The sequence below is a fragment of the Thermobia domestica genome, chromosome 10 (genome assembly GCF_964235325.1).
Source record: "Thermobia domestica chromosome 10, izTheDome1.hap1.1, whole genome shotgun sequence".
NCBI classification, from domain to species: Eukaryota; Metazoa; Arthropoda; class Insecta; order Zygentoma; family Lepismatidae; genus Thermobia; species Thermobia domestica.
This window is the reverse complement of record NC_137463.1, coordinates 188,034,614-188,322,971: the sequence shown is the minus strand read 5'-3', so window position 1 is coordinate 188,322,971 and position 288,358 is coordinate 188,034,614. Positions and strand designations below refer to the sequence as shown.

Sequence of the window (288,358 nt, the reverse complement as noted above, 5' to 3'; positions counted from 1 at the left end):
ATTATATATACAGGGTGGCCCATTTTAATCTTTCCACGGAAATATCTCGAAATCTTTTGAGCATAAATAAACTGAACAAAAACTCAAATAGGAAATACCATGGGGCAAATCGAACGGCGATGCCGCGATGCCCCCAGAGCCGCTATTCAAGCGGCCTGAGGCTAAATTAAAAATATTAAATGGAAACATGGGGCGAGTGAGACTTCATTCGATAGATCTTTAAAAACTAAGAAGCGATGTGGCAAAAGATTTTTCATATCGGTCACCGTATTCAAAACGGCCGCCAAAATATGTTACCTGTATCACATAAACGTCTAGTAGCACTAATATGGAAACGGTTGAACATAAATCAACCAAACAAAAACGCAAATAGGAAAGTCGTAGGGCAAATCGAATAATGTTTTCGCGGTGCCCCCAGGGCCGCCTTTCATCTTAGCCCAGGCCCAACTTTAAAATTTTATATGAAAATATGGGTCACGTGATACCTCGTTCGATAGGTCTTCATACACTAAACAGCGTTGTGACAAAATATTGTTCATATGGGCCACCGTTTTCAAAATGGCCGCCAAGACACCTTGCCTGTATCAGATAAAACGGCCAGTACCACTAATATGAAAACGGTTGAAGATAATGACGGATGAACAGAATAAAACTCTTATAGGAAATAATAGAGGGTATTTATCATTCCACGGCTCGAAAATGTTGCAACGGAGAAGATGATTAGAGTAAAGGTGCCATAACGCAAAGGAGGAAATCTAATTCCTAGAAAACGGTCCAACGATAAGTGGGTGAAGGGGACGGGAAGGAACGGTGAAGATCCAAACGAACACCTTAGTTTTTGCAAATTGTATCTACACAACAAAATTATCTGTTACATGTTTTTTTTTATGAGATATAGGTCTGTAATGGAAAAAAGTAGGTAAAATTCTTGTTAAAGGTACCTTCCATTTTGATTGCAGGAAATAATTTGTGCAAAATGAATCAACTGAAATGCGAAACCAATTTGTCGAACAATGTAATTTTAGAACAATGTGTAGAAACGTTGGTTTTCTCAAAAGCCGTCTGCAGAATATTGGTTCATTACAGTACCAGTCACTTGTACACCCCAAGTGTTTCAGGAGCTCATCCGTGGCTAAGCGGTTAGCGTACGCGCCTTTGGCGTGGGAGACCCGGGTTCGATTCCCGGCGGCAGCACGTGTAGTTCGGATGGCACGTTAATCAGTAGGTCCACGTCTCATATAGCCTCGCTGCTGAACGAGACATTAAACCCAAAATCAACTCAACCAAGTGTTTCAGACAAACCATACCTATTGCAAGTAAATGTGGGGGTTCTCATTTGAAATTTTACCATTCATTTTCGCTTCACCCGTTACGGAAGCAGATTGGAAAGATAATTTTCTAAGAATTAGAGTTCCTCTTTAGCATTATCACTTACACTTTAACAATCTTTTTCTTCATAGGATCATTCTCGAGGCATGGAATGAATAATATCCTCTGTGATTTCCTATAGGGGTTCTATTCTGTTCATCCGCTATTATTTTCAACCCTTTTCATATTAGTGATACTGGACGTTTATCTGATGTAGGTAACATATTTTGGCGGCCATTTTGAATACAGTGACCTATATGAAAAACCGTTTGCCACATCGTTTTTTAGTTTTTAAAGATCTATCGAATGAAGTGTCACTCGCCCCATGTTTCCATTTAAAATTTTTAAGTTGGCCTCGGGCCCATTTGAAGAGCGGCTCTGGGGGCACCCTGAAATCATCATTCGATTTGCCCCAAGGTATTTCTTATTTGAGTTTTTGTTCAGTTTATTTATGTTCAACCGTTCTTGAGATATTTCCGTGGAAGATTAAAATGGGCCACAATGTATATATATATATATATATATATATATATATATATATATATATATATATATATATATATATATATATATATATATATATATATATATATATATATATATATATATATAGTACAATCTGTCAACTTGGCCACCTGTCTATCTTGGAAGTTGGCCACATTGAAACAATGTTTACCCTATGATGATAATGATAAATTTACCTGCATATCTTGGCCACGCAAAGTACCATTTTGTTGTTTTTCTTAACTCTTTCGTATTCCCATACGCGAAGCAGATGTTCTGTATTTGTAAGTGGAGACAAAGAAGCATAGATTCCCACGATTATTCTTGGAAGTCAAAGGCTAGAACACTACCTTGATAAAGGGTTGGGGAATGAAGACATAAATAAGAAAAAGCACGTACAGGAATTCCGGAAATGATTGCACGTATTTGTTTACCGTATCTGTTTTGGTAAAATCATTAGCTATAGCCTATCAGCTCCGTTCATCAGTGGGGAGCTTTAGTAATTTCGGAAAATTCTCAAGGCTAAAGCTAACCATCTCAATTCTCAACTATTGGCACATGACTTCTTGTCAAAAGGTAGTGGAGGTTTTGAAATATGAATTCCCTTAACATTTCTCAAAACATCTTTTGCTCTGAGGAAAACACTTGTAGCTCATTAACAAAAAGTAGTTAAATGATTAATCTATATACATTATTTTAAAGTAGCTGCCGTGCCATTGCTTATTAACAAACAAATAATACTAGAAATCCTATTCTAAAAATACACGAATCACACTTATTTTCTGTAAGTTGGCCACTTTTCAATGGAACCAATGTTGGCCAGCATAGACAGGTTTCGCTGTACATATATATATAATATTTGTAAGGAATATGTTTACTCTCTTCCTTTAAGTATAAAATTTTATAATTAGTGAAATTTGGTGAATAGTTTTTTTTTCGAAGCATAGATTTCTGAATGGTACCTCATTTGCAAGAAATGGGGGCATTACTTCCCCATACCTTCCTTAGGGATACTCATTTCTAAATACCTTAGAAATGAACTGTAAAGTGAACAAAAAAAAACGATAGAAGTAAAAAACCAAACACCTGACCACACCTAACTTAATACCTAATACCAAATACCTTAACTAATACCTTACAGTTTTGTGAATGAGCTCCATACCCTGTGTTCTTCATTTCGGCGAAAACATTAATAACTCTTTTTTTTAAATTCAGGTTCCTACAAAGCTTCCATACCAAGTTCTTTATTGTAAGTGTCTGTAATTCAGAAAGTTTGTCATGCTGTTTGCTAAGTAAGTCACACTCTTTTCAGGGCATTCATTGAATGTTTACAAAATACTGGAGTTGATGGAATGCTCAATACCATATTTAGCAGCTTCGTTGTTTCCTGATATATGCTTTGAGGTTCATTACTGAGAATATATTTCAAGTATTCATGAAGAGAAATGTGTTTGTTCTATCGAAACATATGTTGATAAGTTCATTCTTAAGCTGATCTGAGCAAAAAGTATTAGGAAAGGTGGATATCAAGTCATTCAATTTGCCGTATGGAATAATTTGTTGATGCATAGTAAATATTCTATAATGTATTAGTTCTTTAATGACCAGATTTTTGTATTTTTCAAATCTTTCATCTGCACAATTATTGAGCGAAGAATCTAATATAAATAAAGTAGAGTTTCTTTGTGTGTCTATCTAAATATCTTTGTGTCTGTGTGTGCCAGCGGACCAGATGAGTGGACCGAGTTACCAAAATTTGGTCACGGGTACCTTGATCCAGGCCCCAGACCAAGACAAAAAGGTTTCTCTTTTTCAAAATTCGAACCGTGGGGGAGGGCATTTACCGGGACATGTAAAAGTACTGGTCACTGTCGCGAAAAATATAAAAGTTATAGAATTGCCAATACATCTAAACTTTTCTTTAGGGAGTCTTCTTTTTTTTATTGATGTTGGAGACATGTAGGGACAATATATATATATACTAATGTTCTTCAAGGATACAACAATTTAACACTTTATAGAGGGAGCTCGAAAGATGGTTTAAAATAAAAACAAACAAGAAGAAATAGCAGTCTGTTTCTGTCACTTACAAATCCAGCTTAAAATTAAGATAGGTACCCCAGTAAACGTAGTTAGAACAGCAACTATCTTTTCGCAAGTACTACAGTAAAACCTCTACCAACGAACACTTCCCGTAACGGACATATTTTTTAATCCCCAAACACTGTAATAGGAAAAACATATTGATAAACCTGTCTAAAGCGGACACTCTCTAGTACGGACACGGACAGTCTTTCCTGTCTTTTATAGGTATTATTTACGTCCGTATTACGGACACTTTCTCTAGAAACAAAGTGGAAAGTGCAGTAAAAATACATTTTTAGTAATTCATACATGTGTCATCAAGGAAGCATTGTGACATTTTGCCTCTCAACTGGCTGCTCAGCAACCCGGACGAAGTCTCTGTTTAACAACACTCTCATGTCCTTTGCTTACATCTACTCCCACCCAAACTGCTTTAGACAGAAAAGTGTTTGACAATTACCCACAATTTGGGATGACAAGTTATGGTACTGTGCCGCTAGAATCTGTAAGCAAGCAGAAGACAAGTTTGGTATTTTTGGCCCTCAGGTACACATATTGTCTGAAAAATGACACTACTGGACTGCAATTAACTCACAAATTAAAACAACATACCGAAAATGTAGTAAGTAGTAGCAAGTGTAAAGAGCAGAGAACTATATCATCTTATTTCCATGTTGTGCCTCGAACATAGAGTATTGGGTGGCGGAGGATAATTGAGGCATTTTTGTAATATTCGTAAATACATGATTCATGCAAAAATATTTGTTTTCTAATTGTGTATTACCTTGTTTACTAATTTACGTCATAAAATATTGAAACCTCTCTAAGCGGATAATTTTTGATTCCCCATGGCTGTCCGCTTTAGAGAGGTTTCACTGTACTACATAGCACGAGTCTTTGGACTTTGCACATGGTTGTTTGTTTCTCCTACGCTTCTATAGGGATAATGTTCAAGGTTTCGCGACATCCATTGCTTTCTGTCTTTCATACGCAAGCATTAAAAAAAGCTCAGAATAAATTATAGGAAATTTTAAGTTCAGAATCTAAAGTGCAAAATTTTAAGTTAGTAATTTAGGCTTAATGGCTTAATACATATAACATTCTAAAGGGTAGACGCTGTCTACTCTATCTCCCCTCAGACCTTGCCACTGCGTTAAACTCAAAATCAAAACTCAACACGTACCTCTTTTTATTTAAAAATATTTTGTGGTATACAATATGCGGAATTCAAGATGGCTACTATGAAATATACTAAATCATTTAACGCAGTTTCTACACCAATGCCAAATTGTAACATTTGCTTTTCCTCTGTCTATGCATCTCTTTGTTACTGCTCTATCATGATACATTTTTCTATTAGATACATATGTCAAACATAGCACACTCTGTCTCAAACAAAAGATGTGTAATAAATGAGTTCACATTCTCATTTGTGGGAATATTCAAGCCTAAGTTGAAGTGTAAAATCATAAACTTTTACATTTAAAACAATATTGTGTGATATGCAATATGGTGGAATTCAAGATGCCTTCCATGGTGACCACACTCCAAATCAATGCAGGTTTTGCAATAATACCATTTGTAACATTTATTTTTCCTCCGTCCGCGCATGTCGTTATTATTGTTCTGTCCCAATACTTTTCACTAACCCTGTATGCAGATCCACATATGTATTCTCACAGTAAAATTAAACTGATCTTTTCCACAGAATAATTTTCATACTATACTTTGATCCAGGGATAGAAATGAAATTTTACAAGTAAGGGGAAAATCAGCAATAGATAAATTTTGATTGGGCAATACTAACTCAGAAAGACAGGAGTCAGGGGCAGACTGGCCAGAGCCGTTAGGCCACAATCGCGGCCTAGGCCCTCTCAGAAAAAAAATATGAAACAATAAAGAAAGGAAGAGAAAGAGAGAAAAGCTAAAACAGAATAATTCGGTAGATCACTGTTATTATGCTGCCAACACACACTCCTCTCCCATCCTTTCATCAATCAGTAAGTTATCTTTTTCAATAGGGTCCTTTTGTTACTGGATTTGTGACTAGGTCCATCTTTCACTATGGTCTTTTATTATCAGAAACTGTGATTTAGTTTGTAGCTGGGTCCTTAGACCCTTCTTTCAATATATTGGACAGTTGGGACCTTCTTACATTACATTAAGCAGTTGTGTCCCTGAGTCCTTTGTTCATTGTATTGGGCAATTGGGGACCTTTCATTTCATTGAGCTGTTGGGCTCCTAGGCACTTTCTTCATCATGTTGAGCTGTTGGGACCTGGAACTTCTTTCATTATGTTGGGCAGATGGGGCCCTTTCATCGTTGAAGACTGGGGTCTGGTTTGTAGCTGGGTCCATATTTAACCATAGCTTGATTGGTTCTTTATGGATGTTAATACATCTTGTAGGTCTATATTTGATAACTCAAAAATGGAAAAACGGCGTATTTTTAAAAAATTATTTTCTATTAAAAGCGTTTACAAAATTGTAGGAGAAAACAGTGGAAGACGGCAAGAAAGCGGGCATTTTCAGCATAATGGTTGATTCTATTTAATATGTTTCAGTGTTGAATCAGCTTACTATAGTAATACTCTGCGTTATAAGCGGTCAAGTATTTGGGCGGCTGTTAGCAGTTGTTTTAAAGAGTGACACTGTAAGACAAGTAACTTAAAATGAAAACAAAAGAGTACTTTGTGCCAACGATGTTTTGATCTCTGATATTGTAAGTTGCTCTTTTGATGGAGCTGCTAACTTGAGTGGATGCTATAAAGGAGTTAAAGCATTACTGGAGAAGGATAATCCTGAAATCATTTACACCCAATGCATGGCTCATGCTCTTATTTTGGCTATGACAAATTTTACTGAGTAGATCCCTGAAGCTGCAAACTTATTTGGTGTCGTTGAAACCAGTACCGTGTTCTGTCTGAATACTACAAAAGAAAGAATGTTTGGAAGAAAATGATTGATGCAAGCCACGAGGAACATGACAAACTACGAAAAGTTCAACAAGTTGGTGCAACACGATTGTGGAGCAAAAACAAGGCACTGAATGCGGTAGCCGACACTAACGAGTTTCGCTACGAAACATGAAGCCAAGATGAGACGACTGTCTATCATCGTGAAGATTTCTTTCATTTTTATTGTTCCTCAATGATGATGTACAGGACAGGAGTTTTAATGCGAAATCAACATTTCAAGCTAAACTTTGCTGAATAAATTGACAGAATTTAACACTGTAATGATGTGCTCTGTGTTTCAGGACTTATTTACAAAAACGAAGCATGTTTCAAAATACATGCAGTCTCACGGATTGGACTATCGTACAACCTGGAGACTTGTAGACAACTTGCTGCACTAGCTTCAGAAAAAAATAGAGGCAAAAGATGTCTGTTTAAGCTTTACGAAAATACAAAAATATTTTGTGTGAAAAAACAACAGTTTGTGCAATTTGGTATAGAGATAGCAATGGAAAAAGACTTTCCGCCCAGAAGAATCTTAAAGAAGAAGAAATTGTCAGGAGAGCTTGCGGCAGTTGAACTGGGAAAGAACTTAAATATAAATGAAAATGATTTATTCAGAATAAAAAACTTCAACAAAAATTCTGAATACAGCTGTTACATGTGTCAGTGATAGATTTCAGCAGCCAAATGAACTCCAAATGCTGGATCCCAAGAACTTTTCGGAAATCGGGAAGAATGATGTGTCTGCAGGTGCTTTCAGAGTTGTTGCGAAAAAACTAAGTATAAAATAGGAGGAAATATACAAAGAACTCCAGCAGTTCTTTGTCGTATATTCTGTCACAAAACGTTCTGGTTTTTGATGATCCTGAAGAGAATGATGCCCCTGAATTCATAGAAGATGATGATGATTATGCATCTGAGCATGCTATGGGAGATTGAACATTTTGGACGGGATTCACGGCAAGAGTGATAATGATGCTGCAAACAACTTGTGTAAAAACTTTTTGTCATGTGCAGGGAAAATTTTGTACCAATTTCTGTCAGTCTAGTTGTTTTAATAATTTATACATTGCATACAAACATGCGTTGTCTCTACCATGCATACAAGTGACGTGTGAAAGGTGCTTCTCAAAGTTAAAGTAAGAGAGTAAACAAATCTCAGAGCTAATTTGTGTGAAGACATTTTTAACACATTTTTACTAATGAAAATGGAAAGAGATATGTTAAATTTAGTGTCTGTGAACGAAGTTATTCAGGAACTCTGCCATTCATAATCTGAACTGAAAAGAATCTTAACGTTTTAAAATTATTAGTTTTTTAGTTGTTCAGCAGTTTTTCATTTTCAGTAAAACGTCGTGTTCATTCCAGAGTTAAAAGTTAGTATTAGTTGTTTATTACAATTTTCAGTAAGCTGTTGTGTTCTTTCCATAGTAAAAAGCTATTGGCTACTATTTGTTTAGTGTTTCAGCTACTATACAGAGTGTCTCAAAAGTCCCATGACATACGGTAACTCTCTTATTATTAGAGTTACAACAAAACGTAAGAGGGAAAACCGTCTCCAAATATAATGTTTTCAATCTAAAGTGCAAGAATTTTTCAAATCGGATAAGTCGTTTGGGCTGTACGCTCTATATGCGCATAACGTTACATGAAAATGCAACGTTACCATTTACCTGGACCCAGAACATAAATGAATGAAGTTACTGTCTATTAAAAACTTTATTTGAAGACGGTATTTCCTCTTACATTTTGTTGTAACTGATAATAACAGTTATCCTAAGTCAAGGGGACTTTCTAGACACCCCGTTTTCTCTGTATATTTCTCTTTCGACAGTGCTTTGACTTAATTCAATATTCATTTATGCATTGATCTATTTTGAAACTTCACCGAAATTTGTCTGCAGCGCGGCTGTATAAGATAGACCAGGTTTGTTTCGGGGAGGCATAAGCCCCCGAGCTCATAGCTGGTTGCGCCACTGATTGTACGATATTTTAGAAATTGATATTATAGTCTGAGAGCCCTCCATGGTAACCGCGTCCTAGGCCCTAATACACCCAGTCCGCCTATGACGGGAGTGTATGCAAACTTTCATGGACAACGACTTAAGCGAAAGCGATTGTTGCAAACCAATCAACAAGCAAACAAAACTAATATCACCATTCAAATTTCCTTTTTGTTACTAATAACCACAGATATATTTCCTTCTTTTGCACAAACACTTCAATTTACGAAGAGGACACAAACACCTTGTGCATGCTTGATCTCCATTCTTGCTTTGATCTAAAGCTTTTTACCCGTGAAACAGTATTTACCGGGCCCTTTTGACGCGGGACCTTCCTGACTTATGCCACTTTGACGCGAGGAACATTTGACTCTGGCCCGGCTGACGCCTGGCCGTTTTAACCCGTGCCCTTTTGAAGCGGTGCCCCTTTGACCAGGGCCCGTTTGACGTAGTTGCCTCTTAACTCGGGCCATTTTGTCGCAGAACCCTTTTGACCCAGGCTCTTTTGACGCAGCGCCCTTATGACTCGAGCCCATTTTTCGCGGAGAACTTTTACCTGGGCCCTTTCGACGGGAGGTTGTTTTGTCTCAAACATTTTGTAGCGGGACCACTTTTGACCCGGGTCCGTTTGACGCAGTGCCCTTTTGACTCGGACCCTTTTGTCGTGGGACTCTTTTGAGCAAGGCCTTTTTGATGAGGGGCGTTTTGATTTACCCCTTTTGACTTGGGCCCTTTTGTTGGGTAGACTTTTGGCCCACGCCCTTCTGACACCGGGCCGTTTGACTTGGGCTTTTTTTAGTGGAGTCCCATTTCGCCTGGGCCCGTTTTACGCTGAGCCCTTGCGATTCGAGACCTTTTGTCGTGGGACTCTTTTGACCCGGTCTCTTTTGATGAGGGGTGTTTTGATTCGTGTCTTTTGACTAAGGCCCTTTTGTTGCGAGGACATTTAATCGGCCCATTTGACGCAGGTCCGTTTGACTCTTGCCTTTTTATAGCGGGGCCCTTTTTGACACGGGCCTGTTTGACGCGGGGCCTTTTGTCTCAGGTCCTTTTGTCGTGGAACCATTTTAACTCGACCCCTTTTTATGAAGGGCGTTCTGAATCGGCCCTTTTGACTCAGGCCCTTTCGTTGCCTAGATCATTTGACCCGGGACCTTTTGACGCGGGACCATTTTGACTCGGGACCATTTTGACTCGGGACCTTTTGTAGCGGGACCCCTTTTGACCCGAACTCGCTTGAGGCAGGTCCCTTTTGACTCGGGCTCTTTTGTCGTGAGACCCTTTTGACACGGCTGTTTTGATGAGGGTCGTTTTGATTCGGGCCCTTTTGACTCCTACCCTTTTGTTGCTGAGACCTTTGACCCGAGCCCTTTTGTCGCGAATCCGTTTTGACCCGTGCCCTTTTTAGCGGGGACACTTTTGACTTGTGCCCTTTTGTTGCGAACACCTTTTGAACCGGGCCCTTTTGATGCGGGGCCGTTTGACTGTGCCCTTTTGTAGCGACGCCCATTTTTGACGCGGGCATGTTTGACAGGACCTTTTGACTCGGATCCTTTTGTTGTGGGAACCTTTTGGTCAGAGACCTTTTTACAAGGGGCGTTTTGATTCTGGCCCGTTTGACTGGGCCATTTTGTACCAACGCTCATTTTTTACCCGGGCCCGTTTGACACAGGACCTTTTGACTCGGGTCCTTTTGTTGTACGACCCTTTTGGCCAGAGCCCTTTTTATAAGAGGCGTTTTGATTCGGGCCCGTTTGACTCAGGCCTTTTCGTGCGGAGACCTTTTCACCCGGGCACTTTTGACGCGGGGTCGTTTTGACTCAGGCCCTTTTGTAGCGTGGCCCCTTTTACCCGGGCTTGTTTGAGGCAGTTCCCTTTGTACTAGGACTCTTTGCTCTTGGGACCCTTTTGACTCAGCCCCTTAGATATAGGTCGTTTTGATTCGACCCCTTTTGACTCGAGTGGGCCCTTTTGTTGCGGATACCTTTTAACTCGGTCCCTTTTGATGCTTGGCTCACTCGGTCCCATTTGTAGCGAGGCCCCTTTTTGACGCGGGCCCTTTTGACGCAGAGCTTTTTGACTAGGGTTCTTTTTTGTGTGATCCTTTTGGCCAGAGCCCGTTTTATGAGGGACGTTTTAATTCAGGTCCTTTTGACTCAGGACATTTTGTTGCGGAGACCTTTTCACCCGGGCACTTTTGACGCGGGGCCTTTTTGGTCTGGTCCTTTTGTAGCGGGTTTCTTTTGTCGCGGGCCGTTTTGACTCGGGCCTTTCTGTGTTTGCTTTTTTGTCTGCCCTTCTGACATGGAACCCTATATATAGGGCAGGAGCTGAAATACCTGGGGCAGGGGGCCTGGTGGAGTATGAGTAAATCAATGATCGATCGATCCAGGACCAAGTAAAATTAATTACACCACTGTTCATATATCTTTCTTTCTATTCTCTGAACATCATGTCTGGAGATGAATGTTGTGACTAATGGGCTATAGCGGCGAGAGACGATATACGCTATCAATATTAATGTTATGGATTTTAACTTAACATATATAGGGCAATAAAATGAAAAACACTATATCGGTATTTTGCCCTCTCCCCCGTTGGAAAAAGTCCTGCGGGCGTAAGTGACTATGATGTTTCTTAGTTACTGTATTATATTGTTCTATATACGGAATAAATACTTGTGTGTTTTCTATAATAATAAGAACCTTATCTACATTTATTACAGTCCTTGCTTTACGACAGCGAAACATATTCACGTTCAGCGTAATCAGTTTCCATTCTCAAATAATTACAGTGAGAGGAATGAAAGAGTTCACGCACACATTTAGGACTTATAAAAGTGCCCTGCGAACATGTCGTAAAGTCCTGAAGAGTGAAAAGCTCTAGTAGCAGTTGTTAGCAGTTATTAACTTAACATATAAAACAGTAAATTGAAAAACTGAGAATACGAATATTTTCAGAGAGGACAGTGCGGTGATGCTTCTAATCTATGTCTTTACTCCCTATACCTACGTTATTTCCCTAGTCAAAATAAAAACTCTTCAAAATTAATCACAATTTCTTATGCAACCATCCCTTCCTTAGAGTACTGCTCGGTCACATACCCCTCACGGCGATGTAAAGGCACTTTTGGCGACGAGGATACATTTAAAACAATAATATCACACCACCGTCCCTTAAGAGTAATAAAAGAAAGTCTATCAGTAACAAATTCAACCCGTTTAATTGGTGGTAATATACATTTATGAACGAAAAATCCTGTTCCTAACTGGTGATTTTTATTTCCTTCCCCGTAAAAGAACGTAAAATTTCCTGAATTTACAGATCCATTTCCTTCCCACCTAACTTCCTGAACTCCTACTACGTCCATCCTGTATTTCTCTAACTCACTCGTTACGGATTTTAACGCGCATGCCCTATAAAGACTCCTATTATTCCATGTTCCAAATCTCATGTCCATTTTCTTTTGCTGAGGTCGTGCTAAGTTATCAGTCCTTGTCCGAGGCTTTTGTGAATATTTCTGAACAAGTGCTTCTTTTTTTACAGGATGAGGTTGTTAGCCTTACCCAAACCCCCAAGCTGGAGGACCACTCCTAGTCGGCTGTCCGCGACTGCTTATTCAGTATATTCGCAGCTAACCTCTATATCTAGAGGCCTTCTCCTCGATCCGCAACCTTAGGACGCGGCATGCCGTGGTGACAGGAACCTACGTTACACGGATATATATACAATAAACATACATATATAAGTGGTACAAGTAGAAAGACATTTTTATGACTATTTAGAAAAAAGAGTGTATAAACAGGGAGTTGTGATTTTAGGAATAAATATAATGCAGATGAAAGATGAAGTGCAGTGCATGCACGCCACGATCACAGACACAGTGTTAAGAAGACAAATGCAGATTAGTTCTGTCTCGGGGCGGCTCGAGACTGATGGTGACATGGGAAAAGCCCAGTGTTAATGATGAAATTATACATGGTGCAAAGATGGAAACCAATGAGGAAGATGATATGGTATATGATAAATATGGAAGATATCGCGCTCGTCGGCGGTAGGATGCTCAGTATTGAGATACAACGTAAGGACATTTAATGGTGTGTGCAAGTATATACCTATACGGGGCGTCAGTTTCAGCATCAGTCTCTAAAGTACCAAGAAAAAATGGGTGCGAGACTGTCAGACGAGAGAGTAAGTATTTCAAACGGATATCTGCGAGATGTTGAGTCAGTTGAGGAAAATCGATATGCTCATAAGTGAGAAAGTTGGGATATGGCAGCCTTATGCGATGCGCAAGTCGAATGGCATGATGTTCGATTATTGACAACCGGTCATAGAATTTCGTAGGAGCGTTGCACCAAGCTATGTGTCCGGAAGTTAAGATGGACGGAAGGAACATTTTATATGTATTTAGTAGCAATGGGGCGTTTAGGCCCCATGTAGTTCCAGTTAGGTGACGTACAAGATTGAGCCGGATAGTACCCTTTTGGGATATTTTCTCAACATGAGCCTTTCAATTTAGTTTGGAGTCGAATACAACCCCAAGATGTGTAGCGTTGAGGTAGGTTAAAGATTATGGTCATTAAGTGTGATTTTGAGGTTTCGCGGATTGCGATGAAGCTTGGAGCGGCGTTTCGGGGGAAAGATCAATGCTTGTGTTTTCTCGCTATTGACAGTAAGCTTCCAAGTTTTGCGCCACTGCATAAATTCATTGAGAGTGGATTGCAATATCGTGCTGATCTGGTGCATAGTCTTGCCGAGAGCTAGAAAGGCCGTGTCGTCGGCATATTGAAATAAAAACACGTTTTGCGTTGGTTTAGGTATATCAGAGGCATACACTATATATAAGAGCGGACTGAGGGCGGAACCCTATGGAACGCCACAATATGGAAATATAGGGTGTGAAATATCAGATCCTATGTAAACATATCCTATACGACTAGTTAAAAATGAATATATAAAACGTAAGTAGCAGATCGGGAGGTTTGGCTTCTGTAACTTTTGAATAAGGCCATAATGCCATACTTTACCGAAAGCCTTTTCAAGATACATTAAGACGAAGCAAGATGGAAAAGCCTTGTTATATTGATTTGTGATGATTCTAGAGAGCCGAAGTAACTGATCGTTAATGGAAAAGGCTGGTCAAAAACCTGCTTGGTGTATGAGTAGTAAGTTATGCTCTTGGATATGTAAATGGAGCCGCTGGACAAGAATTTTCTCAAACAGCTTACTGAAGACTGATGTCAGTTGTATTGGGCGGTAAGACGTCACGGCGTGTGCAGGCTTATGAGGCTTAAGAAACATGCAGATTTTGGATACTTTCCAATCCATAGGGTAAAAGCCTGTACGGAGGATAAAGTTGTAGAGTGCAACAAGTAGTGTAAGTAAAGAGAAAGCAGGTTCTTTAATTAGCCGGTACGGAATATGATCGATGCCGGGTGCAGTATTATGCTTCTTATGAAGTGCACGTTGAAGTTCATGGGTAGTGGTAGGTGCTGTAAGAGGATGGTCAATATCTATGACGTGTGAAAGTGATGGTTGTAAAGCTGGAATAGAAGACAAGTCTGTGCGTTGACGAGGATTATATGATATTGCAGGCGTAAAGACTGACTGTAATCGTGTTGCAAAAGCATTAGCCTTATCTTGGTCTGTAAATAGAGGAACAGCATTGTCCAAAAGAGGGTACGATATTTTAGTGCTTTTGCCCGTTAGTCTATGAAAGGGTTTCCAATAACGGCTTGGTGAAGCTTAATCGTTGAGCTTATTATAGACACTGATCCAAGTGCGACGTTTGTATGCTGTGAGATAATTTGTAACAGTGCATTGCCATTTTCTGTGTTGATGAAGACATTCTTCCTTGCCCGTTCGCTTATATTCTCGAAACTGTTGTCGTGATTTCTGTATTAGAGAGAAATAGTGCGGAGGCAATTTTGGCTTAGACAGATAAATTTTCTCTACAGGTATAGCTTGTTGAGCACCACTACGTACGGCGTCTGTGATATGGTTGACAACATTATACAGTTTCTGAAGTTGGTGGTTGAAAAGTGGAGACACGGATATTGACAGTGTGTCGAAATTGAGGCCAATCAGCTTTATCTTATCGGTGGATAATATTAGGTTCTAATTTTTGTAGAGATAGACGAATCTTTTTGATGGTGAGTTTGGTGGGACAGTGATCGCTCCTAATCGTGTCAAGAACCTTCACCTCACAGTCGTTCATAAGCGTGTGGGATGCGATTACTACATCCGAGGTTGTTTGGCTAGCTGGTCAAGTGGGACCAGGAAGATTATGAATATGAAGTTTTAATGTATTTGAAACAAAGTCCGTAAAACGTTGTTTGTCTCTAGCGCTTCTGCTATGAATATTTTTGTCAGCCATGATTATTATATTTTTAAAATTATGGGCTACAGTATATAATCGAAGAAAGTAAATGGTATCGGATGACCAGGGCATATATATTTAGTAGCTACATTAACTGTAAGAGGAGGATAATACATGGAGAATATAGGTGTTCAGGAAGGTTTGCAAATGCAGTAGGATTGTACTGTTGATAAGGACGTTTGGGAGAAAAATCAATTTACACTCTTCCTTGAGCATGTGCGTGTATATCGTGGTAATTACATCGTTGAAGTTGGTGGCCAGGAAGTCGTGCTGAAGAGCCTGGTTTTAAAGCTGTTTCGTTAAGGGCTATGATATCAATTTGTTCTTCTAACAGAAGAGGCTCTAGAAGTACTTTCTGTTGATGTAAAGACCTGATGTTAAGAAAAAATAAAGTCAGAACCATAGTATGTACTGCCAAATTGGTTTTAGACAGCTGTTTCTAGAGGTGCGATGTGGAAGTGAACGAAAGGTCCTGAATATGTTGCAGTAAAGTTAAGGCTAAAGAGAGATTTGGCTGAAGAAATGCCAACACGAAGTATGTGCTCACGCTGAAAACGAAAAACATTTTGTAACACATTTGTGATGTAACGAAGAAGATCTTCGACAGAGAGAAGTTGTGCGAGAGACTGTGAGGGTGGAGTTGCTTTGTCAAAGCTTTGTACTGGCACTATTAGTTCTGGTCATTCCGGTTCTGCGCGAGGTTTTCCCTTACAGCGGTAGCTGTATGTTAGGTGATTTTCGTTACAGATGGAACAGTTTGGTGGTGGTTGTTGATTTTTACATGATTTTGTGTCGTGAGGTTGGCCGCAATAGCCATATTTAGTTGGATTAGGGCATTGGTTTGTAAAATGAGCGTTATAGGTTAGGCATTTCTCACGCCGAAGTGGCAACGGCCCTGGTGTCTTGGAAGGCTCGACACGATGAAGTTTCTTATAAATGGGAGCATCATGAGCTAACAAATAGTCAAGAGAGGTGATTTTGCGACAAATCGCGTACCATCTAAGTAGGACCAGTGTTATTTTTAATGCAGATGCATTTGTTAACCTCAAATCCTTGTTTGAGTTCTTCAAGAACTTCTTCATCGCTGATTTCAGGTATCACTCCCCGGATAACAACAGAAAACATGGGTGGTTTTCGAGGAGGAGGTGGTTGTTTTGTCTTCCGATCTGCTTGTTTCGTTAATTTAGTTGTTTTGCCAAATATTTCGTAGGACGCTTTGTTTCGGAGTGTTATACCGAAATTCTGGTCTTTAGAGCGAAGTATCCATTTCTAGTTTTAACAATGTTTTCCATATTGCTCGAGGCAGATACTTGATTATTTATAAGAACAGCATTTTAGAGTGGGTATACTCGGTATCGAAATCTGTGAGTAGAAAAGAATAGATTGGTTCTTTGGCTGCATAAAAAGAAGTGCCAGAACCAGTGTCCATAGCAGAGTCCAGGTTAGAAGGCAGAACAGGAGACCGAGATCTATCACGAGGTCGTTTACTTGATTGAACAGAATCACCTGAATCATTACGATCTGTGGGTCTAGTAGTTCGTAAATTGGGTTGACTGCCCCATGAAAGATGTCTAGTACGACCGGAGCGAGATACATTTTCACGGTCTACTGCAGAAGAGTTAGGAGCCGGTGGCCCCACAAACTGGGGTAGGTTCCTATGCATTAGTCCAAGGACCAGCACAACCTATCCGTGTGATTTGACAACAGTAGTGATGAAAATAATAATGAAGATGATGATATTCCAAAAATACAAGTGACCTTCCGAAAGTGGCAACTTTCGTCAATCCTTTAAATAACGTATGTCTGTGATGCTCACAAGTGCGTATGCTACACCTGATCCTCGTTAACAGATTAACAGTATTAAGAGAGACTGGGTTCTGTTCAAAAGTAAAGATCCCATTAAAAGCGTTTTTTTTTTAGATGAGGGAGTAAAGGTACAAAATAGATATATTTATTCATCATTTTAGAGCATCCATTTTGGGGAAGAGATGTTTCACTCCCAGCCATTAGAGAGTTACGCCCTCTCTTTGGCATAGATTTTAAGACAAATTAATTGAATTTAAAGGGTTGTAGTTGGTCTCAGTGCAACTGTGAGTAGATTAATATTTAACATAAAAAACAGAATACATTAATCTTGATGAGAATATATATATATATATATATATATATATATATATATATATATATATATATATATATATATATATATATATATATATATATATATATATATATATATATATATATATATAATAAGGAAACATAAGTGCAGGAATACATTCAAGGTACTAAGGGGCTCGATATGAAAAACAATACATATTTTGAAATTGTTAATAAATATAATGTGGATATGAATAGATGAAATGAAGTGCATTCACGCCACAATCACAATGGGTAAGTTAGTTTAAACACATGAGGGTTATATCTTCTGTCTCGGGGCGACTCCAGACTGATGTAGACAGAATGGAAGCCCAATGTTAATTATGAATGAAAAACAAGTGCTAAGATGGTAGAATGTAAGGTAAATGATCGTGAATCATGTAAATGGCAAGGATATCTCTTTCTGCTGCGTCCAGATTCGGTTTGAATATACAGTGAACTCTTTTTAATTCGAAGTCCAAGGGAACACGAAAAAACTTCGAATTATCCAAAATTCGAATTATCCAACAACATTCCTTTTCACATATATAACAACAAACAAACCAAAACTGTGCATCAGAAACATATTCATATGATGTAGACTTTACCTTTAAAGCAGCTTATTATTTGCGTGACCGAATACCGCAAACTAACAAACGACGAGTACGTGTACAATGGAAAATATATTTACGTACAATACTACAACATTCATTGAATAGCCCAAACAATTCAACACCAGTAAACAATTTGGATATTCTGTTCTCACTTTTAAGAAGTCGTAAACCTCATTTGCTTAAATTTGCTTGTTTTTGTACGGTCAATAAATCCTGAATTTCATGTATTGCGTGGAATACGATATTAATAACATTTGGTTGACTTTATCAATAATTCATCTTAAAGTTTCAACCAATTCTGAAACAAGATTAGATTGGCCCACGTTCTCTATCTTTACTTCTTCCCCACTTTCATGTGTATCATTACATAGATTTTCTATTTATCTTTTGTATTACTCTTCTCTATGGCTGCATTTGGATAACTGAAAACACGTTAAAACTGTATTTCTCTGTTTACATCTGTCCTACATTAAAATTTTTCAACTGTATTTACTTCGAATTATCCAAAACATAGGTTCAAAGTTCAATTTATACACGATATTTTACTATTGTTTTCAATACAGTTTTCAAGGGGAATGGACTTCTGTTCGAATTATCCAATATTTCGAATTATCCAAGTTCGAATTAATGAGACTCTACTGTATATCGTTGTTAGGATGTTGAGTGGCGAGGGTAGAAATCTGTACGGTGCGTCGGTAGGGCATCAACTCGTAATGTATCGAGATATAAGGGATGAGAAGTAGTGATGCGAGAGCGTACATATCGTGCCCTAAGAGAAGAGAGATGGTCAATGCTGTTGGGAAAATCAGTGTATTCATACGTGAGGTAATTTGGATATGGTAAATACGATATGCAAGGCGAATAACATGGCGTTCCAGAATTGCAAGCTTTTCGTATAGCGTAGGTGAGGCATGGCACCAGGCAATGTGACCAAATGTTAATATAGGCCGTAAGAATGCTTTATAGGTATTGAGTAGTAACTTTGCATTTAGTCCCCAAGTTGTGCCAGTGAGACGACGGAAGAGATTTAACCTGGGCTTTGCTTGCAACGTCAGTCTTTGGAAATGTGGTTTCCACGAGAGTTTTGAATTAAAGACCACACCTAAGTATGTTGTAGAAACTGCTGGTATAAGGAAATGAGAGTAAGAAAGTTGTTTAAGGTTATTTGTAGGTTTCTGCTGAGCTGAAGGATTGTTTTCCCAAGCAATAAAAAGACAGTGTCGTCTGCGTATTGAAAGCTGTACAGATTAGGCTGTAGGCTCGGCATGTCGGAAGCGTATAATATATACAATAATGGACTAAGGGCGGAACCCTGTGGTACACCTGCATGTGGGAAAATTGGGCTTGATAGTGCATCTCCTATTGAAACATGCGATATGGTTACTTTTAAAGGAGTATATGAGTCGAAGGTAACAAGTGAGCAGGCGGAGTGACTTAGTTTACGTAGTAAGCCATAATGCCACACTTTATCGAATGCTTTTTCTAAGTCCATGAGGACTAGATAGAATGGAAGGCCCTTATTGTACTGATTTGTGATGACTGTAGTTAAACGAAGCAGCTGATCACTGATAGAAAATTTAGGCCGAAAACCTGCTTGATATATTGGTAGTAAATCGTATGCCTTAAGATGTGCATGAAGTCGATTTACTAGAATCTTTTCGAATAGTTTACTAAATACAGAGGTCAATATAATCGGTCGATATGAACTGACATCATGAATGGGCTTATTTGGTTTATGGAACCTACATACTTTGAAACCTTCCACTGTAACGGGTAATAACCAGTTGTAAGGATGAAATTATAAACGGAAATTAACAAAGTGATAAAAGAGACCGGTGATTCTTTTATCATCCTATAAGAAATGCCGTCCATGCCTGGTGCTGTGTTTCGTTTTCTGCTAAGAGCTGAATGAAATTCAGTCGGTGTAATAGGCCTTGTAAGAGGATGATTGTGATCAATGTGATGTGATGTAGAAGGTTGTAGAGAACAGAGGGTGGAGAGATCAATCCGCTCATCACGGCAAGGCGATTCTGATGGAGTAAAAATTGTCTGTAATTGGTCAGCGAAAGCATTTGCCTTATCGATATCAGTGTGAAGTGCCACACCATTAAGTTGAAGCGGATACTATTAATTGTACTTTTACCCGTTAGTTGGTGAAATTTCTTCCAGTATCGGATTGGATGTACTTCGTCTCGCAGTTTGTTGCAAGTACTAATCCAGTGCTTCTGTTTGTATGCAATAAGGTAGTTTCTAAGTGCTCTTTGCCATTGCCTGTGGTAAAGGAGCTCTTTCTCATTACCAGTTCCGTGATATTCTCTAATGTGTTGACGTGAGCGCTTTACAAGTGCAAGATATTGAGGAGGCAATTTTGGTTTGTACGCACATATTTTGCCTTCAGGAATACTTACACGTGAGTTTGTTGTTAAAATGCCAGTAAGATGAGTGAGAGTATTATATAATTCGTGTTCGCTACTCCGTGCAGCAATATGGGTAATATCTCTGTCAATATTCTGTTTATATGTGCTCCAGTTTGCTCGATCATATCGTTTGACAGTACAGTATTCGGTTTTAGACTGTGGGCAACGACCCCTAGTCAACGATAGCTTAATTGTTGCATGATCACTGCCTATAGTCTCAACAATTTGTATAGTGCAGTCACTGACTAGATTAAGAGGCGCTATCACTACATCGGGTGTTGTTTGACTAATTGGTCGTGAATGACTAGGTAAACGATGTACATGTAAATTCAAATTTTGTGTTACATAGTCAAAAAAGTGTTGTTTCTCTCGGTCGCCTCGACTATGAATGTTCATATCGGCCAAGATTATGACATTTCGGAAGTTATGTGCTATGTAATGAAGAAAATCAAATGGGATCGGGTGTCGCGGCCGTATATAGATTGTAGCAATGTTGATAACAAGCGATGGATAATAAATTGACGAAAGATGCTCTGGATGATTGGTGAAAATCTGTTGATGATATTGACGAAACAATATCTTAGGGAAAAACCCAACTGCGACCAAACCCTGTGCTCTTGCACCATGCCCTGAATAGTCATGGCGATATATTTGATAACCTGGTAGACTTATTGTGGTGGTAGGTTTGAGTGCAGTTTCATTTAATGCAAATAGATCAATGTGTTCCTCTAGCAGTAGCTGTTCCAGTAGAAGTTTATGTTGTAAAAACGATCGTATAATAAGAAATAGAATATCCATAATTGCCATAATGAGAAATATGAGTGCCATCGTTTTATACGGTTGTTTCAAGCGATGCGATTTGAAAATGAGCATATTGTCTGGAGTAGGTAGCGTGGAGATTGATATTGAAGAGTGATTTAAATGTGTCACTAATAGTGCGAAAGATATGAGCACGTTGAAAAGGCAGTATGTTTTGAAGCACTATAGTCAAACAGCAAAGATCCTCAACACTGACAGGTTGTGAGATTGATTGCGCTGGTGGCGTTGGTTTGTCAGAACTTCGGAGGGGTGCTGTAAACTCTGGACAAGTAGATTCTGGCTGAGGCTTTGCCTTGCAGCGATAGTTGTAAGTGGGGTGTGCGTCTCCGCACGTGGTACATTTTGGAGGTTGCTGTTGGTTTTTACACAACCTAGTGTTATGTTGTTCAAAGCAATAGCCACATTTAGGTTGATTAGGGCAGGAGTTTGTAAAATGAAAACTATAAACTTGACATTTCTCACATCTGAGGCACTGGTCCAGTAGTTTTTGACGGTTCTACCTTATGGATCTTTTTGTAAATGGGTGCACCGTAGGCTAATAAGTGATCAATAGCTTGTTGGTTTTGGCATAATACCCGAACCACATAAGTAGGGCCTGAATTATTCTTGATACGAATGCATTTGTCAACATTTATGCCCTCTTAAATAAGTTCTTCACGAACTTCTTCATCTGTAAATTCAGGTAGGACGCTTCGAATGACCACATACAGCATTGCTTTCTTCTTCGGAGGGGGAGGTTGTTTGATCCTAGAATCCGTTTTCTTAGTAAGTTTGGCATTTTTCCCAAAGATTTCGTAGGACGCCTTGTTTCTCAAGTAGGTGCCAAAATTCGGATCTTTTGACTTGATGATATAGCCATTTCTAGTGTAAACTATTTGCTCAACATTAGCACGTGGGACGTATTTAATCTGCAGAAAGATAATCTTCGGATGTGTGTATTTAGAGTCAAAATCAATAAGGAGAAAGTTATAGACCGAGTCTGGAGTTCTGCTGAGAAAAGCTGCTAATGATTCTGAACATGGTGATTCCGTGCCCATGGCGTTGTCGACATGAATTGGTTGAATGTTAGTAGAATGGGATCCACCGCGGAATCTATTTCCAGACTGGGTAGAATCAGTGGATGGGTGTCTATCCCTAGAGGTACTCGCTACCGGTTGACTTCCCCATAAGAAATGTCTAGTGCAGCTGGAAGGTCCAACGGGTGCAGCTTGAGCAAGAGAAGTGCTTGCGTTTGTAGGAACTGAGGCTGGTAATCCTATATGTCTACCGAGAATCGATTGCCCGTTAGTGATGCCAGAGTCCGCCATCGTAAGAAGGTAACCTAGGGCCGAAGCCAAAATGAAGATGAATGTGAAAGAAAAGATGATGAAATGAAGTTCAAAAAGCAAGTTTACCATCCGAAAGTGAAAACTTCCGTCAATCCTCTAAGTGTTTTATATGTGCTTTGCTCACAAATGCATATTGCAACACTTGGTCTTAGCTATCACATTAACTGACACAAGAGAGGTTAGGTTCCTTGATTCAGTATGCATTAAAATTGACTGAGTTCCAACCTATAACTTTGGCTTTCAAATCTTTCATATATGTCATTCCACAACCAGAGACAAACATTTTGAGTATGTGTACTTTAAATAAGTTAGTTAACTAGATCTTTTTCATAAAATTTATGTTTTAAAATTATTGTTCAAAGCCTTTGTATTTTAATAAGTCTTCTCCAAAATCGATGGAAGTGAATTGTGCTTCCATCTTCCGAGTTCTTTTAAACTATATGTTGTGGACGTTTATATCTTTGTGGTCAATCCTTTGAACAATGAGATCTCGGAAACTACAGGCTCTAGAAAAATGACGTTTTCACTGATCGATTGGAAATTTTGTGTAGATTGTCCAGTTCTAATCGAATATTTAAAAGAAACATGACCATTATTTCTTTATTACATTTTAAGGATACACTGGAAGCGTTGAAATTAAAAAAAAACTAAAGCATCATATCCTACGCATTATACATTCCAACACCTCACTGTTGGATATAGGGGTTGCATATATCCCCCTATATAAGCGTTTGTTTCATGGTCCAATAATAATGAAAAAGGAAGGATAACCATTTCTCCAGTGTAAGATGAATCTTTATTTTTGGAGTGTTTTTCCCAATGAACACCATATATAACTGACATTATAATTAATTGTGTATGTAATGTATTTGCTTATTACATACTGCACGCAAGAAGAAAGAAAACACTGGTTATGCATGAATTAGAGACTCCAACCGGAAGTAGGTCCAAATTTTGCCAACGGTGCGAGATATTGAGAAAAAATAATCGAAAAATCTCCCCTTTATGATACCCCTTGCCGATTTTTTTTAAATGAAGACGTTTTTCACTTGTGTCTGTAAAGGGACATGTACAGATGTGAGGAATGAGAAGGATATTTATGCTCATATGTGAATGATGCGCTGTGTAGAGAGCACAGGTTCACCTAGTTAAATATTAAAGTTATCTATCTATTAAAATGCTACAATAGCAATTAAAAACGATTTTTTTAGGGTTAAGCCGGTCAAAGTTTTACGTCCTTTCCTCGGGACGAGCTGTGGGCATCATTTATTTTTTAATATATCCTTGGAGACATCAATTTGCAGTAGGTAGGTGCCATTTATTATTCACTATTTCTGTAATTCGAGGCCGGGCTATTGGTATGTTATGAGAGATGAGGTGAAGTGCAGGTGGACGTCCCAGACACAAGAATAATGTTAGTATGGACAAGTGAATGGTTATCTTCTGCCCTGGGGCGTCACAGGACTGATGAAGACAGATGAAGCCTGCTGCTAGCAAGATTGATGGAACACTAGTGCAGAGATGGATAAATGCATGGACTAAGGTGAGGTGGATGGTAAATGGCAAAGTCGGCCTTTTGAGGGTCATTGTCGTCTAAAGCATTATGGTATAGAGTGAGAAGATGTTGTAGAGGATTCGCTTGGTGACGTGGGGGCGTATCATGTATTATGTCCTGTTGAAAGGTGTCTAGGAATATCGGATTTCCTTCTGTAATGAATTTTGTAATATATTTAGTGCGAAGTGTTTCTAAGTGTGGAAGTATTGTTGGAAAGTTGATTCGGCGATAGAGGTCGGCAGTCAGTGCTGGTAGTTTGATACGATAAGCAAGTCGGAGAGCATGTCTTTTGGAGATGGCGAGTCTATTATATAGTTCATCAGGGACAGAGATCCAGAAGGTATGGCCATGTGTGAGAGCAGGTCGGAGGAATACTTTATATGTCGTTATGACTGTGCCTGTGATCGAATCTTCTGTAGGCGGGGTTTCCAACTGAGTTTAGAATCAAAGATGATCCCAAGGTAGGTAACTTGTGATGATGGGCGGATGAAAGTGCCGTTTACATGAATGTGAAGAAGTGATGGGATGGGATGGATTCGTGAGCGGCAACGAGGTGGGAGAAAAATAAGGGCTTGTGTTTTTAGAGAATTGATGGTAAGGCGCCGTTTTGAACACCAGGAGGTAAAGGCATCTATTGCCTGCTGGAGTGTTCTATTTATGTTTTGAACAGTATTAGATGTGGCAAGAGAAACGGTATCGTCTGCATATTGGTGTACTGAGACATTTGGTGGGAGAGGGGGCATGTTGGCGACATATGGAATATATAGAAGAGGTGAAAGGACAGATCCCTGAGGGACGCCACAGTGAAGAAAGATCGGATAGGAAAGGGATTGGTTGATATTCATATAAGCTATACGATTGGATAGGAAAGAATGTATACATCGGATGTATGAGATAGGAAGATTGAAAGAGTGAAGTTTTGCGATGAGGCCGGCATGCCAAACTTTGTCAAAAGCCTTCTCCAGATCGAACAGTAACAGACAAGATGGTTTTGAGGTATTATAATGAATTGTTATAGCAGTGGTGAGGAGCAGAAGCTGGTCAGAAATACTAATATGTGGACGAAAGCCGGCTTGATATAGCGGGATGAGATTATGGTCGGAAAAATGGGTATGCAGACGGCTGACTAAAATGCTTTCGAAGATTTTGCTAAGGACTGATGTTAGTTGGATGGATCGGTATAATGGGTTTGTTTGGTTTGATGAAAAGGAGAGTTTTTGAGATTTTCCATTGGAGAGGGTAAAATCCGGTGCCAAGAATGAAGTAGATGGTTGCGAGAACTGAAAAGGGAATGGGAAGATATGATTTGATGAGTTTATAGGTAATGTGATCAAGGCCAGGGGACATGTTTCGTTTTGATCGGATGGTGGAAGAGATATCTTCAGGAGTTATGAGATCGTTAAGAGGGGAGGCGGTAAGTTGGTGGTGAAGATTGGGTTGGAGTTAGGGAGCGTGCGGGTTTGCAAGATGTTCCACACGGCGGGTGAGAGTTGGATTAAGTGGTTGTACGGTTGAGGTAAAAATGTCTTGAAAGAAAGAGGCGAAAGCATTTGCTTTGTCTTTATCGGTTTGAAGAGGGTTGTTATGTGAGATGATAGGGTATGAAGTATGACGATTTTTTCCAGTAAACTGATGAAATTTTTGCCAGAATTTGGTAGGGTGCAAGGTAGTGGATAGAGTGTTGCAATCTGAGATCCAACGTTTTCGTTTATAGGCATCTAGGTAATTGTGGAGCATGCGATTCCAGCGACGATGATGTTCTAATGATATAGGATTACGTGTACGTTGGAAGTCACGTAAAGAGCGTCTAGAAGCAGCAACGATAGACTGATATTGTGGAGATATTACAGGTGTGCGGATGACGTGTACGAAGAGGGATGTTGTTTTGGGTGGCTGTGTCAAGAGATGTTGTGATTTGGTCCACAAGGTTATAGAGTTCTTCACTACTGGGCTTCTCTAGATTTTGTAGTGAAGTTGTGAGGTCGGTTTGAAAATTAGCCCAGTTTGCATGAGTGTAATCAAAGAAGTGAATCGGCGGGGGTTGTGTTTTAGGGGGTGTGGTGATAATAAGATCAAGGAGTATCGCAGCATGATCGCTGCCGAAAGGTGGTAGAACTCGGAGATTGTGAATAGTCAGAGAAGGAGTGCTGATAACTATGTCCGGTGAAGTATTGCTATTGGGCGTGATTGCGATGGTAAATGATGGTAGTCAACGGCTAGAATATTAGAAATATAGTTTTGAAAATGTTGTTTCTCTGCCTATGGGCGACTATGAATATTGATGTCTGCCATGATTATATAATGTCTGAACGTATTGTCGATGTATTGAAAAAAGTCGTGGGGAATAGGGTGGTCTGGTCTGACATATATGGTACAGAGAGTAATGATTTTTGTGCGAAGATTTGTGTGGAATATTCTGGGAGATCATGTGGTTTTGGGAAAGTATGAGGGCGCACAGGAATAGTATGATAGGTTCCAATTGCTGTGCTACCATTTGCTCGTTGATAAGGTCTAGGACAGTCATGACGTTGTAATTGAAACTGAGGGATGCGGATATAATCGGTAGGTTTGAGATAAGTTTCATTTAGGGTAAAAGTCTGTGCTTTGACATTTCTCTTCTGTCAACATCCTATAAAATCCTTTCAAATATTCTGTTAGCAAGATTGACTCCATACGCAGATGAAATTATTGGAGATTATCAGTGCGGATTTAGACGAAATCGATCAACTATCGACCAAATATTTACCATTCGCCAAATACTCGAAAAGAAGTGGGAATACAATACCCCGGTACATCAACTATTTATTGATTTTAGAAAGGCTTACGACTCCGTTAGGAGAGAAACATTATACAACGTTCTTACAGAACTTGGAATACCGAGAAAGCTAATTAGATTAATTAAGATATGTTTAAGTGAATCCCAAAGTAAAGTCCGGGTAGGAAAATTTTTGTCCACGAGCTTCCACGTCGAAAATGGCCTGAAACAAGGAGATGCGTTGTCGCCATTATTATTTAACTTTGTGCTGGAATACGCCATAAGGAAACTCAAAGATAGCAACCAGGGCCTAGAGTTGAACGGCATTCACCAGGTTATGGCATATGCTGATGATGTAAATTTAATAGGGGATGATAGGAGAACAGTAGAAATAAATGCAGAGATCTTATTAAACGCTTGCAGGGACATGGGTTTAGAAGTAAATGCAGAGAAAACTAAATACATGGAAGTGCGTCGGGACCGTAATACGGCAAATTGTGGAGGCGTTAAAATATTAAATAATACTTTTGATAAAGTGGATACTTTCAAATATTTAGGATCAATATTAACAGACGAAAATCATATTCACGAAGAAATTAAATGTCGACTAAAAGCAGGGAATTCGTGTTACTATTCGGTTCAAAATCTCTTGTCGTCGCGAATTCTGTCGAGGAATTTGAAGCTTAAAATATATAAAACGATAATCATGCCTGTTGTTCTGTATGGTTGTGAAACATGGTCGCTTACTCTGAGGGAAGAACATGGACTGAAAGTATTTGAGAACAGGATCCTGAGAAGAATATTCGGACCCAAGAGGAACGAGAATGGGGAATGGCGGAAGCTTCATAACGAGGAACTACATAGTTCATACGGTTTACCCAACATTGTTAGGGTCGTCAAGTCTAGGAGGCTTAGGTGGGCAGGTCATGTAGCTAGAATGTAAGAAAGTAGAAACGCTTTCAAAGTCTTGACTGGTAGACCCATAGGAAAACGACCATTAGGAAGACCTAGGCGCAGATGGGAGGACAATATTAAGATGGATCTCGCAGAGATAGGAATACAAAGTAGAAACTGGATGCAATTAGCTAAGGATAGAAGTCAGTGGAGAGCTTTTGTGAACGCGGCACTGAACCTCCGGGTTCCATAGGCCATAGAGTTAGTTAGTTTAGTTAGTCTGTGCTTTTTCCTCTCGGAGAAGTTGTTCAAAAACTGCTTTGTGGGTGAGAAGAGGTCGAATGTTAATGAAGAGGAAGGTGACTGCCACGGTGATTGAGAACATGAGAAAGGTTGTTTTTTTTTTATTTACAGAGATGGCCATTCTGGATCTGTTTTGGTAGATGTTATGGAAAAGTGAGCATGTGGACCTGTATAAGTGGCAGAAATTTGTATACCAAATAATTGTATTAAAAGCCACTGAGCTCCAATCTATAACTTCAGCTTTCGAATCTTTCATTTACGGTTGTGTGTGATTTCATATTTAACAGAGAAAAGCATTTTGAGTATGTGTACTTTAAATAAATTAGTTAACTAGATCTTTTTCATAAAGTTTGTTTTAAAATTATTGTTCAAAGCATTTGTATTTTAATAAGCCTTCTCTAATATCAATGCATGTGAATTGTGCTTCCATCTTCCGAGTTCTTTTAAACTATATGTTGTGAACGTTTATATGTTTGTGGTCAATCCTTTCGACAATGATATCTCGGAGACTACAGGCTCTAGAAAGATGACGTTTTCACTGATCGATTGAAAATTTTGTGTAGATTGTCCAGTTCTAATTGAATATTAAAAAAACATGGCCATTATTTCTTTATTACATTTTTAAGGGTACACTGGAAGCGTTGAAATTTAAAAAAAAACTAAAGCATCATATCCTAAACATTATACATTCCAACACCACACTGTTGTATATAGGGGTTGCATATGTCTCAGGTGTTTATTGTTACACGGCCAAATAATAATGAAAAAGGAAAGATAACCATTTCTCCAGTGTAAGATGAATCTTTATTTTTGTAGTGTTTTTCCCAATGAACACCATATATAACTGCCATTATAATTAATTGTGTATGTAATGTATTTGCTTATTATATACTGCATGCAAGAAGAAAGAAAACACTGGTCATGCAAGAATTAGAAACGCCAACCGGAAGTAGGCTCAAATCTTGCAAACTGTGCGAGATATTAAGAAAAAATAATCTATAAAATCTCCCCTTTATGATACGCCTTGCCGATTTTTTAAAAATCAAGACGTCTTTCACTTGTGTCTCTAAAGGGACATGTACTGATGTTGAGAGGAATGAGAAGGATATTTATGCTCATATGCGAATGATGCGCTGTGTAGAGAGCGCAGGTTCAGCTAGTCTATATATTAAAATGCTAGGTTTATATGTTTGACATCAATCCTTTCGACAATGAGATCTCGAAAACCACAAGTGCTAGAAACATGACGTTTTTTCACTGGTCGATTCCAAATTTTGTGTAGATTGTCCAGTTCTCATTCAAATTTTCAAAAACCGTATCGTTATTGGTCCATCCAACATTTCGACACAAACTCACTGCAACATTTATACATAGCAATTCACTTCCTTTGTAAGTCTCCTATCCTTTACTTGTTTAAGTAAGAAGATATGCACAGTGGGAAGGAAATGCATGGTCATAACAGAAGGATGCGCTGAGTAGACAGCGCAGGTTCAGCTAGTTGTATTATAAAACTTAATTTTCACAAGTTAAGTAGATTTCAAAGAGAAATCAATACAATAATACTACTAAAAATTAAATTTCACTTCAAACAAAGTAACAATATTTCCCCGTAAAAATCACTGGGCTAAAAATAAAGATGGCGCAGGTATTCAACACCGTTGAAACATGTCTCAAAGAAACATATTTTAAGAAACAAGTTGAAGAAATTAAAAGAGACCCGTTGGATTGAAAGCAAAGACATTTATTTATAAAACATAAGTATGTGCATAATTGTTCTTCATAGCATATCTATCCAATTTTGAGTTAAATGTTCTTTTCATTCTATTGATGATACAGCTTTCCATTCACTAGTACTTCGCTGATCTTCTTCCCTCTCCTTGGCTTTAACTTGGCTTTAAGTCACGAATCTCTTCTAGCATGACTTATCTTCTTAATGGAAGGGTATTTCCTCTCTTGGATATTGATCCTCTTCTTTTCTTCCATTGCTTTTATTTCAGTATTCCTTTTCATTAGGCCAACTTTAGACCAGCTTTCCTCCTTCAGCTTCAATGGGGTGGCTGAAAGAATGACTAGATAGGGGGAAGACAGACAGAGGAGCGCGAAAACTTCAGGAGAGACATCTGGGCCATAGGACATCGGGTCAGATGAAAATGTAGGCATCAGACCAAGTGTTAGGGCGCTGATAAAAATGCCATAAGCTATGAAGAAACATACATAACATATGGAGAGACAGGTGTCGTGTAAGTGTAATTGTTCATATAACAATCGGCAATAGGAGAGGGTACACAAAAATTACCGGAATTACAACACAGTATGGATACGTTTTGTAGTTACGGAATGTGCCGCTAGACATTATAGCTTGGGGTTTCCTCGCCAATGTCATGAGTAGCGTCAGTCTTTGTGAAGTGGTTCCTTCTTGATACTACACTGTGTATCCTCCTACTCTTAATATTCTGCGATTATTGTGATGTATGACCACAAGAAATAAAGAGGATGGAAAGGATTTATAGGGAAAACTGAATATCACTCTTAAACTAACTACTGGAGGCGCATACCAGTATAATTAGTGCCGATAAATGGTGACGATTAGCGTTAGGAAGTGCATCCGGACGTAAAAACATATTGTCTAGCCAAAACCAACATTTTGCCTAGGAAAATGATAGTGTTCTCCGGAAGCGACGCGTAAGAGCCTGCCTCCTGTAAGAAATGAGGAACGGCTGCCAAATAATGCGCGAGAACTATTCAACAAGCTACTCCATTTACAAATAGGAACCTTAAATGTGGGGTCAATGAGCAGAAGAGGAAGGAAAATGGCAGATCTAATGGCAAGAAGAATAGAAGCACTGTTTGTTCAGGAAGCAAGATGGAGAGGATATACAGCGAAGAACCTAAGAAATAGATAGAAACTACTATATGGTGGAGCAACTCAACAAGGAGAAATGAGAGCAGAAATTGTCCTGACTAGTGAGCTAATTCAATGTGTAGTTGGTGCAAATAGGAGTGATAGAACAATTAGTGTCAAATCGCGTGTTGAAGAAATGTTTAGTATCATGAGCCTGTATGATCTGCAAGTTGGATGCGAAGATGAAGAAAATGACACTTTCTGGAATGATTTGGAGTGAACATAACAAAGGAAAGAAGAATAATTGGCGATCTAAACAGGTATGTTGATGCAGAGGAGGAGTTATATCTTCAAAAGTCCACGAAGGTTGGAATGCTCGAGAAACGGATGGGTAAGGGATGAGAATATTAAATTTTGCACAGGCATGTGATTATACTATCTATATATGTAACACATTATTCCAAGAGAATACAAAGCAATCAGTTACATATAAAAGCAGAACAAGGGAGAGCCAAATAAATTCTTTCTTATGCAGAAGACAACTTGCAAAGACTTGTAAAATCAATCACAAAGAAGTAGTTTTTCACAGAATCCTAGTACTTGATTGCAATTCTAACGCAAAATGAAAAAAAAAATCGCTAAGAGAACTAGAGCTAACATTAAGTAGTTGAAATTCAAAGATCCAAATCTAAGGTGCGAGTTCAAATAAGCTTACTACACAAAATACAACCCATGAAAGGTGCCAGCAAATGGTGGGAGATAAATACTGTAGTCATTAAAAAGATAGGGGAAGAAGTATTAGGTAAGACTTCAGAGAAAGGTGCTCTAGTAAGTAAACACACTTGGTGGTGAGATGAAGACGTTCAGACAGCAATCAAAGAGAAAGGAAATGCGAAAGTAAGATGCGATAAATTAGGAATTAACGAGGATCGAGAACTATTCTGGAAACTGAACACAGTAGCTAAAAACAGAGTACAATAAAGCAAAATCAGACGCCTAGCGAAAAGTGTACGAAGAACTTGAACTAGTAAAAATGAGAGGGAACTCCTATAGATAGCCAGGGAACGAGATGAAGAAACAGAATATTGTTCTGATACTTTACAGATAAAGAATGAAAAAGAGAAGTACCACAGGAAGAATAAAGTCAAAAGAAGTTCGGAGACTACTATAAAAAGCTGTTAAATGAAGAAAACTTGAAAGTAATCTTGAAGAATAGTGTACTAAACAAAGGGGTTGAAGACAACATAAGGGAAAAAGAAGTAATATTAGCGGTACTCAAAACAAAGAATAAGAACACAACCGGCCCGAATGAAATACTTGTGGAAATATGGATATACCTCAGCGAAGACGGAAAAGTATATTGTTAAATTTGATGCAGGGTATTTGCCGAAGAAAGAATGCCCCAAAGAATGAAGAGTATAATAATACCAATTTTCAAGGAGAAGGAAGATATTCAAGGCTGCGATGATTATAGTGGGATTAAGCTAATGTCCCATAAAATGAAGATTTGGGAAAGAATCCATGAGAGATGGCTTCGGGAGGAGACATCAATATGAGAGGAATAATTCAGATTGATGGATGTCGAAGAACAACAGGTATGATTTTTGCAATTAGACAAATGATGGAAAAATATCAAGAAAAGAAGAAAGAACTACATGTAGTGTTTTTCCACCTGAAAAAATCTTTGACTGTATATCGCGTCAAGAGATCTAAAGATTCATAAGAAGTACAGTCGTACCAGAAAATTTGTTCGCCTCATCCAAAATACATATAAGGAAGGTATGAAAGAGCAATCACTTTTGAGGTATGCTATATGTAGATGACACTGTTTAATATAATATCAACAAAAAAGAGTTGGAACAGTGGAAAAGACCTTTGAGGATAGAGGATCAGAAACCAGTGGGAAGAAAACTGAATATATGAACTTTGGAGGAGATGGATACGAAACCGTACAGATGGAAGGACAGGTTGTAAAGAAAGTAAACAGATTTGTATACCTAGGTTCCACAGTGAATAAGAATAGCAATTTAGCTGCGGAAGTTGAGCAGAGAATTAAGATGGGATAGATGAAATGGAAGAAGATCTCAGGTATTGTTTGTAATATAAGAGTAAGTTTCAGGGTGAAAGGAAGAGCCTACAAGCATAATAAGATTCACAATATTGTATGGAACCAAAAAAGATGTAGGAGAAGAAACTGCAGGTGGCCAATACGAAAATGCTCAGATGAATTGTGGTGTTACCAAAAAGATCAATGTTGGACAAGATCATAAACGAAAGAATAACAGATAGCTTTAAAAAGACTGAGATATCTAATAAATAAATAAATAAATAAATAAAAATTATGAGAGAGAAGATTCCAGTGGTATAGTCATATTATGGGAGAAAAGGATGATTATGTCGATAAGAAAATGGGGAAGCAGAAGCCAAAAGAGGAAGAGAAAGACCAAAAGGAAGATGGATAGATTGTGTAACTCCTAACTTGGAAGAAAAGAGGTTAAAAGAGACTGGGGTTTGCAACTGAGTAAGGTGGAATCAAATTTTCAAAAATATCGATCCCACATAAGCAGAGAAAGAGTAAAAGTGAAAAGAAGACAGTATATCACCGTCCAAAGTTCATGAGTAGAACAAGCGCTTTCCCGAAGAACGGACGTCGCTCGGGAATGACAAGCAGGATGGTGCACCGAAGCGTGTTACAGACCAGCATGTTGCTAAAGTGGATGAACTCATCAAGGAATTGTAACAGTCGTCGAGTAACAACGAAATTTCAGGCTCACCCTTTAGTCCTTGTAGTCATACATCACACTGGACGCTATGAGCAATAACATACACAATGCAATATCAATGATAAACAATTCCAACTCCACACAGAAGTGACGCCACTCGGCTAGTGACATGCTTTCCGTAACCACAAAATGCGTGCATGTTGTGTTGCAATTCTGGTTGGTTTGGGTATTCCCTCTTACTTACGAACTGAAGTGCTAGAGTGCGCGTATTTGGAAAATATCAGTGTAGTGTAGTATATTTATGTAAAAGAATGCGGCGAGATTCAGTGCTAGAGCGCTCACGTCTGATGCGTAAGTCCTTGGGTCAACCCCAGCTCCAGCCAAGTAAGCTATATGATGGACAAACACCGTGTGCATGGATTTTCTCAGGGTTTTCCGTTTCCTCCCACTTTCGTCATTCCATCATTATCATCCATCTCGTCATTACCGTCTTCCTTAGCCTCAGTGCATAATTGTGGGACGTTAATTTTTTTTAAAAAAAGTTAAAAAATATCTACAAATTGCAGGTGTCTCCGGTTCCACTATCGGTGGAAGATCAAATGGTTTCGATTTCATGTTAAGCTATAGATCCACGTCTCATGTAGTATCAGTCATTAAGGAAGAAAGAAAAAGACTTGAAAATAATAAGTTGTTACTATGTATATAACTTTTACGTATGAAAGGGTGTCATTATGCGTAGTACACATGTTGATGAGTAGAAATATGTAAAGTCGAGATTACGATACGAGATGATAGAGGCAGTGATTGAATTAAGCCGGTATGAGTCTGTGTGGCACACTGGCGGTAAATTGAAAAGCCAAAAACTCATACCAGCTGTAAAAAGTTAAAAATAAGCTTTATAATATTGAAGTATATCAAAGAAATATCTATGGATATAACCACACGGGTAGTATTTTATTTCCAACATAACTATTGAATTATGGTGAATGTCGGAGTAAATGAAACGAATAGTTAGAAAAGAACAGAGTATTGGGAATGAAAGAAGAGCGGGATAGAAATTTGATAAAAAGATGTAGAAACAAGTGATTATTATTAAACGAAAGGTATGCTGAAAGCTTCAGAAAGTAAAAGAATTGGAAAGTAAATTATAGAAAAGTGATTATATCAAAGGAATTGAATCAAAAGAAGATAACACTAAACACCTAATTCATTTGGAATAAAAGTTGTAGAGAGAGAACGAAAAAAAAAACAATTATAGATATTATAAAGAATATAATAAAAAAGAATAACAAATGCATATTAAAAACATAATGACAGGAATAACACAGGATTTGATAAAGAATGGATCTATCTATCTATCTATCTATCTATCTATATGTGTATATATATATGTGTGTGTGGATGGGTATTTATTTGTGGGGGTTGGGGTGTTAATGATGTAGATGAGGGCGTGTAGTTTAATATATTTATACATATGTACGTGTGTATGCATGCATGGAAGTGGTGTCGTACGTGTATATGTTTATGTGTAGATGTGTGTGTGTCAGAGTAATACCGATCTGCCTCTTAATTGGGATGTCTCTAAACTTTAGTGGCATTGCCTCTGTAAGACATCCCACGCACCCAATCCAATGCCACCCAAAAAAAAAAAAAAAAAAAAAGATCAATATGTAAAGTGCCGATTTTGAAAAAAAAAGACGTAACTACACCCGACCGTCTGCCCAGCGGCCCAAACGCCCTCCTTCCACTGCCTGTTCCCCTGTCTGTTAATCCAACCACCATCAATCTTCACCTTTGACCCTTTGAAGTCTCTGAAGATTGATGGTACACTATCCCCACCCATCCATTGATCCGACCACCCCATTTAATCAAAGCTACGTAACCTAAAATCAGTTCTACATACCCCTAGTGATCTGAAAATTTGAAAAGAAATAGATTTAACTCGCCAAATATTGAGAACTATTAAACACATTTATAATGAGAAACAAATAGAAACAAAAGGAATCTATTCTTAATTCTAACCATACATAATATATAGTATACATGTAAAAATTAACAATTGCTTGCTTATTTACGTGTTATATATTATTTTATTAACTGCAAACTAAGGTTTTCAAATACAAAGTATCATCAGAAGGGCCAAAGAACTAATGCAGATTATAATTGAAAGCGTTGAAAGAAAACCAAGAGAAAAAGATAAATTTATTTTTTCACGAACAAATCTTTTTCAAACCAGGATAGTAAATCACTGAATGTTTTAAAGGATTTGTAGTTCAATGTATGTACAATCCACTCTATTCACTATGATTATAATCTATTTACTAACATAGACTGAAATTTTGAGAAATTCAGACATTATAAGTACAAAGAGTAGTTTTCTGCAGGCCAGATAAAGTTATTAAACAATAATACCCTAAATAACTACATCTGTAGATTATTCTCTTTTTTTTTTTTTTTTTTTTTTGTCACTTCTCAACCTTTTTCGTACTCTCAATACCTCTTTCGGTTAAATTATTCTTTTTAATATTAACTAATTTTATTTGTTTGAATTTTACATTTCACATCTATAACCTTAGGAACAAAGGTGATGGTGAGAAATTATGATTATGATAATGAAATCAAGATTAACATTTTATAAAACTGAGCCCATGACATCTTAGCCTTTTACCACAGAACACTTAAGTATGTACCTAGTACAAAGTATTCAGCAACATTAGTTAACATATGGACTTATATGCTAAACTATATATTTTAAGAAAAAAGAAAAGAAAAGAAAAAGAGTGAGTGTCAGCTCGGAGTAAGGTTCGTCATCTCTGTAATATTACGAAGTTTGCCATATTTTGTTACTACATTAACCACCACTGAATTTTGTATATTATGGTTGATTATTATTACTGATGAATAATCTTACTTATGTTTATATACTAATTGGACATTGTCTATTGCTTGTAAGGTTTAACGGCAATAGAATATTTTATTAGGCTATATTCTCTTCTATATCTAAATTCAGTACTGAATGTATGTATTACTCAAAGAATACTTATGTTTGACTGAAGTGGCTCACAGAATGTACTCTGTATTATACGTTTATTCAGTGGAAATATTACATCGAAAAGTTCTACGATGGAATGAACTGAAAAAGGAAGATAAGATTGCTCAGGATGAGAAAGAAGGTTGTATACTGCGCGCTGAATTTGACAAGACCATAAACAAACAGAAGGAAGGAGGTATTGATATCGTTCCAACAAAACTTATCAAGGACACAGGTTGTCAAATACATAATGATCTGTTTCGCCAGGTGCAAAAGGATCTATGCCATAGAACAACTTCTGGAAGGCTTTAAAAAGTGTCTTACTGTATATTACGCAAAACAGCGTCTGGCGTCAAATGTGAACGATATAGAACTATGAGTTCAGTAACATGACGAAAATACTAACGACCAAAGTTCTATGGACAACTGAAAGAAAGCTGTAATCTATCATTCAAATGATCAATTTGAATTCAGAAGAGGAAGGGGAAACGCGAAGGAGTATTGGGTTTGCATTTAATCTTGAAGAACAGGATGCGAAAGATAAATATACGTATATTGCCTTTGTCGATGTGGAAAAGTCACTTGGTAGAGTTGATTGGAAAATAATGTTTAGAATGCTGAAAAGGTTGAGTGTAAATTATAGAAATAGGCGGGTAATACAACGGTTGTATAGTGATGAAACCACTGTGATAAGATGTGGCGAATATATTGAGGAAGATGCTATCAAGCAAGGTGTAAGGCATCCTGCGAGGTTCTCGGTAAGGTGTAAGCAAGGTTCTTTATCACCTATTCTATTTAATGGATATATTCAATAGAATGGACGAATTGCGAGAGAAAATAGGCAAATAAATAAATAAATAAATAAATAAAATAAAGGAGTGAGAATATATAGTGAGAAAGTGGATTTCTTTGCAAGTGCCGGTGGCAAGGCTGTGTTAGCAGAAGATAAACAAGAGTAGGAAGCCATGCTTAATATGATTGGTTGAAGTATTCAAAAATATAATATGAAGATCAATTGCTCTAAGACAGCTAAGACAAAGATAATGGTAACAAGCAAGAACAAAACAAAGTTGTTTTATTGAGAAGTTGGAGAATGTGTCAGCTTTCACGTGCCTTGGTTGAAAAATAACACCAGATGTATAAGGTAAAAGTTGTTAGTAAAATAAATCAAGCCAAAGCCACCTTTACTTTCTGTAATATTGATACGAGAATTCACAAGAGCTTGCTAACTACCTTTATTTTTAAATTGTAGCGAGACCTGGATGCTCGGCCAAATAGATAAGAAACGCACAACAGCCTTTAAAATATGGTGCTACACAGTGTTCGAAGTGGAAAAAAAGCAGAGGCGGTATGTTTTATTATGATTTTGGCTCAACATACCGGCTATTAAATATTGTCTTGACTATGGAAAAACCAGAGACGGTATGTCCTCATTACTGAAAAACTAGAGGCGGTATGGCATACCACCGCATACCGTCTCACTTCGACCACTGGTGCTACAGACTTGTTTTGAAAAATCCAAGAGTGGACAAAGTAACAAATCAGAAAATATTGAAAAGAATTAGATACGAGAAAAGAGGAATATCTGGTGTGAAGACATCTTACGTCATGATGACTAGTTAAAAGGTTGCTAGAAGGATTTAGAGAGGGAGAGAATCCTAGGGTAAGACCTAGATTATAGTACCAGATAATTGAAGACACCGGTTGCAAAAGCTACGAAACACAAACAAAAGGCACACTGACAGGGGCTTGCAAATGACCGTGTATCATGGACTGGTTCACACCAATCATATGACTAAATACAAAAGAAGGAGATTCTGTTTAATATACTACCCAAGATATTTTTCATGGGACGAGTTGTGCTGCAGAAAGAAAATGAAATAAAAATTTTTAGTTGATATATGCACGTGAATAATTTTGGGGGAAAAAGTTAGGAAGTGGAAAAAAATAGAAGAATCTGCGGGAATAATGTCATTAATTTGAACACACGTGGCCCGAGATTAAAGTACGATACTTTAAGCCAGAAGAGAATATTATACCACCGAGATGCTATTTTCACAATTATGTGGAAGAAAACTAGAACTAAAAATATAAAGCAAAATTTTTAAAGGACTAAAACTATAAAACCCATAATGTTCCTTTTGTTTCCTTATACTAATCCAATTTAAAGTATGAGAACATAGTTTATGATCAATCCAAAACTTTCAAACGAGATTAGTTCTTCGCATTATTATTGTTATAAATCATATTTACTACCCAACCAAATATGGACACGACGGCAATATATCCGTTTCGAAGATGGTGCAAAAAAATGTAAGTACTTCACTGCTGACAGACGTCATGACACAACACACACATATGCATATATACATATGGGCCGCCCGATTGCACATATGTATGTATGCATATGCACGTTGCACCACCCGATTGTCATGGATTCCCTGCTAAAAGTGATCAAGGTGCCAGAAGATATGATAGTCGATAGGAGAATCGTCAGTAGAACAGAAGAATATGGTTGGCTAGGAAGGGTTTCATACTGCAACTTATAGAGAGTCTGCACGGTCCTTCAAGAGTAATATGGAAGCTCATTTTCGTGAAACAAAAAGATATCATATCTGTCATTCATTGTTGGATGGTTGTGGACAAGTTTTCGGTGATTTGATGGAGTTCTCCACTATAATGCTCAGCAGTGACGGTTTCACCTCGATGGAGAAAAACATGATGCAGGTGAAGAGGTGAGTTTGGACGTTATCACGATCCAACCAGTCCTAACTGTCTGTGGCTGTCGCAGCAGAACCGTTTTTCATCCAATTGGCACTCTGATGTAGGAAATCTTCCCGGTTATTAAGTACACTCAGAGAACTGCACACTACCAGATGAGGATCCTTGTCGCCCAGTGTCGACTCATGTGACACCCACTCCAACTGTTCCTCCTTATCGATTACAGGAAGCCACCGAACGACAGTGGTAGAGTCTACGTTTAACTCGTCTGCAATGGCACGAACACTTTTTCCAGGGCACGAACGCTTCCACGATATTGCTGAGGGGCTCATCAGAAATCCCTTTTGTTGATTGCTATAGTTCTCATTTATCAATCCCTAGTTACAGGCAAGAAAATGCATTGTTAATGTTTTTCGCGACTAGATAGTAGAATGTCTCAGTTTAAGCTCATAAAGGATAACTATTCATAATTGTGTGATAAAAGTCATAGTTTATACTCGTAAAGAGTAAGCACTCACAGCTGTGTGCTCTCCATGATGCATTTTCAAACAACCCTGTTGAACAATACACTTCATCTTGACTGACTGGGCACCTCAGTTTGTTTCGTGAACATCTACTGAGTTTGTGACGTCGTACGCGTGATTTCGGCTTATCCATTGGCTGCATTATAGAGAGTGGTTTCCCCTGCAAACATAAGAGCAGACATTCCGATCGTACAACCGAAAATGTATTGGATTTTATTTATTCTCTTTTTTTCAAATGTTTTCTATCTTTCTTGGAAAGTGGTTGAATTCTTTCTAAACCCTACATATACTATGTAGAATCAGTGATTTTAATAATATCGCTAAGCTTCCTCGTGGCTATACGTATCTTCGATGCTCAAGTCCCGGGTTCGATTCCCGGTTGGAGATCATGTGGTTCGGATCACATACTCTAGGCTCATGTCTCATATAGCTTCGATACTGAGAGGGACGCTAAATCTAAACTCAACCAATTAATAACATAGCTAAATGAATAATAACCACTACTATTTTGTCTTTCTATTATTTCAACCCAGGAAGTATTATGGCCGATTAGACGGGTTTCAGTTGGTTGGTGTGTGGTCAGCCCTTCGCATCACTTCGTTGTTGTCTCGTTCTGTATAGACTGGAGTTCCTTTCCTTTTTATCCAATGGTCCCGATTGTATCACGATGGTGAGACAGCAAAAGAATGCTATACATTCGTCAGGAATCAAGCTCGATACCATATTTCATGAAAGACATTGCAAGAAGGTCCTGTGGTTCGATGGGAGCATAACATTAGTAAACCGTTAATAGAAATAAACATAAAGCGCTGAGATCCTCGATAATATGAGTAACATTTTAAAAATATACTTTAAAATTACACCCTTTGTAATCGAAACCAAGATTTCACGTTTAATGAGAGACTGGGAGTAAAAGAAATGCCTATAATTAAACAAAGATAAAGAGAAAGCTTACTTTCTTGAGAGGGAAGAGATACATCTTGCTCTTCTTTATGTTGAATTAAGGTGACTCAACCATAGTTTTTTTTTTCTCTCTCTGAAGACATCTAAAACTGGAAAAAATGAAGAATATTAAAGTTTTGTTCACTTTATTCAATAATATTTAAGAAGTTACATGTTCTCTGTAAGAGTTTTCTTACCTTGTTTACTACAGTAAAACCTGGCTTCAACGGACCCTTTATTAGACGGAAAACTGTTATAAAAAGAAATATTTCATGGTCTCATGAATTTTGGACTAAAAAACGCCTAAAAGTCCCTTCATTAAGTGAAAACTGTGTTATGTGGACAACGGAAGGCAAAATAAGCCTTTAACGGAAAATTCTGAGTTCCGGACTGCAGCGTTTAGAAAAATTTTTAGACATCCTGTGAGGGGCAAACATATACATTATACTATCTGCAATAAATTCTTCGTTCCTTTATCTGAGGCTAAAGTGTGTACGGAAAATGGAGCAGCCAAGCAGCAATATATACAAAAATCCCTACTTGACCATTGGAAAAAATAAGGGTAACGTGTGCATAGCATATATTAGGTTTATTTGAAGATTTTGTGTATTAATTTGTAGAAGAAAGAAGTACTGTAATTGAACAACGTACTTACAGCAATATATTTTCCCAGTATGTCCATTATAAGCATATATTTTAAAGGAAAATTCTATCTCCATTAAGCGGAAAATTTACTTTAACGGAAATTTTTACGAGTCCCGCTTGATTCCACTAAAGACAGGTTTCACTGTGTTAGATTTAAGTTGAAATTCAACATTTTCAATATCAATAATTAAGAAATCAACGGATTATCCCTTTCATATCATTTTTATTGCAGTTGTTTTTACTTGCTCTTTTTATCTTGTCAGTAACTAATAAAAGTAAACTATAAAGAATATAAAGACCATATCCAAGAAACAATGTGTGTAGTTAGTTCAAAGCATTGAGTTCACTCCTCCTTCCACTCCACTCCAGAAACGGTTCCTTTTTCCATTCAAACGACTTGAATACAGTGACACCTGTCAAATTGGGGTTTACAGAGCAAGAAAACTGTACGCAACGTGAATCAATCTCTCACTTATGTAGCAGAGTGAAGGTCTTGTAATAAGGCAAAATGCCGATAAGAAGATACGTCATGGCTCTGACCCAGGGCTGCCCACAGGAGGGATGTATGGCGCAAGCTGCGCCATTGAGAAATATTTTGGGGGGGGATTTTACTCTACTTTCGAACTAGCAATTTTACTGTCGGAATAGCATTAAAACATGATTTTGAGAAGCTAATTTTCAAAAATTTTCCAAGGTGAACCCCCGTACCCCCTGCTTCGATACTCGATGAATGAAGTACCGCGCAAGCAGGGGTGGACTGGCCATAATCAAGTACCGGCCCGATGGCCGCTGCGCCCTCCTTACATCAGTGCCTTTGCGCCCTCCTCGGGAGGGGCTAAGACCCGTCTTAACCTCGGGAAAGGCGCACAGTTTCCTCTCTGAACACATTAAAAAAACAACAAAGCTATACACATAATTATTTTATAAATTCGCTAGCCTTTGGCCAGCTAGGGCTCCACGCCAGACCCCGCTATTTGCTTGGCCTGCGGCCTCGTTCTTTCTGTTTTTGGCGTGGGAATGCTATTAATGATATTAGATTTACCCCTAAATATATAGATTTGACTCTAATATCGGCCATTTTGGACGATTTTTACAAATCACCCTTACCAACCCCACGCTCCGCCCCAAATCCCAGTATTTGCTCGGCCTACTGCCTCGCTCTTTCTGTTTTTGGCTTTGGGAATGTCATTATAATGATCTTAGGGACCCTGAAATTTATAGATTTGACTCTAATATCGGTCATTTTGGATTATTTTTATATATCAACCCTCTCACCCCCACTGCTCCGCCCCCAGATCCAGTCTTTACTCGGCCTACGGCCTTGCCCTCTGGCCGAGTTTGGGTGTTTATATATCTTTCTTTGGGCTTCTTCAAGAAATTCAGATATTTTTGAAAGAATCCCAGAAACGACTTGAGGTGTATTGGAACAAAACCCAAGCGTTCGCCTTGAGGCTATTGGGATAATTCGATGGAGAAGTAAAAGCAACGCTGCTGTAAAAATATTTGGACACTTTCATTACTGGGCACCCGACTCAAAGAATGCCAGACCAAGAAAATCAAAACCAGTATATGTGGAACTCGTAGCAGCTTTAAGTGTGATTGGCAATTCGCAAGAATTCAATTCCAAAGTCAGACATGATGCAATGTCTCTCATTCAAAAGTTGTGCTCCTTTGAGACTATCATTGTGGCTATGATGTTTTTATTGATTTTTCACCATACCACACCTTTATCAGACTACTTGCAAACAAAAAACTTAGACTATGTCCAAGCATGGCGCCTGATATCCTGAACTCAAGATAAGTTGAAAGAAGCTAGGGACCAGTTTGACAAAGTCTACAAAGCAGCAGAACACTTTGCAACAGAAATGTCAAATAGTATTGAAGGACTCATTTCAGATGTTCCTAGTCTAGAGCAAGTTATTATAGAAACAGAATTGCCTGAGGTAAGATGTAGAAAAAGAAAGAAAATGGCAGGGGAATCAGCTTCTGATGAAGTAATTGAAGACAGTAAATACAGATTTTAAGTAACCGTTTTCAACTGTGTTCTAGACCAAATTTCTAACAGCATGCAGGAACGACTTGCTGAAAATCAAAGCTTATACTTAGATTTAGAGTGTTTTGATCCTAAGAAGTTCAAGAGTTTAAGTCTGGCATCGTTGTCACTGAAAAGAATCACTGAATTAATTCCTGGTTGTGAAGAGGGAAAACCTAAAGAAGATCTTCTTTCGTTTTCATCAATGTGGGAAGAATTTTCAAAATCCCCTTATGAAAACCAAGAAAAGAATCAAGAAGCTGTTGAGGTTCGTACGATTGAAGATTTGATTGAAGAGGACAAGTTTTCTGAAGATTTCATGGAGGATGAGAAGGAATATTTTGGGCCGACTGACGATATCGTGGATTTAAGGTCTATAAAATGTGATGGAGTGAAGTGCAATTCTTGCTTTAAGTGCACCTTTGATGTGATTCTGCAGTACAATATGTACTCAAGACTACACAGATTTATTCAAAGTTTATAAGTATCTCCTTACACAAGTGTCCTGTGAGCGAGCATTTTCAAAGCTCAGATAGATAAAAACAAGACTCCGTTCAAGACTTACAGATGAACATCTGGAGTCATTGTTCTTGATGAACTCAGAAAGAGACATTCTGACCAAAATAGACAATAATCTTATTATTGACAAAATGTATGAGAAAAGCAGGGAGATGCGAAGGCTCCTTCAAGCATAAAGCAGTGACTTTACTTTCATTTTCCAGTTTTGTTTTTGAATTTCTTTTTTCGTTAGGTAGGTATATAATTCTAAATTTACTTTTGTGAATTTGTAGTAAATGTTTCATGTATACTTTTTATCAGCGGTTTTAAAAATAGATGAAAAGTAAGTTAATGTTATGATGAACACAGCTTTAAAAGGACAGAAGTATGAAAAAGCATAAGCCCCAAACTTAACTCAAATCTTCAGTTATAATTAGGCTGTTAACAAATGTAGCCGAAGAATTTAAACAACTGGTGTGACTTTTGTAGTCTCAGTTAAAGTGTGCAGATTTATATAGGCCTAATATATTTAGTACTCAAAGTCTCTTTGTTTGTTTGTGAAAATATTGAATTTGTATAATTCTATCGTGATTAACTGCAATAGCTACTTAATATTTTGTTGTTTTTTGTGTACTAATTTTCCGGGGGAAGTCCCCGGCACTTCATTTTAATAGGAGGGGTTTATTCGATACAAGCGAAAGCCTCGGAAAGACGGCGCCCTCCCAGAGTATGTGACCGCGCCCTTTTTACATAGCCAGTCCACCCCTGCGCGCAAGTAGCCGTATGAAAGGAAAGGTTGGTTCGTTTTAAGAGAGAAGGGCCGCGCACAGGAGGAATGAATGGCGCAAGTTGTGCCATCGAGAAAAATATTGGGGGAATAAAAAAATTGGGAAAGTATTTTACTCTAATGTCGAATAAGTAATTTTGCTGTCGTCAGAATAACATTGGAACACGATGCATTTTTTTTTTTAAGTCTCGAGAATGAATCCCCCTACCCCCTGCTTAGAAACTCTATGAATGAAGTACCGCGCAAGTTGCTATATGAAAGGATGGCGCCAAGTTCTGGTGAACAACAGTTACAAACACTCAAGGAATCACTTTCAAATTTAGATTTGAAACTTGCCTATGTTGTCTGTTGAAAATTATAAAGTAGTTTGACATAATTGTGAGCTAGTGGTAACCATACAGACAACAGCCAAGTTTCAAATCTAAATTTGAAGTGAGCCAGTGAGTGTTTGTAACTGTTGTCCACCAGAACTTGGCGCCTATTTTTGTGATTTCAATTCTTTTTAAGGCCACTCGTACTTGGCTCTTTTACAGGAATGTTTTTTGTTGGATATCTCTTCTTTTTGTAGGCTAATTTTGAGGATAACATTTTATTTTGGTATCAAACTCAATAACTTGTAACTTGCGTCTTACTTTTCATGTACAAGGGAATTATATCAATATTTTGTAAAGAAAAAAGTAATACTACTAATTGTAAAAAAAGAATACCTGTGCCATACACAGTGTGTACAAGTTTTTATACCCTTCAATATCCTTATAGAACATATTTAGTATTGTACACTACCAAGACTACTAATAAAAGTAATGCCATTTTTATAATTACTACTGCCCCTACTACTACTACAAGCATTCTATAATACTACTACAGGAAATAAAAACAACAAAAATAACAATTACTAGTACTATAAAAACTACTGCTACACTGGGCAATTGCTTTTAGAGGACTTGAGTTTTGAGGAGGGAAGAGATTATTAATTTTGGGGGGGAGTGCGCCATCAGCTTTTGGGGGGGATGGGCACCCCTACTCTGACCCATGGAAACTTTAGAACAGTGTCAAAATAATGGCTTTGTCATGAGACGGGCCAATGTTAGTGATTTAATTAAACGTTATGCATAGCATTCTTCTCTACAACTCTTATTACCAAAGGAATTGCATCCAAAGAGGACATCAGTGAAACTTACAAGATCTGTACTAAAGATCTGAGATATAGCTGCCTATGAGAATCCACTACCTCAGCATGTTACGATGAAACGGTTACATGTGGCCCAATCACAGTGAGTCGTGCAATCCATCACAAATTGAGGCTGTAAACTGTCCACAAGGATAGCTGCATGCGTTAACATTATGGAGCAAAAGAGCAAGGGCAGAAAGATGTACGAGCGCCACCTATTTAGTACCGCTGGAAGTTTGTTGTGACAACGCAGAAAGCTTAAATTTACCTAAAGGTCAAGGGACGACCCGCTCAGGAGAGTAATACTCCCGGAAGTACGTTTTTCCACGCGCTACTCTAGCCAGCTGTTTACGCACTATCCTAGCCAGTTGCTTTAAGTTGGTCTCAAAATTTAGATCATGAAGTACAAGGGGAACAAAACGAGCCCTATATAATGGAGTACAAGGGCATAAGTACTACAACTACTTATCTGCACAAAAGTAAATAAATAACTTTTTTAAGTATTATTTTCATATTATTTTAATTTAATAAGTGTTATAAAAATGTAAAAAAAAATGTTTTAAAAAACTTTCCTCGGGCCGGGTTTGAACTAACGCCGAAAGAGACTTTTATTATTAGCATACAGCACTAGCCCACTTTTTTTTTGAATTGTATTTATTTAGCGCAATATAGAATACATTCTGTGCTACAGTTGCGTAAGAGACATATATAGATACATATTTATATGGATAGGCTTAAATCTAAAGACAAATATGAACACCTAAAATATATGTGCAAGGAGAAGATACAATACAAACATCATTACCGGTTAAGAATAAACATCGAGAGTCACCTGGAGAAATCGAGCGAACAATCTTTGCTCGTCTAGGTGAGTAAACTGTTTTTTCCGAACTCGGTTCAAGTATGTCAGGTATAGATGTCGGTTACAGAAAGATCGGTAGTTATCTATAAATAAAATAGTAGAGCAGATGAGCCAGGTAACTGCTCGTTGTTTGGTAGGCGGGAACCACTGAAAGTCCGGAAATAAAAGGAGATCAAAGGTGAAATATCTCCCTGAACTGCGACAAATCAGCCCAAGAAAGGAACACAGAGTTTGCCACGCAGGTCGCGTAGCCGTGCATTGTGTATATCGGTGTTGTAAAGTGTCCACCTGCGGACAAAAGTCACATATGTCGGACGCACTCCTGCCGATCTGTAACAGTCTGGTTTTTGTGACAGTCAAGTTATTTACTAAACGATACCAGGCTTCTCTCATTGGGGATGTAAGATACGGAGCTTGAATGGTACGCCAAATAGCAGGCCAATTGTGGTGCGATTCTCTGACTTCACATAGGGGGATAACATTTATCAATTCAAATTGCAACAGTGTGATATAGAGAGATTTAGAAGTCCAAGACTTGGAAGGATTGTCACTCGGAACCATCGACCAGGCCAGGATGACCTGTAAGATGTATGTTGGACATGATTCAGGAAAACGAACGTGGGCAGGATTGTTCCCTGGCCAAAGGCGATCTACCCAGCATTGGAACCATTGCGCAGTGTGAGAGGAGGCATGTTCCAAATGGTGTAGGGCGGTGGGCATGTAAAGAGCTCGACATTTGTGACGCACACTGATGAGATTTAAACCGCCACGCGCAGTCGGAAGATATAAAACGCGTCGTTGCACGCGGAACATGTAGCCTTTCCATATGAACCAACCAAATAATGAATCAATTTGGCGCGCATATTTATCGGGCAGTGGAAAAAGACGCGCTAGGAACCAGAGTTTGGAACTAATGTAAATATTCAGATATTGAATACGTTGAGATAGAGTGAAAGTTCTTGAGCGGCACAATGCTAAATTCATACGCAGCGTCTGGAGTAATGGCTGCCAAATATGGTCGTAAGACGAGCGGCATACGGCTTGAAATCGGACGCCTAAAATGAGGGATTCTGTCGTGCAGGTCAGAGAGGTTAAGACGTCCCTGGGAAGCAAGGTCTGAAAGTTATTGACCGTCAGAAGAGTTGTTTTGTGTAGGTTAAGTTGCAAACCGCTCGCTAGGGAAAAGTCTTCGACTTTTCGTAGCGCTGAGACAAGTTGAACAGTGGTCGCACAGAGGAGCGTTAGATCATCCATATACGAAATGGTTGTCAATTGCTTAAAGCTGTGAAGAGTCGATGTAGGGGGGCGCTGTAACTGATGAAGGAGAGGATCTAGTGCAAGGCAGAACAATATTCCCGAGAGAGCGCAACCTTGCCTGACCCCTTTATGAATCCCAAAAGGGGAAAGAAGATGGCCATTAAATTGTAACTGGGAAGTAGCGTTGTGATAAAGCTGGTGCAGAATGGTAAGTATCTGAGGAGGGAAGTGATACTGTTGTAAGACTTCAAACAAATAAGAGTGGTTTAGGGTGTCAAAGGCTTTCCGAAAATCGCATGCAAGAACTCCTACGGGGAGAGATTGAAATTGGGCATAAGCAAGGAAGTCGCGAATGGTCGCAAGGGCGGTATGAATATTGTGGGAGGAGTGTAAAGCCGTTTGAGCGAAGCAGATGTACGGAAGGATAACTTGCTTAATGCGAGTGGCTAAAAGCTTTTAATCTGTGTTTAGAAGTGTGATCGGGCGATAGTCCTCCACGCTTGTCGGGTTGCCGCCTTTGGGTAGTAGAATGATAACGCCTGCATGTTGATAGACCGGTCCACCTTGCAACAGAAAATTAAATAATTCACAGAGTATGGGACCGACTAGTGTAAAAAAACTTGAGTAAAAGCGGTACCCGATCCCGTCTCTGCCCGGAGAGGTACTCCGTTTAACTTGGGAGAGGGTTGTCTCGATTTCGGAAAGAGTGATGGGCGCAAGTAAAGAAGTGCAGTCTTGTTCGGATAGGCACGATGGGATCTTGGTAAGGAAAGGGGGAATACTGTATTGACGTCGGGTAATGCGTACAATGACGTGTAATATTCCTGAAAATGCTCGTACAAGCCGTCTTTGATAGTGAGCTGTTGCCCCTCTGAAGTGGACACATGAGAGATGAACTGATGTTTTTGGCGATTGAGGCGTTTAACATAATGATACAAAGACGAAGGTTCAGAAACAAGTCTATCTGCCGTCCCGTCGTCAATGTGAACGCTCAATGATTGATTATATTGCAGCTGTTTCAATTGGTGCTTAACACGCATGATCGCCGCCATATTGGAAACGCTACTTGGTTGGTTCCACAGTTCGCATAGGACACTGTATAAGAATTCGTGCATTTCACGATAGTTTTGGCGATGTAATTTCCCCATGCCTTGAAAGAAAGTACGAATTTGGGGTTTAATGTAGCGACACCACCACATGTTAATATTAGGATAGATCGTACGAGCTCGTAGCCATCTTGTCCAACTAGCATGAAATAAACACCGGACGTGGTCGATGGTTAAAAGTTGATTGTTTAATTTCCAGTAACCACGACCGTACAATTTGGGAAGTTGCGTCGGAAAGCGTAAGACCAGCTTAATACCTGTATGATCTGTAAAGCAAGCCGCATATTGCTGTATATCAAATACTCTGCTTAGGAGGCTTGCCGGGAGATAGCAGCGGTCCAAGCGTGAGCCCACTTGGGCTGATTTGAAAGTAAAAGTATGATTCTTATGAAAATGAAGCCAAATGTCTTTTAAGCCCAAATGTGTAATAAAACGATGAAAAGCTGGAGATGGGTGATATTCACCGCTCGTATTTGATGAAACATGTGACAATTCATGTCTCCAAGAAACAAAATTGGATATCGTGTAATAGGTAGCATGTCAACAACTTCTTCGTGATAAAAACGTTCGCGGGCCATACGCTGATTTGTCCCTGAGGGGCCGTAGACAGCCAAAATACATATACCATCAATAACACATCGAATGGCCCGCCCTGACGAAGATAGTTGGATATGCGTAGCGTGGAGGCCTCGTTTCACAAGTAAAGCAGTGCCCAATGATGGGGGCGCAATATTGACAATAGCAGTATAATTAGACACAAAGGATAGGTCGGGATCTTTTACCTCCTGCAAACAATAAATATCGGCATCGTGAAGAGCTATGAAGTGCGCTAATAGCTGTTTATTCGATATGCTGCTTATAGAGTTAATGTTTAAAGTTAAATACGAGCGGGAGTTGACCCCAGCGTTCATTAGGTAAAACACAAAAAGCGTACCCACAAGATAAATGTGTACTTTACAAGGCCGTAAAAAATCTCCAGGACACATACCTGTAAGTGTACCTCGCCCGCAGAACAGCACACACACCGAGTAAATCTGCGAAACGCCATATATATTGTTGACCACTCACACACACGCACAAAAAACACTGGATTGGAAACACAAAACCAAGAACTTCTCGAAAATAGGTTAATAGCTTTGCTATACACAAGCAGGAAAAGCCCAAATTGACATAACTTTCCCACATAACGCAAGTAACGCAAGCAGGAAGCAAAACACCAGAACAGCATACAACTCGTGATGACGAGACGAAACAAATAAACTAGTGAAGTCTTACCACAGTTGCTATTCCACAAGGTCAGGCGTTTGGAGGTCACTTACACTCTCTCGTACATTCGGTTTACGTTTCTTCACGTGTTTTACTGATAGTATAGGCGAAAAACAGGTTGTATCATCGTTAAAGACGTCAGCGGGCAAAGGTACAGCTGGACGAAGCACTATATCCTGGGTCGTGCCATGCTTAGCAGAAGGAAGACCTGTCGCTGGATCCTGAAGTACTACTGTCGCATATGAAGCAAGAGATGAGGGTGGTGTACCTGGGGGGCCCTTGGGGGTGCATGGTACCCCGTCATCCAAATCAGTGGGAACTGAAGGTTGCCTAGCTGGTAATATGGTAGCGGATGAGTCATTTGATGGCAATTGGGGGAAATCAGTTTCTGAAGTAGATAGCGGTGTTGACACTTGTTGGGACGTAGCGTCGGAATTTGTAGCACTAACAGAGGATGTCAAGGGCACAAGTCGTTCGGGGACATGACGTGTAGTTGTTGTAACATGACGTAGATCTGTCATTACAGGGGTGTCCCCTTCCAGCCGCGTGGACCGGGCAGGACGTCGCCGCTGTTTACACATGGAAATCAGGTGATCGAGTGATCCACAAGCGTGGCAAGTTTGTAACTGTCCTGGATAGGAGACATTGCCTTTAATAGTGTCAAAATGTAAGCGAGTAGGGATATGTTTTTTTAACGTCATCGAAAAAATCCTGTTACCATTATAAAGGCGTGTAGGAAACACAGTTTTCCAGACTTCATACTCCACACTTTTAATTTCACCATAATTACATAATACCTGAGACACTTGTTCATTAGGAAAATCAAATGGCAAATCCATAATTTTAACTCTCGTGAGATTAACTTGTGCGTCCATAATATACACATCGCTGACAGATTGATCAAAATGGGTAAAAGATAATTTGTCTGGAGCCTTAGACATAAACTTTTCGTAACTATCACTATTTTTGAATTGAACAAACATGCAATACTCTTCGTTATGGAGCTGTAAAGCTTGGATATCCTCAAATATGTTGGGAAAATGTACACATAACCAGGCATGTAATTCAGCCGGGCTAGGGCGTATCGAGCGTGTGGTTTTGTCAAAACCAAATTTTACACTATTCTTACGAAGTTCTTGCATGTTACCACTAACACTGGAGCCACAAAACACTACCAAAACTTGCAAATCCTCTTCAGTAATGTCGAAATAAAGGCGAAGCTCGCAATTGCAAATAACTATTCCCGGAGCTTAACTGTCAACGTCTACTCCCGGCAACAGCCAGTCAGCGAATCCAACTCGGCCACGAAGGCCAACAGCAGCCAGCGTTTGATTTCTGCTATTTTAATGCAACGTGGCAAGAAGTGGCTAACGCCAACCAATCAGACTGTGTTTCTCGTTTCTACCTCCGGGAGCATTACTCTCCCGAGCTAGTTCTGTCAAGGGTCTGTGGAAAAGTCGGCCATCACCTACAGAGTTGTTCGTCAAAAAGGTCTATGTAACTTGGTACATCAATTCAAAGTTTCTCGAAAGGTTTTATGACTTTTGCTTTCTCCTGCTATAGAGGAAAGGTCGAAACACAAGTCAAAATTAATGCTGCTTATTCACAACATGTTCTATCCCCAATTTATACAAATGAAATACGACATTGTATGGCTATGACATCCATTGTATGGAACTGCACCAGGACCATGGCCACCGGCAAGGGAAGGGTAAACGCTAAGTAAAAGCAACACTGCCATCACCATCTGCTTTCCCATTCATCTCATCTAAGTATTGCCCAAGTTCAGCAATGATTATACAGAAATCGATACATCAGAGAGATTAGGGCGTTGGGCTGTGCTACTGGACAGTTCTAAGGAAGCTTTTACTGGTGAAAGCAAGGTGTGTGTAAAATTGACTAACAGCTTTTAACTCGTGTCTTCTGAATTATTTCTTTTGATTGTCTAACAATTACCACCAAATAAGATGAATTCACTTCTTTCGGGTAAGTGAAAGCGATTTAACTAACTCTTGATTTCGGGACAGTCATTTCGAAGGAATTTGTGAGAGTCTGGAACTGCGATAAATTTGAACTTGCTCAGCGAGTTTCCTGAAGCACAGTTGAAACGATTATATGTATATAATTTTTGACTCTTCAACAAGTTTGTTTCTTGTTCTGAAAATAAAGAGAAAGATGCTACAGTAACTTAATGTTTAGATCTATCATTATACTTACTAACATCCATAGCATTTAAAGCAGGCGTAGACAGCAGTTCTAACGTAGAAGCTGGTTGCAAAATCCACAACTGTAACATCCATCAGTAACAGCGACACTTCATTGCAGGTACTGGATATTTCAGTTCTTTGAACATGTAACGTTAGAATTTTCTGCTAATTGCATATAATATTGAGTATGATAATCTCAAATGCACTATAAAGAGTTAATAGCAAAGTCTTGAAGATGTTAAAGAGTGTTGAACAGTCAATCATAAGAGCTGAAACATTACAGAATCTTCCCTAAAATAATCACGGGAAGTTGTTCAATGTTTCGACAATCATTTACTAAGCGTTGAGAAGCAACTTTGTACTCTAGATTCTTCTTTGGATGAACACTGCCAGTTAAAATTTGAATTTCTTTGTTTATTCACAATTTAAGCCTCAATAATTTTCGAGTTTTCGTGTATACTGTTCACATGCAACTAGTCATAAAATATTTTGTACAAAATGTTGTCTTGGTGTAAGTGTATTATGAAGTTTTCGGAGTATTCCATCTCATATCGGGACTTCCTGTCCATGTAGTTTATAATTGATTGAGTATACGTATATTTTTCCATCTTCAACGACGTTATGTCCATGAAAAAAAGAAGAAAAATATTGTGTTGATGAAGGTTGTATACAATCGTATATTCTTTCAACTTCATCTTTTCTAGATTCTCCTGGTCGTTTATTTGAATTGATTTGTTCTTCACTTTGCATTGGCATTTATTGGCAATTCAAAAACAAAGTCTTGGTGTGTGATAGATATCATCGATTTACACAGTTTTAGTTTCTTTTATATTTAAAACCTGAAAAGTCCCTTGGAAATTAGAAGAGCAACTGTTTTTGCAAATGCAATGGTTTTATATTAAATGTTTCTTCTCCAAATTTAGTTCCGTTATAATCTTCTGATAAATGGATCACAAAAATTATAGAACCCGCCTTAAAATTAACTTTTTTTTTAAACATATTAGAAGTACATAAGATCAGTGCATTCAAAGCAAGGAGTTATCTATCTATTTCATAGATGTGTTACTCATGATCATATCGAAGCTATCTGCTTTATCGAACTGTATTTTTCAATATATTTTACTAATTTCTTTCTATAATATGAAGTTAGGCAGTATATTATTCTCTTAATTATCCAACCCAATTAAGGACTATATGTACACATTTTCCCTCTGCATCACAAGTTATCTCTGTAGGTTTGGTACTCATGGCACAAAGAATATCAGTTCTTTTCTTTAATTCCATTCTGCGAAGAATATATCCAAGGTAAGTTTAGATCCATTACTCCTTCTAAACACATGTAACTCCTTGCATCGTTTCGATTTGATTCCTTAAGGAGTATTTTTGGATTCAAAGGAATACCTTTGATTGGTAGATCTGACGAATGAGAATCTGCCTGTAAAGACAAAACGCTTTAAAGAGTCTACACTTCTTAAAATATTAGGTATTTCAATTATGTTGTCTATTAATCAATGTACCATCATCACATTTTGGAAGAAAGTGATTACTAGTTGAGAATTGTGCTTTGCTTTATTGTACTCATGATTGCATATCTCATCAAGAAGTAAGTTATAAAACATCAATATGATTTTGTCGATGAGTATGCAACACAGATATGTTGCTAGTGGAGAATATCTTTTGACGAGAAAACACACTTGTTGCTAATGTTGGAGCAAGCTTTCATAAATTCAAGTGCTTAAAATTTATTAATATCTGAATAATTTATTATTATTTCGTATATTCATAATTTCAGGCTAAGAATCTAATGAAAACAAACAACAGCAAATAATTACATTTAGTAGTTAATATTGTGCGAACTCTCTGAAACTCTCTGACAGGAAGACAGAACGCACTAATCGCCCAACACATCAAAGTCTTATCTGTTCTTAAATACTGTATTTTCCGAAACACATTTCGCTTTCAACTATGATAATCAGAAATACAGTCCCCTCTTAGGGAGCTGCTATTAATATTTGTAATTACTATTTTGTTTATTATTCTTGTATATCTTATTGTATTCTTAGTTAATATAGATTTAGAAAGAAATCCCGGCCGGGTAAATTAATTATTACAGTATATATAATCTACAGTATATTAATTGTTATTTTTTTAACAGTTCACTTAGGGGAGAGTCAGCAAAACGCTAATCTTGCTTTTTTTTAAAAAATATTTTTCGTTAATTTTAAAATATTTTAAACCAAGCGTCTGGCTGGTGACCGTTGGCTGTGACTACTATATAAGAGCAGGAGAATCATAGGTGGAGGAGGATTAGACTAATCTGATGTTTTCGTTAAAATCGCGATTCTTTAGTATTCTTCTGCCAATTTTAGGGGGATATGCGCGATAAATGGTTCTCTCCTATAAAGGGCTGGATTCATTACTTCCAGATAAAATGATCCGAGACATTTTTTTCCTCTTAGTATGAATAAAGATTTACTACCGGTATAGGTTAGTCCTTGGGCATTTTCCTTTTTATTTTACCATAAAGGTTATTAGAACTTTTTTTTTTGAGTATTTTGAAGCTTTGTTTAAACCCTATGCATCTAGACCAATCTGAGTACATTGCTTAGAGAAAGATACTTTGGGGGCTAGTTTTCGTTTTTTTATATTTTTTATTTTTTGTTAATCAACTATGCTATTCCTCCTGGGTGTACACAGATGTTAAATGAGCCGTTTATACTCTGTGGACGCAAGTTCTGTTCTCGGAATGTTTCCTTAAACGAGGAATGGTAATTAGTGAATGGGGGACGAACTTGGAGGTGGCAGAAATAAACTCTGAATAATTCAAGTACAGTAATTAATTGTAAACAAATATAAGTTTAGTTTCATATTAAAAAAAAAAAAGTTTAAAACCTCTGTTTGTTGGGGAAAAGTTTCTTCGAGTTACGCCACCCAGAGTTATAATTGACCCAGCACACATTACGGAAGAAGTAAAGAAAATAATCGTGCAAAAATAAAATAATTGTTCCTTCCATCAATGTACGTATTCGTTTCCTAGCTACTTTGTACTCTATACAGATAGATCTGCTTGTATGAGTCATGTAAACAAAATCTCTATAGAACTATAGCAAAAGCTATAATTTCCATAACAACTGTTTGAGACTCTACAATAGCAGAAAGACCCTTTAGTGCAATTGAAATCTGAGCAGAGAATTCGATTAGATAATGTCATTTGTGACGTGAAATTACAATAGATCTTTTCGCTTTTGTTTTTCAAAATGTGTTTGATGAAGTTATTGGAGTGTAAAACACCGAGGGAAGGAAACTATAAAATAATATAATGAAAACATTACTAAAATTCCCAGATTACAGTCAGACGAAAATATGTGTAGGGGTGATTGCTTATTCCAAGGATAGCATATGCCAGGAACACCGCACCTGCAGCCCTCCTGAATTTCTTTAGCAAGTTTTTCTTCTTCCAGTGAAGTCATTTTTCCAAGAGTGATTTGCATCCCATGAAATAATTTTGTACAGGAATAAAACAAGTTAGCGGGAAGGTCATTTATGTTTTCTGTGTATAAAAGTAATTTTTATGTTCAATATTTGAAACTATTTACCCTGCTACATATAAATCAAGGTGACAAGCAAATACTCCAGTACATTTATAACGTCCATCCACTGTTTCTACATTCAGATGCTTTTCATTACTAGAATTTGATTTTGTTTATGAATAGGTCAATGATTGTACAGAAGGACATGAGCCTTGATGTACCAAAAGACCATGGGCGGAGTTATGGGGGGAATTGTCCCCGAACTTTTTGAGAAAAAATAAAAATGCCACCTATAAGATGGCCACCTACCAAGACTTCCGAGATCGACCAAAAAGTCTGCCCCCCACTGCCCTCCCAGCAGACAATTCCTAGCTCCGGCTATGCAAAAGACAATACTTTGGATATAATGATCACTTTTTTTTTTTTTTTTGCAATGATCTTGTCAACATAGCTAGTTTTGGAACCAATGTCTCTAATTGCATATTAATTGTATGTTCTTTCAGCAAATGGTCTATTAAAACTGAAATGCGCCGGAGTTCTTTTGTATTATCCTAAATGTTCTCAATAGTGTCAAATAGTTTCCTTTTAAATGCGATTCAGGGTAATGAAAAGTAACCTAAATGGTATGTTATAGAGTTATTATACATAAAATGAATATGTCATAAAACACCATTTAGTTAAAGATTTAACAGGTTTGACAGCCGTATGCCAAAAGTAACACATAATCTACTAAGGGATCTCATTTGATGTTATAGAATTTTAAATAAAACATACATGAACACATTATTTTTGAAAGGCACTGCAGACTAACGTTAAAGTATAGAGCTGTGAATTACTTTTGGTATGAGCTTTTAAAGTGTTTGGCGTAAGAGTTCCCAAGTCTCGGTTTGGCACATCATCTTGCTTTGCAGGTGAAGATCCATTATCTCGTTGGTCGATCAGCTGATGTGAATCCATCAAAATGTGGTTTTCCAATCCCTTTCTCTGGTTGATAGTTTTGTTCTCGGTTCGTTTTTCGGGCCCCACCTTCGGTCTCTTCCAATTGTAAATATGGAAACTGGTACTTAGTGTAATATCTACAATTATGACGAAGATAGCCGTCATCTCGGGTGTCCATGAAGGCTGTGAACCTCAGATACGTACGTCTTCTTGAAACCAGCTAAAAGACGGAATGAAACTCTTGACGGTGACCAAAATTACGGAAGAGTCTGTGAACTTTTTCCGTCCTCATTAAAAACTAGGCAGTTTTAATTCTACTCCATCAGCAATCCCTTATATTTCCACAAGCTGACACATGAGGAAGCAAAATACATGCAAAGGGGTGCAATGACACGAGAGAATAAGGAATTGCTGTAAAAGACAAAAGTAGCGAAAGTCGGCTAAGAAGTCTGCATAATGTACCTGAGTTTATTGTACAGAGAAAATTAATTAAAAAAAAAAAAAAGTTACAAAAGCGCTCAAGAGAGTTTGAGACCACATCAATAATGTGTTTATATATATTAAAAAATTAACGATAATTCCTTGAATTGACATCAACGGGGATCGAACCCATGGATTTTTCGAACACAATCATCAACAGTAGGGAACAAGAAAAAGTCACATGGAGTTAGATCATATGATTAGGATCAATGGTGTTCGACGGTGATGTTGTCTTTCTGCAAGAAGCTAAACACCATTCCTTAAGTGTGACACAGACCGCTGTCATAGTGCAAATGCTGCTATCCAAATGCCCATTTGTCCGGACGTTTACGTCGAATGGAATCGCGTAATCGTCGTAACACAGTTGCGTAGATCTCCTTATTGACAGTTTGGCCACATAGAACAAATTTATGATGTGCGATCCCGAACATGCCAATAAAATACAACACAGTAACATTTTCAGCAGGATTGGCCTTCTCTGGCCTTTTAGGATGATTTCAATGGGATGACATTAGCTCGGTTTTCTGTACCCGTAAACCCATCATTTATTTTGTATGACAATACTGCCCAGAATTTTCGGATCATTGGCGGCTGCTTTCTTCAATCCCCTGCTGATGGTGCCATGAGCGTTCTTCTGGAACTATGTGAGAATCCTCGACAGGAATTTCGCTAATACACGCCTAGATCTTCATGTATGATTTGGTAAAATTTGGAGGCAATTGAAATATTTAACGCCCTCGTAGTTTCACGGACAGAGTCTACCTATGATGGAATTTCTCGGACCGAAAGCGCGTACGCTAACCGTAGTCACAAAGCTCTACACTGATTCGAATCCCATCAAATTGTCAGTATATGTCTCATATAGACTCAATGCTGAAAAGAGGCAATGGACAATTATGTTAATTGAAATTTTGTATTCATGTTTTCGACATACTAATGTGAACGTGATGCCTTTAATATTTTTCTCTAATGACATCCCTCACTGATAACCTGTAAATAAAGGTCAATAGAAGAAACACACTTATTTTATTCTACTTGATAAGGAGCTTACCAAAGCTGCCTACACAGCATACGTGACCCACTCGGATCAAGACAGATTCTTTCGCCAGTTGAAGGAATAACATTCCTTAAATATGTAGGATCACACAGTGACATCAGGGAAACATAGTCTGGAAGTAAAATGAAATAAATAATAATTGGCATGCAGTTTAAAGTAATTTATTTATTTGTTTAAAAACTCCGAATAACACAGGGTGCCCAAATTATAATTGAGAACTTTTAAATTACACATTATTACACATTTATTACAGATTTATGACAGTTATTACACATTTCAACAAACGGGTCTTTTGGTTAACTAAACTTTGCGAAAGTAGTCGTAAGTTTGTAAATTTGTGTATTTGGTGCTGACGGTGCTAGTGTACCTTAAGAAAAAGTACAATGTGCGTATACTATGAAGTGTTACGCAAATGCAATGGAAATTTCACCTTGTTTTATAAGGATCGTTTGTCATCTACCATATTATACTGCAGTACGTTGACTTAGCTGAGGGAAAGTTCTAACGCAATTTTTTGAACGTCGAACAATAATAAAAATTTTCTTGAAACAGAAGAATCGTCCTCTTGATGACTTACTCAACAATGAGTGATTATGAAAGCATTTTATGCAGATTTAACTGAACATATGAATGACTTTAATTTAAAATTACTAGAAGACCAGGTTCTGCCTGATTTATGCTCTGACCAGGGCCGAATTTCCCAATAGGCCCGGTAGGCCCGGGCCTATGGGCGCAAGCTCCCAGGGGGCGCACGGCCGAGAGGAAAAAAATAGAAAAATATCTAGAAATAAAAATAAATAGCCATAACAACATATTTTTTGAATTGAAAAAAATCAGGCTAATAAAGCATTCTGATTTTGAAGTTCATTGGAACAAATAATTGTTGGTAACAAATAATTGTTGGTTCACCAATCTTTTGTTAATACATTAACGGTAATTTGTTAAGCCCAAAACCAAGTAAATTCCTCAAAAAACCTGCAATGATAAAATTGCATCGTGGAGTGGTGTTTAAGCAATTAACATATAGGCCTGATAATTTTTTTTAATAGAGGTTTTTAGGAAAGTAACTTTAACCAGACCAGGGGGCGGAAAAAATTATTGGGCCTAGGGGCGCCAAAATGCTAAATCCGGCCCTGGCTCTGACACTAAGTCCCTTCGACAAAATGGTTTTGTTTCAATTCCAATTTAAAAAAAAGTTTCACGCATTTTAATACATGACAAACATTCAGTCTGCAAACTGAGACTTCATTTCCGGTAGATTAGAAGACCATGTGTATCCTATGCCTCAGAAGTTGTTTCCAAGTAATGATAGGATGATAATGCGCTCATTCATACAGTTGAAGAACATTGGGATCAGTCTTGGGAAGTAACGTAACGCAAGTAACGCGTTACTTGTAACGCGTTACTTTTTAAGTAACGTTTCCTAGTATCGCGTTACATTTTTTCCAAAGTAACTGTAACTTACAAATTTTTAAGTAACGTACCTAGTTTGCGTTACTTTTTTTCGCGTTACATTTCGGATGAGTAACTACAATATATTTTTTTTTTTCGAAAACAAATGTTTCTTTCCTGTAACTGAATTTCTCAGCAAACACCGTGCTCGTGGTTTTTTTCGGGGTTCTCCCGTTTCCTCCTACTTTCTTCATTCCACCATTTCACTCATCTCTCATTATATTATCACCGTCTCCTTTGGCCTAACCGGCATAATCGTGGGACGTAAAACTTACAGATTTCATTTCATTTTTTTTCTCTCAGAATGAAACAATCGAGCATGAACTACGTATGTTAATGACCGACAGTCACAGACACACAGAGAAACAGATAAGTTCGTAGTGCCACTTGCTGTTTTTTTGAAGATGAGGACAGCCTTAGGGAAACCACGTGTACTAATTGCAAACTACCTGGAAGATTTTGTCGTAGATTTTGACAGCTCCGAATCAATACATTCAGTGAGTGAACTAGGAATGCAATGATACCGGTAGTCTATTTTACTTTGGTGTTGTTTTTATAAAGATGGAGAACGAAAATATTTTACCGTTCGGACATTTGAGACAATACGTTTTTCTTAAGAGCTGCGGATGATGGTGGACAGAATTTAAAATTAAAGTGTCTGAAGTGCTCCGGCGGAAAATACTTATCAACAACTAGGGTGCCATAATTAACGATTTACAGTAAAGGGTTAATATGAATAAACTGTGTTCTGATGAGCAGGCCTACTTTATTACTAGACAATAGTTTGCTGATGGTATGTAATATTGGAGTTCTTTCAGATCAGTTTGCTTATCCTAGAGTCCCGTTGATTATAGAGTTTGAAACTAGCTTTAAAAAGCATGTATCGATTTTAGAGTTACTGGCAAGTTTTGATTCACTCCCAGTTCATGTGTTCTCATTTTATTAGTTGTAGTGTAATGTTTCTCTATATTTTATATTTTTAATTTTACATAACAACATTGTTATTATTATATATTTAGTTTAGCAGAATAATAATAAACAACAATTTTTCTAACGCATAGGGATGAGCACGAGTCAAGCTAAAACTCAACTCGACTCCTCGAATTCAAGTCGAGTTTCGAGTCAAGTCAAAGGTAATATCCTCGAGTCGAGTTCCGAGCCGATTCAGTTTTTCGCGTCGAGTTTCGAGTCCAGTCGAGTTTGATAAATGGCTCGTTCGTTTTAACTCGTCTTGAAATCCTGGCCTCATTACACTGGAAAACGAAAGCCATGAGAAATGTAAGCTAAACAGTAATATGGAATACTTTTAGTGTTGCTCACGAGAGGGGACACTGCTCGCATCTAGTCTCGTCTCTATAGCGAGACCACAAGAGATTTTTTATAACAAGCTCAGCTCGGCTCGGCTCAACTGAGAAGATGGCTCGAGCCGGCTCACTTGGGGTGAACCATCGGCCCGAGCTGGCTTGGTAGGGATGAGCCATCTGCTCGGTTCGGCTCAACTGAGCCGACGGCTCTATCCGAGTCGGTTGGGTGAGCTGTTGGCTCGGCTCATTTCTCGGTTCGGTGAATGAGCTGTGAGCCAAGCTGCTCGAGTCTTTGACAATTCTAAACCCCGGCCGAGCAGTTTTGAAGATATTTGGCCAGTGCCCTATATCTTTTAACAGTGTTTGGCTCGAGCCCTAATACTCAAGAGATCCTGAACCCAAGTCCTTGACTCCTACACTGAGAAAAAAAAATGTAGGTAGCGTACTTAAAAAGATAAGTTACATGCGTAATTTCTGTAGATTTTGGACTTAACGTACAGCAGACGTATAACTGAAAACACATGTTTTATAATACTTTCTGTATAAGTGTTCCATCTATACGTACTTTCCGTATGAAACAATGTAGGCGGTCAGGATCTCACATACAAATTGACGTATATAGCCTAACATATAGCTGACGAAGGTAACATAAGTATATGCATGTGATATACGGAAAACTGTTAGATGTCAGACATCCTGCAACGGCATAATGTAACATCTAAGGGCAGTGCCTATGTAGCATACGGATAACGTATGCTCCGTACTGATTTCTATAGTAAGCAAGAGGATACCGTTTTTTGTACAATATACCGCTGTCCGGAGAACGGATTTTTATCTGTGTAGACTTCACGACTACCGAGGTTGGCAATCAACTAGTTATTTAGTATTCAAAAACAAACCGCGTATCTTTCATTTTTATATACAGTATTGTTATAGTTAATAATAATAATAATAATAATAATAATAATAATAATAATAATAATAATAATAATAATAATAATAATAATAATAATAATAATAATAAGTAGTAGTAGTAGTAGTAGTAGTGTGATTGATAATAATTATACTGTATATGTAATATGCTTGAAGAATGTACTCGAAACTACACACCGGATTTGGCTCGACTCGACTCGAAACTCGACCCCAATTCGAGTCGAGTTGGAAGAAATTTTTCGACTCGAGTTCTCGGGTCGAGCTCAAAGATATCTGTTTCTAGTCGAATCGAGTTTCAAAGAAAACTCGCTCGTGTCCATCTCTACGAGTAACGCAGTATGGCATTTTTTCAATGTTACATTATATGAAAATGTTCATATATCAAGTAAAAATTTGTCCCTGCATTTACATAAAGAGATTCAGAACGTGCAATAATAATAATAATAATAATAATAATAATAATAATAATAATAATAATAATAATAATAATAATAATAATAATAATAATACAGTAATAATAATAATAGCGGCAGTACGAGTACGTAAAATTGAAGTAATAATTTATTCCACATTTTAAAGTTTCGGACCTAAAAGTAACGCGTTAGTAACGCGTTGCTTTCGAAGTAAAGTAACAGTTACTTTTTGGGGACAAGTAACGCGTTACGAACACGTTACATTTTAAGAGAAAGTAAAGTAACTTGTAACGCGTTACATTTTTACAAGTAACTTACCCATCACTGATTGGGATAAAGTTGAAACATCTTCCCTGGCCCTCCCAATTCTCAGATCTGTACATAATTGAACATCTGTGATCTGTTTCGGAAACGCAAATCTTATGTAGATTTCCGCCTCCATCCTTTGTCAGTGAACTGAGTGATGCACTGCTCTCAAAATGGTATAAAATTCCACTTGTTACCTATCACGATCTTTATGACTCCTTTCCTCGTTCCACTCCATTTTTTTCATCCATACTGTTGTGAGGTGGAAAGTTGGTCCAGCGCCATATTAATTTTTGTAAGTTGTACTTTTTCAAAAGACATTTTCTCACATTGATAATTGTAATACTTCCGGTATAAACTAATTCACTCTGTATCATTTACGCATTTTTCAACCTAGTTTGTCTCACAAGACTCTATATTTGCTACATTGATGAGACATACCGTATAAATAAATCCTTGTACGAGAGCGATACACAAACTTTTCTCCATATTATTTGCAAAATATATGTAAAAACATATATTTGACCAGCGATTATTATATATTACTCATATTACTCTAAGATCAATTGAAGGTGTACAAAAACTTCTAGAATATAATTAAATGAGGCATTAATATGACTATTTTAAAATTTTAAAGTGTATCACTCGACTCTCATTTACAGTATTGTCTTGCATACCGTTGACCAATTACAAAGGGCAAATCCTGAAAGCATTACTTCTCATGAGTTTTAAAGAAACAGAAGACACTTATATATATATATATATATATATATATATATATATATATATATATATATATATATATATATAACAATATGTTCAATATGTTTAGTGCTTAACCATTGCTCTCTATTTCAGTGTTGGTTATTCTAAATGGATCAAAAGAAATAGATGAAAGTTATCGTGCCCATTTCTGCTGTTTCCCTTATGTAGTTATAGACAACTGTGGCGTCGTTTCAGATTTTGTTTCTGGGGGGTACAAGATCCTCTACCGAAATAAGAATGTCACGTTTTATTTATTAGGTTATTAGTATTTCTTGATTAAAAATATGTATTTATCAAAACTCGAAAATGACGTCGCTGTGTGTACAGCAAATGCAATGCAGACTGTGTACAGCAAATGCAATGCAGACTGTGTACAGCAAATGCACCACTATATGCAAAAATTGCACACCAAGAAAGACTTGTGGGAGTGTAGTGAAATTTATGTAACAAATTCATTACATGACTATGCAGAAATAAGTACAACTACAGAACTGAACAACTCTCTACCCTTGCATTCTGATTCATCAAGATTACGTGTACCAATCAAATAGGCGTTGAATGTATCCCCCAAGAATCGCCTGCCACGCAGCTGAAGTTAATGTTACTAGAAAGCAAAATATGTATGTTCCTTGACAGAAATGGACAAGTTCACGCATTCTCTGAGTTAGGTAATCTTAGCTAAGGTTCGTGTCAACAAGGTATCGACAGTGTCTGTTAAAGGTCTCTGATGAACAAGTTACCGACCAACAATATCATACTTATGTCCGATGAGTGACATATCAAGCGACATACAGATCAGGGAAGCAGCGTACGTGTCATTCCTTTAAGAAGACGTCTACATTCTGGGATATATGTGGTTGGGCATTATCCTGTTAAAATAGCATCCGTGTTGTGTGAAGGAACTTTTCTGATCTATTGGTCACTTGTGAGATTGCTCTGAATTGGTAGTAGCTGAGGTCATGTGTTGCACCCAATGCAGTCGCCTCAATCCGTTATGCTTGTCTTTTGGCTGCCATGATACTCGACAATACGCTAGCAGATTACACTCATAATGACAGCGTCTAAAAGTAGGTAGCCGTCACAGTACGACTCGTCTGGGCCGCTCAACATGGTAAGCAACGGCATTCACATGCCCACTGTAGCCTGAGACGTTTGTGGTTCTGTGTCAATGGAAGTCAAGTAAAGCCATGCGTGCCCCAGTATAATATTCCCAGACACTGTCAAAGAGTCAACTCAAACAGTTACATCCATTATCCTTTACCGTTTAGCTGATGCTGTGTACGACGGTGTTCGCTGTCATAGCCATCTGAAAAATATGTCTGTCATCCAGTGGTGTGTCCACGTCCCAATCGTTCCTGCGTATGATTATCTTCTGTTTCCACACGCTTATCACTGTTTTGGCGGCATGCTTTGCACGTGCAAAAACTTCTCATGGTCTTCCTTTTTTGTAGGAAAACCTAGGACTCCATTGAACACAGTGTATTAATAGGCTACATTGAGCCCCCTATGCTGACGAGGCATATTGACACTTGGGCATATGGTATGTTTCCTCTTCAATTGGCCATGCTCTACTAACTGAATGCTGTGTTGATCGTCCTCTCGCTGTGCTATTCCTTAAATATAACTAAAATATATTTCCTTGTATAAATTATACTTCTTTAAATATAGTTTTCAATGTTTCTCGCGAGTTTCAACTTATTTTCTCTCAACTTCCTCAAATTCTATTGATCCACGTTGGATCATAACCATGTTAGAAATATGGGAATTCATTGGTATTTTTACAATTAAAGCTAGAAAGCCAATTAAAGTGGTGTCTTAAATGATTCTTTAACGATTTATTTCTCTTTAAATTTTAAATCATGTTTGACTAACTGACTGTAGCAAATTATAGTAGCCACGCTCATAATTTCACCAATCGACAAGTTTTAATCGTAACTTAGAGAAAACGCTATGAGGACTTCGGCAGAGGGTTTACATTGTGGATATTTGCTTCTCCTCACAATGCATTACGTAAATACGTTTACATTATTATATAATAGTCAACTTTAAAAAGTCTGCTCCAGCTACAACCCACTGTAGCTAGTATTCTTCTCACCTACTGAGGGACACTCCCTAAATCCCAAACAATATAAGCATTCTATGAAATAGATCAACAATCGTCTGAGACAATAGCCAAGCTCATACTCAATAAAACTATGTCTGGCCCTATACCCGCTTAATCTTAAACAAAAACACCTCAGAATTATAAATTGCACAACTTGATGCATACTCAATTTAATTTTCAAAGAAAATTCCTTGAATAGCATAAGACGCCTAGGCTATACAGATAAACCACAGCTGCAATAACATCTATCGTGAAAAGTTGATCCACTTTGTAATCAATGTCATCTGTCGCAGAGACAATACGTAATATAAATTTACATCAAATTTGACAGAACAAAGACATGCTACATAGCTAAACCCAAGGTTACACCATCTGTCGCGAAAAGTAATTCAATCTTAACTTTGACATAACGAAGACAAAGTTACTGAGCTAACCGAAATTTGCATCAATGCAATCTGTCGCAAAACACTCAAAAACGAGTCCTACTTCTCGGTGCCCGTAGAGGCGAATTGGAGCGTATATTACGAAATATAGGTAAATCTGTCAGAGGCGTACGCAAGGGGGATTTTCGGGTTTTAATTCCACATTGAGAAAGATATTATGGAAAAGTAAAGTTCAGTCACGTTTGTACTGAAAGAATATGAGTTTGAGTATCTGAACCCGTTTTGTTAAAATTCTGTGTACGCTACTGAAATGTGTAATTTTTCAGTGATTATTAGATTTTACACCTAATCCCCACCATAGCTGCATTATGTTCATCTTTCCAACTGTTAGATAAGGACCGTCTCCTTTAGCTTAGCCAGCATAATCGTAGGACGTAAAACTTAAAGATTTATTTTAATTAATGATAGATAAGGACAATCATATCCAGTTTCAAGTGAGAATTACCACCAAATTTTGCTATATTCATTATATATAAACGAATGATTTACTAAATAATTTTAAAGCATTAGAATTGTGAATCTGGAAACACTAATCATCACTATTAATTAATATATAACATGCTTACATGCATATAAATTTTCATCAAATAGTTTAGGCCAACATATGTAACTTTTCATTCTTCCATTGTCCTATTGTTTTATAATAAGATTAAATTCAAACCTCGTCGTAGATACTTAGGCTACACACCCACTATTATTTATAAATAAGTATTACCTATTGAAAATCCCGCATACGTATTTTTTCCTCCAAGAATCCAAATTCTCCATACTTTATCGTAAATTTTGCAAATGAATTGATCAAAATATATGAATAAAAATGAAAGAAAGAATGAGAGAAATTACTATCATATCTTGCGGACACATTCTTAACATAAAAAGTAGTGAGTTCATGGTAATAGATTTTTAAAGAATTACAACAAATAAAGTAAATTCAAAATTTTATAATTTAAACGAATTTCTATTGTTCCTTTCTATTGTTGAAATAATGCTCTGAGCAACCAGTATTTCTCATATTTTTAATTTTAATTTTATTTATTTAATTTAGTTTAACATCCAATGATTATGCACTGACGTTAAGGGATAATGGAATGGAATGGATGATGATAATGGTGGAATAAAGGAAGTGGGAGGAAACTATAGAATCCCGATAAAGTCCACGCACACGATGTTTATTCCCCACAAAGCTCACTTGGCGAGAGCTGGGATCAAACTAAAGATACCAGGCACCAGAGGTGAAAGTTCTACCACTAAGCCACAGTAGCCCAGTACTCTTAATAGTGATGTATTGCTCGCGAGTGAGTCGACTCTTCTGACTAATGGGGCGTTTACACTTGGTCGATTTAGTCGCACGACTAAATCGATTTAGTCGCACTACTAAATCGTCTCGCTGCATTTGCCACTAAATCGAAGCAACTAGGCCGAATCAGATCGATGGATGTGTTCAATTATTTCAACCACAGAAAATAGAACGTCATTTAATTCAGTTGCCAGTCGATTAGTCGCCTTCGATCAACAAGCGATTAAGTTGAAGTCCCGTTTACACGGTCGATTAAGTTGAAAGTGACGTCAATTCAACTGAAACGAACGCAAATCGACTAAGTGTAAACGCCCCATAACTCGGAGTGAGTGAGTCGTTGTTCACTAGAAATGAGTAACGATTCTCCGAGAGTAGTTACTCTTTGAGAGTCGTTGTTCTTTGGGAGTCGTGGTTCTTCGGGAATCATGATTCTTCGGGAGTCGTGGTTCGTCATTGTTTTTTTCGGGAGTCGTGATTCTCCAGGAGTCATGGTTCTTTTTGAACCACTATTCTCTGGAAGGGACGATTCTTTAGGAGTGACAATGTTTGGAGAACGTGAATCTTGTACGTCGCTCACTCGTGAACCGCCCTCTTGTTGGTTGATTCAGTCAATTGCTGTTTCGCTGGTTCTCACTATAGCGAGCGCCTCTTCAGTCGAGTTCGGCAAATGTGCGTTGCCTTAGTGTATTTGCACCTCTGGCATGAATAAATTAAAAAGAGTACCAACAATGTAAATGTTTAGCACTTTGAGGTGGCAGTTGGACTCACATTGATATTTTTCATATAAAGCAGGGGTACCCACAAAGGGGGCTATGACACAAACTGCGTCATTGAAATATTGGGGGGGGTAAAAATCTATATAAATATGTTTGAGGGGGTGTAAAAATTAATCGAAAAGATTTTTTTTCATGGAAGAACACCTACGGATAGACAATTAAGGTGGTGCGTCATGGACATGAGGGGGGTGGGCACCACTGTATAAAGCGTAAACTTTTAACTATCAATTAACTATCAATTAAAATCGCATCTGCAGAATGGGGGAGTAGGTCAAGTACTTAAAAGCCCGAAAGAGCCGGTTCTTTCCTGTTCCCTGGATCCACTCTTACAATCGCACATAGACAATTGAATATTCAGTTGAGAAATTAATGAAAAGAGAGCGCACCAGCAGTAGAGATTAGTCACTCTGCGTTTGTTCGTACTTCAATATTGTGCAACTGTTAGTTTTAAATGGTATGTTAAGTGGGAAATGGTATGTTAAAATGAACATATGTAATTCAAATAAATTCGTAATAATTACAGTAAATTTTAAATATATTTTATAATAGGGGAGAATTGATCCTGATTGCCTTAGTTCATTATTTTCGTTGCAAAAGGTAATTTCAGCTTAAATAACGAAGGTCTACTTAAGGGTATTTTAAGATACTTTTATAATATAGACCTATATGGAAATTCTTAAGATTGTGATGTACAAAATTCAAAAAGTATTTCTCTAAGTTGTACCTACAACATAACTGAATTGTATGGAAGCACAGACGGTTGGGATGGGTAGGACTGATGCCCTTGTTAAGGTTTTCTGTACTTAAAACAGTTCTTAAACCGCAATGTTATGTTATTGACACAATACGTCTATTATATAAAAAATGACAAGAATCTTATAATCACGCCAAGAGAAAACAGTTGGTTATTAACACCTACTTCGAATTCAGTTTTTATCATGTTATTTTGATTTGATTCAGGTCCGTATCTACGGGGGGGCACTTCTAAATTTTTATTGTCTCCCCTAAAATTTTCATGGTAGGTTTGCAAATGACCTATAATATGGTGTTGAACTATAATATTGTTGGATCGCCCTCCCTAACATCCACCGAGCCCCCTACATTTTTGGGCTGGCTACGGGCCTGATTTGATTTGGTTTTGAGTCTAGTGTTCTTTTCAGTAGCGAGGCACTGTAGCTCAGTGGTAAATCGCTTACCTCCGGTGCGTCGGGTACCTGGTTCGCTCTCCGGCCAAGTAAGTTCGTGGTGGACATTATGTCCGCTGGTTTTATTAAGTACTCCGTTTCCTCCCACTTTCTCGTTCCACCAATTCTTCCATCATCATTCAGTTGCTTTAATCATCGTCTTCCTTAGTCTACAGGGCTTAATCGTTTGCCATTAAACTAAAATACGGTATTTCATTTTATTTCAGCAGCGGGGCTATATGAGACGTGGACCTACTGAAAACGTGGAACCCGAACCACATGAGCTCCCACCGAGAATCGAACGCCGAATCTTCCACGCCAAATGCGCGTACGGTAACCACTTAGCCACGGGGGAACTCGTTACTTTGATTAAAATGTGTATTCTAAGGGGGATGTGGTCGCCAACATTTTTAGGAAAAAAATAGTTTCTCACTATCTATATATATAAAAGAGAACGCACAAATCCTTTGTGAACTCATCACGCTAATACGGCTGAACCAATTTCTTTCATTTTTGGGGGGTTATTAGGATTTGGACCCTAGATGGTTTTTATCATATCACTTTAATTTTTAATTACCAGTGTCTTGAGATAATTGACCATTCAAGTGTCCATACGTACAAATCCTTTGTTATTAGTTCATCATAGGTAAAAATAAACGTATTTATATGCAACCCGCATGACCATGTGACTCGGCGGGTTAACATAAATGACAGGCGCTATAATTTTAACATTTACTGCAATTTGAAAGCGAAAAAGTAAAAATTATCTAAGTAACAAAGTTTATTGCGTTCCGGGGTGACCGCAGCGAAGCGGGGTGAACGCTGCTAGTGTTGTAATAAAATTAGAATATTTTTGGCATTGAATTTAAAGTTGTAACACTTTTGCAGTAATTCTAAAATTGTATTGCTATAGCATTGAGTCTACAGTTGTAATATTTTGCATTCCGTATTTTGATTCGTTTAGGCTGCAATTTGCATATACAGCTGTTTTGCATTTGTGATGCATTTTCACACTTATTAATAGTAATTTTATTTAGTCTAATTGTATGTGTATTTTGTATCTGAATTGCATTTTTGTGTGTTACATCTGTTAATTGTAATTTGCATTAGTTTAAAAGTGTAACTTCCTGTGATTTTTTAAAGTCAAATTTGTTAATAGCAGTATGCTTGTAATCTAAAATTGGAGTTATGCCTTTTAAATTCATTTTATGTAATGCATTTAGCCTGATAATACAATTTCAGTTTTTAACTACTCCCTCCCCCCGTTATAAAAATATAAGTGAGTCACTGAGTTGTTCAAATGAATCGATTTATTTTAGTGAGCGAACTATTGAGCAGCGATCTCAGAGGTGAATCGATTTGCCCATCACTAACTCTTAATGCTAAAAATATAGTGGTATCTCCAAAATGCTACTTGTGAGGGAAACAGAATGGGGAAGAACTTTTATAAATACTTGTTAAATGTATATACAAGTAGCAGGAAAGAAAAAATAGCTCACAGAGAACATGTATATGTATCACTGCTTCCTGGATTACGCGAGAAGTATAGGTTAAATGCCCTCGATCAAAAGATAGAAACAAGCAAAATGATAATGTTAATTTCAAATCCTAATGCCAATAGCGTCAGTATAAAGAGAAACATGCCAGTGGCGGCTCTTGAGGAAGGGCACGAAATATCTTTTAACGCCCTAGAAGAACCAGATTTTTTTTGAAAAAGCATATCAATTTAAGACAAATGAAGAAACGGAAGAACGTCTAAAATACACAAAACACTTTTTAATAAAGAGCTCTTTGACGTCAACCCCGACCTGGGCAGAAAACAAAAACAAGCAGTTTATGATTTGTTATTTAAATATAGAGACGTTTTTACATATGCCCTTGATGATATCGGATATTTTAGTGGTTACGTTCATAAAATCAGAATTTCTAAGTCTGCCGTATTCCACGACTGCTCCCCACCTATTCCATTAAATATTAGGAGTCAAGTAGATAAGCAGATTCAATACCTTATCAAGGCAAACATAATCAGGCCTACTGACAATAATGAATTCTCTTCTCCACTTCTTGTGCTCAAGAAGCCTAATACGAAGGAATTTCGAATAGTTCTCAATCTGCAGAAATGTAACAGTTACACCAAGTATTTGGCGGTGCCATTTCAAGCAACAGAGGGCGTTCTAAGCTATATAAAGGGGAAAACTTTCATAACAACTGCCGATCTTTCGAATTCGTATTTTCAAATCTTGTTGCATCCTAAGAGCCGTAAATATATGACTTTCGAGCTCAATCATAATAGAAAATCATACGGATTTTTGAGATGCACAATGGGCGCCAAAACAAGTACCGAAAGTCTCAGTGTGGCCACGAGAAAAATTTTGGAGGGACTACCAGATAGAATTACAAATTTTGCCGACGATCTTGTTACTAGTTCGCATAATTTTCCACAGCACTTGCAGGATTGAGAATTATTATTCCAGAAGCTTAGAAAACACGATTTTCGAGCATCACCCAAGAAGACACATATTGGCTATCAGGACCTTAACGTATTAGGACACCTTGTTAGTGGGGAATTCATTAAAATATCTCCAAAAATAGCTAAGAAGATACGAAATTTCAAGAGACCGACTACAAAGCCGATTCTCAAAAGCTTTATAGGCCTATGCTCATATCTTAGGGCCCACATTAAAGACTTTACGTTAAAAATTTACCCTTTCCAGCAATTAGTAACATCCAAATCTAAATTTAAATGGACGGAGAATCTTTTATTTGAACAATTAAAAGAAGACATACTAAACGCTCCATCACTTGCTCACTTCGACGATTCTCTAGAAATCCGCGTCTATAGCGACAGCAGTCAAACTCAGGCAGGAGGACTACTCGCCTGCGATGACCTAAAAACTGACACTGAGAAGGTGGTTGCTTATTGTTCCCGAAGGCTAACGAAAAGTGAAGAGAAAGCTAGCATATGGCAAAAATAGTTGTACGCTCTCATATACACATTGCGCAAATTTCGCTACTTTCTACTAAATAGAAAATGTAACCTGTACATAGACGCAAAGTGTATCGCGACGATGGACACCCAGCCGGACAAAGTCGGGAAGAACACGAGATATAAGATATTTTAGCTATTATGATTTAGATATACAATATTTTCCTGGATCCAGACACCCAGCAGATATAATCAGTAGGCTAGAACAGACCCAAGATATTAAGAAAGAAGATGAAAAAAAGAAAATGACGAAGAAAAGGGGGAGGACTATTATGCTTTTAAATCAAATAGCATTCAAATTAATACTGTAGAAGCAGGAGATAACGAGCCTTTACCCAATATCGCAAGAGAACAGCGTAAGGATGAGAATTACAAAGACATCATATCCGTTTTAGAGGGAAGGGGGCCGAAAAAGATCTCCACAGTCAGATAAGCAAGATTTTTTGTCTTAAAAACGGCATTTTATATAGAAAACAAAACCACCCTGATTATGGATTACATCTTTTATGCATACCGAAGTCCCTAGCTAATTTGTGGTTCACAACCTTCCACCGCCAGGCCACCAATCCGCATTTTGGATTTTCAAAATCATACAACACCGCTTTCAAGAAATTTTATATGCCATATCTGAAAAACTATCTTGCCCATAAGATACGCACGTGTGCAGATTGTCAACGTCTAAAAAAACAACCACAAAAGAAACAAGCCGAACTATTACATCACCCAGTGGGAGAGAGCAACAACATGGATATATGACGAGCTAGGGCCCTTCCCAAGCAGAGAAGGAAGAAATAAGTACATACTAGTAGCCACAGAACTAGCCACACGATATGTCATTGCAAAGACAGTAGACGCCATAAACGCGGAAAACAGAGAAATTTTTGGAACACGATATTATCCTCAAATTTGGAGCTTTTACGACATTATATTGGGACCGACACCCAGTACATGGGGCAACTCGTTTACAAAATTTGGCACAGAAGTACGATTTCGTATATAAGTACTCACCCGCATATAATCACGCTTCTATAGGGTTAGTAGAACAGACGAATAAAACCATACAGAATTGTCTAAAGTTTTCGTACAAGAACACCATATGATTTGGGAAAAATGGTTATCGCATATTATTTTTGGTATCAATACGTACGTAAAAGGAGGGTCCAAATATTCTGCAACTTTCTTATTGTTTGGTTATGAACCCAGGATCCCGCCAGAATGTACGCTAGAATCAAGACAACAATCACAAATTGACAGAGAAAAACTAGCGGCCATCAGGAAGAAAGTACGAAACAACCTGGAACAGGAGTATAACAGACAAAAGTAGTTCTACGATAAGCGCCATAGACAGATAACTTATAATCCAGGGGACCTTGTTTTGGTATATTATCCTACAAGGAAAGTAGGTTTACCCGAACACTTCACTGTTCACTACGACGGCCCGGCACGCGTCCTGAAGAACATTAATTCAAATTTATATCGAGTAGAATTACTGTCTAAATTCAAGGACAGAATTCAAGAAATTGCGATCGACCGCTTAAAACCATTTTACGAGGACCAAACAGAGGGAAGACAAAATTAAGGAGAAAGAGGCACAAATCCAAAAAAGAAGAATTTAACAAAATTCCTAGTACTTACCTGGAACAGAAGAGGAACTAACACCAGAAGAAAAAAGAGAGAGATCCACTGAGATAAATTCGCACTTCTTTATTTCAACTATGAACTATATCTCAATCTATTATACAACTTCGTTACATTTGTACTTCCGTTCTTTTCGCAAAATGCAAGATCGACATTTTTCTCTTTTTAGTTTCAAAAGTCATTAAACCTTGCAAGGTCGAAAGTCATTAAACCTTACAACGCTTTCCTGCTTCTCGCTTCGCTTCTTCAATAAGAACGTACATGAATGCTTATTACGTCACTTATTCTCCTTATATAGGATGTTCATAAAATCAGGCTCTTGATAATATTATACAGAGTGACCAGAAATTCACATTCTCTATTTTTTTAAAAAAGAAAAGTTTACCAATTTCAAAACCGATTATTCTCTTTTCATTAGTTCTCATAATAATTAAAATGTGCCTCAACCTTCATAAGCCTCGTTACAAAACAAAACTTAACCAATTGGCTAAACATATCTTCACCATTAGGAAAACTCAATTTACTGGCGCCTACTACTACAACAACGAAAAAGACTCCACTGATATAGACTACCCATACCGGATGTGACCGATCTTTAATAAACTTATATATTTATTAATTACAGTGATATCACTTCTGCCCACTTTGAGGGAAATGATAAACTATCTTTGATCCTGCTTAGTTGGGACGGAACTACAGTGTTATTACCATTATGTGTATATTTCACAAGTTTTTCATAGTGATCTTGGTGTATCATAGTGTTTACATGTTTTCTTGTGTCCAAACAGTATCTCAAGTGTGTCAGTGTTGGTGCAGTTACCTTCTACTAATTACAATTGTGTATTTTCTCAAAATAATCTTCCAGAATATTTTTTCCAGTGTGGGGAGTGAAAGGATCCCCACATCACAATAGACGCACGTATCAACTCAACACGTGCTATTGTTTATAAACAACCTAGCAGACAACAAGCCGACACTGAGGAACACCGAAAGCAGACGGACCTCACGGAAGGACCCGAGGAGGACAAATAAAAGGAGGACCACCGAGGGACCTAGCAACACCGCCCTGAGGTCGCACTGGACTAGGGGTTCACCTACCCTTCCCGAGGTCGCATTGGACTAGGGGTTCTTTCTACAACCAAGCCTCGCGAAGCTGCCTTGAGCTGAGAGGGCTATCCTTCCAGACTCACCGAACCGGCAGGTGCCTTGGAGACTGCCTTGAGGGAAGGTGCACCATGCAAAACACCTATTCTCCTCTACTTGGACATTAACGAGAAAACGATTGTACTCTTTGTAATCAAAGACGTTTTGTATTTATCAAATTTTCTAATAAATTGGTGAAGGGGATAAATCTCGGTCCATTATTGACTCGACCAAAATCATTGCAATATATGTATATATCGCTCTCTCTGCTGCTCTAGTGCTTAGCGCTTGCTCCTGTTTTGTACATTGTCTCGAGCCCGATTCTCGGTGAAAGAGCACACAAAATTTAATTTCATAATCACTCCCTTTCATTAATCGTCCATCTCCTAAGAACAAGTCCTGGGACTTCGAATAATAATAATAAATTATTTCATTTCAAACGTTTCATAGAGATGTTGCACTCAGAATGAATGACAATCAAAATGTGCGCTTAAATACTGCATGAAAGTTAATAGAATAAACACATATAAGGTACATTTCAATACAAAATTATATGTAAATCTAAACTAACAATATTAATATATTATATCTGAAAAGGACATAGTCATAATACTACTTGTTTTAGTGACCTCTCGGAAATTTTGAAAAGTTGTTAAAATAAAATCTAAAATTACTTTTTTAGTCCACATAACCAAACATTACCGAACACTGAAGGCCAGTGGACCCCCTGAAAATTTTAAAGCTGTTAAAAGAAACTAAAATTTCGTTTTAATTTCCCCATTGCCGGAAACTTTCCCGGGGAGGACCCCCAGACCTGTTCCGAAATGAAATCCTGGCTACGTCAGTGTGCATGTATTAAATATAATAAATATTTATAGCGCGATAGACTTTCCTACTAATCTATTAAATACAACTTAGTATCAGCAAGCCTATCTAACAAGTTTTGACACGTATTTCGAAGAATTGGACACTTTTCGAAAATATAGGTGATGTAACTGACCCCTTTGCCTCACACTGCGGGCGGCCATGCATACAACAATAATTATACTTTAAGACGTGTTTTAAAAATTTAACAAAAGCTACCAATAATTCTAATATTGTGGAAAATATAAGAAAATGATGTCTTGAATGCGTCATAAAAATTATAAATATCATAGTTTCTTTGTCATTTTGGCCTTACACGAATTGACTTTTGAAACTTGTTTTTTCAAATTAAGGTTAAAATAATAGGCCGTACTTGCTCTCTGTGTTGATATGACTGAATAAAACATAACACCTGCTTATAATTTCTTATGAAAATTCGCCCGTTACTAAAGGCATACTTGAAAATAAATGAATGAATAATTAGGATTAGGAATTATATTTCTGGGCTGTCGGCATCTAACAAGTGAGCATTCCGATTTGGGGAATTCAATTGCTGAAAATCATTGCTAGCACTGGATTCAGCACCAAAAGAAACTGAGAAAAAGAGGGTTTTTAATGGCAGACCGTATATAGGGTGAGAGATAAGTGAGTTCAAAGTGCGAAGATAGACTGTAGAAAATGCTTAGAAATGCCATGTTAATTTTAAACTAGTAGAAGGATTGAGGTTAAATGTTGAATATGAGGAGTGCGTATAGAGCTCCACTGAATAGGCGTAATGTGAATCATAGGGGACATCTGAAAATCCACCATGTTGAAATTAGCGTAAGAAGAACATATAGGAAATGGTCATGTGGCATATGGCTCTTGATGCCCACCGTTTATTGAAATCAATAGTGGCCAATATACTTTGAAACCTCTGTAACAGGAGGCGTTCCACGCTATGTCAATGCAGCAATACTGTCGTAAAGTGACGTGAATGAGGAACAAGCACAAATTTGATTGAGGCACTTTTCAGCCAACAAACCTCCCGATCCACTAAATATTTGTCCATACGCTGGTAAAAGTGCAAATAAAACCAAGGACAACCTGAAAGAGTTCAAGACTGACGTTTTCTGGCCTTCTATAGAGCAGATAGAACTGCTGCTCCTCGCTGATTCATGGAGAACCAATAACGATGAAGAGTTGGTGCAGAAACCGGACAATGTAGGACTTACCCGACTCCATATCCCTGATAGTTGCACGTCACTTATACAACCGTTGGATGTGTCCTTCTTTCGTCCGTATAAGAATTTCGTAAAATATATAACAGACATCGTTTTTCCGTTATCTGACTTCAAAATATGACAACGGGACAACTTCACTAACTTGCAATCACTCATCCACTTCCAGTTTACAGCACCAAAGTTCCAAACTATGATTAGCTATGCTTTCTGCAAAATTTGATATTTTCAAACAATACCTGGCGCATTCATGACATTTGTCGACTACTGCATCAATTTCAACACCGGAGACAGCTATGACGAGCCCGATTGTCCATCTTTATAATTTTCAAATGTGCCCACTATTTTCTCAGTTTTTGTATCAATCACTCAATTATTCTTAAGGTCCATAACACTTGCAATTAAGCAAAGGTTTCAAATTGTATTGGCTACTGTTTATTTCAATAGATGGTGTGCGCCAAGAGCCATATGTCACATGACCCCTTTCCCGTATATTCTTTTTGTGCTAATTCCAACATGGCGGCTTTTCAGATGTTTCCCACGATTCACATCAAGTCTATTAAGTGAAGTTCCACATGTATTCTTCATATCCAACATTTGACCTCAATCCTTCTACTTGTTTCAAAGTTAACACGACATTTCTAGACATTTTCTACGTTCTATCTTCGCACTTTGCCCTCACTTATCTCCCATCCTGTATAGGTCTGCCATTAAATACCCAGCACTTTTTCTATGTTTCTTTTGATGGTGTATCCAGTGCTAGCAATCATTTTCAGCAATTGAATTCACCAAATCGGAATGTTCCCTTGTAAGGCCATTTAGCCGTCACGTATATGAAGGATGACGTCCCTCACAAGTAAACCTTACGTTTGGGTGAATCGAGTTGCTGACTGAGACACATATGAGAAAGCAGTACTAAATGTGGTCAGTATTTCAGTGAAGTTGTAGGTGCGAAGCTCCAGGGGATTAGGAGATACAGCTACCAGAACATCACATGGAAGTACAGAATAGTCTTCATACAGTTGGAGATAAAAGCTTTGTAAGACCTCTTGTAACGACAAAAGGTGAATAATAAATATATGGGTACATATTAGGACTAAGGGGAAGTCATATAGTAAGCGTATGCCTGACGGCGGCCATCTTGAAATCCGCCATTTTGAATTAAGGTTAAGTTTTTAAAATAGGAATAGGGTCATGTGATACACGATTTAAGGCGCAAATTTAATCAGAAGAACAATGGTGATGTTAATTTTGATTTACGCACAATTGGTAAAAAGTTACAGGGAAATTAAATATTGTTGCAGCACCCCACCTTGTAAATTTTGTGTTAATGATAATAATTAAATAAAAATCAGGTGGATAAATATTAGGTCTATGGCAAGAGTTGCCTTGATGGCGGCCATGTTCAAATCCGCCATTTTGAACCAGACAAAAGTTTTAAACAAAACGCATAACAGTGACACCTTATTAATAGCAAATTTTACCATAACTCCAACGGTATAATCATTTTTGTTTTATCATTAACCAGCACAAAATTAAATGGATCGCTCCTTACAACTACTGCTTTGACGGAATTGTTAACGACAAATGTGTCAAGTGTAACTCGATTGCCTTTGTCAGGTGTGCTCACTGTGAGCAGACCATTTGTGCAAGTCATGCACTCTTTTCTGAAGTACATTTTGACTGTACTAATTGAGGACTTTTCTGGAAGAAAGACCCGAGTTCAATTATGACTCAATTCCACTTTGGTCATTTTTCCTTAAATTAGCAACTTGTTTATGCGATAACAAATGCTGGTTAATAATAAAGCAAAAATTGTTATACCGTTGGATTTATGGTAAAATTCGCTATTAATAAGGTGTTACTGTTATGCGTTTTGTTTAAAACTTTTGTCTGGTTCAAAATGGCGGATTTGAACATGGCCGCCATCAAGACAACTCTTGCCATAGACCTAATATTTATCCACCTGCTTTTTATTTAATTATTATCATTAACACAAAATTTACAAGGTGCGGTAAAGGACTAATACATATGCTGCAGCAATATTTAATTTCCCTGTAACTTTTTACCAATTGCGCGTAAATCAAAATTAACGTCACCATTGTTCTTCTGATTAAATTTGCGCCTTAAATCATATATCACATGACCCTATTCCTATTTTAAAAACTTAATCTTAATTCAAAATGGCGGATTTCAATATGGCCGCCGTCAGGTATACGCTTACTATATGACTTCCCCTTAGTCCTAATATGAACCCATATATTTGTTATTCACCTTTTGTCGTTAAAAGAGGTCTTACAGAGCTTTTACCTCCAATTGTATGAAGACTATTCTGTACTTCCATGTGATGTTCTGGTAGCTGTATCTCCTAAACAGCTGGAGCTTCGCACCTACAACTTCACTGAAATACTGACCATATTTAGTACTACTTTCTCATATGTGTCTCAGTCAGCAACTCGATTCACCCAAACGTAAGGTTTACTTGTCAGTGAGCACACACTATCCGATGAAAGGGAAGGAAGGAAGAGTTCTGGGACCACTATGTTAGGTACCATCCCGCCATTTGCCTGGTGTGAATGAGGGAAACCCAGGAAAACCCTCATTCAAGGGGTTACACTTTTTCGACATAGTGTCCCCACCGGGAATCAAACCGGGAACGCTTGCACCGAAGGCGAGAGTGTTAGCGACTACGCCACGCGGGGCCACGAATGAATGAATGAGAAAAGGAATTAATCATAGGCTGTATTAGGGGAACATTAGGAGTGTTGGGGGTGTGCAGAATACTCCGTGGATATAATATTTATTTTTACAACAGAAGTTGTAAACGTTAATAATAATAATAATAATAATAATAATAATAATAATAATAATAATAATAATAATAATAATAATAATAATATAAAGAAGCTACTGCAGCGTTAAATTAAGAAAATATTTGCTTATGCCCGGAAACTCAATTCAAACTATTCATTTACTTGTTAGGGAGAGGCCATACCCTTCCTTGGAGTCCATGGATATACCTGTACTCCAATATGTTCTCATCTGTACTTGACAACTGAGAGTAGCAGAGCGATCTTAATGGCACCATAGCTACTTGGCGGGGGGGGGGGGCGCAAGCAGAATGGCATAGGGACCAGGGCCGGATCTACGAAATATTGCGCCCAGGGCAAAGAAATTTTTGGCGCCCCCTTCCTCTCAAGTCTAAATATTTTATGTTAGGAATTGGAACCCATCTTAGGTTAAAGTATATATTTTTAAAAGTTTAAACTATTTGTCATCTTTCTCCCTTTTATAACTTTCACTGAAATTTGTGTACACATACGAGCTTAAAATCAATTACTAAGCGTATCCAAAAGTTACAAAGCGAGAAGTACTAAAAGTCATTTCATCGTTTAACTGAAACACAAACCGATACATTATGCAATGTTTACATTTTATTTACATTAAATGTTTATTATATTTTTAAAATTTAAATTCTAAAACCGGCTTTTTGTTGAAGCTCATTTCTTTCGAAAATAAAATACTCTGTTATACTGAAAACAAAATTCTCGAGATTTTTCTTGTAAGAAACACATAGTTTTAGAAGATGCAACTTTGTTATATACATGCATTGGAACCTATTGTGAAATGTCCTTCAGATTTTAACGCAGAGTAATATTAGTGTTGTAATAGAAACAACAAAAGAATTACATAACAATTCAAACAAGCTACAAAAGTAACCAAGAAAGTTCTGTCACTTTTTGTGGAGGTCTGTGTTCAATTGACCCTCACACCGTGAGTTGAATGCGAATGGAGAAAAAGCGAAGGTCAGTTGTTGGTGTGGATATATCCAACATAGTACCTTATTGTGGCAGTTCAGTTACACCGTGAACTTGCGTAAAAACAGAGTAAACACGGGATCTCCACAGAGCGTGTATGCTGTAAGAGTTCAAACTGGGGTCAAACGCCGCTGCAACTGAGCGGAAAATATGCCAGGGCTTTGGTGAGAGTGTCGTGACTACGCGAACAGTGCATTGGTGGTTTAACAAGTTTAAGGACGGTGACAAAACACTCGAAGAGGCACCACGTGCGGGAAAACCAACACATACCTCCACAAAATGAAGATCTTCAGACAGAAATTGAGGCGAACAGTGGCCAGAAATGTGAGGAATGGGACTACAATTCAGTGTGAGTGGAGAAACCTTTTGGCAGCACCCCTATCAACTTGGGAAGCACTACAAGTTGGGTCGATGAGTCCCACATGATTTGACTCCGAGCCAGACGGCAGCGCGAGCAGACACCTGTGTTTCTTTTCTGTCTCGTCTGAGGAAGGAACCATTTCTGGACAGGGTGTTGACATGTGATGAGAAATGGGAGCTGTACGAAGCTCCACGGCGCCGTCATTGTTGGTTAGCATCCCATGAACCGGTTCCAAAACAGCCGAAACCAGCACTGCACCAGAAGAAGGTCCTCCCGTATGTTTGGTTGACTGCTTGCAGCATCTGCATCGGGAATTGCAACCACCTGATCAGAGCATCAATGCAACTGTGTACTGTCAGCAATTGAGCCGTGTCCAAGAAAAAAACTCAAAACTCTGGAACCAGCACTTCTGAATCGCAAAGGGGTCCTCCTGTTACAGGACAACGCTAAGTCCCACGTGGCTAGGATGACCCGGGACACCATTCTACGCCTTGGAAGGGAAACACCATTCCATCCGCCATACTCTCCGGGCATCGCACTATCCGATTATCACCTGTTCCGTTCCTTAGACAATCACCTTAGAGGACCCCAGTTCAAATCCCTACTAGAGGTGCAAGATGCACTTGATACCTTCTTGGCTTCACGGCTCACCACGTTCTACCGCAATGGATTCCATGGCCTTGTAGAACGTTGGCAGAAAGTTGTCAATGCTGATTAGGACTATTTTTGATCTTCCAGGTACGTCTTAGGTGACATATCGACGTTCGAATGTGCTGGGTGAAAAAGCTACAGAACTTCCTTGGTTACCTTTATATTTAGAAACATTTTTCTATAAATACGGACCTTTAACTTGATAACCTGTAGCTTCCTCTTTTTCTGTTGGCTCAGGAAATTTTTCTTCATTGACTTACTTTATAATTCCTCCTGTGTTTGTATATTGGCTTTTCAGTTATATGCTTGGCTTCACTTTATGTGTGAACCTTCCACCTGTGTGTAAATAATTCTTCTAGTACTATGCTTAAGTTTAATGTAGATAGTTATACACGTTTCACATCCATTAATATGTAACAATAAATACACAGAACAAGTACTATTTTTATTTATAGTATCTATTAATAACTGTATTTATATAGTTCCCTTCTCGTTTTGTAACATGTGCTCACAAAAATAGTTTCTTGACTTTCTTTTATGCAAAGTCCTCAATAATTTTTTTCTAAGATCATATTGATTGAGCAACTTTGTTCTCTATAAGTAATGTTGGCAAATCTGAAAGCCTTTCTTGTCCCATGGATGAATGTAAATAGTTTTAGTTTAGTGAAACTTCTTTCACAAGTTGCCACACTACATGGTAGAGATCTGCACAGGCCGAATTTCTGGCCCGAGCCCAATCCAGCCCGAATGTACCTAGACCCGGCCCAGCCCGAGCCTGAAAAGTTTTGAAGATTTTCGGCCCGAGCCCGGCCCGATAAGTTTTTTTTAAATTCTTGGCCCAAGCCCGGCCCGATAAGTTTTTTTAAATTCTTGGCCCAAGCCCGGCCCGGGCCCGATAAATTTTAAAAGTTTCATTTTGTAACAGTTTTCACGGGCACACTTCTTCAACGTTTGCCTTTATTCTAATTAACGTTTAACGGAAGTCAATAATTATTAAAGAATTGCAATTAATCGGCCCCAGCCCGGCCCAAAGAAATAACAGAGTCGGCTCGCCCAAACCCGACCCGGATTTGGACCTCGGGCCGAGCCCAGCCCGTGCAGGTCTCTACTACATGGAAGGATAAGAAAAATTCTAAGAGTCACTGAGACGTTTGGACAGACATTTTTGAAGGCCATTTTCGGTAATCATGTCGATGTCGAGTATGTTCCTTGGGGTGGACTTCTTGAGGTCCGGAAAGAATACCACAGCCTGGTCATTAAGACTCAATTTCTACACATAATTCTACAGCGTTCAAATTGTCTTGCTATTTCAAAGTGAGATCCGCGCCCGATTTTTTCAGGTCCTGCGAAGACATTTCACACAATGAGCTTTCTCTGAGAAAGCTGAAGTCTTTGCTTACTTATTTGAGTTCTTCCCGTAAGAGGTCAAGAATTCTGAAGAAAGATTGTCTAAGGCGATCCTCTTCACTAAAAAGTCTTGCTTTATCTTCTCCTGATATTCTCTTCAAGATACACTTTTCTCTGAACTGTTCTTCCACATCTATCAAATTAACAGTAACCTTCGCTTCCGACAGCTATCTGTCAAATCCATAATTCTGAACCTGGAGTCAAAAATTCAGAATGCAAATCAAGAGACCTTTGCAAAATCAAATCCTTATTCTCAGTGTTCCTTCCAGACATGTTTCTAGAGGGACACTGACATCCGGAAGAGACTAATATAATAAGTCTATAATAATATATAATAATAAATATAGTAGTACTGTGTGAAAATATGAGCCCTTCCGAATACTAAATGTGCCCCCCAAGAAACATTTTTTCTGAAAGAAACCCTGCTTATTCTTTATTTCTTTGTTAACTCAGTTTTGCATGAAATAAATGGGAGTCCCAAAATACTAAATTCATTACAAATTTCAGATCTTTGATTGGTTTCATTAAGTTTTTGGCAACTGATTTGACTTCTGGATTAGAGGAAGTGGTTATAATTTCATCAAATGCTGCGAAAACATTTTTCAGCTCATATTTCTTCCCACTTTCTTCATTCCTCCAACCACCCCATCATCGTCCATACGGCCAAACTTGCCAGCGCTAATCTTTCCTAGAAATGGCGCCCCCTACATGCTCTCAACCAGCTGCGCCCCGGGGCAGATGCCCCGATTTGCCCCCCCCCCCCGTAGATCCGGCCCTGATAGGGACCACAACACATTTGTTTGCTCTGGGCCTAATATGCTGTTAAATGGCAGTGGAGAGTAGAGTAGACTGGAGAGTAGGGTAGACAGCACTAGCGCGGGGCTTCCTTAGGCGCGGGACCCGATTGGGAGCAATCGGTCCAATCGGCTTAAGGCTGGTCCTGTGTACTACAAACAAAAACGAGCCTGGAGCTTTTTATTCGGAATGCATACTATTGCAACATACAGTATTCTGCAGTTGGTAACTCTGTTGTCGAGAAATGTTTCGGTAGTAGTTTCACTTGTGGCCACCACCAAGTCACCGTTTGTCGACCTATAGCAGTATCACTCTGTGTGGGTGGGGCTCTACGGGGGTCAAAAATTTGAGCAAAGGGTCCTGGCCCCCCAGGCCCTCCCTTGGCTCCGCCACTGATTTGTAAAGAAATTGTTTAACTATTTGAGCACGTAACACGAAGAAAGCTGCAGAATGTGAGGGCAGAAAAACGTGAAATATATTTTTTAAAATAGCGCTCTATGATAAATCTGCAGGTACTCATGCACCAAAAAATAATCAAAATCAGTGCGGCGGTCGCGGTACATCGTTATATCATTTTTATTTATGTATAGTAGATACGACATCATATGGACATTTCAAGTTAAAAAGGGAAATTTGTCATCTTCAAAGGGAAATCCTGTTCTTCAGATTTTGGCAACACTCACTCACAGTTGTGCGCGACCGGCAAAGGGTATGTTAGCTGGCAAGTGACGTTTCAATATTTTGTTTATAGTTATATTCATGCAAGTTACATTATATTATTGCCGGTGTTTGTGTTAATTGATATCAGTAAGCATCAGTAACCGAAGTTAATATGCCTGGTGACAACGAATATAAAAAACAGAAAACTGTAAGTAGTTACTTCCTCGTTGATAGAATTAAGATGCATGTTTAGAAAAATAACAGGAAATGCTTTTCAATCTCTTATCTAAAGTACTTGCATACTTGCACTTTATCAAGGACCTGGTTTTTAATATGATATATCTTAAGAATATTATGTCCAGATTAAGTTGAACAACACTCGACTGACATAATAGTTGAAAAATTAATTATTTTATTTTCCGTACTTCTGCAAAATATTTGCAGTGGGAATAGAGAGATACCCAGCTTAGCATAGAGTAAGTTGTGGGAATTCATTAGAATAATTGATGAAAAATTATAATTTTTTCAAACTGTTTTCTTATACTTCCGCGAACTATTTACTGTACTATCTTATTTTAGGAGGTAATATCTTCCGTCATATTCTCTTAGTAGAAAATGAGCTCATACTGCATTAGAAAATATTTTCTAAAGTAGGAGTTGCATTAATGGGTGCAGAATAACTTTAATAGGGCTCAATGTAAATGCAGCGTATGGACATATGGCATATAAACGACAATGCACAGAACACAAGTCTACTTATGCTAGGTGGCCACTAAAAATAACGAATACTATCTGAGTCAGAGCAGATGCGCAGCACATGAGACTGCGCTCATACAGATCAGGCGTCAAGAAGGGTATGTATGCTGATAAGCGAGGATACTGGTAAAACATTTCATATAAGATGTAAACACTACTTTGCAGCGTTACTAAGATAACTATACACAGTCTTTGTATAGCACTTCACTTCATCATGTCTTCCTAGTGGGGCACTACGTGGTAAACAGCACGCTTTGCATATCGTATTTTTACCTGATTATACACGTGAGAGGTAAGTTCACGATGTATTTTGATTAATTGTACAAACGTATTGACATATTTCTTCCGTAGATTTTACAAATTTATGCCTCCCTAAAAGAGAATAACACCATATTTCCAGTAAGCAACGTGCCAATATCTTATTTTGTAGAGGTGAAACTGAGTAAAGAGAAGGAGCCGGAAATGGTGTACATGAGCGTAAAATATACGAGTAAAATAAATTCATACATCAATCTTTGGTAGATGATCACTAGAAAGTAGCTTTCCATCTGTTCAGTTTTACGGCTGAGCGATGCTGTAGTGTCCGCTTGAGGGGGTACATAGGAGCAGGCGCGTAAACGACGATAGATATGCGCATAGAACAAAACTAGTACGAAAGACACGCAATTACTAAAGTGGATTTGCATTACAATTACATTGCACTACTTTCTTACGCTTTCTGTGATCATAGATTGCTTAGGTATTCTACGTTTTCTGTGATCATAGATTGCTTAGGTATTCTTCATTTAAATAAACAAGTTTCTTAAACAACTGATTTCGTACTCATTTTTTATACCGGTATCAAAACTATGTATTTTCTTTATGCCACTGATTGCTTTCCCTCATCACTACTACGAACAATTCGAAGTGTATCGTCACTTAGACGTTTAATGTGCCCTTATCATCTTCATTTTCCGTAAAACTTGTAACGTTGCAGAGCTCGTTCGTGGCTAAGTGGTTAGCGTGGGAGACATGGGTTCGATTCCCGGTGGGAGCTAATGTGATTCAGATTCCATGTAATCAGTAGGTCCACGTCTCATAGCCTCGCTGCTGAACAAAATGTTAAAATAAAAATCAACTCAATTGTAACTTTGCCACTTTCTGCCCAGAACATTGAGGTTCGTTTCGCATTTAAGATTACCACAATACTACTCTGAGTTCTGTGGCAGTACGAGTTTGCACAGGGTGTCTTAAAACTCCCCTGGCATAGCGTAGCTCGGTTATTTATCAGAGTTACAACAAAATGTAAGAGAGGGAACCGTCTGCAAATATGATGTTTTCAATCTAGAGTGATTTTTTTTTTTTAAATCGGACGAGCCGTTTGAGCTGTACACTCTTAATGCGCCTAATGTTAAATGAAAACGCAACGTTGCAATTTACCTGGACCGACGAAATTAGTTAATGTAGTTACTGTCTTTTACGCTAACGTCAGAGTATGGTGAATGGGAGAATGTTTGAAATGAGGGCTGGCCATCGGTAGATAGCAGACAATAAGCAGTAGCCTCGATTCCTTTTAGCGACGCCGACAAGTGTCGTAACAAGAAAACTCCGTCACTTTGTGCTGCCAACATTTTTTTTTTTTTCAGCTTACTGTTCTTCAATCTTGATTTTTTGGGGACTCAGTGGTAGAGCCTTACCTCTGGTTCCTGGGGTCCCCGGTCAAGTGAGTTGTGGTAGACAACATTGTCCCCGTGGGTTTTCTCGGGGTACTTCCGTTTCCTTCTACATTCTTATTCCACCATTCCTTCTATCATTGTTTACTTGTCTTAATCATCCATCTCTCGTAGCCTAGTGGGCATAATCATGGAACGTTAAATTAAAAGAAATTATTTAATTTTCGATTTTTTTTTTCAGTATACCGCCCTGAGCTTGAGCTCCTGTGGCCCTTTCGTAAATACAGATCTGGAGGTAATAACTGATTTCATATCACACTAGTTCGTCTATAAGTGCGGATCAATAATATGCGAAGAGTGAAGAAATGCACGACTGGGCCGAGACTCAAACGAGATACTTCTGCTTACTGTTTATACGTTTATTATTACGAAGCCCATTCTGCTTCTTGGAGAATGTATGGCTGTTTAGGAAGCTAGTTAAATGGCGTAATGATTAGCGTATCGGCACAATAAGCCGAAGACCCTGGTTCGCATCTCGGTCCAGTGATTTATTTTTTTACTCTTTGATATCGTATAGTTGATTATATGTTTGGTGCACGTACGACTGGCACGGTCTAGAGAACATGATTATCTGTAATGTGCCATTTTCAAATTGATTCGTTAGATTTGAAGTAATAACAATAGAAAAGAAAAATGAAAACTTAGTCTTTGAAAGTTACAGCAAATTGAGTAAGTAGATATCTATTCGCTTGCACCTGAACTGGATGCAATGTGTTCGTTTTCCACAACACGAATCTAGCATAAGCCTGGCTTTTATCTCTAAAAGACAGTAGCCGCGAATCTGAATATGAAAGAAAGATGTTAAATTAATTTTTAAATTAAGTTGGTGAAGAGAATATCCGGCTTTTCTAGGAAAAATATTCATTTTCCATTCTAGAATTCAAATGTATGTGGCTGGTAAAGCCTCCAGGAGAAAAAAAAAACAAACAAAAAAAAAAAAAAAAACAAAAGGCCGAAGATAAGAAATAAAATAAAATAAAATAGAAATGTGATTTACTGTTTACGCAACACAATCTATCCTATATTAACTCATGACCCCTGTATTTCAGTTTGCATATATGTGCTTGTCTTGTTAGTTTATACGACTTTTAATTCATAGTTCTCGTTTAGTCATTCTTCATTGACCTGTGAAGAAACTAAGTTTTTTTGAAGTGAGTGCAAGAGTGTAGCGGGCCTTTCGCCTTTCAAATGGGACTCGTTTGTTTATGTCTTTAATTAATTTGTTTAATACTTACAGCATTTGAATAATGTTTGTAAGAATGTAAAAGAAAAATGTCAAAAACATTTTTGACGTAAACACGTTAAAACAATTGGAATTAATCATCCGCTGTTTTATACTCTCATTTGCCTGGATGCGCACAGTTGCCAATTTATTACTGTACTATTCCATAACCCAGTGGTTATCGACCTAATTCCTATCACGACTCCCATTTTATCACATCCTCTTGCCTGCGACCCTCTTATAATTTCTAGTTTGTAATAAGCTTATATGGGATTTTTAATATACCTATTGTGGAAATCTCATGATATCCATTTATTTCTATAGTAGTAGAATCTATTTCTTGTATTTGGTGGATACAGTAACTTCCTTAAATGCAAATGGATTAAAACCAAATTTGGTCAGTTCGTTCATCATCTGCTTATCTTCACGATCCCCATGAAACCCTCTCGCGATCCCCAGATTGAGAAACCACTGCATAACCGTCTCTGAGTTTGATCTTTTTCCTTTGAGTTTTTCTTTTTAACTATTTATAGCCATATAAACACTGTGAGACTGGACTTCTATAAGCAGTTTCATAGGAATAGATTATTCATACATTTTCTGCACACTTGATTCTAACTTCATGAACTGTCAGCAACCATGTTTCGAAAAGATAACGTACTGGAAATGCAATAATAATAATGTCTTAGTAATGTTCTCATATACTGACAACTTACGGGTTGCTTTCAGTATGTAAAGAAACCGACTCTGGAAAAGTTGTCGTTCCCTCCTAGAATAACTTGCTAGGTGTACCACTGGGTGGCAATCCCCGGCCAAGTAAGCTCATGATGGATGATATCGTGTCCATGGGTTTCCTCGGGAACCTTCCCGTTTCCTCCCACTTTTCATTCCATCAATTCTTCTGTTATCATTTACTTGCTTTAATCATCGTCTCCCTTAGCCGATAAGGCATACACGTGGGACGTTAAACTGAAATATTTCATTTCATACCACTGGGTGGATGGTTAGATTTTTTAAAACAAAATTTCGTAAACTAACACTCATAAATTTGTCTTGAAGCTGTATAATACTTTAAGAAATACTCACTTGCGCACGCATAGTTGTCCAATTTCAACCGTCTATACTTCATATTGCTCATATATATATATTACTGTTTTCCTTTTATGATTACTTTTACAAATTTCTACAAGTCTAAGTTATTAATCACAAAATGGAGTTATTGGTAGAATTAAAAAAGATATATAAGGGAAGGTGTGCCCTTTTGGTGTACATATTATTAGGCTTACCAGATGGCAATATGCGTAACAAATATGACATCTTAACAACTTAAGGTAGCGTTTATCAAGCTTAGTATGCTACAAGTGGTCCTCGAGATCTGACCTTGTAGTTCCCTTAGATTGAACTAACTCTATGGCCTATAGAACCCGAAGGTTCAGTGCCACGTACATAGAAGCTCTCCATTGACTTCTGTCCTTAGTTAACTCGATCCAATTTCCGCTTTGTATTCCTATTTTGCGAGATTCATCTTAATATTATCTTTCCATCTGCGTCTAGGTCTTCCTAACGGACATTTTCCGATTGCATTTCCAGTTAAAACTTTGAAAAGAGCCTTAGAGTGAACTAGAGTTAAGTTGCACATCAAATAGGTATAGATTATACATTTTAAGGTAATTGTACAAGTTCTAATTGCTTCTGTAGATGTATTATAAAATATTATTGGTAGCCTTCAATTATCTTTTATGTTTTATAAAAAAGTACTATATATTTTCTTCTATCAATACCAATATATAACTAAGGGAATTTCAATTAATATTATTTTCAATAGATTAGTGTACTGGTATATTATCTAAAAAAAAATTGAAGAGGACAAGAGCAGTGTGGTCTGTTGTCATTCAGACTAATAAAAGTGGTTCCCACTTGATAAAAGTTTGAGAAACATGACTTACTAAACTGACACATGATTACTAATGTTAACTTGGGATTGAGCGTGGTATCATTTAGGAATAACCGAATTTTTCAGTGGGATTCTCATCTTTCTCAGCAGTTGTTGGGGTATAAAAGTATCGAATGAAAATCTTTTTTCGAGATACAAAAATGTCTACAGATACCTCGATATGTTAGTAACATAAATTATTCTCTTAAATATTTGAACTTTCGAAGAACTTTTCTTGATTTTACTCGAAGTTTTCCTGGAAGGTGTTACGGATAGTAAGAATGAAATCAGCAAAGGGTTTTTTCTTTTCTTTCTTTTTTTTTTTCGGAAAAATACACCTTCAACTTTCTTTATAAGGCCGAATTCAACAAACCGTTTCTCGATCAAGTAATTATTATTATTATCATCATTATCAAGATTTGAGACATGCTTGAGCTTCTATAATCCAGAAACTAATAGAAATTTGTAGAAAATTTTGATGTATGTTTTTGTAATTTCTGAAAGCATGGTGTTCATTATTACAATTTATATAACACTAGTGTTGCGGGGATCCAGTTGTGACGGTGAGTTTGCAAATATGTTATTCTAATTTATATGTATTTATATTTTCAATGCTTCTGAGAGCTAAATAAGGTATGTGAATTGCTTCTAAAACAACGTAAAAGGTAAAGAATGTTAGTTCATCAATTGAATTAAGATTATTAATTGATAGCAGTTTTCGGTATGGATGAATTTGTAATTTCGTCACTTCCGGTAACCCGAAAGTGAAGTGATAGCTGCATTTCGGTTCCAAACATTATGACTACTAAGTAAAGATGACATAAGCTGGTATGTTTCACATTTATTTTAACATAATAGGTTCTTTATTCGTGATCTATCTATTCTGTAAAGCTTCTTGTTTTCGGAAATAAACATTATAAAAAATATTATTTTCCCTTTCAGTATAATGTTTTCAAACCTGCACAATACACAGCCTTTATAAATTGTATATGTAGCACATGTTCTTTGGAACAAAATGTCGAAAAGTGCTGGAGGAAGTACATTGTACCTGACTCATCCATTATAAAAGAGTGCAAGCTTAATACATTCCAAAAAGGATTGTAGATATAACATTGAACGTAAATTAACGCCTGTAGATCTATTATTATTATTATTATTTGGATACATACATTTATCTTTGACTTGCTTTAAGCTGGCTCTCATAAATACGTAATTAGTAGGCTACTGGAATTTCCACTTAAAAAGCGAAAGTTAACGTAAGATTACAAAGCTAAGATAGTGGTAAAAAATTACCGTGATTTCTCCTGGAATTGTGTGCACTAATTGCAAGGTAATTTAGGTCTGTTATCATGTTTGATAAGCATTAATGCTTGCTCACATAGAGATAAAAACTGAACTTTGAGTAACGAAAATATGCACGAGTTACATAAGAAATTGTTAATGTAGGTTTCGCTGTTTTCTTACCAAATATTTTAGTGGTTTTAGCGTTTATTAATTTATTTATATTTTTCATTTAAGCTTCATCTTTTGAGCGCCAAGGTCATTATGAGACTTAGTTAGGCCTATAATTTAACATAGCATCCAAACCACTTACACCTTGTCTGGGGGATTGGACACGGGGTCTGAGCAGCATGCATAGTTTCTGACAACTCATAAACACTTAGTGCAACGTTTTTAGTGTCATATTAAGAGCTTGACTAACGCGTAATGCTAACTTCCGTATTTAGAAACACGTTGGTGAAGTTACCAACTATTTATGTGGAAAAAGACCAGCCACAATTTCTCCGCAGGGTTATCAAAACATATTAGGAAAAATCATAATGTGAGAAAATTCAATTATTGGTTGACTCGGAGCAATTCAGGAACCCTGGTTTGCTACTGAAGTAAAATAATAATAACTTAAATAATGTACAGGAATTCAGTATTCGGATAATGGTGTAAGACAGTGCACGTTATTTAAAGTTGTGATAAAATAGCGCATTACCTTCCACTGAGCATTTGTGTCATGTGTTAACATCTTCAGCAAAACGTACTTTTAACTTTGTTCTGTCATAACCTCTTTCGTATTAAATAAACAAGTTAAATTTTAGAAATTTGATTAAGCAGGGACAGCATAGAAGTGGTTCCTTTTTGTAATACATGTGAAACCTTTCATTAATGGACACCAATGCGACATGATTATTTGTCCATGAATGAGAGGCTTTCGTTACAGAGAGTGTATACAGGTTTACATTACTCATAGTTCATGCGGTGAGTTTATGTAGGTCACAGTAAATATATTACTTGTAAATATAGGCTAATATTGAAATGTTAATATTACTCAGTCTTCGCGTTACTTGTGCTACGAGAAATCTCCCTCTGCAAAAAACAAAAGTATCGCTGGAGAATATGTGTTATGTGGTCGTATTATGCAAAATATAATAATTTTCTTCTCAGATATAAGTCATCCTAAAGTCCCTAAATACTTTTACTAACTGTACTATAACTAAAACTAACACAGCAGCATTATTATTAGATGCTGAAAATGTAGGCAGAACTAGACAATCGTGACGGTTTATGGTTTTTTCAGAAAAAAAAAAAATGCAATAGTTGTGTGTCGTAGTTTCTGACCGAAATTTGGTTGCAAGTACCGGATAATTTGAAGGGATCAATTGGAAATTTATTTTCAAAAAATTGCTAAAAGTATTTTCTGTGCTACATTTGCGAGCTTGGAATAATTCCTGCCAGTTATAGAAAGTTTATTATGAAGTTGGGGGTAAAAGAAGCCTGTCCGTGTCCGTAACAAGAAGGGTTCTGTCCCATTAATACATTATATTTTTGCCTGGACAAAAAAGTGTGTCCATAAAGGGATCACATACTAATTTATGGTCACATATTGTGTATAACCATGCTTAGTTCTTGCCTATATTAAATATACGGAAATATAAAAGTTTACTGAAATATCTTAGGTTTCTTTAAAAAAAAATAAAAAAAAAAAAACTTTATATAGCGTGTATCGAACACATTATAAATTCACTGAGCGCTGGGAATACGCGAGCGATATGCTGCTGGAAAATGAACTCCCAAAGAGGTCCAAGTAAGGTCGGAGAACAGGGCTAACATAATGAATGCACTAGGTGTTAGTCACATTCCCAAATGAAAGCCCGAAGTGAGCTTATTTCCCTCGTTCTCTTACGAAATACGGAAAAATCAAGTGTGAATCTTATATGACGAATGAGAGCACGCTTTATTTTCGCTCTCACTTGCAGGTTTACATATAGCTGTGTCTAAGGTAGAAAGTATTCTCATCGCTGAATACTACCACCCTCTGTTCATCTTCCCACTGCAGGCATTCTTGGTACTACGGAAGATGTTTCTTGGCAATGATGAGATATCAGTGGTAATTGTGCGAAAGTAACGCAAGTGGTTGATCAATATTCAGCAGTCGGAGAACCATGGTGGTTCTGGTTGCACTGGCGGTCGCCATTCTGTCAGGCTGCCCGAATGATCCTTCTGTCCAGAAGTACTTCGATACGTCAGTGAATCACTGAAGAGGGAACATCGACTGTGGGAACTCTGCTACCCATATGTATACCATCACTAGACAACTGACGATACCTGAAATACGAGTAGCAGTTCAACGGAATGACCATCCGTTCTCTCGCCTCCTCAGTATATGGCCACATTCGAAGACAGTTAATCGTACAATAGACGTTTGCAGGCGTCGTACTCAGATTGTAGACTCACAATGCGATCCACACTTAAGAATACTTCTCTTGTCCGACAGCCTTCACAGTACTAACAGCATGCCCTCTGTAGACACACATTTTATGGTGCAAATTTCGTTCGAATGAGGTGATGTAATGTATAGTAAGTAATCTAAGATGCTTTTCCGCCAGAGTGTTAATTTACCTCGCGCAAAAAAAAAAAAAAAAAAAAAAAAAACTTTGAATATAACATTTTATTTGAAGGAAGAAGTAAGAAAGTTGAAGAGTTCTGATTTGGAAGGAGACAGCACACAGATGCAATTAGTTTCCGTTGGATTAAGTAGCTGAAAGCTTTTTTGACAAAAAGAAGGAAGTATATGTAGTATTCGTTGATTCAGAAAAGACTATTAATAAGTTCTTGAACTAGGTAAACGGAAAGATCCTTGGAATGAAATGAAAGATCAGACTCGGAAGAAACTTACACGTGAACCATAATGGTATAGGATAGTGAAGTTGGAAGAAGCGCTTGACAAAAATTTTGCCTTCCAGTGTCATTATTCACTATATAGAAGAGTAGCACAGTAGAGATTAGTTAGAGAACATGCTAGTTTGATAGAAACTAGAAAAGCTATTTCTATACTAGTTAGCTCTGAAAACTATAAAACTTTCTATATTTACTAGTTAGCTATAAAACTTTCTATATTTACTTCTTAGACGGTATAATTGTTGTTTCGGATTCTGAATAAAAACGTAACAAAATTACCAGAAAAGATAAATAAAATGTGTGAAAATAATTTAAGACGATGAAAATATGAAAAGAATGAAAACAATGGTGGCTGGGGTGATTGAGGCTTTGACAGTTATAGAAATCTGGCTATTTCTTTATACACTTTTCTGGGCATTACAGGCATCTATGGCCTTATGTCCACCGCGTATGAGGGATGAAGTTCGTCGGCGAGCACACTATCCGGGAAAGGAGGAAAGGAATGAAACGGCCTGGGACCTACATGTTAGGTATCATCGTGGCATTTGCATGGTATGAATGAGGGAAATCCAGAAAAACCTCTCAGAACCTGGTCTGAAAAAAGCTTTTATATCTTTTCGAACCTAGAACCGCTCGCGCCAAAGGTGAGAGCGTTAGCGATTACGCTACGTAGACCCACTATAGGAATTTGAGCAAAGCAGAATAGGTGAATATTTTTCAGTCCTAGAAGTATTATAACCGAAGATATGAAATGTAAACAATAAATGGAAAGCAACGTGAGTAATGGTAAAATATCTTTTAGTACGGTAATATATTTATCGTGCAAATGTGAATCACTGAATAAAAAGCTACAAAAAGGACTCACATGTTGAGTATTGCGTTGCATGGAGGAGAAAATTGGAGAATGCGAAAAGTATTCTACTTGAGTTTTCGGCAATTTGTACGTTGATAAGATAAACTTATATAGGGCATTTGGAATAAAAGGAGTAAAAATATATAATTAAAAAAAAATGCTAGGGCATTGTTAGAGAAGAAATTGTACTCTTGAGTGACGTGGTAGAAGATACGATGGAAGGAAAACAAGGATGGCAGAGTAATGGATAGTATTAATGATATAATTCTTACATCAAGATAAACTTCCTTAAGAATCATAGAATATAGAAATTTCTATACATGCAACAAATAACCTCCCAGTGTTTTTGAATAAATCGTCCGTAAAAGAACTCAAGTCCAAGGAATAAACTACCCCTCGTAGGTTTTTTTTTTTTCAGGCCAAATTAATTATGTCATATTGTCAAGTTACTAATGAAATATTTACTTATAAAGTATAAGCAAAATTGCCTGAGTCGTTGTGGAGATAATAATCCGAAAGAATTATAATCAAGAATAAACTGCCATTCGTAGATTGTTTCAGAACAAATGAATTACCATATTGTCAGGCTATTAATGAAATATGAAGAAAATCGCGTGAGTCGTTTTTGAGAAAATGGTCCGAAAAAAAATAAACGATTACTCGTACATTTTTTAAGGACAAGCTCTTATACTGTATTGTCAGGTTGTGTGTAAAATATTTATTTATGCATTATGAAGAAAATCACTTGAACCGTTTATATATATATATATATGCATGCTAAAGGAGACGATAATTAAAGCAAGTCAATGATGATGGAAGAATTGGTGGAATGAAAATGTGTGTGGAAACGGGTGTACTCCAAGAAAACCACGGATACAATGTTGTGTAGGGGAAGGCGTTGTACCCGTGAACACTTTTAGAGTCTTCGAAATTTTGATGCTAATATTCAGCACTTTTTCCCCAACTTTTGTCGTATATTTGAAGTGCTATCTCTTTGCTATCAGATAGGATGATTTTTAAACGTGTTGCATAATTACATTAGCTTTTAGAGAATATAACAAGAGCATATCCGTTTTGTTCACAGATACATTATGGTCGTGTACCATTGAACAGACCCTCTTGTATCTTTGAACAAAGTGATAATTACAACGTTTCTGAGGCAATAATATAAAAAGAAGCCGTAAATATTAACAGTTATAAGTAGTAGAAAATGGATCGATCTGGAACAGACCTGGCTCAACTTAGGACAACTCACAAGCCACTGAGAAAATGACCACCTTGCACCGTGAGACCACGGCCTTTTACGACCTCCATTTTAGGGGTGAATTCGTTCCCTTTTATGAGCACTTTTAAGGGGGGTGACCTCGTTCTCTTTTACGAGCTCCATTTTAGGGGGTGAACTCATTCCCTTTTATGAGCCCTTATTTTAACATAGGAGATAACACATAAGATTACGAACACATAGAAGAGAAGATAACACATACCACTACGTAACATACAGCAGAACAGATAACACATAAGAGTACGTAACATAACAAGGGTGTATTCATTCTCTTTTATGAACATATTTTTCAACCCCTATTTTAACATAGGAGATAACACATAAGATTACGAACACATAGAAGAACAGATAACACATAAGACTACGTAACACACAGCAGAGCAGATAACACATAAGACTCGTTCTCTTTTACGACCTCCATTTTAAGGGGTGAATTCGTTCCCTTTTATGAGCACTTTTTCAACCCTTATTTTAACATAGGAGATAACACATAAGATTACGAACACATAGAAGAGAAGATAACACATAAAACTACGCAACACACAGCAGAGCAGATAACACATAAGAATATGAAACATAGCAAGGGTGTACTCGTTCCCTTTTATGAGCATATTTTCCAACCCCTATTCTGAACATAGCAGATAACACATAGAAGAGCAGATAACACATAGCACTATTTTAACATAGTAGGTAACATAAGATTACGAACACATATAAGAGCAGAAGACTACATAACATAGCAGGCCTCCATTTTAAGGGTGTATTCGTTCTCTTTTATGAGCATATTTTTCAACCCCTATTTTAACATAACAGAAATGACATAAGCATGTCCTCAAACTACTGACCATCGTGAACAAAGGTCAAACTCGAAAACGAAACAACATATCGAGGTGCTGTATCCACATTTAGCAATTGGTCATCAAGGTCAAAGGTCAAAACTCGAAAACGAAGCCACATTGAGTAATAGGTCATCAGGTACTACATGTCCCAAAATTAGTGGTCATCGAGGTCAAAGGTCAAAATACTTAAAACCCAATCACTCGTAAACGGAGACACATATTGAGGTGGTGTTTCCACATTTAGCAATTGGTCATCAACTACTACAAGTTCCAAAATTAGTGGTCATCAAGGTCAAAGGTCAAAATACTTAAAACCTAATAACACGAAAACTGAGCCACATATTGAGGTGCTGTTTCCAAATCTAGTAACTGATCATCAACTACTACAAGTTCCAAAATTAGTCACCATCGAGGTCAAAGGTCAAAATACTTAAAACCTAATATCTCGAAAACGGAGCCACATACTCAGGTGCTGTTTCCACATTTAGTAATTGGTCACCAAATACTACAAGTTCCAAAATTAGTGGTCATCAAGGTCAAAGGTCAAAATACTTAAAACCTAATAACTCGAAAATGGATCCACATACTGAGGTGCTGTTTCCACATTTAGTAATCAACCACCAACTACTACAAGTTCCAAAATAGTGACCATCGCGGTCAAAGGTTAAAACTCGAAAACGGAGTCAAATATCGAAGTGGTGTTTCCAAATCTAGTAACTGGTCATCAAATACTACAAGTTCCAAAATAATGATCATCGAGGTCAAAGGTTAAAATACTTAAAACCCAATTACTCGTAAACGAAGCAACATATTCAGGTGTTGTTGCCACATTTAGTAATTGGTCATCAGGTACTACAAGTTTCAAAATAATGACCATCGAGTTCAAAGGTCAAAATTTAAAACCTAATAAACTTAAAAACGGAGCCAAATATTGAAGTGCTGTTTCCAAATCTAGTAATTGGTCATCAACTACTACAAGTTTCAAAAATAATGGTCATCGAGGTCAATGGTCAAATATTTAAGCCTTAATAACTTTAAACAAAGCCTGTGTGATCTAGTCAATTTTGTACAAGTGAAGAAGGAATAAATTTGAGTGGCTTATTTAGTTTTGTATTAATGAGAAAGAAATCCAATTTTAACTAGCGCAGAATTTCTGTAACAAGAAAGAAAGCAAAGATATGCCATATTAACTAGCTGAGAATTATATGTGATCTTGTATTATTTAAGCAAAACGAAGAAAGCGAACATGGACCATTTTACTCAAATTTGGATGGAGTATTCATCTTTGTATGAACCAGAAAAAAATGAAGAAGGTTCAATATTTCTATACAATTTTGTACTACACAAATAAACGAAATTTTATTTTTGCATCAATCACAAGAAAATCAAATAATAGAGGGAACAAATTTCAGTGGTCTATTTTATTTTTGTACCAATCAGAAGAAAAGCAAAGATATACCATTTTAACTATTTAAACAAACGAAAAGATAAATTTGAATGACCTAATCAATTTTGTACCAACGAGAAATGCCATTTTATACCATTTTGTATTACTCCAATAAACGAAGGAATACCAGAAAAAAAGAAGTGAAGATTAGGTGGATTATTTTCTTTTGTACCAACTAGAAAAGAGAAGAAGAGCAACTTTAACTAGCTCATTATGTACTGTTTACACAAACGAAAATTGACCATTATGTAACTTTTGAACTACTGAAATGTTTTATTTTTGTATCAATCAGAAAAACCCGAAGAAGGATCATTTTAAGAAGTTCATAATTTCGATGTTCTACTTTTTATACCAACGAGAAAAAAAATGAACTAGCTGAATATACAAAAGAATAAATTTAAGTGACCTATTCAATTTTGTACCAATGCTGAAATGTCATTTTTAACTGGTTCAGAATTTTACTACTCAAATAAACAATGGAATATTTAGTTTTGTACCACCGAGAAAAAACAAAGAATATTGCACCATTTTGGAGTATTCAAATAAACAAAGGACTTATAATTTGTGTCAACTCTAAAAAGGATCATTTTAACTAGCTGAGTATTTTATATCATTTTGTATTATTTCAACAAGCAAAAGGAAAAAGCAAAAAAGGACCATTTTAACTAGTCTAATAAACGAATGCATAAATATGAGTGAGCTATTTAATTTTGTAGCAACGAGAGGATTATTTTATACCATTTTGTACTACTCAAATAAACGAAAGAATAAAATTGTAGTAACCAGAAAAAGCGAAGAAGGTCCATTTTAACTAACTGAGAATTTCTGTACCTTTTTGTACTATTTAAATAAACGAAGGGATAAATTTGAGTGACCTGTTTTTGTACTAACCAGAAAAATCGAAGAAGGTACCTTTATACTAGCTCAATGAACGAAAGAACAAATTTGGGTGTTCTACTTTTTTTATACCAAACAAATAAGAACCATTTTGTACTACTCAAATAAACGAAAGAAAAAGCGAAAAAAGACCTTTTTATCTACCTTAGAATTTCTAGTGCATGTTGTATTATTTAAACAAAATGACACAAAAATATACAAAATGTAACACCACAAAGGTATAAAATTCTAATCTTTTCTTCTGATTGTTACATAAATGAAATAGACCATCCGTAATACAAAATGTTATAATGAACCTTCTTCCCTTTTTTTCGTGCTTTTTCTGCTTGCTATAAAAGTGAATAGCTCAAACAAATTTGTTTTTCTATGGTTGGTACAGAAAGTAGACCTTCTCCGCTTTTTTAATTGCAAACAAAATTTATTCATTCTTCAATAGGCTAGTTACCATTGACCTTCTTTGCTTAAGCCACTCAAATTTTTCTTTCCTTTTTCTGCTTGCTATAAAAGTGAATAGGTCACACAAATTTATTCTTTTGTTTGTTTAAATTGGGTAGACAAAAAACACAAAAAGCTATAACATGCTGAGCTATTTAAAATGGTATTTCCTTGCTTTTTTCGATTTGATACAAATTTTTCAAAAAGGTATAAAATTCTAAGTCAATTAAAAATGGTTCTCGTTGGTAAAAAAAAAGATATAGGACACCTCAATAAATTTATACCTTCGTTTACTTGATTAGTACAAAGTGTTAATTCTTTCCTTTTTTCTGCTTGGCTATTTAAAATGACCCTTCTTTGATTTTCTTCTGATTGGTACAAAATTGTACAGAAATATTGAACTAGTTAAAATGGTCCTTCTTCACTTTTTTCTGGTTCATACAAAGCTAAATACTCAATTCAAATTTGAGTAAAATGGTTTATGTTCGCTTTCTCAAATTTAGCCCTTCGTTTTGTTTAAATAATACAACATGCACTAGAAATTCTAAGGTAGATAAAAAGGTCTTTTTTCGCTTTTTCTTTCGTTTATTTGAGTAGTACAAAATGGTTCTTATTTGTTTGGTATAAAAAAAGTAGAACACCCAAATTTGTTCTTTCGTTCATTGAGCTAGTATAAAGGTACCTTCTTCGATTTTTCTGGTTAGTACAAAAACAGGTCACTCAAATTTATCCCTTCGTTTATTTAAATAGTACAAAAAGGTACAGAAATTCTCAGTTAGTTAAAATGGACCTTCTTCGCTTTTTCTGGTTACTACAATTTTATTCTTTCGTTTATTTGAGTAGTACAAAATGGTATAAAATAATCCTCTCGTTGCTACAAAATTAAATAGCTCACTCATATTTATGCATTCGTTTATTAGACTAGTTAAAATGGTCCTTTTTTGCTTTTTCCTTTTGCTTGTTGAAATAATACAAAATGATATAAAATACTCAGCTAGTTAAAATGATCCTTTTTAGAGTTGACACAAATTATAAGTCCTTTGTTTATTTGAATACTCCAAAATGGTGCAATATTCCATTGTTTATTTGAGTAGTAAAATTCTGAACCAGTTAAAAATGACATTTCAGCATTGGTACAAAATTGAATAGGTCACTTAAATTTATTCTTTTGTATATTCAGCTAGTTCATTTTTTTTCTCGTTGGTATAAAAAGTAGAACATCGAAATTATGAACTTCTTAAAATGATCCTTCTTCGGGTTTTTCTGATTGATACAAAAATAAAACATTTCAGTAGTTCAAAAGTTACATAATGGTCAATTTTCGTTTGTGTAAACAGTACATAATGAGCTAGTTAAAGTTGCTCTTCTTCTCTTTTCTAGTTGGTACAAAAGAAAATAATCCACCTAATCTTCACTTCTTTTTTTCTGGTATTCCTTCGTTTATTGGAGTAATACAAAATGGTATAAAATGGCATTTCTCGTTGGTACAAAATTGATTAGGTCATTCAAATTTATCTTTTCGTTTGTTTAAATAGTTAAAATGGTATATCTTTGCTTTTCTTCTGATTGGTACAAAAATAAAATAGACCACTGAAATTTGTTCCCTCTATTATTTGATTTTCTTGTGATTGATGCAAAAATAAAATTTCGTTTATTTGTGTAGTACAAAATTGTATAGAAATATTGAACCTTCTTCATTTTTTTCTGGTTCATACAAAGATGAATACTCCATCCAAATTTGAGTAAAATGGTCCATGTTCGCTTTCTTCGTTTTGCTTAAATAATACAAGATCACATATAATTCTCAGCTAGTTAATATGGCATATCTTTGCTTTCTTTCTTGTTACAGAAATTCTGCGCTAGTTAAAATTGGATTTCTTTCTCATTAATACAAAACTAAATAAGCCACTCAAATTTATTCCTTCTTCACTTGTACAAAATTGACTAGATCACACAGGCTTTGTTTAAAGTTATTAAGGCTTAAATATTTGACAATTGACCTCGATGACCATTATTTTTGAAACTTGTAGTAGTTGATGACCAATTACTAGATTTGGAAACAGCACTTCAATATTTGGCTCCGTTTTTAAGTTTATTAGGTTTTAAATTTTGACCTTTGAACTCGATGGTCATTATTTTGAAACTTGTAGTACCTGATGACCAATTACTAAATGTGGCTTCGTTTACGAGTAATTAGGTTTTAAGTATGTTGACCTTTGACCTCGATGGTCATTATTTTGGAACTTGTAGTAGTTGATGACCAATTACTATATGTGGAAACACCATCTCAATACGTTGCTCCGTTTTCGAGTTTTAACCTTTGACCTCGATGACCACTATTTTTGGAACTTGTAGTAGTTGATGACCAATTGCTAAATGTGGAAACACCACCTCAATATGTGGCGCAGTTTACGAGTGATTGGGTTTTAAGTATTTTGACCTTTGCCCTCGATGATCATTATTTTGGAACTTGCAGTGATTGATGAACTATTACTCAATGTGGAAACAGCACCTCAATATTTAGCTCCGTTTTCGAGTTTGACTTCGATGGTTGACACTTTTGAGACATGTGGTCTTTGGTGACCGATTACTAAATGTGGAAACAGCAGCTCAATATTTTGCTCAGTTTTCGTGTTATTAGGTTTTAAGTATTTTGACCTTTGACCTCAATGACCACTAATTTTGGAACTTGTAGTAGTTGGTGACCAGTTACTAGATTTGGAAACAGCACCTCAATATTTGGCTTCGTTTTCGAGTAATTAGGTTTTAAGTATGTTGACCTTTGACCTCGATGACCACTATTTTTGATATTTCTAGTAGTTGATGAACTATTACTAAATGTGAAAACAGCACCTCAATATGTGGCTCAGTTTTCGTGTTATTAGGTTTTAAGTACTGTGACCTTTGACCTCGATGGCGACTAATTTTGGAACTTGTAGTAGTTGGTGACCAGTTACTAGATTTGGAAACAGCACCTCAATATTTGGCTCCGTTTTCGAGTAATTAGGTTTTAAGTATGTTGACCTTTGACCTCGATGACCACTATTTTTGAACTTGTAGTAGTTGATGACCAATTACTATATGTGGAAACACCATCTCAATACGTTGCTTCGTTTTCGAGTTATTGGGTTTTAAGTATTTTGACCTTTGACCTCGATGACCACTATTTTGGAACTTGTGGTACCTGATGACCTATTACTCAATGTGGAAACAGCACCTCAATATGTGGCTCAGTTTTCGAGTAATTAGGTTTTAAGTATTTTGACCTTTGACCTCGATGGTCATTATTTTGGAACTTGTAGTAGTTGATGACCAGTTACTAGATTTGGAAACAGCACCTCAATATGTGGATCCATTTAAGAGTTATTGGGTTTTAAGTATGTTGACCTTTGACCTCGATGACCACTAATTTTGGAACTTGTAGTACCCGATGACCTATTGCTAAATGTGGAAATACCATCTCAATACGTTGCTTCGTTTTAGGTGTCATAGAAAGGGCGTATGCCACATAAACTATAGAACCCAGGTTGAAAAAGGAACGAGTTCACCCTTGAAATGGAGGTTTTTGTGTGTTACGTACTCTCAGTGTAATTTCTGCTATGTTCAATTAGGGGTGGAGAAAATGAATACACCCCCTGTGCTATGTCCGCCATGTTTCGTAGTCTCTGTCATGTTGAAATAGGTGTTGGAAACGAGTACACCCTTGCTATGTTATGTGTTATCTGCTCTTATATGTGTTCGTAATTTCTGTTATCTTAAAATAGGGGTTGGAAAATACGCCATGCTCTTTTATTAGCTGTGCTATGTATTATCTGTTGTGCTGTGTGTTACGTAGTGTTATGTGTTATCTTCTCTTCTATGTGTTCGTAATCTTATGTGTTATCTCCTATGTTAAAATAGGGGTTGAAAAATATGCTCATAAAAGAGAACGAGTTCACCCCTTACAATGGAGGTCATAAAAGGGAACGAGTCTTATGTGTTATCTGCTCTGCTGTGTGTTACGTAGTGTTATGTGTTATCTGTTCTTCTATGTGTTCGTAATAAGGGTTGGAAAATATGCTCATAAAAGAGAACGAATTCACCCCTAAAATGGAGGTCGTAAAAGGCCGTGGTCTCACGGTGCAAGGTGGTCATTTTCTCAGTGGCTTGTGAGTTGTCCTAAGTTGGCTCAGGTCTGTTCCAGATCGATCCATTTTCTACTACTGTTATAAATTGCAATAAAAGGTTTAGCTATAAAAAGTTCCGCAGAATTGAAATTTTATTAATTAAATTAAAAATTGAAGAGAAGTTCTAACAAAAACTTGTGAACAATAAAGTTGAGCATATACAACTCTTAACATTATGTTATGCAATAAGCGAATATATAGAAACTACTTAAAATTATAATTAATAACTTTATATCCTAACATAACATATATCAATTGCTCTAACTACTTACAGTGTCTAACTTTAAACAGTATTATTTATCGTTCAAAGGTACACGATGCATTAATGTTCATAGGCACAAGAGGGTCACCATTACGAAAAAAAGTTCTCCACTAGCTTAAATATTGAACAGATGTTAAAACTAAAAATATTACTGTATTCACCAATAATTCTACCCCAAGTTTGGACAAATAAATATCACAAGTTGCGAAAACCGAAGAGCACAAAACTCAAAAGGTAACTACAAAAAATCTTCGTTTTGGAGGTGGAAAAATTAAAAGGAACATTACTCGGCACAACACTCAGTAAACAACAGCCAAACGCGTTTGTAGTGCTTTTTTTATTTATTTTATCTTTCAAACGAATTTTAATCACTGCACCTAGATAGCTCTGAATTCGAGCAAAGCACGAGTGTTCAAAGGTACAACGCCTTCCCCTACCATAAATTTACTTTTCCGGCGATCGAACCAGAGGTGAGCGTTCTACCACTGAGCCAGTGTTTCCCCTTTTTTGAAAATTGATTTATGAAATATAAACAACATCGTTAGAAAATTCGAAAATCTTCTTTAGAAAATCACATAAAAACATCAAGTTTAAATTTGATTGAGATATGTTGAACGGATGGCCTCTGGGCGAGTGTACCTGTACATTGGGACGAACAGACGGACAATGTTGAAAAATGACTTTCTCGGTATCTATGGTCTACGTAACCGTTGGAAGCTTGAATTCGATTTTTTCCACGACCATCATACTTTCTTCTCTCCTTTTGTCGGTCGAAAGTAAAAATTAAAATAGGAGTAAGCTTGAATAAATAAAAACTGGTTGCTTTGGAAAGCTAGAAAATTTGCTGACATGAGTATATGTAGGCTGACTGTCAAATGATGCCAGTTTGCTGACTATTTCGTTTTCTGATTTTCTAACTCTGGTGACCGTATTGTATGGACTTTTGCTATAATAACTACCTGTAATACGTGTGTATTATACTGAATCTGTGCTAACTTGATGCGAGTGAATTGTTGCTTATACTATAAATGCATCTTACCACTATTCATATAACAATATATAAAATTATTTCCCTAACATTCAGTTTCGTAATTCTCGTAAATGGTGAGCATCAATTATACGTTCTCAGTTATTGTGCAGTACTAATTCTGATTTGTCTGCAAATTTCCGTACTAAGAAGAGTATGGAAACTCCAGTTCTTATCGGGGGCTGCGGTGGCTCAGTGGTAGAGCATTCACTTGTGGTGCATGGGGTTCTTGGTTCGATCCGAGCTCGTACCAACTGAGCTTTATGGTGGACAAAAACCGTGTACGTGGGTTTTCTCGGGTTCTCCCGTTTCCTCCCACTTTCTTCATTCCACCATTTCACCCATTTCTTATTATCATCGTCTCATTTAGCCTAGCCGGTACCATCGTGGGACGTAAAACTTAGATATTTAATTTTTCCAGTTCTTCTGGGAAATTTCTTGCATAATTCCTACTCAGCAGCAATTTTAACTTCGAAGGCAGTGCCGGACTGGCCACGTTGGCTACTTGGTGATCGCCAAGGGCCCGAGGCCCACGGGAACCCCGCAGGAATCACGAGGCGCAGGACCTGTAGGCCTTGCTCCAATTTTTGCGATTGCAAATGCTTTCTTGAGCCTTCCTACTAAAAAGGTTTCGGAAGCCTGAGTTCGTTTTTGCGAAAGAAGTTTTCTCGGGGCCCCCTTTGCTCACATCAGGACGGACCCGTGAGCCAGTGAAACTTCTAACTCTGTGGCCTATGGAACTTGCAGGTTCGATGCCGCGTTCGCAAAAACTCTCCACTGACTTCTATCCTTAGCCAACTGGATCTAGTTTTTATTCTGCATTCCTATTTCTGCGAGATCCATCTTAATATTGACCTCTCATCTGCGCCTAAGTTTTCCTAATGGTTGTTTTCCGATTGGTCTTCCAGTTAAGACTTTGAAAGCATTCCTACTTTCTTCCATCCTGACTACATGACCTGCCCACCTGAGCTCCCTAGACTTGACGACTCTAACAATGTTTGGTAAACCGTATAAATTATGTACTTCTTCGTTAAGAAGTTTTCGCCATTCCAATTCTCGTTCTTCTTGGGTTCGAATATTCGTCTCAGGATCTTGTTCTCAAATACTTTCAGTCTACGTTCGTCCCTCAGAGTAAGCGACCATGTTTCGCAACCATATAGAACATCTTCCATGTATTTAGTTTTCTCTGCATGTACTTCTAAACCCATGTCCCTGCAGGCGTTTAATAAGACCTCTGCATTTCTTTCTATTGTTCTCCTATCATTACCTATTATTTACATCATCAGCATACGCATAACCTGGTGAATACCATTCAACTCTAGGGCCTGGTTGCTATCTTTGATTTTCTTTATAGCATATTCCAGGCAGACCCGTATTTAGGTAAGTGATATTCTGTGCTCGAGCACAGGGCGGCAAAATTTTGGAATTCTTTTTAACTTTCACAATAAAGTAATATTTAAAATTAGCAATCTGCAGAGTTCCGCGCAAGTGCCTGAAAATATGTTAATGTGTTTAATTCGCATTAATTACAGTAGTTACTAATTGGCTAGCTTAACTGATTATTTTTGGAAAGTCATTGTCTCCCTCCCCCCCGAGGAATGAGGATGAACGTCATGAAAACTGATACCATTAACCTCAGCGACCTCGAAAATTATGAATTCAACACAAATATATGTCGTTTTCGATTACTTTTAAAATCTCGCCCCCTTCTCCCGTGGAAAATTGAGTATGACCTTGAAGTTGAATTGGATTAAAACTGTCACCGTTCATCTCAGCGATCCCAAAACTATGAATTCAATTCTAATATTGTCGTTTCGGGAGGGTGCGGCAAATTATTTAGAGCACAGGGGCGCACAATATATAAATACGGGCCTGATTCCAGGACAAAGTTGAATGATAATGACAGCACACATTCTTGTTTCAGGCCATTCTCGACGTGAAAGGTCTGGACAAAAATTTTCCTACCCGGACTTTACTTTGGGATTCATTTAAACATTAGTCTAATTAGCTTTTTCGGTATTCCAAATTCTGTAAGAATGTTGTACGATGTTTCTCTGCCAACCAAATTGTAAGCCTTTTTAAAGTCAATAAATAATTGATGTACCGGGGTATTGTATTCCTACTTCTTTTCGAGTATTTGTCGAGTGGTAAATATTTGGTCGATAGTTGATCGATTTCGTCTAAATCTGCACTGATAATCTCCAATAATTTCATCTACATATGGGGTCAATCTTGCTAACAGAATATTTGAAAGGATTTTATAGGATGTTGACAAAAGAGAAATGCCTCGATAATTATTACAGTCAGTTTTGTCGCCTTTCTTGTGATTGGAACAATTCTTTCCACTCTTGTGTAAATTCTTCCTTGTTCCAGATAAGGAGAATGAGTTTGTGTATCTTGTTCCACAATTTTTTGCCTAAAGTTAAAATTAATTCAGTCGGAATTTCGTCTACACCCGGAGATTTTTGTTTTTTTAATTTCTTTATAGCGATTTCTACTTCTATTCGGTTAGGTTCTAGAATATACGGTTCTGCGGGTGTATTTCCCTTTCTGCACGCATACTAGTTTTTTGGCTGCGTGTTAAACAAATCGTCAAAGAAATCCAGTAAAACTTCATATTTAGCAAAAGACCCCTCTAGTCCGTAACGGGCCCTTGCGCTTATTCGCTTTCACCTGTTGTCTCATGCGTACACCGATAAGTTAAAACCATTTGTTTCCTTTACGTTTTATGTTTACATAAAAATTTTATTCCAGAATGTAGACAAAGAAAAAGTAATTGATTTGATTGCCTCATCAAGTGAAGAAATACGTTAAAACTGTCAAAGTGACTGAAATAAGTTCAGGATTGCGTTTGATTATTCCAGTATTATTGTAACCGTTTTTGCGATCTGTTTTGTAGTACATATTTATTTAAAACAGAAAATATGATTTTGTTACTTATCATGTTTTGCAACTGACATGTTTATATATATATATATATATATATATATATATATATATATATATATATATATATATATATATATATATATATATATATATATATGGGGCTCTTTACCAGTCCGGCACTGTTTGATGGATATAATTTCCAGTTGTTTGAAGCACCCTTAAGTGTATCATTAATATTAGGAACAATTCATAGATTTTAGTTGATCATGCGAAAATAAACGAGAGTTGCTAATGCTAATGAATAATTGCTAATGAACGGGACCTTTAGTATGCTCTTAACAAAAAAAAAAAAAAAAAAAAAAAAAAAAAAAAAAAATGTTACAATAATATGTGAATCACTCTCTGCTGGTCTAGTAACTTTTCTTAAACAACTAAATTAGAAATCAATATTCACTGATTTACCTTTTTTTTTTTTTTTTACGTCTGATTCTAAATTATGACCGTTTAATGATCTTTCCATTAAATTGATACATTCCAATATATATGATAAATGAAGTGGAGCTTCAGAATTCTCGAACATATATTTCTGACTCTCAGTGGACATGGCAGAATACTAATTATAAAAAATATTGTACGTGTGTGTGTAGGTGCGTATTCATATGTGGATGGCTAAAAATCAAACATTATTATTATGATAGTGTTTTCCCTTACGAATCCACTTTCGACCTCCAGAAAGGAGAAACAGTCATAGTTCCTTTAGCTCTTTTACCATCCACATACAAGTTCCAGAGGAAGAAAGAATCGACTGTAATTAGTTCTGAGCATCGTGGCTACTTTTGATACATTTAAATACTGTTATTTTTGCGTAACATTTGCAAGAAATAAAAATATAAAATATACCTTTTGCAGACTGTGTCAATTTTTAAAGTTGCGTAATTTCACTACTGTACTGGATTTGGGTCAAGGGTTTGCTTTTACTTATTTGTGTTTACTTTTTGTTCGTTTATTTCCGTTGCCAGTTGCCCGGGGGAATTAAAGGAAAGTATTCCTCATATACAGCGATTGATTAAAACTGGAACATTTTATACAAAAAGTTATTTAGCGATCAGTGGAACAAGGTGTGGGGATGTTTGATTTCTAGGTATGCAAAGGGATGCTCCTTCTGCTAAATTCTGTTTCTAATGTTTCTTAGTACTTTTGCTATAAGCGTCGAAGATTGTCACCACCTTTTGGCTTTAGTATTTACTTTATGTTATATATTCTGTTTATCCTTCCCTTAAAAATAAAAATGTATACCTAATTTCTTTGCGTAATTGTAGCATGGTCACAGAAGAGTTTCCGTCTTTTAAATGTTCGAAACGATTAGTATTTTTTTTTTTCAAACAACTTTGAAACGGATAAATCGATTTCAGTGTTGGTGCTTTTCGAAACTATCTTAATTGAGTCAGAAAACGTTAGTATTTTGTAATGATTAAGAAAACGTTACCGTGTTACGCGTTCGTTTATTTATTTCCTGTGTTTCAGAGTCAACCGAGGGGTTATTTAATATTAAAATATTGACAATAAAGAAAAATTAGGAAGTAGTAGTCTGACAAGATGTATATGTATTGAAAGTACCATGCCGTAATTGAGCCGGTGACGAGAATTCTTGAAAAAGTCTGGCAGGATAACCGAACGAAGAATTTGAAATCGTAAAGCTCTCGATAGCTAGATGGACGAGAACGCAAACTGTACTTCGGCGGTGGCTTGGTTTTATGTATGCCATCTTTTTAGACTATGCTATGCATAAAGAAGTCTCGGAAGTTTTACAGAACGGCTGTGTCCGTCCGTCAATCATCAGGATCAGAGCAGAAATTGTAAGAGATGTCGAGTTTTTTTTTTTTTCAATCGATTCAGCGTTCCAAGAATAGATTCCATCTCCACTGTTAATCTTCTTTCCAAACCATAAGTGAGAGGGCACGTTAGCTCAATAGTAGAGCGCTTACATCTGGTGCATGGGGTCCTCGGTACGATCCCCGACCAAGTAAGATTGTAGTGGACATCGTGTCTGTGAGTTTTCTTGGACAAAGTATATGTTTTGAAAGTACGGTACCATTCCGTAATTCACCCGGTGTTACTGAGGAAAGTCGTAGAAAAGGTAAAAGCAGGATAGTCGAACGAAGAATTTGAAACCGGAAGCTCTCGATTGCTAGACTGGTGAGTACGCAAACTTTACTTCTGCGTAGGCTTGGTTTCATGTATGCCATCATTTTAGACTTTCAAACTATGCTATATATATAAAGAAGTCTCCGAAGTCTTAAAGAACGGCTGTGTCCGTCCGTCTGTCCTCAGGTATCAGAGCAAAATCTATAAAAGATACCGAGAGCGGTTTTTTTGCTCCCACTTTCTCATTCCACCAATGCTTCCATCATCATTCACTTGCCTTAATCGTTTCCCTTAGTCTAAAGAGCATAATTGTAAGACGTTAAACTTCAAATCGCAAGTAGTAGAAGCCAACCCGTTTTCAACATCGATCGTCATTAGGGATGCGCACGAGTCGAGACATGTCTCGAATCTCGACTCGACTCGACTCGAATTCGAGTCGAGATTCGAGTCGAGACACACTTTGTAAAATTCGAGACGAGTCGAGACAAACGTGTTTCTCGACTCGAATTTTCGAGTCGAGACACGAGTCGAGTCGAGACAGCTCATAAAAATCTCGACTCGACTCGAAAATTTTTTTAAAACTTTTAATATTATTATGAAGAAATTATTCACTCAGGAACAGCCTTGAAACCAATTCCAGCATTTATTACTTTAGAAAGGTACAGAACGTATAAATTTAATAGTTAATCTTCCGAGATCAAGATCTAATTTTCAGCTCAATTCAGTTAATTAAAACTGGTAATTAATGTCGTGATATTTGATTGTACTTCTATCTATAAGAACATTGCAATAAAGTGAACATCATAAATTCTCTGAATGAGCAATTGGCAGTCCATAGTAATTTAGCATAGTATTAACTATTGTGTTTTTATTTCCATGAACGATACGGTACGTGACGTTTGGGCGCCGCCGTTTGGGCGCGGACGTTTGGGCCCCGCCGTTTGGGCACTGGACGTTTGGGCGCCAGACGTTTGGGCGCGAGTTAAAAAGTCGTTATGTTAGGCGCTGAGTACTAAGTTCGAATCAAGATATCACAAGGTGTCTACTGTAGTGGAAGTCCTTGAATTATACTGGATTTTGTTTTACATACTAGAAATACTGGAATTTCAAAATTATAAAAACTGAATTAACAATTAAATTTTGTAAATTTAAGTTTCAACGAAAGTTAAGTGTGCTTTTTATTTGATAACTTTTCAAGCCAAATGTAAGTCGACCAGACTACATATGATTGACTGCATTACATACGAGGGCTATCCAGAAAGTAGATTACGTTTTGGAATAAAAAATCAACAAAGTATAAGAAACAAATTTTATTATATACAGATGAAAGCCACACACAAATACTACTTTTCGACATAGTCACCATTCAAATTAAGGCATTTATCGTAGCGATGTACGAGCTTGGAAATTCCTTCGTCGAAAAATTCGGCCGCCTGCGACTTCAACCACTTCGTTACCTCTTCTTGCAGCTGTTCGTCGTCATCAAAACGCTGCATAGCCAGCCACTTCTTCATTGCTGGGAATAGGTGGAAGTCGCTCGGTGCCAGGTCGGGACTGTACGGCGGATGAGGAAACAACTCCCACTGAAAAGATTCAAGAACTTCACGCGTGACATTTGCCGTGTGGGGCCGGGCGTTGTCGTGAATCAACAAGATCTTAGAGCTCAACATTCCTCTGCGCTTGTTTTGAATTGCTCTTCTGAGGTTTTGCAGAGTTTGGCAATACCTTTGAGCGTTTATTGTAGTGCCTCTTTCCAGGAAGTCCACCAAAATCACACCTTTTCTGTTCCAAAAAAACAGTCGCCATCATCTTCCTTGCCGACATTGTTTGCATGCATTTCTTGGGTTTTTGGGGAGAACCTGTGTGCCCCCACTGCATTGATTGCAATTTCGTTTCACAGTTCACGTGTTTCACCCATGTTTCGTCACCAGTAACGATGCGATCGAGTAAAGAGTCACCATCCTTATTGTAGGCGTCCAAAAAGTGCAACGCTGCAGCCATTCGCTGATTTTTGTGGTCCTCTGTCAAGATTTTTGGAATCCATCTTGCACAAAACTTGTGGTAACCAAGCTTTTCGCTGATGATTTCGTGCAACAAACTTCGCGAAATTTGTGGAAAACTCAAAGAAAGTTCCGTTATTGTGAACTTTCGATTTTCACGGACTTTAACATCGACTTTTTCGACAAGTTCGGCAGTCACTTTGCTGGGTCTCCCACTTCGATCTTCGTCGTGAACATTGGTTCGGCCATTTTTAAATCTTATGACCCACTGTCGCACTCCACCTTCAGTGATAATGTTGTCCCCATACACTTCACACAGCTGCCGATAAATTTCTATCGGTTTACAGTTTTTTGCTGTCAGAAACCTTATTACTGCACGCACCTCGCAGCTCGCGGGATTTTCAATTAACGCAGACATTTCAAACCGTCACAGTATCTTAACGGAGCACAGCACGAACCTCTCACTAGCACGGCTAGATGCCGACTGAGCTGCGCAACGCTCTGACCCCAAGATGGCCGCGCTAGCCCCGCCCCTAGCGGACACAGACGAAAACGTAATCTACTTTCTGGATAGCCCTCGTACATAGTGAGTCTATTCCATTAAAAAACTTAAAGCAGGCCTTCTGCTGTAGTTACGCAATAAGTGTGAATGTCAAACACATTTCTAGTGGCTAAATGACCAATATATGTACACTTAACTATTATTTTTCACTTTGAAATCGTTGTTTTTTTTTCTTTCGCCACTTTCTTTAATGCAGATTAAATGCTTACAATGGGACGAAAAAAATGTGTGTTAAGTTTTGATTTTTATATTGGAATGTTAATAAAAAAAAGTGATACCAGAAATACGGCATACTACAGTTCCTAAACTCAATGTGTTAGACATCCTGTATGCAAAATATGTCTTAGACACCATGTATGCAAAATATCTTTCCCTCAACTCGATTAGGATATAGGATTTTTAGATTTCTGGGCTCTCGGCATCTAAGGCCATTTAGCCCGTCACGTTTGAGGGAGCACACTATCCGGGGAAAGGGAAGGAAGAAAGGATTGGGGAAGGAAGGAAGCTGCCTGGACCTATAAATTAGGTACCACCCCGGCATTTGCCTGGTGTGAATGAAGAAAACCCAGGAAAACCTCATTCAGGGTGGCTGGCCTGAAAGAGCGTGTTACACTTTTTCAACCGAGTGTCCCCACCGGGAATCGAACCCGGAACCGATCGCACCGAAGGCGAGTGTTAACGACTACGCTGAAATCTTTTATTGGTAGTTCTTTATTGGACTTAAGGAAGAGAAGAGTTTGGCAAACGTAATACGAAAGAAAACAAATTTTAATATTCATAAATATGTAATTATTAACTTTCTTTAAAAAAATACAAAAATTAAATCAATATGTTTTAATTAACATTAAGAAAATTAACAGCTCGTCTGATTCCTTTATTTCCTAGCTTTCTTATATAATACAAAAATTAGATCAGAAGTACAAGAATCGTGAACAAGCGAAAAATCAATCCATGACGAGGTTAGGCAACAAATGCCACAAACGCATTAAACTATTTAATTTAGATGAATAAATAAGATAGAGATAGAAAATATACAGATAAATGAGGTGAGATAAAGATAGAAGTGTAGGAAATGTATATATCTTGATTGGCGCTTAGTTTTCAGTGCCTAGCTTACTTTATATGTCGTAAATTGTGATTTTTACTATGTACCTCGCGCCCAAACGTCTGGCGCCTAAACGGCTTTGCGCCCAAACGTCCGGCGCCCAAACGGCAGCGCCAAAACGTCCGCGCCCAAATGGCGGCGCCCAAACGTCCTGTCCCGTGAACGATATAGGGCTACATAACTTCTGGACAGGGCCAGATTTAAGGGGTGCAAAGGTGCACGCTACCCCCCTTTGTTGTAAATATACCTGTCTAAAATGAGAAGCTAGCAGTGAAAATACCGCGACATTAATTTGTCGTGAATGGGCCACTGGTGTACCGCGAGGATATCAAAACAAAATTATTAATTCTATAGCAATCAAATTGCAAAACGTAGGGGAAAATGTATATTTGTATTGCACATTACTATGAACCTCTACTATGAATCTACAATTTTAAGTTTCATGCCGTGTTACTTTTCTGTACATTTCTAATGTTGAAAAAAGTATTTGTTATTGTTATGACCATTGTTGCTTCTTTATCGTTACAGACTATTTCGTAACTTGAAAATTTAAAATATCATTCAATCCTTTCGATAAATTACTTACATTTGTGTTTTAAAAGTAAAATAGATTTATTTTTTCTTTCGTTATTTAATGATCTTCATTCTTAGTAAAAGGTTGGATACAGTTTTCGAAAGAGTAAGCGTAATAACCTGAGTCCAACCTTTCATTGCAGTTGTTCTCTCCTTTTAAATTAGAATGAAAAATAAGCATAGTGATTTACCACGAGGAAAACCCAGTGATCGAGCTTTCTTCTCTGTGCGAAGGAGATCAGTAATCAAAGAAAAAAATACCAGTGTGTTTTATATTTACAAATAATAATATCTATAAGTGTGCCGCGAGAATCCATGTTACACCCGTAGTGTGCTGCAAGTTGAAAAAGGTTGGGAAACGCTGGTTTAGAGGAAAGAATAATTGGTACACTCCCTCCTCCCTGCTCTCTCTCTGCCTAGTATATTTTCTTTATTTTATTGTCTCCGAAACACCATTCCAGACAAATGCTTTTCGGTAGAAAAGTTAGAAACAAACCATCCCGCTCTTGGACAAAGTGGGCAACATGCGGTAGTCAGGTCAATGAACCTGCTTTGGAAATTTTCGTGCAATTTAGGTTACTAAGAGGGTGTAGTTTCTTCAACTAAGCCGCCTTCTACTATGACTCGTGCCATAAATAAGTCATCGTCTGATCGTATGTGAAACACTGCTAGTTGTCCTTGCCTGACATCTGTTTCATATTCATATAGCAAATGTTTTTTTTTTTTTTAATAGACGGTGTTGTATCTATCCAGAGAAATATCATCCGCCCCTGTTCCCATTTGAAATGTTGCGGTTGACCCCCTTGAGCCTTATGATGGGGGCCCTGGAGGACTTGCTTCTTACAAAGTTCTCTTGGCCCTCGACATGAGTACATTCCTGTGCAATTGGATTTGCAACATCTCTTTTCGCTTCGCAGCAATTTGAGATCACATTGTTCGATGCCATGTTAAGACAGCACATATTTGTGGCGGCCATTTTGAAAAACATGCTTCATATAGCAAATGTTTCCTATATATGTTGTTGCACATTCCATGATCAATGGAGAGAGGTAACACTCGGTCTCTGTTTCCATTTGAAAATTTGAAGTTGGCTCCTGGGGCCCTATGTTGGGGATCCTGGGGGCACTTGCTTCTCACAGACTTTTATCACCCCCTGACACTGGTACATTCCTGGACAACTGCATCCGTCACATTTTTGTACGATTCGCAAATCTTTCAGGTCACAAAGTTTGGTGGGACACCCTGCATATTCCCACATACGACCCAACCATGACATTTACTTCTACTATCGGTTGTTGGCTCAACCCAACCATTTCATGTTCCCCGACTTGACATTGCCTCAATCACTCTAACATTGATGCATTTCGAGTGATGCCTGTTGCCGGAATTTTCTTTTTCTGAAGCGAGTGGCCTAACTATATTAGACTTGTCTGGATGTCCATGGCCAGTCTTGCCAACTTTGGAACTCGTTTTTCTTTTCGACTCTAGGTACGTCGGTTTCCTGCATATTCGGTGCTTCTTGTTTTGTTCATTCTAATATGTACAGCCCCTGATCAAATGTGGCGCATTATGGCCAACTCCGTTTTTTCCGTATTTTTCGTACTTCTGTTTTTTCTATTTTCTTTTGTTAGATTGTACCACTGATTAGACACGCCATATCTTATGTTCTACATGACAGGTTGACACTGAATATTGCACTCACTTCATATAGTGCTCTTTGCAAAACATGTACTTTTCATTGCAGTTGGCAACACTGTTAACTCCAATGGTGGCCTTCATTTGTTCCCTATTGTGGCAAGTCTCTTTCTATACATCACTTGTCAGCATTGTATTTTGATGTGCCCCCCCTTTTTTGTGGAATTTGCACTTTTCCCCCTTGTCCAGCCTTGCTGTTTCCCGAACTTCCACCCTTATATTTCCTGAGCCTATTGCTATGGGCAGCTAATTTTTTGGGAATGCTCATCTCTGTTACAGCTCTTTCAATTGGCATAGGCCACACCTTTCACTGCAGCTATCATTTTCGGAAGGTTCCCTTGTGAGATCCGAACGAGACAATTGTGTTCGCATTGGATATGTTATAACTAGACGAATCCCGAAGTTATACATGTCACCGGGCGGGATATCGTGAATTACAACATATTTAACGAACTTAAAAAGTTCGTTACTGAATTCTCTATGTCTGTGTGTCTATCTGTCCGTCTGTCTGTTATTTGCAATTTTTTCAATTTTGTACACTGCATTAGATAGAGCATAAAAAACTATTAGACAAAATGATTAAATTTTTCGCGTCAATCTAACCGTTCGCAAGATAGTGGCCAAAAAATGACCGATTTACAGAAATTTAAGCAGCCATATCTCGGGAACCGTAAGTCATAGAGAGATCATATTGGTGTTGATCAACATCTAAAAGGTTGGTAAACATTTTGGTACCAAATAGTAACCGGTAGTCACTGTCCAACTGGCCAGTGGTTTGGCCAATGGCCAGTTGGCCGGTGGCCACCAATTAATATCAGGACAAAAATGTTTAGCATTCTATTAGGGATTGATTACCACCAATATCATATCTCTATGGCTTACCGTTCCCGTGATATTGGCCAAAAACATGACCAATTTCTAGATATTTAAAAAGCCATAGCTAGGAAATTACCTGCTAGAATAGTTTGAACCGAGTCATTTGTTCGGAAACGATTGGGTAAATGGAAAACTCGGTGAACATGTATCCCATCATTTTCAAGGCCACACTTTTTTGGGGTAAAAAGTTTGCCTCAGGGTTCCCCGCAGGGCCCCAGACGGGATCCAACTAAAAAGTTTCAAATGGCAAGGGGGGTTAAGTAGCACATCGTTTGAAATCTGTTGTAAAATGAAGGAAAATGGAGCAAGTCTCGACTCTCTACGACAACCCTGTGCAAAATGGCGGCGGGTCAAAATGAAAACAAAAACTTAATTGAAAAGTCCACGGCCACCCGTATAAATCGAAAATGGTGAGACAAATGTAAAAACAAGAAAGGACGTGTGGCATTACGAGATCGAGCTGAAGAGAATTTCACAGTAAATATCAAGCTCAAGCTCGAATTAGTGAGAAACTTGACTAGTGTGATCCTCATTGAGATTAGCGAACGCGAGGATAGAGAGCATGAGCCCGAGTGAGTCACGGTTGCAAAATTACCAATTCTACTTCTTTCTTTCTTTTCTTTTCTTTTTTTTTTCCTACTCCAATGCGTAAGGTTTATGAACAGCAGAAGTGCTTGCTAGAAAGACCTTAATTAGCATTGCTTGAATTATCCATAGACTAGGAACTGCTTAGATATCTAATGCAACTTACGTTCGCATTTTAACAATTCAGGTTGTAATTAAAACCTTGAATACTGAGCAGATGAGCACGCAGAATGTTTTGTTGGGGTGTATTTCTAATACGCAATTAATTCTTCGTAAACAAATACAACTCTAAAGTATCTGAAGCGGCTTGAGTTGGATTGAATGAAAACGTGAACATGTATTCGAACTGCGCAATGTATTGTTAATTATCATGAACTGGAACAATTAGAAAACAAATGGAAGCGCGACTGATGAGCACCAAACATCAAAATTTCACAAGGCATGGTCAAAGCTCACACCTCAAAGACCAGAAAAAAAGATTGCCCCATCAACTAACCGTTGTCTTGTCCAAGTCAGTTGCTTCTTTTCATTGTGAAATTTCCTGCAAGTTAATCAGAATGTTGAAAATTTCCTACATTTTAAATTTATTTAGTATGTACTGATCAGTCAGAACATTATGACTACCAACCTACTATCGATATAATTTCCGTCCAGGCGATATCTGTGTCACCTGCCGACGAATGCCTGCTAGTCAGTCACGCGTACGGTGCATGTAGTATCAGTGACAGTGCTGGCCGTGTGTAGAATGGGGAAGGCGCGCGATCTGAGTTTGACCGAGGGCAGGTTGTAATGACCCGCATACTCGGCAGGAGAATTTCGGAAACTGCAGGACTTGTCGGATGTTCGAGGAGTGCTGTGGTGAGTGTCTTCAACAAGTCGCGAAACCAAGGGAAAACGACGTCCAAACGTCGATGGGTTGGGCGCCCCCACCTCATTACAGACGTCGGACATCATAGACTGGGCAGACTGGTAAAACAAGACAGGCAGCGAACTGTAGCAGAACTAACATCATACTTTATTACTGGGCAAAGTACAAGTGCGTTTGAACACACAGTGCACCGAACACCCCTAACGATGGGCCTCCGAAGCCCATGTCCCATCTATGTGCGAATGTTAACACCACGACATCGGCAACTACGACTGAAATGAACACATGACCATCGTCATTAAACCTTGGCACAGTGGCAGAGCGTTGCATTGTCTGATGAATCCCGATACCTTCTTCATCATGACGATGGGAGGGTGCGAATTCGTCGTGTTTCAAGAGAACAGTTCTTTGACACCTGTACTGCGGGACGGAGACAAGCTGGCGATGGCTTAATTATGCTCCGGAAAACATTCAAGTGAGCATCTATGTGTCTAGTGAAGCTCGAGCAAGGCACCATGACGGCCAAGGCGTATCACACACTGCTTGCAGACGACGACCATGTTTCCCAACGGTAGTGGCATTTTTCGAAAAGATAATGCACCATATCACAAGGCCAGGATTGTGATGGATTGGTTCGAGGAACACAGGGACAAGTTCCAAGTGATGTGCTGGCCGCCCAACTCGCCTGATCTGAACCTAATCGAACACAAATGGGATGTGATTGAACATGACTTCAGAGCGCATCGCCCCTCTTCCCGGAATTTACGAGAATTAGATGACCTGTGTGCAAGGGCGCCGATCCTGGGGGGCCGAGGGGGCCCGGGCAGCCCCAAAGCCCATGTGAGCCCCGCATTGTATTTATGAATATACAATATTTGGGATAATTTGAATACAATTTGTCTTAAAATCCTCATATATATGCCTTCTGCATCTGAATGCCCCCCAACATTTACAGAAAAATCGGCGCCCTTGCCTATGTGTACCAATCAACTCTCTCCAGTGACCTTTCAAGGATCATTGCGTCCATGCCAAGACGCGTCGCCATTGTTATCCGTGCCAAAGTTGGACACACTGACAATAAGGTAGGTAGTCATAATATTCTGGCTGATGTGTGCGTATATTTTAACTCGTATATTTTGTCTCGACTCGAATTTCGAGACGTCTCGAGTCGAGTCGAGACAGAGACTGTCGAGTCGAGACACGAGTCGAGACAGAAACATATTTTCGAGTCGAGACACGAGTCGAGACAACATTTTCTCGAGACGAGTCGAGACAGGCTTAAATCTCGACTCGACTCGACTCGAACGCATCCCTAATCGTCATAGAACAGAAATAGTAACAAATAGTGATAAAAGTTTTTTTTTTCAATTGATTCAGCGTCTGAAGAGAACTATTATCACTACACACAACACTCCACCAAAACCGGAAGTGATTGAAATTTACTGGGACTTCCTGTTTCACTATTGATTTCCGTAAAGCAAAAACAGTAAGAGATATACGGTAGAAGGTTTTTTTTTTTTTTTTTTGCATGAATTCAGCGTCCCAAGAAAAGGTCATATCTCCTTCGTTAACCCTATTTTTAAACCAGATGTTGTACAAATCAACCGTTTCCGATTTCAACGTTAATCGCTGTAGAACCAAAACGTTAGCAGATAACGACATGAGGTTTTTTGCAATCGATTTAGCATCACAAGAGAACATATCATTACCAGCCATAATACTCTACCAGAACCAGAAGTGGATGAAATTAATAATACTTCCGGTTTCAGTACTTATTTCCATAGAGTAAAAATTGTAAGAGATATTGAAATGGTGATATATGATAGAGATTCAGCATCTCAAGAATGAATCCTGTCTCGACTTTTATCTATCTGTTCAAAGCGAAAATGGTGAAAATCAGAGATTTCCGGTTCGACACTGATCATATAATAGATAAAATGGAAATAGACAGCTACAAGCAGTTACATGGATTCAGTACCGCAAAAGTGTATTTCATCACCTCTAATTCTAACCCTTTAATTGGCAAACATTGATAGCATTACTATTAAAATATTTTGTTTTTAAGGCTGAACTATGTCTTCCTGATCACAATTTCGTAATTCTTAATAAATTTTTGTACTTTGGTTACAAAGTACAGGATGTTTAGTTCAAAGCAAAATTGCCATAAAATAGATCGTATGTATTGCTACTGAGCAGCATTGCTCTATTGTCAAATATCATAAGAATATTTTCAGTAATTAGCAGCAGTTTCGTATCTTCCTACATATATATATATATATAGTGTTGTAAAAAAACGTTTTTTTTTCTGTGAAGTTTTTTTTCAATAAAAAAACATCGTTCTTTTTCATGTTTTTTTCAAAAGTCTGTTTTTTTCTAGCAACTATTATTTATTGATTTATGTTGCAGATTATTGAAATAATCAACAGAACTTGAGTCGAAGCCCTCGTAACTTACAAATCGTTTGTTTCTTTGAACCTATACGAGGAAAATTGTGTGATTATTCCTTTCGGTCCCAGGTCATTTTTGGCGTTTTCCTACATTTCCAGTTAGTGAGTTATTGCTCAAAAACTATTCATTCGATTGATATGTTTAAGGCCTTGTTTTTAAGAAAATGGGTGTGGCTATTTTTTGGTGTAAGTTGCATTGCAGTGTTACCAACGGGTGGGAAATTATTGAGGGAAATGTAGGGGTGAAAATTTACAAAAAATTCCCTAACCGAATTTCAAAATTTTTTTGTATCTAGCACCACTGCTGCTATATGGGTTCAAGTAACCTAAACAAATCTTTGGTGTGTTGACAAGGTACAGTGAAATCCTGAAGTCGCTGGCTTCCATTCAAAGAGGGAAAGAAAAAATTCTGTCATACACATGAAATTTTGATACTTTTTACTAATTGTTTTGGCTGGAAACGCTGCCATCAGACAGACGAAAACTATCTGAAAGTAAACCGTAGTACTCGAAGAATATATCCTACAAGTATCATGGCGATATATATCAAAGTAAGCATGAAATGTAAAAAAAAAATCTCAGTCTACCTCAGAAATTCACCATTTTTTTTACCATTTCCAGAACATGGTTTATTATAAACCTCAACTGTACTTCCCCTAATTATTCTAGTGAAACTTTTTATGGTGCGCTGTGTAGGCTAAGGATGAGGCTGTTAAACACTGGTACATTTGTTCGAATGTAGCCAACAAGAAGGAAATAATAAAAATAAAAAAGGGAATTTTTTCCAAAATTTGCCCCTAAAATCTGGGATTAAATTTTTTTTGTAGCTAGCAACACTGCTATCAGGCACACACAAACTATCTTAAAATAAGCTTTGGTATCCCTCTAATATATCCAACAACTTTTGTGACGATATCTAATAAAGTATGCATGTCAATAAAAATATCTCATTCTACCTTTAAAAAAATTACAGTTAATTTCCCAATTAGAGAACAAGGTCCACTGTAAACCTCAACTGTACTTCCCCTAATTATCATATTGAAACTTTCTATAGTGCGTTGTGTATAGCAAAGACGAGCCTTCCAGATACTGGTACGTTTGTTCCGATATAGCCAACAAGAGGGAAATAATAGACAAAACATATAATTTTTCCAAAATTTCCCCCTAAAATCTGGAATTAAAATATTCTGTAGCTTGTAACACTGCAACCAGACAGACGCAAACTATCTTAAATTAAACATTGGTACACCACTAATATATCCTAAAAGTATTATGGCGATATTTAAGGAACAAAGCTTCTAATTACCAAAAATATATTACGGTAAACAGAAAAGTAAGGAAAAACTAGAAAAATCAAGGGCTAGAACCTAAATACGAATTTTACGTGCGTCCCCTAATTACCCCATTGTAACGATCAGTACTTTCGTGTTAAGTAAGAACAAATGTTCGATTGGCGTAAGTTGACTTGCACTCGGACGTATAGGTACGGATTTATAAACAAAAAATTCTAATTTTTTGCCCAAATATAGGACATTTTAATTTCCCTAATTGGCAACACTGCGCGCAGGCCCGTCCAATTGATGTCAACAATTAGGTATCCATCCGAGGTATCTACCTGGCAAGTCTTAAGGATGTCTTTCTACAACGAAGGAAGCTACAAAAAAAAAAGTAAAGGAAATTCGAAATTAGAAAATTCTCGAATTTTTTACTGGGGTGAAATTTAAGAAGGAAATTCGACACCAGAAGAAAAAGAAATTAATATGATAAACTATAGTCCAACCACATTTTGCAAGAATAATATCCCGATATCTTAATTAGTGTCCAGACTGGAGCGGATTAAACAAGTGACACACCTGTGTGTGCCACTTTGGCCATCTGGGCCACCGAGTACACATTAGATTACATTTTTTTGACTACTAACTCGTGTTGTTGTAGTTATAGTCTCGACTAATAATAATATCGTTGTAAACAATAACTTTATAGGGAAATTTTCTCTCCTTTTAACATCTTAGTTCCAACACTGTTGTGAGAAATGTAGGGTGTTTCAAAATAAATTTTGGGGTTTTAAGTCTTCGTAGTACTTATTACATTTTACGTACAATTATAAGCAATGCATCAAGTAAAAGAGCACCTCAAACAGTCTTTGCTACAAGTGTTCAATGTGAGATTCATTCATCACACGGCACACATCTAGTCGATAGGCAAGAAAGGACCATAAACTTTCCGCCATATGGCACAAAACACATTCAATTTAGGGGAGTTTCATTTCAATTGTACCATCTCCTGAGGATTTGCTGACAGCCAGATGCAAACATTATAAGTGTTCACATTAGCTCTTGGGTGAAAAGTCGATTTATCACTGTAGACGACACGATCCAGAAAATCTTCATTGTTATGCAGGAATATTTCACTTGCGAAATTGGCATGTAAACCATAGTCTGTAGGTTTTAGACCTGTAGCAACTGCAAACAATAAAGACGTAGTTGCAAGCGTCTCCTTAATATTCTTCACACAGACGGTTGCACTGTACAGGTTCAGTCTTTATTAAAACACAAAAAGCTTTCTGCTCTCTAGTCTCCATCTTTGCTACTTGCTCTTTCTAACGGCAGACACAAGAAACAATGCATTATATGCGTGCGTACAAAACTGTTTGAGTTGCTCTTTCATCTGATATACTGTAATATTTATAATTGTAAGTTAATTGTAATAGATACTACAAAGTTTCTAAACCCTAATATTAATTTTGAAACACCCTGCATTACTTCAAATTGAGTCATCCTATATTCAGGTCCTAGTCAATTTGTCGCCTCGTGCAATGGCATAATTTGCCGCCTCCCCCTTTCTCCAGAAAGAACAAATCTTAGAAGTCATGATTTTAAGTATGCTACTCCAGCATGAACAACAAAGGTGAGGGTAAGTGCAGTCGCACTCAGAAAGGCTTAAATACTTATTAAAAAATGCAATTCCGTTGTGTCTGTTTTTTTCTTTAAATGTTAATCTATTATGATAGTGAAAGATAAAGCAAACACACCTGCAGAGGAAAGATGGTAATCCTTTTTATAGAATTGACTATCGAGCTTCAATCTCAATGTATCAGTTTGCAATTCGAGTGCAACTAGCTCTTTTATCTTTATTTCTCGATTTTTCTTCTACATCTTCTAACACTTTTTAAAAAACTTGTTTCTATCTTCAATGATAAGGAACTTGCTTCTGACAAAAACAAGACTACTTTCATATCAAAACTGTGATAACTTACTAAATGGAACAGATATTCACTACTATTCGAGAATTGAATTCTTGCATTTGACAACAATCAAGCAATTTGTGCTCGGATTTATTCGACCATTTGCTTTAGCATTGTCCGTGTGGCCTTAAATCAATGCAACCTAAACATAATTTATGAATTTGGTATTCAAATAGAAGGTCAGATTAGTAAATGTAACTACCATCATCATGAAGTCTGTTTCCAACAAGACATATTTAATTTAAATAATATACTTATGACAGATTTTGACGGACCGTCCAAGCTTGCCGTTCCTCGCAAATGCACGTGTTGCATATATACAGTGGTGTATTTAGGAGGGCTTCCGGGTTTAAGCCCCCTCCCGAAATCTTACTATAGTAAAGTATATGAAATATCTTGCAGAATTTTCACATTTTCAGGCAAAGCTTCCCCCGAAAGTTAGCAAAGCCCCTCCCGAAACAAAATCGTAAATACGCCACTGCATATATGGTAGAGCCGGCTCTGCATATCATATATATCTAGTCGACAAATTATTTATATATGACATTTAGAAAAATACTATTAGGCAAATTAGTATTAGTTTTTATCTTTAGACAAGTTATTGGAATTTTATACTGTTCGTGACATTATTTTCGTACTTATTAAAGGCCTGCTTTCACGAAAAAACAAAATTTCATTTCTACTTTTATTTCTTAGTTGATAATGATGAAAACTGCTGAAACCCGAATTGTTAATAGGTATGGTATTCATGTAGATTGTAAAATATTTCTAGCGTATCAGTATCTAGCGTTTAATTTATGTTGCATTTTACGGTGATTACACCTACATAAAAATATTTCATAATTAAATAGACGTAAGATGCATTAGAAATGACTATTTAAAAAAAAACGAAATTTAGAAAAAAAAACGAGAGGCAATGTTTTTTTTCTAAAATAAACGTACATTTCTGAAAAAGTACGAACCGTTTTTTTTCTATTTACAACACTATATATATATATATATATATATATATATATATATATATATATATATATATATATATATATATATATATAATATTTAAAAAATAACTTTTACGTAATGTAGGGGATAAAGGTTCTACAATACTAAATTTTGATTATTCCCTGTTGACTAAGATTAGACATTTCTAAACAAGCGACCCGCAAATCATGTATATGGGTATTGTATGAGAGCAATAACGCCAATTAAATGATCACTGAAATTATAATTGGTATGAATAACGCAATAGAGTACGATGTTGCTTGTAAGCAACACTGCCAAATAAAGGATTAATGTTGTTTACTACTGGAAGTGATATGCATGAATTAGCATTTCCGGTTTAATATTGTTGAGGCATGTCATTGATTTTATTCAAAAAGATATTATTTTTGGTAAAGGAAGTATATTTAATAAATTGAATGTTAAGAAACTAAATGTTATCACGTAACGTAAACACGTGTGTGTGTTTATGTGTTGACATCAATGTTGTGTGTATGTAATGAATGTTATACGGCTAGACGCTTGGTCGTCAGTTCGTAAGATATTGTAATTTGTATTTGTAATGTTTTTGAATTGTCATCAGATTGTCACATTGTAACATTGACACACTTTGTGATATAATCGTTGAGTTCGCAGAAATTTGTAAGTCTGAGAATTTGATCACGATGTAATTCGGGTGAAACCAACGTTTTACCAATAGCTGAGATATACAGAAAGTCGACGACAATGAATTCCAAGATGTCTGGAATATTCGTATAAAACCTTATAGTTTTTAGAGATTGGGGGCAGTCTCTGGAGATCAGTCTCAGAGGACCAGTCTTAGAGCATTTGTCTCAGAGTTCAGTCTAAGAGATCATCGTACATCGAGTATTCACATAGTTACTCATGTCACAGTAGTTACTTCTCTGTGATCCGAAGTCCAGTATTAGATCAGGAGATCTAATAGTTCAGCAGACCATTATAGTGGATAATGGTACACAATAGTCGACCATTCTAGACTATTGGCAGCAATATAGAGATCGTCCAGAACATCGACAGCAGTTCCAGTCATCAGTTGTATAAAGGTACGTGTATCTCAGCTATGTTTGAGTTCATCGTGGTTAACTTCCTAGCTGCTTAAAGATATGTGATCTTGCGTTTATATTCAGTCGACGATCAATCACAATAGTACACAAGCTTTAATGAAAATACAAAGTTTTAATTCAAAGTTAATTAATGTGGTTTCTTTCCGTCATCCTGTACCTACTCATTCTAGATGGTGAGTAGCAGCGATCTTCGACCGTCATTTAACATTTCATCCCCATGCTATATAGGCACGACGGTGGAAGGTTGTTATGGTGGAGATGCTGGTTTTTGTAGCGATCCTAGAGCAGTTTTATGGTGGAGATGCTTTCGGTTCGAGACCCGGGGTGTGTATTCTAGAGGAGTTAGCACCAGTTTTATGGTGGAGATATTTTGGTTCGATTCCCGAACAGTGCTAAAAGTAGGTCGCACCAAGCTTATGGTGAAAATAGCTATGACTCGAATCCCGAAACGGAATAATTTTAGTGTTAAGAATATGTTTTAATAGGTTATGGTTAAGTTTGATTTATATTTAAGTAATTTAGTATGTTAAGAGTTTGTATTATAATCGTTCACCACTTAAAGACGAGATATGGTTCGGATCTCGAATGACTAAGGCAATTGACTCAAGTAGAATAAGTAATACGTTAACCCTCACCACCCACCCTCACTTCGTAATTAAAGTTGAATTAAGTATTTAGTTAAATGAATGAAAGAACAGTGTTAACTAGAGCACAGAAAGCGAGTAAGGGAATAAATATTGATGTGAATTTATTTGGTGTGAGGACACCAGGAAGACAAAATATTTCTTGTAGTCAGGATAAGGCCGCGAGTCCTAAAATTGTTTTGAGTAAAGAACCAGTTTTTAATTTCCCAAGTAGTCCGGTGACGAAATCTGTATCGGAAGACTTTCCTTCAATCATAAATTTAGATCCGAAGTTAATAAATAGTGAAAATAAGAATTTTACGATGGCGTCTAACATTACGTTTTATGCAGATATTAATAAATTGCCTAAATTCGATCTCAAGAACGATAGTGACATTGTGTCGTTTTTCGATGAATTTGACGATGCTTGTCAAATGGCAGGCATCGCCGAAAGCAAACGAAAGGAATTACTGCCCAATATTTTCAAAGGAGTAGGGAGGCAATGGATTAAATTGTTCCTGAAACGGAGAAACACGGCAGAAATACAGTATAAAGAGTTACAGTCGGAAATAATAGACGAGTTTACGAAATCTAATGTAACAATAGATATTGAAGATAAAATTAAGGAGCGGTTACAGCATGAAGACGAAGCTGTAATTAATTACGTTTATGACATGCTCGTTCTTTGTGAACGACTGGATTCAAAAATGAATGATATTAAGAAGATAGGTATTATAGTTGGAGGTCTACATCCATACTATATGGAAAAGGTAGGAACGCGTGAATATTCTAGCTTAGACAAATTCGTGGAGGATTTGCAGAAGATAGAAAAGAATAAGTGTAAAATAGCAAAGCGTGTGAAAAAGGAATCCGGTAAAGTTACAATCAAAGATCTTGTAAAGAAAATTAGAGAGCAAGTAGAAGATGACGAGAGTGGATCTGATTCAGATCACGTAGTTGTAAGAAGACATAAAGAAGAAAGTAAGATCAAACAAGAACCTCCGAGTATTACACAAATCGCGGAATTGGAAAAGAAAATAGACAAATTACAGTTAGCATTGTCGGCAAAAACACAAGATGGAGAGAAACAAGAGAATAACGCGAGAAAGCAAGGGAAAAATCAGTATTTTAGGAATAATAAGCAGAATAGAGGGAATTATCGAAATAATTACCGTGGAAATGGAAATAAAAATAAGAATTGGTACAGTAATAGTAACAAAAGTCAAAACAACAATTGAGGTAATAATGGTTATTACAATAAGCGAGGTAATCGAGGAAATTTTTGGAGAAACAATAGAGGACGTGGTCAGCAAGGAAACTGGCAAGGACATTGTCAGAATTCGTGTTGTCACCAGTCTTATAATTTCGAAAACCCGAATCAGCAGAGATTTGTGCAAGTGGTACCAGCACAAGTAAATGGTACTACTTACTATCAAACACCAGGCTCGAGTAATTTAAACGGAACACATCTGTAAATGGGAGAGGCGCATTTACAGGCAATCGAAATGTCCGAATAAGAGAAATAATTGCCTCAGTTAATTTAGACAATAACATGGTATATTTACCACTAGAAATCGATGATAGACAGATCAAAGCGTTACTCGATAGTGGGTCGCAAATTTCAATAATTAATGAGAAATTAGTGCCACCGAGTGCAAAAATAATCCCACAACAAACTAAGATCAAAGGGATCACGCAGAACACGCTGGTAATTAACAAATTAGCCATAATTAAGTTCAAAATTTTAAATCAAACGTTTCATCAGGCTTTTAGAATAATAAAAGACTTCCCATATCAAATGTTGATTGGGAATGATTTTTTGCAAACACAAAATTGTAGAATTGATTATGGAACTAGTAAAATTATTGTTCAAAGATTTGGGAAACCAATTAAACATTGTAGAAACGATCAGGAAACCAGAACAGTTTCTGATAATGTTGCAATTAGTATAAAATCAAGTTTAAAGCCAAAATGGGTTCTTGGTCATAGGGTAAAGTTGTTACCAAGAACTAGGACAACTGTCGAGGTTAACCTAGTTAATTCTTGGGCGAACAATGAATTTCTATTAGAGCCAGATAAATTGTTAGAGTCTCAATATAACATATTTGTACCTAGAGTAATTTTGTCGAATGAAAATAGGTGTTTAGAAGTAATCAATCCGTCAAATAAGACGATCATGTTGACGAAAAATTTAAAAATTGGAGATGCAGAAGCATGCATGAATGAATCGGAATTAAGAAAAGATGGATTATCAGAGGATGAAATTGAAGAGGTGTTAGAGGCGAGAAAAAACTACGATAAATCACGGTTAAAATTTGGCAATAAGACTAAACCAGAAATCAAAAAGAAATTAGAGAAATTGTGCTACGATTATGCAGATGTTTTTGCGTGGCGAGAAAACGAATTAGGAAGAGTCAAGGGAGTAGAACATAAGATAGAGTTGGAAATGGAAGTTCCGTTTCGACGTCAACAGTATCCAATACCTATAGCTATGAAAGATAAGGTTAAAGAACAGATAAACATTTTACTCGAACAAAGCATCATCGAGGAAAGTAGTAGCTCGTATAACTCACCTATGTTGTTCGTAAAGAAGCCAAACGGATCGATTAGGGCCTGTTTGGATTGTAGATTGCTGAATCGGCACGTACGGTTCCATTCCGTGGCGTTGCCGCCTATCCATCAAATTCTTACAAGTATGGGTGGTCACAAATTCTTTAGTGTGTTGGACATTAAGAGTGCCTATCATACGGTATCAATTTCTAAGGATTCTAGGAAGTATACAGCATTCAATATTCCAGGCGTAGGAGCGTATCAATACTCGAAATTACCGATGGGTTACATTCAATCGCCCGCTATATATACAAAAATCATGGCAATGACATTAGCTAACGTTCATCCGGAGGCGGTGTCATTTTACATGGATGATATATTTTTATATGTAAACAATCAGGAGAAAATGGTATCTGTGTTACACTCAGTTTTTCAAAGGTTAAGGAAATATGGTTTAAAGTTATCAGTAGAGAAATGTCACTTCATGGAAGAGAAGGTAATGGCTTTAGGTCACATTGTGAGCGAAGCTGGTTACGAAATCAGTCCTAAAGTGATTCAAGCAATAAAAGCTTGTAAGCCACCTACAAGCGCGAAAGAGTTGAAATCATTTCTTGGGTTGACTAATTATGTGAGGAAGTTTTGTAAAAACTACGCGGAAATGACATCTAATTTCCAACAATTATTAAGAAAAAACCATAAATTTGTGTGGACGGAAGAACACCAACTTAGTTTTGAAAAACTAAAGGAAGCGTTAATGAGTGCACCTTTATTGGCACCTTTCCGTGAAAATCTGGAAACTAGAGTGTATACGGATGCATCTACAAAATCAATAGGGGCTGTACTTATGCAGAAACAATTGAATGGAGAGTGGACACCTATAGCGTATTATAGCAGAGTATTGAGACCAAACGAAACACGAAGACATATAGTGGAACTAGAAATTTTGGCCGTGGTTAGTGCTTTTAAAGCATTTAACTATTATTTGTACAATAAAGAATTTGAGCTATACACTGATTGCAGGTGTATAAAATACCTTCAAACAACGCCAAAATTATCGCCGAAACTGTTACGGTATAGTTTAGAGATGGCACAGTATCAGTACATTGTCCAGGAGAGAAAAATCCTAGCGATGTATTATCAAGAAACACGAACATCCAACCAACTGATGAGGACATCGATCTAGATGCATTACCAGTCAAGACAGAAGACCTTGAAGTCAACATCACGTTCGACGAAGATGTGGATGTGGCTGAGTTGCAACGGAAAGACCCTTTCTTCGGTTCAATAATGAAGGCTATAGAACATCCGGAAGAAGCAGATGAAAAATCAGAAAAGCAGGCACGCTGGTATGAAATTAAGGACGGAAAACTTTTCAGAACTCAAAAGATGGCTAATGGGAAGAAATTCCTATTATGCATTCCTTTTTCTTTGCGGGAACAAGTTTTCAAAAACTTGCATTGTTCGATATACGGAGGAGGACATTATTCCTACACGAAGTGCTATAATCGAGCATTGAAATCCATCTATTTCCCAAACATGAAAAGATTTTTCCAAGAGAAGGTCAGCCAGTGCATCAGTTGCCAAATTCAGAAACGTAAAGCTGGTAGGACACCACTGCATCCGCAAACATACCCGAGTTATATGCCATTCCAGCATGTAACTATGGATGAGATTGGGCCGTTTAAAAGATCGAAAAATCACAGGAATAAATATGTTATTGTATTTGTTGACAGCGCTACTCGATACGTAATTGCAAGAACAGTTCCTGCTATAACTTCTGAAATTATAGCAGAAGCAATTTTTGAAGAATTAATTACAAAACATGGGATTCCTGAAATTCTTGCGATGGACCGGCATAGCACACACCGGAGCCGAGTGATGGAAGAGATGGCTGAACGGTTTGGTATGCGGTTGAATTTTGCCAATACAGATGCCCATTATAATATTGGAACATCGGAGAGAGCCATCGGGTCAATTCAACAAATTATGAAGCACTATATAGACCGTGAGTTTACAAACTGGGACGAGATCTTACCTTCAATTGTGTTTACCATGAATACACAGATTCATGACGGGACAAAACACTCGCCTTACTATTTGCTTACAGGGCGTGAACCCAGAACGTTCTTGGAACAGGATCTGGACATACCTTGTGAGTATGTAGAAAACGAAGAGCGAATACGAAATGTAAAGGAAGCAAGGAAGATCGCGTATCAGAATTTGCAGAAGCGGTTCATATCCCAAAAGAAACAAATTGAGAAGAAGTTCTCTCAACCAAACTTCGACGTGGGACAAAAAGTTTGGATTCGTGAAATGCCAAGAGCAGGCATTCCAGCTTGTTTTGGAAAACGATATAACATTCGAGGAGTAATAGTGCAAAAGTTGAATAATAACTCATATAAAGTGAGATACGAGACTAAGAAAGGACAAGAGAAGACGGATTCAGTTGACATAAGACGTTTGAAACCATTTGTAAGTGCAAATGAGGAAGATTCGGATAGACCAGAGGAAGAGTCGGATTTAGACAGTGATGTCTAATGAAAAAAAAAACAACGCGTGGGAAAAACCAAAAAGTTTTTCAAAAGGACTACATCACGAAAAAAAAAAGTTTTGCAACTATGAAAACACGAATAAGTTTTTAGTGGACAAGTTTAATATTTTTTTGTTGTTGTTAGGTATCTGTAAACAACATGTTTTTGTCAGTGAAACAGCGAGTTGGACCGCTGTTTATCAACAAAAGTCCGTGTCCCGAAATCAAAGTAAATGTTGATTTCCATCTGAAAATCCCTTAACTGGTAAAAGTATATTGTTTACAGAGCATAAAGTGACTAGGAAATTAGAGAAATTTTTTTTAAATTAGAGAGATATCTAGTAAATATATTTAAATGGTAAAATAATCCAAGGTATACATACAAAGTAAACAAAATAAATGAAAACAAGTATTAAATAAATAATAGATATAGAAATAATTAAAATAAATAAGTAAATTCAGAATAGTAATTCTAAGTTTTAATTGTTACAGTTATCATCATGTTCAAGATTGTCGTTTGTCTAGTACTATTGATTAGTATTGGGGTAGCTGAAGAAGAACATCAACAAATAACGTTATCAGATATTGGACTAGCATTGACACAGAATGCTTATGCTGTTCATGCGACGAACATGGTGTTTACGACCGTTAAAATGCATTTAAATTTTCAAGAATCAGTGCCAGTACACGACAAATGTACTGACGCATACGAGATTTTAAATGATTATGCAGTAAAAGAGAGAGAGTTTAGACGGAATATAGTAAATTTATTGCCATGCCATTTTGTTTATGAAAATGGTAGAACGAGATGTAATAATAATCACAGAAATAAAAGATTTATATTTTCGTGGTTACTGGGATTGTCGTCCATTGGTTTATCGACGTATAATTTAATCCATAATAAACAATTGTCTCAGTCTATTGATAAGTTAAGTAAACATGAGAATGTATTAACTAATGAAATTAAAAATCTAAAAGAATCATTTAATAATGAGATAACAGTAGTCCACGGGATAGTCGTAAAAGTACATGTGTTGCAAGATTTTAAAAATAAAATTCAGGAGCTATACTGTTATTTGCATCAATCCCAACGCAAGATAATGGCAAACTTGTTTGTTCATCTTGTACAGGAGAGAGTAAATAAAATAGTAAATAGCATTTTAAATAATGAGTTAACATATCATATATTATCTAATGCTGACGTTAAAAAGTTAATTAATTTTCATGATGTTTTGAAAAATACTATTTATAGGTCAGACATTGGAATGTTTTACCAAATGTCTAGCGTATATTTAGTAAAATACCATTACGAAGATAATAATGTTGATTTAATAATAAAGACTCCGATAATATATGATACTAGTATTTCAATAATGTATGACGTTACATCAATGGGCTACTTAATAAATAATACAAGAATATTTTATCAATTACCGGAATCAGTCTATTTGGCTGAAGGTAAATTTCACTCATTGGATAAAAGTAAATGCGAATTTAAAAGTTTTCTATATTTTTGTGAGAGCATAACTATGGATCATGAATCGAAATGTTTGAATAATATTATTTTAAATAAGTCTCTAAAAGGATGCCAGCAAAATTCGGAAAAATTTTTGGGGAATGTGATATTCAGATATACACACGCTGGTGTGATGTATTCGTCTATTGAAGAAGCGTACATGTCAAAAGTGGGTGTACATCAAGAAGTTACTTCAACAAAACTTGATCAAACCAAAGCTAAATCAAATTTCATAAACTATAATAAATTTGATAACTAATAATTGGAGAGCTGGTCATTCCATCAAAACGGATAATTCAGATTCAGAATAAACATATTAAACTGATCGGTAATTGGACTGAGAGACAAATAAATTTCACTTTGCATACGCAAGAGTTAAATAGTTTAACTGAAAAATTGTTAAAATTGAAAGTCGATACTTCGATCCCAGAACTACATTTAAAAACAGACTATATCATGTATGTAATTTTTGGAGTAATAATATCATTAATTTTGACAACAATATTGTTATTAGTACTGTATTGTAAGCTATATAGAGCAATACGGAAGTATAAAATTCAAAATCAGGAATAATAATAATAATAATAATAATAATAATAATAATAATAATAATAATAATAATCATCATCAAAAAGTAATAATAAAGTAAGCGTAGTATGTAAATCAATATCGTATGTGCCTTGGGTTATGAAAAAAAAGTTTTTACATTTATGGATATGAAGAAGAATGGAGTTTATTTAAAAAAATCTAAGTTGCAATAAAAACCTGAAAAGGAATATCGGATTAACATTTAAGACAATTGGTAATATGTAGACATACTTACCTACAGCATGAAGTAGTCGTGAGTTGAAAAGCCTTTGGTTATGTCATCCTAGATAAAACTAGGATTGGTCTAGTTGAGTCGGTGAAAACGATTAAGTCGTTGAATAAAAAAAATGGTTACGTAGTACTAATACGGCAAAACTCTTTGTTTTGGTTGAAAAAGAAGCAATAGAAAATAAGCATAGATAATAGATCATCATAGACAAGAATAGATATAAGTATGTAAATAGATAATAGCTAAGTTAAATAACATCAGAATATTAGTGAAATCAGTAGCTTCAAGCTATAGAAAACAAAAGCGAAAAGAAGAAAAATAGAAAAGTTGTCTATTAGTAAAGCTAGATAAATAGACAAATCATAGATAAAGTAGATGCTAGTGTTATAAACTAGTTCAAGTAAGCTTACAAATCTATAATAAGAAGTCGTTAAAAGTACGAAAAAGTCGTTAAAAAGAAGTAAATAGTTTCAATAGAAAAGTAGGAAAATCATAGATAAGAGATGAGAAATAGTCGGAAATAGAATACAATCATAATGCATCATATCAATAATCATCATTAACTTGTATGAAAACACATTATTTTTATCAAAATTCATTTTCTAAATTCACGTTTTTTTTTAAAATGAGAGAAGAATTATTGATTTATTATTATTATCGAATGATTAATTGGCGTATAGATTATGTGTATAATAATAAGTTATTGTATTCAGTTTATGAATATTTTCGATATTCATGAGGATACAATACTCCGTTTAGTAGTTTTCTGTTTTCTAAAACATACTACTTGCGGAAGTTCCGACGGAAGCCTGTTGCTTGCAGCTCGTGCGGACGAGAGAGGATGCGTTGCTAGGGGGCGTGACTTACGAGAAGATGGCCGCCGTCTTAGCAACGAAACCACTCCCACTGTGGATGAGTGTCGCTCATCTACATTGTTTTTGATGCTTTATGAATGATTTCTGAGTACAGAGAGTGTTGGAATGTTAAAATAAGATAGATTGGACATCAATAAAGATAATTGCACCTACAAACAACGTTAAAACTAGTAATAAAGTGTATTTAAGAGCTGAAATATGCACGAAAATGTAGGATTGAACGACTTTAAAAAAAAATGACAATAACAGCGTCAAACGAGTGAAAATGTAACAAGGATAGCATTTTTGTATCCGAATAGGTTACATAACGATTAGAACACTACTCATTATTTAGAATATGCATCGATTATGCATTTTATAGAGAATAATGAACGATTAATGAACATTAATATTAGGCCTATGCTGGAAGTATGAATATATTGTTCAGAAGAGAGTCATAGACCGCGATATAGTTATATTAGTTTTTAAGAAAAATAAAAGCGCGATTTCATACTTAATTATCTATATTTACAGGTATTATGGAAAAGAAGTTTACCGTACTAGCTATTGCTTTAACATCTTTAACATCCTTAGTACTAGCAACGTCTATAATTATCATTTATTTAATTATTAAATTACGTAAATTTAGTAGAAAGAAAAAACAGGAAGGAAGAGTAGAGAATAAAAAGGTGTATGACGATATTAGTAACGTAGAAAACTGCGGATTATTTCCAATCTATGCAGAAATAAATAAAAACCACACTAAAAAGCACACTATTTGCACAAAACAAAATGCAGATCACTATCTCAAGCAAAAAGAGGAGCCACAAGGTAACTTGAACATTGTTGGTATGCACTGCACCAAAACCAAAGAGGGATGTATCACAAATCACGAATTATCCGGTTTTGAAGCAGAAAAAACGGATAAACATTTTGTCACAAACTTGAAACACGAAAAACTGTACATTCGTCCATGCGACGTAGTGGTCCTGTGAACATTTTGCCGAAATTTTCACGAAAATGCGGAGCACGTATTCAAAGTTAACTTTATCCATCGAAGCAACGCGGCAAACAGGATAAGACGTGGAAGTTTTTTCAAGATCAGTGTCACAAAACGTTGCTGACACAACATTTTTGGAAGGAAGTGCATCAAGAGTTGCTAACTCTATAGATAGCAAACTAACCATAAGTGAAGTGAATAATACTTTTAAATTTTATTTTTGTGTTCTAAAATCAAGCAACGACAAGAGACGTTGTTGATTAGTGTATTAGTGGTTTATATCATCATATCTAGTGTATATTGAAGTGCATTATATTTATGGAAAGCATCAGTGATATGGTCACTGATATTAGTGGAAACTATGCGGAGACAATAAACACTGAGTTGAACTTTGCGACTGAATTCAGTGGAAATTTTTCAAGAACGAGAACGAGAAAATATATGTATGTGCAGTTCCGAGCACAGGAAATGCAACACAACTTCAAGTAGTTATATATGAAACTCAGTAGATGGCAGGAGCTCATATTTTTATGAGGACTCTTGACAAGTATTTAAAAAAAAAAAAAAAGAAAACAATGATTGTAAATAAATAATGTTTTTATGATTTCTTTTGAATGTGATAAATGAATATAAAGATATATACAGGGTGATGGTTGAATATATATGATTAGTTTATGTAATATATGTAATTAGTTTTCGGTCAATTTCAGGGAAGAAATTGAGTCGAGAACGAGTTCTCTCATTTTGAAGGAGGGGCATGTTGAGGCATGTCATTGATTTTATTCAAAAAGATATTATTTTTGGTAAAGGAAGTATATTTAATAAATTGAATGTTAAGAAACTAAATGTTATCACGTAACGTAAACACGTGTGTGTGTTTATGTGTTGACATCAATGTTGTGTGTATGTAATGAATGTTATACGGCTAGACGCTTGGTCGTCAGTTCGTAAGATATTGTAATTTGTATTTGTAATGTTTTTGAATTGTCATCAGATTGTCACATTGTAACATTGACACACTTTGACTGTGATATAATCGTTGAGTTCGCAGAAATTTGTAAGTCTGAGAATTTGATCACGATGTAATTCGGGTGAAACCAACGTTTTACCAATAGCTGAGATATACAGAAAGTCGACGACAATGAATTCCAAGATGTCTGGAATATTCGTATAAAACCTTATAGTTTTTAGAGATTGGGGGCAGTCTCTGGAGATCAGTCTCAGAGGACCAGTCTTAGAGCATTTGTCTCAGAGTTCAGTCTAAGAGATCATCGTACATCGAGTATTCACATAGTTACTCATGTCACAGTAGTTACTTCTCTGTGATCCGAAGTCCAGTATTAGATCAGGAGATCTAATAGTTCAGCAGACCATTATAGTGGATAATGGTACACAATAGTCGACCATTCTAGACTATTGGCAGCAATATAGAGATCGTCCAGAACATCGACAGCAGTTCCAGTCATCAGTTGTATAAAGGTACGTGTATCTCAGCTATGTTTGAGTTCATCGTGGTTAACTTCCTAGCTGCTTAAAGATATGTGATCTTGCGTTTATATTCAGTCGACGATCAATCACAATAGTACACAAGCTTTAATGAAAATACAAAGTTTTAATTCAAAGTTAATTAATGTGGTTTCTTTCCGTCATCCTGTACCTACTCATTCTAGATGGTGAGTAGCAGCGATCTTCGACCGTCATTTAACATTTCATCCCCATGCTATATAGGCACGACGGTGGAAGGTTGTTAATATTTATCTCTATAGAGCAAAAAAAGTAAGAAATAGCGAGTAATGGCTTTGTAATACGGATTCAGCGTCCGAGGAACAGGTTCTCTCGTTGATCTTAATAATCTATTGCAAGCAGAAGTTTCTTCAAGTTGAGTATTTCAATAATACTACTTTAAGTTTGAGTATTGAATTAAGCATAGTTTGAAAGTTTACTGCAGTTTTACACTATGAAATGAAACTCAGTTCATTTAGATTTTTACTTTCGAACAACGATAGAAGAGAAAAATGTATGATATCGTGAAAATAAATCGAATTCGGGAGCAGAGCCCTGCAAACCCAGGCCCGAAGACGGCCCGGCCCGACCCGAATGGATCTGAATTCTGTGCCCGGCTCGACCCGGCCCGGCCCGCATCTCGAGCCGGGCTCTAACAGGGCCGGGCACATTTCGGGCCGAGCCGGGCCGAAACGGGCCGGGCACAAATCGGGCCGAGCCGGGCCGGCCCGACTCGGCCCGAACACTGTGAAAGACGGATCGGAAACTAATGTTGGCAGCCTGTGTTAATCGTAATGTGTTTGGCATGGGCGGCGATTAGGGGGGGCAAAGGGGGGCAGTTGCCCCGCACTTTTTTTAAGTAACCAATTAATGTATATAGTTTCATTTGGAAATGTAACGATTTTGTATGTGTTACTGATTAATAGGAAAAAATGCTGCCATATAATATTTGCTGTTGCGTGAATACGTATTGGTTGTCTTCCCGTGGAGTAAAGAAAGCTACAGTAATTGCGTTTTAATCGCCACAGAAAATAACCCCAAAAAATAACCTATTGGAGCACAATTTCAGCATACTTTCATTTCTTCTTACAAGGGCTCGATATGTTAGTGAGCCGCTTTGAAGCTAATCGAAAGAACATTATGCAAAAAAGTAGGGCCTATTTCACAAGTTATTCTTTAATTGCACAAAAATTGACAGTTCCTAAAATGTCTTTTCTTCTTTCTAAAGTAAGGAATATCGATTAAAAAGAGCGTGATAAGAAACAACTGCTACCTTTTCCATTGTTTTGTAGTGTAATATACGAGTGAAGTGTTGTGTTTAAGGATGTACGAGTGTATATACAATAAAATTTAGTAAATTGAACATAATTCTAGGTTTTAAGTTTATTTTGTATAACTGAAGTGTGGATTGTAAGTATTGTTGTGTTTTGATGTGTTCCAAGAAAGTGAAATCTGCACCTAATGGCAACGAACATATTTCAAGAAGTTGCAAAAGCAAATATTTCTTTAAATGTTGTAGCATATGCTTGTAGTATTTACTGTCTTTCATTTTCTAAAAGTAATAACATACATTTAATAGCATGTGTGGAATTAAATATTAAGTTTTTCATTAATCCTCAGTTTCAATATAACTTTTGCAAAACAAGCATCATTATTCATTACTATGATTAATATTACCCTTTCTATTTATTTGTTTTGCAAATTTATTAAATAATCTGATCACACAATTTTCCAGACAGAATTTTAAGATGTTCATGAGCAAGGAATCAAATCTCTTCTTACACTTTCGTTGTTTAAGAGTACAAAGGGCTAGTATCTACTTGCGTTGTTCTTCTCAATTTACTTAATAAACTATTATATACGATATACGGTATTTTAACTGAAAATATAGTATCCTATTAGTTATACAACCTTTCGTCAAACAAAATGTTAGAAACAACCAGGAAAACTAACATTTATATACAAATATTCAGATCATGTCTTGCTCCCTCACTTTTAACTTCCAACCGCCGTCACTGGTGTTTGGGAAATTAACTCTTTATTCAAGACTACTGCTATTATTATTATTATTATTATTATTATTATTACTTCTACTACTACAACTGCTACGAGCGTCAGAGTTGACATGTCTGGTGGTACATACTTTACAATCTAAGTACAGAAAAAATCGAAGAAATACTAGTTATTATGGCCAGTCTGCGTAGTCTGGCCAGTAGAATGCATTCACATCTGGTGCTAGAGGTCGTCGGATCGATCCCTCCTCGTGTTATGTGAGCTTTGTTGTGGACAAAAATCGTGAGCGTGGGAGTTTTTGGATTAGCCCGTTTTCGTCCACTATCTTCATTCCACCAATTCATCCATCATTCATACGTCTTGAGCCGTAATTGCCTAAAGAACATATGAGAAAGTCAAGTCCTTGTCCTACTAATTAGAATTTGTTCCGCTACATTAGGCCACGGAGGCCGAAACCATGAACTGGCGTGTTCATAAGATTAGCGCAATTTGTAGTAATGTTCAATTAGCACGGCAGATTCCAAATCATATTACATGTTCCTGTATTCTTTATAATTCGATGCTACAATAATAATAACAAAAAACAATGATCAAATAAATCACCCAGACCCCAGGATCGATGAAGTGTTCCTGGAACGGTGCGTAACAAGAAAATAACAGAGCTATATGACTGAATGCGAGGCAGTAAATCAAAACAAAATCCACACATATCATTGTTGATCAAAAAATACCTCAAAAGTCCCCTGAATGAAAAATGTATAGATATCAGCTATCAAAAATGCCTCTTAACATCACATATAATAGAAGGGATAGTTGATATTAAGAAAATGAAAATATAAGGTTTCCTAAGAAACCAATAGTGCAAAATGAACATCGCTTTACTGTATGTCCTTGTACGCATCGAATAGCACGGAAACAGATTCAACAGTTTCAGGCTTTAGAGCATTTCTCCGTTCCTGAGTACTAAAATCTCTTTCAGTAGACGCACTAGAAGCAGGGATGACGAGATACTGACGCGTTAATTTACATAATTTTGGTAATGTTTGTTCTTGTTGCTTCCACCACTGCAGTATATCTAGTTCTCTTACACATGATGACATGTTGAGGTAGATGTCTACTTCATCATCAAATTCACCAGAGACTGAATGTCTATCTTCCCAATCCATTAGTTTATTCTTCTTGGTAGGTGGTTCCAAGTTATGCCAACTAGCCTAAAGGAGACGATGATGAGAAATAAATGAAACAGTGGAGTAAATAAAGTGGAAGGAAACAGGAGAACGCCGCGAACCCCCCACACGGTGTTTGTCCACCACAAAGTTCACTTGGCGAGAGCTCGGATCAAACCAGGGACCCCATACACCAGAGGTGAACGCTCAACCGCTGAGCCACCGTTCCAGGAACACCTAATCGACCCTGGCGATTTGGTGATTTATTTGATCATTATATACTATAAACAATACATGAACATGTAACACCATTCGATATTTGCCTTGCTAATTGAACATTACTACAAATTGCACTGATCTTATGAGCACGCCAGTTTATGGTTTTGCCCTCCGTGGTCCAATGGTAGCGTACCAAATTCTACTTACTAGGTCAAGTACTTGACTTTACCATATGTTCTTTAGGTAACTACGGCTCAGGCTGAATGGATGATGATGGGATGAATTGGTGGAAAGAAAACAGTGGGAGGAAGCGGGACCACCCCAGAAACTCCCATGCACACGATGTTTGTCCACAACAAAGCTCACATAGCATGAGCAGGGATTGATCCGACGACCTCTAGCACCAGATGTGAGTGTTTTTTTCTATTGAGCCACTATTCTCCCTCGTAGATCAAGCATCGGTTCACATTCTACGCAGACCGGCCATAATAACTAGCATTTCTCAATTTTATTCTGTACTTAGAAGGTAAATTCGGTACCATCAGACATGTCAACTCTGACGCGAAGTCGTAGCACTTGTAGTAGTATTAGCAGTGGTCGTAGTAGTAATAGTAGAAGTAGTAATAGTAGTAGTAGAAGTAGTAATAGTATTACCAGTACATCACAGTCTTGAATAAAGAGTCAGTTTCCCAAACACATTACGATTAACATAGGCTGACAGTAAGACCGTACAAACACGGCAAAAATAGAGGTAGTAGAGGACATTAAAAAAACAAATAGGCTGACAACATTAGTTTCCGAACCGTCTTTCAGACTATCGGGCCGAGCCGGGCCGGCTCGGCTCGGCCCGATATGTGCTCGGCCCGAAATGTGCCCGGCCCGATTCGGCCCGGTTAGGGCCCGGTCCAGTTTGATATTACTTGAAACGGGTCGGGCCGGGACGGGCACCGGGCCGAATCGGGCGCGCCCGGCCCGTGCAGGGCTCTGTTCGGGAGTTCAACAGATTACACCTTTCATGACCCCCTACATACCGTGATGTGATTTTTCGATGTCTGTTCGTTCGTCCTTATGTAAATGTGTCCAACGTATCTGTATCAAATTTTTAACGTGAGGTTTTTATAAAATCCCGATGGACTTTTTTCGAATTTTCTTTCCACTCCGAAAATTAAGGATAATTACTGAAGGTTGAAAATTGAAAATTGCAATCTTTTCGAAAACGACTGTAATGATTTTGTTTAAATACCATATACCAGTATTTCATTTACAACTCTATACTGTGGTAGAAGTCATTTCTCCAGGAAAAATCTCAAAGTGGTAGTTAAGTTTTAGGAATGAGTTCTTTTAGAATAATTTACTAAAAAACAACTCAAACGATTTTGTTCATATTTCATGAATAAATATTTCGTTAGTAACCCGATTGTATGGCGTAATTAGTCTTGAAGATATCCACAAGAGTTAATTTAATCTTAGGAGTTTTTTTACTGGCCGTTTTCTCAAAAGAGACTTGTGAACTTCATACTTCGAAATTTAATTGAAGTATGATTAGCATGGATGGTAAGTTTCACATAGAATGGATGAGGAAACATGGGGTAATTCAATGTGACATACACACAAGAAACATTCTTTTAGAATCACTGATTAGCAAAACTTTAGTTAAAAGGTACCGAAACTTCAGTGAATTTGAACTCAATCAGAATACAAGGATTTGATTATGTTTCAGATTGTTCCATTAATCTTATAAAATTCCGGGCGAAGAACAGGTTCTTCCGGAAAATTTTATCTGGGGAGTAATACAAAGGGACAATAGTGGCATAAAATCGCAGTTTTAATTTATCCTGTCTTCGGGTGACGGTTTGCTAACCCTGGGGATGAAAGTATGTTTGGAAGAAATATTGGGCACATTAATTATTGTCAGTTAGTCCTGTCATTACCTCCCGTGAAGAGTAGTGCTGTTTTTCTATTCTCTATTTCATTTTACCGATGTGTCGAGAATACATGTCAAAGCAAGGAAGGGTGACAGGAACACATGTTAATAAGCTGAAACTTTTCTTTCAAGACATTAATAACATCGGAGATAAGAAGTCCTTTAAGTAATCGTATTTGGTAGTACATTTAATAAGATTTATTAAAACAAATTAGCATTCATTTGGTGGATCCGAAGAAAAACCGTGGAGAGGCTATAGTCAAGGTAGCCGGCCGTGAGACTTACTCTGGGATCTCCCGAGTATGAAACGATAACTAAGATTTTTAAGTGCATGCAGTGTGAAGGTGAATATGAATTGTATTGTTCCTTGGTGATTTTATTAAATTTAAGAACTTGGTTAACAACCTGATGTGTTTTACAGACCAATCCGTCTATGGGTATCTGAGTAAAAACGATAAGAAGTAGCAAGAAAAAGTTCGTTTATTATTCCGTCTGCGTTCGTACCCGTTACCAATTTCGAATCCTGAGACGAAACTCACTTGCTCTATAAAGGCCAGGTTTAGAGAAATGTGTGAAAATTAAACAAGGAAACTTCTAAATATAAGAAGTTTGATAAGTCAGTGAGTTCATGAGACGACACTCCGAATGTAAGTTTCATTTTGTAGTTAAAGTTGACCATCTTCAGTAAATACACTCTAAGAATTTCGATTGTGTTTTGTTTGTTATAGCTAATGTAGACGATAGTATTCTAAAGCAGATAAGTGAGTGTTTAGTATTTGAAGTGGAGAAAAGGAAATTTCGTGAACTGATTGAGCACTATATTTTGCGAGGAAAGCTACTAAGGAAACAAAAGGAAAGCATGAGAAGTATTTTGGACAGAGTACTCCGTCTTATGGAATGGTGCATAAGTGTTCACAGAGTTTCCTTGTGTTCGTGCAATGATGCTAAACGTTCGGAGTGTCCAAATGTCACATCTCAAGAAGTTACGAATATGTTTGTGATATTGTATTAAAAGATCGTTGAACGTCGTAGATACGCGAGTTAGCTAAGATAATTGACATCTCACAAGCAAGGGGCGCGATATCGAGACTCGAATTACGCAATAAGAGTTACATATACTGAAAGAACATCAGGTAGTTATTAAGTTACCAAATTATTAGCTGTAGTCCGCCAGTAGGGAAAAAGTTATGGGACTGTAAAGTTCAGAGCGTGGCATACGAAAACCACACAAAACTTAGCATTTGGCTTGTTCCTCTTTGTATTGACAAGAGATAATGAACTCTAACGTATTCCCATCACAGAACATGATGTTTGATATAAGAAGATCTGTATGAGAAGAATTGTCAGTGTTGCCATCCATAGAAATTACAGTGTTGCCAGAATAAGAATACCTCGAAAAGCTTGCAAGCAAATAGTACGTGACCGGAACTTGCGTTGCACAATACGGGTTATAAAGTATATTCTGAAAGAGCATCAATCATGAAGTAACCACGTTATTAGTTGCAGTCCGCCAGTAGGGCAAAATTATGGGGCTGCAAAGTGAACATGAGAGACTATGGCAAACAGAAGGAATAACCTGTTTGTGTGTGCAATAGCAAATTGTATTTGTTTGGGAAGGGGAGATAGCTATGTAAATGACAATGTTAAGCAACATAATTGATATGAAGAGCAGAAAGGATTGAGTGATCCAAACAAAAACAGTTAGTACAATATGCCCATCGGACGATAGCCAGCGACGCGCAGTGATAACACATTTCTGTGGTAAGGGAGTCAAAACAGTACTGTATTGGTGTCTGGAATGCTTCCGGTGCGATGTCCAGGTATCCCGCTTTATAGAAAGCAAAGCGAATCATGTTGCGGAACACGGGAGCGCAGAATTGGTACAGTGTGAACGACTGGAGACGCAGGAAATTGTCACGGTGCCAGACGTTCGTTTCCTGCGACAAGACAATTGTGTCAGTGACGAACTTGACAAAGTTCTTGTAAGGACGGAAAAAGTACACTTCCAAGAACTGCACCTGTCCTGTACATCCAGCCGGGATCAATTGCTTCCCGAATGTGACATTTGCAGGAACAAATTTATCGGAAAGCTCGTCGTCTTTGTTTGGGGTCCACGAGTCCAGCAAGAGATAGATGTTCTCCCCGTTGCGTTGTTGGGAATGCTATCCCAGAACACTGTTATAAAACTCCGACAGCTGCGCTTTCGACATATTCGCTGTCCTCCCGGCAAAGGATCTGATGTTTGGCGGATCCGGGGGCTTATTGTGAGGGAATTTGCCGTTCCCTTCGGACACCAGGACATACATTGGCGTCAGAATTTCCCCGGCAGCAGTGATAACGGGCATGATCATATACGAATAGCTGGTGGATGCAACAGATCCCACAACCGCTCGTACAGGACGGGCTCCTTTTGCACGCAAGGTGCGGTGACTGTGCAACTCCTTATCGAACCGACTCTGGTCTGCGTTCATGAGATTTTCAGGTAATAATTGCAACTCCTCCATGTGTGTCCGAACATTGGTGACGAACGCATCAGCTGTGGCTTTTAGCTGCTCCTCATGGTCACTGTTCCGACTTGCGTGACTGACCTTATGTGTTATTGCACGACTGGCAATCTTGTTCCTCCGCTTAAAGGTTTTGACCCAGGTCTGCGAAGCCCTGAAGTTCAGCTTGTTGTCTGGATCAATCATTCGTTTGGCTTCCATTGCCCAAATTCGGAGAGTCCTGTCATGAATAATGGCACAACGGTCCATCATTTCCTGAAATTTGGCAAGCACTGCTTTGTTTGTCAGACTGTCTTAGCAGAGCCATCTTTTGAATGAAGCTGTACAATGATGCTTTGGAAAGGCGTCGGAACTGATTCAAAACAGTGCGTATTTTCGACGGCTTTGCTATTATTTGCCCGGTTTTGGGATTGCACATCATGAACTCGTAGGCTTGCCTCTTGTAATCATCGCCGACTCTTCGTATGAGGATCCACTGTTCGCTGCTGGTTTCGGAGGCGTGCGAACTTACTTGCATGGCGTCTGCACCGTCATCGACATCCGAATCATCATGACAGGCACTGTATGGATATGTGGCGTCAAATCCTAGAGTACTAACAGTTTTCACTACGTCCATATCGCCAGCAAGGATTTCCTCAATTTCCCTTAAATCAGCCTGTTCTGTTGCATTCAACGGGCGGTCAGCTGTTCCGAATCTCTTAACGAGAGCGCTAACAACTGTTGCTGGATCCATCTCCAACAGAATTACAACAAAACCTCGCTACAGTACGGTATATCATGCAGTGGAGAATATAGCTCCGCTATTTGCCATCTTTGGCGCCCTCGGCTTGTTTGTCACAAACTCTCGCATCCATAATAGCTCAAGGACACACAAGCTGTTTTCTGCTGACAAGGCTGTAAACAATTTATTGCAAGAACAAACCTTGAACAAACTGAAAGTATTCACGTCGTTTTCTTGCAATAAATTGTTTACAGCTTTGGTGTTTTTCGTGAACACAAACTCTCTTGTTCGCACGATCCAACTACATATGCTTTCTTGATTTTTCTGTTTCCGTAATTAAAACATATGTTCTAGTATCCATAGTTGCAAATAAACATGTCCATAATATTACATACCCCTTTTTTGCGTGTTTGTTGTTCGTGGAAATATATCATAAAATATAACTTACCACATTCACAAATAATGTTCTTTAGGACCACGAAGGCGCTCCGGGAGACTTGCCATTGCTGTCATCTATAGACATTACAGTGTTGCTAGAATACCCTACTCTTCGTTAAGGCACGGACTACAAGAATGAATTTAACGTCGCGGCGTTGGATGATATATCACTGACAACACGAACCGAGTTTTAAGATTCGCGATGCTCGGCATTTGTGTTGTCTGTCTGTCGGTATGCCTCACGATAAATGCCCACCGAACAAACCGATTCGAACCCGAATGACATTTTCAGAGGTTTATCGTGAGGTCTACTTTGCGAAGCACCTTCATACTAGTGTTCCCTTGGTAGCTTTTGCACTTCTGTTTAAATAATATTCTGTAATGTTAATACAGGTATATTATAACTACTTTGATTCTTACAAACTAAATAACGTATTATGTAAAACGTAGTTCCGTGCGAACCACGAAAACATGATGTCACAAAACACCATTGTGTTCACTCTTTTATTCGCTGCAAACCAAGCTTTCCGCGGTATTCTTATTCGGGCAACACTGTAATTTCTATGGATGGCAACACTGACAATTCTTTTCATACAGATTTTCTTATGTCAAACATCATGTTCTGTGATGGGAATACGTTAGAGTTCATTATCTCTTGTCAATACAAAGAGGAAAAGACAAATGCTAAGTTTTGTGTGGTTTTCGTACGCCAGGCTCTGAACTTTACAGCCCCATAACTTTTTCCCTACTGGCGGACTGCAGCTAATAATTTGGTAACTTACTAACTACCTGATGCTCTTTCAGTATATGTAACTCTTATTGCGTAATTCGAGTCTCGATATCGCGCCCCTTGCTTGTCAGTAGGACGTGGTGTTATTACTTATTCATGAATGGTTAGTTATGAGGAAGCTATTGGCAAAATGGGGGCCGCGATTGCTTAGTATTAACCAAAAACGGAATCTCATGAATATTTCGAGACAGTGTTTGGATATGTGGAATTTAAACCCAAGTAAGCTCTTGAGGCGTTATGTCATTGTTCATGAAACTTGGATATACTACTGCAAACTAGAGAGCAAAGCACAGAATAATAATAATAATAATAATAATAATAATAATAATAATAATAATAATAATACAATACAGCTGTAAACAGTTTCGTGAGAGTGAAATTTCCATTTATGAGAAGCGTCTTGGTTTACATCTTTAGATTAATTAATTTAGTGTCAGTTTTGTGCTGGATTTGGTCTGATGCAGAAGTTTTCAAGCAGTGAAATCACAATTAAAAACATATAAAATTGTAAAAATTGTACTGCTTACAATGTTTGTAAGTAAAATTTTTACCATTTTATATACCGGTACATATTTTTAACTGTATTGGAAATAACGACGCGGCCACTATTAAAGAATCTTAAAGCTACTTAAATCACTTGGAAACGAGGAAATTAAAATTATATTTTTAAAAATCCAGATCTGGTGTTGCAGTACACTGTAATATTAGAAATTCCTATTTAGAACTAAAAACTTTTTAGTACTTTGTAGTAGAAAGTAACTTGAACATTAGAAAACAGGTTACATAATCAAGTAAGAAAAAAAAAAGAAAATATATTTTTTTTCTAATTACGTGCCAGAAATGGAAAAAATGGAATTTTTACTAAAGACTTCATGATAGAAAATTCAATTACACTAATTATCCAGAGTTACTTGTATTTTTTTACTACACTTACTTCAGTATATCCAGTTTGTTATTACATTCACTTCTCCTCCAAATGTCATTATATTCACTTCACTTCACACTAATAAAGTACTACACAATTAATAAGGTATAAGTCAAATTTATATTGAATTTTAGGTGCTATTTTGTAATAGAAAGAATTGGTTATATAACACTTAACATTTTCATTTACTTGATTCTAAATTTATTTCTTTTGAAAATTGACCAATAGTGGCTTTCTTTTTGCTTGTCTTTGATATGAATTGTCTTGCAATGGTGTTTAAATTTCACATTGAAATCTGGTCTTTATGTATGCACATACAACAACAGATGAGACAATCTTTTCTACGTCATGGAAGTCCTCAAATATATCTTTAGACGACGCAAGGAGCTGAATGATCTTTTGCAAAAAGCTGAAGAAGCTGGCAAAGTCTCTAGACGAACAGTTTGGTCGAGAAAGCTGCGAACAGTTCGGGTTTCAGGACTAATAGTTTTTAATATGTTGGTGGTCGTCATCGAAGTAGCTGGAAGCAGTGAGAGCTGAGCGCATGATCTATCCAATTTAAAATCCGACACATGAATTTCCAATTCCTGCCTCAAATAATCTCTTGAGAGATGCTAACAATATACAGCTTCTTCACAAAGCATCTTCTCGAGTTATGTGAGTTGTTTGAGGCCTGGATGATTGAAACGACGCCGTACTTCATTCAACAAGTAGTCAATGATTTCGATGTACTTTTTCGAAGAACTGATACAGGTTCTAGGATAGCTGCTATTGAAGGATTATCAGTCTGCTCCAACCTAATTGGCATTCTCTTTGATCTTGATGAAGTGGGCAATTTTAAGTGTAATCTGTCTGCATTTTCCTTTGCTTTTTTATAGATGTTTTCAAATGCACTGTTCGTTCGTAGGTTTCTCATAGTATCCTCTAGAATCGCTGTTGCTTTTTTTTAGCTCTAGAAGCAGAAGCTTCAGAATTTTGAAGCACTTTTGCCAGTTGTTCGCAAGATACAAAAGCACATATACTGACTATCAGAAAAAAATATCATTCCGAATTTGTTCATTCTTTTCAAATACCCTTTTAGTATTACTTTTTGACCATCATCTGGACCACTTGTATTACTGATGATTTTTTCCAACGTGATTTGAATTCGTTAATAGTAGATTGAAATCTGATTAGAGATTTTCATCTAACACAGTAGCGAGTAGGATAAAGAGGCAGCAAATGTTTAGGACGACTCGTTAGTTTTACAGGATTCAAGATAGATGTTGGCGTTTGTTTCTCGTTTTGCAGAATCCAGGTTGATGATACAAACGTCTTTCACTATGGCCGGTACGTCACACAAAGATTAACATTTTCGTGCTACTTCTTGAAATGGAAGATCTAATCCAAGATTACTGCAATGAATGTATACAGCTTTTGGATATTGAGTCAAAATTATCTTCTGCATGCCATTCACTCGTCCTGACATATTAGCTGCACCATCTTAACACTGGCCGCGTATATTTTCTGCATTCAGGTTAAGTCTCGTTAGAATATCTTTGATCACGAATTCTAATGTTTCCGATTTTGTGCCATGCGGGGTAATCATCCCGTGCACACAGAGGCAACTGATCTTTCTTTGAAATATCAGTCATGGAGTCGGCTATGTTTGCATAAAATTGAGACTCTTTAACTTCTGCTACCAAGTCTGTCTGTATTGCATGTGCCATAATCTTCCAAATTTCATTATTTCAATCAGCACTAAGCCAGTTATCCTGTCGATTAATCCATTGGCTGAGAACAGGCACATCCATTTTTCTTTCATCCAGGAGCGACATCAAATTACCCGTACTATGCAAATGTCTACTGATTGCTTGACCACTGTGAGCTAAATATCTAAGACTACTAATTATTACAAGCAGCGACTGTCTTCCTTATTCTTGTTTACGAACGTGGTCGGAAAGTAGAGCTGAAATAGGTGTTCTCTTTCTGCACTCATATCTTAAACGAACAGAACGACAATGGACTTCGCATTTTTCATGTGCTCTGAATTATTAATCCTACCTCATACATTTTTACTCCTCACTATAAAACTTACTGTACTCTGCATATTGTTTGTAAGAACATTAATTTCACTTTATAGAAAATGTATTTAAATGTCCTGTTACTTATTTAAACTGTTATATTTTTTTAAACTTTAAAATCTCGCTCAACGACTCGTTTCACATTGCAGACTTACGATTGCTTAAACAACAATTTTTAAAGAATGTACAGTGTTTTAATAATGTAGACCAATTTAAATAAAGAGAATTTTCAATTCTTTTCCCTAAATCTTTCTGTCTAACATGGGGTCAGAAAAAGCGCCCGATTCCATGTCTCTAAGAGAAAGATAAATCTGGAATAGAGAATTTTTTCACATTACCATAGAAAGCAAAATTTAATGTTGCTGTTGTGTGATGTTTTTACAGTCTGAAAGTATCGAGTATCTTCAGTATCAAAACGAGTATCTTGCCCCCTCTAAAAGTTTTAAGGGGGCAGCTGCCCCCCGGTTCCGGTGCCCCTGATGTTAATAAATAATTTATTAAATGTTAATTAACAACATGCATTTCCTTACTTCTGAAGAGCTTAATAATAATAATAATAATAATACGTGAAAGATACACACAACTTGGATATGTTGCAGATGAAGTTATTTAATTTATTGATTTTCAAAAGCCATCTCTAACGTTTTCAAGAAGATGAAATATTATTAAGGAACATCAGTGAAACAAATTGGGAAAATAGAAAATTCCATACAACAAGAACGTAGAAGATTGAAATTGTAAATAACTTGTTTTGTTATTTGGAAAGAGAGAATTAGTATCTACGGAGGAGGGAATATATCTTTAATGAAAGAAGAAAATTGGATAACGTATGGTAGCGAAAAAAGGAAATTAAATTAGAGGCAGAAACGTTGATACAGTAACGAGTGGGTAGCTATTCTCTCTAAGGGAAACAAAGTATTCGTGGTAAAGAAATGTGTTAACTGTTTCAGTGTTGATCTAAAGAAACATTTTAAGGAAATTATTATGTTTATCTCTTGAGAATTTTACAGTATTAGCACAGCTGCTGCTGAAAGTCGAGAAAAATTAGAATGAGCAGAGTAAAATAATAGGTTCTTACATAATGTTATTCTGAAAAACCAACATATTTTTACACAATTCTAAACTCAGTGGTGTAAAGTCCACGAGGGATTTGGTTGATCAGATGTCTCACGTTTAACTGCTGACACGTGGTCAATGCATCACTAGCTTAGGACCAAGGTTATTGGACATATGGCATTATTGATGTTTCGAGACAGGGGGTCATTTTTGGCGTTTTTAAAAGGCTTTCAGTTAATGAATTATAACACAAAGACTATTTTTTTTGGATTGATTTGGTTAAGACTTCGTTTATTAGAATAAGGATGTGGCATTTTTATGGCGTAAGTTTGATTGCAGTGTTGCCAACGGGAAGGAAGTATAGGAGTGAAAATTTCACTAAAAATTTCCTTGCCGAATTTTGAGATTTTTTGGAGCTGGCACAACTGTTACTACATGAATCCAAGACACCTCAAAAAAAAAAAAAAAATCTTTGGTGTGTCGACAACCCACAGTGAAAACGTGAAATCGTTGGTAGCCATACAAAAACAGAAAGAAAAAATTCCCTCAGCGTACATACGAAATATTGACACTTTTTACGCCTCAGAAGCAAAAATCAACAGTTATGCAGTGCCGCAGCTCCCTAATTAGCCTATTGAAAATTCCTATGGTGCGTTGTGTTGGCCAGAGACGAGACTGTCAGGTACTGGTACATTTGTTTCAATGTAGACAACAAGAGAGAAGATATAGAGGGAAAATGGGATATTTTCCGAATTTTTCAATTAGAATCTGGAATTAAAATTTTCTATGGCTGGAAACATGCTGGCACACAGACGCAAACTATCGTAAAATAAACTTTTAGAGATATATATCCTAGAAGGATCATGTCGATATCTAATAAAATACGTATGTCATTAAAATGATCTCAATCTACCTAAAAAATCACAATTTTCTATCCACTTAAAGAAGAAGGTGAACTGTAAAGCTCAACCATGCTTCCTCTAATTATCCAACTGCAATTTTCTATGGTGCGTTGTGTAGGCCAGGGATAAGGCTTTCAGTTGGTGGCACGCTTGTTTGAATGTAGCCAGTAAGAGGGAAATTATAGAGGGAAAAATATATTCCTCTAAAATAGGGAATTAAAATTTTCTTTGGCTGGAAACACTGGTATCAAACAGACTCAAACTATCTTAAAATAAACTTTGGTATACTCATGTCCAAAATGATTGTCGCATATCTATAACTGTCTTCTTGTAAGAATATGATGTGATAATGGTTTTGCAGGGTACTTTTAATACTGATACTATGTGTATAATCGGGAAATGTATATTTGTGGTAAATTTCATAGGAAAAGAATTATAAATACGAAAATTAGAATGAGTAAACCAAAATGTTGCTAAACGTACAAGAAAATTTTATTTTCGTTTTATTCTTATTTACTGCTCTTTCGACTTGAGATTTTCTACATATATGGCTTTGCCAATTATGCACATACTAACATTATAAGAAATACCGGGCTGATTCGTTATCAAATTCTATTCCTATAACAACATATTTATAGACATACGACAATAATTTTGGACATGAGTGTACATCGCTATAATATATCGTACAAGTGTCGTGTCGATATCTAAGAAACGAAGCTTGTAATTTTTTTTTTTTAAAGGTATGGTAAACAGAAAACTAAATAAGTAAAGGTTTAGAACCTAAATTCGAATTTTTCATGCGTTCCCCTAATTACCCAATTGTAACGATCTGTATTTGCTTTAGTTCAGTAAGGACTGGTGTTCGACTGGCGGAAGTTGACTTGCGTTCGTATGTATAGGTACGGATTTATGAACATAAATGTCGAATGTTTTGACCGAAAAATAGGAACATTTTAATTTCCCTAGTTGTCAGCACTGATTGTGAGTTTTTCAAATTGGTCTAAAACATTAGGCATCCATATGAGGTATATACCTGACAAGTCCTAAGTAGATCTCTCTAAAACGAAGGGAGTTATACTGAGAAAACTAAATTCGAAAATTCTCGGATTTTTTACTTTGGGCTCAAAGTTGAGAGGGAAATTCGACATTCAGGAAAAAATTACCATCAGGATAAACTATGGTCCAATTACATTAAGCATAAAAAAATAATTCCGATATCTTAATTAGTGTTCATACAGCAGAGGATTGAGAAAATGGCACACTTCTGTGTCCTTCACTTTCCCGATCCTGTCTCGAAAGGGTTAATGTTCATGGTTGTACTCTTCGGCTTACGGAAACGGGTCGGTTTAGGAATTGAACTCACAACCGTTCACGTCAAAAGATAGCGCATTTAAAAGGCTAATACAGGTGATGAATGAATAAGAACAAAGTGACTTCAATTTAAAGTATTTTTAATGTTTTCAACATAGCTTATTTAATGAAACAGGACGATGGGTAATATTCGGAATTATCCGCCAATAGGTATCTGTTTAAGTTAGGGTAACCAGACGCGCTGATTTTCGCAGTACAGTACTGTTTTTCAAAGAGCTGTTCTGCGTGTTGCGAAGACGTCTAGAAAATCGAAAAATGTCCTTCTTTTTAAAAATGTCTTGCGAAATGTCCTGAGTAGTATTGTGAAATTTCCGGAAACTTGGAACCTGTTGGTAAAAAAACGTTTTTTTTTTTCTATTTCTTTCCAGAAAAATTGGGAAAATAACAAAAATCTTTGTATTAGATTAATTTTACTAGTAATGGAACAGTTTTTTTTTCCCCCGAACGCGTGAACAAGTTGAGAAATTTCAATATTGCGGATATTTAAAAAAGAAGCATTCGAAAATAAAACTGTAGTAATTATTCTTGATAATTAATAGTCTGCCCTCATTTCCTTTGTGTTTTTTAGTCGCTTATTCGTAGTTGTGCATTAATTACAGAACTTTTACAGTTGCATACATATCTACCATCATAAAGCATTTCTATTGCAACAATAGGGCTCTTGAATGAAACTGTATGACTGAGTTCTTAATGTGCTCTTTGATCTGGTGAAATTTTGTTAATTTTAACCAAACTACTTCTTAAATAGTGATGAGCAAATGCAAGACCAAGACCAAGACCGGGGTGGTCTTGGTCTTGCACACTTAGTCTTGGTCTTGGTCTTGCACTAGAACCTTCGGTCTTGGTCTTGGTGTTGGTCTTGCTTGCAAGAGTCTTTCAAGTCTTGCGCTTTAAGAAATATTATGCTTTTCACAGGGAAATTTTACTCTGGATATAATGGATAATAAATTCTACAATGCTTCAATAGTAACGGAAATACAATGTTACGTTTCTAAATGTAATATAGTTTACCTTGGTGTAAGTATGATGATAGTGTACAACATAGGTGATGACCTTTATTTTTTTAATGGGTGCCCACAACGTTTCGTAATCTTTTTATATTTTTTTAACAGATCCAACACTCCACTAGTTCCCAAGCTGGGGAGGCTACCCCTGACACGAATGAAAGAAATCATAACGGTACAGATTATTGAAATACCATGAACTGCAAAATTATTTTTACACTCTAAAGGCGTCAGATTTTTCTTTTCAACCACCATTAGTTAATCTTTGTATTAAACAAACTTACAATTAAATATTGAGATTTTGTTTTACTGATTGCAATGGGGCAGAAACATGGACATTTCGCAAAAGTGATGAAAAAGTTACAGAGTTTTGAAACGTGGGCGTGGAGAAAAAAGGAGAGAATTAGCTGTGTTGAAGGGAAACGAATGAGAAGGTGTTAGAAATATTAGCAGTAGGAGAAAAAAGAAGAATTTTAGATATTGATAAGAGGAGAAAGAGGAACTGAACTGGTTGGGATATTGGCTGTGGAGGATGTACTAGAGGGTATGGTGAAAGGAAAGAGAGAGAGGGAGCAAAGGTTATTGTTGTTGAAGGAAGGTATTAAAACAGAAAATTGCTACATTAAGACGAAGAGACTAGCTGATGACCACCATACATTGAGGTTTCTCAGTTGCAGCAAGCAACCTGCCAATAATGGTATGATAGCTTTGATGATGATCTATCTGTTAAAAGGCTACAATAGCAATAGAAACGCCTGAGCTCCAACCTTTAACTTTCGATTTCCAACCTTTCATTTACGGTTATTTGTGATTTCCGTTGAACAAAGACACATAATTTAAATAAATTATTGTGTACTGTAAATAAATTATTTAAATAAATCTTTTTCATAAAGTTTATTTTTAAAATTATTGTTCAGCCTTTGTGTTTTAATAAGCCTTCTCCAAAATCAATGCAAATGAATTGTGCTGCCATCTTTGGAGTTCTTTTAAACTATATGTTTCTGGAAGTTTATATGTTTGTGGCCAATCCTTCCGACGATGAGATCTCCGAAACTACAGGCTCTAGAACAGTGGTGTCCAATTATAATGAGCCTAAGGGCCATAACCGTCTTTGCTAGTAAAGTGGAGGGCCGCAGCTAATAATAATAATAATAATAATAATAATAATAATAATAATTATTATTATTATTATTATTATTATTACACTACAAAAGAAAAATATAAAAAAGGTAATTGAAATATTACCTATTCAATCTGTGACAAATGAGGGTGACTAGCAGCGTTTATAAGGGCTGGGATATCTACATTCATTCCTAATGTTGCGAGCCGCAGGAGTTGTAAAAGAGAAGAATCTCCAAGGCAGTTTCTGAAACGATTTTTCACAATTTTCATGGTCGTAAATGCACTTTTACACAAATTTATACTATCAAACATTGACACTCTTTTCCGAACAAACTCTCAGTTTTTAGGGAAAGCTGTTGCCGTGGATGCCCGCGCCCTATTTGTTGTACAGAAAAGCTAAATGGATGCGTTATTTCGTTAGAAGAGTAGACACATTAAACGAATGAATAAATATAAATGAAAATACTATCAGTAATAAAAATCGTGAATCGTGAATGCTTTGTGGGCCGCAGAAAATGGTTTGGCGGGCCGCATGCGGCCCGCGGGCCGTTATTTGGACAACACTGCTCTAGAAAGATGCCGTTTTCACTGATCGATTGCAAATTTTGCGTAGATTGTCCAGTTCTAATTGAATATGTAAAAAACATGGCCACTATTTCTTTATTACATTTTTACGGGTACACTGGAAATGAAATTAAAAAAAAGCACCATATCCTACGCATTATGCATTCCAACATCTCATTATTGTATGTAGGGGTTGTATATATATCAGGCGTTTGTTTCATGTTGAAATAATAATGAAAAAGGAACGCGGTGGCTCAGTGGTAGAGCGTTCACCTCTGGTGTGTGGGGTCCCGGGTTCGATCCCAGCTCCCGCCAAGTGAACTTTGTGGTGGACAAACACCGTGTATGGGGGTTTTCTCGGGGTTCTCCCGTTTTCTCCCACTTTCTTCATTCCACCATTTCATTCATTTCTCATAATCACCGTCTCCTTTAGCCTAGCCGGCATAAGCGTGGGACGTGAAACTTCATTTTTTTCCCTCCTCTCCAAGTTGCAGAGCTGAATTTGGATTTAAACAGCATCAGAAACGTCACTGTTCATCTTAGACACACCGAAAACTATGGATTCGGCACTAATATCGATCATTTTCAATAAATTTATGTATCTCCTCCCCCATGTTGCAAGGCATCGGAAGTGTCACTGTTCATTTCAATGGCCTTCAAAACCATGAATTTGACATTGATAATAATGGTCATTTGCGGTAATTTTTATATATCTCCTTCTTCCCCCTTCCCAAGTTGCGGTTCTGAATTTGCATTTAAACGGGATCGGAAGTATCACTGTTCACTTTAGCGATCCCAAAAACTATGAATTCGACACTAATTAATTTTCGATCAATTTTAGATATTTCTTATCCGACCGCCAAACAAACTACGGGACTGAATTTGGATTTAAACAGCATCGGAAGTGTTACTGTTTATCTCAGCGACCCCCCAAAACTATAGACTCCACTCTAATATCGGTCATTTTCTATCATTTTTAAATATCTCTCCTCTCCCCGTCTCCTAAGTTCCACCGTTAAAGTGATATGACAGAAACCATCTTGGGTCCGAACCTCATCTATGTTGAAAATGTGATCGAGATCGGTTGGATGGTTCAAGAGTTGTTAAGTTTTATTTATTTTTGTACACTTCCCCTCCCCTATGTTCTACCGTCAGAGTGATATAATAGAAACCACCCCAAGTCCGAACCTCATCTATGTTGAAAATTTGATGATTTTTCTTTTTTTTTTTTTTTACATTCTATAAAAAAAATCAAGTAGTACCAGTACTTTTGTGCAAGACTCTTGCGCAGGAGTCTTGGTCTTGCAGGTATGGTCTAGGTCTTGCACCCCTTGGTCTTGGTCTTGCATGCAAGACTCTTGCAAAAACTGCAAGACCAAGACTCTTGCGCTCATCACTACTTCTTAAAAGAGAAAGTAGTATGCAAATTTCACTAATACTCGTTCAGTAAAACATATCATTATTATTATTTAATATTCTAATACATACTTTCTATAAACTTTATGTACAAAATTCTGAATGTAAGCAAATATTTGTTTTTTTAATGTGACAAATTATATAAAAATGAAAGTGACTATATTTATAGCTTAACAAATCTTGAACCACCAGACCGATCTCGATAAAATTTCCAACATACAAGAGGTTCGGGCCTGGGATGGTTTTTATCACTTCACGTTGAAGATACAACTTGGGGGAAGGAAGGGGGAATATATATTTGGTCTAGGAATTAATTCGTGCGGGTGGACAAGAGATGGCGCAACGAACGGAGCGTCCCACAGTTCCGTGTATCCACACATGTGTTGCAAACCCCTGTCATCGCGTATCGTTCGTAGTATAGGGCAGTGGATTAAAGCGTCAACAACACCAGTTTGTAGTTAAGTGAACATGGCGCAATTTGTGCCTGATAAAGTGTTTTTGCGGGGTGTCCTGCTGCATTACTTTAACATGCAGAAAAGTGCGACTGAAAGTCATCGTATTTTGGTGGAAGTGTATGGTGACCATGCTCTAGCTGAGTGAACGTGTCAGAAGTGGTTTGCACGGTTTAGAAGTGGTGATTTCGGCTTGGCAGACCAAGAGCGAGCTGGACAGCCAAAAAATTTTCAAGACGAAGAATTGACAGCATTGCTCGAGCAGGATTCGTGTCAAACGCAGGAACAACTTGCAGCAGCATTAGGCGTTGATCAAACAACAGTCTCCAAACGCTTGAAAGCCATGGGAATGATTCAAAAGATGTCACATTGGGTTCCACATGAATTGAAAGACAGAGACGTTGAAAGACGAAAAACCATTTGCGAATTGCTGCTTCAACGACAGAGCAGAAAGGGGTTTCTGCATCGAATTATTACGGGTGATGAGAAGTGGATCCATTACGAGAACCCTAAACGAAAAAAGGCCTGGGTGAAACCAGGTGAACCAGGTCCATCACAACCAAAACGAGATATTCACTGTGCAAAGGTTATGCTGTGCATATGGTGGGATATGAAAGGTGTGGTGTACTATGAGCTGCTGCAACCGGGTGAAACTATGAATGGAGAACGTTATCGACGACAATTAATGCGTTTGAAGCAAGCTCTGGCCAGAACACGACCAGAATGGGAGATAAACTTATTGTTCAACATGATAACGCTCGCCCACATGTCGCAAAACCGGTCAAAACCTATTTAGAAAATGTCGGATGGGAAGTTTTACCCCACCCGCCGTATTCACCAGACGTTGCTCCTTCGGACTACTACTTGTTCGATTGCATGAACAACGATTTGATTGCACAGCGGTTTACTTCTTCAGAAGATATCGAAACATGGGTCTCTGACTGGATCGCTTCCAAGGATGAGGACTTCTTTCGCCACGGAATCCGTACATTGCCTGACAGATGGGCGAAAGTGGTGGCTAGCGATGGACAATATTTTTCTTAAGGTATTTATGTATTTTGTGTTTGTACTACAGCTTCAATGTGTGCGTACCAACCGCACGAATTAATTCCTAGACCATATATATATATATATATATATATATATATATATATATATAAAATGACCGATATTAGTGTTGAATTAACAGTTTACCAGGTTGCTGAGGTGAACAGTGACACTTCAGATGCCGCTTAAATCCAAATTCAGCACTGCAAGTTGGGGAATAGGGAAGGGATATATATATATATATATATATATATATATATATATATATATATATATATATATATATATATATATATATATATGATCAAGAATGACTGATATCATTGTCGAACCCATACTCTTCGTGGTCTCTGAGATGAACAGTGACACTTCCGATGCCCTTTAAATAAAAATTCAGGCCTGCAACTTAGGGGAGGGGGACGGGGAGATATATAGAAATTATTCAAAATAGCCGATATTAGTGTCAAATCCAGAGTTTTTGGGACCACTGAGGTGAACAGTGACACTTTGATGCCGTTTAAATCCAAATTCATCCTCGCAAATTGGGGAGGGGAAGATATAGGCCTATAAAAGTGATTGAAAATGGTCGATATTAGTGCCGAATCCGTAGTTTTTGGGTTCGCTGAGATGAACAGTGACACTTTTGATGCTGTTTAAATCCAAATTCGGGCCCGCAACTTGGGGGCGGGGTAGAGGGGATGAGGGTGTATAGAAATATATATATGATGGAAAATGACCGATATTAGTGTCGAATCCATAGTTTTTGGGGTTGCAGAGACGGACAGTAACACTTCTGATGCCATTTAAATCCAAATTCAGCGCCTCAACTTTGGAGGAGAATAGATAGTTTTCGGGTTTGCTGAGATGAACATTGACACTTCCGATGCCATTTAAATCCAAATTCAATCCCCTATTAGTACTCCTCAAGATGAAGGTGACATGTAAAAGTAATTGAACATGACCGATACTATTGTCGAATTCATAGTTGTGGGGTTCCTAAGTTCATTGGTAAAAGTTTTGATGCCTTTTATGTCCAAAATGGAACGTATTCTCCACGTGTGAAGTACGGGTATTCTGCTAGTCTTTAATAATAACGAACGGAAGTTTCATATGTTAAATTCTTCAATATATTTCTCGCTGCTAAAATTTACGCACTTGTGCGGTGTATGTATGTGTATGTATAAATAAGATGATCTTTCTTTTTGAATTATTCGAAAAATATACAAATAATAATGAGGTATTTTTACCAGAAATCAGAAAACTAAAATTAAAACCTGTTGCTTTAAGTATTTTTCCTGCTAGCGAATATTGAATATTTGCTGCAGATACGTTACAGCAAATAAGATTAGCATCAGGCAAAAAAATAGTTTTTAAATTATATTTTCCGTTTTTTGCCAATATTTTCGAACAAAAGATTTTTTCTAATGGTTTCAAAATTTCCGGAAATTTTACACAGTACAAGGACGATACGTATCTCCATAAAATATATATTTGATTTTAACATACTGGTATTAACTAAAATGATTCTGATCCCGTTATTTTAACACTTCCCTGCCATAAAGCAGGAACTTCATAAGATTGCTTAAGACAATGTAAATGTGTGTATATTAGGCCTAATTAATGTAACTAGGGTTATATTTTGGTATCTGTAGTAGACATAACTCCATTCTATCACAGTGCTAACTTTAAAGGAGTGGTGCATGTATATTTGGTGCCACAAATTTTCCCTATTCTAATACAAGAAACATAAGTACTCAATGATCTTAACTATAAACTATTAATTACAAAATAGTTTTCATCTTAAAAGCATGATGTAAATTATTGGAAAATTTCAATTTTTCCCAAATTTTCCGTTTTTTTTCCAAGCTCGGGAAAAACGGCAAAAAACTTTTTTTTTTAAACCCAAAATTTCAGTTTTTTTCCAGGCCTTCACAACACTAGTTCTGAGCGAACTTATTTGCAATAGCTTAAGGTATCATTCTTTATTCACAACATTTTGAATCCCAGACACTTTTCCTGAATGATGAACCGCTATTTTTTAACACTCCCCAACAGGTTAGGGATAGAGAACAATCAATAAACCATTGTTTTGTAATACCTATATTGTTTTTCCTGAGAAGGGTTTTGTTGAGATAAGGTAGGAAAAGTTTGTTTTTCAGCTCATGACAGTGATGTGAACCAAGTGAAGTAGAAGTTCCCTCAGGCTGGTTTAAATTTTCTGTTATTCCTTAAAATAATACCACGCTCCGAAAATCGATTTAAAAAAATCTTTAGCCGAACACGAAGTTTCACTGTGCGTTCTTAAAAATAAACCACTTTGTCATTCATCGAAACATTTGGAGTTGTGTTGAATTCCTGGATTACTTTTGTTCAGTACTTTTCTTTTTACCAGAAATGAATGATTAACTTAAGGTTAACATTAAGTGAAATAAGAACATGCGTATTGCCAACACACTAAACTACCATAATACTATTATACTTGTGTCCTACTTTTCGCTTGTCAGAATCTGGTCACCCTAGTTTAAGTAGAGATTATTATTAATCGAAAGTATTTATAATTTGAGTTGAAAGTCTTTTTATATTAAATCATGATGCAGTTGTTGGTGACACAGATCGTGCAAAAACAAGAATATTTGCCATCTGACTTCTGTATGCTTAAAAGGAAGATAAAGAATATATTACCGAGATGGTTTGCCTATTTTTTTCTAAAGAACTTAATAGTGTATCCAAATCGCCTATTTGTTTATCCTTTTCCTCCTTATTTCCACGAAGCCTAAACACTATGCATGCCGAGGCCAGTTTGATAGGAGGAAGTATGTCATATGTTGTTAGGTGACGTCACAGGACCCTGAGAGTAATCATATCGGCAGACGTTGCCGTTGATAGCTCAGTGCGCGCTGAAGTCTCACACTTAGCAGGCGAAGCTACAGGCTGGCAGCAGCTGCACTAATCATTATTTGTCATCCACACTAAAAAGTCGTCAACCGTCCTACAGTGTATCTATCATCATGAGCAGTCGTCCGCATCCAATTAAGATTGGTGGTTGGAAGGTAAGATTACGTTCTTAGATAATTTGTACTTAGTTCGAGGAAGAGCGCTAAAACTGAATTTCCAAAAACATGGTAGAAACTTTCTTAGTATTTTTCATACACTCAAACATGTGAGAAAGTACATGCTATATGTGAATGTTGAAGGTACGATAACTTTGAGGGTGAGGTTATCTTTAATGTTTAAATATTAGCTTGAATTGGATTATATAGTGTAAAATAAAATTTGATGCAACTCACGTGTTAATTTTACAGTATAAAGAAGTTGGGGATGTGAATAGCCTATGCCGGCTGGTATGTTTGTGTGGTTTAAGACAATGGTTTTCAATCTTTCTATGCTTGCAGACCGGCAGTAGTCATGAACTACGTTGGGGGACCGGCAAATTAGAAATCGGCACGCTCCATGTAGGTGTTTCATTCTAGTATTTATACTAATATAATTGAAGACGCTGTAGTAAACAATGTAAATGCCACCTTGAAATTGTTTAACTTATTTCATTTTTTGAATACGTTTATGTCATAGTTAGATTTTCATACTTGGTTATATGCTAGGTTGTAGTCCTAAGCACTAGTTTTTTCTATTTTTTTGACGCTTGGGCACAATTTACTATCTTTTGTCTCTACTGTTACAGTAACTTTTGTGCTTGGCACTTACATTGTTTTCTATAGCCAGTCTTCAATTTATTATTGAAATAATGAATGCAACTATTAAATTTTATAGCCGCAACTAAATTTTACTTTTCGGTTAGAAATTTTACAATCACACAACTACCGTATTTAATCTATGTTCTCTAAAAAGTCATTTTTAACCGACTTCAAGAAAGAAGTAATTTTTTAAAATTCAACCCGTTTATATATATATATAGTGGCGGATCCAGGATATGATCAGGGGAGGGGCTAAACCATAGTTTGCTCCTTTATCCAGTGTAAAGTAGGATTAAAGCCCCTTTTATCCAGTGTATATCTGAGCGTCAAGGGGAGCTATAGCCCCTATAACCCCCCTTAGATCCGCGCCTGTATATATATATATATATATATATATATATATATATATATATATATATAATCCCGGTAGTCCCACATTAATTTATTTACGATCTGATTGTAATCTTTGAATCTAGACTATGGAACATCTCAACGGATGTTGTGCTGAAGTCGGTTAAAATTTTTGTTGAAGAAATATTGGACTATTATGGACCCGGTGCAATATTTGCTGCTGTTTATTTGCCATAATCGTCTCGATTTGTGGATTCAGTTTTGAAACTGCAAGAGGTAGAGCGACACTAACGTACAATCGGTTCCTTTGTTTTGTCTTAATAAATTGTTTCACATAAATACCTAGTTACAAGTCACTAACAATTTCAGATGTGTTCAGATAAAAGTATTACTTACAGATAACCTAAACTAATTTACTGACTTGTTTTTGAACCTGGAGCTCCTTCGTGGCTAAGCGGTTAGCGTACGCGCCTTCGGCGTGGGAGACCCGGGTTCGATTCCCGGCGGGAGCTCATGTGGTTCGGATTCCACGTTAATCAGTAGGTCCACGTCTCATATAGCCTCGCTGCTGAACGGGACGCTAAACTAAAAATCAACTCAATCAATTGTTTTTGAACCTGAAGTTGAGTTATATCAGAAGAGAGATACATGAATGACACTGCGCCATGTCAAGGCCAAAACTCTCCACCTGCTAATACGGACCTGTAAAATTTCGCAACGGCATCAATCCGCGGATTAACGATAGTCTAGAACATTAAAATAACAACTAAACAAGACCTGTCAGTCGTGGATTCGAATCCCACTTAAGACGGGAATTATGCATTGTTCTCTCCATTTATTTCGTTATTATTCATTATTCATCGTCTCCTTTAACCTTAAGAGCACAGCCGTATAACGTAGAAGTCAAAAATACAATATAAGACAATAAATTGGTTGGGCCATTATGAGATGGAATGCTGATAGTTGAACCTAACTTATTTGCTATAGACAGTATAGATTCAGTTCATGTGAAAAAAAAAGAAAAAATGACGAGAAAACCCAAAAGATCACTTTAAAACTTAAGCATTGCATTAGTAATAGCAATTCCACTGTAAAATAAAATCTTTTTGTTTGTTTGTTTGTTTGTTTGTTTGCTGAAATCCAACGTTTTAACTCTGAGGGTATGTGAGGCATGGATCTGTAGATTAAGGGTCCTCACTACAGCGAAATTAAACTACCGCTAATTTTTGAGTTTTTTCTGTAATATCTTCAAAACAAGTAAAAAATATTCGAAAAGTAGAAACTTAGTGAAGTAGACAATACGATTTTCCATGTGATACCTTTACCACAATTCACCTATCTGCTTTTGGTATGCCGCTATTTACAGAACACCCCAAAAATGCTAAATATATCTACAGTTGCAAATCGAAAGCAGATAGATGAGTTGTGATAACGGTATCTCATGCAAAATCGTATTGTCTAGTTTACTACGTTTCTGCTTTTCGAATATTTTTGTTTTGAAGATATCACAGAAGAGCTCTAAAATTAGCGCTTATTTAATTTCACTGTAGTGAAGACCCTTAATGTGGGATCTAAATCACCGTAATGCGTTCAAATTTCAATGCCCCTATCAAGAATCGAACTCGGTTGGCGGTGCGCTCTAAGCTCTAGGCCAGTTGGAGGGGGGGGGACGGATTAAAATGTGATATATACAGATAAATTATAGAACTTAGGCATATGATCCTCAGGATGGACATAATATTATCTACTGTGAATATCACTTGGTGCTAGCAGATTTTGAAGTCGCAAATTTTCTTTGCCAGAGGTGAGTTCTATGTTGGTGAGCTAGTAATATTACGTGATATTATAAATACGAAGTACACCATCGTGAATCGTATTGTTGGTATAAAAAATCTAGGCATATTCAAAAATAATATCATGCGGACACATTTGTCATAGTCTGTTATAACTTTGGAATGGAGAATAATTCTATTCATTGTAGTTTATTAACTGACCTTTTTAGCGTCAACACTATGAAATGGAATCTGCTAATAAGATGAAACTCTAACAACTACTCGGATTATTAACTAATGGGGATCGAACCAGAGGCCACGTGCATACTGTTGCACGAATGTTGGCCACTTCGCCATTAAAGATCACATCTTTTGTTGCTGTTATTATTATGAGACAGTTTTTTTTTTTTTGAAACTATGGCTTATCTATTAACGTTCGTGAATTAAGAAATTATATGAGAAAATAAATCATTTGTATCTCTACTACGTATTTTGAAGTTACGAAGGGTGGGGGAATCTTGAGAGTTCTGAATTTTGTATGATTTGGATTATGTAACTAGCGAATTTTTGTGAGAATTAATGCATCTAGGTAGGAGTGTGTTTGAAAAATATATTGAGAAAACAGATTTTTAGAATTATATGATCTGTTGCGGAGGATTTTAATGGAAAGAGAAAATGAAATGGAATCTTATGGTTATGCCGGCTAGGCTAAAGGAGTCGGTGATTATGAGGAATGAATGAAATGATGGAATGAAGAAAGTGGGAGTAAACGGGAGAACCCCGAGAAAACCCACGCACACAGTGTTTGTCCACCACAAGGTTCACGGCGGGAGTTGGGATCGAACCCAAGACCCCACGCACCAGAGATGAACGCTCTACCACTGAGACACCACGGCCCCGTTAGTGGAAAGAGGGTCAATCAACGAAGTCGTAGGATTAGTGGTGGTGCATCCACTGTTCAATATTTCTGGCGCTCTATACCAAACACATTGTATTATACTCTTATAAGGATTTATTTGTATAGCACATCCTATAATGGAAAATCTCTTCAATTGTTCGTAACAAATAAAAATATCCGTCAGTGGAAGATGGTTAATTTCTTTAAGAATCACTTTATCGGTTTCTAGTTCCAAATCTGTAATGTTTTCTTATTTGTGTTTGAATCATTTCCTGCAAACATTGTACTTGATTATTTTTTCTTAAGTTTACATAAATAACTCGAACTATATCCAAAGTGATGTAAACATACTATAGAATTTTTCCATGTTTATTTAATTGCTTAATCATGTCTTTACACAATGGGACTTTGACCTGCTTTGTAAAGCTAGGCAAATCTGTAGTCAGGTTAAAACTATAAGGCAAACTCGATGTGGAGGCTCTTGAGGGAAATCACATCACTAAAAAATAAACCTTTATCGCTTCAAACTAGGGAAAGAAACCTTGCCTAAGATTCTAAACTTCTTATACAAGAATTTATACATTAGGAAAGGTTTCCTCTCTTAGTTTGAAAGCATCAAGTTGTAATTTTCGCCGACGTCACTTCCTTTCGACGCCACTGACAACTTGGAAACAGAATAAACTACTATATTTTATCAAGCACTGTATCAAGTTAACCCTGAAAATTGTAAAGAAAAACGTTGGTTGTATAGTTCCTAAACTTCAGATTATAAATTTGATGCATATATCTCCAGTTCGAATTTAGGCCAATTACTACTACATCGTGGCGTGAATAGAAGGAACGGAGTGTTGAAAGGTTTCGCCGTTGGGGAAATGCTACTCAAAACTTGCATTCGTGCTTTCTTATAAATATTCCATTGAAAATTTTCGATCTAGTGTAGCATTAAATGTTACAACTGTACATTGCAGTCGTTGGTTTAACAATGGCATACGTTGTTCTCTATTTTAGTTATTATTTATTACATTGAACATAATAACTCAGTAATCATACCTATTGCAATATACACAATCTGCTGCTGCGACCTATCATCTGCACAAGATTTTATCGGTTGCAGTACGATATACAGAAACGGGACCGCGGTGGCTCAGTGGTAAAGCGTTCACCTCTGGTGCATGGGGTCCTTGGTTCGATTCCAGCTCGCGCCAAATGAGCTTTGTGCTGGACAAACACCGTATGCGTGGATTTTCTCGGGGTTTTCTCGTTTCCTCCCACTTTCTTCATTTTGTTTCTCAACATCATCGTTTCCTTTAGCCTAGTTGGCGTAAGCATGGAACATAAAACTTGAAGATTTCATTTTATTTTTGCTATACAGAAAATCTCTATTCGCTTCAAGGGGAGGCTGGAAAGTTCTTAATCTCACCGTGATAGAGATGAGCTAGGGATCTTCAATTTAGTCCACGGGCGCATCCTTCTCTACATATTTATCTCGTATTACATTTCTCTTCTATAGATCAGTAACCTAATACATCTACATGAAATCTGTGGAATTAGAGGCAAAATACGTTTCCACCTCATCCTCATCATCGTTCGCAAAACACCTACCTCGCAAATGTTTCTTCATATTTGGGAAGAAGTAATCAGACTGAGCTAGATCTGGTAAATATGGCGAATGGGATAAAGGTTCTTAGCCAGATTTTTGCGCATAAAAGAATGTTTGTGCTGCTTGGTGAATCGGTATATTACCCGCTAGCCGCAAATCTAGTCTTTTTACTTTCATAGCATCTGCAACAGGTTTCTGTAATATGTTTCTGTGATTGTAGCTTATTTTTGTAAATAATCAGTCAAGACCACGCGTCACACCTTTATAGTCTCAAAACACGAACAAGAGGACCTTTCTGGTGAGAAACCATTATATTTCCATGTTTTATTAATTTCTTCTGTTTCAAGAACAAATAGATACACCCTGCATTCATCCATAGTTCCTAATCTGTTTACAAAAGCATACTTTTTTTGTCGTATAGGTCCAAAATTCTTTGTGTACGATTGAATATCAAAAAGTTCGTGTAATCCCCTAGAAGAAATCCACTCTGGAGAACTCTTGACAGACGATAGTGTTAGTCCTTCTCTACGTATTCATCGTGCCTAGCGACATAAATTTTGAGAGAGAAGCCCGTTTTGTAAAAGCCTGCAGTTTGGCTTTGCAACTACAGTTCAGCCTCAGAAATGACGTTACCCCTACTGTCCAAATTACGTACTAAGTGGATGCTTCATTTCTGGGAAGAGAAAAAAGCCACTTGGTGCTAAGTCCGGTGAATATGGGGGTGAGGTAATATTCCATATCCTAATTCCACTGCCTTCATTATGGATCATGGGCGGAATGAGGTAGTTCATTGTTTACCAACAGCAGCATCCTTTTTGTGACCAATCCACGACGTTTCATCTTCAGTTCCTCTCGTAACTTAGCAGATGGGAATAATAGGTACCAGAAATAGTTTGCCACTGTGATAGGTAATCTGTTTCGATGACTCCTTCACAGTCCCCCCCCCCCCCAAAAAAAAACCGGAAAGCATCACCTTGGTGATAGACTTTTGCAGTCGTGTTTTTCAGGGTCGGGAGGAGGGGTGTTTCCGTTGTTTGCTTATTTCCTTTGGTTCTGGGGTATAAAAACAAACTCAACTTTCATCCATTGTCACTAGTCTGCCGAAAAAGACATCTTCATCCACCTCACAGTGATGCAACATTTCTCTTGCGGCGTCCTCGCAGTTTCTCTTCTAGAAAAGTGTGAGCAGTCGTGGCATCCACCGTGCTGACACTTTGATGATGCATTTAGTTGTAAATGATATTCCAGGCAGACCCATAACTCGTACCTACAGAGTGGCCCAAAACTAGGTATACAGACCTGCGTCTATCAAGTATAACATTTTAAGAGTCTCTATCACTGTGAAATTAAATTACCGCTAATTTTGCAGTAATTATGTGATATATTCAAATAGATAAAAGATAATCGAAAAGTGGATGAAGACCTCCCTAGACGATATTATTTTGCATGAGTTACCGTCACCTAGTGGCTTTTCGTTTGCTGTTATTTAGAAACGCGAAAATAAATGCCGATTTTCTAAATAGCTGGAAATCGAAAACAGATAAATGAGTCGTGATAACGGTATCTCACGCAAAATAATACTGTCTAGGGAGGTCTTGTTGCACTTCTCGATTATCTTTTATCTATTTGAAGATATCACATAATTACTGTAAAATTAGCGGTATTTTAATTTCGCAGTGATAAGGCCTCTTGCTTCGATTTGTTCCGAGCTTAAGGTATAAGTGAAAATAAATTAAGAACAGATAAGGAAGAAACTAAGTCAATACCTGTATGGATAACAATAAGTAAATGAAAAATAATGTCATGACCGATCGGTACGGGACTGTATACCTACTTTTGAGCCACTATATATTTCACGCGTACCACTTTCAATTGTTATCCTCTTGTTTTCCATTATGATCTCAACTTTCTCTGTAAAGGCGCCATCATCAGTGAAAGATAGTCTTTCAGATCTAGAGGCATCCCCGGTGGTAGCGTGCCCCGTTTGGAATAATAGTGGGCACAAAAACAGTTTTTTCGGTTTTCTTCAAAACCTATTCCGTTTTTTCTCAAAATTAGTTTTATTTCTTACCAGAATAATGTTGCGTTATTCTCCGAAAACCGATTCGGTTTCCACAGAAATAGTTTTATATGTTTTCCAAAAGTTTTCACTGAAACCAGTTTTGAAGAAAACCGAAACCGGTTTCGATGAAAAACCGAACCGGTTTTTGGAGAAAACCGAAACTGGTTTCGGTAAAAAAGCGAACGGATTTTGGAGAGAACCGAAACCGGTTTCGGTGAGAAAGCGAACCGATTTTGGAGAAAACCGAAATGTCGGTTTTCCGGTTTTCCTAGAAACCGGTTTTTATAAAAACCGGTTTTGTCCATCCCTAGTTTGGAATTGCTGTTTCCGCTTGGATTCCATCTCATAGGATGGGCTTTCATCCAAATGGACTTTTTAAATCTCTTCGTGGATCTGTTTTGCTGATTTTCTTTGAAGATGGAGGAACATAATGACGCTCCGTGTCTCAAGCTTGTCAATCATCACACCTTCAGTGATTTACCTAAAAAAAAAAAAAAAAAAATCTAATGAGTCCAGAATTTGCATGGCTAACATACAAGGTCTTAACTATAAAATGTCTGTCCTAGTTCGTCACCTTCTACGTGATTACACACTTTTTGATACCTTCTCGTATCACCTAGCATTTTGGAGAACAATATTACACGTGTGTTTTGTTGGAGAACAATATTTGCTTCAAGAACTTCCATAAGTAAGCATTTTGGACGTTTTGAATTTGTTTGCACATTAAAATAGACATGCTATACCTAAAATTAAATAAAAAAATATTTTCAATATTCTTTTCCCCTCTGTGTCATTACATCCCTTGTAATTCTCTTAAGTGCAAATTTTTTTAATAATCAGAAAAATATCATGTTTGAAGGGTTAAGTAAGAACTAAAAAATACTCCTTTTCATAACTTGTTGCGGTTTGTGCTGATGGTGGTGGTAAGATTGAAATTGTGATGTTATTTGCTCTTCTGTTATGCACATAAATTCTTTGCGATGCTGAAAACGCCTTAAAGGAATGTGATGTAATAATATAAACGAAGTGAGATCGGTTTCCATTGGGAAGATCCATTATAAATTCGATTTGGGTAAATCACAGCCAAAGTGTAAGTCTTACTAATGGAAAACAGATTGTTAATCTGTTTCAGATAGTCTTCTTCTTGTTCATCTCAACCGTACGTTGGTGGGCAACATGGAAATTTTAAAACTACTATACTACTAGTACTAGGAAAATAATTCTTGAATAATCGAATTTCCTGGAATAACATATTATTATTCTCGCTTAATACGTTAACACTCATGTAATTTCGGTTCTATAAGTAGTCTACTTCAGCTAAACTAGATACCACAAGGTACTAAGTTTTTGCTTTGAGGCATTTGGTTTCGAGTTCGAATCCCAGTTTGGTATCGGTCTTAGCGTATAGAGTAGAGTAGTAAGGCTTAAATTTAATTTCTTTGTTTTCTTTCCTTTTTTTATTCTCTCTCTCTCTCTCTCTTTTCTAGAACGAATTATACCGTTGTGATCGAATTGAAAACATCAGAATAATAAAAAAAGTAAGCTAATAATTTGATCGTTGTTTGTGTAGTAGTTTCAAACATAAACTACCAGTAAATACGATTAAAATTCCATGCAAGCATGTTACTTTAATTAAAGTATCGTTCTTATCACCGACTGAACAATATGCTGATTTATATCGGTTCGCTATTGCATATATTTCTAATATACTATAAAATATTGTCTTGAATTTTTAATTGTCAATGAATTACTCGGAAACAATACTTATTTTTTCACGTGAATGTTGGCTACTACTGTATGTATATTTATATTAATACGTAGTATACGTGTAATATTATTTATTTTTCTTTAAATCTAAAAATTAAAGTGGAAATTTAAATTCAGTTTTAGACGGTTGCATAAATTAAGTAAATCCCGATCAACTAGGCATAAACGTTGAAATGTGCTAATATTCCTCTTGGCTCCTAGGTTGTAAATAAGATTTTTTTTTTTTTTTTTTTTTGAAGTGCGATCCGTAAGTGGAGATAACAGGGCTTGAATAATTTCTGCCGTTTGCCAGATTTCCGAAAGTATTAGGCAAGGATCCTCAACATTTTGCACAAATATTCTCTCATTTCAAGCTGTAGATAAAACGAGAATTTTTGAAATGCGACACGTAAGGCTGGATAAGAGAAAGATGGACATTCGCCTTTCGCAAGATCTTTAAAACTATTAGGCGCATAGCCTTAAAATTTTGTGTAAATATTCTCCTTGCAATTTCAATTTGACGAGATGTTTTAAAATGTGGCCCCTAATTTGAGATAACGGGTAGAATAATTTCTTGCATTTCCCCACATCTTCAATTAAGCATAGCACTCTGAAATTGTGCACAAATTTTGTCCTTGCAATTAGCTTTAGGTACGATAGTAATTTGCTAAATATAGATCCTAAGGGGAGTAAGGGGGCTTGAATGATTTTTGCTGTTCTCCGAAACTATTAGGCGCAGAATCTTGAAATTTCGTATAAATGTTGTTCTGCATACTAGGCTGCAGATATTGCATTAAAAAAAAAAAAAAAAGAATGCGGCCCTTAAGAGAGGATAAGAGGGCTGAATGATTTTTTTTTTTTTTTTTTGCCGTTTCCAGATATTCAAAACTATTCGCCTTAGAAGCTTCCAATTTTGTAGAAATGTTCTTCTTGCAGTTTAAATTTTAGATTAGACGCCATTTTTTTTTTAAATTTTGCCTCTGAGGGAGAATAAGGAGACTTGAATCTGTGTGTGTGTTTTTTGAGTTCGTCAGATTTCCGAGAATGTTAGTTTTACTATATCCGAGAATATTAGATATAAGAAAGATACTCGACTCGGTCTTGACGTGTAATGAAAAGTTATTAAGGAACAATTCAGGAGGCATAATTTCAGCGAATTTAAACTTACATTTATAAGTTTTTGAAACCAGAAAAATGTATATAGCTTTCAGATATTTTTCATAAATCTTATTTTTCGCGTGCGAAAAACGGACTTCGAACGGACGTCAGAAGTAGTTGCTGAATTAAAAGTAAATGATAATAAATTATGGCTGCAATCCATGAAAGACCGGCTGTCCTGAGAGGCATTATCAACCCAAAGATTCCAGCACCATTGTTCATGACGTTCTTGACCTTACAGCTCACTACTTCCATGTTCATGTAGCTTGTCATTTGCCTTATTTACCGTGAATTCGAGTTGGATGCTCACTTTTTAAACAAAATTAATGTATGAAACGTAGTTTTTATGAAATAAAAGGTGTGAAAATCAACGAAGTTAACGCTGAAATATCGAATTAAGTTGTTCTCTCATTGTTTTTAATTAACAAGGTATTTTTTTTTGTATGTAAGAATTAAAGAATTGTATGATCTTTAAAGGTAATTCTATCCCAATATTCCGGACAACATCCAATAATTGTTTCAGATAAATTCCGTATTAGTTGTATATTGATCCCTTCACCCCGTTCTCTCCCAAAGAGAAAGTAGTTCTTTGGTGCATATGAAAGCATTTTATGACAGTATCTAATGAATAGAGACCGGATGTTAAGCAAAATGCGTATTCTTTAATATTAAAGATGTGATCAAAACGTTTTAAAGTTTATGTGGGGGTTATAATTTCAATTTAAGCCATTTTTTTTGCCTATTTTGCCCTTTCCTGCCTAAATAATTGCTGTAATGCCTAATGTTGCCTATTCTATGCACTTTCTGCAAAATATTGGGGGAAGATATATAATTTAGTATTTCAAGAAAGAATTGATTCTGCCTCTTCCGAGGTTGTTGTAATAAGATACCGTAAAAGTTTGGACTGCTGTGTACTGATAAAGTGGTGTAAAACTTTGGACTGCTGTGTGTACTGATGAAGTGTATAAAATTTGGACTGTTATGTGTAGTAATAAAGTACTGTATAGAATGTATTTATCAAATATACACGGAATACATGTCAAGCTTCATTTTTCTATATACAGTGAAAGAAGATATTAACAAAGAGGTATATTTCTATATTATTTGAACATCATCTATGATTTGAATGTATTTTTTAATTGTATTGAGTATTTATCTTCATTATTTCGAGGTGTTTATGGCCTATTTTACTGCCTGTTTTAAAATTTTAAGTGCCTAAACATCCGGTCTCTACTAATGAATTACACGTTTAAAAACAGAAATAAATTACGTTTTTACGCGGATCAGTTAACAGTAGCTAGAAAAATGAAAAGAATCTTACGTTGTTAAGAACTTAAGATCCAAGTGAAATTAAATCAGTTTTCCTAGTTCTGGAAGACATTATAACTTAGCTAATCATGTATTGAATTATAGTATGTCTCGTAAAAAGGTCTATATACAAGTTTAATTTCTCTTGAATTATCATGGAATTGTTAATATGGTGTGAGTGGTAACGAAAATATTGACACACAAACGACACATACATGGAAAAGAAAATGCACGATTATGCGTGTCTGTGATTTATTCACGTGAAGATCAACTAAACCAGTTTTCATCCTTTCGCTGATTCTATTACCTATTCGAGTTCATTGTTTTCTTTAGCAGAAGCTCAGAACAGGTTTTGACACACATTTATATTGCAGTTGAAGTATAATTACGTGTGATACTTTAGGCTAAACTTCGAAGTAGTCTTAACTGTTTACAAGCGTGCAATTGAGAGGATATTTTTCATTATTTATTAAGTTTTGGTATTCTTACAACTATAAAAAAGTGTAAAGCATTTTTTTAACGTTGTTATACTTTCATTTGAAGTGGATATGAGATCAGCGTCCCTTTCAGCAGCGCCACTGTATGAGATGTGGATCTAGAGCTTAATGTGGAATCCGAACGACATCAGTTCCACCGGGAGTCGAACCCGGATCTCTCGCGCCAAAGTTATACTTTCAAGAAAGAGAGTTTAGATTTACTAAAGCGAATCCAATTTCTTGTTGCGAAAGAAGTAATACAGTTTTTGAACAAGATTTTGACTGCTATTCTCTGGTAAAAATACATTTTTCAAATGAGCTGCTTGAGTAGTGTAACCCCATTTAAACTTGCAATTATTTTATTCCATTGTAAAGTAAATTTATTCATTTTGGAGATTTTTTGTAGATAAAATACTGTATTATTTTAGAGAGCGTTTTTCATACTTTTTTCAAGTGGGGACCATCTTTACTAGTCAGTTTGCTGACCATTCGAATTTTATTTTTTCTGTCCTTTTTTGTCTATGTTCAACCTAAGGGGTCCGCGTGTGATCCACAGACCACAGTTTGAGAAACATTTTTTTTTTAAATCTACGAAAGGGATATGGAAAGTTTTCTAATTAAACATTTGAATATTGCGACTTTTAAAATAAATAATTTTTCTGTTGTATTATATATGAGTGTATGTAATCCTGAAAGTTAAGTAAACCAGAGTATTATGTAGTCAAAATATGTCAGACTGAGCCTTTATCAACAAGATTATAATTACTATATAACACTGTCTCAATTTACCTAATTTAGGTTTTCTTCTCTTACAGTATTAATCGTGTAATTCAAAATATAAAATTCACTTTGGTGTTCTCGAGGTAAAATCCATTAATGGGATGGTAAATTTGAGGCTGTACGCACAATGTGAGGAGTAGGTAGATTATTTAGCGTACTAATTGAGCTGAGCGAGCGGAGCTTTTCTGGGGTCCATTTTTATTAATCGGATAATAACAAGAGGTTTAATGATGTAGAAGTAATTTTGAGTAAGGATCTGAAGAAGATAATAAAGGTGGAATTTGTTGACGTAGATGATGATGGAAAAGATAAAGGTCTAATGTTACACCCACAGGTGTAAGAACTGACCACTGTGCACACAATTGAAGAAATGTAGGAAAATTATGAGAAAATAATAATAATAATAAAAAAAAAACTATATCGGGAGAAAGCATAAGGGTGCATATGTAACTGTAATTGAAGACTTTAATGTTGTAAGAAGGAAAGCAGTGTTGTAGGCAAATAAGGTTTGGGTATGATAAATGAGAGAGGAGAAGTTCAACAGTTTTTACTTACATAATTCACTCATAATAGAGAATACTTGCTTCTCTTGAAATCGTGAATGGTTGACTGAATATATCAAATTATGAAACTGAAGGACTGAATATATCAAATAGTAGCAGAGAGCATGAACGGGAAGGTAACAAACGAATTGAAGTCTTAGGAAGATGAAAATAATATTTTGAGTACTTAACGAGAGTAGGAACAGACCCTGGAATTGAAAGACAGGTATCTAGATAATATACCATTTCAAATTAAGAATCTGAGCGAAAGGGAAAGATTGAATTGCTACAACTTTCCGTAATGAAAATATTAGATGGAGAGTGGCAAAGGGATCTGTTTAAAACAGCATTGATATCTGCTAAGAAATCGAACTCAGAAATATGTGAGGAACTAATAATTAGTAGTCTCATATCATATACAGTAAAAATTATGCTTCGAACACAGAATGAAACGTTGTATGGAAGAACAAATGAGAAAGAACATTTTTGGTTAGGTAGGGTGAAGGTATACTATTGTCACTAGGTAGGGTGAAGAGATACTATTGGTTTACTAAGAAGAGTAGTCTGCTAAAGAGTTATATACATATGGTTATCAAAGTAATAGAAACATCTGATAAAAAAAAAAGGCGTTACCAGGTTAATACGGCGTTGGATCTTTTTTTGCCCTCAAAACAATTCTGATACCAGGGAATGGAGTCATAAAAGTCGTGAATGGTAGCAAGTGGAATATTATATCATTCTGCGTGTAGTATATGTCAATCCCATGAGGGAGGATAGAGGTGGAAATCTGCGCCAAATTTGTGTCTCTGAAACGGATCACAGATGTTCAGTTATGTTCTGATCCGGTAATTGGGATCCTTACAATTGAACCACTTGACGTATAGGCATGAAAATTAGTGTTGGCCACACGAGACTAGTCAAGACAGGTAATAAGCTGTTCACGTATGTACAAAATGTACCCTCTAATTTTTTCCCCACTAATTTCATCTAGATGTTATCAGATTCATTCCGCGTCACGTCCTGGAAAATCCACGACGTGTGTGATATAACAACACTTAAACCATACTTATTAGTGGAGTATATTGTGTGATGACTTGTGTATCTTGAAAAGTTAATAAATGATCTTCATTGAGTTCGTACCATCACGTTACCAGTTTTAAAGTTTTTATACTATAAATTATATAACATTAGAACACTGTTTGAGATCTAAAACTTGGGTGAAATAGTGTTCGCCACGAGATTTGAGAACTTTCTCGTCTTGTGGCCAACACTAACGACAATAGATATTTTTGCAACACAAAATAGAACTGACTCATTCTTTTTTGTATGAATTCTGGAATTTCGACCACGAGAACATTTTTCTTTTGTATAACCACATTTTCCTTTCTTCCGTTGGATATAAAGCACGGAATTTAGTATATGGCTTTTTAGCTTCAACAAATTCGGGTATTTTTGATTTGCACGACTTTATTAGTAGAGGACGTAGAGACGCGGAAGGAAAGCAAAATGTTTACAACTGGTACACGCTGGATTATGTACTGTACTAAGTAATTGAATGGTTGATTTGAATGAGGATTCATGTAATATATTTGGAATTTTACAGAAGAGTTATTTTTCCTTTGTTTTAGTTTCATCTTTTATAGATTTTGTTCTCCTGGTTTGTATGGATATAGAATTGTCTTTATTGTGTCTTGTACTTCGATAAGTTTTGTGTAGAGATTTCATATCCAATCATTTGTACAGCAAAACGAATTTTGAAGAAAGTTCGACCATAAGCCCTTATCAGGCATTCAATTATTAACAAAACGTACAATATTTCTTGAAGTGGAATTCGGATTTTTTTTTTTTTTTAATGTTTAGCTCCAGTGTCTGGCAAACTATTGTATCGTTTCGAACTCATAGTTCCTGTTAGAGCTTGTCACTAAAAACAGTGATTCCAGTATTGACTACCAATTTTTCATGATTATATTTCGAGAAATAACGCATATCTTATGTTGAACATATCATCTGAAGGACTAAATTCTATCTTAATCTTAACGGTACAAGTATCAGAAGCTCTACGTAATCTCTTCGAAGAAGAGTCAGCGATTTCCTTGATACATATACTTTGACAGCTAGAAAATATGTTACTATTCTTTAACTTGTATTCTGGTATTATATGTAGAGAAAAAAAGTGAATAAGTTTAGCGTGTTCTATAATGTTCCTTGAGAAAATAAAAATGTGTGATATTGCACACATATTACCATATCCTCTTACACTTCTGTATCAATGTCATTCATTGTACGCAATAAATTAATATTTATGGTAGTTGACATCTGCAAGTAACATACTACTCATATAACATTTTAAGCAACTGTTGATATTGTTCTGCTCTCACTATAACGTGTGTTTGGTGTGTGTTGAAGCCACGTCGATGCTTTTTTATTATTCTTTTTTTTAGTGTGTTGTATAATTTCTAAGAAGGATTTAGTTTGATAATTTTTTTGAAAAAATATTATTTTATCTGTTGTAAAAAAGACGACAAAATGCTTCAGTTTATAACATCTCTAAAGAGTGAAGGGAGTATACATATATTTGAAAGGTGGAACTTACACAGAATGTTGAGGCGGAATCTAGCAGTATCTTTTTAGTTCACGAGGTTCAGGGTCTGGCCAGAATGGTACTAATAAAGCTTCTCAATTGCGGAGAAAAGTGTCCTTCACTGATTTGTTAAGCAAATATTTATTATCATTGTTTTGCGAAAATTCACGAAAGCCAAACCTCAAATCTGATGGTCCATTACTCGGGAACTAGAAGTCCACACACCATAATATTTCACAAGCTAGCATAGCAGGTGACGGCCTACCACAATGCCAAGTTTGAACCAGACCAGATAAATTTCGTTTACAACTCATTCGATAGATTCTCTCTCCTTGATTGTGAAGAAAAAAATCTATGAAGTCGAAAATTGATTTTGTATATGTCATATGTAAAAAAATGCCTCACTTACGCTAGTTCAACATAAACTTAATGGATAGTTTGGAAACGTAAGTTCGGTCATGTTAGCCAGAAATGAACTACACTGAATCTTAGTTTACTATCGGCACGTTATTTCAAAGCTTAATATTAGAATAAGATAAATTTCAATTGGATGGGGATTCTTTGTAAACGTACAATACACAATTCATGTTTTCTAGTCGCTTAATTTGAAAATTTTCGAGTAAGTGTCTATGGATGGATGACAGGAGTTATTATTATTATTATTATTATTATTATTATTATTATTATTATTATTATTATTATTATTATTATTATTATTATTATTATTATTATTATTATTATTTTAGCGCAACCGAAATATCCCAACACCAAAACTCAGCGGAAATAAAAACATTGTTTTATTGTGTTTAATGGTTTAACTACGTTTTACTGATCCGAAGTGCAGGGCATAATGTCCGAGGATCGCAGTTAGCTACCTCTTGATTTAGGTTCTTCCTCAGTGTTTTACGAAGCTAATCAACAATGAAAATGCTATGCCGTACTGGGAGTCGAACTCGTGTCTACTCCGTGAGCTAACAATCCGGCTTTTATTTCCTTATTTAGTCTTAAACCCATTAGGGCAGACTTCCGAAAAAGTTCCGTATGTATATATATTGTGTAGAACTTAATCATATGCAAGAACGTGTTTCATAGAGAACTTCATGCAAACGTTACGAGGATGTTCGTAACGTTTCCAGTAAATTATGATAAAATGTAATGTACAGTGTCTCAGTTTTTCTTTTTTTTTTAAAAAAAAAAAACCTAAACGTATTGTAATTTCCAGAAAAAGTATGTGCCAATGATGGGTTAAATTTAACAAGTACTTTGTTAGTATAATTCCAGCAGTAGCGCGTGTTGAGGGAAGTCACATTGGCAAAAATGTAAATTTAAATTATTAAGGAAAAAAAGCTGTATACATGAAGATGTATATTAGGTAAGCTTTCTTCTTACAGTTGCGTTTTTTTTTTTTTTTTTTTTTTTAATACACAGATGTGACTTCCTTCAATCGCTGCCATTATTGCAAGTTATCGGTTTTAGTCTGCTATAAATATAGTGACCCAATCGAATCAGATCACAACTCAAGCATTTATTTGCAACAATCAAATTCTGATTGTACTGCATAATTCTTCGAAAAACATACTTTTGGAAATCTGAAATAAATTCGGCAACAACTAACGGATACAAATTGTATTACAAATATTATGATAAAAATCCCTGTAAATTGTCTGTGGTATGGAACTAATAAATGCATTATTTCTTATTTATAATGGTATTAATCAAACTAACGCTTGTTTCATTTTATTATATATATACTACATTTTATTATTTACAATGAGCTACAACACATAATCCCCACAGAGACTATTATACTCGTGTAGTTTTCCGTTTGGAAGTACAATTCACTTCAGTAATGTGGAAGAACAATGGCTTTTCAGTTGAAGGTAAACCATCATTATTTCGGAATAATGTGAAATATTTTGCTAAATTCATTGAACCCAACATGAAGTGATAGATTAAATGTTTTGAACCAAAATCGACCTGACTTGAGCCAAAACCATAACTCTCTCGCCTTCGGTGCGAGCTGTCCCTGGTTTGATTCCCGGTGGGGGCACTTGGTCGAAAAAGTGTAAAATGATTTTTCAGTTAAGCAACCCTGAATGACGTTTTCCTGAGTTTTCCTCATTCAAACCAGTTAATGAAAGCCGACACTGTCTAAAATCACTGTGTATTATTTCAAAGTAATAAGTGATTGATTATGTTGTGTGAATCCATTGTACGTGATATCCTATAGGCATTATATTAGTGAACTGGGAAAAGTAACGATTATATTTAAGAAGTTATCGTTATAGTTGTAGGTAAATTTTTCATTCCTTTTAATACCTCTATCATGTTACTTCTGTAGTTGATGCATTTATCTTAATGCTCTTTTCGATCCTCACTTAATGCGGAACTTAAGACATCACGTATAAAGGTTTTTCGTTGATGCATTATTATGTACTACGTATCAAGGTTATCGTGAAAGAAATAGGAAATTTTTGATACGAAATTATTTACCTCGTGACCTCAGTATCAATAGCACGTCCGTGCTTGTTATAATGACAGTGCTTATCCTTAATTATTCGCATTTAAGAGTTCGTTCTTGCAATAGAAAATATAGAAAAAAAAAAGAAAAAGAAAGGACTCGAAAGTTAGGCGGGTCTCTATAGCCGAAATTTAAGTCTGTGACAGAATTTATCAATAATTGAAGTGTGCCCTTGATACAGGTTCTCATTATTGAAAACTATATGTATAATATAGTTTTTTTCTTTCTTTCTTCGCCAAGTGGTCAAGGCAGTGCTGTGAAAATAATTTTGAAAGTTGATTCAAGACTAATACTTTATAAAGTGATTAGATATCTTACTTCTTGTTCTTCCTAGTTCATTTATAGTTCTGTTCTTAAACCTTAAAAGGAGATTCTGCACATTCACTTTTCGTTTTCTTTCTTTCTTTTTAACAATTTTAAAAATAACAAAGGAAAAAGTACAACAGAAAAACTTGGTCGTCATAGTTGAGTAGTATGTAGATGATAATATGAAGTATTTGCACTTTTGAGGAATCGTTTATCTTCTCATGTTTTGATCGGCCGATGTATATCATAATTGTCCTTTAGACCTTCTTTCCTCATGATAGTTCAAAGTGTCGTTATATTACTATGTGAAACACTTACTTATTGGTTTTCCATTCTAGCCAACAAGTTTTGGTCATTTTTCGTAATATCTAGATTTTGAAGGTGTCGCACGTTCATTCTCTCTACAAGCACAGTACTCTTCACGAAACTTTCAGCTCTTGTTTTCCTAGCACTATCCGAGGGCTCTAAGTGTGCGTTTTTTTCTTTCTTGTTGAAGATTTCGCTTTCGCCATTCCAATCCTTGCTTTTATGTCTCGTTCGTAAAAAAATAAATAAATAAAAATAAAAATAAAAAATATGAATAATTTTTTTCTTGTGTTTGAGATCTTTAAATTCAGACCAAAATATTAAAATGGCCTACGTCCAATTAGGAGATTTTTCATTTCATTTTTTTCTTTCTTTCTTTTTTCTTTTCTTTTCTTTCTTTCTTTCTTTTCTTTCTTTCTTTCTTTCTTTTCTTTTTTTTTGTAAGAAGAGAAATGGAATTTGTTCCGTTGTAAGGCAGCATGCATCAAACAGTTAGTTGTCTGTAGAAAGATGCAGTAATCTGTATATAAAAGAAGTTCTGACTGTTTGGCTGATCAACGCCCAGGCCAAATCACTCAAACTAGAAATTTCAAATTTGTACAGTACATATAAGTTGTGACGTTAGACTGCTAAAAAAGGATTTTCGGAAATTCAACGAGTTAGGGGGAATAGGGGTGGCAATTATTATATTAGATATCCATATCTCGAAATTTCTGAATGTTAGAGGCACGAAATTTGGTATATGAACTTCTCATTTAAAATAATTACAATAGAAGTAGACAGGATAGGGGTGCTTCCCTAAGATGCTCGTATGATACGTTTGAATTTTGTGCGAGACTTCGTCTAGACGAATTCTATATTAAAGACGCGGAAGGAAAAACGAAAAATATTTCCGATAGTAACACATCTATCGATATACTAAAATGCTACGTTTGCATATTTACAGCCAATTCCATTCGATAATGAGATCTCGGAAACCACAAGTTATAGAAACTTGTAGAAACGTCTCTTGTTTTTGGTGGTCGATTCAAAATTTTATGCTGATTTGCCAGTTTTCGTGATTTTTTTTTTCAAGTGCCGTTAATTTGCTATTCAACGTTTTAGAGATCGTTTTTGAGCCGTAAGAGCCCATAGTCACCGTGACGTTCCTAAGGTTGATATCCTTGTGTTTAGGCAACCAGTAGAAGAGATATGTATGGTGGGTTGGACATTGCATGCGATTTGCTTTAATGAGTGGCAAAACCTATTGCATGCTGGAAACGGGGAAGGCCTGTAGAGCCGCAATGAGGTGCACTCGGATATGGATTTATAAGAAAGGGAATTGGAAGATGATTCATGCGCATATTTGAATGCACTGTGTAGACACCGCTCGCAGGTTCAGCTAGCCTATGTTAAAATGGTACGCTTATACGTTTGTGACAGCTTCCTTCCGACAATGAAATCTCGGAAACCACAAGCTCTAGAAACCTATCATTTTCGCTGGTCAATTTCAAATTTTGTGTAGAATTGCCATTTCTCATTTAAATTTTCGATGAACTTGCAGTTATTTTACTGTTCAAAGTTTTAGGGGTCGTTTTGAGCCCAAATTGTAACTTTGTCACTAGGACGTTGCGAACGTAAACACAACTGTTTCTCCCGTTTAAATGACCACATTTGGTCATTTTTGGTTTAGGCATTTTTAGTGATTCTGCTATTGTGAGGAGGTAGGAAGGAGATACATTCCCTGTTTGAATGATGTTCTGTTTAAACAGGAAACGTTCAGTTAATATATATAAAAATGAAAGTGGTATTGTGTGGATCGCATCACGGGAAAATGGCAAAACCACTTGAAATGAATTTTTGAATATAGTTATCACCTACCTCGAACTGGGATTTTATAATGGTACGCTAATTAAAAGACGTAGGGAGAGCAGGGGAGTCATAATCAGGGTTAGGATTTTTAGTCGCAATTTTTATGGCAAAAAGGGAGGGAAAAGGTGCTAAAAATAAGCCAAAAAAGGGGACAGAAAAGTGCTCTTTCTCTTTATAGCCCATAACTCATTATTTAGTAAGAAATTGAAAGTTTAAAAAAGCAAAAACATGTTTGTATTTGTAAAGCAATAGTGTAAATTAAAAACCTGTTTACATTCTAACTCTATCCATAATGTTGCTTTATCACAACTAATAAACGTAAGATAGCCCTAAAAAATGAAAGACAAAAAGTTCTCTTTCTCCTACTTAAGATAATTGTAATAAATTTACGTTTTTCCGCACCATTGTTAATTATTGATCAGAAGAAGAAAAGAACATGGAGTTGTTGTACCTCAGTACATTAAGCGACGTCTTTATAGATGCTAAAACTTCTTTCCACATCCACAGACACAAGGGGGGCAAACTCCGTGTTCACTCGGAATGGTAACTCTGTAGATGCAGCAAACTCCACAACATCCAGATTCTTGTGAAGACTAGCCTGAAGCTTGTCTCTGGCAAAACCATCTAACTGTCCCCTCACCGATGTAAATATTTTCCACTGTTTTTCCTTCTCGAGGCCTTCTTCTTCCAAACTTTTAATGGCTACTGGAATATACTTGTAAGTATGGACACAAAATAGTTCTGTCTGTAAATCTTGTATCTTCTCCGGTAGCAGAAGTTGTTGTGTCTTGGAGATAGCATCTGCGTCAAATCCATGTTCCCCAGTGAGTAATGACATGAACGGTGCGACTCGGGGCTTTCAGGAGAATTTTCTTCAGGCCAGCGATGAACTGATTCACTATGTCGTATTCATTTGTAATAGATTCACAAACCCTATGAAGAGCATGGACCAAACAGGTTACATGCTTTAACTTGGGAAACAATGTCTTCAACTGGTTAACTGCTGAAAGCATGTGTGGAGCCTGGTCCGTAATGACCAGGACAGCTTTCTCGAACTGGGTACCATTGGCCAGAGCTTTTGACAAAAGTCTATGAATGACTGCATGACTGTACTAGCATTGACTTTCTGCAACTCATACATGTTGAACAACATGGGCTTAACTTTTTCACCTGCGCACAGTGCATCGAGCATATGGGAGTAATGGACAAAAATAAAACAAATCATACTGAAGCTTTTATCACATGTTTGTTGTGTCGCAAGGCGTTCTTTGCTCACTTAGACTGAAGCAAAGTTGTTCTTGAAGTTATCGAACTTGACAACTGTACTTATATAGAAAATAATATCCCGGTCAGGGACGTAAAAAAACTACGTTAGACATTTAAAGCCTTATGCAGAGTAGTTCTGACGTGTCCCATACTAAAGAGTTCGACTAACATATGTTTCCTGCAGTAGTCAGGCTTTTAGCATGACGCTAAACATACGTCAAAACGACTCTGCATAAGGCCCTTACTGTTTACGGCACTCGTAAACACGAACCCATACGACTCAAAACTACAGAACACAAAATATAATGAAGAACAGTGCATGAAATGACTGAAATAGTTTAATTTTTTTTAGATCAGTCAGTACCATCACTGCCTAAGTTATCAAATTCCATAGCTATAGAATTTATGAAGCTGGATAGCATCAATTTTGAAATAACTTTCCAGATCCGTATCTGTCCTCCTTTTCTTTGCGTGAACCTGTATCTTGGAGGAGACAATAGGGTCAGATAGAATAAGCATATGCTTCATCAAGTCTAAATATTATTGAAGAGAGACCTTTTCCGTATAAGATGTAGCCTAGTGTGACGGAAGACTTTGTGGAGAGCTTCTAAAGCTTCTTCCGCATAACCGACAATCCTTTGGACTATTCGTCATTTCTTGGTGTATTTAATTTCGCTGCTGCTTCTTTGGCAACAAAGGCAAGCTCCTCTGCCGATTTAGTCGCTACAAGATCTAAGCGCCTCTTCTTTGTTTTTACTGAACACTCTCCGAACTGTTTACTGATTCTACTTCGAATAGAGCAAGCTACATCGGTCTTCACGTTACTGATACCGAGCAGTTATCACTGTTGAGATATAGTCCGGAAATGTACATGTACGATCAAACCATTCTTTATTTCTAGCTAGGAAAACCGACCAAACTCTGTTGCGACATCCTCCATTTTTTTTTTACTCAAGGTCATATTAATAACTTACTAAATTTCTCTAAACTGTTGTACACATCTTCCGTGGCGTCTTCAACTTTATAACGACTACAAATAGTCTGCATAGTTTCCGCTTTCTTCCGACTAGCACTGGTGGTTGTTCTCCATCTTTCAAAAATCTCTTTGTTTTTCATGGCGTCTTCCTTCGCAATTTCACTAATTACAATCAATATTGCGGACACTTGTACACACACTATTGCTGATTCCAAAGGAAATCATTAAAGGAAGATATTCCTGCAGAGATCTCAAGACATGTTTAGGCTTTTTTGAGATATTCCAAATATACCAGTAAAAAATGGTTACCAATCGTTCTTCGTAAAGGAAAGAACGTACCTGTGCTATAACTGCCCACTAGTAACAAAAGGTCTCACCTTTCGCTTTGGTTTGAAACACCAATGCAATCGCTGTGGAGATAATGACTCACGTCGGTCTAATATAGTAGTTGTACATGCGAATTGTTATCTGTGAGAGTGTCATCTCGACTCGGGTCGGTCTAATGTGGTAACTTTGCGCACGCCCTCTGTAGGATGACGGGTTGTCATCAGTTTGTGGCTAGGGGTTTCTGTCTTGTGAATCATTTGTGCTTCATTCCGTGCTATTTGCAAGTCCGAAGAAAACTGTTTCTTTTCTCATTTTTGTCCATTGTCGACGCACTGTGCTGCGAGGGAAAAGACCAGAATGCTCAAAATATATCGATCCATTGAATCTGTAGTTTCATCCAGCATGATTCCCACATTGAAATCCGACACTTTCTCCTTGATTCTTCGTATGGTTTCTTGATAAACAAGTAAACAAGTTCATTTTTTTTTTAAGTACTCTCATCGGGAACTGACGTTCGTGTATACTTTTCAAGAAATCCTTTCAAGGCCGGATGGCTCACCTTATTGAGTGGAATTCCTGCTTGAGTTAAATCTGCCACAAATCAATGCTAAATTTCTTTAGATTTTGGACCTTTGAAGAACACTGCTCAAAGGCGTTTCTTAATAGCGGCTGTCAGAATTTGTTAGTTTGAAGAGACTTATTCTTTTGATGCTTTGAACTAGAAATGTGTTGCAGGATACGACCTCGTTGGTTTTTCATCCAATGTGATTCCTGAATCACAAACAGTGCATCGAATAATGCTCCCATCAGTCTCGATGAAATCCTGCTTGAACTCCTGAGACAGGGCCAAATATCTAAATTTGGACACCTTCGGCATGGGGAATTCTTATGCTGAACTTGTTAAGCAACAAACAACTTTGATTCAACAACAGAAACGTACTGGAAAAAGGTTTAAGTTAATTTTTATTCCCTATTACTAGATTTAAATTTCAAGCTAGCTAAAACTCAGCTCTGACTTGTCAACAATTAGAATGTATAAATACACTGCTACTGATTCAAAATAAATTAAAAGAACCCAATGAACTAATGTTCTCCATTGTTGCAGTTGTGCTGTATTTGTATTTCTTTCAGTCCGGCGTTCACTGAAAGGAAACAGGCGCAATAATTCCACGTTCACGGCAAGATGACGAGAAGTTATATATATATATATATATATATATATATATATATATATATATATATATATATATATATATATATATATATATATATATATATATATATATTTGGGGAGGAAAGGGGATTTGAACAGAGTGGAGAAAAAAGGGATAAAGGCTACAAAAAAGGGGAAAAGGTGCTGGAAAATGACCCCCATTCTCAATTTCAGACATCTCACGCATTGGTTTCTTTCAGAGAACTCTAATTTACCGTACAAAGAAAAAGTGTGCACCTAAAAATCCTAACCCTGGTCATAATTATGTGAAAGGTTTAGTATCTAACGAGCCTGTCAAGTATGAAAGATGAAACTTGCTATAAACGTTTTATGAAATATAAGCGGGTGCCTATCCCAGCAGCTAAAACAAAGTAAGAAAATAGGTATTCCAGTCTTTTTGAAAATTTTTGTTTTAAGTTTGTGTGTGTGTGTTTTCTATAATTTCTTTCTTGACGTTGAGTGCGACGTTGCCTGTTGTTTGCAATTGGATCACGGGGAAATGATCGAACAGTTTGAAATGAATTAGAACGTAATTAGTGCCCATATCGAGCAAGGCTTTTATCTTATTACTTTGAGTAAAGGGTTCAAAACTTATTCCAAAAACAGAGTATTTCGCAAGGGGGGACTCCCAGCAGGTTTGAAAATTTTCGTTTAAAGAGGGAGGGAGAATTTTCTATATTTTTTCGCCACATTGAGAGCGGTTGGTGATCGCATCACAGCAAAACGGCAGAACAACTTAAAATGAATTTTAAAACATAATTAGTACCTATCTTGAGCTAGGATTTTGCAATCTCATTTTGATTCACGTGTGTATCCAAAGCGAAGACTGGGGTCAAAATTTCACCCCCAAAACGTATTTTATTATCCCCGCAAACTAGGAAGATGAAAGTTATACACACTATAATCGCTCTGTAAGTGGCCAGGTATTTCGGCATTTTCGAAAATTCTGCTTTTAAGGGGAACGGGGCTGGGGACGTGACAATAACTATAATTATTTTCACCAGATTGATATCTACGTTGTGTGTTTGTGATCGCATCAGGAAAATGACTGAACCATTTGAAATGAATTTTAAAACATAGTACGGTATTTACCCCAAATTGTTTTTTGTTTCTTTGATAAAAGGGTTCATCCTAAGTGAATAGAAGGGCTCTGAATTTATACCAAAAATAGAATATTGTATCAGTTTTATCACTACACTTTCATTGAAATCCATATCCAAAGGGAGTGAGGACGTTAGTTTCCATAAACCTACTTTCCCCGTGCGAAGAACGGCCGTTTCATCTAGTTATGTATAACATGAAAACAGTCAAGTTTACGTCCAACTCTGTTGTGAGAAAAAGTCCTGCTATTGTAATTAACCTAATCTAACTTAACCTACTACAGACATGTTCGATAAATATGTGCTCGAAGATTGTAATAAGATCTTTTCGTTATTTTAAACAGAGATATAATAAGTGTTTTTTTTTTGGGGGGGTGAGGAAAGGAAAAGTTGATCTTCCTAGCTATGAATATATTATTACAACTTCCATACTTTTAACACATCCTTTCTTGCCTTTGGTATCAACCGCAGAGTGACAACATCGGAGCAGCTATGAGTCCACTTTGCTAGGGTGAAACTGTATGAGAAGCGAACCTAGTGCACAATTTATCTGAACAAGCAGAAATAACTCAGATGAATCTACTAATATAAGGTTCATGTGAGAGAACCCCCTTTCACATTCGACGCAAGATAATTGTAATTGTGTTCGAAGTCCGATCTAGACGAAATAATATGTTCAGGAGTTTATTTTCCTGAAAACACTCATGGATATTGCGAACTGCTTTTTCGTTTTAAAGGAAGTTTAACGGCTGGGAAGGCAAGCATCAAAATCAAATGGAAGAAATGAGCAGGTGCTGCAAGTTGTTGATTGTTATAACACTTTAAATGCATTTGATATGTTGTTCAAGTTCCTAATCGATTTAAACTGTAAAATTCCTTTCAGGAATATAGATATTGGCTAGAAAAATCGCATTTTCAGGACTTGAGAAAAAGCGGTTTTGTGTACCACCAGAAGAAAGTACTGAATATAACCAACGTAAGTTAATTTTCTTTTTAGGTGACTTAATATTACGTTATCTAATAATGGAAAATATATGATAAGTAAGAAACCAGGGTATCCTTTGAATATGAATGTACGTTGATTCATTGAATTCCCATTTAAAAATTGGATCTCTTCTCGTCGCAGTTCTTGTATGTTACCTTAAGAAATTAATAAGCATTTATATTGTCTTACTCATGTATTTTTTAAACATGAAATATGTTGATAAAAATATTGTATAATCATATGGACAGTTCGCAAAATGTTCGAGATAAATTTTCACACTGCGTGGTATTTTGCCTGGTTTTAGCATCTGACTTCCTGGTTTGGTTTTTGAAATCAATTGTGATTATCTAATAATGATTCAGCGTTCTTCAAGTGCTTAGACTACAAACGAAACGGCAAAAGACATTAACGGGGGAAGCTTGGTCTCTGCTTAATATTGCAAACCAAGGACATCTTTTCAATATGGTGACCTTTTCTTATTATAGAGTCATTTGTATTGTGTCTGCTTCAATTTTGATTCAACAAAGCAGACCAAAACGTGGATGGCTTTTGGTCCGCTTTCATCTCCGCCGTTGATTTTACCTTGACTTGTTTTTATAGATATATAATCCATGACACTGCTGTTGAAATGAGAAAGGGTGGGGCAATGTAAGTTAAAAATGGAAGAAATAGGAGGACTATTGAAGAACTTGGGTGTAACTGATTATTAGCTTTGTTTTGACAAGAGGATCATTTGTGTCCATTTACTTCATTTACATGTTCCACTACGTATATATTTTTTAAAATACAATTTTAGCTTCGAATTTGTCTAAATTCTCATCGAGTTTGTTTTGTTTTAGCCTGATTTTAACCAGTAACGTAGTTAAGATGCTTTGATAAGGAAAGCTCTATGAAAATTCGCGACTTTAATTGTGCAGTATATTTGTTTGTTACTTTAAGTGAGATTTATGAGATTTTGATTTTAGTGTCCCTTACAGCAGCGAGGGCATTTGAAACGTGGACATACAGCTTAACGTGGGATCTAAACCACGTGAGTTCCCACTTTGAATTGAACTCGGGTCTCCCACGCCAAAGGCACGCACGGGAACCGTTTAGGCACGAGGTAGCTCGAGATATACAGGGTGTCCCACTCGTAAGAGGCCCCGGGAAAAGTGTTATAAAAATCTTAATAAAAGTGGGTATGAAACCAAATTTGTATATGGACGTGACCACCTAGATTTCACGGCGGATGTTCTCACATAACTTGTCGACGTGGCAGTATTGTAAATCTGAAACGTGGCAACAATGAGATTCCGCGTGTGAATGAGATGTGTGTGTCGTATTTCAGTGTAGCCTGGTTTACTGTTCGTGTATTGATATTCTGTGGAAGAGCGTGCGTTTCTTGTGAAACAGGGATAAGTGGTTCCTTTAAGACACATCAGGAAATGTGAACTCACATAACATACGTTTATGGAGTAGTGACAACCAGTATGCAGTCATGGAACCCTTTATTCGCAGAAGGTAGGCGTGTTCTGTGCATTATCACAGCAGTGCATCATCATACTTTTTTTTTTTCACGACTGTCACTGGTGAAGTGTACCAGGTATTGTTCGATGAATTTGTAAACCCAGTTGGATGACGAGGAACTGACACTTGGCTGGCACCAGCAAGATGAGACAACATGCCACACGTCTGAAGCAAGCATGGCTGCAGTGCAATCATTTTTCCCTGACAGAGTGATTTCCAAAGGATTATGACCCCCAAGGTCACATGATTTTACGCCTGACCTTTCTGTAGGGTCACCTTAAAGGTAATATGTACAAGAACAAACCACGCACCACCGACGAGTTACGTGAGAACAGTCACCGTGAAATCCAGGTAGTCACGCCCGATACTCTGGCAACAACATTCACGAACATGCAGCGCCGTGTTGAACTGTGTACACAGGTAGGGGGAAGTCGCTTTCAGCACCTGCTGTAATGTACCTTTATTTCTCAACCATAAAGATATGTCATATACAAATTTGGTTTCATACACACTTTTATTAAGGTTTTTGTATAACACTTTTCCCGGGGCCTCTTACGAGTGGGACACCCTGTATAAGAATTGAAACAAACTGTCTTGCATTTAACTTAACGAAATGAATTTCCAGTAAAAGTTTTTTTCAGCCACTTTCGTTAATATACAGATCGAGGTTTTCGAGATTGCGTCTGTTTTGTCTTGAATTACAAAGGACTATCTCGTTCTTGGTATCATCCCTTTTTTCCCCTGCTTACGTGCTTTTACAACTAGATGAATATTTTTGCCTGGTACTAGGAGTACTGAAACAACTCGATTGTCTCAAACCAGCTTGATACTCTGTGAATTTGTTATTTTTATTGTATACTTTTATGTGAAGATATTTAATTTCTTTTCAGGGCTATACACTTGCGTACAATCCGGGATTATTTGGGCGGTTGGTTGGAGTTTACCGTCCTTTTTCAGCATTGAGGCTATATAAGACATTGACCTACAGTCTTTGGTGAAATCTGGACCAGCGTATTGCATTTAAATTTCAAGGTTTTGCATAGCGAATCGAACCCGGGACTTCGTGCACCAAAAGTCATGCATGCATTAACTACGTAACTAGCGGGGATGGTAATCCGGGATTATTATCGCACCCAATACATTGGTGATAACCATACATGTTGCACCAAGATTATGTGGTTGGCATCGTTAATATAACAGTAACTTTGTAAGTATATAGTTTTTTTAAATACACTGGCCAGCCAAGACATTATGATCAGCCGCTACTTTTTGAAAGAAGTCCTCAGGCTGACATAAGAGGCATGAGGCACATCAGCACCGCTCGCTAGACGGAGACAGGGATTTCACTTGATCAGTCAGTATAATGCTTGTGCGTAGAAAGAGGAAGGCCGACGATATATCAAGAAGCCAGACGACTGGGAACGAGGATCCGAAAAACACGACTTGTCGGGTGTTTGCGAGCTGCAGTGGATAATGTCACCCAAAGGTGGTGAAAAGACGGGGAAACCAGCTCCAAATAACATGACATAGCATGGGTCAGGGCCATATGATATTAAAAACGTCGGACGTTGTAAACTGTCGAGGTTGGTAATAGCTATTAAGGTGCAGACAGTGGCACAATTAACAGTGCATAAAGGATGAGTATGTCTGAATACACAGTTCACCATACAGTTAGATTTGGGACTCCGCAGCCGAGATCCCGCGCGTGCATCAATGTTAACCGCACAACATCGTCTGTTAGGACCGGAGTTCGCACGTGTCCATCGGAATTGGACCGCTGAGCAATGACACAACGCTACATGGTCCGATGAACCACGATACTTGCTTCATCGTATCGATAACCGGGTCAGAATCCGTCGTCTTTCAGGAGAGCAACTCCTCGAGACGTGCACATTAGGATGACAACAGGCCAGTGGTGGCTTCATTATGATTTGGTGAACCTTCACGTAGACATTTATGAGGCCAGTAGTACTTATTGAGGGACACCATGACATTTACTAGCGTGGGCAGGTCATTCCTGGTCATGTACACCCATTCATTTCCGCCATGTTTCCAGCTGGTAATGTTATTTTTAAGCAGGACAACACTCCTTGTCGCAAGGCAAACTTTGTGCTGCATTGGTTCGAGGAACACAGTAGTGAATTTCAATTGCTGCAATGGCCCCACACTCACCCGATCTTAACACAGTAACGCAGTTGAACACCTTTGGGATGTAATTAAATTTGAGATTCGAGCTTATCACCCCCTCCGCGGAATTTACAGGAAGTGAGTGACATGTTTGTGCCTGGTGCGTCTTGTCTCCAGTCATCTATCAAGGCCTCATTGTTTCAATGTCAAACCGCATTGCTAGTGTCCCATGAGCCAAAGGTGGACATACCGGAAGTTAAGTAGGTAGTTGTAATGTTCTGGCTGGTGATTGTATTTGGATTAAGTTTTTACTACCGACTGAAAATGTGAACTAAAGAAATGGTGCAGATGGAAATGGAATTTTAATAAGTAACATTTTTGTGGCCTCAAGACAAACGCTAGAGTAGCTGAAACCTAAGTGGGCGAGATGTATGCTTAATTTCTTTTCAGTTTAAGTTATGGCATTTTGTAATGCGTTCATTTTTTTCCCCAAGCTTTAACAGTTGGACACAGTCTTTAAGAGTATTTTCTCGTGGATATGAAAGCACAATTGAATTACAATTAGCCTACCACAATTATTTTAGAGATAAGAATATATGGTAAGTCCATGATTGTAAGAGAGAGAGAGAATATAAAAATGAATGTAGTATAACGTCAATATTGAAAATTGTCTTTTTTGATGATGATGACGGATATTTTATGACGTGAACGTGATAATGTGCATTTTAAAGAGTGATACCATGAGTTATACGACAAAACATGAATGCCGTACACTCATACGATTATCTAAAGTAGCACGCTTTTTGTCATCATATCTGTTAACGCTACAGTAAGAAAAAAGAATCAAGGTTACTAACCAGCTGTGGTATATCTGTTGCTAGTTTGCATTCCATTCAATCTCACTTTTGAAGTGTAAATGACGGTGCTTTAGATGTGAATGAGGATAAGCTAATCAAGAGATTAAATAAAAAGAGCAGGAGATAATAGCAGCTACACTCAGTACACCAAATACACCTAAACTATACGTAAACTCTAAGTGACATCTTCATGGCGAACTTTAGAATTTTCTTTCATTAATTACAGGTAGAAATTCTACAGTATATACCATTGTCAAATTTTGAACAAATAAATAGTGTAGTTTCTCTGAATACAGATTGATACCTTTGTTTAATCTTAAAGGGTATTCATATAATTTTCAATTTATTGTATCATTTTAGACTTCCAGCGTATACTTTGTATAAGAAAGAAAAGCCTTAGGGCGTTTATGTCAGTGCGTGTGCGGACAAGTATCAGAGCAAAAACGACGAGAGACAATGAGAAACTGTTTTTTGGAGTCGATTTAGCGTCCCATGGATAGGTTCCATCTCCCTCTTCACCCTCTGTTCAAGCCGAAAATGGTAAAAATCCATTACGAATGAGATTAAATTTCTTGTTTAACGTCTTATGGTTATGCTCTTCAGGCTAAAGGAATGGATGATTGATATAGATAAGTGATCAAAGAGTTAGCGGAATGAAAAAGCAGGAGAAATGGAAATATCTAAAAGAAAAAAAAATCTCATTGATACAATATTGTCCACCATAAACTTGCTTCTCTGGGATTGAATCAGAGACCCCCTAAAACCAGAGGTGAGCGCTGTACTACCGAGCTACCGCCCCAAATATTCCTATAGCTATCGGTTTCAATATGGAACTCCATACAGCGAAATCATTAAGAGAGAATGATAAATGGCTTTCTGATACAGATTCAGCGTCTGAAGAACTAGTTTCATCTTGACCTTTATGCCTCCATTCAAACCAGAAATGATGAAAATTTACCATTGCTTATTTCTATAGTGAAAAAGTCCTCTTGAACTTTCTATAATCGGACAGTTTTGGACCTACAAGGTACCGAAAGTGTGGGCAAATGCATTTTGGACGCCAATATTGCGAAGACTATCCAACACATAGAGCACGGGGGGGGGGGGGAATAGTCATACCTGCTCTATTGAAATATGCATGTGGCAGAATCCTACAATGCACGCGCAAGGGATTCCCCAAAGGATCATAGGGATTCTCGGATAATCTGCGAATGTAAGCTTGATCTAAATGGATATGAATCGATAGGGTTCCAACTCGATAACAATAATTCGTGTGTATTTAGTCGATATCTTAAACAAATACAAAATGGCGGACACTTGCATGCCCGTTGTGTATGGTTACATAATCATATACGGATGATGGATGATGACCAACAGTGACGTTCTGAGTATTAAGAGTAGTAGATTTGTAACTGAAGATCTAGGAAGATATCTGCAGAGTTGGTAGAGCACAATGCATGAAACAGGGTGATTCATAAGTATGGAAACGGAACACATTGTAAGTAATAAAAATGAGCACAACTTTCAGAGGAACAAATTCTATCTTATTCCTTTATTGCAGCCTGTATTTATTGATGGTACTACTTCAAGTATTAAATTCGCGTAGTGTAAAACGAAAATAATAATAATAAAAATATTATTATTATTATTATTATTATTATTATTATTATTATTATTATTATTATTGTTGTTGTTGTTATTGCCAATATTGGAGGTGTCACTATTCATCTCAGCCATCCCGAAAACAAATATTGGTCATTAGTAATATGGATTAGACCTAAAATTGGCCATTTTCTATTATATTTACATGGCACTACTCAATTTTTGCATAACCTTTGCTGCCTCATTTTAATCAATTTAAATTGTAATATTTATGGGAGGCTTAAAGTTGATAGTCATGCCAAGTGTTATTTTAATTGGTTCAGTACCGTAGTTATTGCGTGATGCAATTAGACAAAGTCGCGTTTGCTTTCCAGTCTTTATAGAGAGTGTTTGCGGTATGTTAAATGGCTTTTTAAGCACTGGCCTGAAAGTATAGAAGACTACAGGACAATATTGAGGAAAAAGTGTGAAATAATACGAAACATGAAAAGTGAATTTTAACATAATAATATCAAAGTTAATCTTCGAAACTTAAATGGACAATCTTTTGCTGTGACTCCCCCTTCTTACTTCGTTCCCATTAGTTACGTCATTCTCTTTGAATATCTGTTTTATATAACGCAGTTAAGTCTTATACTGTGAACGCATTGATTCTGAATTTAGTTTACGATTTCTTGTAATGTTGCAATTCATGAGCAAAATAAGTAAAATATAAAGTATAATAATGTTATTAACTCGTTACAATCAGTATAATGTCAGTTCGAGGATCATGTGCTTAAAGATAAGCTATAAGTTACTTTATATGTCAATGTCAGAAAGTGTATGAATAAAAAATGTGGCTATCTTTTGAATGTAACATTATTCCAGTATCTCATTGGTTCGTTTTATCTTATCAGTTAGATGTTGAAAGTATGTAATTTTGAGAAAATACACAACTGTTAAAGATTAATATCGCGTTTCCCATAAGCGCCCGATTCTATTCTATAGTGAAATATAAGGAGCTTTCGTTATCTGCATGAATTACATAATTACGTTACACTTCTGGTTTAGTCCAAAGTCTAGATGTGTTTGTGTGATTATGTGTAATGGTGTCAAGAAAGTACATTGTATAGTACATAATACATATCTCACTCTTTCGTATTTTATTAACCGACTTTTAAAAAAGAGGTTCTCAATTTATTTTTAACATTAGTTTCTTATGTATAAAGTATTTCAGAAACTAATAATTAAATAATCATTTTTATGAAGTCCAATTCTTGCAACGCCCATTGAGGAAAAATATATCCTAAAAGATGCTGCAACCAGATGATCAACAAAGTAAGGTTGGTTGCACATAACCAAGGGGTTTAGAATCTTTAGTAGCCAACTTTAACACTGTTTTGTGATGAATATTTAAGTCAGTGGCGATGTTACGACTGCTTACATGACAATCTTGCCCAGCTTTTGTCAGGATATCATGCACTTTACCTGTGTTTAATCTCCCACTGCGTGAAGTGTCTTGGAGCCCAAAATTTCTAGAACGAAATCGACTAAAACATGTTTTTGGCTGTTGCTTTTGATAATTTATTGTTAATAAAAAGCACACATTTCTTCATGGGCCTACACAGCAATTGCAGCTTTATCGAAATAAAATTGCAAAATGTAGCACAGTTTTGCAGAAGGTTCACTTATCTTAATGGCACAGTACCTTACTGCAGATTCACAGAATTCCAATATTTCTTACGCGTCTACTAGCCTGAACATTTAGCTGTCAAATGACGTTATGCCAGACCCGCTGCGACTCGCCTTGCGATTTGGGACGGTAACGCCATCTCGTTCGTAAAAGGCCAACTATTTTTTACACTACGTGGTATTTTGATACGGTTTTCACTAATGTAATGAGTTTCCCAATGAAATTTCTTGCCTATAATAATAAAAAATCAATAATGTGATAATTATTACGCCACGCATGTTTCGTTTGGAGATTCATTTTATAGGAAATTAGAGTCCTACTTTTAGTTTAGGTATCTAACTAAACTACTAGAGTAACAAGGAAATGAAAAAACGATAACTTAAAAATAACTGACTTAAAACACACTAAAAAGTAGGAAAAAAAATAAAGTACGTATATAAACTGACTTCAAAATGCAAATAAATGCACTAAAATGCAAAAATAATAAAAGCTCTAAGAAACAGACAATAATGATAATCAAATGCTTAAAAACTGAAAATAATTTATCACGGTTATCTATAATAAAAAGTTTTTGTAGTCGGGTCAGACGAAAACATACTGATGCCTCATAAAATTGCAATCGAAATAATTTTATAATAGGCGTTAATTTGTTCGGCTTGGCCGACTTCAGAATTTTTTTTATAGATAATAGAAATAAATTATTTTCTGCGTTTAAGCGCTTTATTATTATCATCTGTCTTTTGTTTTTTAAGTCGGTTCATTTTTTGAAAAGTCTTTATGTTAAGGAAAAACATATGCTACCAAACTGTGAAGAATATTAAAAAATGCAATCTTCGCTAAGCTCACCCCACATTTTAAAATTTTAGTGAATAATTTAAAGGCAGTGAAGGATATCAAACATGTAAAAACAGCCTAATAGTACCTACAAAACGATATTAATTAACCAATTAACTCTTTTTCCTGTGGAACCTAAAAGTTCAATGCCGCGTTCACAAAAAACTCTACATTGACTTCTGTCCTTAGTCAAGTGGATCCAGTTTCTACTTCATATTCCTATTTCTGCGAGATCCATCTTAATATTGTCCTCCCAACTGCGCCAAGGTCTTCCTAATAGACGTTTTCCGATTGGATTTCCAGTTAAAACTTTGAAACTGTTCCTATTTTCTTCCATTCTGGCTACATGACGTAACCACCCGTGACCCTGACAATGTTTGGTAAACGATATATCTTATGTAGTTCCTTGTTATGATGTTTTCGCCATTCCCATTCCCGTTTCTCTTGGGTCCAAATATTCGTCTCATGCTCTTGTTCTCAAATACTTTCAGATTGCTTACTTCCCTCACAGTAAGCGATCATGTGTCGCAACCATATAGCACAATAGGCATGAATATCGTTATATAAAAACGATATTATATAATCCAATAATTGTTGTTAAGGCCCTTCGTACGGTGTATTAGTTCGGGTGTCCAACAATTATAATGTCATAATCTGTGGAACCAAATTACTGTTCTATAAGAAAAAGTTTGGAAACTGTTACTAGTTTATTTAAAATTGTTTTGTTTATATACCAGGCTCACTTTCTACATGTTTGGTATTCTTCATTGCCTTTAATTTATTCACTAAAATTTTAAAGAGTAGGGGCGAGCATAGCGAAGAGTCTTAATTACTTGAATGTTGTTTAAGCACTAAGGAAGTACTGAACGGGATGAAAGTATAGATTCAATCTTGCTTTGTTCTTATAGATTTCAGGTTGTAAGGTCTTCTTTTCTTTTTCCTTCTTTTTGGTCAATCAGACAGGTTTATGTCAAAATTAATGGCAAGGGCAAACTTGCTACAAAGACGGTTAATTCATTTTTGTTAGTATTTTCTAGTTCAGCAAAGAAGGGAATGGCCTATAAAATGACCGTAAATATTTTCTTTCCCTAATCCACATCAACTACTGTTTCTTGGATGTATCGAAGTGACATAAGTTCCAACATTGGATAGAAATTTAGAGTCTTCAAAATTCCAGGAAAACGCAATCATGTTATGAGACTCCTGATAGTTAAAATACACAGAAAATACAATAAATTGAAACTATTTTATGCAGCATATGCACTAGTTGGTAAATTTTATTTCGAAAATGGTCCGACTGACTACAGTAGCACGATTAAACTGGATAATATCAAGAAGTAAATACGAAAATAGAAATAAAATTTCTCAGTTCTACGTCCCACGGTTATACCGGCTGGGCTAAAGGAGACGATAATGATGAGAAGTGAATGCAATGGTGGAATGAATAAAGTGGGAGGAAGCGGGAGAACCCCGAGAAAAAACCACGAGTACGGTGTTTATCTACCACAAAGCCCACTTGACGCGAGCTTGGATCGAACCAGGGGACCCCATGAGCCACAGGTAAGCGCTCTACCACTGAGTCACCGTGCTTCCTTACGAAAATAGAATTGTGTTGATAATGTAAGTGCATTAGATGCAGGTAAATACAGTAGTTGACCCAATTAAATTAATCAGTTTATTGAAGTACTACTAGGAAACATTTAACAAGGAGCACTCTTAGATACATTTCAATTTGAATGAGACATTTTATGAAGTGTTTACAAAATGTCTGTTTTACGGAAACTAACATATGTTGTTATTTGTGAGTGTGCTAACGTAATTATATCCTTCACTGAATTCATATTTGAAATGCAATGTTGACAGTTTGATAGTCTTTTATGGAAAATTAAGTAACAGCTCTCTCTATTTTTCTTCCTTCTTCCTTTCTCTTCATGCGAAAGACATAATACGGAAATTTTTGTCCCAGTAGATGTTCAATTTTGCTAGAATTTAATAAACTAGACTTTGCTTAAAACGTGGTGATGAAGTCAACATGCGTAAATAGAATATCCTCGGAAGACATTTTAAGATAGAAAAACAATTTTATATAAATCACATATAGCAACAGTACGTCATTAAAGTGTGATCTGCCCGTTTGATTTCATATTTTCAAATGAAACGTTCGAAAATTACTTTTCGTTTATTTTTGCATTTTGTGATTTTATTCCTCGTATTGTTTTGTTTAATTTAGTATTACTTCTTTGTTATGAAAAAATATTTATATTCTCATTCTATATGTTTTATCACAGAGAAACGCTTAGATAAGTAAAAAAATAAGTACAATACCTTGTTTCTGAGAGTAAAACAGATGAATTATATTTACGTTAATTTCAATGGGAAAAATAATTTCGAATAGCTTTATGGAACGAATTAAGTATATATCAGGCAAGTGCTGAAACGAAAAGTGAGTTATTGTTGTTGTTTTTTTTTTCTTTCTTGTGTATTATTCTTTACAAAAATTTTGAAAAGAAAATTTGATTTAATTCTTGTAACAAGCTGACAAACTTACCACAACTATTGTTTATATTGAAACAAGAAACAGAGCTCCCTCGTGGCTAAGCGGTTAACGTACGCGTCTTTTGAATGGGAGCCCCGGTTCCATTCCCATTGGGAGCTCATGTTCGGATCCCATGTTAAACTGTAGGCACACGCTTTATATAGCCTCGCTGCTGAACGGGACGCTAAAATCAAATCAAATCAAATTGAAGCAAGAAGAAAGTTTATTTTGCAAGATGCATAGTCAGGAACTATGAGTTTTTCGAGATAATGTATTATTTGGCCTTCACAATTTTAATCTTTCCATAGCTTCGTAGTTAGACAACTTACAACAAAATATATTATAAACTTCGTTGATGTGAGGAACATGTGTATGAAATGTGTAGGTTTCTTCCCGTGATATTCCGTACATATTTTAGTTGTAATTAAATATTTTTTGTAAACAAAATAGAGCAGTTTAATAAGAAACTATTCTCCAGGACATTTCCGTCAACTTGTTTAATTTGAATTTTCCTTTTTCCCCATCGTATACCAACCGCAGTTATTTCATGGCAAAATTCTTAACAAATTGTAACATTGCTAACAGACGATAACCAGTTATGAGCAGCATTTATTTTTCATTTTCCAATGGTCTCCAGCGATCTTGCACAATTAACCAAGTTAGTTAGAGCATAGAGGCCAGGCTTCGTTAATTACGAGTACTTCGTATGTTGGTCCTTTGCATTTCGTAAATATACTATATTTGCATTAATCCTCCTATTCGATGTATAGTTATTTCCACGTATATATATAAATGACATACATACATATTGTTACTTCCATCTTTTCTGTGATTGAAACGTTTCTCATAAATAAAGCAGAAGAATCACACTTTTACGCACTTTTTCTGTCTTTATATTTTTCATCCACGGTTATACGTTAGACTCGGCTGGTATGGCTTTCTCTTTCATTACTTTGTTGAAAATTTATAACTTGCTTTCTTGCTCACATCCTTCAAACAAAGAATTTTTAAAGAGGAAGTCACGCTGGCTCAGTGGTCGAATGCTCACTTTTGATGTGGAAAGTCTCTTGATCAATCACGAGCCATATGACTGTGTTGCTTAACGTCGTGCCCGTTGGTTTTCTTCGGGTACTCTCATTTCACTAATTCTTCCATCAGTATTCACTTGCATGGATCATTGCTTTGGATACAGAGCGTAAGCGTCGGTCTTTAAACCAAAAATTTCATAACTTTTCTGACAGACTGTTCGATGTCAAGCCAAACTACGTAAGCTAGAAACTCGAAATTTGGAGAGCACGCAGGATTTGTAACGCAAGGAAGGATTATCGAAAATGCGACACGAGAGGGTGGGTAAGAGATTGCAATTATTACTATTGTAAGATATTCATATCTCGGAATCTCCTCAGATTAGATGCATGAAATTCTAATTTTCCTTTAAAATAATTGAATATGTGTTTCAACGTTTTTGGATACTTGACGTAGAAGAAAAGAAATGGGATGAAGGTGGTTCATACGAGGTCGAAGTGTTCGAATGTCGTGCGAGACTTCGAGTTCACACGAATTGTACAAATACATGTAGGATTGTATGTGGGGGAATATATATAATAAAGTACTTTCAGGTAAAATTTGAGGAGGGTCTGAGAAGTTAGCAGACTACCAATGAAAATGTGAAGTTAGATTTTAAAACTTGATGTTATTCTTCAAATTTAAAACTTGCTGTTATTATTCAACATAATCACTCTTAGGACTAATACTGTTATTCCAGCTATGCTCCAGTGTCATTTTCCTGTCCCTATAGTGGTTCTCCGTTAGTCAAAATATTCCTCTACAGCTGCTGTCGCCGTCTGATTCGAAGAAATATGTTGACCAGCGAGAACTGTTTTGAGTTTTGGCAATAGATAGAAGTCAGAGGAACTAAATCTGAATAAGTAGGACGGATGTTATTCATAATGTAGATCTTCTGATTTTTGCTGTTGCAGAAACACTCTTGTCGACAGATGCATTTTCTTGCTGGGAAATTATTTTATTTTCTATAAACGTAGTCTTTTCTGTCATGAACTGTTTTTTCTAGTTTTGTTAGTAGATTGGAGTAATAGCCTAGCAGAAGATAATCATTGAATAAAGCATTTTGCATCCCAAGACACCGCTGCCATGAACTTTCCTGTAGAACTGATCTTGCCTTCTTTTGAGCTGAACATCAGATTTCCTTCTGTACTGCTTAGATTGCTGTTCAGATTCTGGTGTGTAATTGTGAATCCATGTTTTGTGCACAGTGAGCAATCAACGCAGAAAACCAGCTTTGCTTTTACTTAAAGCGGTCCGAACACTGTTGTCAAATTCTCATCCGAATGCGCATATAATCTGTCATAAGCAGACGCAGCGTGCGCATTTTTTTTTTCCGTTCAAAGTATGTTCTATCTGTTCTTTCAAGATGCCTTCAGCCTGTGCAGTTTCACGCTCTTTTAATACCCTGGCCATTTAATACTATATCGTACACGTGTTTGGTGATTTCTAGTGTTGTTGCACTTTTTAGACTTGTTCACATGGGTCATCTTCAAAACTTTTACTTCTGTATTTAAATTCTGATGCTCATTTATTAATTGTTGAAAGCAAAGAAGCATCCCTATATAGTTTGATAAATTTTACATGCATTTTTCCTTTTGTTTGTTTGTTTGTGTGTCAGTGTGTGTGTTAAGCCACGTTTGACAAAAAACTTGATCACAGTACGATACTGAACCAAACGGAAGACATCACAAATGCTTCACAGCTGGCTGATAGAAACTACTTAATCAAACGTCTTACAATTATAGAAACTACTTAATCAAGGGTCTTACAATTTCACAATGATGATTAAGAAAATTTTTACCAATTCTGAAAAAGAAAAAAGCCGCTAGTGCTGCCGTCGATGGGCGAGAACGAGAACTTTTCAAATTACCTTCGTAATTTACAATAGGAATGAGTTTTTTGTTTACGACAAAATAACAATAACGAAAACTAAGGTTTATACTCATAGTTTAAGGGAAGTCTTTCATCTGTGTATTATTTCATGTCATGTTGCGTTAACTTCAGTTGGGTTAATTGTTAATTGAGGTAACAGGTGTTGGGCTCTTATCTAAACATGTTTTTCAGAACCAATTTAAGGAATCATTGTGCACTTTTATAGGGCAGTATATTATCGAAAAGTCAACAACTTATTTGATAAAGCGACGGATGTTTTGCTGATAATTTTACGTCCATAGTCATAAGTTTATTTTGTGTAGATAGACATTTTTTTTTGTAATCATTTAAAAATGTCCACATAATTATATACCGATACTTCACTGTTTTAATTATACTCCAATAAAATTTAAACTTCCTGACGTTACAGTCCGTAATGGGCTGTGGCCAGATTGCTTTTAGTTGATCGGTATCAGATTAGCACTTGAGTTTTATCACGCTATCTATTTAGAGCTGGCTGTTTAGATCGAAATTCGTATGTCTTATTTTATTATTATTGTTATTTTGATTCTGTTTGTCCAAGATACTGGATGAGCTTTGAAAATTTTATCCCCACTTACATGTTAGAGTGGTTTAAGTTGTATAGATATATAAGTAATGACAACCCATTTGTCAGTCTAATGTAGAATGGAATGGCGAATGAAAAAATGATAGAACACGATTAGCCAATCAAGATGTCCGAAACAGTTTTCAGACACCCCCATTATGGCTAGTGTGTTATTACTAATATAACTTATATTTACTTTGTCTCTAAGTAATCCGCGCTAACTGGTTGAATACATGGAAGAACTATCTAACCTAATATATAACATTAATTATTACTTTCGTAATTGTTATTAACCTTTTATTGTATAGAAAAAATATTTCTTATTAAAATAGATGCGAAGAAACCTGAATTGTTTACATATTAAATTTATGAATAATATACTTGGGCTATTCAAGAAAGAAAAGTAAATGCACAATATGCTTGGGGTATTCAAGAAAGATTGAAACTGGCGTTTTTTTTTTTTTTCCACAAAAATTTATTATTCTAGTTCTGAATTAGCATGATCTTTTTCGAAGTACTGCCCACCTATTTCAGTGCACTTAATGTTTCTTCCTGTTTTCAAACACGTCACGTAAGCTATTCTTGGTGGTGCCTTTAGGAATCGCCTTACACCTCTTTAAGGGGCTCTGCACACACATCGACAAAACTGTCGGTCGTAAAATAACAAATTTCACCAGACTTCTATAAAGTAAGACGTGATTCTCATGAGTTACATCAGGGTTGCCAGGCAGTCTTTTCTTAAAGTGGCACAGGTGTTTTCTCTTTTGCTAGAGTGAAAGCCCACTGTTAATCACTTGAACGTCATTTTAAGAGGGGTGTCATTTGGAGAGTGCAGTGGCAATTGCCCCCGTGAGTTTAAGGAACACACACACACACACTTTAAAAAAAAAATCTATATTGATATGCTAAGGAAATCTTGGAAACTCTTTGTCAGCAGAGAATCTTGCTCCCATGTGAAAATCTGAAATGACGCAGCTGATTTCAAGATAGCATAATAATTATGAATAAAAATTTAAACTATAAACAAGATGACATGTTTGTTATAATTAACATTACGATAAGGTCAAATCAAAAGTGTCATTTCAGAGTTTGCCACGGGAAAGCAAGATACTCGAACGTGGTAAGAGTTTCGGCTTGCTATTACTATATTAGTATTCAATCGATTAAAAAGTATGGACTTCAAGAACTCAAGGGAAAAAGTTGCTCCCCCTGCCCTGGGTTAAATTCAACCTATTAGATAAATGTAGAATTTTCAGATATTAAAATATACACTTCATAACCACACACAAGCTACTTGGTGGACAGAAACATTTTTAGAATAATAGGTAAATATCTGGAGTAATTATCATCATTATTATTAAGCATCTAAAAATTGTGGTTTAAAATAAGGATTCTCAATCAGGACGGTTAGTAATGGAATTCGAGCCCAAGTCAGGAACGCTAATCAGGGCCATAGACCGATTAAAGCTATTATGAACGGACATGGACATAAATTCACCAAATGTAATTCAAATACTGAAAAAAATTCGTTCTCATTCCCTCAATGGGAGGTTTTCCCTTTCCTTCTATTTCTTCATTCCACCATTTCATTCATTGTCATCTTTAACCTACACGACATAACGTAAAACTGAGAGTTCATGATTGCGATCGAAGACTCTTGTAATCATGGAGATAAACATCATTATAATGACTACTCTTCTAAAATGTTTATGTACATAGCTAGCCCAAGATAGAAGTAGGAAAATGATACGTTTGCTAATTTCGAGCGAAAAAAAAAAAAAAAACCTACCACAATTGTCAGCTTCAAAGGTTAATAAATCTTCCCCTTTGATTCCTATAGTGACCGTCATCTAGAGACGGATAACCAATACAGAAGCAACTGTATTTAAATATCAGTAATATAACTAGTTGTGTGCATATTTTATTATTTCTTTCCAAACTTTGTGTACAAATTTAATATAATAATAATAATAATAATAATAACCCCTCGGAAGTAATGATTAAGCTGCTGTTTTGGCGCGTTTTCAAGTGTATTTCAAAGCATATTACGCATTGGAAGAAAGTTTTTTTTTTTTTTTTTTTTTTTTTTTTTTTTTTTTTCAATTATTATGAGCGATGGCTCTTTGAAGTATACGCTCAGAATGGCTTGCTTGCCTTCCCGGATCTTAGATAAATTACATTCAGTAAGATCAAAATCACCAAGTGTGTCCCAAGTGGTCTCCGCACACCCCTGCGGAAAAAGTTTCTGGAAGATAGCCTAATTTAGGCGATAACGTATACAAATTACTGATGGGCCTATTCTGTAATATATATATCTAATCTATCTAATATAAATAAAATAAATAGTTAGTGTGTTTGTGTGCGGCCTGGGGACCGAGAGTTACCAAATTTGGGTCACGGGTACCTTGATCCAGCCCCAGACCAAGACGAACAGTTTTTTTTTCAAATTTCGAACCAGGAGGGGGGGGCGTTTACCGGGACAAGTAAAGTAGTAGAAAATGACCGATATTAGTGTCGAATTCATAGTTTTCGCGGTCGCTGAAATCAATGGTGTATCTCCGATCGCATTAACTTCCAAATTCACCACATTCGGCTGCGGGCCGGGGTTCACCGGTTGGGGGGGGGGGGGAGTGACACTTCCATTAGCGATGACTTACAAATTCATCTACCGTTGTATGCGAGCTGGGTTCACCTGCGGGAGGAGGTTTACCAAAACATGTAAAAATAATCCAAAATGATCGATATTAGTATTAAATCCATAGTTTTCGCGGTCGCTGAGATGAATGGTGATACTTCCACAGGCGTTGACTTCCAAATACAATCCCCATGCGAAAAATCGATATTTCAGCTAGTGAGTGTTTAAATACTATAAAGTGTCACTATTTCAGGAACCTAAAATCTTTTTATTTTTATTTATTTATTTATTTATTTAATTATTATTATTATTATTTTAAAAGTTTAACGTTATATGATTATGCTCTAAGGCTAAGGGAGACGCCAATGTTGATATTGAACAAGATGATGGAGTGAAGAAAGTGGCATTAAACGGGAAAATTCCGGGAACACACACACACACACAATACAAGGTGTTTGTCCACCACATAACTCACTTGACGCAAATTGGATTGAACCATGACTCCGCGCACCAGACATAAAGATTTTACCATCGAGCCACAACCTCCTCAAACCTAAAAGCTCTTTTCCTTATAGGCTAAAAATCGGTGTCCTATGAATCACATATGTACAATATGTAGACTGTGTTGTGCTTTGATATATTAAAAAATCTGATTTATGGTAATAATGTTACCTGACAGTCTCATCTATGTCAGATTTTTATATTTTTGTGGCTTATTACAGTAATCTCTCTGCAACATAATTATTATATAGACATTCTTTATTGTGTATTAACATTATCAACTTATATCCACTTTGGTGACTGTTGCCGTCTCGTATTCAGATTACTTAGGCCTAAGCATGAAAGGTTTGAATTATCTTCGTCAGTATAGATGTAAATATGTGGCCCAGTTTCTGGTGTTGTCACGTCATTCGGGCAGTGCCAAAACACAGAAGAATGTTTCGTCTTTTATCCCATGCCATACCTGGCTTTCGATCAAGCAGGATAAAAGTATTGCTAAAATCAAATGTTTAATATTCATAATATTTTATAGTTATATAGATAGTTAATTTCTTACGTGCTTTTAAGTGTAGTACTATGACAAGGGCATCATTGTAGGTAGCAATTACTACCCTCTGGAGTTTGAGGTGTATATATACTTCCAATTAATACTTACATCCATCTCCTTTTAATACTTAAGTTAAAAATCCTTTTAATGCAAGTAGTTTTCCAATTGTCTCTAATGTTGAATAGAAACCAGAAATGCGCACCAATCGCCATTGTGGAAACCCCATGCTTTGAAGGTACGTGTGTTAGCTATAGTAAAATAAGTTACTATTTTTTCAGATGTTTAAACTCAATGAATAAATCATTATTACAAACATTTTCTTAAAAATCGAACAAACAGTTTTTTTCTTATATACTACTTTATTGCTTTCAAGTCTAAAAAACGGAATCTCTAATATATCAAACAATTCTTTCCGAATGTCTATTCTGTTTAATAGAAATATTAATATATATTTGATATACTATATTAGTATATACTATATTTGTATTAGTAGATATATTTGAATATTTGTATACATTTCGAGTCCTCATTATTGGTTGACACAAGCATCACTTATTAGTGTAGCAATAGCAATCGACTCAACAGTGCTGTATTCGTCGAGTAATGCTAATGGCTCCAAGTTAATCTGCAATTTTGCCACATTGTGAAATTTTGATTCCCCATAGCGGCTGAAAGAGGTCCCGGAGGGTATACCACCATATAACACTTTTGCTTTATTTTTTTCCTGTAGAATAGTGCTTTGTGGTCCGTGAGTGTCATTTTTAGAACACGCGATATACATATAATCTTCTGAATAAAATTACAATACAGTTGTTACTTCATGATAAGTTAGCTCGGTTAAATTAAAGAAAATGGTTTTTCTTTTATCAATCATACCAGGGTCAAATATCAATGAAAATCCGACATTATCTTATTATGTATGGAAATTGTCAGATCCGCTAACATTGATTTCGTTCTTTCTTAGCAAATACTCACCCACTCGCGAACATAAAACTTTCTTCTACACGGTGGTAAATGTGATTGTTGGTGACCGACAGAATTGCATGCGGCTGTGTGTAGATGTACTAATTCAGAATCATTAAAACAAATTTTGCTGGCGCTAAAATGTCAGTGGTGACGGCCTGTGTGAATAGCTCCTGACATTGTCTTGGAGTTCTTGAAGTGTTGGTCACGTAATTTGTTTTTCAGTATTGAGAAGATTAAAAAAGTCGCACGGGACAAGGCATGGCTGTGGGGTGATGTGGTACACAACTTATGTTTCAATTTGTCAAATATCCCGTCATAATGCCTCGTTCATTCCGATTAGGTTCTGGTTTTTCTTGGTAGTATTTTTCCTGAGATTTCCTGAGAACCAACTTCTGCTTCTATTCTGTAACTGTAGTATGTGGTAGAACTTATATTGCTAGATCATACTCTTGTAAGTAAAGTTGGTGATTGATCATCAATATTTTCCCAGACGATGGAACACCCTCTTTTCTCTCAGTGTTCGAAATTACTTGATTTCCATACAATCCTGCTGTTTTTGCCCTTCGGGTCATAATAATATGATGTCGGGTCGGTATATAGGGACATCTCTTCACTAATGATAACTGAATACATGAATGGATCTCTGCCGTCCGTGAGACGGCAGTTAAAGCCGGTAGGCGCACAGTAGTAGTAGATGTTCATAATAACTCCATCTGTTAACGTTGATCCTAGAAAAGTCTCATCATCAGCAATTTGTGTTTATTGCCCCTGGTAACAAGTGAACTGTGTTTATTTCTGTTCATGTACGCAGATTGTATTGATGCTGGTACAGGGGTTAGTATCAAAAACTACCAGCGTTAATTGCCGTAAAAGAATCGATGTGGCCATAGCGTCTGAAAGAGACTCCGGACAGTATACCATTAATATAGCATTTTTGAATTATTTCTCCAATAGGTATTTAAGAATCATTAGTCTGTAGCGTCCTTTTTTAAAAAAATTGAAATAGCTCGATATATTCGGTAGCAAATGAGAATGGGTCACCTATAAAAGTGGCAACGGCAAGCGCTATATTAACATGTATATATAATATATTGATCTTCTGTCGTATATATACATAATATATGCGTCCGCACACCTTCCAGCTAACATGTCATAATTAAAATCAGTTTAATGCATTGGTGCAAGGTGTCAACACATAGTGAACTTTTTTTTTTTTTAATTTCACCAAATAGCCACGGCCTACCCTATAAGTGGCCAACTTAAGGGGTAATTATAACATTTAACAATTCCTACATAATTCTACAGATATGTGATCAACTTAACTGCAGTAAATAATAATCGTTAAATCGAAAGGGAGTCGTTGCCAGTTTTATGTAATTGATCAGAGTTGTTTTATAAAAACGCATTACCTAAGAGTGATTTTTTTGTATTACATATTCGATATTCAGGGATATATATATATATATATATATATATATATATATATATATATATATATATATATATATATATATAATCAAAATAAAATATAGAGTGGCTATCTTCAATATATATCGTATGTTTATATGTATGTATTACACACTACTTGTGCTTCAATCTCTGTTCTAATCAATTACTTCTAATAATCAAGAATGTATTCTTATTTTTCTTTTAGGATCTCATTACTTCTCCGTCTACTTGGGTAAGACGAGTTACTGACTATATCATTTTTTCAATTTGTAGTGCACTTTTTAATGCATGCTTTTTTTGACAGTCATTTTCTATTAACTTTGCATGTTCATCACTAATGTTCTTTGGTTATTAATTTTTGTGTATTTATTTGCCCGTAGTTGTTATTTGCTAATCATATTTTTTTTTTTTTTTAATCACAGCTTAGTTGAAGAGTACCATTGCTACTATTAGAGTACTTCTTTACGCACTATTTGCTCGAGGAGTGTTCGAATTCGTTTTAAGAGTGAATCTCAATTTCTTACCATAATTATCTATAATATATTTATATTCAAAATAACGTTTAATTAGTTAAGGAACTCCAATTCCTAGAAGAATAAAGGATAGTAATTTGTTTCTTTTGCATAATAAAAAACAGTTTCGTAACACAAGGAAACTAGTAGTTCAAATCTTTGGATTTGTAGGCATTATGCCAAGCAATGATCAACATTTGCACGTGCATGAACGCAACTTCCTTGTGAACATTTGCCTTCGGTAATGTTGATTTGGTGGCTGTATTCTTTATGATTACGGGCAAATTGTGACTCCGAAATATATTTCATTATTTCATTCATAGGTTGACTTACCCATAGTTTTTATTGTCAAAATATCTGTGAGTGCCATTTATTACATACCCATATTCAAAGCATTTATTTAATGTTTAAATCTTAATTTATTTGATATTTAAACTAAAATAAAGTTGCTGGAACTGCGGCCCATGTCAGATGGCACGTGCTCGTATGGGTGATACGTGTTCAGTATATCAGCTACCAGCGTTATGATTCTTAACTACATATTAATTCAAGTATCATTCTAATTGCCTATGAGGCACTTTTATTGGTAATTAATAGTACTTATATCAAAAATAGTTGATTAAGTAGGTGGTGATTCGAGTCTATGACTTACATTCGTGTAAGCACTTGCCTTGAACTACCTAGGTAGGAATGAGCGATCCCATTATTGCGACTGTCAATATATGCATGCTAAAAAAAGTCCTTGTGCTAGTGTAATCCAAATATGAGTTTTTAATGTGCTTCATAACAGGAGTAGATAAACTAATACGAATCATAAGTGATTGAACCTGGACTATAATCTGGATATTCCAGCACACCCAACAAAATTGTCACAAAAAAAAGTTTCCTAAGATGCATGTAACCAGGCACTATCTTCTGTAATGAATGTCAATTAGTATAATTCCTTCCAACAGTTTTCCAGTTAAGACACTGGATCTCGTTTCACTAGATACCTGACATTATTAAGTGCTCCGCTAGGTAAAATTACCAACACAACCCTCTATTGCGCTTGCTGCTTCCTTGGTTGCGTGATAATATACCTACGAAATGTATTCGTGAATTTTTGTATATTGTCTCTGACATCCTAGACTTCTGGACTGTTCCGAAATATGTCCAATTGATGTTAGACCAATCCGTCTACTCATGCCAATAGTGCATCATCCTACAAGTTAGTTAAATGATTCGAATGACATTTGTCTTATAACCGAATCTAGGTTTATTTTGACAGTTATACTAAACGTACATCTGTTAAGTAAACTTACTACTTATGTTATTTACTATCTTAAGCTGTGTGAACTTTTACTTTGAGTTAATAGTAAATTTTTGTAGTGATATACTGTAATGTTGCTATACTGCATTACCTCGGAAACGGAGACAAAATTCGAACACACCTCGATAACATTAATTAATCTGCATGTTGTTTGATTTTCTTTGGAAACTTAGGAATAATATTTTTGCATGTTATATGAATTGAATACCTGTAGTTTGTAATGTATTTATAAATGATGAATTATTACTAGGTGTAGTGTGTCATTCTGCTATTATCTTCAAGCACAAAGAACTAAAAAGGTAAGGAAAGAGCCACTTTAAGTTCTGATTCAATATTGAAGCATGCTTAAGTATTTAATCTGTTCCTTAAATGCAAACTTGCTACTAGCACGTAAATTATAACTTGAAGAGGAAAATATTTCTAAAGGATGTAATTTCAAGAAATTTCAGAAACTATATTAAACTTTCTAAAATCAGTAGACTTCCGGAGTAAAGACTACTTCAGATCAAAGAGTATGAGATACAATGTTAAATTCCTAAAAATTTGTTGTAAAAGTAGTTATCTCAGTCGATATTAATTGATTGCTTAGTTTTGTGGAATCGTAAATGGAAAACGACACTGCTGTTGCGTACAATGGTAGCAGTCATTTCTGGCCTCATCTTCATAAGTTGGTGTACTTATGGTTAGTTACGTAGATACCAATAGACTGAAATATTGTGACGTCACATCCTTTTCGTTGCCATGGTGATCGCCATTTTATTTTCTATACAAACACGAGCGAAGGCTGAGAAATAACGCATAAATGGTGATATGTTATGTATTTGATTGTAAGCATTAATGTAATTGAGCTGAAATGGAACAAGCAATATCCTAGAATTCTTTACTAAAGATTTTCGATATTCTGTAGGCAACATAAAATTCTTAATCGTAAACTTAAAATTACTAAGACAAAATAAATTATCAAATATGATTCGATCAGAACACTCAATTGTAATATTACATGATACAGACAAATCAACAAGATCTTTACACAAGGTTTGTTCCCCTTCTGTGCAATACATCGAGGCATTTATATTAACAAATAATGGATACAAACGTACCTCAACTTCAGTTCTTCATGTTTGCCTCCACTCTGCCTTTTAAATATTTAAATTCACCATCATACATTACGGAAGACACGTAATTTGATTCAAAAGCATTTTGCCTTTTTCCACCAACTTTACTTCGTTCTCAAAGTATTTAAAAATTCTAAATAATTTCACAGCCATTGTTTACTCAACACCTCATTTACACACTCACGTTTGTATAGAAAACAAAATGGCGATCACCATAGTAACGGAGAGGAAATGACGTCACCACTATTCCAGTCTATCCTTTACATATTTACAGTAAAGGAGGGACGAAGCAGAGTGGAGGGCCTTAAATTTCTGATTTCATCTAAGTAGGTAACAAACAAGTAGTCAGTTTCATAAGTTGAGGCCAGACCTAATGAAATTGCCCATCTTTGGTATGATACTACAAAAATATGCCGCTGTATAAGATCCACTACTCGCTGAAAGGTTTTGGGATGATCCTGTGACAGAAATTACAACACAACTGTGATAGTCTCCCTAGAATATGATTCACATTGTTTCTTTAATACTCTTAAATTTTGAAAGACTTTTCACTTAATCAGCATGTCTTGATTAAACACTTCTTGTGTTTTACTACTTACACGCCTTTTGAAAAAGTAGTGTAACATGTAACAATTATCTTATTACTTAGAGCCAAAGTGAAAATCTGGTGCTTTTGGTGTGTTTACAAAGTTGAAAGTAATTTGTAAGTCTACTCCAGATTGCAGAAGAGAGGTAATTTTCTTAATTTCTGTCATATTTAAATAATTGACAGAAGAGCGTAGGTTTCTCTAAACCAGTTGCACATTACGCATTAATCGCATTTAATTACTTGAAGTTTCTAATATAGTCAGGCTTCACTGAAAACATCGTAAGTCGCGAAGTGGGTAGGATATTTTTATATGAAGTCAGGTAGAGCGTATATTTAGAGATCCAGTTCCAGCATTCACCTTTATAAGACTGGAGGGATAAACAGGATTCGAACACACGACAACGAATCGAGAATGTTTACTTTTCACTTATGGTCGCTGATTATTTTATTATCTTTGACGTATTTCTAATGTATAGTTTTTAAAATTCGGGTAGTGCGTACTATGAAACTTTAAAAAATTAGTAATAGATTAAGTACCGTAAACGCGGGCTACTTGAGCCCAGATTTTGAAACTTCTAACATAAATTTATGTAAATTTTGCACAACAGTTTTTTCTGTAACATAATGACCTTATATTTTGAAACTACAGTTTATTGTGGATAGGTTAACGTACAATTGGCAATGTTTGTGAAGTAGAAAATATTTTATATTTGTGTTTTTTTTTTATCTGGGCTCAAGTTAATCTTACGGTTAGGTTACTTGAACCCAAACTGTAAGTCTAATAGATACCACCATTTAAAGGCAGTTTGGGAGCAAATAGGTTGATGATTATTAATTAACATAACTTCTGTACACCCACAGACATCCAAACGTTGATTTCAGTGATAAATATGAATTTTAAAAAGTGATGTTGAACACAATTTTGTGCGAGACATTGTACAAACATTAGTAGGCATATAACAGTGTTTACAGTCCAGTTAAAGTAAAGAATCCTCTCTTGATTAGTTTTAGGCTTCTATTTTTATTACCACATCTTCACATTTATACACTAAGTCATCCTGGTCTTTGGGCCACCTCCAAGCCTTTAGTGTAGGCTCTATGCAGTCGACTCGAACAACTTCTGCTTCTATAGCGAGGACGACTCCTGAATATTCCTTCCCGTTCTATTTTACCAGAACAAAATTGCCTATTTCGAGGTCGTCTTTCGTTAGAGGTGCCATAATTGGTGCTGATTTGGCTTCTGTCTGGCCACACAATTCATTGTCAAGTGTCCTACATGTTCCTCATCAAGGTTGTCGATGCTGAAGTGTCTGTCACCTCCTGATTTCAAGCTGAATGCTTCATCTTCTGATGGAGGAGCCTTTCAATGCCTGCTTTCGTTTTCGAATGGTGGACTTAGTTGTTCTTGAAGACACTCTCCTTTTTTGGACTTTTTCCTGGTGTTTGCTGTTGGGTTCAAGTATCCCGCGTTTGCAGATAATGTATACCAGTTGTACTTAACCACAAATTGCTCAATTAATGAATTATTTAGGACATGATCAGTCCTCAATTGGTTTTGATACTAAACTAAATATGAAATGTGTGCATTTATCTATAGTTTTAGACTATTCCTAATATCTGTCCAGACGGAAGTATGCAGCGTGAGATCCACAACAAACTTTGGTGTAGATCGTATAACCAGTCCTGCCACTAGCTGTGGCTTACAAACCTTCCTAGACCCCCACACGGGTCTGCCTAGTACTGTTGCCTACCAGCCAAGCACTGAACTACGTAGTTCTACTGATGTTGAGAGTCCACAGAGAACCAAATAACATTTTTCCGTTTTAGGCTCAAGTTAACCTACAGGGCTCAAGTAGCCCGCGTTTACGGTAATGCTTTAAAAATAACTAATACTACATTGCTTTCAGATACTATACGCTCATATTCCTATGCAGCAAACATGGTCGTGTATTACTCGTCCCTTAGAAGCTTTTCTTGCAGCTTACCTAATATAACATGTTATCTTTGGGTTCGTGTTTATAGCTTTAAAAGAAAAGAAAAATTGTGCAAATCTATACATTTTTAATACCAAGATAGTAGAGAGGAGGCACAAGTTCAGCGCCATATTATTATTATTATTATTATTATTATTATTATTATTATTATTATTATTATTATTATTATTATTATTATTATTATTATTATTATTATTATAGTTTAGTGAATCTCACTTTTTATTAGATAGATACGAATTAAATGTCCGCTTTGACGTCTGGTTGGTTCACCTCTTCAACACACAGGGATGGACTAACGTCACACACCTAACGTTAAAAGTTTAGTACATGTTCATTGAATAGGCTGGGGTACCCAAACAGTCAGGAGGCAATGTGTTGTTGAACATGGTCGTATGAAATTGCACTAAAGAGAAGACACAAATCCTAGTGATTTTTCTTTACGAACTCATACTACGGCATTATACACAGCAAGCCGAGAAAAAAGAAGAAAAAAAACATTAATAGGTCATTTGGGTCAGGAATGGTGAATGAACGCACCATTTACCGTTCGTTTGTCAAACTTCGTTCTGGTTACGTAGTATTGCAAAATGAGTCCCGTGGTCACCAGCGAACATTACGTTCGGATGAGTTCCTCAGAAACACTATGCAAACAGTTTCGGAAAAGTGTTCGTGTCAGTGCAGAGGAGTTAGACATAACACCATACCACTATCGTTCGACAACCCCACGAAATTGGTAAGGTGATAAAGTTAGACTCATTGGACCTACATGATTTGACACTGACCAACCGTCTGGAGCTGTGCAGTTCTCGGAGTGTAAGGAGTAACAGGGAAAGTTTCCTGCATCAGACTGTCGCTTCAGATGGAAAATAGTTCGACTGTGAGAATCGTAAACGGTCATGTCAATGGATGGTTCTTTATCTACAGAAGAAATTGCTGTTGTGGTGGTCTATAGTGTCATCCATTATGTTTTTTTTTCTCAGACAAGGTAAAAATATCAGTGCAGATCGTTGTCCGCAAGTATCTAGCAATGATCAACAAACTTGGTGTCCTTATGATGGCCAAGAATGCTCGTCCAGAGGACGAGGACGGTGCATCATCTCCATGAGTTTCAGAATGAAACTTTTTTTTTTTTTTTTTTTTTTACGCACGTATTCCTTTGATTTCTCTCACTGACCATCACCTCTACATGCATCTCGAGTACTTGGTATTCGATGCAACGTTGAGGACTTCTCTGCACCGCAGACACTAGACTTCTTTCGCCCCGGAATTCAATCGTTGACTGAGCGATGACAAAACGGGCTGCAGACGGTGAATATTTTGATTAATTAGGTATTGTATTTTTTTAAATCTTACGAAATGACGTACCTGGACGGACATTTCATTCGCATCAATCTAATAAAAACAAATCTTTCAGGGCCCTCTCCAATTTAAGTATTTGATAAGTTCGAAGGTCTTCCTACTAATCTCGCCTTGACATAATATCTTCCCTTCTTAATGCATTACCAAAGTAGAGATTATATTGTAGTTCTTGCTATTTATGTATTTTGTTCTGATCTCTCTCCTCGTGTAACTATTACGTAAGTGAGAGCACCCAGTATGTTCTTTCAAGTAATAACACAATGTAAACAATACTGCTTAGTTTTCCGTTTTATATGAACTTTTTGTTGGTTCTGATTCGATACACGTGTGTGCAAAGTTCAGATCTCGCTAAAGTATCAAAGCTAGATAAAGTAGATGCATTATGTTTAAAGTACAAATGGTAAGTATTTTGCGAGCTGCTGTCACTGTGATCTGCAAATACAAAATTCGAAAAGTGATTATGAATGTAATGAAATACAGATAATCAAAATATAAAATAAAAATTTTGTCTACAGCATACAGTATCAGCATCTTCCATAAGCGATTTAGCAAAGCAACTTCTTTAGCGAGGGTTCTGAATATCTATTACTGAAAGCGTAAAGCGAATTACTGTAAAATAATTGAAATAAACTACGTAGGAGTATGACAATTACTAAATTGCAGGTAATCAAATCCAACTTCATTCAACCTCTCATGGGAAGATTATTTATTTATTTATATTATTTTTATTTTATTTATTGCTTTTTTGATGAAGAAATAATAATATAAGGATGAATTCTTTTAGGTCAAAATTGGGAATATATTTATTCTTATTTGAAAATAACGTTATAAAACCACATATGCACCAGTTTGTTCGATGACCTACTGTCACTTTCCTAGCAACATCATAATCCCGTCATTATAAAATTTCGTTGTTTCTCGTCAAAAAATTGTGACATATGGTTTTCATGGACCTCTTTTGAAACTAACTTAACACCATTAAGCGAATTTCGTAGAGACTGAAACAAATGATACTTCGGGGACATATGCCAGACCCGGACTATACAGTGGATGCATTAAAACCTCCCAGCCAAGTTCTTTCAATCTCTCAGGCCGTTAAAAATGTTGGCGTTGTCAGCGCGGTATACGACGTCCTTTTTGTTGACCAGTTTTATCAGTTTCTTTTGAATTGCTGGTTGCACTTGCACTAGTTGTCGACAGTACAAGTCCGAATCGCGGAGTAGCTTATGATGCACAATACTCTTATAATCATACCAAATGCACAGCATAATCTTCCAGGCGTCAGTATGAGCTTCGCTACAGATTATGGAGCTTCTCACTTCTGTCACGATCTTTTTCGCACATTGTTGTAAGTTATCTACTTTTTGTCACTCGTGATCGACCGCATCAGAAATGTCTCGAGTTCGTTCCGCACAGATTCGCAGAAAGAAATGCGATCGAGTAGCCTAAATGTTTTTGAGTCAGATCGGGTGATATCTAACCGTCGAGATTCTTTTTGTAGTGAGCTTTCTCCAAATTGTCTAACACTGGTGATGGATATTTAGGTCATTTGCGATGCCGTGACTTATATGCCGGTTTTGCTCGATCTTTGCCAGAATATCATCCACTTTTTCTGTGATTAGTCATCCACTGCGAGAATCATGCTGGACATCGAAATTTCCAGAACGTAAGCGGCTGAAACATTTTTTTTGGGCTGTTGCTTCGTATCTTGTCCATAAACAGCACAATTTAGTATTTTTCACGGGCCAGCGCGGCATTTGCGTCTTAACGAAGCTATATGAAACATGGACCTACAATTTAAACAAGAGATTAGAACACACAAAATCCCAATGGGTATCGAACCTATGTATTCTACTTGGAAGATGCGTATGCTAACCGTATAGAATAATGACATGCCTATTGTTGTTCCGAAGTGGTTCTCCAGTTTACTCTTTTACAACTACATTCTACATAAATTGTATTAAATTACAAAAAAAAAAAAAATGCATTTTCTGAGTAAAATACGTACTGTCATTACGTAATAATATTTAAGGTAAATTAACTAGCATAACCAAGCTTAATAGTCCTTGATTAGTTTCATACACTTCGAATTCTGTTGGAACATTATTCCTCACATTAAAAATAGTGCAACTCAGTCCAGTTCAGTGGGAAGAGGTCCATTATGTTGAATGCAAATCTAAGTTTTCAAATGAAAATGTGGGCAAGCTACACATGAAACAATGCCAGAAAATTTCCGAAAGATGAAGATACAGTTGAATTTTTAATATGCTCGAATCAGACACCCCTATGCGCAATGGTGGATTCAAAATAATTGCCCACATCGTACAGGGAACGTTTAATGGAATATTTACTTAAGGTCCTTAATTCTGTCAGCCAGATTAGCAAAATCCCGAATTTTTACAAAGTACACCCAGGAGTTGTTGACTGGCCCGCCGGACGACTACAAAATACTTATTTAACAATAAAAGTGAAATGAATAAATTTTCCTGAAATATGAGGTGGTATCAAAAGTTTCGAAACGTTCTATTTACAAGAAAGTGCTGTAGTTAGTTACTTTTAGATACTTTCACTTTCAAAATAGTCACATTGTACAGCAATACAGCGCTCCCAGCGTTTCTGCAACTGCTGAATCGTGTCCTGGAAGACTTCTTTTCGAATGTGTCGCACATATTCTGTGATACGTGCTGGATCTCCGCAATAGTGTCCAAATGGCGACCTATGAGCTGGATCTTCAGCTTCGGGGAGATGGCTAAGTTCGCAGAACCCAAACTGGCTAGTAGGGGGTGCACGTGTGAGGAGACCCTTCAACGACCCTCAAGCACAAGTTGCCACATGGTTTCTGACATTTTCGGGTGTTGTGCCCGATGAAGATCGACCTGATGTCTCGTCGTCTTTTTCAGTGATGTTCTTCTGCTCTTGAAGCGCACATGCCACTCAAAACACCTCGAACGACTCATTGCAGCATCGCCGTACACTTGCAGAATCATGTCAAGCGTCCCTGTGGAAAATTTGCTCTTTCACACAAAATTTCATGTTCGCTCATTGTTCTAACTTCCTATCAATGATAAAATCGCAGACGTGGTAATTAATGCACGAGGGCAGAATAGCACCAGCTGTACAGCTACCGATGTATACATGATGTTTTTTGGCACACTGACCGCGGTATCTATGAAGGTCGGTACACTCTGCGCCTGTTCGTGCAGCCTTGCGCTGTCATTTATTGGCGTGTTAAAGAACTGATCTCGACACTTTTTGATACCACCTCATAGATATCTAAATTAGTTCCTGCAATAATGCAGAAAATAATTCAGTTAGAAGAGGAATAAAATTAAAATAATGATAAAATAATTTACGAAGTAATTAGCATATGTTGTGAATGTTTATTAGGAATAACTTTTCAAGGTGCGTATAAGGTTGCCTTAGCTGAAATTACAACTACAAGGCAATCAAAACGTTCTTGCCGTTCTAGAACAATGATAAAGAGCAATACAGTGGACGGCACGTACGTTTAGGTTTCGAAGTAATATCCATCACCATCTAACATATTTGCCAATGTTCCTTCAGCTGCACAGTACCCTGGTGATAAAACTCGGTGCTTGTAAATGCAAAGAAGTCCGTAAGTGAGTTCCGCAGGCCCATCTCATTTGCGAAGAATCTCCCACGTAGGTGGTGGTCGAGGGAATGAAACAGGTGGTAATCGTTCACGCAATGCTGTGAATATGGTGTCTTGCAGCCAAGTTGCTGAAGGGTCTCCCAGGTCCTCTTTCTCACATGTTGCTTGTTGTTCAAGAACCCTTTGATTTACCAGTGCCGGCTCCTGCCACAATGCACGGTATACTCTTTTGAAGTTGCTAAGAGTAAAGGTCATCATTGATGGTCTGACCAGGTGGAAAGCTCGTAATGCACCATTTGCCGACAATTCCACCATACAGAGAGAACGTAGAAGCGGCCAGTTTTTCGCCTCTAGATGCTATCGGTTTCGCCGAATGTATTCCCCTTTTGTGGATGCAGAGGTGGTCTTGAGGTGTGAGGAATAGGATCACGTGGCGACAACCAATGTGTGGTACGCTTGGGAGTGTCATAGAGGACCCATTTTTCTAACCAGTGAGCAAGCGATCAAAGATAGGCGTGTTCAGAATGCCCGTGTACACCACCTGCTACCGCGTCGAAACTGTATGAAAGTACCTGGCGATTTCCAAATGAAAGTTGTCACAATGGATTAATCATATGTCCATCTCACTGCTGGTGGTCACATACCGTGACGTTGACGGTAGGGGGCGCAGCAACTTTTGTTTGTCAGTGCAGGAAAAGTTTACCTCGTGGCTTTGTGGTTGTTACGGGATGTGGATATGAAAGTAAGTTGTGAAAAAACTCAAGGCGGAAAAAACATGGAGGTAAATGCAAGATACTTCCAAGAATCTATTCTGACACCAATCTATCGGAGAGACATCCCGCAATTGTGTGGAATGGATGCGAACCAGGTAATGATCCATATGGGGAAAGTTTCGAGTCATACCGCTAAAACATCACTACGTTTTTATCGGGAAATGGCAGAGGAATTAGGAATTCGTATCATTCCGTTTGAAGATTCCTGTGAAAAGCTCAGATGCCAATCCAATGGAGTTTTGTGCATTTGAACTGTTAAAACGACGTCCTCAACATAGCCGACCACACACCCTGAATGATCTATGAAAAGCCTGCAGGGAGGAATGGGACAGAATTCCCGTGCCTGCCCTGCGCCAGAGCTTGCTGCAATGGAAATTGCGATGCCGTGTGATAATCCACAATGCGGGTGTTCCAGAAAAACATGATCGATGTTGGCGGCACGGTATTTCTTAAGGTGAGTACCCGTCAAAAATGGTCGGATATAAAGCAGACAACCTTCTGTATAGGACACTCGTGGTGTTGCGTATAATGTTAGTAAGCCAGTTATATTTCTTAAGGTCACAAGTGTGTACTTAGACCGGAAGTGGTTTGTGCTAACATCTGAATCACCTTAGTAGGGGTGTTCCAAAAACCGGTTAATCGGTTTCGGTTCGGTTTGGGAACGGTTCGGTTCGGTTTGTAGAGTGGATCGGTTCGGTTTAAGAACTGTTGGACCCTGTTTGTAGACTATTTAGTTCAGTTTCTGTTCAATATTCGAGATCGATGGAAATGCAGTTTGCGTTATTAGAAACCGTCCAACCTGAGATTACAATAAGTGTGTAATGTTATGTTTTCGGTATAACTTTATTCAGATGTAAAATTATTTCGATATTACTGAAACAATTGAGGGTTTATACTGTGTGGGTACTTTTAATGATGCTTTGGAAATTGAAATAAAACTCTTAATATCAGTTGGAAGACAACTTTACAGCATATGCAGATTTAGGATAGATACCCTGGAAGAGGGGACAATTACTTGGGAATTGGGAACTACTTTAATTTAATAGTACTAAATTAGGTTCTAGTGTGAAGAGTCGCACAATGGAAATATACTATTTTATGAGTACTAAAACTACCAGAAATTTAACAATTTGTATTACAGTTCGGTTCGGTTTCGGTTCAGTCTGAACTGTTCGGTTCGGTTTGGGAACGGTTCGGTTTAGAGACGGTTTGGTTTGGTTTCGGTTAACCGTTTCAAACCGGTTTAAGTAACAAACCGAAACCGCGGTTTACATTTCCAGGAACCGTCCACCCCTACACCTTAGTCGTATGCCTATATTCAAACGGTGTAGATGAAGTATTAGTGTTTCGCTTCTAGATGTCTCCGATTAGAGTTTTGCGGTTGACTGTCTCGACTGAGATTTACCCTCGGTTTTCCCTCAGTCTCACTAGGCGAATGTTAGGATCATACCTTTAAATATAGGCCCTGTCCGATTTCCCAAGAAATTCCTGTCTTTGTTTCATTGTAAATTGGATTTTTAGAAAAAGCAGTGTCTAGAACTCTGTTAAATTGTTAATAAATAAATATTAGTTTCTGAAATATTTTGGAAACAATTCTTTTAAGTGGCAACGAGACGTATGATAATTGCTGGTTTCTTATAGGGTTGCCTATGGGACAAGAGTTGACGCTGTCTTGTTCAAAAAGTGTCGTGAAAGCGATGCCTCACCTCGAAAAGTATATGTTTCTATACGTATTTCGGTTACAAGACTATAAGCTCCAATGAGCCACAGTTATATAAAACACTGTCCACTGTAATTTTATAGTACAAGAGATATTTTGAGATAAAATCCCACTGACCGACTCATGTTTAATTAGGTCATTATCTAGTTAAATAAATGATAACTCCGGCTTGTTATCCTCGCTTGTTTAATTACGATAACAGAAAGTTCTACCCCGCGTCATTGCGTAATTCGTAGTTATTTAACTTTTTTTTATATACGTAAAACAATTTTATCTCTTACACCTTTTAGTTAGATTAAATGTAGTCCTAAATATTAGCTAAGAACCCTTGTAAGATTATGTACAAAGTTTATATACACACGCATAAGAGAAACAAAAGAGATTGATTCTTACACTACTACTACTACTTTCTATTTGTACTCCTGGACAAAATTCAAAGAAATGAGAAATGTCTGTCTTTACCTAACGATGGAAGGCTTTGATCATTTTCAATTAAATAAAAATTTAAAGTATATAGTTGTATTCTGTGTGTAAAATTAGTTGTTTATCTAATATAGAAATGATCTTACAGAAAAAGTTCCTGCTTGAATGACTCGCTCATTTTCTGTATGCCTTTTCTCAACGTTGATAGTTTTGGTGTTTAATTTTTTTTAAAAAAAGGAAATATTGTAGATGTTTCCACTTAATCCTCAGACATGTCCCGTCCACCTATTTTAAATATATAGTTTCATTTTCTTAATTTTAAAAACCATGAATTTAGAGGATTTAAATATATTTCTTTTGTGATAACATTAATTTCCCGTTTACGTACTTTTACAGGGTGCTATACACCAGTATATTAACTTACAAATTTCAAACGAGCTATAATAAATGTGTAATGAGTTCCAGTGGAGTATGGTGATTCTCGAACCTACTGAAGAAGTCGAAATTTTAGTACACATAATAAACACAATATTATCCATACAAACTTTATAAAACAAATACAGTATATAATAATACTAATAAATTATTATTATTATTATTATTATTATTATTATTATTATTATTATTATTATTATTATTATTATTATTATTATTTAATACATACTTAATTTATAAGTTGCATATTATGTGGCGCAATTCTCTGTTAAATGTAGGATTACTGAATTATTGCTACAAAGAGCTGGTTGGAAATTTAACATGGGTATAGAACGATGTATTTGTCAATAAAGAAACCTATAGACCTTACCATGAGGTTTTTTTTTTTTTTTTCAATCGACATGAAAAATCAGTAAATATATATAGTGATGAGCAAATGCAAGACCAAGACCAAGTCCGGGGCGGTCTTGGTCTTGGTCTTGTATGCAAGAGTCTTGCAAGTCTTGCATTTAAAAAATCTCACGCTTTTCATAGGTAAATTTTACTATGGATATAAGGGATAATAAACACCACAATGCGCCAATAGTAATGGAAATACAATGTATGTTTCTAAATGTAATATAGTTTAACTTCGTGTAAGTATGATGATAGTATACAACATAGGTAATGACTTTTTTAATGGGTGCCCACGCTTCTCTACTCATAAGATATGTCTAAATCACAACGTTTTGTAATCTGATTATATATATATATATACAGTAAAACCTGTCTTCAACGGACCCTTTATTAAACGGAAAACTGTCTTAAACGGAAATATTTTACGGTCCCATGAATTTTGGAGAACAAAACGTGTAAAAAGTCCCTTCATTAAGCGGAAACTGTGTTACGCGGACAACGGAAAGAAAAATAAACATTTAACGGAAAATTCTGAGTTCCGGACTATAGCATTTAGAAGATGTTTAGACATTTTGTGAGACATATACATTACACTGTCTGCGATAAAATGTTAGTTCTTTTGTTAAATATTTCTGGACAGTGTTTACTTTCCCCCCACTACTCATATTCACCCCCACAAATTGTCCTTAATCCCCGCAACTTAATCAAAAATCATACGGAATGTCGGAAAGAAGAAAACGAGATAGAGGAAGAAGAGGAATACGATACCGAGTTCCAGGAAGAGTGTAGAATAAATACATATCAAGATGCTCTCAGAAGTTTAAAGGAACTGCAAAAATTTGCCTTACGGAAAAATGATTCTGATTCACTTAGTATAATTTCTCAGGCTAAAGTGTATGCGGAAAGTCAAGCAGCCAAGCAGCAATGTACACAGAAAATCCTGCTTGGCTATTAGAAAAATAAAGATAACGTGTGCAGAGTATATTTTGTATTCATTTTATTTTTTTGTGTATTTATTCGTAGAAGAAACAAGACTGTAATCGAACAATGTACGTAGAGCAATATATTTTCTCATACTTTATAAGCATGCATTTTTTTTAAGAGGAAAGGTCTACCTCTACTAAGCGGAAACCTGACTTTAACGGAAATTTTTGCAAGTCCCGTTCGATTCCGCTAAAGACAGGTTTCACTGTATATATATAATATATATATATATATATATATATATATATATATATATATATATATATATATATATATATATATATTAACAGATCCAACACTCCACTAGTTCCCAAACTGGGGAGGCTACCTCTGAAACGCATGAAAGAAAATCAAGACAACACAGATTATTGAAATACTATGAATTGCAAAATTATTTTTACACTCTAAAGGCGTCAGATCTCTCTTTTCAACCACGATTAGCTAAAACACCTTACACAAACTTCCAATTAAGTATTGAGATTTCGTTTTACTGATTCCAATATGTACCAAAGGTGGTCATTTTCCACTGGGCTCGCTCGGGCTCGCGCTCACCTGTCTCAGCTGGGCTCGCGCTCACTCGCGCTCGCGAACACTTCTCCCAACTGGGCTCGCGCTCGCACTCACTAATCTTATCTGGGCTCGCACTCACTCGGGCTCGCGCTCATGTCTCTCGACTGGGCTCGCACTCACTCGCGCTCGCGCTCACTTCTCCCAACTGGGCTCGCACTCACTTCTGTCCACTGGGCTTGCACTCACCCGGGCTCGCGCTCACTTGTCTCAACTCGACTTGCGATCACTAGCGCTCGCGATCACTTCTCCCAAATGGGCTTGCACTCACTCGCGCTCGCGATCACTTCTCCCAAATGGGCTTGCACTCACTCGCGCTCGCGATCACTTCTCCTAATTGGGCTCGCACTCGGGCTCGCGCTCACTTCTGTCCACTGGGCTTGCACTCACCCGGGCTCGCGCTCACTTGTCTCAACTGGACTTGCGATCACTAGCGCTCGCGATCACTTCTCCCAACTGGGCTCGCACTCACTCGCGCTCACGATCACTTCTCCCAACTGGGCTCGCACTCACTAGGGCTCGCGATCACTTCTCTCCAATAGGCTCGCGATCACTTCTCTCCAATAGGCTTGCGCTCACCCGGGCTCACGCTCACTTGCCTCAATTGGGCTCGAAGTATATGATGGGTATAAAGAGGTATTAAAATCTAGACTTTGACTAGCAGTAGGCCTAATTCAGTAGAAAATAGAGCTATTAATGCTATATATCAGTTGTCAGATATAAAAATAAAATAATAAAGATGTTGCAGGGTTTAATGTATTAAACGTGGGCGGACTTTGAGGAACTTGAAATAAAATGCTCCTGATATTTAAATCTGGGCTTTGACTACTTGTACGCCTAGTTCCTCAATAGAAAATAGGCTATATGACTAACGTCATATAGGAGTTATCAGACATCAGAATAAAATATTAAGAGTGTTGCAGACTTCAAGTCTTAAGGCTGTCATCACACTTGCAGACCAATACTCATTAAATGAATCTCTTTCTTATTTACTAAGATCAAAACAACTTATGAAAAAAAAAAGCTTAGTGTTAGTAAATAAGAAAGAAACTTGTTTGAGTGTTTGTCTGCAAGCACAACGGCAGCACTAAGAAGCAAAGCCTAAATATATCTGAGTATGATGATTTCGTAAAATAATAATAATAATAAAATCACCAGTCCTGTTAGCAAGCAAATTCTATTATGTAAGTACTCATGCCTTAACATGAAATTATTTTAATGCAGTTGATGAATTGTCAGGCTTATAAGAAAAATTTGGTTCGAAAATTTTCAGGGCCAAAATTAGGCTTACTGTCGCCCATGTTTCACACATTAAACTTGCAACATCCCTATTTTATTCTGATATCTGATAACTGCTATACGACATTAGTAGTTTTACTTTCTATCGAGTTATTTGGCCTATTTGTAATTGTAGTCAAAAGCTAGATTTTAATATCCAGGGCATTTTATTACAAGTTCCTCAAGGTCTGCCCACGTTTAATACAACGCAACTCCGCAACGTCCTGATTATTGTTTTTTTATACCTGATAGATGAGTTATATAAGATAGTAGCTCCATTTTCTGCTTAGGAAGTAACTAACACCTGAATTTCAATATTCGGTGAATTTTATTACAAGTCCCTTAAGGGAGCTTATGTTTGCTATCGGTGAGCTTTTGTCCATCCCTGTAATATGAGACTGTCGGTGAGCTTATGTCCGGTGAGCTTTTTGCCGGTGAGCGTATGTCCAACACCCACATTACGCATAGATATCTCTTGTTTTTAACTAACACACAGATTCTTAGGTTTTAATTTTTTATTTATTTATATTTTTGTGAGAAGACAGCTTTAGAAGTAAAATTAGAAGTAGAAATTTAGGGAGACATTACAGGTATTCAACATTCGTGAAATTACAGAACTTAAAATAACAAGAGCTAAGCGTTTCCCGAAAATCTGCTAAACGTTTGGTAAAGGAAGTAACAGGATTTGATATCAGTGACTCTAAGTGTTTGTTAAAACCATTTTATAATAACCTCTGCGGAAGCTAAAAGCAAACCAAAAGGTAAAAGGGAACTTTCTCTGATCCCTTTATATCGGTTTGAATGTAACACAACGAAATAATAGTACTTCAGAGGATATTTCAATGTCAATGGTCTCATAGGCTCCAGTAATACTTGCAGGAGTTCCGGCCTATCCTACAGGGATGTGCTAATCAAATCACTAAAAATTAGAGATTTTTGAGAATTTTTGGTAGTGTATACCTCCCGAGCAATAACTGCTATATATAGAGAGAAGGAAAAGTAGAAAAATATTTTCTATTTTTTTTTTAAATGTACTTTTAATCGAAGGGGGCTTCTAAGAGAAGTAACACGGATAAAAATTAAAACACTTTTTGTTGCTTCAAACTAAAAGAGGAAAACTTCTCTACTATATTAATTGTTGTATACAACAATCAGGGCTGGACCGATTGTTCCCAGTCGGGTCCCGCGCTAGAGTGTAATCTACTATTCAGTGCCGTCTTAGCAGCATAATGTTCCCCTGTGGAAACCAGTGTGGCTCCTATGACTAAATTCTGCAAGTAATACATGCAATTAATACATTCTGCTCGCGAGTCCCTCGGCCAAGTGATCATCAGACTGTTAGATGGCTCTGTTACTCTTGGCTTGTGAAATACTCACAATAACATATTGTAATACATGTACACAGGGTTGAATTCAGGGGGTAGCCCGGGGGAATCTCCCCCCGAAGAAAATTCATTCCCCCCCGGAGAAACAAAAAATTTCAGTCACAAAATGTAGAAATTACTTCACATAATTATTTGCTTTCTTTCCGTGCACGTGCAGACGAAATCCGATCTCTCAATATACATATAAATGACGCAGACCCATTCTATATAAATATTAAACATGTAACATCTAAGATAGAATACCAAATAGCCAACAAAACTTGTATTTCTTAACGCTATGACCGAGTTTGGCAGAAGATGAAATTGTCAACTGTTGAAGAAAGGTTTGTATTTAGTAGGCACGGGACTGACTTCATCGAGGGAGTCGAGGGAGTCGAGTGACTCGAGGGAGTCGAGGGAGTAAAAATAATTACTAGAGGGAGTCGAGGGAGTAAAAATATTCACTTGAGGGAGTAAAAATATTCACTCTATGGAGAAGAGGGAGTAAAAATTTTCACTCGAGGGAGTAAAAATATTCACTCGAGGGAGTCGAGGGAGTAAAAATATACACTCAAAGGAGTCGAGACAGTAAAAATATTCACCCGAGGGAATCGAGGGAGTAAAAATATTCACTCGAGGGAGTCGAAGGAGTAAAAATATTCACTCGAGGGAGTAAAAATATTCACTCTAGGGAGTCGAGGGAGTAAAAATATTCACTCGAGGGAGTAAAAATATTCACTCGAGGGAGTAAAAATATTCACTCGAGGGAGTAAAAATATACACTCGAGGGAGTAAAAATATTCACTCTAGGGAGAAGAGGGAGTAAAAATTTTCACTCGAGGGAGTAAAAATATTCACTCGAGGGAGTCGAGGGAATAAAAATATACATTCAAAGGAGTCGAGGGAGTAAAAATATTCACTCGAGGGAGTCGAGGGAGTAAAAATATTCACTCGAGGGAGTCAAAATATTCACTCTAGGGAGTCGAGGGAAAAAATTGTTTTCACTCGAGGGAGTAAAAATATTCACTCGAGGGAGTAAAAATATTCACTCTAGGGAGTAAAAATATTCACTCGAGGGAGTCGAGGGAGTAAAAAAAATTACTAGAGGGAGTCGAGGGAGTAAAAATATTCACTCGAGGGAGTCGAGGGAGTAAAAATATTCACTCGAGGGAGTCGACGGAGTAAAAATATTCACTCGAAGGAGTCGAGGGAGTAAAAATATTCACTCGAAAGAGTAAAAATATTCACTCTAGGGATTCGAGGGAGTAAAAATTTTCACTCGAGGGAGTCGACGTAGTAAAAATATTCACTCGTCGGACTCGAGGGAGTAAAAATATTCACTCGAAAGAGTAAAAATATTCACTCTAGGGATTCGAGGGAGTAAAAATTTTCACTCGAGGGAGTCGGGGAAGTAAAAATATTCACTCAAGGGAGTCGGGGGAGTAAAAATATTCACTCGAGGGAGTCGACGGAGTAAAAATATTCACTCGAGGGACTCGTGGGAGTAAAAATATTCACTCGAGGGAGTCGAGGGAGTAAAAATATTCACTCGAGGGACTCTAGGGAGTAAAAATATTCACTCGAGGGAGTCCCTAGAGTGAAAATTTTTACTTCCTCGACTCCCTCGAGTGAATATTTTTACTCCCTCGAGTGAATATTTTTACTCCCTCGAGTGAATATTTTTACTCCCTCGAGTGAATATTTTTACTTCCTCGAGTCCCTCGAGTGAATATTTTTAACCCCTCAACTCCTTCGAGTGAATATTTTTACTCCCTCGAGTGAATATTTTTATTTCTTCGACTCCCTCGAGTGAATATTTTTACTCCCTCGAGTGAATATTTTTTACTCCCTCGACTCCCTAGAGTGAATATTTTTACTCCCTCGACTCCCTCGAGTGAATATTTTTACTCCGTCGAGTGAAAATTTTTACTCCCTCGAGTGTATATTTTTACTCCCTCGACTCCCTCGAGTGAATATTTTTACTCCCTGGACTCCTTTGAGTGAATATTTTTACTCCCTCGAGTGAAAATTTTTACTCCCTCGACTCCCTAGAGTGAATATTTTTACTCCCTCGACTCCCTCGATGAAGTCAGTCCGAGTAGGCACTATACTCTCGCCCTATATTGTATATTAGTAAGTAGCACTAGCACAGGTTGAGATAGGAAAGGAAAGATAGGGATCTTTCGATCATTCCATATGATCTCTGATGTCAACAGACTTCAGTTCTTGAAAATGTACAGTTCTTGCATTATTTGAAATAGGGCACCTAAATCCCATTTCTCGCATCGGAAGTAACAGACGTAAATGCGTTTTACGATTGTTAAAGTAAACACCCCTTTCTTTAATTAAAAATAATTCAGTTAAAGGGAGAGATTCAGAGGGCGTCATTTAGAGGGATCAGGGAGGAACAGTTATCCCTCCTGGATTACAGACTTATATAGAATTTATCAATATGATAGTAGTATATAAGTGAAAGATTACTATTGAAGGTGATGAAGATCCTGCTCAGAGCCGTGCCATGGGGGAGGGGCAAGCGGGGCGACGGCCCCGGGCGCCGAAGTAAGGGGTGCAAAATTCGGGAGGGAAAAAGAAAAGAAATAAAGAAAAACAGAGGAATAAAACACATGTGCACATATTATATAAAATGAAAGGAAAAAAGTAATGAAAAGTGCTCAAAATCAAGGAAAAGCATGGTTTACTTTTTTAAAATTTTCTTACTTTTCGCGGCTGGTCTGTCGACCTCACTCATATATACGGGGGTGCCGTCGTATACTCTCGCGCCAAGCGCTGATTTTCCACGACACGGCACTAATCCTACTGAAGATTTCGTAAACTAAACTATTGATGTGTATGCAGTGAAGAAACCAAGGCTAATATGCTTGATTTAGAATCAGAAATGTGAGAAAGAATGATAACTTTTTGTTAAGATATTTCTGTGTGTGTTTGTATATTAAATATTTGAGTTAATTTAAATCTTTTAAAAAACTTCTACATTAGTAACAAACAGTAACTACTGAATATAGGAAATAATAACAAAAATAACTACTGTAAATAGCAGTTAAAGTTTAGTGTAAAATATTTTTGCCAGTCTTTATTTAGTGCTTTAGATGAAATCAAACGATTTTTTTTTTTAATTATAATTTCACATTGAATATTTATCAGCAATTAGTCTCAATATTAGGTAAGATGTGTATGTGAATGGAATTGTTAAATATGCTGCTTTCTTGCAAAAATACAGAAAAACAACGCTCCCCCCCCCCCGGGTGAAAATGTCTGAATTCAACACTGCATGTACATCCACGAACATAAACAAGGGAGCGTATAGCCTGTTGGCCTGTATCTAGAATTTGTGTGAGTGAATAGTTTGTATTAACAAACAAGAAATATTTTCTAAAGTTAATTCTGCAGTAGTTTCTTTATTTCTTTACGTTTGCAACTTCTGATGAAAAAATAGGCCTATTAAGTGATATGACACCTCAATGAATACCAGGATGATATAGTCTTAATGCGATTTCTTTACTTGTTTTTCTGGAACCGGTAGTCTCACAATAGTGTTCGCATTCGGGCCTGCATCTTCTAAGTCCATTAGATTACTTTTTCCCTTACTTTGAAGCAAGAAAACTTTAATCTTTTAACTTTGTGACTTCCTTCAGGAGCAACCACTACTTTTAATTATGTATTTAAAAGCATATTGTCCTGCTAAAATACATTAAATATGAATATTTCTTAATTTAGGCCAAGTTTAAGAGTATTAAAACTGAAAATTTGAAAGTATGCGTTGATTATAGCCTGTATTTTGTTAAAACAACACCAAAGAAAATTAGAAGTTAATGAAAGCTCAATAAAGATGTTTATGAATGAAATTTACGTCATAACATCAGTTTGAGTCAAGAAGTTATGTGTAATACTTTCGAAAATAGTAAGCGTATTGTGGTTCTAGTTTTCAATTCATCTGTATATTTTCTTATGTATATTAAAAGCCGGTTCTTTAATGGCGTAACATAACGGAAAAATAGAACTTATATAAAATAAGGTAATATTAAGAACTGCGTTAAAAGAGGAAATAATATTATTACTTCAATTTACGAAGCTATCGTGAAATTTAGAATGTTTTGTCTTTGTTGGTTTCTTAATATTCTTTTTCATTAGTGAGGTTATATGAGATCTCGCTCGTCTGGAAGGTGAGAAAATGAAATGAAATCTTTGAGTTTTACGTCCCACGGTTATGCCGGTTAGGCTAAAGGAGACTGTGATGGTGAGTAATGAATGAAATGGTGGAAGGATGAAAGTGAGAGGAAACGGGAGAACCCCGAGAAAACCCACGCACACGGCGTTTGCCCACCACAAAGCTGGAAGGTGAGAATACTTACCACTTATTCACAGTGAATAAATATGAATAAGTACCTGGCAACCCTTAGATATTTCGTCAGGTATGTGCTAATCTTCACTGTAATAAGTTTTGATAAATCCGCAATGAAAATATTGTCAAACAACATCAAAATCGAGTTGTAACCAGGGGTAAAAATTGATCTGAAAAGGTTGGGGAACGCATGGCGTCATGTCATCCCTTGTGCCTATCTTTTTCCACTATATTTTTTAGGAAGTGGAGGGACGCCATAGATGTTTTTGGAAGTGGGAGATGACGTCCCCCGTATTTTCCTTCACTTTTAACTCTGGTTGCAACAAACGACCCGCCATCGTTTCAGGGTAGCTTTCGAAAAAAGAATAATGAAAGGAGGTGTGTGTGTGTGTTTTAATTTTTTTTTGGATGAATTGTTATCTTTCTTTTTTTTAATAGCCCATTGACTTATATGAGGAAGTATTTTTCTTTTAAGTAGACGAGATTTTACTCAGGCGGGAGCTCATGTTGTTCGGATTCCACGTTAATCAGTAGGTCCACGTCTCACTTAGCCTCGCTGCTGAAAGGGACGCTAAACTGAAATTCAACTTCGACTTCAAGATTTTACTCATTCAATTTTACTAATTTCTTCTTCTGGCCTATTTAAGGGTCCCTTGATTTAAAGATATTCAATGTAATATTGTTTTAGTTTTTATTTATATATATTAAAATTACATAATACAGTGGTTAAATTTCGCATAGAATGCATTTAAAGATCTCAAGAAGTTGTCAGGAAAATTAACTGGCTAAAATTCTTTGTTTCCTCATATAAATTAATGGGCTGAATAACCATTATGATGCAAGTTATCAACACTCTTAAGAGCTACTCTTGTTTATTGGGATTTAAAGAAACTATAATTAAATAATACATAATTATTTCGCTCGACTTTCCTATGAACGCACAGCTTCATTAGTAGTTAGTAAATAAATTTCCTACTTCGCAAGGTCAAGTAGTTTCCTTATTCTATGATCTCGCGCGCGCGCGCGCGCACGCACACACACGCACACACACACACACACAAAGCTTGGGTCATGGAAGTTGTTACTAAAACAACAAAAACAAATACCTGCCTCAAATACCATCCTCTCATAATAGCCATGAAAAAGTCGGTTCTCTATCGAAAGGTGTTTGAAGTCCTCTGGACAATAAAATGACAGCTCAGACCTCAAGAATGTGATTTTTCATTTTGTAAAGTTGTTTAATTCTTCCTTTACAATTCTGCACATGGAATGAATTTCCTATTTTTTGACTCTAAAGCAAATTAGTCCACGTGAGTGTGAAGTGAGCGCGGGCTCGCACTCAACTGAGCTCCACACTCACTCGGGCTCGCGCTCATCTCTGTGGACTGGGCTCGCACTCACTCGCGCTCACCATTCTCAACTGGTCTCGCGATCACTAGCGCTCGCAATCACTTCTCCCAACTGGGCTCGCGCTCACTCGCGCTCGCACTCACTAACCTTATCTGGGCTCGCACTCACTCGGGCTCGCGCTCATCTCTCTCGATTGGGCTCGCACTCACTCGCGCTCGCACTCACTTCTCCCAACTGGACTCGCGCTCACTCGGGCTCGCGATCACTTCTCTGAACTGGGCTCGCGCTCATTCGCACTCGCGCTCATTTCTCTTAACTGGGCTCGCGATCACTCGGGCTCGCACTCACTTCTCTCGATTGGGTTCGCGCTCACTGGAGTTCGCGCTCACTAATCTCAAGTGGGCTCGGGCTCACTCGGGCTCGCGCTCAATTATTGAGCCCGAGCCCGGTTGAGCGTGAGTGCCGAGCTCACGAGCGTCGGACTCGCGAGTTTGGACACCTATGATATGTACTCTATGGAGCAGAAACATTGACATTACGCAAAAGCGATGAAAAAAATTGCAGGCTTTCGAAACATGAGCATGGAGAAAAAAAGGAGAGAATTAGGGGCGTTGAACGGAAAACGAAAGAGAAGGTGTTAGAAATATTAGCAGTAGAGAAAAAAAGAATTTTAGATATTGTTATGAAGAGGAAGAGGAACTGGTTAGGATATTGGCTGAAGAGGAAGAGGAACTTGTTAGGATATTGGCTGAGGAGGAACTGTATTATAAGGGACGTACTAGAGGGTATTGTGTAAGGAATGAGAGGGAGGAAACGAAGGAGACTAGTTGAAGAAAGGTATTAAAACAAAATTGCTAGTCAAGACGAAGAGACTAGCTGAGGACCACAGAACGTCGAACCTTCTCAGTTACAGCAAGTAACCTGTCAATAATGGCAGAATAGCTATTATGATGATGATCATATGTTTAGCAATATTGACCAAAAAAAGAGAGGGAAAATTAAAATAATAATTATTATTGTTAAACCTCTTAATATTTTAGAATAATTTGAGTGAAAACTGAAAACGACTCAACTGTCTGTGTCTTTTGTGTAAACTCAATTTATACAAATACTTTTCACCTGTATTAGAGTTACAAAATAACGGCATCAAACTCCAAGTTATTTGAAGTCTTACTTATGAATATGGATTACTAGCATCAAGTACCCACTTCGTTGGGTTAAACTAATATATAGTGAAACCTGTCTATGTTGGCCACCATCGGTTCCATTGAAAAGTGTCCAACTTAAACAGGTGGCCAACTTACAGAGAATAAGTGAGATTGATGTATTTTTAGAATAGGATTTCTAGTATTACTTGAAAAAAAAATTAATAAGCAATGGCACGAAAGCTACTTTTAAATAATGTATATAGAATAATCATAACAATATACAGTACTAGAAAAATTACTACAGTATGCTTAATATATGTACTTTTATCTTCCTGAAAACTAGTCTGGTACACTGAGTTATTCGGATTGAAAACACAATAACACAAACAACCATAAAATAGAAACATATGTAGGCAGTTTATTGAAATTGATATTGTAGCACAGTATTATTCAGATTGAAAGCAAGAAAAGCAGAATTATAAATTGAGCAATTTATGTGCAGTTTATATGATTTTTTTTCGAAGTAATAAATATTTTCTGTAGATACTTTTCGAAAAAAATAGCAAATCAGTTATTATACAAATTTATTCATGGCGGTTCATTCTAAACGTATTTCTTTTATTCTTTTTGGCACATATGAACATTCTAATTTTGTAGTTAACTACCTCTTGTTAATGAGCTACAAGTCCTTTCCACGGAACAAATTATATTTTGAGAAAATCTTAAGGGAATTCATATCTTAAAAACTACGCTACTTTCGACAAACTGTCAAGTGCCAGTAGTTGACAATTGAGATCCCCACTGATGAAAGGAGTCGATATAGCTAATGGTTTTACCAAAACAGACAGTGTAAAAAGATACGTACAACCATTTCCTGAATTCCTGTACGTGCTTTTTTCTTATTCACATCTTCCTTCACTATCCCTTTATCACGGTAGTGTTCTGGCCACTGACCTCCAAGAAGAAATCGTGGAGATCCGTGCTTCTTTGTCTCCAGTTACAAATACAGAGTATCTGCCTCTTGTGTGGGAATCGAAAGACTAAAGAAAAATAACAAAACGGTATTTTGCGTGGCCAAGGTACGCAGGCAAATTTATCATTATCATCATAGGGTAAACATTGCTTCAATCCGGCCAACTTCCAAGATAGACAGGTGGCCAACTTAGAGAGGTGGCCAAGTTCACAGGTTTTACTATATATATATATATATTTCGTTAGTCAGTCACTTTTTACTAAGAATTATTAGTAAAGCGCTCTCTGATATCGGCGATTTTCGATTATTTTTATATTTCTCTCCCCTCCTCCTCCTCAAGTTGCAGGGCTGAATTTGAATTTAAACGGCATCAGAAGTGTCACTCTTCGTCTCAGAGACCCCGAAAACTATGGATTCGGTACTAATATCGGTCATTTTCAATAAACTTATATAGCTCTTCCTCTCCCATGTTGCGATTCACGGCATCGGAAGTGTCATTGTTCATCGCAGTGACCTCGAAAACCATTAGTTCGACATTGATAATGGTCATTTTTGATAACTTTTATATATCTTATTCCTCCCCCAAATTGCGGTGCTGAATTTGCATTTAAACGGGATCGGAAGTATCACTGTTCACCTTAGCGACGCCGAAAACTAAGGATTCGACACTAATATTTGGTCATTTTTGATCATTATTATGTATCTCCTTCTCCCCCAAGTTACGAGGTTGAATTTGGTTGTAAACCGTATCGGAAGTGTCAGTATTCAACTCAGTGACATCGAAAACTATGGATTCGACACCAATATTAGTCATTTTCGATCATTTTTGTCTCTCTTCCCTTCCCTCCGCCAAGCTACGGGGCTGAATTTGGATTTAAACAGCATCGGAAGTGTCACTGTTTATATATCTCAGCGACCCCAAAACTATATATTCCATTTTAATATCGGTCATTTTTTATTATTTTTAAATATATTTTCTCTCTTCCTCCCTTAAACTGCACCGTCAAAGTGATATGACAAAGCATCTCAGGTCCGATGCTCATCTATGTTGAAAATAAGATCGAGTTCGGTCAGGTTGTTCAAGAGTTATTAAATTTTATTTATTTTTGAACATTTTCCATCCCCTCCCCCTCCCTAACTTCTACCGTCAAAGTGATTTGATAAAAATCACCCCAAGTCCGAACCTCATCTATGTAGAAAATTTGATTGAGATCATTCGGCTGGTTCAAGAGTGATGAAGTCATAAAGACAATCACTTTTATATATATTACATATATCTCCCTTTCCCCCTCCCTACTTTGCACCGCCAAAGTAAAATAATAAAAATCGCTCCAGAACTGAACTTCATCTATGTTGAAAATTTGATCAAGATTGGTCGGGTGTTTCAAAAGTTGTTTTATTTATTTTATATATACTTTCCCCTCCCCTTCTCCTCCCCTAGGTTCTACCATCAAACTGAAACTCTAAAAAACTTTCCAGGACTGAACCTCATACGTTTTAAAGACATGATTGAGATCGGTTCAAGAGTTATTAAGTCCAAACTTAGTCACTTTTATTTTTATTTATATTGATTTTTGTACATCTCCCCCTCCTCCTCTTCCGTTACGTTGCTCCATCAAAGTGAACTGACAGATAACATTCCAGGGTTGAACCTCATCAATGTTAAAAATTTGATCGAGATTGGTCGTTTGGTTCAAGAGTTTTTAAGTGTTATTTATTATTTTATAACTCCCCCTTCTCCCCTCCTCTAAGTTTTACCGTCAAAGTGAAACAATGAAAGGGGGCCGCGGTGGCTCTGTGGTAGAGCGTTCACCTTTCGTGCTTGAGGTCCTGGGTTCGATCCCAGCCCCCGCCAAGTGAACTTTGTGGTGGACGAACACCGTGTGCGTGGGTTTCCTCGGGGTTCTCCCGTTTCCTCCCACTTTCTTCATTCATTACTCATCATCACCGTCTCGTTTAGCCTAACCGCCATAATCGTGGGACGTAAAACTCAAAGATTTCATTTCATTTAATTTATGAAATGAAAATACTTCCAGGCCCAAACCACATCTATGTTGAATATTTGATCGAGATCGGTCGGGTGGTTCAAGAGATTAGGAGTCACAAAAATAATCACTTTCAACTTTATAATGTTGTAGTGTATCGCTCAATCCTCGATGTGTCGTATACCTAAGGAGGCTAAAAGTTACATTAATAAACAATTATTCAACATATAAGCATTCTCCCATGAAATCGAACTTGCGGTCATATGCACTAAGTTTTTGCCAATGTCATGAAAATGTTATTGTGATATTAATTTTATGATCACACATTAAAAATTTCCAACGGATGCTTGAGTCTCAGAGCCAAGGCCATATCCATGTAATCGAAACCTATGGTGTACGGAATTACCGATATTCATTACTACATTTCTCTTTAGTTTTGGAAGAAGAACACCACTAATATGCTTTGAAATGAAATCAAGTATCTAGTTTAACGTCCCAAGATTATTCACCAAGGCTAAGGGTGAAGGTAATGATGAGAAATAATTGAAATGGTGGAATGAAGAAAGTAGGAGGAAACGGAAAAACGCCGAGAAAATCCACGTACACAGTCTTTGTCCACCAAAAAAGCTCACATGGCGCAAGATGACACTTGTGTGGCTTGAAAAAAAGTAATATCTACAGAAAACGCGAACAACCAATTCAGAAAACGACATACTGTAGCTATATGCTACAGGGGCAGATCGACTCACACGGCTTGCGTAAACTACTGGGAACACATCCACTCCAGCAGCATTTTTAGTGAAGCCAAGAAATCTATCTCCTTCGTTTTTACATTCTATATATAAAAAAAAATCAAGTAGTGCCGCTACTTGTGCAAGGCTCTTGCGCAAGAGTCTTGGTCTTGGTCTTGCAGGTATGGTCTTGGTCTTGCATGCAAGACTTGCAAAAAACTGCAAGACCATAACTCTTGCGCTGATCACTAAATATACAGGGTGCGGCACGTAAAACCGGCCCGTAAAGTGAACACATAAAATGAAATGTAATGTATTGAATATGATTAACTACAACACATAAATGAAATGTAATGTATTGAATATGATTAACTACAACACATAAATGAAATGTAATGTATTGAATATGACTACTCACCTTCACAGTAGGTGCTGAAAGTGTCTTCCGCCCACTTCAACACACATGTGAGCACGATTGAGGAGATTCATATATACCCTTGTCAGTTCTTGTGCTGTAATGCTATTGGTGACATCCTGGATCCTGGTCTTGAGTTCTTCAATTGTGTGTGGATTTGTTTCGTATACTCTTCCCTTTAACAGTCCCCATAAGTAAAAGTCACACGTGAACAAGTCTGGTGACCGAGGAGGCCAGGCTCACCCGGCACTGACACACCCGGCTTTACACAACGAGGCCTTTTTCTCAACTGGTTTCGACAAGTTTCACTGCTGCGGCTGCACGTGACTGGTGCAGGTCACGTAAGTCGACCCGACCTCGACCCGCCATCTCTTGGTAGGAAGGTAGATTATTTAAGTGTTGCCAAAAACACAATATACCAGAATATTACGACGGGCCGGTTTTACGTGCCGCACCCTGTATAAATAAATCTGTAAACCCGGTATTCAACTAACTGTAACGTGCCGAGCTCGTAAAATAAAACTCGATTCACTTGCTTCTTTTAAATACACAATATTTACTCACCAGATCACTCTTAGAAAAAATAAATAAATATTGAATTGAAGCGAGATTCGCCACGCGACAGGATTGCCACACTCAGACTTGAAATTGTGCGAGACACGAGTCGAAAGTATCTGTTCTGTGATGAGCACTTTAACAGTGAGCCACTGCAGTCCTTAATAAGGTAAAATAATACTGTCATTTTGACATGCTTTCTTGAGGGTAATACGGAATGATACGTGGGCAGGTGTATTATCATGAAATATGAACACAACTTTGGAAAGCAGAGCTCCTTCGTGGCTAAGCGGTTAGCGTACGCGCCTTTGGCGTGGAAGACCCGGGTTCGATTCCCGGCGGGAGCTCATGTGGTTCGGATTCCACGTTAATCAGTAGGTCCACGTCTCATATAGCCTCGCTGCTGAACGGGACGTTAAACTCAAAATCAACTCAACTCAACTTTGGAAAGCATTCTTGTTTTGCTTTTTTGTAAGACAATATGTAAATTTAACACCATGTTAATCTTGAAAAGCAGAAAGTGTCAGTTTCAAACATAGACTTACACCTTGGCTTTTCTTGGTGGTGGCGAATCACAGTGCTTTCATTGCTTTAATTTTTTTTGGGGGGGGGGCTTTAGAATTAAAATTCTGGATTCATTGCATGTCATCCATTGTTACCACCCAGGAGAGAACAAATTTTCGTTCTAATTGGCTAGATTCAACTATTGTTGTGGGCACTGCATTCTGTTACTTTGGAACTAGTATGAGGAAACGGGTATCAACTCAGCACTCACTGAAGATCTCCCGAACCTATTGTAATCTTTGATACTTGTACACACATTTAAAAGTCTTTTCCACCCAGCAACATCACTATACAACAGATAATCTTGACCATTCATTGTCCATTTCTACTCCCAGTGAAGGTTGTAACAAAAAAATAATTAATTATAAAAGACCAACTTTTTTTTAAAGATAAATGAACGTAGAACCGTAAATTTAAGACATCTGAATGTAAAGTTTTACTTACACAAATTTTACAAGTACTCAGTATGCCACCGTTAAAAGCACATGACTAGAGACCGGATGTGTAGGCATTAAAAACCTAGAAAATAGGCAGGCAAATAGGCACTTAAAATTTAAAAAATAGGCAGTAAGATAGGCACTAAAGTGTAACTCGAAATAACGAAGATAAATACTCAATACAATTAAAAAATAAATTCAAATCATAGGTATTGTTCAAAGAATACAGAAACATGCCTGTTTGTTAATATTTTTTAATGTATATATAAAAACGAAGGTTGGCATGTATTCCATGTGTATTTTGTAAATACATTCTATACAGCACTTTATCACTACATATAACACAGTCCAAATTCTATACATTATAATCAGTACACACAGCAGTCTAAAGTTTTACAGCACTTTATTAGTACACATAGCAGTCCAAAGTTTTATTGCATCTTATTACTACAAACAGCACTTATTTTTCGAAGAGGCAGAATCCTTTCTTGAGATACTAAATTATATATTTTTACCACTAAAGCCTTATTTCGAAGAAAATGCATAGAATAGGCAACATAGGCACTAAAGCAATTATTTAGGCAGGAAGGGGCCAAATAGGCAAAATAGGCAAAATAAAATTGGCTTAAATTGAAACTATAACAACCTATAAAAACTTTAAAACGTTATTTTTGACCATATCTTTAATATTAAAGAATAGGCATTTTGCCTAACATCCGGTCTCTACACATGACATACTATAGTCAGACTTCCCATACTTAAGCCTGGAGGCATGTTGGCTCAATGGTAGAGCGCTTACCTCTGGTGCATGGGGTCCCTGGTTCGATCCCCGACCAAGTAAGTTTGTGGACAGCATCGTGTCCGTAGGTTTTCTTGGGGTACTCACGTTTCCTCGGACATTTTCATTCCGCCAATTCTTCCGTCATCATTCTTTTTCCTTAATCGTCGTCTCCCTTAGCCCCAAGGTCATAATCATGGGACAATAAACTGACGGATTTCATTTAATTCATTTTCCATACTTAAGTAAATATGTCTAGTGTTAATGCAATTACTGCAGTTATGTGCTTCAGTTCTGCAGTATTTGCAGGTTCGAGATTCCTGTAACACTGTTTTCCACAGGAAAATACGAACCTAAACTTTTCTCGGAAAACGGTGCAATACACATTCAAGTCTTTCTCATGCTCTACTATTGTATGTAGCTGCTCTGTTGCACGTATTCTCATGTTGTGGCTGTTTAACTTTTCCAGTGAGATTACTTATTACTGAACGCTAAGCGTGAGTAAAATCTCTCATTGTTTATGTTTAGAATGAAGTTCAAAATTTCCACGTCTTCGCGGAGAGCTTATACCAATTGAATCTGTATAGTTTGAACAATCATCGCAAAATTCGTCAGTGATATGGAGGAATGACTAGCTTTCTACTGGCACGACAAAGAGACTTGTTTGAGTTGTAGAAAAATCTGACTGATCCTTTTTAACATCATCGTTGGAAACACGGAATCAATCTGTGTTTCCCTTTATACGAACAACCAATCTCGGTAAACTGTTTGTGCCAACGCCGAACACCCTGAGTAGTAGGAGATTGAGTACTGTATTATCACTGTTAATCACACTCCATAGTTCTAATGGTATCATACTTGTTAGTGGAGAACGCAGAAGAATGGAATGGAGAGCGTTAACTTAGTCGCCATCTGGACGAACCAGAGAGCCACACAGTTCTAAGTAAAATATAATTGTAAGTAAAACTTTATTATGCACATGTGTTTTAAAATTTAACTTTACGGTTCAATGTTCATTTGTTTTATAGATGTTACCTTTTTGAAATTTGATTCTTTTTGATATATTGTATTTTTTTTTTTTGTTTGTTCACATTACATGATTTTTATCTATTTTTGTTTTTTAATCATCTGAGCTTCTATAAATCTATCGTTTCCAGATTTGCTAACACGCTAGGTATATCAGATAATTATGGGCCCTATGGTCCTATATCGAAACTGGCTATCGAAGAAAATTTTACTCAGGTTTTAGAACTAGAGTAACCTAGGTGTTTAAATAATTAAGTGGTTTGGAAGGTATGTCAGTCTCTGAGTCTAATAGAAATACTGGGAATCAAATTCCTGCTACTTCGGATTTTTTCAATTATTGTTTTAAAATGGGGAATTAAATATTATAGCTGACTGTTGGATTCATAAAATACTACTGATACTCAACTATACTCAACTCGTTCCACAATTTTACACGTATATTCTGAAACGCAATGACACATTTACTTTTTATTTTTATTTATTTTTTGTTGTGGAAACAAACAGTTGTAAAGCGATTGCTTACGACAATTTCCTATAGAAACTGCGAAGATTATGGGTCAAGGTGATTTTGATTATAATGAATTTCTTTTTATTTAGTACTAACAGCAAAAACTGGTTTGTTGGTTACAGGCATTCGCTGATTTTATTTAAATGGAAGAAGTATGTTATATCTGTACGGTTCCGAGCAGGAAATGATAGGTTGTGATCTGTCAGTGTTGTGAAACAAGAGCCAGTAGAAGAGAACAAGATTGGCAGACAATAAGTGTTGTGCATAATTTCGGGTGCACTTGAATCTGTGTATTAATTACGTATTGACGGAATTACCACGTAAGACGCGTTGTAGATAGATGGCATTCAATATGAAAAACTCTTGCATGAACAACCATAAATTCAATGTGTTGGAAACAGGCTTTCTTCCCCCTAAAATTTTGTCTGATGAGAAAATTAAAATGTGCCAGAATAGTATAGTGTAATATCATTTTAGGCACATTGTTCATATTGCGTGATTTTTATTTTATTTTAGTTTTATTTATTTATTTATTTTTGTTTTTTAATCATCTGATCTTCTATAAATCTGTCGTTTCCATATTTAGTAGATCATCATTGGTTCCATATCGAAACCGATTATCGAAGAAATTTTTACTCGGATTTCAGATCCTAAGGCCGCGGTGGCTCAGTGGTAGAGCGTTCACCTCGGGTGCTTGGGTCCTGGGTTCGGTCCCAGCCCCCGCCAAGTGAACTTCGTGGTGGACAAACCGTGTCGTGGGTTTTCTCCAGAGTTTGAAAAACCCGTTTTTTTAATAAAAGCCCAACCCACTTAAGCCCATATGGGTTTTTCGGGTATTTTCAGATTTAATTGTTTTTTCGGGCTTAATTGGGTTTTTTCGAAATATTTAAATGTCTCTGGGGTAAAAGTGTTAAAATATGATTTATATTTCAAGAATATTATTGTCACAACTTGCAACAATTTTCTATTCACTGCTGTTTTGAAAAAAAAATGGCCGCCATTTTGAAATATTACGTTGGATCGCTGCCAAAATATGTACAGGATATTTAGAGTGGTTCATGCTTGTACCCTGAAACTTTAAACTTGAAAGACTGAAAGTGGTATCTTGTAGTATGTGTTGTACACCATGGGCGGATACAGAACGGGGCGGATAGACTCCAAGTGGGAAGGGAGTCAGAGCTGATGGAGGTGAAATGATCTAATGATCTAAAGGACGAATGAACAAATGCAGATCGAATCATCCCAGAAGCCTCAGTGACATTCGCCAAATGTTTTTAGAAGTTCACTTCCCATATTTTGTGCGTTCAATTACAGGAACTTCCCTAGCACTTGTTGCAAGACAGTTCTTGCCAGAAAATTAATTTAACACAAAGATATAATTAATTCATATTTTATAAAGTTAGTGTTTCAAAATGTCGTAAATGAAATTACATATTTTCCAGCTTAAAATAAATGATTTTATTGTTGAAGTATTCACTTCCGATGCTTTGTGCGTTCAATTGCGGAAATTTCCCGAGTGATTCTTTCACGACAGTTTTTCTCTTCGAAAGTGCAACTTTCTTTACTGTACAGCGTGGTCCGGATGTAAACGTACCCCTAATTGGTGTTTTCTGTCGGTTTTAGGATGTTAATGGACATTCTCACCTGGAGATGCTTAATGAGTAGTTGGTGCCTCAACTGGAAGAAAATGATACAGTGAAACCTGTCAACTTGGCCACCTCTCTAAATTGGCCACCTGCTTATCTTGGCCTAGTTCGTCTTGAGCCTGCATTTCCCATAAGACATTCGTTACTTACTACTCTATAAGTTGGCCACGTGTCTATCTTGGAAGTTGGCCGCACTGAAGCAGTGTTTACCCTATGATGATAATGATAAATTTACCTGCGTATCTTGGCCACAAAAAATACAGTTTTGTTATTTTCCTTAACTCTTTCGAATTCCCATATGAGAGGCAGATGTTCTGTATTTGTGACTGGACACAAAGAAGCATGAGTTTTTACGATTTGTTCTTGGAGGTCAACGGCCAGAACACTACCCTCATAAAGGGGTGGTGAAGGAAGATGTGAATAAGAAAAAGCACGTACAGAACTTCAGGAAATGGTTGTACGTATTGTTTACCCTGTCTGTTTTGGTAAAACCATTAGCTATATCAACTCCTCTCATCAGTGGGGAGCTTTAGTAATTCCGGAAAATTCTCAAGGTTAAAACTAACCATCTCAATTGTCAACTATTGGCACCTGTCTGCTTGTCAAAAGATAGCGGAATTTTTGAGATATGAATTCCCTCAAGATTTTCTCAAAACATCTTTTGCTCCGAGGGAAACACTTCTAGCTCATTAACAAGAGGTAGTTAACTACAATATTAGAATGTGCATATGTGGCAAAAAGGATTAAGCAAATATGTGTAGAATGAACCACCATTCAGTAACAACTGAAAACAAGTCATATAAATTGCATATGAATTTCTCAATTTATAACTTAGCTTTTCTTGTTTTCAATCTGAATAACTCAGTGTGCTATAATATCAATTTGAATAAACTGCGTACATACACTTATATTTCATGATTGTTTGTGTTACTGTTTTTTCAATCCGAATAATCCAATGTACCAGACTAGTTTTCAGGAAGAGAAAGGTATGCACATATATTAAACATACTATCAAGGACGCCGACCCTGGGGGACCGAGGGGGCCCGGGCCCCCCAAAGCTCATGTGGCCCCCTATTTTATTTATGAGTATACAATATTTGGTATAATTTGAGTGCAATGTGTCTTAAAATCTTCATATATATACCTTCTGCATCAGAATGGCCCCCCCCCAAATTTACAGAGAAATCGGCGCCCTTGCATACTATAGTAATATTTTCTAGTACTGTATATTTTTATGATTACTCTATATACATTATTTATAAGTAGCTGTCGTGCCACTGCTTATTAAAATTTTACAATTAAGTAATACTAGAAATCCTATTCTAAAAATACACAAATCACACTTATTTTCTGTAATTTGGCCACCTGTCTAACTTGGCCACTTTTCGATGGAACCGATGGTGGCCAACATAGACAGGTTTCACTGTACATCAAAATCAAATAATATTTACAGAAAATTGTTTCAGTTATTTTGATACATACTTTAAATTTGAGATAGATTTTTACATCCTTTTAGCTTTTTATGCATGTATTTCACTCCCAAGCGATCGGGTTGTTTATTAAGCTTGAAAGAAAGCACACGTCAGGTTTCATTAAAATCGGATAAAATTTATTAAATTCATTGTTGAACAGGCAGATAATGTAAGGTCGAATGATAAAAACTTGGTTATGTTTGCTTCAGTTATTAACAAAGGTCGTTGATGTTCTAATGTTTCAGTTTTGTATAAGAAAACTAGAATCTCTATGCATAAATTGTGAAGGAAATCCTAATAAATATGGAAGATAGATGAATAGTTTTATCTAATTATTCGGCATGTCGGTATGTAAGTCGATAGAGATACTCGGAACACGATTCAAAATTAACAGTGGCAAAAGTAGTAATTTGAAAGGCAATGGCCACTCTCAGTGAAAGTAATCGTGTGAAGGTCATGCTTTTCAATTAGTTTTCTTTCCCAAGCGCTGTTTTTTCTGTGCCAGAACCCTGTCAATCTCTTCTTGATTATACCAATCATCGGATTTCGTAAACATATAATTTCCAATCGGGTGGTTGCATGTAATAATAAATGATGCACCAAATTCTACGATGTTATTAGTGTTGTATCACGAAAGAAATCAAAAGATGATGTATGTAGCACTCAACAAATTTTATTGAGCTGTTGTAAACATAAACGTAAACAATAACCATGATACCTATTGAGATGAAACTGATACTGAAGTATTTACTTTTCATTTTGTCACTAGCGTATATAGCCTGGTTAATGGGATATAGTACAACATCATGATGAACTATCAAACTTTAAGTTTTGTTTATTTTTGTTTAACTATATTACTGTCCAAATATTATCGAACCTTTGACCTCGATAATACACTATTATTATTATTAGTAGTAGTAGTAGTAGTAGTACCGGTAGTAGAAGAAGAAGTAGTGTGATTTGGGTAGAGTTATTTGAGGTTAGCGTCCCGTTTAGCAGCGAGGCTATATGAAACGTAGACCTATCTATAACCTAACATGGGATTCGAACCACATGAACTCCCACTGGGAACTGAATCCATGTCTCCCACGCCAAAGGCACGTACGCTATCCACATAACCACAAAGGAGTTCAGTAGTAGTTGTTGTAACAATGAAGAAATAGTGGTTGAAATGTTTTGCTTGAGCTTTAGTTTTCGGATCATTATGATCTTCCGCCGTAGCTGACGTTTCATCATACAGCTGTGCAGTTAACTTGTAGTTTGTAACGATAAAATGCTATTTTTTACCTATATGATTTCTCTCTAGAGCCGTCTGTCGTACTGACGTATCATGCAACATTGTTCCCATCGAAAAGAAAATAACCAGTTTTGATTTTTTTTTCAGATTTTGGGCCTCATTCGGTAGGGGTTTGTAAACACAGCACAAAATTCACAGTAATTAATATCACTGTAATCACTGATTTTGATCAATAAGTATCACTGATTTGGCGTCACTAACGCAAATTTTGCGTTTTGCAATTTGCTCCGGAACTTTAATCACATACACCTCTATTGGCGATGCTGCAGGGGAGGGCGTCCTCCAAATGGCTTCGACTGCACCCCACATATGTTTTAATGTGTGTTAAGTAGTGGAAGAAGTGGATTTGAAAAGATAGGCGGACACATTCCATCACTCCGTCTCCCGTGCTTATCTTTGCCCAGTTTTTTTTTTTTTTTTTTTTTTAAGGAAGTAGAGGGACGCCATAAATGTTTTTTGGAAGTGGGATGACGACGTCCCCCCGCGTTCACTCTCACTTTTATCCCTGAGTTCAAATAATATAAATTATTATTTTCAGTATACATTAAAGTTGACGTCGTCGCCGACCACTACACTTTCTCGTGGCTATGTGATTAGCGTATGCATCTTTGTCACTCGGTGGGAGCTCATGTGATTCGAATTCCATATTAAGCTGTAGGTCTACATCTCATGTAGCCTCGCTGCTGGGAGCGATGCCAAACTTGGATCAAACAACCAACCAAAATTCTTTAAAAAGTTTACGTTGCGGTCTGCAAATTTCGCGATGGCTGATACGGAATGAGACCATTTGTTACTTAACCTTAAACCCACAGTTATTGTTGTAGGCTTATAAAAGAAATCTATAATCACTCCCTGGCAATCTCTGGCAGTTCTCATCGCTTACCAGAGAAATTGAATGCTGTATGAGTGACAACAATTCATTCCTCAGTCGATTCCCAGATATCACCATAATATTACCATATGGTTGTGTCATTTCTCATATAATTTCCATTTACTCCGTTGCTCCATCCGTAGAAACCGATAAGTTCAAAGGCAACTACAGTAGCCTGCGAGCCCATTTGTACAATGTTACGACGAAACAAACGTAATTACATACAAAGTATTAGTTATATGTAGGGCCCGGATTTTTATGTTCTAAAAAAAACTGTAAAATATTTATTTTTTTATGTGCTAAAAATTAAAAAAAATATTTAACAAAAAATAACAAGGTAAAGTATGGGGAAACGCCCTACATAAGAAAAATAAATACTGGTACTCACCAATAACTCCTTTTCATCAGATGTCGAAATTCCATGAGAATTGCAGTGAATAACTAACGTCTTTTCCAAATTGTTCATCGTAAAGCCTTGCCTACTGTCACTGGATAATGTCTTATATTGAGAAAAGGAACGTTCTACATCACACAGTGTTAGCCTTATTTGAAAAGAGGCATATCACGAATATTCACAGCATCAACTTCGCTTGTGTTTTGGCCTTCCAATACTTCAGATGTTTTACGTAGGGTTTTATAACCAATGTTTTTGTAAAACAAATCCATAAATTTTTTCTTACGATTTCAGCTTTCGAAGCATAAAGAACATTCAGCTTTCTTTCAACGCACTGTACTTCTTTAACCGAAGTACTAAATAAATCTCCCGTAGTTTCTAGTTTCTTTATAGAATTAGTCAAGAAACCGCAATTGGCACTTATGAAAGCCAAGTCACATTTCAAGCCACTGTCGCTTACTAATTTTGAACAATTCCAATGGATGAAGCATTGACTGGGCAGAATTTATGACTACGTTGTTTCTGCAGGTGGGAGGTTGGTTGTAAATATAATGGATAGATTTATGTGGCCTATTCTTCTTCCGGTGGAGGTGGTTGTAAATACGATGGATAGATTTATGTGGCCTATTCTTCTTCCGGTGTTAATTTGTTTCGAGAGAAAGAAAAAATCCTTGTGAAATTTAGAATAAAATAACGGAAAATTATTAAATATATGTATTTTTTTTTTACAAATATGTCCAAAATATTTATTTACATAACTTTTTTCAGAAGATATGTATTTTTATGTGAAATAAAATTTGTAATTTACAGTTGCAGACTCCTAATTGGAATAATAAACTTTGTTTTGGGCTTGTATGTGTTTGAAAGAAAATGTTTTCACATACAAATCTGGGCCTTAGTTATATGATTCTTCCTGTTGACATAACCACCAGGTTTGTACAACGTTGCAACGTCGCAAATCTCATAAGAAAGTGGCACGGACTGCTTATAAAGCTGATAACACCTGGATCTTAGTACTATTCACGTTTTCAAAAGATTTAGAGGAACTTGTACCATTAAAAGAAAATAATAAACTTATTTATGTAAATTAGTTTATATCTGTTTGCAACTTTCTTTTATAATATTGTAAGACTACCGCCTCGGTAGCCCACAAAATACGTCAGTGCTATAAGGTATGGCGTTGATTTTAAATCTAATGCATTTACTAGTGTTCATTCTGCTGAAATAAATTACTATGTTCTGTATATTTATGTAAAAATATACTCTGTTAAGTAGCAGAGTATATAGGTTGTTTGATTTCTCCTAACAGTTTTGCACATACTACTTGTACAGTAATAAGAATAATGCTAATGGTTAGAATGATTAGTAGAAGTAGTTAAATTGCTAGGTTTTAGCCTTTGGGCGGAAGACCTGGGTTTGATTCCTCATATAAATCACATTCGTCGAACTTCACGTTAAACTGTAGTGCGTCGGTGCTGAAAACAAGCAAACAAGAACCAGTGGAATGTTTAAAGCACACTGGAAGCATGTTGTCACCTTGAAAAATCCCGTGAGCAAACTCACCATAATAAACGATTTAAATCAAAGCTTTCAGCTCATCGAAGTTAGGATGATTCGGAATGTTGACGGCGTGTCATACACAGTGGTGTACATTATAAACGTACTAATTTTTCAGTTTTGTAGCATTTCTTGTGTATTATGTATTGAAAGAAATGCTTACGCATGTTTGACTCTGACAACCTAATTAGTTTGACGAACTATTTTATTATTTAAAGTTGAATGCTTTGAAGGGGCGTTACTAATGAATTATAATCTAAATAAGTTGAATTGCTCAACTAATTCGATATATTTTTTAAATTATAACTTTTTTCTGTGTGGGACATGTTTTATCCAAAGAAAAGAATATTTATTGAACTAATAATATAATTGTGAACTCTAATGTATACTGCATGTGAATTGCATGAATTTTGAAATTCGTTGTTGGTACAATACATAGTGTAATAAATATTATAATATGTTAATCAGATAATGAAATTTTGGTTTTATATTTTTTAACAGTCTCTGCAAGTAGCTACTAATGTGACAGAACAAAAGCACCATGTTTCTCGAGACAAGAGAGGGCAGGTTCTTGGACATCTACGAGGCTTCCGTGGTTGCACTGTTTGGTTTACAGGTACGTAGAAATAATTTATCCATTTCCTGTAAAATATTGTGAATAGATACACGAAGATAGAAAAACTGTATAGTACTATAACAACTATAACAAAATGGTTCATTTTTGGCAGGTAAAAGCAATATTTGGATTAATGTTTTTGAGAGCATTCATATTAATGACTTGACACTTAGATGTACTAAATACAATGTATTAAATAGTATTTCAAAAATTGATACACCTAATGTATACGATAAAAATACATTGGGAAGATGGCAGGATTATGCACACAATATTTTAATGGTATTAGAACTAGAAAGTTAAGTAAAATTGGTAATAAGAGTAGAAAAAATGGATACCGGTATTTTTTTCCATTATTTCTTTGTTTGGTATCCAGATCATTAAAAATTGTCAGAAAAAAAGAAGTTATGTGAATATGTTGAGTTAAAGAGCACATTAATGAATCTACAGATGACAAACACGCGACTTCTGGACTTTCAAAACATTTACAAAATTCAAAACATATAATTCGAGATATCTTTATGTTACACCGTGCCACATCTCAAATTAAAAAAAAAAAATAAATAAAAAAATAAAGTATTTGAAACCAAGGTTGGCTGGTTTAAACTAGCTGTTTAAAAAAAAAAAAACTGGTTTAAACCAAAAAACGAAAAATGTTGGTAAAAGTGTAAGTGTTCGTAAAATCTTGATGAATACATATTTGTGGTTATCACGTTCCACTCTCGTGTATTATTCATATTATGCAGACCCAAATTCCCCATTCATTACTCAAGCAATTTCTTTTATGAGTTTATGAATATTTCTTTTGTCATTTTTTTTATAGTTTGTTATTATTAATATGCAACTGCAATCAAAGAAAAAATTTACATATTGTTTCGTTTTAATCATGTTTACTATTGACAAAATACATTGAAATGCCGTACTTTTTTGGGGGGAGGAGGTCATACAAACCCCACGAGAGGCTTTTATGGAAAGCAAAAGTATCTTTGGTATCTATTTATGTATAAATAGGTCAGAGCCAAAGTGGACTCAAATAATTCATATCTTTATTCCTTTTCTTACTGATATGCAAATTAAGTCGTCGTATTTCTTTAACTTGGACTAATAAAAAGTCGTAGTGAACTAATTTGGACTAAATTAGTTCTTGTGTACAGTGCTGTATTTTGAAATTGTCCATGTGTAATTCTGTATAATGGTTTCATTTATGCAACTGTTTATGGTTTTGTCCTTCTGAAATGCCTCTTGACAATTATATTAACAAGTATATAAAGATCAATACAAGGTATTTTTTTATCAGGGTCCTTCGTGAGTGAGTTGGCAGACGTATAGCATTTGTGGCCAATTAGTCCTGGTTTCGAGTCCAAATAGAGGACAATTTCTCTCGGATATAAGCCGAGAAGCGGTTTGGATTCTGCTTTTAAGCTTATGTAACCCCTTTCAGCATAACCTGGTGGTTGCATAATAACACCAAAGCGAAACAAACTTATTTCTATCCATTTGTGATATAAATACATAGAGCAAATTATTTAAACAAAAAAAACGGGTTTTTTGTTGTTTTTTTTTCAATAAAAACCATGGTTTTTGCCAACCCTGTTTAAAACCTATTACATCAGAGCTAAGAATCCCAATCTCACTAATAAGGGAAAAAAAAAGAAAAAAGAAAATCTAGATAAAATGTAAAGAGGACATTATTAACAATCTTATAACAAGAATAAACTAATTAACATACAAAGCTTTTTACATAGGAATCAAAATTTATAGTGTGTATAAGGTTGAAGAAAATAATTACATCATTCTGTACATAAGTAGTAACTTTATTGAATTTTTCTAATGAACTTACATAGAAAAAAATATTATAGTATTTAAGACAACAAAAGTCTTACATAATGTTCGTACATTTTTTTAAAAAAATGAATTACCAAACTGGGCACGGAATTGTTATGGAAACGTAAACTCCTCATGATTAAATTGCATTTAAATGCTTAGAAGTTTCTGGTGCCGAGGGTTGGATAAGGAGACATGTATTTCAACGGAGGTTCCTGAAACTGAGTATCGTTAACTTGAAATATAAAGTTTTAATTTCATATTGATTCATAGTGTACACTTCAAGGTATATAGGAAATAGATACATTATATTGCCATACATTTTCTTGTTACCGTCTGAAGAACTGTGATAGATTAAATTTAAAATTAGTGGCCACTGAAATAGCAACATAGTCAGAATTTAGCTTAAAACATCTCGATGATGGGCGTTCGAAATATACGCCTGAAATATCAATAAGAAGTTTAAGAAGAGAGTTTACTCATCATTGTTGAAACATTCAAGGTTATCATTGTGTTAAAGAATAAATAGGTCATGCGTTTGGTTTTCGGAGTAGTCAAGTTTTCCTTTCCCTTTAGAAAGGATATTTGAATATATAGTATATTCTGCAACGTATTGTGAATATTTTATATGAAAAGTTAATAAAATCGTGCTTGACTTTAATTTATGGGGGAACAGTAGTTTTATAAAATTAGCTTTTGAAAAGTGCAGTTATGAAATACACAATTGATGGATTGATTGGAATGAGTTGGGGAATAATGGGGACGTCAGCAATGTGGCCATTTGTCTCCGTCACAAGAAATGTACGATTTTGAAGAGTGAAATTGTATTATAGGGGATTGTATGTTATTATTTTAGATCAAAGTTATGAATTAAATACCAGAAATCATTGACTGGTATCAGAAATAATTACAAAAAATACAATAATAATAATTGTTCATAATTGCGTAGTTTAGTTAGTTGTCCTTCATGGCTCGTATTTTCGTTTTGTCACAGCTATACGAGTCGAGTTGTTGAGTTTCCTTCTCCCTCTCTAGTTTTAGAAAAGTTCCCACCATGTAACCAAAATGTTCCTGTCTTAATTAGTGTGGTGAGAACTATTATCATTACTAACATAGGTTTTCTGTCATAATTAGCAAATAATTTCCCTCAAAATTAATAAGCTTGTATACATTATAGACGTCAGCTAACATCTTGACGTGGCAATTTTCCCTTTTAATGCTTCCATAAACTGTATAATTTTCTCCTTTTCCTCTTTTTCTTTCCGCCGTATCTTGTATCTTCTCTCTCAGGGTACAATTCCTCCTCAATCAATATCCCAACTACTTTCTCTTTTTAATTATGTTAATTATTGTTTTTCTCGCGTACTAACTGCAGCATTTTCTCATTGCTTTTCCAATCGACTCAGGTATTTTAATTGTTCTTCACATCCATATTTTAAAAGCGTATAAGTCATATTTCATCCTATTTTCTTTGTTCATGTTTCTGCCTCGTGAATACAATAAATGCTCCTACAAAGTGTTTGATGACTCTTTATTGACCCACAAAATATACTTTCCTTCCCAAATGCCTATTTTATAATTCCTATCCCTCCTTTTATTTCACGTTTGTACTTCGTTTCTTTATGTGCCAAAAGCTCCTACCCCTTATTTCTGTACTTAATACAAATAACTTCAACTTTACTTCATCATAATTGCTTTTATCTTTATAACATCTATTTTATCTCACATTCTTCACAGCGTTTCCTTAAGATATCTAACATCATGGTAAATTTCATTTCAAATTCGATAACAAGACCCATATTACCTGCAAATTTTATACAATTAATCTTTCTACTTTCATCGAAATACCGTCTTTCCTATACACTTGTTTTCACTGTCTTCTAGTTAAATATAGGTGAGAGGCAAATTTCTCTTTCAGTTACTCTGTCGTCTATCATTTCTCTCTACTTTCATGTAAGTTTTCTCTCCTTCCCTACAACCCAATCTCCTGTAGCGTTCCAGTTAACATTTCCCACTTCAGAAACCAAAGCTTTTCCTTCTTGACTTCATTTGATTTTCCATACAACCTACTGTTCAATATTCGAGGCATAATTTGCTGCATGCGATATGAGACTAATGAGTGACTATGTAGTCTTTATATTTTGCTGGATTCGATTTCTCAGTGTCATTATTGTTTTCGAGAAATCTTTCTGCTTCCCCTTGTTATACTATACGTATTTAATTACATGGCCAGAAAAGTTGCTTCTTGCCCTTTCCCACATTTCTTTATAAGCTTTATTATGTATCTGTTGCTTTTCCATTATTTATTTCGGATAGCTCTGCCTCAAGGTCGTCCCAAAGTATAGTAAACCTTTATCATTTTCACTTAGTTTTATCTCTTCTGCAACATTTGATACCTCTGTTTCTCTTGATTTAGAGAGTGTATCCAAATCTCCATAGACGTGATTACTTTTCAATGTTCACTTAAGATCTTTATTTCTAATCAGTATTACCTTCCAGGCATCAGCGTCAAGCGTGCTGATTGACCAAAATCTCAGCTTAGTTAAATTCATCTTCCTGAAGTGCTTTCTGTAACTGCTGCTGTAGCGTAACGTGAATAATTTTAGATGCTAGTAGTAGTTCCATACCAAAATGCCGAGGCTATATTCCGCACTGAAGAATTCCGTGATGGTTCGCGGATATCCTGGCCTGTTGCCATAAACTTGCATCCTTTAATCGAAATTCCACTGCCAAATATCTTCAGCAGTTTCTCATTCTGTATGCTCGTGCCCCCTACCTTGTTAAACCTTCGAAAGATTAGATATCAATCAGTAGAAATCCTGTTACTACTATAACATTCCAGTTCTCTCAACTAATTGACAATATTCGATTCCTGTTGTACTCAGTAAGTGGTGTCCTGGAGACTAACCTCACAAAGATAGCTTTTGAAAATTTCATGCACACTTACAGTAAAAAATTCAGTCATAACTGGCAAATTACACAAAATTTGTAATCGACCAGAGAAAACGGCTCGCCTTTAGAGCTTGTGGTTTCCAAGAATTGATTGTCGAAAGGAATTGATTCAAGTGACATATTGGGACTCCAAAGTTGTTTCAATCTCTGATTCTGCACAGACTTATTTCGTCGAGTTAAGTCTTTTCTCACTTGTGTTGAGTTGAATCCGTCAGAGTACCAATATTGACAGTTAAGATGGATCACCACCCGGAAGTCAGTACATATTTTAGCTCATTGCCTTAACTATTGCGCAATGAAACGTTACATTCCCATAGCAGAACATGCCACGATCTGCGATGTGATCGCAGAATATCTGCCGCGCCTGTGCAGAATAGTTGCCATATAACGCTGTAATAAAAATATGATAGTATCATCTTGAATTTTTATTTTGGAATTGCTGCGGAAAATTCTTGACTTACAAAAGCTCATCGCAGAAAGACACAGAAAGATCTGCCATCAGGTGTTACATATTATAATATGTGCTTATTATAAGATAGAGTAATGTTTCAGCTACAGCACAAGACATTTGGTTGTGTCTCCTGATATCGAAAAGTGTAACAAATAAAAGAAAATATTTGATTCGTTTTACAATGAGCACACAAGATGGCATTTGCTGTAAGATCTTACAAGAAGTGCTCAGTTTTACGAAATGTTTATTTGTATTTGTAAAGTATTTTGAAGTAACGATCTTATTACAAAATAGATGTATTGTTTCACCGTTTTTCGTGTTATGTTTCATATTTTATTTAAATATTAATTTACATTTAAGGAAATAGATTTTGAGATGAAACGCGCAGAACGCCATAATGCGTTGTTGCCAAATTTGTACGTTTACTGTAGTAGTCACAATAAGAAAATTCCTGGATTCTAGCGTTGCAGTTCGAGAAGAGGTGTCGCGGTAAGTGTCGAACAATAATTTCTCCAGTAAGTATCTGAGCAGAATTCGATGATTACTCTCTTTATTATCTGGCATCAGTAAACACTCGACACTATTTGGCATTGAAGCACTATTCAAGCAGCGTTTAGCATACCACCGAGAACATCTAGTGATCCACCTTAATGCTCCATTCACGTATCTCGAGTTTGACCCTGTGTGGGTTGGGTGGTTTAAACCCATTATTTAAACTGTTTTTCTAAAAAGGATACAAAAGACATGGGTACGCGAATGCTATATGATAAGGACTTCTTATTTTATTATTAGATCCTTAATTATTATGAAGGTTTGTGCCTGGAAGAGCAAGATAAGGACTATTTATATTACTAACAATAATCGAGATGTGCTGCCTCTGAGATTAATTTACAATGAAATGATGAACAGCTAAAACCAAGAAGTGGGAGAAAATCGACCAGGACCTACGTATATTAACGATATCATCCAGATACTCGCCTGGTTAACGTAAGGAAAAGCCTCAAGATGGCTGGCCATTGGATTCGACTCTGGTCTTCCCGATTGCAAAGCACAAACATTAATCCTTAGTCTACGTCCGCTTGTACTAGGTACATAGTTGAGATCGCATCGCCCTGAGCATTATTTATAGGTACCATTCAATAATTTGCGTGTTGGAATTGAAGAAAACCCTTGTTGCTGATTGCCTTGTACTGGGATTGAACAGCGAGCATATTTACTGTTCCAAGACATAGATTAGTATAGTACTGAAGTGACTTTTTGTCTTTCCCATTTCTGAAAAATAAAAGGTAAGGAGACTTCAGAATGAAATGCGATATTTTCAATAAACTACTAGCTGGATCTGCACCGTCTACACAGCGCATCAGTCAATTAAGAGCATGATCTTATTGCCGAAACGAATAGGTTCAAGTGACAATCCCAACATATCTTTGACTTCTGTTTTATCTCTCATACCAACTTTGGCTTTCTTTACCCTTGTCGCGTAACCTCGGCAAAAGAAGATTAATTTCTTACTATGTTACTAATTTTTACCTTTGTGCTTATGTCACCGCATTTGTATGTTTTCTATCATATTATCTTTCCTGGCATTTTTGTTCGAATTTTACCCATTGACGGGTGCAATGTAACGCATCCAATCCTAATCTCTTACGTTTACTCGAGAGGAATTGACCACAAAATATGAACGTAGCATTTTAGTATATAGATTAGAAACTAGATCATGTTACAAGAGATTAAAAATTTTACAAAGCAAACCGTCTGACGACAACCCCTAATGCTGACATAAACATTTTTCTTTCTTGTGTTTTAAATTTTGTTCAGATGGAAACAGAAACTCACCAACTACGAAATGTATGGTAGTCAACTTGCCCTACTACAGTTGTTTAGGGTTGCCTGGAGACAAGTTAAGACTGTCTCGTCATAGATAGGTGTCGTGAAAGTGATCTCTATCTCTTTACATCTCAGTCGTATCTCGTTACGAAAATTCTGTCTCTTCTCGTTTTGTGTGAGCAACCTTACATCTATTTAATGACATTCGTATTTACCTGATGCGACCGGCATTTGTCTTATATATATAAACTTTATAAGGCTGAGAGCCCTGATTTTAATCCAAAACTAGAACAGTTTTACGTACGCCCGCGCAGTGCTGAAATTGAGCAGAATTATTTTTTTAATTGCCTTGTGTGTGTGTATAATATTAAAATGTTAAAATATACAAAAGTATTTATGTAGTTCAACTAAATATAGACTTAATACGCTGAGGGATATGTTGCAAACAATAATATCGATGTAAAGGTGTGTGTGAAATAACATCTAATTAATGAACACAATTGTCTTAATTGTCAATAGATGACAATTATTGTGTTAATATTACGAAATCAGCAAAAAAAAAAAAAAAAAAAGTTTCCAAAGTGCATCCTGATATTCATTTTTCTAGTTATGCTGGTCATAAACTAAAGAATTCCTTCACAGGATTAACATTCATATACACAAAGTGCTAAATATCATAAAAGATAAACATTTATTATTATTATTAATAATAATAATAATGATACAATTACCACCACCTCTCTTTAAAACGTCTGAGTATAATTGATTCAGCTATTCATGAAGAAATTTTCTCTTACTAGTAGTTACCTGATTTCTTCAAACTACCAGATGTATTTAGTCTTAAGAGTAAACTCAGTACTTACAATAAACTTGGTTAATTACGACTTCGATCATGTTATATTAATTAGAAATTGGTAACTACCGATAAAAAAACTACAGAAAGAAGCTCTTAGTTGTTAAATGTCTATTTATTGTAATACATTTGGTTATTTCTAATTTTTCTGTATTTTATTTACTCTATTGATTATGTTTGATCTTCCATTGCTTCCTCATTATAGGTCTCTCCGGAGCTGGAAAGACGTCTATATCGTTCGAATTGGAGGCTTACTTGGTATCTCGAGGAATCCCAGCTTACGGTCTTGATGGAGATAACATTCGGACTGGGTTGAATAAAAATCTCGGATTCTCCAAAGAAGACCGAGAGGAGAACATTCGTCGGGTAGCAGAAGTAGCTAAACTATTTGCTGATAGTGGAGTAGTAGCTTTATGTAGTTTCGTGTCGCCGTTTTCTAAGGTGAGTGTTTAGATAGTATCAGAGAAAAAATAAATAAATAAACCCAAAGTAAGATGTAGTAAAGTGTCATGATAATTTAATAATGTACTACAGAGAAGATTTAATGTGCTTCGTAATAATGTACGATAAAGCAATTTCTAAGATAGATTTATGCTGTAACCAGAAGACACGATGAAGACCCGAAAGAGACTACGAGTGTTATATGTTATTATTTCACCTTTAATTTCATTATCATTCATTCTTCATTCTCCTTTAGGCTAAAGGCCTGGAGAAAGAGCTTAAAACTGAAAAATGCAACAAATACATCCGATAGAAACTAAACCCGGAATCTATGGATTTACACAGTAGTGTTATTTATTTTATTTATTTATTTCAGTGATAAATGTAATTTGCAATGACAGTTTTAAAATATTTATTTTGCTGTAAGTGAAAGTGCTTTGAAGTTTAAAATGAAAACGATTGGGCTGAGAAAACAGAGATTCCTGCTTACTGTAACGGTGTGTTGACCACTACGTTACCCACTCCTTCCTCATACCAGACTCACACTTTCACCGTTGTAGATAGTGCTCATCAGCTTAGATTACGTAGAATATACCACAATTGATATCTGTTGTGTTTAGACCCAAATACTTACAGAATAAACATCTCTAAAGATTGAATTAAATATCACTTTTTCTCGTTATAAGAAATGTTATTAGGTATTTAAAAATACTCTTTGTTAAAGTTTCAACTACATTGAATTATGTATGTTAAAAACAAGTTATTAATCACATATTTTTTAAAAAAACGTACTTCAACTATGAGAGGGGTTCATTCTGGATATATTGGTTGTCGAAGCAAGGTGGTTAACGGACCAGTCTAAGCTTTCATTCCTTGAATGTCGTTTGCAGAATCAGCGACAAAAGTTCTTTCCGTTTGATGAAATTAGTTTCGTAAATAACTTCAGAATGGAATGGGGGCCGCGGTGGCTCAGTAGTAGAGCGTTCACCTCTGGTGCTTGGGGTCTCGGGTTCAAACCCTGCTCCCGCCAAGTGAACTTCGTGGTGGACAAACACCGTGTGCGTGGGTTTTCTCGGGGTTCTCCCGTTTCCTCCCACTTTCTTCATTCCACCACTTCATTCATCTTTCATCATCACCGGCTCCTTTAGCCTAACCGGCATAACCGTGGGACGTAAAACTCAAAAATTTCATTTCATTTTTTTCAGAATGGAATGACAATTTGAGTACAGTTTTCAATAAATTAAAAAGAATGTAATTTTCTGTACGTTTCAGCTTTGAAACTAGGTGAAACTGAGTACGTTCCACCGTTATTCCTAAAATAAATTTTACGAAACGGAAAGAACTTTTGTCGCTGACTGTACAACATAATGTCCGTGCTAATTGCTTGTAATAATATTTATTTCTGTCATTTTATTGGTGCAGAATCTAAAGGAAACCGCATCTACTTTCTAACAAATAAAAGATAAAATCATCGGAGAGCTTTTTATATTGAGTAAACAGGGTTCCTACTGTCCTGGAAGATCTGGAAAAGATAGAAAAGTCAGGGAATTCAGCTTGCTTGTAGAAAGTCCTGAAAAAGTCAGGGAGTTCAACTTGTAAAAAATCGTGGGAAAGTCAGGTGTATTTTAAGTACCTTTACTTTGCAGAACTTTTTTGTCTTTTCGTCTTATACGGCTGCTTGGTAGGAATATTTTATAAAATAAATTGTTTTGCAAAACTTTTCTACCTACACATGTGCATACATAGTAGATGATGAACCCCGTGGTCAGGACAAAATATAGTTGCTTTTTTATATTACATATAGATCTGGAAATTTGAAATAGTGACCTGGAAAACCTGGGAAGGTCAGGGAATTCGTGTTTGCCAAATAAGTAGGAACCCTGATAAACATTTCCTTACTGCAGCACTTATTTATTATGATAATTATCAAGTAATAAAACCAACTCCGTCGAATAGACGACAGCTTTGCTGGACGACTTCTAGCACCAAGAATATTTCAGGTAAACAGTGATTATTAAATTGTTTTGAGTTCTTTATGAAATGTTAAGGTACTTTGGAACAAAGAAGTTTTATTACTTGAGTATGCTATCACTTGTATATTTGAAAATAGAGGAAGAAACATTCAGTGAAGTTAATCTAAAACAAGTAGTTCATTTAAAAGATTCTGACTGGTATACCAAAATTTAAAGTGGAACAAGTAGACAAAAAGAAAGTGGTGTAGGCACCATCAAATCATGTTTAAGGGCACAGGATTTATTTTAGTTTATAGCCCATGCTGTACTACGAACCTAAAACTCATCAAACCCCACGTTTTTCTTCCTTTCCTGGCTATAAGTTCAGAGCAAGGTACTAGCATAAAGATATTGAAAATTCAGTTTTAATTGCAGAAATTAAGGACACAGTAAAAGAGAATGTAAATATTATAAAAGTTATAAACATTTCTGACATGTTGCAAATTGTATTTATAAATTGTAGCATTTTTAAAAAAGTGTAACTGTTTATTCACATTTTTTATTTACAGGACAGAGAGATGGCTCGAAAAATTCATAAAGAAAGTGACCTTCCCTTTTTTGAAGTTTTTATTGACACGCCATTGGAAGTATGCGAGAAACGAGACACGAAGGGGCTCTATAAGAAAGCAAGAGAGGGCACTATTAAAGGTAGGATATCAGCTAAAAATGAAATTAGATTGCTAGTAAAGAAATGTGAAAAGGTTGGTGCATGTAGTAGTAGATTGGTATAACTGGGAAGGCTGAATAATAAGTTTGCTTTTCGTCCTTATTGAGTACTCCCTTCAAATTATGAAGTACAGGACTTAATATTTACATGAGCTTCGATCTTTTCCGAAGTTGAATGCTTTGCTGTTGACGAGTATACGAACCATCATGCAATGTCTTATAGAACAGGTCTCTACGATGGACAGATTGGATACCCGCTTATAATAACCAGATTTATACATATGCAAATTGATTTATTGTCGTGATCACCTCAAACGAACACTTTTATTAACTAAGTAATTAAATAATTTATGTATTATTAGACTTCCAAACTATGCCCGCACAGCAGAACAACAGGTGACGGTGCGACAGTATCGCAGAAAGATTGGCTAACCTCTAGGTAAAAATGACTGTCTCAGAAAGATTGTCTACTCTGTAAATAAAAACTACGGTTTCAGAAAGATTTTCTTCTTCGTAAATAAAACACGATTCAGGACAATTCAACGTTTGATAGTCATGATAATATAAAGTGAATATGAAAGATGTGCACAAACTCCGGGAGGTGATTTGTGACATCAAAAGAAGACAAAAAGTCCTCTTGCATGTTGTTAAGTTCCGTGTCGTGTACGAGTAACAGGGGTGCGAACTTGGAATCAAAACTCGAATCCTGACAAAACGGAACAGAAAGATGTGCAAATACTTCGGGAGGTGATTTGTAACATCAAAATAAGACAAAAAGTCCTATTACATGTAAAGTTGAATTCCGGGTCGTGTACGCTTTGCACATCTTTCTTAGTAGTAGAGCGTTCACCTCTGGTGTTTGGGGTCCCGGGTTCAAATCCTGCTTGTACCAAGTGAACTTTGTGGTGGACAAACACCGTGTGCGTGGGTTTTCTAGGGGTCTCCCGTTTCCTCCCACTTTCTTCATTCCACCATTTCATTTACCTCTCATCATCACCGTCTCCTAACCGGCATAACCGTGGGACGTAAAACTCAAATGTTTCATTTCATTTTTAGGATAGATATATATGTTTTATTACTTCATGAAATATTTCATATGTTGTTTTTTAATTAATTAACTCTACGGCTGAAGGAACTCACAGATTCAGCGTGATGGAAACAGAAACCACCAAACCGCCATTGATACTAAGTCAGAATTGTTACTACCCACCTTCCTTCAGATTCTTGCCTTATGTTATAATTTGATTTTCTTCTTGGAGTGCCTAAAGGGCTTTTTGGCATCTGCTTTGTAACAAACATTCTACACACCCCTCACGAATATCCCATGCCGACCACATATCTCTTCCATTTTAGTCATCTCCATTTACTTATTTGCAATGTGTTTGGTTATGCGTACATATTGTGAAGCTCAGGATTGTGTAACCTTTTTTGTTGTTTTATTTCTTTATATGATCGTGTTTATTGTTTAATGATAATATTGAATAGTTGAAAAGACTCACTTTTTAATTGTCCACTAAATGTAGAGAAATTGCGTACAGTTTCTATGATTCACTGCCATCTTCCTCGATGTGAAGAAAAAACGCACTGAAAAGTCACTTGTACACAGTCATTCATTTTGTACAAGTCAGAAGCAACATCATAATATATATAGTTAAGCAACATAAGCTTTTTTCACACCGTACCGAGGATGATGACAGTGGAGCGTTGAAGCTATATACATTTTCTCTACATTTAAAGAACGCTTAAAGGTGAGTCCTTTCAACATCTTTATTGTATTGTATCATTCTAAAACGTTTAGTAAAATTCTGGCAACTGCGTGATATATAACTACATAATTATGTTTCCTATTCTAATTATTTGAGTAAAATACGCATTAATAATCAAAATTGCAGACACTGTTCACATTATATAAATTTTCAGTCTTAACTATGCGTGAAACGTTCATACCTGATCATTTTTGTGTATTTCAACTACCATGAAAAAAATTATACGTTATAGATTACGCTGTAAGTAGGAATCCATGTTCTTCATTAAGTAAGTATCCTGAAGTAGAATGTTAATTGGTTTGTTATATGTTATATATTTTGTAAGAATTATGACATAAAAATCTGTTCACAGGTTTCACTGGTGTTGATCAAGAATATGAAAAACCAGAGAGCCCGGACTTGGTTGTTAAAACCGTGGGATGTACCATCGAAGAAAGCACACTGCAAGTGGTAGAATTACTTCAAGACCATGTAAGTAATGGAGGAGGCGTTTAAGACTGCTTTAAAGAGTGCAATTACCCGTCACTGTTGAGTTGTTAACGTTACTAGAGAAAGTCAAGTGATTAAAAAATTCCGGTAAGAGTTAGCAGGTTTGAGTACAGCTAGATTAAGTAAGTGCTTCAGTTTACCAGGATCATAAGCATTCTTCATTATATACCTTGGAGTCTGTGAACTTCCTTTAAAAAATGGCATAGTTGATATATTAATACAATTGAACCGATAGAAACTTCATGTGTATATTAAACCTCAAATTTATTATATTACAGGATTCCTACTGGTCAGGGAAGTCAGGGAAAAAGACTGGAAATCAGGGAAAATCAGGGAATATGTTTTCTAACATTAATTGATAATATTTTCAGCTTAGCCAACCATTATAATGGATGTTGTTCAGATTTTTATGGTAGGTAAGTGGAATATACGTATGAGAATTGGTTACTATTTGTCTCTATAGAATAAATGTTCTCATATATAAATATTCACCGTTATTTATTCCTTATTTATGTCAATCATCCGACACCTGTCACGAGAGTCAGGGAATTTCTTGCCAAAGGTCAGGGAAGGTCAGAAAGAAGTCAGGGAAATAGATTTCTCCAGATCAGTAGGAACCCTGTATTAATAAGGAAAGCTAAATAAGAAAATTAATGAAAAACAATGAAACGCCAAATCATTTTAATAAGGGTAGAATGCAGATAAAACCTTGGTTCTTCTTCTAAAATACACATCAGTTATTCTAGAAAAAAATTATTATAACAAATTTTCTTTTATAACAATACAACTTCTTAAAAGATAATCAAAACAAACAAATGTTTTGCACAAACATTATGCTGGGATAGTTTCCTTATCCATGCTATTTAAACAGTTCGCAGTAAATGTGTCTGCTGTGGTTTCCTTTTCAAGGAAGTGGAGGTCTTTCAAATTAGCATATCTGGTATGGAAAAGATTCGCCTCAGGCTAAGATGAACAAGGGAGGAAGACCCGCTAATGGCTCAAGCGGTGGGGGAAACCTTGCGTAAAGATGAAAGAACCATAAATATTGTTTACATGCTTTCATGTGTATACAGCAACAAACTAGGAGACTGCTATATTCTGTCAATTTATACCCATAACAATTGTACAATTCAGACATAAATTAAGAAAGATGAGACAATGTAAACAAAATATATTCCTTCTGTTTCTTGAAACCTTTAAAATTTTAGAAGCCTATATAATCTGCATACCATCATGTTTTCTCATTCTAATCAGGGCCGTCGCTAAAGGGACAGAAGGGGAATCTCAATTTAAACAATTTTATGTGAAACTCGTGTTTGATATGTATATATATGAGATAGATTCAGATTTTTTTTCACTGACAAATCGCTGTCTTCTCCACCAAAACCTGCTTTATTCGGTAATCTCCTGCTCTATGTTTGTCTTTGGTTATTTTGGATTGAACTCAGGCCTGAATTGAATATTACACTATCATAAATGACAGATATTATAGGGAGCTAGCTTTAATGCGAGGCTGAGGAATTCAGAGTTGATTGGCAGGTTCCCCACCCCGTCGCCAAGAAACGGTCACTCGACGGTCCTGGGCAGAGTTGCCAGTGCGTTGTCAAAAAAATCAGCTAATACTCACTTAATTCAAAGAGTTTATGCAATTATGCAATCCCTATCGAAGATCCCTTTATACGTGGACACACGCAAATTAGGCTGTGATAATAAATGCTTCAGTTTTTTTCTCCCTTTCTTCTTCGTCGCACTGCACTGTGGCCTTCCTTATTACTTCTCTAGCTTCGCTGTGCATAGTTTGCCCTCTCTTACGCTGTGAAGCCATTGTCAAATGAATAATAAGCAACAAAACCGCAACCACAACAGCACACAACAAATAACCAACTCACCCTAACTCTTCAGAATGACATTCATGTGAGAAATTTTTAACCCTGGCAACGCTGACATATAGAAGGGGGAAAGAGAGTATTGCAAGAGTCAGGCAGAAAAATTGTTGAAATTCTTCCCCCTTTACCTCAGCCCCCGCTGGTAAACAAGCTAGCTCCCTATAATACATAGATTTTAGGGAGAGACTGAAGAAAGCGACAGCACTGAAATTTTAACAATATTATTAGAGTGAAACGATGGGAGGGGGACACAAAGAGACATATACTAATTGGTAGATCTCATTGAGCTGAAGAAAAGGATGTGAATGAGCTTTTGAGAAAATGGAGAAAGATTAATTTCTTCGTAAACCTAAGAATTGATACTGTATCAGAACCATGCCATGATTATTAAGGTGAAAGTAATGCTAAAATATGCCTATTTAAGCTCTTCATTATGACACTAGTAAGACGACAGTACATAGTATGATTAATGAGATGTAGAGACCTAAAATTATCATTAGCTCTTAAATTTTAATTTTAATTTAATCTAAAATATTGTCCAAAGATAGTGTACACATCAGTAAGTAGATCACGTCGAACTCAATAAAATGAAATGATTGAGGGTAAATTCCCAATACGTAATTTTCGAGATAATCGGAAAATGAACTTTTGTGGCGTTAAAAAGTATGTCTTTGTTGTCAAAAATAAGACAGCTTTTATTTTGCTGTACGAAAATATGTGCTGTACAGTATTTGTAACAAACACTTAAAACTAGCGGATTGTATCTATTGTTGTTTCTTTTTTGTAACGGTGACAATATACTTCTTTGCGCATATACTACTCAAAATTATTTGTGATAGTTCCTTGAGAATGGATAAATCGGTCTGAGTAATTTATGTTTCAGTTATATTCTTATATTATATATGCCGTGATTGGTTAGTCATAAAAACAGTATCGTCTTAATAATAATTTTTATAGGAAAATTTCCTTTTTAACCTCCGACTTAAAAGAAGGGAGGTTCTCAGTTTGGCCCGTATATGTGTATGTATGTACGGCTGTACGCGACTAGCTCGAAAACCGTTGGTCATATTTCGATGCAGTTTCTACTAATCGAAGAAGCTTTTCCCAGGGAAGGTTTATACACACAAAAAATTTTAAAAAGCAATAATAAACTAATTAATGTTTAAAAAATCAAATAATTTCTACAACGCCTAATGAGAAAACATATCCTAAAATGTATAGCAACCAGAAACTCAACAAAGTAAGATGGATTGCATATAAAACAACAAGCTTTATCCGAATGATGATTTAACACTGGTGATGGATGTTTAAGTCATTGGCAATATCATGACTATTTACACGCCAGTCTTGCTCAACTTTGACCAGAATATCATGTACTTTTTCTATGATCGGTCGCCCACTGCAAGAATCATCTTGGAGATCGAAATTTCCAGAACGAAAGCGACTATTTTATTGACTTTTGTGTCTGTTTCTTGTTTGAAATACCTAAATATCCGCAGTCGACAGAAAACAAACCTATAGGGATTCACGATGGCTATTGGTAGAGGCTTACATATAGTTTCAAGAGTCGAACTTTTGATCCCAGGTCATGTGAGTTCGTGACGGATAATATTGAGAGTAAGGCACTTTCGGAACTTATTTTCTAGATACACCGTGTAGTATTCTTAGAATATGAAGATTCATTATTAAAATAAATTTCAAAAGCATGTCGAAAATAATGATGAAATGGAATTTAAATTTATTTGTAACAGGATTTTATTTACTAAGTTTCACGCACCATACTATTTCAAATTTTAACTGTAGAGAACAAAAATGATCCATTGAAATATACATAACATAGTATATGGTAATGGTTAACAAAAATTGGGATTCATACTATGTAGATATATATTGTTAAAATAATTAAAGAAAAGAAACTTTCTTTCTTCCCATAACATAAATATTCTACTTCAATCTTTGCCTCCGATTGTTTACATTACAGTAAAATGAAAAGAAATTAACCTTACTTTTCGAATATTTGCTGACTATACTGGTCAGCATTGTAAGGAAAAAGGGAGTTAGTGAGGATAGATTAATTCGGCCGCCCAAAGGTAAAAGGAAGTATCTACATTTTGCTTGTTTTGAGAACAATAGCAGAAAAGGTGATTTTTGATAATTAACGTTATTGTTAAAGACTGTTTTATTTTCGGGGTCAATGAACACTTAGTGATCATTGTGTATATGTACACCAGAAAAAAATACATTAAAATAATAAAACAAATTACTCAGGAAATTTTCTTCAAATTTTCGCCAAGATAGGTGTTAGGCATATTTCAAAACGAGGTGAAATAAGGTTTTGATTATTAACCTTTTAATATTGAGAGCATTCAGTAGCATTTTTATTTACGCTAAAGTAGTTTCAGCATCGAAAATCGTAACAAAAGTATCCGTAAGTGAACAAAATTCAATACTATAATGTGTACAACTCATCGATTTATTTATCAGTACCTCAAGAGATAATTATACAAATTGATATACTTCCATATTCACTAATTCTGTTGTATTCGTTCATTCCATAGAATGATTTTTTTCTTCTTTCTTTTTAAGGACATAATTCCTCGGGCGCTGAGTGCTAGTGACCTTGTGATGGAATTGTTTGTGCCTGAAAATCGGATAGCATCAGCAAGGGAAGAAGCTGACATACTTCCAGCATTGGAGATTTCCAAATTAGATTTGCAGTGGGTACAGGTTCTTGCAGAAGGATGGGCTACACCTCTTCGAGGATTCATGAGAGAAGAAGAATTTCTACAGGTACGATTTTATGCAATAACGTAAAAGTAAAAGTAAAAAAAAAAAAAAAAAAAAATCATATTCTCTTTTCAATCTTCAGTTTTACTTACAAATTTTCTTTCATTCTTGTGAGACATTTAAAGTAGCAAAAAATGGTGAATTAAACGATATAATAGAACATATCGCAGAATACAACACACAAAATGACACCGAAAAAAGAATACAGAGAGAAAATACTACTAAAAGCTGTGAATGAATCTCCATGACGGTTTACATTGTGTCAACCTCTTACTATTTTGTTTCTTTCCAGAATATATCTTCCGAATATGATCCATAATCTGTTGTTGAGAGTCTGTGTCCAGATTTATTTATTTGTTTTATTTTAATTATTTATTTTATTTTAATTCTAAGAGATTTTTAGTTCACTATAAATAACTTTTAGTTCACTATACTTTTATTTATTACCTTTACCTTATTTACTGAATGGTGTAGTTTTATTATGTGTCTGACAAAACAGATTGGAAATAAATTTCGTTTTCGTTTGCGTTTTGTCGACTTAAATTTTTTTTTCACATTGGCAACGTTCTTCACACACATACACACATATATGAATTACGGCTAGCACCTCCCTCTCTCTTTGTATATAATATTAATAACAATATAGTAGTATATTATTATTATATATTTATCAGGTGTTTTAGGTAAAAGGATCAAACAAAATTGAGATAGGATAATAATGTTATATGGCGCCTCGAATGTAGCAGTCTACTTCTCAAAAAGGACTCCGTATCATGGGGCTCGGGATGTCACCCGAAAATTTTAAATTTCAATGTAAGTAGTTTGATACACCATTGAAAAGAGCATGGAGAAACAAACAACTTTTTAGGAAAAGTTTTTCGTGTGGGCACCGTTTACGAAATGAAAATCGTTTAATTATGAGTTATCTGATTGTGCAAGAATTACGAAAAGAGAATCACTCAACCTGACGAAAAGATTATCACGAGAAGTTCATGAAAAAGTTTTTTTCCTAATTCATTGTTTTCAAAAGTACTTGGATTAATCTAATGTACCGTTCATAATCTGCCTTGTAGACTAAAGGAAATGGACTGAAATGAGAAATTTTAATTTGTTTAGACTTTTCTTCCCTCTGAATGAAAGTTTTCTTCAAACATTTTTTCTTTCAATAAATAACTTCGTAGACATATAGTACTTTGTGACAACATCTCCACTATGTCAAAGTGTCGAGAGAACCTGATCCTCTCTTCAAAATGTCCCGCTGCGTGTGGGTTGATTGAAGTTTAACGCCCCTTTTTAGCACCGAGGCTATATGAAACAGGACCTGGTTCAAATGGGATCCAGTTAACTACTAGAATTTGTAATCCTAGGCAGGCACTCCGAACGGAAATAAAACTCGGGATCACGCACATAGAAAGTACATACGTTGACCAATTGGTGATGAAAGGGCTCGTGTATAGAGGTAAAAACATGATATATGTTTGTGATTTCTATTATTTCATGTACTAATGGTCCGTTGTGGTCTTTATAGTGCCAGCATTTCAATTGTCTTCTGGAAGGAGGAGTGACTAACCAGTCCATACCCATAGTGCTTCCAGTGCAGTCAGAAGATAAAGCTCGCTTAGAAGAAACTTCGGCTTTTGCTTTAAGCTACAAAGGCAAACGAGTGGCTATTCTAAGAAAACCAGAATTTTATGTTCATCGGAAAGAAGAAAGATGTGCTCGACAATTTGGCACTACAAATAGAGGGCATCCGTACATCAAGGTACTTCATTGGTTCCTCAGTAATTTTAAAGGCTCTATTCTCACGTTGTTTGAAATTTGATTGTACGGTTTAAAAAAACTTGAGAGAAAAGATACGTCGTGGTTTGTATTGATGAGAATCCAGTGTGTTCAGAAATGCGTTATTTTTAATACACAATTGCTTACAAGATCTGAGTTCAAGTTTTCTCTCTTAAGTCACGAACTAAGCGTAAATTTCTCTGTAGATAATGATTATTCAGTAAATATTTCTATTGAACTAGGGTCAGTATTTTTGTTGACGCTAGTATAATGTGTGTTTGTGTTTTTCAGACATTCTTTGATTTATTAGGTCGTTTTTTTTTTTTTCTGACATACAGAGATGCTTTCAACTCATGTATTTATGTTTCAAACTACAGATTTTTTTTTTAATAATTAAAGTTTCATTGATTAATTAAACGCTTATATCATAGTTAGAGACATGATTTTGTGGTAAATAAAAATTCGCTATTTCGTTATAAAAAAATACGCGTAAAGCGGGATAAAATCGGAATAAAAATTCAATGTAAGAACACTATTTTCCTTGGCAATTACAATTAGTTACCTTTTATTTCACCTTAATTTCCACTCATCAATCACCATGATATGAGCTTATGCATGACTATATCAAACAATATTTGAGTTTTTAAAAAATAACACTAAGCATTCTCACTGAATAAAAGTATCATTTAAAGAAAAAGCACACATAAAGAGAACATTAATAGAAAAAAAATAACTTGTAGTGTTCACAGTTTACTTATGCAAATAACACTTAAGCATTGTTTCAATGTTTTCTGATGTTAAATTTGTTCTTTTGTCGGTAAGTATGGCATTGTAAGAAGAACGAGCCCTCTCCACATCAACATTCGAAACTATGTACACTCATGTCCAAAATGATTGTCGCATATCTATAACTATCTTCTTGTAAGACATTATTTGACAATGCTTTTGTAGGATACTTTTAATACTGATACTGTGTGTATAATCGGGAAATGAATATTTGTGGTAAATTTCATAGGGAAAGAATTATAAATACGAAAATTAGTATGAGTGAAACAAAATGTTGCTAAATGAACAAGACATTTTCGTTTTATTGTCGTTTTATTGTTCTTATTTACTGCTCTTTTGACATGAAATGTGTCACATACATGTCTTTTCCGATTATACACATACTAAAAATGTAAGAAATACGGGGCAAATTCGTTATCAAATTATATTCCTACAACAACATATTTAGAGACATGCGACAATAATTTTGGACAGGAGTGTACATTAGTTGGAGACACTTTCGAGCGATTTCTGAATGCTCATTTAATACCGCGCAACACACTTTCCACGCTATCCACTTCACCCGTAGATACGTTTGGAGCTCGCATGTAAAATTTCAAAAATTCATAGTGGTCTGTTTTCTCAAAAATGAGAGTTTTCATCACATTGCGTTGAAAAATTGTCACTTTTGAGTAAATTTCGTGGAATATCGGGACTTGTTGCAAATATCGCTAATTCGACAGAATTTTGCGTTTAATCGCGAGCTTTATATGGCCTAACAAATGGTGAAAAAGTATATATTTGAGGTACACAACGTTTTCGCATAACCGTGTGCGTGGGTTTTCTCGGGGTTCTCCCGTTTCCTCCCACTTTCTTCATTCCACCATTTCATTCATTATTCATCATCACCGTCTCCTTTAGCCTAACCGGTATAATCGTGGGACGTAAAACTCAAATATTTCATTTCATTTTTTTTTTTTCGCACAAAACATACATTTCGCGTTTTCGCGTGTCACCAAAAAATCGTGTCTCTAATCATAGTTTGTTTTAATTTCCAGTTTTCAACTTTCCTAGATTTTAGTCGTTCCAAATAAATATTTCTTACCTATTGTAGTATTATAATTTAATAAGCTATTAAGAGCTGCACAAATACCAAATTTCCGGTAAAAAATAAAAGTACTATTTATTTTCCCGATTTGAGATTCATCAACGTGTTGAAAATGTGAAATTCGTCTTTAAAACTAATGATGGAGGAAATATCTGGATATTCTATTTACTGAATGTCTGGTAAGTGTCCAGAATAACTAAATGTGTAGTGTTTGGGTTGAGTATTCTTTAATAATGTTCTGTAGAGGTTTTGGTGTGTTAAGACGCTTATTCAAAAATAACGTGAATGTATAATTTTAGTATTCTTTAATGTGTATTTTATAAATTTATTATTTTGAATGGGCTTTTAGTATTCCATTTTCGTTAAACGTAATGTAACTAAATGAAAAGAGTAGTTTCAAGCTGTGTATTTATTTTGTAATTACAATTTTCAGAGCTTTCGTGGAAATTGAATCGAAATAATGTAAGACTGATTTCAGGAAACAACTCTTCTTCCCTTCTCTTTTCAAACGCTATGTCTCAACAGTCAAAGTAATTCAAAATCAGCAATTTACAAAGAAGGTTGAAATTCTGTTGGAAAAATTCATATTGCCAGATAGATAGGATTTATAGGTTTTAGGAAGGAAGTAAATAAATAAACGGTAAAACAAATTTTAAAATATTTTGTCAAATTAAAGCCTTTTGGAATGTTACATGATTCAATTTTTTTTAAAAATAATATTTGTCATCAATCAATAGATGTAAAATCCAAAAGAAGAAATCCATGAACATCTAATGAAATTTCTGTACATGTTAGTATAGCACAAACTAGATAGATTTTGTCATATTTACTGACTATAATTTATTGATTATAAATTAAATTGTAAACCAATTTTTGACTTCCTATGTTAAGTAAAGATCGAAGATTAAGACGGTAATGTTTTCGATTTTTATTATTTCTAGATGATCTATGAAAGTGGAGACTGGCTTGTGGGTGGAGATTTAGAAGTTTTGGATAGAATACGGTGGAATGATGGCCTTGACCATTATAGACTAACACCCAATGAACTCCGATCAAAGTTTAGAGAAATGGGAGCAGATGCTGTGTTCGCATTTCAGCTTCGGAACCCTATTCACAATGGACATGCCCTTCTTATGCAGGTAATATACATAACATACATAAGATTTTCTGTCTTTCGCGCTCATTTCCTATTGAATGATTTAGAATGCGAGTATATTTTTATAAGAATAGTTTCATTTTTTGTGTAATTATTGTGTATTACAGAGTTGTTGGAATTTTCCCCGGCCCAAATTCCCCAGTGGATTTTTTTGGTGAGTAACCCCCACCCCCCACCCCCCGAAAAAATAAATAAATAAAATTAAAAATAAAACCCACCTCCAAAAGTACATCAAAACTTCGATTGAAATAATAAATAACCTAAATGTGATTATAATTGTTTTCATTAATCGAGCTGGAGGCGCGGCGGCCCAGTGGTGGAGCGTTCACCTCAGGTGCTTGGGATCCCTGGTTCGATCCTAGATCGCACCAAATGAACTTTGTGGTGGACAAACACCGTGCTTGTGGGTTTTCTCGAGGTTCTCCCGTTTCCTCCCACTTTCTTCATTTCACCATTCCACTCATCTCTCATTATCACTGTCTCATATAGTCTAACCGGCATAACCGTGGGACGTAAAACTTAAAGATTTCATTTCATTAATCGAGCTACTTAGTGCATGCCTAGTTTCCGAATTGCCTTAAAATATGTATTTATCACCAGAGTACCATTGTAAACAAGAAGGGTTGAAAATTATGCATAACGAATATTGTTTGCACTCGATCAAATTCGCTGTAACATTGTTCAACTGTAATCTATTATATAAAAATGCCAAGGATCTTGTTTGTGTTTTTATCGCAGGGAAACGGTTAAACCGATTTGTAAATTTTCGGATGTAGTTTTCACGTACCTGAAATGTGTTTTTAATCATGTTACTTTCATTAAGATGTGAATTCTATGAAGGGGGAAGCGGAGGATAAAAAATCTATGCAAAAACCTTAGTATCTCACAAAGCTGTCATGTTTGGAATATGAAACTTTTACATAAATTCCTCATTAAATATAAATGGAGCCGTGTCTCAGTGTTTTTGAGAATTTCCATTTTAAGTGGGGAGAGAAGCATTTTCTGTAATTTGAATTTGAAAGCGATGTTACCTGTTGTTTCTGATCCCATCACAGGGAAACGTTAAGCTGTTTGAAATGAATTTTTGAACATACAGTAGTTACTACCTATCCCGAGCTGTGCTTTTATCGTATTACTTTGATTCATAGGCGCGGCGCATCCTAGGCGGAGTTCAAAATTAGTGCCTTTTTTAATATGTCACGATCCCGCCAAGTTACGAAGATGCAACACGGCATATAAACTTCTCATTAAAAATAAATGGACATGTGTTGACGTTTGTGAAAATTTGCTTTATTTGCTTTAAACCGAAACTCAGATTTGTTACAAAATGCAAATTAATTGTAGTTACATCAACTTTTTAGTTCACAAATTCTCAATGTGGCCTCTTCCGGCTACTCAGCACACGTGAAGTCGGAAGTCAAACTCATCCCTTCTCTTGAATATAGACGGGTAATGACGCGCTGGCTGACTAATGCTTGGCGGGAGATGTTACTTGCATGGGCCATTCGTGCACACTAATGCTATTTCCCAGCAACTAAACGAAACTCGAACTATTTCTTTTTCGAACTGTAGGCGCTTCATTTAAATGCAATTAGCTTTACCATTTTCAAGCTATGAATCTTTGAAATGGGATGAAGATTTAAAAATGTCTTGTAGCAGAATGGTATGATATATGTCAATATATGTCACGCTGTATATCGAATGTTTGTACATATATAACATACATACATAACACATTACGGCACATACATTATTACACTTTAATTCTTTCGTCGTGAAACAAATCATTCTTTCTTTAATAGAGATACAATCTGGCAGATTTTGTTAAGACTAACTTTTACTCACCTATTAGTGACCTAGCAATCCTAAAAGGATTTTTATAAAAATAGTATGATAATCAATGTTGTCTTCGACAACAGGATAGGAGTGAAGCTGTTGACAATTTGGTTCTTAAATTTTGGGAGGGGTATCTTGGCCAGAACAAAGAAAAGCTACAGGCTGAGGGAAGACAACTTGTATACTACCCGCAGAAAACAAGATATAACCAATCCCCCGAACGCAAATAACCAATTCAACAGCATCATTATTATCTAGCTGTTGAAGTCAACAGAATTAGTTTTCGAGATATATATATATATATATATATATATATATATATATATATATATATATATATATATATATATATATATATATATATAAATCTCAGGACACATAATAGCTCGTTCTAGTAAATCGTTCTTACATGTATTCGTGGGACTTGTTCTATTTATACAGATAACTTTTTTTTTCTTTCTTTTTAAGCAAGAGTGCCAAAATTATGTAAATATAAATTAATTATTCATAAAATTTGAGATTGATTATTTGATTTTGTGCAGGATACAAGACGCAGGCTGCTAGAAGAGAAAGGATTCAAGAAGCCAGTTCTTTTGCTTCATCCATTAGGTGGATGGACGAAGGATGACGATGTACCTTTGCCTGTTCGGATTCAGCAACATCAAGCTGTGCTGGAAGAAGGAGTATTAGATCCATCATCCACTCTTTTAGCAATCTTCCCATCTCCTATGATGTACGCAGGGCCCACTGAAGTAAGTAGCATTAGATTGGAATCAGGGACATCAGGACAAGAATTTATACTGTTTCTTTTAGCTTTTGTGATATTATTATTATTATTATTATTATTATTATTATTATTATTATTATTATTATTATTATTATTATTATTATTATTATTATTATTTTGATACAAAGTGATAGTTTAGCAAGAAACATGCAGAGACTTTGCTTAACTAAGTGTAGAATTGCATGCGTGTCTGGTAATGTCTGTAACGCATTGCGTTCAGGGGAAAGCATACATAATATGAAACGGTAAATTAAACGATTGTATTCAAACTTCATTTACTGAGTTGCTGAACTGTTTGTAGCTATAGTGCTGTTGTACACCGTAAGGAAATAAGGAAAACTTCACACAACACAGAATCAGAAATAATTATAAGTGAAATAATCAAAATTTTCAATAGAAGACGCGTTCCATTTTTGGACTTACTCTCAAAAAAAGCAAAATACCACGGCAAATATGGTACTGTGACACAAGTATTAACGAATCATTTTGTTCTTACATTTAAATGTATCTGAAAAAATTGCGAATTCAACATTATTCTTAGAATAGGTTCGTAAACGATTTTACATTCGCTGATATACATCGAATAGTGTTCGTTAAAGTGAAGCTTCTAGTAATCGACACTGTCCATGGTCGATCACTTCACTTAAAAACATATAGTTACGTCATAAAAATATTTCACGAACTTCTTTTTCAGCGTTTGCCGTGATACAAGAACATATATAAAATTGTTTGTGTAGGGAAAAATTCTCAGGTATCTCACTTATTCTTGTACAAAGTAGTTAAATATAGAGGATTACACGAAGTTTGAGTTTATTTGATCTTCTTATCAACTTCAAATGATGTAGGCGATAGAACTAAATAAAGAGAAAAATTTGTTGATAAGGAGTAGCATATAATTAAAGCTATCATTCAGATTTATAAAAGGTTCAGAATAATTTCCAACATCAAGAGTTCTTTATGAAGGAAAACAAAATAGTTCCTAAACAGCATGTATCAATTAAAAAATTTTAAACTAAATCTTAAAAAAAAAAGCTATATATGCATTTATTTAAATTCTATGGTGAATATCAAAACGCAAAGTGATACTCATGAGTGATTTTAGTGTCAAATATGCCTTCTTTATATACTGACAAAATTATGATGTTTTATACTGGCCCTGTGATGGAGAAATGTGTGTACTGCTTTTCTTGGGTCTCTCACGTTTCTTTTCTTTATCACTTCAGTAACTTATTTCATTATTTACTCGCACCTATTATTTGTATCACTACATCATTATTTATTTGCACATTTTTAGTGCAGAAATTATGCCCCTAGGAGACAAAAGCACTGTGTATTTCGAATAAAAAAATATAAGTTAAATAAATGATACAATTCATTGATTCTTAATAAAGAATTGCACAGGTTTTCTGTGGAAATTGCAAGATTCGTTGTTACGTTATCATAAAGATATAGAGTACTAAATGCCATTACTTTTTTTAAATTGTTTTTTTTAATATCCTAATAAAATATGTTTCAGTATGTACCGTAGCGTAGAAGGTATTTTTGGATATATTCTTTTATTTTTGTATTATATGCTGGTAAATCGTAACAGTTGTATTTGTTTGTAGGTCCAATGGCACGCTAAAGCGAGAATGTCTGCCGGAGCCAATTTCTACATCGTTGGACGAGATCCAGCAGGATTACCTCACCCAGATCCTCCTTCTAGAGACCTCTATGAACCTACTCACGGCGGGCGTGTTTTGCGAATGGCTCCTGGTCTTACCGAATTGGAAATCATTCCCTTCAGAGTGGCAGCTTACGATAAGAAGCACTCGAAAATGGCATTCTTCGATCCAAGCAGAAAGGAAGAATTCGAATTCATCTCAGGGACCAAAATGAGAGGTAAAGTTGAATATTGTATAGAAGTTTCGAGTCACAACTTCGATGAGTTGTGTAATTAAGTTGAAGTTTTAACTTCAGGTGGTAAATGTGCCTATTAAGGGAAAATTACTTGAGAAAGAAAGAAAAGGGATTTGGAATTTCGAAGGAAGCCGTAAACCTTTTAGTCGAGGCCATTTTATATCTCAGCTAGTGCAGGGCTCATACTCACTTTTTTAACTAAAAGTTACCTTTTTCAAGTTGGTCACTAAAAGTTACTTTTTTTTTTTTTTTTTTCAAATTTGTCACTAAAAGTTACTTTTTTGGGAGGTAAAGTGACTTTTTCGTGTGATTTATGTATTGTATTGGCAGTTTTCTAAGAAAAATATAAAAATAAATGAAAAAATGCAGAAACTTGTTACTCATTACTCTTCTGAAAGCTTCAGTACTTGCTGCCACGTGAAACAGTCAGTTTTATTCTCACTTCAGCTTTTATTCTTTCTAAAGCACAGTGGATTATTGGTGGATACTTAAGCTCTCAAGATGGAGTTGAGAACCCTTCTGTATCTATTCTTTCTTGTATCATAATAGTCTTTTAGTTTTCTCTCGTAATAGTTAACGCTCCGCTCTTTGTGTGTGTGTTTGTGTGGTTCATCATGTTCGTCTTGTGTTATGCTTCTTATATGTTCTTCTTAAGAGTAGATGATGAATTTGAATATTTCATGAATTTGAGAACTCTCAATGCTAAGTTAAATATAATGTCTGGGATAAAGAAATTCGGAAATAGACCAGAACTGGTTCCACTTACTCAGAAGCTTCTTACATCTGCTAAGTCTGCTTACCGTAACTACATAGCATACTTAGAAAACCTAAGAAAGGAGGAAGCTCAAAAAGAAGAAGTACAGAAGAAAAGCTGAAACAAAACAACAAACAAAGGGAGAGGTGCTGGAGAAATTGACAAAGAAAAAAAGGAGCATGATGGGATTTTGGTCTCTTTTTCATGTGCTTTTGGTCACTTTTTCGTGTGCTTTTGGTCACTTTTCTACTATTTACAAGAGGCCAGACCACTGTGAGCCCTGCTAGTGTCATAGTGAGTGGGTGTAACTTAATTTGTTTATAGCAGTAAATAAAGTTATATGTTCAAAAATGTATACCATTAAAATTTTGCAGTTTTCGGCTTATACTTTTTAACCTCGAAGTGCCTCAGTATTAAATACAGGGTGACGTAGTTAAAAGTAGTCTGCATCCCCTTTGAAACTGAGTAAACAGCTCCAACAATGGACAATTAATGCAATTATCGATTGTTATTTCTTCGACAATCGATAATATACAACAATCGGCATCCAAGAATTATCGATTGTTGGCATTCTTCGGTCAGCATTTCAGTTTATTTCATCAGTGAAGTTAGACATTTCTCTCCACTTTACTGCATTCGCCAGATCTAACAACATGTGATTTCTTCCTGTGGGGACATCTGAAGAGCAAGGTCCATGAAACTAATCCAAACACAATACAGGAACTGAAAGACAACATTAGCCATGAAGTTGCCGCCATCGATATCCGAACGTCCGGGTGTATTTGAATATGCTTCCACGTGCAGAGCTGTGTATTGATGTCGGAGGGATCACTTTCAGCATCTTCTATAAATGTGTTTTTCACTCAAATTTCATTGCAAATTAATGATAAGTCTATTTCGGTTCTTCTTTTCTGTAATTTCACTACATTTCCGACTATTTTTATCTACGCCACCCAGTGTAAAAGTCAAAACTTACAATTCATGTTCTGTTGTAATCGTGTATAAAAGTCGTTCATTTCAATTCGTTTCAAAAATCTCAACTTCCTTGTTTTGTCTCTAGCGATCATGTATTTCAGACACAACTATTCGTTTTGTTTCAGTTGTGTACAGTCGTATAGGAAAACTACTTGAATATCCTCCTTTCTTCAGAAGTATTTTCTCCACAGAAGATTGTAGCAAACAGGTGTATTTATATTCTTCTCTCCTTCGGAATCTAAGTATTAAAACACTAATTACGAGTGTGTGAAAATAACTTTAAAAGATGAGTATTTTTTGTTCCTTTTTTAAACATATATTAAGCAATAAAAGAAATCAAGGACACTCATAGCCTAGGAATAATTATTCTGAACAGAATATACATACGCTTAATACAGACAATACAGAATATACAGACAATAAAAAAATAAATAAATAAAGCAGGTGCAACACAGGTGTTTAGCAACGAATTCATTATGTTGATTAACAAGAACAAAACAAGAATTCTAAGATGCACAAATAAAAGCAGAAAACAAGTAAAATGAAGATGAAAATAGGAAAGCACGTGGTAGAAGAATTGAAGGAATTCTATTACTCTGGGAGTATAATAACTCATAATAAGTATAAACAAGATGTAAAGTGCAAAGTGGCTCAAAGGAAGAAGACATTCGAAGAAAAACGATAGCTTCTAGCTGGAAACATTTACATAAAAATACGGAAAAGGCTAATGAATGCATATGTGTAAAGTAGAGATGCAAGGGCTCGGAAAAAAACCGGCTTTTTTGGAAAAAAACTCGGTTTTTTCTGCTTTGCTTTTTTGCTTCGGAAATTTTGGGCTTTTTTCAAAATACTGCTTTAAATTGATAAAACAGACTTTGTATCGCTTCTCTATAACACAAAAAATCATTTAATTAGTGGTTGATGCTGATAATAATATAAAACATCGAAAATAAACTATGAATTTCGAAAAAATATTTCAAACAATTTTTCTTCAACATATTTACATTATGAATTCCACAGAATTAACCAATGTATATAATAAGAATTTTTTAACCTCCTATATACAAAAGTAAGCAGAGTTGGCAAGAACCGTGGTTGTTTTTGAATATGCCAAAAACCCGTTTTTTGGGGGATGTTTAAACCAGGCTTTTTTGGTTTAAACCAGGCTTTTTTGACTTAGATTTTTTGCTTTATGTATTTATATTACATATTCACAGAAATAGCCTAAGTTTGTTTCGCCTTGATGTTATTATGCAACAGCGGGGTTATGCCGGAAGAACTCCCATAAGCTTAAAGAAGTGCGGTCAGTAAATTTCTTAAGTTGAGAATCTCCCGCCCTAGCCACTGGGAAAATCCCGTCATTACTTGAAATGTAAGACAATAACGGGAAAATCCTGTTATTGCTTTGCAAGTAAAATTTAAAGGTCAACGTACCATAATCGTTACGCTAAAACTGAGGTATTAAATTACAAATTTAATACCGGTACGTAGATATCATTGAAAGTCCAATCCAAGCTAATGTTGGAAGCTACGTAGGCAATCGATAAATTTTGCCAATTTCTATCAATATATTTAAGCAATATTGGCTTCTTTATAAAACAACACGCATTAAGGCATGTAGAAATATACAATTTGGTTTGTTTCGTATATTTAGGCTTAACATCCTTACGAAATACCGAGGTTATCAAGGAGAAGACTTTCGCTTAAACTGACATCCGAACCGCTACTTGGGTTACGCATGAAAAAAGGATTGTGGTTCGACCGAGAATTAAACATGGGACACCTTGATTAAAAGGTGAAAGGGAAATAAAACTATTGCAGGTGGTTTGATATCTGGAAACGTTACCATGAAGTTCACACGATTCTCATTTTTCATTCTTTTTATTTTTGTGGTTTAAACCAGTTATTAAAAAAAAAAGTTGGTGTAAATCAGCCAACCCTAAAAGTAAACACTTCTTTTTAAAGAATACACAAATAACTAGCAAAATAGTATGTAGTATTTTTACTTCAAAATATTCCATACCCTCTTTTTGAAACAAAATAAAATTAAAATAAAACATAAGAGAAATACTTAGATTTATATGATACACTTAAAGGCTGCACATCTAGAGCTTTTGGTTCTGTATATTCTTGAAATTCTACAGTTAAGTTTTATAGAACCACCATCACAGTTTACCCAATCCTCAAGTTTTCTGAATTTTTAACAAGAGGGATTCAACATATCATTACGGACCCCCCCCCCCCAAAAAAAAAATACTACGGAATATATTTAAGTTAAGCTAAATACAACTGCACAACAAACATGACCGAGTGATTAGCTTTTGCGCTTCTATCGGGAAATCCGGGATTCAACCAGCATTCGACCATTCTGACAAAGCTTTTCTTCATTCCATCTGCGAATGTAGAAATAGTGCGTGTACTGTGAGTTGGGCGACTTCCTTTTTTATTGTTTTTAAATCGTTATTATTACTAATTACCAGCAGTGGCGGTTTTGCGAAGGTTAGGGGAGCGGTCTTTCGGACTGAAGCCTGTTCCCCAAAGTTACGGAATGTCTGCAACAAACGAAATATCTATTATTTATGCTTTTACTCATAAACTTTAAGCTCCCGTCAAATAAAAATTACGAATGTTTAAAAAAACTAAACATTAGTAAGAAACCCTTCCCAAAATACTTTTCTAAATCCGCCACTGATTCTCAGTATAAAATGATTTTTAAAGTTGTATCCGGAAGATTATTGCTAAAAATATAAACAAAACGAAATATTATTTATGCCTGTACTCATAAACTTCAAGCACTTCCCAAATAAAATTAGGACTTTTTAGGAAACGAAACAATCAGAAAAAACCCTCCTAAAGTACTTTTCTAAATCCGCTACTGATTATTTGTATAAATTGGTATTCAAGGTTGTGTCCGGAAAATTATTGCTAAATCACTTCAGAGCTACAGTATAACAGAAATGTGGAAGTACGGTTTGACGGATATATTGAAAAACGTACGCTTTGACGGATAAATAGAAAAACGGGCAAGTTTAACTTTTGCGCTAGAAGCTAGAGTACTGAAAGCTCTTAGAAATGAAACACGGATGACAAACTAGAGAGGAAAAAAGATGTCGATAACTCAAAAGTTAAAATAAAGTTAAATAGCCTCTAAAATTACCCTCAAATACTACATTCTTCATGTTAGCTTTAATTCGTAAAACATGTGCTCCATCCATCTTGATGGTGAATTTCAGAGCGAAATATCACATTCAGGTCATGGAATTTTTATCTAACTATAGAATATACTATAAGAAAGCTATTTAGATAGAAAAATCATGAAGTTGAAAAAAGCCAAAATTTCCAAAATTCTCGTTTTTTTCCCAAAAAAGCCGGCTTTTTATGTGAAAAAAACCATCGATTCAAAAAAGCCGGCTTTTTTGCATCTCTAGTGTAAAGTGAGGCATGAGCTTTAGAAGAAGAGAGAAAACGAAGAACGGAAGCCTCGGAAATTTGATAGTATAGAAAGACGTCGAAAATTAACATGTGTAAGGTATCAAATAAAAGATTATTCAAAATGTTAGGTGCAAAATGTAGTATACTGAAGAATATTTTGAAAACAAGAGGCAGGATGATTAACAGGGTTCCCACTGACCTGGAAAAGTCAGGGAATTGAGCTTACTCGTAAAAAGGTCCTGAAAAAGTCAGGGAATTTCATGAAAAGCTGAAAAATCCCGGCAAAGTCAGGGAATTACGGAATTTTACCTCTCTGAACCCATTTCTCTTTTTGCCTTACGCGGCTAATTGGTAGGGGATATTTTATAAAATAAATTTGTTATTTCGCAAAACTTCTCTACCTACACACACACACACACACAATTTAATGTGCATGCTTAGTAGATAAGGAACCCCCCCCCCCCGGTTAGAAAAATATAGTTGCTTCTTTTCATTGTGGAAATTTGTAAATCGTGACCTAGAAAACCTGGAACAGTTATGGAATTCGTGCTCGCCAAATAAATGAGAACCTAATTAGGTGCAGTATGAGACAAAGGAATAACGCTGCTAGCTATGGAAGGAATGGAAGAGAGAAAAATGTCGAAAAGGAAGCTCTTTGACTGAAATGTACGGACCAAATAATATAAATGTAAAAAAAGTATAGGAAAAGTAAACGTCTGGCTCATGGTAGGGAAGAGACAAAACTGCACCAAATCAATCTAAAGATTGCTGACATGAATATATATATGTATATATATGTGTTAAACGTAGATTTACAGGCCGACATTTGAATGACCGAGGAGAATCTTACTCCAGTTACCGATTTAGAAATCAATCTCTATCATTAAACTTAACTACATGATCATAAAGGGAGTGTGCTAGTTGCTACTCAACTGCACCTGTTATTTCGTGGAGTATATTTCTTTCTAGCTCTAATAGTCACTTAGTAGCTTGTTCTACTTTTCATTTATAACATTTTCTGTTAAATTTGATTAAATTTCTATTCTTACTATATTTCATAGGTTTGGCAAGGTCTGGCCAGTACCCACCAGATGGCTTTATGGCTCCGAAAGCGTGGAAGGTGCTTGCAAGTTACTATCAGTCACTACAGGGGAAGTAACATGTCATATTGGAACTTGATTCTTTCTCTCCTGTTACTGGTACCAAGAAACGATGATTCCATTGGTGTTGGGAGTTGCATCAGGAAAGAATATTTGTATTCATCGTAAAACAATGAGAGGAAACTACTTTCCGTCTCCATTTCATCTCAAGATGCATCACTAAATTAACTAAAAATCAAGATTCTTCATGTGACTTTTATGTGGTATTTGTTGTTAACATAAATAATGTCCAGAACTGTATTTTCAAGTAACATCTGTTTTTCGCGCAAGATAACTTAAGTTCTCTCAACATTTAAATAGCAGTCCGTTTTAGTATATCCTAAACATATGTTTAAACCACATTTTAAAACCCCAGCCAAGTTCATTTTTGCACCGTAGTTTTCCATTAAGTAAAGTATAAAATTGATTTGCTATTTTAATGGTTTAGAAGAAATATTTGATACTGTTGGTTTTTTTAAGTATTTTGAATATAAGCTCACGAGAAAGTAATTTAGAAACTCTACGAGGAACTTCATCGCGTGCGACAGAACTCAGACGTTTTTTCACGTGTTGGAATCTCACTTTCACTAAAGTAGAAACAGGGCGAACATTCAGATTGCGAGTAATGTGTATAATGTGAAAGTCAAGTAGAACTTTACTATGATAGTAACTGATATGAAAGACAGCACTGTAATTCAACGTAATAATATTGAAATATTTTAATTAATAATTTTTCACAACGCACGTATCGACACATTCAACATACAGTATGTAGTTTGTACATTGTAATACATCATATTCATTATCTATATTCGATTTGTACAACCGTCACATAAGATCTGTGATTCTTAATAATTATATCTAATACATGTATTTTTTGTTTTGCTATATAAGAGAGTTTTCATACTTTCTGTAGCTGTGGATGTATATATAATAAAGAATAATTTTTTTATCATTTATAAGATTACAAATCATCGGTCAGTCACTGATAGATTATGATTATCTAGCGATATGCCTTAAGAAGTAAAGTGCCTCTATAGTGAATTGTTATCCGATCGAAGGTACTTAGATTATGGATTTAAAAGTTTTTAGTCTTTGGATTTAAAAGTTCTTTGTTTAGGGTTTGACGCCAGATTCATACATTATAAGTCATTGCTTGTGGAATAGTATTTGACGTAAATTTTTAAGATAATAGTTTTATTTCTTCCAGACTATAGAAGTGGTAAAGAAACGTCTGAGTTCATGTCGTACATACCACATAATAACGTATTTATAAAAGAGGAGTTAAATTCGATTTTACTTCGAACATATTAATGTAAATATCAGTGATGATTTTTTTTTTCTCGAATAATGAAATGGCTTCAGGGCTTTTGTTAACAGTATTACTGTCATTCTTATAAAATCTATGCAGATTTGGTACATGGTTTTATATGTATATTACATATATATGTAGTTATAGAGATATATATATATCCGCTTAAGCGTCAAAAATAGTATACAAGAATGATATTCATATAAACATATATTCCAAAGAAATGTAGTTTGTTTTTAAAGAATTTAGCTTGGTAAATTATGTTTGCAAATAAAGTAATTTTATTTTATATCTTAAAACACCATGAAAATTTATATTAAAATTTTCTTGCACATAATAATTTAGATACATACGGTTTTCTTTTAGTTATTGTTACATTTTAATTTTAAGATAAAATAATGAATTGAATGTGCAATGTAGATGTTAAGTTTGAAAGAGTTTATATTGAGAACAATTGCGTTCCAAGAGAAAGTAGCATAGTTAAATAGAGAGCGTATATTAAATTATCTTCTTCTTAAATTATCAAATGAAGCTACTATTTTTATAACTTAATTGATGTTACAATTATGATCATATTGAAAGGCCGAAGTTCAATTGTTGATCGGGATGTAAAAGGATGGTTTATATATAACATGTAACATTGGATGACGTATTTAAGAAAGAAAGAAAAATAGACCATACTGAGCTAATGCAAAGAAAAAATATGCACCGTTTCTTTCGAATTTTATGTATCTGAAACTGTTGTGTTCACAGTGTTTAAGGAGCAATTATTAGGCTCAAATGTAAAGAATGGAGAATCATGTGAGTAAGATAGTAACGTAACATAGCTTGGTGAGTTTCCAATTGATATTTACGAATTAAAAGAAAAGTATTAATATATATATATATATATATATATATATATATATATATATATTAATAATTAATATATAAGTATTAATATATAATATATATATATATATATATATAAATTGACTTTCGTTAAATGTTTGTTTCTATTTTAGAATATTAAATAGGTGCCGAGACGATCTTCGCTTTACTATATAATTGCTTCAAAGTTCTGGTTTTAGAGAGACTGGAATATTTTTAAATTTGATTTGTCGTCCATTAATATATTATATTAAAAATTAAAAGCTGAAAATGAAAAAAATGAAACGAGGTATTGCCAGAAGCTAGTTTTAATCTCATAGGATTGAATATTTAATCGTAAAAAAAAAAAATTGTTCTTGGAGAAAGAAAAAAAAAATTTCTATGTCATTTACCTAATAGTGAGATCAGCTAAATGAATGTATGTGTTTATTTATGAAATGCTTATTTTAAGG

At 36.3% G+C, this 288,358-nt stretch overlaps 1 protein-coding gene across 5 annotated transcripts; it reads left to right on the top strand.

The window, feature by feature from the left end:
- The first annotated feature begins 85,284 nt into the window (after nucleotides 1-85,284).
- Papss (3'-phosphoadenosine 5'-phosphosulfate synthase) lies at nucleotides 85,285-287,707 on the top strand. 5 transcript variants are annotated; one of them, XM_081728852.1, is made up of 13 exons: nucleotides 85,285-85,473; nucleotides 87,915-87,968; nucleotides 211,231-211,257; nucleotides 252,026-252,140; nucleotides 260,253-260,488; nucleotides 263,010-263,148; nucleotides 265,285-265,403; nucleotides 269,894-270,097; nucleotides 271,623-271,856; nucleotides 274,688-274,885; nucleotides 277,281-277,490; nucleotides 279,133-279,406; nucleotides 285,647-287,707. In XM_081728852.1, exons 1-13 carry the CDS (start codon nucleotides 85,438-85,440, stop codon nucleotides 285,742-285,744), a joined length of 1,944 nt encoding a protein of 647 aa, XP_081584978.1. In that variant the 5' UTR covers nucleotides 85,285-85,437; the 3' UTR covers nucleotides 285,745-287,707. The 5 variants fall into 5 exon arrangements, with proteins under 5 accessions (XP_081584978.1, XP_081584980.1, XP_081584983.1 ...); XM_081728854.1 differs by lacking the exon at nucleotides 87,915-87,968; XM_081728853.1 differs by lacking the exons at nucleotides 85,285-85,473; nucleotides 87,915-87,968 and adding an exon at nucleotides 163,327-163,482.
- Nucleotides 287,708-288,358: the final 651 nt, after the last annotated feature.

What these genes read in the sequence shown, in the direction of transcription:
- Papss (XM_081728852.1), top strand. Translation starts at nt 85,438, where the DNA reads ATGCCTGGTGACAACGAATATAAAAAACAGAAAACT. An exon ending in AATATAAAAAACAGAAAACT is followed by an intron (nt 85,474 to 87,914) that starts GTAAGTAGTTAC and finishes TTTTTTTTTCAG; the next exon opens with TATACCGCCCTGAGCTTGAG. An exon ending in AAGAGAGGGCACTATTAAAG is followed by an intron (nt 263,149 to 265,284) that starts GTAGGATATCAG and finishes ATCTGTTCACAG; the next exon opens with GTTTCACTGGTGTTGATCAA.